This window comes from Aedes aegypti, chromosome 3 (assembly GCF_002204515.2).
Source record: "Aedes aegypti strain LVP_AGWG chromosome 3, AaegL5.0 Primary Assembly, whole genome shotgun sequence".
Taxonomy (NCBI): Eukaryota; Metazoa; Arthropoda; class Insecta; order Diptera; family Culicidae; genus Aedes; species Aedes aegypti.
The window spans coordinates 221,327,945-221,616,302 of NC_035109.1; the positions used below are offsets into that span (position 1 = coordinate 221,327,945).

General features: G+C 37.8%; 7 protein-coding genes across 11 annotated transcripts; 4 read left to right on the top strand and 3 right to left on the bottom strand.

Annotated features, from left to right (window-relative positions):
- The first annotated feature begins 4,891 nt into the window (after window positions 1-4,891).
- Window positions 4,892-10,278, top strand: LOC5578185 (sodium channel protein Nach). Its single transcript, XM_021850095.1, has 5 exons — window positions 4,892-5,322; window positions 5,388-5,736; window positions 9,446-9,560; window positions 9,625-9,734; window positions 9,794-10,278. Exons 1-5 carry the CDS (start codon window positions 4,993-4,995, stop codon window positions 10,009-10,011), a joined length of 1,122 nt encoding a protein of 373 aa, XP_021705787.1. The 5' UTR covers window positions 4,892-4,992; the 3' UTR covers window positions 10,012-10,278.
- LOC5578190 (membrane-bound transcription factor site-1 protease) lies at window positions 10,035-38,190 on the bottom strand. Of its 2 annotated transcripts, none has more exons than XM_021850093.1 (4): window positions 37,245-38,189; window positions 21,571-24,559; window positions 18,646-18,924; window positions 10,035-10,848 (listed from the first exon to the last, which is right to left on the bottom strand). In XM_021850093.1, exons 1-4 carry the CDS (start codon window positions 37,641-37,643, stop codon window positions 10,433-10,435), a joined length of 4,083 nt encoding a protein of 1,360 aa, XP_021705785.1. In that variant the 5' UTR covers window positions 37,644-38,189; the 3' UTR covers window positions 10,035-10,432. The 2 variants fall into 2 exon arrangements, with proteins under 2 accessions (XP_021705785.1, XP_021705786.1); XM_021850094.1 differs by having other exon boundaries at window positions 10,714-10,848; window positions 18,641-18,924; window positions 37,245-38,190.
- A 13,428-nt stretch (window positions 38,191-51,618) lies between these two features.
- On the top strand, window positions 51,619-52,528 carry LOC5578184 (H/ACA ribonucleoprotein complex subunit 2-like protein). The gene is made up of 3 exons (XM_001656778.2): window positions 51,619-51,891; window positions 51,955-52,027; window positions 52,094-52,528. Exons 1-3 carry the CDS (start codon window positions 51,732-51,734, stop codon window positions 52,323-52,325), a joined length of 465 nt encoding a protein of 154 aa, XP_001656828.1. The 5' UTR covers window positions 51,619-51,731; the 3' UTR covers window positions 52,326-52,528.
- On the bottom strand, window positions 52,473-73,766 carry LOC5578189. The gene is made up of 3 exons (XM_001656781.2): window positions 72,190-73,766; window positions 71,934-72,127; window positions 52,473-53,229 (listed from the first exon to the last, which is right to left on the bottom strand). Exons 1-2 carry the CDS (start codon window positions 73,582-73,584, stop codon window positions 71,942-71,944), a joined length of 1,581 nt encoding a protein of 526 aa, XP_001656831.2. The 5' UTR covers window positions 73,585-73,766; the 3' UTR covers window positions 52,473-53,229; window positions 71,934-71,941.
- Window positions 73,767-82,445: 8,679 nt separating this feature from the next.
- On the top strand, window positions 82,446-83,388 carry LOC5578192 (uncharacterized protein C16orf52 homolog A). The gene is made up of 3 exons (XM_001656783.2): window positions 82,446-82,687; window positions 82,751-82,963; window positions 83,023-83,388. Exons 1-3 carry the CDS (start codon window positions 82,585-82,587, stop codon window positions 83,208-83,210), a joined length of 504 nt encoding a protein of 167 aa, XP_001656833.1. The 5' UTR covers window positions 82,446-82,584; the 3' UTR covers window positions 83,211-83,388.
- Window positions 83,389-91,648: 8,260 nt separating this feature from the next.
- LOC5578193 (glycosyltransferase 25 family member) lies at window positions 91,649-117,555 on the top strand. The gene is made up of 5 exons (XM_001656784.2): window positions 91,649-92,639; window positions 92,711-92,939; window positions 115,833-116,362; window positions 116,418-116,621; window positions 116,686-117,555. Exons 1-5 carry the CDS (start codon window positions 92,449-92,451, stop codon window positions 117,353-117,355), a joined length of 1,824 nt encoding a protein of 607 aa, XP_001656834.1. The 5' UTR covers window positions 91,649-92,448; the 3' UTR covers window positions 117,356-117,555.
- A 13,661-nt stretch (window positions 117,556-131,216) lies between these two features.
- Window positions 131,217-231,514, bottom strand: LOC5578194 (calpain-C). Of its 4 annotated transcripts, XM_021850193.1 has the most exons (12): window positions 231,402-231,506; window positions 230,235-230,721; window positions 200,683-200,715; window positions 178,560-178,598; window positions 150,680-151,298; window positions 150,353-150,620; window positions 149,806-150,289; window positions 149,379-149,739; window positions 133,521-133,632; window positions 133,266-133,456; window positions 133,071-133,203; window positions 131,217-131,560 (listed from the first exon to the last, which is right to left on the bottom strand). In XM_021850193.1, the coding sequence occupies exons 5-12, from the start codon at window positions 151,141-151,143 to the stop codon at window positions 131,534-131,536; spliced, it is 2,040 nt and encodes a 679-aa protein (XP_021705885.1). In that variant the 5' UTR covers window positions 151,144-151,298; window positions 178,560-178,598; window positions 200,683-200,715; window positions 230,235-230,721; window positions 231,402-231,506; the 3' UTR covers window positions 131,217-131,533. The 4 variants fall into 4 exon arrangements, with proteins under 4 accessions (XP_021705885.1, XP_021705884.1, XP_001656836.1 ...); XM_021850192.1 differs by having other exon boundaries at window positions 230,235-231,514; XM_001656786.2 differs by lacking the exon at window positions 178,560-178,598 and having other exon boundaries at window positions 230,235-231,514.
- Between the last annotated feature and the right edge of the window lie 56,844 nt (window positions 231,515-288,358).

Here is a 288,358-nt window from a genome sequence, read left to right on the forward strand (position 1 = left end):
CCTTCAGGCTTCCAAGAAACAATACATGTTGCGAAATTCATGTAGTATTTTTTGGAATCAGAAGAAATAATTTATAATTCTTGAAGAAGTGCTTTGAGAAAGCTGTCTTTAAGAACTTTGTAATCCGTTAACGTTCAAGAATTCATCATAATAATGATCAAAACTTCAAAAGCTCAAAAAAACTAACCTTTGTTCGTTGAAATTGTGTTCACTTTATTTCGGTTGAAGAGATACAATGCAGTAAATACATGTTCATGTAAACGTTGTCGATTTCAAGCAAAAATTAAACTGCTTTTGAAAATTCTAAAATTTTTGACGGATCCTGCCCCCTAATAAATTTTTGAAAGAATCCATCCAAAATTCTGAATCTGTAATGTTAGATTATCTGTTCCAAAAACATTGAAAATTAAATTAACTCAAAACATTTTAAATAGGGTCCTAAAGGCCTGTCGCAATTTTAGTGCCAAACGCTTAAGTTTAGGCCAAAAACACATGTTTACTCAATTTTCTAATGTTTTCCGTTGGTTTAAGCCCAAAAAACATTTTTTTAGATTTTGTCACATCCTTTGGCTTAAACTCAAATTTTGGGTGTATTTTGTTTTCCGTGTCCCTTCCGAAATGTCAGATAGGAACAACCCCAGTGTTAAAACTAAAACCCCTGTGGTGTTTTTGTCGACTAAGCGAACGTCAAACATGATCAAAAGTGTCAAGGTTCATTTATGGACCAAATTTTTAAAGTAAAGTTTAAACATGATATAACCATTATTTGAGCGGGAAAAACTGCTAAAGTTGTTACAGTAACATGCTTTTTCGTGTTATTAAATAAAAACAAGATTTCATTAAAAATTTTAGGACCCAATTGAGTTGTGGAATATTCTTCTAAAGACTCCGGTTATTTTTCAGTGCTTCTTTCAGATATCTAACCAGAAATTCTCGCAGAAGTTGCTCTAAGGATTTTTGTAGATTCCTCCATGAGATTTCCCCATATTTTTTTCCTAGAGGTTCCTCTAGGAGTCCATCCAGGTATTTTTCCAAGAAATTATCCAATCCAAAAAAAATCTTCGAAGAATCTCTGGATGAATTCTTGAGGTTATTTCTGATGCAATTACTGAAGGAATTCACGGGAAAATATCTGGAGAAATTTTTACAGGAATTCTTGAAGGAATCCTCAAAATAAAGGATATTCAGAACAATTCTCCAGAAAAAAATCTGGATGATTCTCTGTAGGATTACCTTGGAGTAATTCTTCTGTGAGAATTCATGAAAGAAGTTATTAAGAAATTCGTGAAGTTATTACTTGTATAATCCTTGGGATAATTTCTACAAGAATTCCTCATAGAATGCTCGGAGCAATTACTGCAGGAATCACTGCGAAAATCTCCGGAATTATTCATGGAGTAACTTCAAGAGTACTACCTGGGAAACCCCTGCAAGTGTCCCTGGAGGATTTTTTTAAGAAATATCTTTAATAGTCCTAAAGAAATAGTAGAAATTCCTAGAGAAATCCTTGGTGTCAACTCTGCAAGAATTATTTCAGATATTTTCTAGAGGAATCCTCTGGCAAAAGCAGTCTCTGGAAAAATTTCAATCTCTGGAAGAATCTATGGAGGAATCTCTATACCAGCTGCTGAAGGAATTCTTGGATAAATATCAACATAAATGTTGTGAGAGCAATCTATGGATAAATCACTGGAGGCATTCCTGCATGAACTCCTCCTCTCTAGAGTTTTACCTGGAGCAATCTTTGGAATAATCCTTGATGAAAACCTGGAGGAACTCCTAGTAGAATTCCTAGTGGAATTGTTATAGGTACTCCTGGAGCCCTATCTGAGCCGGTCTGAAAGAATCGAGCTGCGGTTGAGAGTTCTTCTTGGAGGAATCTCTGCCAAAATCTCTAGTGAAATCCCTGGAAAAATCGCAGTAACTCGGTCGAGATTATCTTGGAGAAATTTCTGGTAGAATCCCTGGAGCAATCTTCGAAAAAAAATCCTAGAGAAATCTCTGGAGAAATTCCTTTCCGACACCAATGTTTTTGTTAATCAATCTGACCAAGGCCAATGATTAATTTGTTCTTTTTTCCACTACACAACTTTCTATGGTTGCTATGCAACACAAGTTCGACGAACCAACATGATTGAATGCACAAATATGTTTCTACAAAATGTTCGCTAGTAGTTCGTGCACATATTGTGCATCCGAGTAATCGCTGCAATGTCGCTCAACTTTCGCGTCGCTGGACTGGCGAGCTCTTTGCAGTTTAGTGCTCCAGCGACGCATTGAGATAGCCTGTGTCGCTCAAGCACTAACATGAATAGGTCGCCAGAGTCCAGCGACGTTTTGGTCGCGTGAAATAGTTGAGCGAAGTTTGTATTCGTTCTAGGTATTGTGCTCTGCAAGATAAATCCACGTAATGCGATTATCTGAAAATGTCGATATACCGTCGCAGTGGTAATGAAAATCATTAAATATTTCAGATTTAGCAAATTTGAAACATTTGTGTCCTTGAAGGACAAAAAAATCCAAGCCTACTTGAATTTTGACGTTGCGTTTGAATTGCGCGCATATCTTCTGCGCGTTACCGCCGCCGCTGGATGTGGATTTAATATAAGCGCCGCAATATTGCCTGCACTAACAATATTATACGGTTCGCGCGAACATTCGTGCAATTTACACAAATGTTCGTGCATTGCGCGCACTGTGTAATCACAGCTTTATAGACCTATGCACGGGTTCATTATTTGACGTTTTAGCGGTGCCGTGTTATTTATGTGACCATGGAAACCAGTGAATTCGGCACCGCTCAAACGTCAAATTAGTGAACTCGTACATCAGTCCATAGTTTCAAATAATGATGCTTTACGGACGATGATTTGAAAAAATGTGACAATGGACCTATGCACGGGTTCACTAATTTGACGTTTGAGCGGTGCCGAATTCACTGGTTTCCATGGCCACATAAATAACACGGCACCGCTAAAACGTCAAATAATGAACCCGTGCATGGACCAATGCACGAGTTCATTAATTTGACGTTTGAGCGGTGCCGAATTCACTCGTTGCCATGGCCACGTAAATAACACGGCACCGCTCAAACGTCAAATGGTGAACTCGTGCATTGGTCCATAGGTCCATTGCTCAGTACAACCTACTATGATCAGAATTGTTCAAACATGGTTACGGACGGCCATGTGCAGATTGATGAAAAATGGTTTTAAAATTATTCCTCAAGTAGCCTTTCATGAAATTGCAAAAAATGTTGTACGCAACTTGGTGATTTTTACAGCACTGGTCGTAATTATCCAACTCGGCAAGCCTCGTTAGATAAACGTACGAATGGTACTGTAAAAATCTTCATTCTGATCCTGTTGTTGAAAATTACTAGTATCTAATATTTTCCATTTGCATCAGTTGTTTTTTTTTATATTTCGCATATTTCACATGTTTCGCATTACAAAATCAATATGAGTACATATTGTCTACATATCAACACAGATAAGCAGACGTCATACTCTCATCGATGTCCATCGGAGCATCTTTTAACAGTCGATTCAAATATATAGTAGATGGCTAATCCACCGCGTAACCCGCAATGCTCGCATCTTTTTACACACGTTTACACACTACCGTCATCTGTTGGCCCATCGACCACATTGGGCGACTAAGTTTCCATTTTTTTGTTAACTATGCATTATTTTAAAAAGAAGGAATCAGAAGCATATTTGTTGACATGATCAAGTGGAAAGTACACTGATGCAAATACAAGTGTTTCGTTTTCTATATTTGCCTTTACCCAAACATATTCAGACTCTTTAAATTTCGAAGAAGAAAAAAATTCAGAATTAAATTTTAAACAAACTGCGTTGCCGATTTTTCCACCTTACTTTCTTTGTGACATAAGAAGATTACGATCGTCTCTGAAAGCGTTATAATCATATCCGAAAACTTCTTCGCTTTTTAATGATTCCCAACTTGTTTCTGTGCCTAATATGAACAAAAAGGATGACGCTAAAATGTTTTTATTTTATGAATTTGCTTGATTTTAGAAGATCGTCTCATACGATTGAAATTTTGACTATAAACCTCGGAGGCTTGTGGAAGGTCTAAATCATTTATTTTAAGTGTTCAACATTTAAATGTGAACACATCGAACGGTTGCCGCACTCATTTGCGCTAAATGTGTTAGCAATACATTTATTGCATGTTAGATGACTAATATTATATTTCTCTGTAAAGTGCGTGCGACATAACTTTTAAACTTGATGACACTTAGATGTTTTTTAAGTTCATTTTTTAACTATAAAATTGTTGTCAATTTTGAAGTTATTTTCAGTACTGGACAGAATCAGAGGCGCGGTAAGTGGGTAGAAAACTCCTGGATAGGACAGTTAACAGAGCCACGAGTATTTCTGAAAGTATTGCTTGACAAATTTCTGAAATATTCATGGAGAACTATGTTGGATTGGATTCTATTCAAGCAAGTTTCAAGTTATTCTTAAGCTGTCGTGATCTCCAAAGCATCTTTTATCGTATCCAAGAATGAATATTTGAAGGAATTCCCATTTTTGGATTCATTCCTAATGAATATTCAGAGGAATTCCTGAATGTTCCATGGGAGCCTAACAATAAAGTATAACAAATTATCACGAAAATCGATGCATGTAAAAAAACAAAATTTGGAGAAATAGCTAAAAAACATTTGATCAAATTCATGGTTTTTTGTTTTAACCTTAAAAAACAAAAAAAAATTATATCACAGTAAGAATTTCTCACAGATTATTCAAAAGAACTTCGGGAAAATTTTTGGATGAAATTTTTGGAAAACCCTCTGGTGGAATCTGTGAATTTTTATAATATGTTTTTTACTTTCCGATTTCCATTTGTTGTAGAAAATTTCCTCTCGGAGCAACAAGAGCAAGCGTCCTTGAGAATCTTCCTGCTTTGGGATACTTCAATGAACATCAATGGACTTTTCCACGTCAGCAAAACGTTAAGATGATCGACGCCCTTCTAGCGATGAACAATCTCAGCATAGTGAATGCCATCGACGAGCTGGGAACTATCTGCCGGGACTTTATCTTGGTTTGCTATTGGGCGGGTAGAAAGTTCCCCTGCTTCGATAAACATGAGTTCTTCAGCTGGATAGACTCTACTAGTCATTATGGAGCGTGCTGCTCGTTCAACTATCATCCCAGTGTGCAGGAAACTATTACTCCATTTGCTGTGAACACATTTGGAGTCCATGGTGGATTGAGTGTTATAGGAACTGGATATCCACAAGCATCGGACGGTAAATCGGGAGCCTTGTACTCGGAAGGATTCATGGTAAGGCTATATCGACTAACACGTGTGTAAACATTGCTTATTTATTCGACCAACGTTCTTCACAGCTGATGATTCATCATCCTCATGACTTCGCAGTGGAATCCGCACCTCTGACACTTTTGAAGCTTGGAACGGAAACCTTCATCAGTGTATCGCCAACAGATTCTCGCTGTTCGTCACAGGTTCTAGTACTGCCGCAGTCGCAGCGATCCTGCATTATTGGCAAAGATTTTCCTGTTCCAATCGAAAATTACCGTCAGCCTGCCTGTACTCTGGAGTGCCTACGAAACGAGGTTCACCGGAAGTGCGATTGTCATCCTTATCATCTACCTCGTCAGTCACAGATTCCGGAGAACATCAAACCTATACGAGGATGCACAGTCTTTGATTCGCTGTGCCTGATTGACAATTTTTGTAAGATTTAACAGTTTGGAATGGGGATGATCCCGAACATAATATGGGACATTTATTAACAACATACCTAAGGGTTTATGGGGAATGAGGGTTCAGAATTTTCCTCGATTGCTATCAACGTTTACTTGCTCATTGTGCTCTACACCTTCATTCATTCATTTAGTTAACATCTAAACAGAAAACACTGAAACAACAATTTCAGGCCACAATACTCGGTTCGTGGCCGCATCTCTCCATCCTCGGTTCTGACCCATGCTCGCCAAATCGATGCACTCTTGATCCGCCCACCTCGCTCGCTGCACTCCACGCCTTTTTGTACCAACCGGATCCGAAGTGAACACCATTTTTGCAGGATTGCGGTCCGGCATTCTTGCAACATGCCCTGCCCATGGTATCCTTCCAGCTTTAGCCACCTTCAGGATACTCGATTCGTCGTAGAGTTGGGCGAGCTCGTAATTCATCCTTCGCGCCATACACCGCCAAAGATCGTCCTAATCACCCGGCGTTCCAAGATCCAAGTGCTTGCAGGTCCTCCTCGAGCATCATCCACGTTTTATGCTCGTAGAGGACTATCGATCCTATGAGCGTTTTGTACATGGTACATTTGTTGCGGGTGTGACTCTTTGTTGACCGCAGAATCTTGTGGAGGCCATAGTAGGTGATGATGCGCCTCCGTATTTCGCGGTTAACGTAACTTATTATTATTAAAATTCATTGGCTTTTTTCGGTGAATACAATATCTATACTCAGAGTGAAAGGGAGTAACGAAAGTAATGAAATGACAAGATGGATAGAATCGCAAGCGAGCGACGAGAGAAATGAATAGAAGTTGAAAATTTGTTTTAACAGAGGGCCATATGTGTGAACAACACAATCGAAACGACAAATCGTTGCCTAACGTAACTATCAGCCGTCAGCAAGGATCCAAGGTAGACATAACCCTATATATCGTAACATTGCTTCCTAGGCGAACCCTTTCACGCTCGGCTCCACCTACTAGCATGTACTTTGTCTTGGACGTATTCACCACCAGTCCAACTTTTGCTGCATCGCGTTTCAGGTTCTATTTGTCGTACAGTAAAAATCTGGTCCGTTGTCGATCAGCCGTCAACGAAGCCTGCTTGATAACTTCTCACGAACTAGTTTACTACAGGTTTCAGACGACGGAAGATAATCTGGGATAACACTTTGTAGGCCGCATTTAGAATCGTGATCTCCAGGACCATATTTATGAGTTCAGCGTCGATACCATCCTTACCAGCAGCTTTATTGTTCTTGAGCTCGTGAATGGCATTCTGAGCCTCCCTTAAAGTGGGGGCTGGTTGGTTTCCATTGTCCGCAGTACTGTCGAAAGTTTTCCTCCGTTGTCTCGACCTTCATTGTCTGTGCTCTCTGTGCCACTCAGGTGTTCGTCGAAGTGCTGCTACCACCTTTGGAACACCTCACTTCCGTCCATCAAATGCTCCCATCTTTATACCTGCGCATCTCGGCTCGCGGCACGAAGTCGTTAGGGGTGCGTTTAGCTTCTGATAGAACTTGCGTGTTTCTTGAGACCGGCACAGCTGTTCCATCTCCTCGCACTCCGTCTCCTCCAGGTGGCGTTTTTTTCTCCCGAAAGAGGCGGGTCTGCTGTTGCCGTTTCCGTCTATAACGTTTCACGTTCTGCCGGGTCCCTTGCTGCAGCATGACTGTCCACGCTGCGTTCTTCTCCTTCAGAATCTGCTTACATTCCTCGTCGACTCCGTTCCACGTACTCGACGTTGCTCTCAGCTGCATTGTTGATGGCTGCCTTAACTGTTCTCCAGCAGTCCTCAAGAGGGGCTTTATCCAGCTCACCCTCTTCCGGTAATGTAGCCTCGACGTGCTGCGCGTATGCCGCTGCCACATATGGTTGCTTGAGCCGCTCTAGGTCGTACCGAGGCGGCCATCGGTACTATATGTTGTTAACGACGAGAGTTTTGGGCGCAGTTTAACCATCACCAGATAGTGGTCAGAGTTGATGCTAGCGCCATGATAGGACTTCTCGGCGCACAAATATTCTATGAACACATTCTAGTGAGATAAATGCAGCGAATACTGCATTCAACATGAACTAATCTTTCTTATTCCGCAGCACCGAAACAAACCTAACCAGTTTTGAGTTCATTTTCCACATTTATTTGAATAATCAAGTGGTCACAGCAAACAGGAGGATCGTTGGTGTTTCGAGGATATCACTCTTAGGTTTGAACTATGAAAAACCAGAAATAAATAGATTGATTTTTAAAACTTCGTTTTTACAGCAAATTTGGGAGGTTATTTCAGTCTGTGCTTAGGAATGAGTATTATCTCGCTGGTTGAAGTGCTGTTCTACATATTCTGACATCGATAATGTCGGAGAAGTGCCGTCTATCAATCAGAACGTGGTCGATTTGTGATTCTGTCTGCTGTGGTGATCTCCAGGTGTATCGGTATGGAAAGCTGTGTTGGAAATAGGTGCTACGAATGGTCATATTCTTGGAGGCGGCGAAAGCAATTAGTCGTAGGCCGTTTTCGTTCGTCTGTCGGTGGGCGCTGAGCTTTCCAATAGTCGGTTTGAACTCCTCCTCCTGGCCAACCTGAGCATTTAGATCTCCAATGATGATTTTGACGTCATGGCTTGGGCAGCTGTCGTACTCGCGTTCGAGCTGCGCGTAAAAAAGCGTCTTTATCATCATCAGTGCTTCTAGAGTGAGGGCTGTGCACGTTTATTATGCTGAAGTTGAAGAACCGGCCTATGAGCCGCAACTTGCATATTCTCTCATTGATCGGCCACCACCCGATCTCGCGCCTCTGCCTCACCCATAAATTTAAAAGCTGTTCCCAGCTACTGTGTGTTGCTGCAGCTCTGGTAGATGGTATGGGTATGTCTAAACTTTCGTACCATTGATCCTTTTAAACAAAATTTCTGCAGCACTATGCAGGATCCGTAGCTGAATCCACGGTCCTTCAGCACGTCGGCGAGTATGCGTGTGCTCCCGATGAAGTTGAGGGATTTGCAGTTCCGCCGTGGTTGAGGTCTTGATCAGATTCAATTGGCTGTCTTCCAGAAGTAACCAAGTCGTGGCACGCTCCTTCTGGTTACCGGTGCCTGAAATTCAACTTCAGCTGCTGCATCGCCCGAACCGGAAGCCCCGGCTTTTCCATCGGGCATGTTCCGATCACGTACCGCCACAGATCGTTCCAAATCATCAGGAATTCGAGCTTCGTCTTCTCAGTTCCGTAATTGCTACCTTTAAGCTTGGAAATTCCAATTCGCTCAATTTCGGCGCAAACAAAATCATTGCATGATTTCCTGAAGGAAATTATTGAATGGAATTCTAGAATGTGTTCTGATAGAATTCGCAAAGGTATTCTTGCAGAAACTCATCCGACAGTTCTTCGTGAACTGTTGCAATCTTACCAAAAATGCTTTTATGAATTCTTCCAATAACCACCTCAAAATTCTTTCAGGGCTCCTTTGCGCCATTCAGATGTTTAACGTGGTACTACTTCCATCTTTCGAGTCTGTTTTTTTCAATACTACCCAAAGAACTAACAACCTGCGGTGGTAACATTGATTTTTTATTGTTACACAGTGGTTTTATTGAACAATTAGCATTTTGCATTTGCAACACAGTATAGATTGTAATCTACAAAAACTTATGCAGATTTTATGCTCACCTTGTAATCCAATTATTATTATTTTCAGATATGCTCAAACGCCTCAAATGCCAATGTCTTCCCGCCTGTAGTGATGTAACATATAAAACGTCGTCAGTGGTTACGGACTTCTCGGCGCACAAATATTCTATGAACATATTCTAGTGAGATAAATGCAGCGAATACTGCTACTGCATTCATCATGAACTAATCTTTCTTATTCCGCAGCACCGAAACAAACCTAACCAGTTTTGAGTTCATTTTCCACATCTATTTGAGTAATCAAGTGGTCGCATCCAACAGGAGGATCGTTGTTGTTTCGTGGATATCACTCTTAGGTTTGAACTGTGAAAAACCTTTAATAAATAGATTGATTTTTAATACTTCGTTTTTACAGCAAATTTGGGAGGTGCTTTCAGTCTGTGCTTAGGAATGAGTATTATCTCGCTGGTTGAAGTGCTGTTCTACATATTCCTGCGATTCTATAGGATCCAACAAAAACTGCAAAAGCAGGCGAAGGAAAAGCAAATTAAATTGGTACAACCCTTAGCGGCGCTGCAGAGATTTCCCAAGAAGGAGCAATTGTTGAACCAAAAAATTTCGGCATTCGAATAGCAAATAACTAAGACTCAGTGATGTATTTTTATAAAAATAGACAGTGTTTCATATTTATTAGTACTATTATCCAGCTTCATCTAGTGAGACACTTCTACATAATGTATGTAAAATATATCTCGTTTCAGTTAAATAACTATCCCTCTCAACTACCCCGACACGGATAGTAAACAGTTTTATTTTGCACTTAAACTAAACATCACATAACGCGCCTTTAATAAATTGCAAATAATTTTGCTTCAATTCCCTTTTTATGTGGTTTCTTAGGGCATCCTAAAAGATACCCGAACTATGCAAAAACTAAAATCTTTGGGTCAATCCCGCCATACATCAGCCTAGCCTCGAACTCATCTGAAGCCAACAAAATAACAATCAATCTACCTAACTATCTGGGACTCAATTTTCAACACGCCATTGTCGTTCAAAAGCCAATCTTTTTGAATAAGTAGTTACATCGTCGCTTGATCGTTAGGCCTTTTGATTTGCGTATCCAGTTAAGTAGCACTAGTAAAACCAGCACTCCGGACACCGTCACGAACCAATTGGAGGCTAGCTTGAAACTGGAGGTTGATTCGCGACTCAGCGCAAAATTGCTACTTCCGTACAAATTGTTAGCGTTGGCGTCTGGATGGTCGGCAACCGGAAGATGGTGCTGCTGGTCTTTGGATTGGTTGGGTCCTGCCACCCCGGCTGGTACTTTCACTCCAATGGAAGCCACCGAAGGTCGCCCGACTGAGGGATTGACAAAGCTGTTCGGCGCATTTGGTGGGATTTTGTCGGTTTTCTTGTTCCGCCATCCCGGAACGTCCGGTTCGTCGTTGGCGCTAATTATGGTTGCTGTAAGAAAAGGAATGAAACAACTCGTTTTAGAACATACGGAAATTATTAACATTATGAGAAAATGAAAGGATGAAAATCTATTAGGTAAAACACGCAAATGATGTTTTAAACCGTTTAAAGTGATCCAATATGAACAAATATGAGAATTATCACAACATAGGAAAACATGCAATAATATTTTTTATCATTTGTGTTGTTGGGAAGATTTAAGGAGATATACAGTCAGCCCTCTCTCTCTAACTCGATTTTGAAGGAACCATCGAGTTAGGGAGGCATCGAGTTATAGAAAACAAAACCAGTGCAAAGGCGATCCAAGAGATCACCAAGGTTATTATGAAATCAAACTCATTGGATATCGAGATACGGAATATCGAGTAAGGGAGAGTTGACTGTACATATTTTCTTAAGAATCACTATCATTGAAACCATAGACAAATTTATGTACTGTTTCTGGGAAATATCGATAGGAGTTACTGGAAAGAGTCCTAGAGGTGAAAGAATCACTGGTGTATGTAATCTTTATGATGGATTGCTGAAGAAATACTCCAGATTAAAGAAATCCTAACAAATATTTCTAATTTCACGGCACCGAAACATTGTGAGATCTATGTAATAGTTAGTGGATCAAATTTTGAAGGAGACACAGTTCTTACGACATTTTTAGGTGGATTCTTAGAAATATCCTATGTGCAATTTGGGTCTACCCCGTTTGGCATAATGCCGTATGGCATAATGTCGTTTGGCATACAGTCGTTTGGCATAATAGCTGTTTGGCATAATGCCATTTGGCATAACGGTCGTTTGGCATAATCGCCATTTGGCATAATAGCCGTTTGGCATAATTGTGAAAAACAATGAATTTGATCAAATTCCTTCCATTAAGCAAAGGGGTGTGTATAAACTGCTCATGATCGTACATTCCGTTATCAGTTAGTGATAGGACATACTTCTAATCATCATTTTTCAAGGAAACCAATATCCAATAAAGCTCTTTTGGAATTTCATCATACATGACTTCCGGGGTCATTAAGCCCGGGATATTATGGTGCATTTTTAAGGTGAAGATGAATCGAAGCCAAACCTCAAATTTTCAAGAGCACTGAAAACAGGCTGAAAACTTAATCGATTGATCACTAGCTGGTGGTGACCAATTCATTAAGTTTTCATACCAAATGGGTGTTCGGTTCTCTAGATCCGTGCTCTTGAAAATTAGAAGTTTGGCTTCGATTCATCTTCACCTTAACAAAAATATATCCAACGCCTAAGTTATTCCATGTCATTTGAAAAAAAAGGAACATGGAATTTGATGACGCATCTTATGTTACGGCATATTACTGTACCACTGCAGTATCTTCCTTTTTCAAATTATGCCAAACGACCATTATGCCAAATGACTATCATGCCAAACGACTGTTATGCCAAACGACTATTATGCCAAACGACTTTATGCCAAACGACTGTATGCCAAACGGCATTATGCCAAATGGCATTATGCCAAACGGGGTAGACCCGTGCAATTTCTATGAAATCCTCTTAGAAATCCTGCATGAACTTGTAGATTACACCCTGAGATAGTTATTAAAATTATTCCAGGAATAATCGCTGAAAAAAAACCCTAGCACAATCTCTGAAGAAATACTGGAGAAACTATTGAACATACTTTGGACGAATGATTTCTTTACGGGAAATACTGAGATTCCAAAATATATTCCAAGGCAATCCTATTGAACACGTCTCATTTCGACATTCCGTGACTATTTCGGCTTACGTGCCAAACCCAAACCCGATCTCGTTTATATCGTATAACTATAAGCGGAATCGAATTGTTTTACTTTGTTCCGATGCAGCTCCAAATAGATTGTGATTTTATTGGATTTTTCAAGGATTCAAGTAGGTATCCTGATATTTTGGGATTTCTGAAACTCAGGTGGGATTTTGTTGTGATTCTGATGGAATTCTTGGCATTTTTTTGTAAAGTTTCCCTAATTTTGAAAGGATCACTTTCTTGGATTTGTTCGATTTCAGTGAAATTCCGTGAGTTTTCTGGGGTTCTGGTAGGAATTCTTGGACTACGATGAAATCCTGGACTTCCTAGAAAAATGCAACTCCTTCACATTCGCTAAAAAATTGAACCATTGAGGGAATCCCAGGAAAAATCCGTCGAGAAATTCCTTGGAAGTGTAAAGAAATCGTTTTACACATAAATATCTCCTGCCCAATCTTAAAGTATTTCATGATGAAATGCATGGAAAAATCTTTAAATGAAATCTTGTACGGATCTTCTTAGGAATTCCTGGAGCATGACTGACAGGCCTGATAGCGACTCATGGTCCAAAAATGGGAACTTTTGAGACCCTAACTGAGGCCGAACTGAAACCAAAAAGTGATCAAACAGCATATTCCAAATTATTTTTTAGGATTCCTCAAATAACCCCAAGATTAAGATACATTTATCAGATAGCACTGTCAAGTATATGTTTTCTTTCTCGTGGCACTCTACCAGCTATCCTATATACTTTCTATCTACCCTATCATTACTTCTATTGTTTCATGATTTTCTCCTGAAATTTCATCAACAATTGATTAGGACATTTCCCAAAGTTACCTTCATGTATTTTTGTGTACTTGTGTATTTCTCTAAGACTTTCATTCAGGATATTTTCAAGAAATCAGCAAGAATTTTCCAAGGATATCTACAGAAATTATTCCTGTAATCCCTCCAATATTTCTTACAGATTTTTACAGGAATCTATCCAGTCATCAATGATTTTTTTAGGATCCAGTCATCAAGATTTTTTAAGGAGTTCCTCTAAGATATTCACTAAAAACTTCTTCTATAACTCAACCAATATCTACTATTTTCATAGAAAATCATTTCACATATTCGCTCAGGATTTCTTCAAGAATTCTACCAGTAATTACTCTAAGAATGCATACAGCAGGCTGATGGCGGTCAGACAACCAAAAAATAGGGATTTAAGTGATTAAAATTATCAAAATAGTGACTAAAAAGTGACTTCACAAATACAAACATGGTCGTCACAATGACCGGCTTTTGCCCCTACTAACAATTTCATGGCATTTATCCGCAGAAATAATGAACGTACGAAGTCGATCTTCTTATTTTAAACTTTCTGGTAGTGCGCAAAGCGAAAATACGAACTTCACTTTTGTTCGATGCTTCTTTCGCGAGATTTGTTCCTTCAAATCTGGTGAATGCTGTGACATAGTATTTTGATGAAATTTTCAGTAAAAATCATGGAAACTATGCATAATTTCTAAAGAAATTTCTGAGAAGTTTTAGGCTTGAGACTAGTTGAGATTCTGTCAAAAGATATGCCAGTGATCCCTGGATACTCGCCGTAGATTACTCCAGAAATTTAACCAAATTCACGCAACAGGTTTTTCTGAAAAAATGAGTTTTTTTTTTGCAAATAGTGGCTTCTAATTGAATTGAAAGTATAGGTTTTTAGCTTCTATTTGACGTGTTCCCCCTAAAAAAAAATTTCACCGAGGGATCGCGAACATTTTTTTTATTTTGAATTTTTGTTCTTTAGAGTACATTATTTTTAAATGTAATCATTGTGAAAGACAGTTTCGTTGGTCTTAAGCTCGGCGAAAGGCTCATTTCCATATAAAGATTCGTAAAATAAATATACATACATGTATATTAGATTTCATTCTTTGCCAATCAACCGTAATTATTATAAGGTTCATTAAAAATATAATGGATCAACATTACAACAGCCTTCGAACGTAAATGGAATATGCTTAAACGCCCTATATCCCAAGCCTTAGCAAAAAGCTTAAAAAATCCTCATTTAGCATGTTATTAAGGCACTCGGAGTAAGTGACAAATGTTAAACCATGTTAAATGTTAAATCAAACCTTACAAACAAGAAAGTTTTACCATTTTATACTCCTTTTAGATTGATACCATATTCAAACAATACAGGTCTAAATCGATTATCCGGAGTATCGATTTTTATTTCACTCCGAATAATCGAATCACTAAAAGAAAAATTCAAATCTGCAATTAAAGAACTTAAATTTTATCTCTTTTCGTTGTTTTAATTATATTATACAGTGGCGTAGCCAGAAATTCTTTTTAGGAACATTAGGGGTCTTGAGAAGAGAAAACAATTTTTGACCAGCATACACGTTAAACCCCTTTTTCAAATCCCCCTTTTCTCACCTAAGTCCGAAACTGCTAAACTATTAATATTGTATATTGGAATAATAAATTATCCAAAATTGATGCATAAAAACAGAAAAACAAGAACATCAAAAAACATTCCGAATAATCTCTAAAGTCTAAAATTCCGAATAATCGAAGCACGGATAATCGAGTCTCTTGATAATCGAGTCCAACCTGTATATGTTTTCAACATGAATTATGGTTAATTATGTGATTTTTTGCAACGGTAAGTATTAGAGGTAGATTACCGAGTTAAATTTTGTGTTCCCACTTGCTTCGCAGAGTAGAGTAACTGCTATTTACAGTAGATTTTTAAGACTTTTTTTTCAATATCTCGAAGAGATAGCTTCCCTTTCGTGCGCACATCCGCGAATACAGGGTGTGCCATTTTTTTACGTCGGTCAATTTCTATATATGAGGTATTTCTATTTAGTTGCAAACATAGCACAAAAAATAAAAAATATTCGCCTCTGTTTCTTGATCAGAATGAGAGTGGGTTAGCGAATGTAACAAGTGTTGACACACAGTGATCAACGACAAACAGTGGGTGGTTTGTGTTTGTCTTGTTTTCGTTCGTGGCTCGTTATCTTCCACGAACGATAAATGTCATGCGTGTTGTATGAATGCAGGCAGATAAGTGGGATGAAATTATGTCAATAATCGTTAAATTTTCCAAACCAACAGAGGCGAATATTTTTTATTTTTTGTGCTATGTTTGCAACCAAAGGTTCAATGGGCAAATAGATTACAATTAGGTTGTTAAATGCTGAATTACCAGAAAATACGGAAGTTATTATCAATTTTATCCAAAACATAAATCACCCGAATGGCTCGATACTGTTGCAGTCTGTGAGAGTTGCTGCTCTTGAAAGATCTCGTGCCACGAACCAAACGAGAGAGTGAATGTTTACATTCATAGGGCTCTCCGAATGCGATGTACCACGAACTGTTATGGTTCGCGAACTGTTACACTCTCCGAATATGGTTCGATCGGCTTATTCGGGTCAAAATCCAAACACTCGTTTAAATTTTTGCAATTTTTTTGGGCTATTTCATGAAAACAACATCAATCAAGTGGCTGCATTTATTGGTCGTAGCAAAATGAACTCCTTTTGCTGCATTTTTTTGGGGGGTTTTTGCGATGATGTCGGCATAAGAGTCTGCCTTGAGCTCGTCAATAGTCCAAGATTTTCTAGCATACACTTTGCGTTTCAAGTAGCTTCATAAACTTAAGTCAGGAGGAGTCAAATTAGGATCTCCAAAATAAAATCATATGTCCCTTTTTTATATCAGATGTCCATGGAATTTCCGTCGCAGAGACATAATGAACAAACTTCCAAAGAAATCGAATCCCATCGACTGTTTCGTACTGCTTGCAAAAATGACTAAATCATTTTTTTGGCGCGAACGCTCATCCAAACTGTTAATACTTCGTCATGAAATGGCGTTTGTTGAATCTCGAATAGATTTTCTTTTCCTCAAATGTGGCATTTTTGCTTATTTATGAAGCCAGATGGTGCCTGTTGACCACAATATTTTCAAGGTCATCACAGTTGAGTTAACACAACTGCAAGACTATTTTCAATTCAAAGTCACTATTTTGGAATGTTGTTTATGTGTAAAGTTATTCATGATTAAAAAGTACTGAATTGACGTTTCCAGAACATGTCAAACCAAATCAATCGACGGCGCATTCTGTATCACAAGGCGACAGGTCTACTAGATATTAATACTATTTAGAATTGAAAATGTTATTGGAAAATTGACTGAATTACTTATATGATCTTTATCCACTACCACATCAACTGCCCTTCTACACTTACTTGTGCTACGGAGACTTACGGCTTCGGCACCATTCAACTATTATCGGCAACCAAATTTCATACGCCAAATTCACGGCATTATTCTATCAAAACATTCAGATGATTCTTTGTTCTGTCCGCCTCCCACTGACGAGATTTCCGAGACTGAACAAACAATAACGCCAGAGATGTCATCAATTAAAATGAATACGCCTCAAAATGCGACTGATTTGGAGCTGCCGAAGAGATTCACCAGCAGTTCTTATGGCAAAGTTGCCGAACAGAATGAGGCTGCCGACAATAGTCACACTGACAAGAGATGTTCGCAGCGTTGTAAAAACGTTTCCAAAAGCATTTCACAAGTTTGTCGGTGTGAATCGATAGAGGATTTAGCAACGCATAAATGTTAACAGACAGACACGTAGTTTGTGTGCGTATGTCCGAGAATATTACAAAAGAAGCGCGCCATCGGCTTATAATGCCGAGAATACGTAAGTTCCCTTATGTTCTATGTAAACCTTATAGACCGCGGGACAAATATGCGTAGAACGGCAGTCAATCATTATAATACTAAATAAAAAATAACAGTTTTTAACAGACTGAAGGATTTATCTCCACTCCCCTATTATCTCAATGCCAAACTAGTAAATCAAGCATCTTTGTAATTTTTATTAATTGTGAAAAAGATGAAAATGTTAACACAGCAGCAAGTGTTATTGATTTGTAAAAAAAATGGTTTAAAAGAGCTCTATTTCGTATCAATCGTTTTAAGCTTGAATTTTTATGGAATTTAACACTGAAATATGTAATTGAAGGAAAAGCTACGTGAAATTGTTATGAATTACGTATTTTTTTCAGGATGGTTGGTTCGATCTAATTGGCTGAAAATATCTTTCTTACATACAATAAAAAAAACATTAATGAACGATTGGCGAATCAAATTCTCAGTTAATGAGTTACCAAAGAACTCTTATCTGAGAAGCTGACTTTGTCCCAATAGGGGTTTGATTCCAGACATAAGAAAAAGAAAATTAATCTTCTCTAATCATGAAAAGAAACAGTTATACACTAGAATCAAATACACACTTAAATCAGAATGCCGATCTCAGCTGTGCAAATCTCGGTTAAAGGTCGTTTGCTGACATCTAAGAAAAAGTGACGTTTTATGTCAGTAAACTTGACTTTTTTGCTGTCATATCACTTGAAATTAATTTGCTGATCGCTCAGCTGTGCAGATCTCGGTAAAAGAATGAAAATTAGTTAAGCTCAACTGAGTGTGTCCTTCACTGTACGAATGAGTGTCCTGTGGCATATTAAATCCACAAGATCACATAGGACAGTTATGTCCATTACAACATGTAATCTTATATATCTTTGTTATATCAACTTTCATTTGAAATTTGGGCTACCATCGAGCTTGAGTGAAAGAAAGTGCCTTTTATCATGATTATATTTGAAAATAATGTACTTCAAGGAACAAACATTTAAAATAAAAAAATTGTTCGGGATCCCTCAGTGGATTTTTTTGGGGAACACGTTGAATGAAAGCTAAAAACCTATACTTTCGAATGGTGAAAGATTTAGCTATGCATATTTTTTGTGATAATATTGTTCTACCAGACACGCCGTGTGATCATATTGGAAATGCATGGGACATATGTTATTAGATCGGTAATATACTACGGTGATTAATGTTTAACAACATTCATTGCTGCGGGGCAGATAGGAATCAGGTAATCACACCGTACATGCATCTCAGGCAACGGACACCCGTACAAAAACTACATACCTCACCTTTTTGACTTTCTAGCTTGCGAAATAGGTTCACATTGTTGTCGATTTCGTTACCGAACAGGCCCTGTTGAGCTTGCTGTTGCTGCAATTCCTGCTGCTGTTGAAGCAGCAGTCGCTCGTTCAGTCCATACCCACTCAGTGTAGACATGTTCAACGAAATGGGATGTTCCCACCTAAGTAGCTGACAGCGCGGCAGTTGGCGCTTCTCATTGCCTGGTCCCAGAACCTTGGAGTACAGATGCAGGTTGTTGTTCGCTAGCCGAGCGGGCGGTTTAGTATCTGAAAGGAGAAGGAGGAAGTAAGTTAAGCTTATCTAGGCTTAAAGGGTGTTTTTTGGAGGACATATCGATCGAAATGGAGATGTGGAACTTAGTATTAGATTACTTGTAATTGTAATTGCTCAATCCACACCCTGGCAGACAATTATCCGCCCATCTAGACACGGGCTGGGTGAGGACCTACCAAGCCTCCCCCGTTAACATGTCCTATACCGTTTAGCACACCGGGATCTTCCACAAGCAGGCGCCGGAATTAAAGCGGTCCCACAAGCTTCAGATACATTAAATCTCGAAAACTTATTCAAACAGACTCAAGTCAAAAAAGTATACAAACTTACTTTATCGATTCTACGTGTTTCGCAGACAAAATTCTACACATTTTGCTCTAAACCAACTCGATTTTTCACTTTTAGAACGTTTACTTTCCGGAATTACAAAACGACGAAAGTAAGATTTTCAACTTTCGCTACCTAACCACTACTTTCACCGCTCCGCTGTATGGAGAGACAAAGTGACTTAACCACGAATCAAAACAAAACACTACTTGAGCCGATTTTACACTGGTACAAAAACGTCGAAAGTAACTAAATAAATCGGCTTATCATTTTGTAATAAATTTTTTGTGGGAAATAACAGGAACTCCCTAGTTTTTGAATGCGAGCTTATTGTATGCAAAATTTAAGCAATGTACACGGCGAAAAAATGTGAAAAAGGTGATTCATTTTAAAACAGTTTTAGAAGACAGGTTGTGATTCTTCTGAATTAATTTTCTCAAAACTGTATGGAAGTTACTTACGTCGATTTGAAAAATTAATCGAGAAATAGATAGTCCCTCTGGCACTTAACCGAATGGCGCCCTCCGCTTCACCACTAGTACTGCCTCCCCACACGCCAAGCACAATATCGAAAGTAGCGCGTTGTATAGCAAATACAGTACACCACCTCCGACACTATGCCAAATGTACAGGAAAGACAGCACCAGTAATAAAGCGGAAGGCGCACCACTCGGTTCAGTGCCAGAGGGACTATAAGTATAACGAAGAAGAAATGAAAAGATAGTAGAGTTGGTTCGGTTATTTGATTGCTGAAACGAAAAAACAGAAACAAAGTGTTAACATTAAAACGGGGTTTTATAATTGATAAATGTATCGATAGTTTCTCATCTGTTACGTTTCCTTATCGTAGCGCTGTCGATTTTCCATCTCCAGGGTGTTCGTCTCCGCTCGAGCAATGAGGACCATGATGAAATGAGAATATAAAAATGTGAGCATTAGTGTTGATCTACTAATAGATTAATTTAAACTGCTTTTCATGTGCTAAGTAACTTTTAAACTCCTACTCAATTATGTTTTGTTGGCCTACACGTTTTATTTAGACACAATTTTTATTCAGAAAACTATTTGGATCCGAGATTTTAGGTGCCGATTGAGCATGTTTGATAAAACAAGCATCCAGTTTTCAGTTAAAGAAAGTTTAAGAAGTTGATGATTCTGTCATTTATACTAGCTATATACAAGAATTCACTGAATAAGTTTCAACGCGCGATTATAATACTTCAGTTTTTGTGCTGTTGTATTGGTATATGTAGTGGGAAACCAATCAGTTTGGTGATTCTAACGGTAAAAAATAGCACGACGAAAGGAAAGTTGATAATCTATCATCATTATGATTTCAGTCCTAATTTCATGATCCGTTTAATAAATTCCGCGTATGATTCGACAATTTTAACAATTTATACATGTGTATTCGAAGAAAACAGACTACAAGCATTTATTACCTTGCAACACATTCCTAAGTGATCAGATATTTATCATTTTCTACAGCCTAATTTAATAATACCTACATTGGTTGTAACAAAAATTTGATCTTGGGATGTTGATTTGCCTCCTAATCATAGTTTCGACAATAGTCACATGCTTACTATCCCTTATGGCAGTGTTGTTGATTCTATTGTCTATCGCTCATCAGTTTCGCGCCACCCGGCAGGGACTTGGTCCTATGTACCCAATACTCTGCTGTGTCTTAACTTCACGCAATACATTCTGTAGATGTGTGATACAGTTTGCGGAATATTATGATTTATCACTTCGTTCAGATGGAAAATTCTGTTATGGTACCATATTCACATATCAGATAACTCCCACCTGGAACGATGTAATACATCGGAGACATGTAGATTCAGATGTATGTATACGATCTATGCCTAGTTCGGCTCTGATCGACAGGCAATCAATGTATTCAGTTTTTCAACTAGCTTGAAGCGATGAACGTTTCAAGAAAAGCTCTCCACTATATCTGCTAGCAATCACCGGTCGTCGATAGACATTTCGGTTCTTTTCTGCTAAAGAAAGATCCGATTGTATGCCAAAGACTATGGCTCATGCTTTTCAATACAGCTGGAAAAACAAGAACTACACCCAGCACCAAATAGTACGTAACTATGAGGCGGACCGGAAGGTTTGATGAGCAATCCCCACCATGGAACTTAGTATTAGATTACTTTAGAAAAAAAGGATATTCCTTCAGCCCAAGGGAGCACGGGAAGACAAATGATCAAAAAGGAGGATATGTCCTCCCAAAGGATTTCATCTGCAATTCGTGGATTCGTGCAATTTGTGAGGGGACATCTATTCAGGATAAAACTTACCGCTCAGTACGTCACTGTGACGCGTGCTGTTCAAATCCTTCAACAGGTTGGTCACGTGCGATGTCATTGTGTACTCCAGCAGCGAATCTAGCAGCCAAAAGCATGGCTTGTCCAGGTGGGTCGAGTCAAGACAATTCGAGTCGCCATAAATGGCGATTCGACCGCCAACTTTACGATTGTCTTTCCCACTGGCAGCACTGTCGTTCGATTTGACCACCTTCGGCTGATCTGGCTGCAGCTTCAGCAACGTTTGAGGTACTTCCACCATAATTATTTTCTCACCGGTAAAGTTCTGCTTCTTTTCCAGCAACAGTTGACTGATCTCTTCGGGGTGTTGGATTTTCTGAATGTCATCCTGTTCTTCGTCTTCCAAATTTTTCAAACTACCAAAATCCGGATTCGTTTCGAAGTCTTGACGCTGCTCTCCGCCCTCGTTGGGAACATCGTCGTCGTCTGCAAATGATTTGGCGTTGAGTAAAATTCGTTTGTTGATGATTGAATCACGATCGATTTGGCGTTCTTCGCTGCGATCGGCGTCCAATTCTAAATTGACGCCGTTGATGAGATCAGGGTTTGGTGTTGCGGGTTGCACTTTTGAGTACGTATGATCGGTCTGTAGCAATCCAAGAATGGCCGTTTTTGCTCGAATTTTCTGCCTCTTCTCGTCAGGCGAGAGAATGTCCAATCCTTGATCGAACAAGTCCCTTTCGATCAAAATGGTATTGTTCCCAGTAGGAAATTTGATTATATTGCTTCCTGACGCGTAATACATGCGATGATCTCGCATATCAAAATATCCTTCTGATACTTTATCCCCTAGTACGATATCAAAATCACGGAGTAACTCATTCAATGCAGGAATGTTTGCTCCTCCCGTATCGGGCATCCACCATTGGCGAGTGTTTTCGTCGTAGAATTTGATCTTCCTCATGACGGTTGTGTTGTACCAATCGGCGAACACAATCACGCTCAGATCTCGCTCCAAAATATCGTTCTTTAGTTTAATAATCTCTTCGTGGAAGTATTCCTCCTCCGGGTCGACCAACAGCAATGTTCCATAATAACTGGCATTGAAACAGGTATACGGGGCACCCAGAACTTCAACGTAATATCCAGCGTTTCTTAAGTGAGTATACATGTCTTTGAAGTTTGTGTGAATGTGGTCAGCTCGCCAATCAAGAGGATCGGATTTAATTTTAAGATTATCCCGCGGAAGATATCCTGGCGGGTATCGCAGGCTATGGTACTGGTCCCACAAGATTCGTTTGTGTCGCGGGGGTTGTGGAATAATTTTCACTTTCAAGGGAAAGCTTACGGTTCCATTCCGAGGTTCATTCTCTCCCGGACCGGCTGGGCTTTGAACCGTAAGCGTAATGTGACCCTGAGCTAATCCTTCGAAGCTACGTCCCAGCTCATTCACACCGATGTGGACTGCAATCCAGCCCGACCATGGCCAAAGTTGCTCGGAATACGAAATCGAAATGTTCAACATTTGGCCATTTTCATTAGTGTATGGGTGCCACGTTGGACTATTTATCACCCTGCCAATCACTCCCATGCCGTTCAGGATAGTAACATTCGCTATAACCGGTGCGCTCGTGTAGTACAAACTTTGAGTTGTGTAAGGCCACATATAGTCCTCGGTAAAGTCCAGATAAGCTGGTGAAAGCGTTACTTTTGGTTTGTAAGTAGACAAAATCTTCATACTCTTCAGGATATTCAGCTTTCCGTGCCCTTGCTCGAACATGTTGTTTTCCGTTAGTCGCTGAGCACCTTCAATCAGTGCTTGTTTCATCGAGGCCGGATTGACAATATCAAATCTATTGATAACTCCACTCGCTAAAAGCGTAACTGCTCCTGCAACAACCGGAGAAGCCACAGAAGTACCAGAAAGAGATTTACAACCTCCGTTCAGATTACTTCCTTTAACTTGACTCCCATAAGTTACAATATCCGGTTTCATGCGACCATAACCGTTCGGAAGTTCCCAAGTGGTCATTCCACGTGAGCTGAACTTTGCAATGTTATCATTATAGTCCATCCCTCCAACGCCAATCACGTCCATCTGGTCTCCAGGATTGTTCAAAGTCCCATACAGTGGGCCATCGTTGCCAATGGCAGACACCATGATCACCTTATTCGCCGACAACTCCAAAACCTTATCCACGAACGGCTGATCCAGGAAATCTGGCCCTCCAATACTAAGATTCAGTACGTTGATCTTCTTCAAAATTGCATAATTGAAGGCATCCAAAAACCATGATGTGTAAGAAACCTGGTTATTGGTGAAAACTCGAAAAATGTGCAGCTCCGAGTCCGGTGCGAATCCGAGACACTCCTTCGAAGAAGCAATAATCCCAGCTACGAATGTCCCATGACTAACTCCGTCATCCAGAGTTTTCTCATTCGTCCAATTGGTCCGTTCCTTAACTGACTTGAAATGGGGATGGTTCTTCGACAGCCCGGTATCAAAAACTGCCACCTTCACCCCTTTACCGGTTATACCCATCCCCCAAAGAACATCCCCTTTCAGCAAGGAAGTTATCTGCCTCGGTATCGCCCTGAGTAAGCGACGATTCGTATGCCGATTTGCAGAGCCCACGGGAGGAGTGATCTGATGACTGACATCCGGTCTGCTATCGTTAAGCTCATTCACATCAGTCGACAGCTTTCTTTTGAAATTTCTGAACTTTTCGATAAACTCCATCACTTCGTCGTCTTCAGCCTCTTGCTGGGCATCAGCTATTTCGACATCGTCCACAATTTCCTCGTCCAGCTCTGCCTCGTCGGGTGAAACTTCTATGGGAACATACTTAAGGGTTCGGTGGACCATCCGTTGCGGCGATATGGATTTGATGGATGGGTGCGACCTGAGCAGATCTATCCCATCGGTTTGTGATTTGGGGTCTTCTTCTAATGTGATGACATCGAAATCGCTGGGATAGTCACTGATGGGATTTGATCGCGGTTGGATGCGCCAGTTTTTCACCTGCAAGAAATATAGACATAAGTTAGATCCAGGAAATAGTGAATGCATTAATTCAATGTTAAGAAAGGTAGTGAATAATTCCGTCCGTTTGTGGTGAGATAATCGAAATAGAAAAGACTGATTCCACGATTTTTTTAATGGATTTATCTTGAAGAGAATGAATTTTTGGGTAAATGGGAGCGATTCAAAACAAACAACGTTTGAATTCCCTACCTTCCTTACCATAAAAATAGAGTTCTGTTAAATTTTCAGCTTTCTAGGTGGTGATTTTATGGTGGCCCAAAGACGATGTAGGTTTGTATGGAAATTATTATGGAGAAACTTTGAAAAATGTTCCAATCACGTTAGAAGTGTAATATACGTACAAACTTATCATCTCATAATGAAAAATTATTCTTTAAATCCAAATGAAGGATGTTTCTGAAGGAACAAATTCATTATGAGTTAATTTTATATGGGATTTTTGTACATGTTTGCTGGGCTATAATCCCATATGAAGCTAAATAATAGCAAACAAACTTATGAATATCTCTTCTCCTATCCGTCGGATTAAATTGCTCTCTTCAGCAAATACCATCATTAAGGTTTGAGGAATGAGCTTTCACTATGGGATGATAAGTTTGTACTAACATTACAGTACTGACGTGGTCGGAACATTTTTCAAAATTTCTCCATAGTAATTTCCATATAAACCAACTTTGTCCTTGGGCCACCTTTAAATCACCGCCTAGGAAGCTGAAAATTTCACAAAACACTATTTTTATGATAAGGAAGGTAAGGAAGATATGGGATTTTCAAACTTTTTTAAATTTTGATAGCTCTAATACTTGGGTCACTTATGGAAGAATTTTTTTTTTTAAGATTTTTTTTTACAAATGCTTTTGAGCTATTGAATTTTACATTATTTCATTTAAAGATGCATAAAAGGACTTCTTCGAGTATTTTCCTAAACGTTTTTCAAAACATTCTCACAAGGATTCAAGAATAACTCAAAGATTATCTCTAGTACAAACTTATATTTCAGAGATATTTCAATACAGTTCGTCCACCTATTATACCATTTTTTTTTTTTCAAGAAGCAGTCTCAAAGCATTCGAGCGTCTTTTCCTGGGATTTCTTCCAGTATAAAGAAATACTAAATAATATTCTTCCAGAAAGAAATCATCTAGTTTATTTATTCTTTCTCAAGGATTTCATCGGAATTTCTGCAACGATTCTTCCAAGAACTAATCCAGAGAGTCCTGCGAAAAATCTCCAAAGATTCTTATGTAATTACTAAAATTTTCTCAGTACCTAAATGCTTCGCAGATTGCCCCAAATATTTTGCTATGATTCATCATGGTTCTTCAAGGATTCTTGCAAAAAACTATTTCTAAATTTCGTCCCTCTGATGCTTTTTTGTCAGTAGCGATAGGGGTAGTACTGGCACTTTTAATCTGCCCTAAGCTCCTTCCCAACATTTGCTTTTATAAGCCTCTATTGCGCTCATCACACAGACGTTCCTAAGCAATGTTGCTCAAATGGTCAATGTGTACCTTAGCAGCAATCAGCCCTTACCGTAGTTTTTCAGACTACTATCCAGAGGCGACTCGTAACCTCACTTTTTACCTGTTCTACGCATCTAAAAATGTCTTTTCCGGCAAATTGAGATCATAAAGCAAATATTAAATGATTGGAATCTTCCTTTCTAGCAAATCTTCACTTGATAGATGCAAATTTGTTGCGTGAGGTCAAGAATTTCTATTCGTGGAACAGGTAGATTTGAGGTTAGGGAATCGCCACTGCTACTATCAAACTATGATAAGGCCCGAAATGCTACTAGAGTGGTTAAAGCGAAGAACGAAATAGTTTTATTAAAAGGTCCTGATTCTTCATTTCATTCCATCACTCACTATCAGGCTTCCGAATTCTCACTCACTCTCACGATAATGGATTTATCCCTCACAGCAATTTTCAGCGATCAGCTGCCTTGCGATTTTATCCGTCCACAAAACAAAGCGAAAATAGATAATTGCACATTTCCGCAGCTGTGAGAAGTTTGTTTTCTCTTTCTCCGATCCATGGAGAATTTTTCCTGTATCCATCGCCACGAGCAGCAGTTGCTTTTATGTACCAAATTAACCGCTGCTTTCGTCAAGTTGGTGTGGTAGCATGGTTAGTGTGCACGCATCGCGGTTGTTTTTAGCAATGTTCTAGGTTCGAATCCCGTCGCCGGCACTAGTTTTTGTTTATCCACATAGTGATAATTCTCCGGAGCAGTTGGTGAGCGAAAATATGATGGAGTGAAAAACAAATTATCCACAGAGTGGAGTGATTTTCGGTTATCCACCATCGTAGCTCCAGGGAAAATTAGTGTGAGCGATAAAAGATGTTCACGTGAGGAAGCGAAAAAAGCATTCTCCTTACGTGCGAAAAATCGTAGATTTCGCATCATTGATACGAAAATTCAGAACCCTGCTTACTATAGACATTATCACGTATACCACCGAATATCACTCATTAACTATTGTAAAACACTTCAGATATATTATCCATTTGGTATATCACTTTTCACTATCACAACTACAAATTTTCATCAAAATTACATCACACCATTTTCATATAAATTCATTGTTATTATCATTTATCATCTGTTATCATTCATATTCAATTTATTTTTTTTATTATTTATGTTGCTGTAGAGTCATCACTATTCAAACTACGATTTAGCACGATTTTTACTAGCTTACAGTAAAAAAAATCACTTCGATCCATTCTTCTGCACTCGCTGTCATTATAAACACTTTTCTCATGCATGTGTGAAGAACTAGGCAAAAGTGTTTATCTTCAGAGAAATTATTTCAAAATATATTATGTTCATTGTTAAACTAGTAGGGTTCATATAATAATTATTTGTACATTCACAAAACTATCACAATAACTTCCAATGCCATTTTCAAATTTTCATCACAATGCATTTTTTCAAACATCATTTTAGCACCCTCACAATCACTAATTTTATAACGCCGAGTGTAACGCAGAGTTTCACCAAACACACATTCTTATGTTGCATTATAAAACGATTGAACACACGTTGGCTTCGAAACTTAACCACCATTACTGATTAGTACAAAGGATTGTACAGCTCGTGTAAACAAACTGAACCATCAACAACCAGCACTGGTTTATAAGTAACTAATGAGCCCTGGCGGTCCCTCCGTTCGAAGAGGACCTGATAATATGCCGAAATATATTAACCCTCTAATACCCAACCCCGCCTTTAGACGGGGTACACTTTGGAATTTTGTGTATTTTTTCATAGCTCGGAAATTAAAATGATTTTATTTTTGGCTTAAACCTTGACTCATAACACGCATATAACAAAAGTTTTTTTATGATTTTTGAAACTTATTTGTATTATTAAAAATTGTTTGAAAAATTGTATTCTTATATAACCTACAAATGCCTGGGATTCATTTAACGTGTATTATAAAAAATCGTACCTTTTATATTTTTCTACGATCGACCTATCACAGAAGAAGAGCCTGATGGTATTGAAATGATTTCAAAACTGTTTTTCCGTTAGTTACACGGAAAATAGAAAATGTTCCAGAAAAAAAAATTTAAAAATCATATTTTCAAAAGTATAGTAAAAACTCAATTTTTTTATTGTCAAAAATCAGTAACCAGAAGAGGCTTCAAGAAAAAAATTAAAAGGATAGGGATGTTCAAAAATAAAAATAATAAAAATCAAAAACCGAAATTCATAAATTTGCGAAGAAAAATAAATCATTGCCCAAACCGTGTTAGAATGATTTTAGATAACGAAAAATAATATTTAGATCGAAAACAAAAATTTGGGTATTAGAGGGTTAACAGGTCCTCCGCCTGAATGCAGCCGTTTCATGATAAATCATGAACCGTTAGAGGTGTGCCAAAGTATTGGTAAAGTGATATGTTTCACAGACGGGTATTATTATGGTGCACCTTCTACTTTGGCATCGTCAAACCCTGTGTTCTTGGCCAGGGATTTCAAAATTTCGTCCCTCTGATGCTAAAGCTAAATACAGTCAACCCTCCATGAGTCGATATTCAAGTGAGCCGATGTCATGGAAATATCGAGTCATGGAACAGCAATGCTATGAAATGCTGTTTGAGGGGACCATCATAGTAACCATGGAATTTGATTTTTAGTATGTTTCCATAAGTCGATATTGAGTAATGGAACATCGACTCATGGAGGTTTAACTGTCACTCGAAAATCAAATTTTAGAGATGCCCAACATTGAAAATTCGACCGTGTCCTAAGCTGACGGATAATCACCGAACAAACAATTTCACCAGAGATGCCACCAATTCAAATAAACACGCCTCAAAATGCGACTGATTTGGAGCTGCCGAAGAGATTTGCCTGCAGTTCTTATGAGAAAGCTGCCGAAGAGAATGAGGCTGCCAACAAGAGTCACACGGACATGAGGTGTTCGAAGCGTTGTAAAAACGTTTCCAAAAAGCTTTGAACAGGCCTGTCGGTGTGAATCGATAGAGGTTTGAGCAGCACATAAATGTAAACAGACAAACACGTAATTTGTCTGCTGATGTCCGAGAAAATTACAAAAGAAACACGGCATTGGCTTAGACTGCCGAGAAAATTCCCCTATGTTGTTGAGACTGAAAGGAGCGCCATTGCTATGATTTTATAGCCAATACTTAAGATACCTCTTATATGAGTATTTTTTTCATCATTTTTTTCAATTACGCTTCTTTTTTTAATCCATAGATAAGCAAACACTATACTATTTATAGCATAAAGAATAAACAATAAAACAATTAATTAAAAATGTATGCCATTCATTGTGTGAAAACTGTTATTATTAACTTAAAATCTTGAGGCTCAATCAAATTTTTGGTAAACAGACTTAATCATCGCCTTCCCACTACTTCAATCGACTATTAGCATAGAGTATTACCGTAGGGGTAATTGGGGTAAAACCGACACCCTTTCATTTTCCATGTTTTGAGCAGATTTCCATGCAGTTTACACCACACTCTATCTCTAGTTGTAAAATGTTGTGTTTCGAATGACATTACAACTGACGCTACCAATAAATTGCTAAAATAAACATCATAATCATATTGGAAACGGCAGTTGTATTATTTCACATGTGATTTTTTTTTAAATTCATCATTTGTTCTGAGTCTGCATTATCATTTACTATTATTTCTCAGATACAACTTGAAAAAGAATGTAGTTTTTAGTTTTTCGACAGCTGAAAACGCTATTGAAAAAAAAAATATGTCCACTCGGGGTAAGATCGACACTTTCATTTCGGGTAAAATCAACACCTTTCTTTGCTTCATAATCTAATTTCAAGGAATCCTCCAGTCGAAAGACATTCTCTGTAATTCATGTATGTCTTGTTTTTCGAATTCTAGTGTAGTTCACGGATGGCGGACTTACTAACATGTATGATACTTTATAGCTTGCCACAAGCTATCAATAAATATTAAAAAAAAATCTATATTACAGTCAACTTTCGTTCGTTGCACTAAACTTGTAGCCCACTTAGTGAAAGACTTTCACTAATTGGGCTGAGTTTCGAGCTGTCAAATAACATAGAACAAAAGAAAAACAGAGCTACCAACATTGATAAATTAAGTCTTATGTCAGAAAATGACGTTTGCCTTCGTTTTAGGTGGGCTATAGCCCAACTAACGGGATCCCACTTAAAGATAGTGCAACGAACGAAATTCAACTGTAATACGTTTAAACTTATTTGATCAAATATGCATAACTTTTTATCAATAAAAGTTGAAAAGCAAACGAATTTGAAATGTTTTCACATAAATTAATCGTATTGTTCATTTACAGGGCTGTTACAAAAATCTTAAAATCGTATCCGCGAAAATCGCGACTTCAGAAATTCGATCCGCGCCTAAAAAAAATCTGTTTCATTGACATGTTTACTACTCATTATAAAAAATGCGTAAACATGGTTGATCAAAAACTAGTTTGTAATGGTACTAAGTGATTATTTTTGCCTTATTTCAAAGTATCTATAATTGAGTAAGATAAGTTGGTATAAGGATTTATGTCAACACTAAGGGTAGAGTTAAATAAATTATGAAATATATTTAATTTACTCCAGTTGCGCCACTAAGCAGGAAAAAAGGTAAAAAGCGGAAAAATACAATAATTCGGAGAAAATCGTATTCAACAATATCACTCGAAATTTATTCGTTATCAACCTTTCAATATATTTTTTATAGAAACTCGTGCAATTTAATACATAGTAGTGTCACTACAAGCAGAGAGGAGGCCTAGTTTGCAACTATACTTAAAACAATTCGATATGATCTTTGCATACAATAGAAGATGCAAAATGTAGTTATTAATGATAATTTAAAAAAAGAAAAACACACACAGTAATTTCACATTGTCAATTAGAAGCATACAAAACCTTAAATTGCTATTTAAATTTCGATTTTTCTCTCATCTTTACACTACAGTATTGAACAAAACATTTGCAACTTTTTCGATTTTCCATACAAAATGACCAACTTTGGTAAGCTAGATCTCAGTTATTTATGGGCCGATTTCAACCAAATTTTTATAGGATATCAGACATAACTTGAATTTCAACATATATTTTTTAGTGGTTTCTCCAATCACAAGTTTAAAAGCAGTAACGGTATGACTAAAGTGATTTTTTTTGACGATTTTCTATAATTGACATAACTAAACATGTTGAAGTCACAGACAAACAGACGTCACACTCTCATCATTGTCCATCAACCACCTTTTTAACGATCGATTCAAAAATATGGTAGGTGGCCAATCCGCCACCCGCAGCGCTCGCATCGTTTTCGTTCGCGTTTGACGTTTGCACACTACCGCCATCTGTTAACCCGTCGGCTAAATACAATAATGTTAGCATTGGGCGCACATGTCCTCGTGACTATGATTTTGATCGAGATTTGTTCTAAGTGTTACGTCTGTTTGTCTGTGTTGAAGGTATAACTTCAGGGTATCTTCAGCAAAGTGTAGAACAACATGAACAAGTTTGCTGAAGACAGTTTTTGTGTAGGGCTGTCAGATTTTAAGATAAATAGTTTTGAATTTCTCGTCAAAATGTCACTTTAATTAAATCGTTATTACATTTTAACACGTTATTGGAAAAAAATTTCAAAAATATATGTTAAAATTCAAGTTATGTCTGATGTTCTGTGGAAATTTCATTCGAATCGGTCCATAAATAACTGAGATCTAGCTTACCAAACCGCGTCATTTTGTATGGAAAATCGAAAAAGTTGCAAATGTTTTGTCCAATACTGTATATTTTAAGTGGTGATGTTATCGAGAGCGAAAAGATTGCCATTAATAAGATTAGATCGCCAATACTGTATTTTTTATTTTTCATGAAATACATGTGTTGCGGCCGCTTAGAGAGTAGTTTAGTGGAACTGGCGACACTGCCATCTGCAAGTCGGTTACTCGATTATGCTTTAATTGATAGGTAGTGTGAAGGAATCGGTTGGAGAGCAAGTGTCTCTGGAAGTGACGATTGTGAAACTATCATGTAAGCTACTAAATTGTAATATGAATAAAAAGAAATGAATTTAAATAAATTATTTCAGCATTGAAGCTGACGTTACGCATACGCTGCTCTCAATATGTGTTTAATTGAATTAGAGACGACTTCTCCCAACAAAGATAGGCAAACACCATCATATTATTTAAAAAAAAATTGGTTTTTGTTTATGAGATGAGGACAGTTAAACAATAAGTTTGAAATGCATGCCATTCATTGTATAAGAACTGTTTTTATTTTTAATAAACTTCAAGTCTGAATACTACTATTATTTTGAGCGATTTCACCAGGTGCTAACTTTTCAGCAAGTATTTTGTGCTGGTGATTCAATCCTTGCACTGATTTTAAAACCAGATCTTAAAACGGTTTTATGGCGATCAGCATAAACTGCAAGAGGTTTTATTTAGTTATACAGTGGATCCACAATTAAGAATCGCCCACAATTTATGAATCAGCTGACTTTAAATGACAAAATGACAACAAAAATCAACACAAAACATCACGTAAACAATTTTACTCAAAATAAATTATAAGTCAAAATATTTCCGTGATGTTTTGTGCTATTTTTTACTGTTATTTTGTCCTTTAAAGGCAGCTGATTCATAAATTGTGGGTGATTCTTAATTGTGGATTCACTGTATTTACATCAAATATTGCATTAATTATACATACAATTTTTAGTGCTGCTTTCTATTAACTTCAAGTAATTTGTATCTTCTAGATTTACAATACTTATTCTTCACTGACAAAACTCTTAATTTGACTGCGGAGCTATCTATTGTTTTAAACTTTTCTATCGATCCTAAGATTTCATGGGGTAACCAACTTGACTGCAGCGCGAACACTCAACCAGAGTGTCCGCATATTAACCGTACAAATTTTGAAGGCATGCATTTATGTAATCAAGCTGAACAAATTTAGCATTCCTACACGGTTTATTATTTTGACATATTATATTCATGATCAGTAAATTTAACACAAATCTGATTTCAAATATTTTAAATCCAAGTCAAATGTGCTGAGTGGTCATTTCCTAAGTGGGACATTTTCTAAGATTTTTAACGGAAGAGAAATGTCCTGCAAACATTTGAACGGTATAATTTTCTATTTCTCAAAGTCAAGAACCTATAGATTGCCGTCAATAGAATAGAATTTTAGATTATTGTCATTAAGAATTTAGGGAGGAATTATCTCTTGATTGACCAGTGACCCTCGAGAAAAATGACTCCAAATAAAATGAAAACGATTTGCAAATCAAATGTTACTGCTTCTTATATTTCCCTGAATAGTATTTTTGATACCAGTAACTATACTTACTGAACTTTACTGCTCTCAAGGAGAAGACTTGGATTTTCTGTTTTAAATAGAAATTTCCTAATTATGAAATCACGGCTGTATGTATATAACTGAAATTTTGTTGCATGATTTGAGAAATCCGCGATTTTCGCGACAGACTTGTATCCACCCGCGATTTTCGCGCTTGGCTGGCCAAATCCGCTACAAATCCGCGAAAATCGCGAAATCCGCGAGAATCGCGAAATTCGCGCCTGTTGTAACAGCCCTGCATTTACGATCTGAGAATATTAACACTCTTCTGTGTTTTTATTCATAACCAATCATACGTCACATCTTTATCTTCGTAAACATTCCATGAACACGAATAAATCATATCCATCCCAAGTGACAATTCCACAGCAATTTGGCATTCGTGTGGATTTATTAATGTTTTTTTTTTGTAATTTCTCATCGTAATAGGCTGTTTTTCATCATGCCAATCTGTCATGAAACGGCCTACTTTCCTGCAATGAGTTATGCAGTGCGGGGATAGTCATTACGCAACTGAAACCAGTGCTGTAATGATTCAATACGCAACGCTTTTTCGTTACGCAACCGTTTTGAGTTGCGTAATGAATCATAACACGACATTTTTTTCAGAAATTGTTAAATGTTGGTGAATGCATTCCGATATAATTTCTGATATCCTCAAGTGGTCTTCTACGAAATTTCAAAAAATGTTGTACGTAACTCGTTGCAGAACTCGATTTTTACAGCACTCGTCGTAATTATCCTACTCGGCAAGCTTCGTAGGATAAATTTACAACTCGTGCTGTAAAAATTATCATTCTGCAACTTGTTCCGTAAACTACTATTATGACTGTTACTAGCTAGAGGCGGCATTTAACGTTGCTAGAAGATGATATTTTGTAAGTCGGCTCTTAGTTGTTTTCAAAACCTTTTAGAGGAAAAATATAAATCAAAATTTTGTGGCTACAAAACCAGCTTTATTGCAGCATATAATAACTCATTGAAACTGCATGTAGTGACTGAATGACACTTATTTGTTGCGGCTATGATAAAAGATTGATATCATACATCTTGTTGTCATAAAAGCTGCTATTAAACTGATTGACTTGCACTTGTATGTACCTTATGTATTCCTCTTAGATCAATATTTGAACTCTTAAGATGCGATAACACCATGAGCATTGCGAATTTATTACTCACTACACCAACATAATATTGTCCCCGTCGCGAAATTACACAAAACACTTATTGTCTATGCAAAAAAGTGAAACTATAGTTTTTATGAAATCCATTTTCATTGTTTTGGTGTATATTCTTCATAACAATTGTCAAACTTTGTTGAATGCTGCTTGGCTACCACTAAAAGTGAAAAAAGCTGAATCATCTTCAATGAGCATTTATTAAGGCAATTTGACATGCACAAATGCCGAATGATACCATTGTGCTCTCATTTGTGAATTTATGATGACAAAACAGCATTTGTCGATGATAACTTGTCAATTATGGTTCCGCTATATTAATTTCACTCCGTTTGGCACAATTTGACTATTTTCAAATCCAATCATCTTCATTGAATTGATTATAAAATACGATGGTATGATGGTTAAATTGATCAAACATAATGTAAAGCACATTTATTGCCCAAACAAACCAAGAACTAATGAATATATTTTATTCATCACATGGGGATTTATTTTAGCAAATGCTTAAAAACTAAAAATATACAACTCTCAGAAGGGGCACACGCAATTTTGCTTCTTTTTTAAATTTCTTTATTAGTATCATTCCAAACATTACATTCATTTCTTATATCTAGGTGTTCTGTGTTATTAGACAACACTATCATCCTAATTTGGTAAAACAAATCTAAGATTTTATTAACATTTTGTTAACAACATATTACATTTCATTTGCCGTAGCAGTTCAGATTTTTTACAGGTGAGTTGATTTTACCTGCTTATAAGAGAAAAAAAACGCTTTGAATATACTTAACCTAACTTAACCTAAACATATAACGCATTAATCGTGGCAATAGAAGATTGTAACGATTTTTGCCTGAAATTATTAATTATTTTATTTGACATTTGTTCCAATGTTTCAACATTGGATATTCTATGTAACTCATTGGTACTATACCAGGGAGGAAGCCTCAGAATCATTTTCAAAATTTTATTTTGAATTCTCTGCAGAGCTTTCCTCCTGGTATTACAACAGCTAGTCCATATTGGTACAGCATACAACATGGCTGGCCTGAAAATTTGTTTGAATATCAAAAGCTTGTTCTTAAGACAAAGTTTTGATTTTCTATTAATAAGTGGATAGAGACATTGTACATATTTGTTACATTTGACTTGAATGCCCTTTATGTGATTTTTGAAAGTTAAATTCTTATCTAGCATGAGCCCTAGATACTTAACTTCATCTGACCAATTTATTGGAACCCCTCTCATCGTGACAACATGTCTACTTGAAGGTTTCAAATAAAGAGCTTTTGGTTTATGTGGGAATATTATTAGTTGAGTTTTGGAAGCATTAGGAGAAATCTTCCATTTTTGCAAGTATGAAGAAAAAAAATCCAAACTTTTTTGCAATCGACTACAGATGACACGCAGGCTTCGTCCTTTGGCGGAGAGGTCTGTGTCATCCGCAAACAAGGATTTTTGACATCCCTGATGTAACTCAGGTAAGTCAGATGTGAAAATATTGTATAATATTGGTCCCAAAATGCTGCCTTGAGGAACACCAGCTTTTACAGGAACTGTTTCAGACCTAGAGTTCTGATAATTAACCTGAAGTGTACGATTTGACAGATAACTTTGAATTATTCTAACAATGTATGTTGGAAAATTAAAGTTTTTTTAATTTTACGATCAAACCTTCATGCCAAAGACTGTCGAATGCCTTTTCTATGTCTAGAAGAGCAAGACCAGTAGAATAGCCTTCAGATTTGTTGGAACGGATCAAATTTGTTACACGTGGTCGAATGTCAATGGCGGAATCCACACTGTTCAATTGCAAAAATTGAATTTTCATTGATCATTCTGTTCAAAATGACCTTTTCAAAAAGTTTACTGATGGAGGAAAGCAAACTGATTGGACGATAGCTAGAAGCTTCTGCGGGATTTTTGTATGGTTTTAAAATTGGTACTAAAAACATTTGTTATTCATATCAACTAAGAATGATAAGCTATTTTCTGGAAGTTTCTTGATGAGGATGTAGAAAATTCCATCATGGCCAGGACCTGTCATGTTTTTGATGTTTTTAATAATCACTTCTTCCAAATCAGTCTCCCAGGAATTTTCGAAAAAAAAGTCCTGAGTAACTATTTCTATTGGACTAGTAAGTCCAAAATTGAAATTGTGCGCGCTATCAAACTGCATAGCAATTTTTTGAGCTTCTATTTTATAATAATTTGTTTTCCTCTTTTAAAGCTGGAATATGCTTCTGAGGTTTTTTTGTTTTAATTTTAGATAATTTCCAAAAGGGCTTAGAACCAAAGTCCAATTAAAAAAATTCATTTTCAAAATTTTTGTTTCTCAATTGAGAAATTATTTTGCAGATCCGGCCAAATAATTGTCAAAAAAGCATTGCGTAGCTTATCAGTAGGAATGGTTCTGTGATGTGTTGTGATAATTTAGATCATATTTTTGTTTTTTTTTTTTTTTTTTTTTTTAATGAGCTGATTCATTGTGGGTGACAGAACTGAATAGGGTGGCTGTAGTCGACTACCAGCGTTTATAACAATTTTCGTGCCCGCATTACTCCATATGGACATGAAGCGATTGTCACATTACTTTCAATTATGGCTCACCTTCGATCCATTAAGCGCCGCCTGGATGTGTTTCTCCCTCGCCGCTCGCTTGTAATACCCATCGAACTGGACGATGTACTCATTCTGGACCACATTGGTCGCAAACTCGACCACAATCCGCTGAGGTCCGCTGGTTCGCTTTTGATTACCGATTTGGTTCCCCTCCCCATCACAGCAATTGCGACCCGGATCAGCATTAGCATTTGTTACGTTACTTAACTTGCCCGAGCTTACATTTTGATTGACTTCCCCAAGGCCTCTACTACTACTGCTGCTATTAACGTTTACTGAATTACTACTGCTAAAGCTATTGGTTATATTTGTACAATCACTAAACAGCAACAAAAGCAAGATAAGGATACATCTGATAAGCAGATTCCCTATAGCTGGAACTCTCATTTTAAGCGCACTGGGAATTTAACATTCCCTCGATTACACAAGCACTTCCTCCTTCTCCTCCAGCAGCCCCGTTCCAGAAATGGGAGGAGGGTTTCTTTTTCACGAGGTGCTTCCTTTCGCCAATCCGTCAATCTTCGAGAAAACTATCTTCCGGATTACGAAACAAACATCAACAGTCCACTAGGCGTACGAACTTCAGCAGCATTTCCACGTTTTGTCCCATCGCACTTCGACCGAAATCAGAATCGTAGTCGGATGTTTTTTCTTCGCCATTTTCACCCGTTCGAATTAATCTACGTCGACTTTCTCCGCCTGGTAGAGAAAAACGGCTGGCGTCGCAATAAACGGCATTTCCGCACTTGGGCAGCACTCACATAACTTGCTTCGTACTTTGGTGGCACCAGTTAAACTAATTTCGACGGTTGGGAACAACACGGGGCGCGGGATTTTTCACAGTTTTATCGCTCGGAACTAAGATAAAAATTGCGAAGTTGAGACGTTCTTCTGCGATGGGTTGCTTTTGATTCATTATTATTATTATCCCACGCACAGTCAGTTTCTCACGCACACACTTGCGTTTAAGGGCTGTCAAATACAAACGAGGGGCGTGTCGATGGAAATCATTATTTATTTTTTTTACAAAAAAGTCAAGACTAACAATTCAAAAGGCCTGATCTCCAAAAAGTAAACAATGCGAAAAACGCAATCTTGTTTTGTCAAACAATAATTCAAATTTATATTATGAATTTAAGCATTGTATGTTATTTTATCGTCCAGAAAGTCGATGGATAAACTCATTTATAGCTATAAATATTTATTACTATCATTTTAGCAAAAAAATCCTGCTAAAAAAACGAATCAAAGGAAATGAGGCTTTTATTTCACCAAAAGCTGTTGAGCCCTTTTGATTTGTGCCCATAGACGCCGGCCGACGCTGATGAGGCCTGTGAGTTGATGCCTTTGTTTACTTTGAAATGTGTTGAGGCCTTCTAGTTGTGGCTTGTTTTTTCATCATCTTCAGATGTGGCCTTTTTAAAATCATTCAAAATTGATGATGAAATAAGAAAATTGAAGTGTAGAAGAGTGTTAAGTAGTGAAATAAAGTACATGGAGATCCCTAAAGCACGAGAAGATTCGTGCGGTCGATTAAATATGTGATTGATTGAATCCTTCGTCATCCATGAACATTATGTATGTACACGAGTTTGTCGTCGAGAAAATGTATGGAAATATTGGTTCAATTGAAATAATATTGCAATGGATCACTGAAGGTAGTTTTTGCAAGTGCTCACCGCATCAAAACAAAAGCGCCACTGTATATGGGATTTAACATTGTGACATCATTGCTGTTCTGTCAAACACCCACCCACCCCCTCTAGCGTTATGAAATTTGTGAAATGGCCCTAAGGAAATTGTAATATATACCCAGACAGTGAATAAAAGAGAGGAGCTGACGTGGTAGCAATATCAGTCAGTAGCCTGCGGTATGGAGGAATAGCCTTGTATTTTGTAGTTTTATTTCAACATAATCTGCATCTACTTAGTGAATTTGGAACGTTTTTTGCAATCTACATTGCAATTTTGATGTTTGTTTAATAGGCCTCAACTCGGTTTCCGTCAGATAAATAAATGAGGCCTCTTCGAGAAAAGGCCGCATTTACGATGAATATCCTGGTTAGCGGAAAACGAGATGGGGCCTTTAAGAAAAATGTTATTTTTTCAACTTTTACACATATTTTTAAATGACTATTGTATGTTTTAGTAAGATATACACTAAAATCAGCAGAAAACCGATTTGTTTACATTTTGGACCTTTTCAATTGTTGGTCTTGAAGTGATAAGCGGAAATAAAATGGAATGATTTGGCAACAATCCAGCAGTATTGAGTTTGCTCGGCGTCGAAAATAATAAAAATGTATTTTGTTTCGTTCACAAATGGACTATAGATAGTTTCGTTCGGAAAATGGACTATAGATAAACATACCCGGATAAAAAATATAATACGAAAACAATATAACGTATTGCAACAGTATCATTCAATATATTGGAAATACAATACAGTATATTGTAAAATTACAATAAAATTACAGTACAATATATTGTTTTGAACAGGGCTGGCATCAACTCGCACAATGCGCGCAAAGAGCAGAATTTAGCCACTGCACAAAGAGGAGACAGACGCGCGCAAAGTGTAACAACACGAACACAATGAGGGTGCGCAGTAGGGAAGAGAGTGAAAGCGATTACGCAAAGATTGATGCTGACGGAGTGTGTTGGCAAAAGATGCTCAAAGTGTACACAATTTGGCTCTTTTTGCCTTATAACATGGCCCATTAGAGTGGTTCAAAAAATCGTTTTTGCTCCACACCGCTTATTCGATTCTAGATTAAATTCTGAGTGTCCTCCCAAAATTTGAGCTCATTTGTATGAAAACTGAGATTGCACAAGCCCTTTAAAGTTTATATGGGAATTACTATGGGAAAAGCAAGCAAACCATTCAATCGGTCATAGTGTTTGCCCATGTGCTCTTGGGGAATAGAACTACGTTGATACTGTGAGATACAATAATCAGCTACAACTTTGCCGAAGACCGTTTTCAAATCGGACGACTCAGTAATTAATTGTTGATTTGTATTCAGTCACAAATTCTTCAGCAGTACTCATTTAACTTCTGAACAGGCAACATTGCTGCACCTGGCGCGAAAGATAGCACGCACAAATCATGGCTACTATGTTTTACTGCAAATATTCAGTGGTGCCTGCAGAACAGCCCAATAATTATAGCCAAAGTTTTACAACCCATTCAAAAATCAATAACTAATTACTGGGATATCCGATTTAAAAACGGTCTTCGGCAAAGTTGTAGCTGATAATTATATTTCACAGTATCAACTTAGTACTATTCCCCAAGAGCACATGGGCAAACACTATGATCGACTGAATGAATTGCTTGCTTTTCCCATAGTAATTCCCATATAAACTTTAAAGGGCTTGTGCAGTCTCAGTTTTCATCCAAATGAGCTCAAATTTTGGGTGGACACTCAGAATTTGATCTAGAATCGAATGAGCGGTGTGGAGCAAAAACGATTTTTTGAACCACTCTAATGGCCCATGTTACATGGGTATTTTGGAACGGGGCCGCCGAGTAGATGACCGAAATCGATGTCCGAAGTCGTTTTGGAATCCAAGATGGCGACTTCTGAAAATCACTTCAAACCCATGCAATATGGGTATTTTTGGAACGGAAGTCGCCATCTTGGATTCCAAAATTAAGTCGGACAAACCGGAAGTCGCCATCTAGGATTCTAAAACGACGTCGGACATCGATTTCCGTCAGAGGCGCGTCCACGTTCGAAATCATGGGTAGGACAAACGTTGGAAAATATGTTTTGCGCAGTGAAGCTAAGAAAAATTTTAATCCCGCACTTTAAATTGAAAGTTATTATATTTGAGGAAATTCTACTGTTTCCAAGTGTTCTAACGATATTTTCAGGTGAATTTTTTGCTCAACAGAAAAAAATATTATAATTTTTAGAAGACTGTTTTTTTTGACTCCAATACAATTTGTATAAAATAAAAAAATAGCTGAAAAAACTTCAAAGTAGATTTCTTTAAAACAAGGTTTTTGTCACTGACCCCTTTGCTTCTTTCTCCCTCATTTTCATGCCATTACTCCAGATATAACTCCGGAAATTTCTGAAGGAATTCATTAAGTGATTATTTCTCAAGGAATTTCTCCACGAATTTTCGTAGAGAATTTCTCGAACAATTTAGTTTAGGATACCTCAAGATTTTAACCTAGATTTTCCCAAGGGAAGTACAGAAATGGAAAATATCCGAAATCATTTGAAAAAAATCTCTGAATTCCTCCAAAAACTTTTTGAGAAGAAAGTCTTTAGATATTTTTTCAAACACTCTGAAATAAACCTTTGCGAATTTCCTCCGAAGAAATTTTGAAGAATTTGTTTTGAATATCTTCTAGAGTAACAACTGAAAAATTCGATTTAATACCAGTGAAAAAGTATCTGGAAGAAATTTTAGGATAGTTTTGCAAAATAAATCAAACAGATACGTAACGGAATTACTGGAGCTCTTAAGGATTTACTGGATCAAATTCTGGAGATTTTTTTTTAAATCATCCTTTGGAAAATCGCTGGAAGAATTAGTAGAGAAATCTCTAGAAGAATTTTTGGAGGGATCCCTGTAGGAGGCATCGAAATTATTTGAATTTAAATTATTATGAAAATTCCTGAAGCTTTTCCTCAGGGAATCCGAGAGGAAATTCTTGAAGAGCTTATTGAACCCGTTACAGTCTCTGAAGGTTTCTTTGGAGCCTGTACAATTTTGCATTAGGAGCCAAGTAAGCCGAATAAGTAAAACAGAGACTTAAGATACCGTTTTGGATAAACTACTCTAATCTATTTTGCATCAGAAAAAATAGACTTTCATTCAAATAGAAAGCAAGTCTCTAGAAAGAAACCTTCTACCTGTCCTGTATTTAAGATCATTCATTGGATCAACTTTTTTTTATCATTCGTATTAAAAAAAATATTAATAGCCTCTATATATTTGTCCAAAAGGATATACTTTTCGACAAAAATGCAAGACCAAACTGCTTGCCCTTATAACCACAGAGGTTGTTCTTATATCTTCATCTATTTCTAGATAACAAATGGATGAACAGCAAAAAATCTGTGAATTTGTGTATTTTTTTTTTTCTTCGCACCAAAGTGAATCGCAAAAGTTTTCAGGAGAAACTAAAGATGCCTGAAAAATCGCGCAGAAACTCCATCAAGTATTTCGTTGGAATTTTTTGACAATTCTGCAAAAAATATCTTTTAAAAAATCGTCATAACCTATCCTAAATATTGTTTTAAATGATGCCACATAATATCAGTAGCAGTTTGATCAAATCAATTTTTATGAATATTTCTTTGGCAATTTGTGTTAGAACATATACAGGGTTAGCCGTCATTTTTCAAAAACCATCCATAGATTCATTTAGACATACCATAGAGGATTGTTACATTATCTAACGGTCTAAGAATTTTCAGTTAATTTCCCAGGGTTTAAAAATATTCTCAATCGTTCTTCTCACGATCCAGAACTTTTAGGGGTGATGCACAAACCATATCACGCATGACTAGGCGTCAGAACAGCATTATCGTGTCTTATATCTTCTATAAGAATAAGTACGCTGATCTAGTATATTGAACAGATGATAAAAAGTTTAATTTATTTTTCAAGCTTTCTGGTGATCTTGTTCTTTTTTTTTGTAGAATCGTGGGTAGGACAATCCTTTGAATGTCCTACCCAGGCGTTTTTGTGCGTAGTACATGTCCTACCTGTCCTACCCACTTCCCGCGCCACTGATTTCCGTCCTCTACTCGTCAGCCCCGTTCCAAAAATACCCATATTGCATGGGTTTGAAGTGATTTTTACAAACCGGAAATCGCCATCTTGGATTCTGAAACGACGCCGGACATCGATTTCCATCATCTACTCTGCGGCCCCGTTCCAAAAATACCCATATTGCATGGGTTCCAAGTGATTTTCAGAAACCGGAAGTCGCCATCTTGGATTCCAAAATGACTTCGGACATCGATTTCCATCATCTACTCGGCGGCTTCGTTCCAAAAATACCCATATTGCATGGGTTTGAAGTGATTTTTACAAACCGGAAGTCGCCATCTTGGATTCTAAAACGACGCCGGACATCGATTTCCGTCATCTACTCGGCGGCCCCGTTCCAAAAATACCCATATTGCATGGGTTTGAAGTGATTTTTACAAACCGGAAGTCGTCATCTTGGATTCCAAAACGACTTCGGACATCGATTTCCATCATCTACTCGGCGGCCCCGTTCCAAAACTACCCATATTGCATGGGGTTGAAGTGATTTTCATAAACCGGAAGTCGCCATCTTGAATTCCAAAACGACTTCGGACATCGATTTCCGTCATCTACTCGGCGGCCCCGTTCCAAAACTACCCATATTGCATGGGTTTGAAGTGATTTTTACAAACCGGAAGTCGCCATCTTGGATTCTAAAACGACTTCGGACATCGATTTCCATCATCTACTCGGCGGCCCCGTTCCAAAACTACCCATATTGCATGGGTTTGAAGTGATTTTTACAAACCGGAAGTCGTCATCTTGGATTCCAAAACGACTTCGGACATCGATTTCCATCATCTACTCGGCGGCCCCGTTCCAAAACTACCCATATTGCATGGGGTTGAAGTGATTTTCATAAACCGGAAGTCGCCATCTTGAATTCCAAAACGACTTCGGACATCGATTTCCGTCATCTACTCGGCGGCCCCGTTCCAAAACTACCCATATTGCATGGGTTTGAAGTGATTTTTACAAACCGGAAGTCGCCATCTTGGATTCTAAAACGACTTCGGACATCGATTTCCATCATCTACTCGGCGGCCCCGTTCCAAAACTACCCATATTGCATGGGTTTGAAGTGATTTTTACAAACCGGAAGTCGTCATCTTGGATTCCAAAACGACTTCGGACATCGATTTCCATCATCTACTCGGCGGCCCCGTTCCAAAACTACCCATATTGCATGGGTTTGAAGTGATTTTCATAAACCGGAAGTCGCCATCTTGAATTCCAAAACGACTTCGGACATCGATTTCCGTCATCTACTCGGCGGCCCCGTTCCAAAACTACCCATATTGCATGGGTTTGAAGTGATTTTTACAAACCGGAAGTCGCCATCTTGGATTCTAAAACGACTTCGGACATCGATTTCCATCATCTACTCGGCGGCCCCGTTCCAAAACTACCCATATTGCATGGGTTTGAAGTGATTTTTACAAACCGGAAGTCGTCATCTTGGATTCCAAAACGACTTCGGACATCGATTTCCATCATCTACTCGGCGGCCCCGTTCCAAAACTACCCATATTGCATGGGGTTGAAGTGATTTTCATAAACCGGAAGTCGCCATCTTGAATTCCAAAACGACTTCGGACATCGATTTCCATCATCTAGTCGGCGGCCCCGTTCCAAAAATACCCATATTGCATGGGTTTGAAGTGATTTTTACAAACCGGAAGTCGTCATCTTGGATTCTAAAACGACGCCGGACATCGATTTCCGTCATCTACTCCGCGGTCCCGTTCCAAAAATACCCATATTGCATGGGTTCCAAGTGATTTTCATAAACCGGAAGTCGCCATCTTGAATTCCAAAACGACTTCGGACATCGATTTCCATCATCTAGTCGGCGGCCCCGTTCCAAAAATACCCATATTGCATGGGTTTGAAGTGATTTTTACAAACCGGAAATCCCCATCTTGGATTCTAAAACAACGTCGGACATCGATTTCCGTCATCTATTCGGCGGCCCCGTTCCAAAAATACCCATATTGCATGGGTTTGAAGTGATTTTCATAAACCGGAAGTCGCCATCTTGGATTCCAAAACGACGTCGGACATCGATTTCCGCCATCAACCCGACGGCTCCGTTTCAAAAATTACCCCATATATTCCAATAGAAGCTCGCCCCATTTAGTAGACTACTCAATGAGCTACACAAAAAGTATGTGTTCACCATTTTCCTTCAACACTTTGTGTCGAAGGCTGCATTGCAGCGAGAGCAGAAACACAAAGAGGCCTCAAAGAGGTAAAAACCAGAGTCGATGAATGGAGAGTTGCGCGAAGACTGAAACCAAGTCTACCTATTGAACTGTCAAATCGTCAACCTATCGAGCAAAATAAACAAACACGTTTATGGGCGAGAGAAGTATTGTTAACGTGACGAAATAAAAAAAAAAATATTGCTACAGATTAAGTTACGGTGTAATACGATGATGTAACAAAATAATTGCTCTTTAGGGCCTATAATTTGTGAATGAACCCCCTTCTTGTTACATGTAATGTAACGGTAATGTAAGTAAACTCTCTCCATCAATGGAAATTTATAGCTCCGTTTCATAGTTGAAATGCAACTGAAATATAATAAACTATACAACATTGGAGAGTTTGAAAACTATTAGTTATTCAACCCAGATTTACGCTACAGATGCGACTGTTTTCGGTCAATTCCCAGAGGGCAAACGGCTAAGAGAAATTCATTGTTTTTTTCAGTTGCTCGTCGCGCGGAAACCGAAAAAGATCAAAATTTCGAGTTCATGCTGTGTGTTGTATGTGTTGTTGAAATTCTCTATGAAACATTTCATTGTTATTACTTTATAATTACAAAACCAGAGATCAATTTCAATTTCGTTCTTTGCGTCTTTGTAGAAAAAAACATTCGAATTGAGAGCGCATTTGAGTAAAGTCACTGGAAAGCGCAAACAGTAAAATAGGTGACCAGAATAATTAAATGATTAGTGATTGGGGAACTTGTTGCCAGTTCTCTTTGCGCAACTCTCCATTCATAGACTCTGCTATTGAACTGTCAAATCGTCTACCTATCGAGCAGAATAAACAAACACGTTTTGAGACGAGAGGGGTATTGTTATCGTGACGAAATTAAAAAAAAAAGATTTACAATTAGGTATGTAACGAAATAATTACTCTTTAGGGCCTATGATTTGTGAATGAGCCCCCTACTTGTTACATGTAATGTAACAGTAATGTAAGTAATCTCACCCCATCAGTGGAAATATATCAATCCGTTCAATAGTTGAAATGTAACTGCAATTTAATAAACTATTCAAAATTAATTAGTTTAAAAAATATATAATTGTTATTCAACACAGACTGACGCTATAGATGCGGCTGTTTTCAGTTAATTCCCTTTGGGGCGGCAAACGGCAAAAAGAAATTCACTGTTTTGTCAGTTGCGCGGAGCGGAAACCGAAAAAGATCAAGTTTTTGAGTTCAAGCTGTTTGTCGTATGTGCTGTTGCAATACTCTACTAAACACATCATTGTGATTACTTTATAATTACGAAACCAGAGATTAAGCTCAATTTTGTTCTTTGCAATTGATAAACAAACATTCGAGCTGAGAGTACATTTGAGTGAAGTCACTTGAAAGCGCACACAGTAAAATAGGTGGCCAAAATAATTAAATGATTTGTGATTGGGGAACTTGTTGCCAGTTCTCTTTGCGCAACTCTCCATTCATAGACTCTGGTAAAAACCAGTGAGAAAGTGTAGCTGACGCACTGCACTCATATTCATGATAAACACAAAGTGTATGCTTTTTGTGTTTTTCTGTTTGCACTGAGGAGATTCCAGCCCTGGTTTTGAACAGTTCACTGTATGGTATATGAGATTTTTGCAATATAATGGGTGGTTAAGTATCGTAACAAAACAAATATATATATATATATTTTTTCATATAAACATTTTGAAAATCCAATACGATATATTGCTCATGTATTGTCTTGATTAGCAGTTCGTGTATTGTTGTACAATACAAAAACAATTCATCGAACTGTATTTCAATTAGTGATGAAAATTATTGAATTTGTATTTTGTATGGATTGTCCCCTAACTTACCAGATATTCGTGCCAAAAGTAGCAACATAATTTCAACTACAATTCCAAACTTATAAACAGCAGAAAAAATCATCAACTAAATATCGCCCCGCATAGAAAAATACAATTTGCCTAAGTTTCCAAACAATATGTTACATGTAATTGAAATGGTTAAAATATCACAAACAGTTGCAATAATGTCGAACATTATGAAACTTCAAACTCTCAACAATAAAAAACGTTTTGGTTGCGCCATTGCGAATAGTAACAATACGGGAATTTGTACTTACATTGTTGAATGGTATGAAGTATTATGTATCCGGTAGAAATCAAGACCAACATTTATTTATATTTATTGTTTTCTCGGGCCCCGTGTGTCGCAGCTAATATGTGAATAGTGCGCTGTGTTCATAAAAATCGTAAGAATGCAGCGCCACACTAAAAAACTGATTTCAAAATCGCGCGAGTTGAGGCGCGTCGCGAGTCTCACTGGCGCGATCCGGTTTGGTGGCGGTGCGACAATATAAACTCGGAGAAATAGTAGCAACATTAATACACCGTCTGTGGAATGGTAATAGCTTATATTCGTGCAACACATACACAGATGAATATTTTACAATATACTACTTTTATTTAACAATTTGGCAAACAGTTGAATGACTGGTGTAGGTATAAGCGATACACGCTAGAAAAATTACACCGTGATGAAATTCCCAGTATATTTGTAAAACTTACTTATTTCAAAACAAAACAAAAAAAAAATTCCACAGATTTGTTTGAAATACTGAAACAACGCTTCTACTCCTATATAAAAATGTAAAGTAAAAAATATATAACTGCCATGTAAAATTTGTAACATACGCTCTGTTCAATTTTTCATGCGTGTTTGTTTTCACGCTGTCTGAAAAAATAGAAAAATAAAAAAAAAACTCGCGAGCTTAAAATTTTTGCTCCTACTAGTTTGCATTCGTTTTTTTTTTTCAACCAACGTGATGTTAGAACCGAATCCGGAACTGCTGGTAAGTAAGCTGATCCCAAGTTTGATTTTTTGAATCAGCATGTAACGTGCAACTGCTTATTTTTCTCCAGAAATGATGTGAGACGGAATCATCCAAGCAGGAACGAGTATAAATCGAATCGAACCGGGGCGGAATGATGGTCAACCGTGCCGATCAAGCTCGCTGTCGCTGCTTCATATTGCACCTAATCCACCCAGTGTCTAGTGTTCCTAATTACGGTCTTAATTACAGACGTCAAAATTCCAGTGATTACATACAAAAATTGTGTACAATTGTTTGGGAAGGATTTAGTGATGAAAAATAATCATTTTTATAAAAAAAAACAATTCTACTTCATTATTTTCTTTATAACGAATAATGAAACAAGTAGAACATGTAGACTGAATTAATTTCAAACAAGAAAAATGATTAAGTATTTTTAATTGAAATGAGTTTTTCCACACGTACCTACTTGTTTTCATTCATGTAACATAACAGTTCGGCATACAGTTAAAATACCATGAAGTACCATAAACCTATAATTACCCATACATTATTTGCACAGACAAACAGACGTAATACTTAGAACCAATGTCGATCAAAATCATAATCACGAGGACATGTACGCTCAATGCTAAAATCGGTATGGCGGTAGTGTGCAAACGTCAAACACGAACAAAAACGATGCGAGCGCTGCGGGTGGTGAATCGGCCACCTACCATATTTTTGAACCGACCGTTAAAAAGGTGGTCGATGGCCAATGATGAGAGTGTGACGTCTGTTTGTCTGTGTTATTTGCTTTTTATAAATAAATATGGTTTAACAATTTCTTAACTGATTGCCTTACATTGAATTTGGCAAAAAATTGATGGTTTACGTACCTTTTTGCAAACCATCCACGACAAATTTTGTTCGAGAAAATCGTCGTTTTTGAATGGTTACATAACTTAACCGCCTATTACCCACATTGTTATTTGTCCATTTACCATTCAGCAAACTGTCGAAACAGTCCGCGGTAGTGTTGCTTTATTGTTATTTTAGATGTTAAAGGAAACTAGCTAGATATTGTCGTTCACACTGTAGGACTAAAGTACCCTTTAATGGGTAAAAAAGTACCCTCTTTGAAAGAAACTAGTTTAACTCTTAAAAAGAGTAAAGGGCCTTTACTCATTAAAGGGTAAACCACTTGTACGTCAAACCAACGAGTGAATTTTACCCACTATTTTGAATTAATTCAGTTTAGAAAGTGGGTAAAAAATACCCTTTTATTCATTTTCTAGACTAAACACTTTAATATGAATTATTGAGGATTTTGCCCTCTAATAGACTCACACCGAAATAATTTTGTCACACCAAAATATTCTCCCACCATGTTTGCCATATATTGGATGGCGTCGTAGCTAACAAAACTAACACGTAACGCACATGTAACGCATTATGTTGGATTGTACATTGAATGCAAGTTGCGTGCTTCTATGAAAGTGCCATAGAAACTGACGTGTGAGTATTTATTTTTCCACGTTCAAAATGTGCATGAGAATCTATTCCTCAACAAAACGAACAATAAATGGAAATAAATAAATGGAGCAAGAGCAATAAAAATCAATGAGCAAAAAAACACTTTATTATGGCCTATATCAAATTTGAAATAATAACGAAATGCACTTAACCTACAATGTTTTATCATCATCTTAACTATATAATACTAATTCCAGACGTTGGTCCTCGCATTGGCCGGAATACAGTTTTCTATGCGTCCGCATTTGGCCGTAGAAATCTGCCTTCTTTAGTCTAACCATGGCTCCAGTCCGCAACTGCGTTTTTCGCCAAACCTACAAAGACAACAGCGTTTCTTAAGTTAACAACGAAATAAATAAAGTTTTTCCATTTCAAACTTACCCGAAAATATAGAAACTTGTCCATTTTGTCCGCAACTGTCCACAATAAGCGACCCGAACACGACTTGGGTGACGAACAGACGATAATGGCCGCTACGAGTGTTCATCAGAAATCCTAAAGACATTCTTCACCCATTAAAGGGTAAAGCATTTGAACTATTAAAAGGATACAAAATACCTATTATCCAAAACAAAAAACTACCCCATTTTTTGACATGAGGAAAAAATGGGTGCTTTTTACGCCTTAAAGGGTAATGCCAAGTTAACAGTGCATGGTTGTGGATAGTTTGGGGAATAGTGCGAGTACGGTTCAGGTTTATGCGGGGCATCGTCACAAAATTAAAAAAAAAGAAAATATTTCATATATTTTGCTCCATGCAAAACAACTTTCACCGAAATAATTTTAAGAAATTTACATTACTTCTCAAGAAACGTTACACGCAGAGAATCAACTGCTGTTCAAAACAGTAATTGTTTTTGTTATTTTTGATAAACACTTTCAATTTATTGCAACTAAACGAATTGCGTTGAAGCAGCAATGATTTTCATAGAAACAAAACAAAAATATTTTTGAATTTTCTGACAGCATTTTAAATTAGATTTATTGTTGAAACAACGACAAAGAACATAATTTCTATGCGGGTTAGGGACACCCTGGGAGGGAGGCACCTATACTACACACGAAATATGACACATATTTTGAACTGCAAGAAAACTCCAGCTTGCCAACGACAATCAAGGCAGACTTGATGAAAATCGTTATTATGTATCCGGTAGAAATCAAGACCAACATTTATTTATAATTATTGTTTTCTCGGGCCCCGTGCGTCGCAGCTAATATGTGAATAGTGCGCTGTGTTCATAAAAATCGTAAGAATGCAGCGCCACACTAAAAAACTGATTTCAAAATCGCGCAAGTTGAGGCGCGCCGCAAGTCTCACTGACGGGATCCGGTTTGGTGGCGGTGCGACAATAGTTTTCTTTTGTTGTTCCTTCGATCGTTCTGGACAAACATGGAAAAAGGGCCAAAGTTTTCTATGCATTTCATTTTCGATTTAAAAGTAAAATTATGCGTATTTGAATAATTTATATTCAATCAGAATAAAAGGTGCTATTTTGACATTACTTTTGAATAAGCATGAATAGCTTTTCTATCGATTTTTTGTCACATTTGATAAAATGCAAAAATGTGTTTTTTCGATTACGCGCTTTTATCATGTTTGTCCTTTGTTTCAGATCTGGGCTCACGATGACAGATCGTGACAGCAGAATCTCGGCTCACCTTGACGTACATAAATTTCGTATCGGTTTCTCCCGTTTCTCCCTCCCAGGGGACACCCATCCACTTAGCGTTATTAAATTTGTTAATTGGCCCAAAAACCAAATGACTTTGTGGCAGGTACAGGGGCTCATTGTACCCTTCTCTACCATAAATCGAAACTGCCAACATAAAAAATTAAATATTTGGATTAGTCCACCCCTGTGACTGAACTTATGGCAATATGTAGTAAATAAAGTTACTATTCGACCATAAACCCAATATTGGTCCAATGTTGGACAAAAGTAGCTCAGATTCAATTCAATGTCGGATTTACCGCTCATCCCCTCGGCGTGATGAAAACATTGCCGTCGACCGTCGACCAATGTGGTTTGTTTTGCTCAACGAAAAACACGTGCTGGACGCATAGTTCCTACAAAAAGTTTCATTTTCATACAATTTCAACGCATTTACCATAAAAAATGGGTAAGATCAAACAGGAAAAGCCAGACACCGACTTGGACACTACCGTCGTGAAGGAAGAGGACACCTACGACGAGAAATTACGGAATGTGAACGCGATCTCCCAGCCGATGGCGTCCAAAAAGCTGACCAAGAAAATTCACAAGCTGATCGAAAAAGGTAATGCGGAATTTGGTTGGAAATGGTTGAATGATTAATTGAATTTTTGTACGTTCTTTGCAGCGGCTAAGCACAAAACGTATCTCCGTAATGGGCTGAAAGACGTTCAGGTCCGTCTCCGCAAGGGTGAATCCGGGTAAGTTTCCTATCGCAACTGTTTCGATTGCCGGAAGTTCCTAACAGCACTTCTTTACCTTTTTAGCTTGGTGGTTTTCGCTGGTGATGTGACCCCGGTGGAAATTATGTGCCACTTGCCTGCCGTCTGTGAGGAACGTAACATACCTTACTGCTACACCCCGAGCCGGAAGGACCTCGGAGCTGCCATGGGAGTCAAGCGAGGAACGGTGGCTATGTTGATAAGGGAACACCCCGAGTATCAGGATCTGTACGATAAGCTGAAGACGGAACTGTCCACGCTGCCCATTCCTTCGTAGAAAGCAGCGGAACATAGTTGGTAAGGCAATAGTTTATATCACTTGATAAACCCCTCTTTGAAATCTACCGAACGAACGCAAACGCCAAACGTTTGGAAGGACTATTTTAATGAAATAATGAGTTCAATACAATGAAACAAACTTGAATTAACGTAAAATCCGTGAACCAAACTTTTTATTGCGAGAACATCGATTTCATCATACAAAATGTGTTTCTTAAGCTACCGAAATTCCTGACGACTAGGCTTGACTTCACTTATACAACATTCAACAACTTTTCGTTACCTAACTTTGAAATAATTACCGGGAATGAAGATTAACAACAGTGAATTTGCCTAGAGGTTTTTCTTTTTTTATAGTTCTTATCAGATCTTTACGATACATTAGGATTTGTGCTTTTCTTTGGTACTACAGCAATACATTACACAAACATTCCTTTTGAAAACATAATTTCGATACATCTATCTAACAAGGAAACAAGATTTTTGAAATGGACATTGCGAATAATTTAGATTGACATATTTACATTTAAAGACAATGACATTTACTTAAGACTATTAGCTATTTTGATAGCGAGAACTTCCTAGACTAGGCAAGTAATGTTTATTATTTTTCCTATCAAATATGTCTGATGAAAATGTAAATTAGAGAGACATATCAATGCGATGGTGATGGATCGATATATGAGATGATTCCTGTTCCCGGTATGGTAATGAGCTTGAGTATCGCGGTTTGTATTTATGAAGCGGGGGACATTCGCGATCGTCTCCGGATTGTCCCTGGATTCCCTTTGAAAGTTTGGTCAAGATATAGCTCTACATGAATCCATTGGAATTCCTTAAGAGATTCTTTAACCTTCCTTGTGCATTGGGGTCATTTTTGTCCAATCGCTTCGGTAAAGGTGCTGTAATTTTAAAGAGATAAAAAATATATAAAACTGACATTCTGAAAACGAACATTTTCGTGCTAAAAGAAACTTACAGCGAACTCTAGCAGTGGCACTACAAAAAAGTGGCACACTATGCATTATGGGTCAAAAATGACCCATGACTTTGAAGCGCTCTTAAAATGCAATGTTTGAACCGATTTAAGTTTATTTTCAGCTTCATATGAAATGGAACCTTGAATTTTTGCAAGTATGGTCTGCGCTGGCTGAGGTTTCTATTGCACGGTGTCTCTGGTAGAACAACATTAATATAAAAAAATCAGTATCGCTAAAACATCCACCAAATGAAAGCTTAGGCTTTCCCCTTTCATTTGAGACCTGTTTGGAAATGTTCTATCGGGGGGTCCTGAACATTTTTTTTCAAAACAGTACAATGCCGTTTTTTCAGTACTGATTTCTTAATTGTGGTTCACACAGTCATTTTCTTTCATGCTTAGGGTCAATAGGGGCAGTATGGTCCACCTAAGCAAAAGTTCTTGAAAAGCATAGAAACATAATACAATTTAATGGATCCATAAGCTTAATTTGTAGTTTGAAGTATCTCTTTTTATATCACATTTGTATTTTTGTAAAAAGATTACTTAGAATTTTTTTGGGAACCTTTTTGAAAAACACTATTTTGAGTGTGACTCTACACTATACGGGGCGAAATGGTCCCCCCTACGGGGCAATATGAGCCACCATACTAAATATTATTATTTTAATTGGAAAACCGTTTGCAAGGCTTAATTTAGAAAAAGACAATAATGTATGATAGAGTTTAGTACAAAAACTGGATTGAAGTCTGATTTGAATCATGAAAAGGTATGTTTTGCTGACAGTTCAATAAATCATGGTTCTAAGAGCTTCAGTTTTCAAACATAGTCGTTCAAACAAGTTTAACAAGTTAAAAATTCTAGTTTTAATTGAAATCACGCGCGATAACAATATTGCAATAAAACTGCTAAAATGACATGCCATTTTTGGTTATCTATTTTTGTGATAAGATAGCTTTGACCGGCTATGACCATATTGCCCCGTTCCTAGATGTTTCATATAAATTATGTTTTATTGAAAATTTATTTTAGAATCTGTACAATTTCGTGCACATAATGCCTATAAATAATGGAAGAACGAACTGCTGTGAAAAAAATTGAAGTCAATAAACAAAACTTTATGCAAAGCTTATTTTTACATTCAAAATCTTATAAGATTTTCGTAGTAGCATCAACGTTTCAGATTTTTATCGATATATGAAGTTCAAAATCAGATTTTTGCGTAGTTTTCACGGTGGTGACTAATTGAAGCATACTTTATAAGGTCCTAAGGTTATCAAGATCAAAATCTGTGTTTGAAGCTCAAATGAAAGGTGGCCCATTTTACCCCGTATGACCATACTGCCCCGCCTTCCCCTATCTAGGTAGCCATGAGAAATTGTACTACGAATAGTTAACCAATTAATAAAAAGGATTTAGATTTAGTATTTTACCATTCTATTTAAATCAATTATATACACGACATATCGATAAAGTAAATACGGATAATACGGCTTACAAATGCTCACTATTGTACATTACTACAGCTCAAAGAAGCTGTCGATCATATGCTTCGGAGTTCTCCGGAACCTTAACATGATTCCAAGCAACTTGAAAATCGAAATGCACGGTTTCACTGGCTTGTTTCCCGTATTTGCTCAAACCACTTCCTGTGATTTCACAAAACTCCGGGATATGATTGCGGAAATATGGAACTTCGAGCTATTGGGTAAGCAATCCACGTTTTTGAGAAGTTCTCAACTTTTCTGCAAAATCATCATCCAGACTCGTTTGAAAACAAATTTTATGTACCTGATCAGAATGATCAAGCGCCTGAAACACAATTTTTCATTTAAAAGAGATAATTTACAGAACAGTACGATAAATTACAATTGTTAGCAAACTTAGATCCCATTACACTTCCAAAACATGCCGATTTTTCGAAAGCTTCTGACAGTTTCATCTGGTGAATCCACTTTTGTTGTGGCGTTGGCAACTGATGATCCTCAACTGTGATAAAAGAATTATTTTAAGGTCATCTTTATGAATCACACAATCAAACTGCTGATGCTTATCCATTCCTCGACATTATTTGGATCAATTTGGAGCAGTGGATAGTAAATACAATTGAAGAACTGCTTCGCCAGTTTATGGTCCGAGCCGAGACTTTTCCATTTCGCGGACGCGTATGTGACCAAGTATTCGTGGATGACCAGCTAAATTGGATAAATCTTTTTTGTGTGGTACAGTATGGACAAGGAAATGTTGAACTATCTCCCATTATTACGAAAAACAGATTGACGATTTTCAAATCTCCAGCAATGGAGCACCTAAAATTATCAAAAGCAACAGTGTCTTCCACATTTTCTCAATATTGCCATATTTTTCTGGAACGCCAGAAGCAACAGCAAACAGCAACAGTATTTTTACGCCAGTATCCTTACATCGGCCTTGAGTCCCGATGACGTCAGAATTATGCTCGATAATCGACAGGGTAAATGATTAAAGGACCCTTCTCCATCGCTTGCAGATCGAACTGCCCAGGCTAACTCCCTTTTTTTGGACGTCACATAATCAACTAACCCCTGAACGTTCTTTTTCTTGGCATCAACGTCCTCACTGGGACAGAGCCTGTTTCTCAGCTTAGTGTTCTTATGAGCACTTCCACTGTTATTAACTGAGAGCTTTCTTTGCCAATGTTGAACTTGAACTGATTGGTTAGGTCTGCTGATTTTGAAAGTGATGTTTGGGGCGATTGCAACATCCAAACCCCTTAGACAGCTGCTCAACTGCAACGCTCATCTGGTGCTCAAATCAATTTTTTTTAATCAAAAACAAGTCATCAGCGAGCAAATGGGTTTTTTAGGTTGCACAGATGTTGAATAAGATTTTCAGTTGGGTGGTAAACCGTGTAGATTCGACAACTAACCAATTCAATTGGCATTTACTTTTTGCATTACTGTGTCTACCACGTTTTCCCTTTAGTTTTGGTGAGATTGTTGTTCTCACATCATTACATGCTTCGAGTGGTAGGTTTTAAATTGTATTTATATTTATACAGTGCTATATTCAAAAGTTTGAACTGGTTACTGAACGAATAAAAGTGCAAGCTCGATATATTTTTATAGGACAATACCAGACTGTAATCCTGATGTCGTGAAGAATGTGCTGTTCAATAATAATAACGATTGCAGACACAAATTCTTTAAACACAATACGCAAATCTTCGAACGATTGTCTTCATGGCTTTACGGTTTCATGTATCAGGTCTCCTGACAGAGTGTAGTGTAAATATATATATTTATTATTAGGTGTGAAATTGGGGTATATTTATTGTAATTATTAACAGGCATACCTCTAATCAGCAAACCAAAATGTTGACCCAAAACAATGAATTTATAAATTTATCACGCGACACAAGCACCAATTTTTCACTATACCACCTTAGACCGCGACAAATTAAGCAATGAAGCGTTATAACGCAGCGCCGATTTCCCTACCATTGATGCCAATTTAGTTGTTTTTTGCAATCTGTGAAACCATTGGTAATGTAATGATCCATGAGTAAATGTTTTCAAACGCTTTGGTTATTACTAATCGTAAAAAGCAAAATCTTATGAAAATATATTTGAATTTTAAGACGGTAGCATACAACTGAATCTAAATAATGGTTATTTATTGGAAATCTTTAAAATCTCTAAACATTTTTTTTTATTCAAAACTTTAAATACTATTCACAACCATTTTTGTTGTGTATAAATGAATAAATTTTTAATAAGAAAAACAATTTTACTATTTACTGAATTTATAATCAACTGAACAGCAACACTGCCAAAACAAAAACAAGCTTATTTTATGGAAATCTGAACAAACATTTAAAAAGGGCACATCGACATAGGTAAACAATGTCTTTGTAAGACGCTGTTAAGCCCAATTCAACTCGATCACGCTTACCAATACTACTATCAGGAAGAGCTAACACTAATCTTTCTGATAGTGGTGTTAGTTTGCATTGGCGAGCTAAAAAGGGCTAAACAGCAACGTTTCTGAAAAAAGGCTCAAGATCTCTCCAGCCCTTTTCAAATGTTTGTCCAGAAATATTTGTCATGGCCTTCTACGGTTCTATTGAGTTGTCATCATATGGTACAAGCGATTCATTGTATCATACTATTGGTGGAAGAAGATCACCTATGGTACGTATCTCTCACTAAAATAAAAAAAAAATGTTCAGAACCCCCCGATAGAACATTTTCAAACCGGTCTCAAATGAAAGGGGAAAGCCTAAGCTTTCATTTGGTGGGTGTTTCATCGATACTGATTTTTTTATATTAATGTTTCCTACCAGAGACACCGTGATTGTGTGGGCTTCCAATGGGTCGCGACGTTCTCAAACGACCGGTTACGGAACATGAGTCCGTTGCTCGATAAATACTTGTTTTTAATTATGAATCGTGGTTTACGGCTAACCAGCCGAGTGGAAGTTTAACAACTACCGAAAAGCTAAACATTACATATAATTTAAACTCATGTTCCGTAACCGGTCGTTTGAGAACGTCGCGACCCATTGGAAGCCCACACAATAGAAACCTCAGCCAGCGCAGTTGCTGGCTAGTGTAGTGTGCTATTCCTATACCTAAAAAATAATGCGCTCTCGGGCTAGGCATTGGATATATATAGAAAGCGTTGTGTTTGGATGGGCATCTAATTCTTCCGAAAGAGGTGCACTTTGCGAAAGAGTACCACGTGATTATTGAGCTGAAATCGAATTCAGGTTAACTTCTGCGTTCATGAGTCCTCTCATGGTGTAGTGGTAACGCGCCCTAACTAGAGATCAGAGAGTCGTGAGTTCGATTCTCACTGAGAAGACGTGTAACTTTTTCGCAAAACTTCACATCAATTTGTCCATTTAATCCAATTGCAAAATATATGTAATGTTTAGCTTTCGGTAGTTGTTAAACTTTCACTCGGCTGGTTAGCCGCAAACCACGATTCATAATTAAAAACAAGTATTTAAATGATTGTTGTTTTCCTAGAAATTGTTCAGTTAGAGTGAACCAAGTCACAGAACGTTGGCCTTTAGTTCAGTCAGAGTGGACCAAGTGCACATAGTCCATCAACAAATAATTCTATTAGAAGTTTGGATTATGTTTTATCATAAATATTGCGCAGACGTGTAACTTTTTCGCAAATCTTCACATCAATTTGTCCATCTAATTCAATTGCAAATTATATGTAATGTTTAGCTTTTCGGTAGTTGTTAAGAAATAGTTATCTGTTATTACAAATACAAAGACAAATATAGCATGATTTGGAAATCAAAGCGTCAAGAAAGACTCCTGGCCAATATTCTGGAGGAATTCAGGTAAATATTCTATAAACATTTCCAACGGAGTATTTTTAAAAAAATCTGGAAAATGTTTTGGACAAGATTATTGCAAAACTGAGAGAGCGGCTTTGAGATGATTTTTTAGCCGAAATATTTTAATAAATTTTGGCAAAAACCAGAACCAATATCTGACAGACCTGTAGGCGAATTCCGGCGCGTATTTTCTACGCAGAAAAAAAGTTCTTGCTGGTGAGTAATGGAAGAATTTTTTTTTCTCTTCGAAGATATTGTTCGCCGGAATTTACCTACTGGTGAATAAATTATTAATTAATTTTCCACAGTACACACTCAATTACGATTTGCTTGTTCGGTATTTTTTATACTGGGTACGAATTGTAAATCATAAAAAAATACCTTTCAGCTTTTTGATTAAAAACTTCTGAGGTTCAGTAATAATTTTTACTTTTTACTGAGCTACGGTAGCTGTCAGACCCAATTTTGCAACATTGCCGAACAGGCCGAAAAGTCAGTAAAAACAACTACCGTGAAGGCCCCTAACTCTGCGCAGCTCCTAATTCTGCGCACTTTCACCAAAATCCACCACAATCTGGTAGAATACTTACATTTTTGTTCAAAATTTATTTTTCATGTATTGCTACAATAGTAATAAAAAAGTACGCGAAGAATTTTCTTGACAAACTTACGTTTATTACTTTAATAATAAAAAAAGGCTTTAAAAATATTGAAAAACGTCCAAATTGACTGCCCGTTAGCAAAAATGCTAAGGGAGTACCTCATCACTTAAGTCATTTTAAGCAAATTAAAGAGAATATATTTCAGATTTTTAGTACGTAGTCACCTGTTTATTTATCGAGCAATCATCACTGGTGAAGTGCAACTTATTTTCTCTTCATTTTCTTATTCTTCTTAAGTGCGCATAGTAAGGAACCATTTTTCAACTATGTTCCTTACTATGCGCAGCAGGTATAAAACGTCCCTGTCCTTTGGTTCAGAAAGGGGTATGGGCGCGTTCTGCCAACTCGGTCGAGGCAGATTTCTTGTGTGAACAAGTTACAACATGGACGTTCTAAAGTGCCAGAATGAAGTGTTGTGCTTGTGGGGAGCACTTGAAGATGGGATGGAAGGTCATTACTTCGCGTTCGTGCTTTACTCCTGCTTATCTTAAAAGTTATATACAATAACCGACCCTAAGTTTAACTATCGAAATTAACAGTTGCAGATACAATAATCGTTCTGAGTTCACTAACATGTCGTCGCGTTAATTTTATCATAATGATCTTTTATCTACATCCGTCGAACCATTCTGAATGGCCGTTGTGAGAATATCACCAAGAACTTCTCACATGCATTAAAGCTGAATTATCCTACATTGAATCATTGAGGTTTTCGCTCTTTTAGATTCATTTTTTGTTGTTCGTCCTCAGTATTGTTGAGATGTCCTGAATGCCGCACATGGCGTACAGTGATCATTGCCATGGAGTTTCTCGTAAGCTGCATGGGGATTGTTATCATGGGAATCCAAAGAGCGAATTTTCTATGATTTCATTGTAGGCCAATACAGCAATAAAGCATGTAACAATCACTAACATTTCTTCTCTCTTTATCCTTGTTTTCATATCTAACCCGCCATTACAACGAGGAAAAATCCATTGGAGAGGAAAGACATGGCAGCGTATTGGCCAAGAAAAGTTAAGTATCATGTTTTTTTGTAAATATTCTTATTACTGATTGCAAGGTGAATCAGATTAACTAAATTTTTAACTAATAACAAACTTGTTCCACAGAGCTATTTACAAAACACCACCCAAAATCCCTCCTTTCCCATATCCTTAGGCAAAACACTTCACTACCGCTATATGTATGACTGATTCATGTTCTTTTGGCTTTGCATCATTCATACGTGTATTGGAAGTCAAGAGTAGAAGCAAAACTTAAAGAACCTTCTGGTCAAAGATGTTGCGTTGCCTACTTCCCAAACTCCAAAACCCCCTCGGTGTATTATGGACGGTGTGAGTTTTCAAACTTATGCTGGAGACTTGGCCCCTGACCCCCTTGTACATCAATAAAATAAAATACTATGCGCAGCAGGTATAAAACGTTATTTTCAACATACAATCAACCCTCCAGATGTCGATATTGAAGGGAACCATCGACTTGTCGACACCATCGAGATATGGAATAGAAATGCTTCGGAAAATTGTTTGAGGGGACCATCATAGTAAGGGAAGATCAAAAAATGACGTCCATCATATTTTAAGGATTTCTACACTCCGTCCCCTCAATCCCTTGTCGCGATTTTACAGTACCTAATGAATGCATTGTCACATTTTCGTATACTCCTCCTCCCCTGGACAACGGACGTAATTTTTGAATGCTCCCTAACCATGCAAAAAAATATTTTGATATTTTGTATAGTTTCATGAGTCAATATCGAGTAATGGAACATCGAGGTTTAATCGTTGGTTTAGATTTTAGAAAACTAAGTTAAATAGATGTTTTGGAAAACATATGATGATTTCGATTGTTTTGAGAGTTGCACTTAATGGCATTCAATTGAATTATAGATAAAATTCACTTCACTTAGTAAACTTGTGTTAGAGACATTCCACGCTCCACTGGGGACGTAAAGCCGTATGAAGCAAGAAAATGAAAATTAATTCGGAATTTAGATGCTAGTAATGCTTTTAGTAAAATACTTCAACTGTTATAAAGAATTTATCGAGTGCGCAGAGTTAGGAACCTAAATGCGCAGAATATGGAGTATTGCAAAAATGAATGCGCAGAGTTAGGAACAAGAACACCCTTGAGAAAAATTAAAAATTTGCTATACAAATCATTTCTTAGTGAAGCTTTTATATTTTTTCCTTATACATAAGATCAATAAGTATTTGTTTCCAAAATGTCAGAATATTGTTTTTTGTTTTCAATTAATTACAGCTGTTTGAAAATTGAAAAGCCTCAAGAGCGCAGACCCCGACTATTTCACCCGACTATTCAGTAGTTGTTGTTTTTTTACTGACTTGTCGTCAAAATCAAACATTATAATGTTCTGCTATAGAAAGAATCCTCAACCTGCTTTCTGAAAGAACCTCATCAAAACTTCCCTGTAAGATATGCCAGAGACGGTTAAGAATAACAAGTAAAAAATCAAAGAGTTTGTCAGAAACTTGAATATATAGGGTAATTGTTCCCTTACTTGTGGGTGTTCCTATAGTTGCGGTAGTGCTGTTATCACTGATTTAATTACATTAGCCACAGAACCGACACTGCCAAACGACGTATTGGCTTGTTGATACACGGACTAGTTGAAAAGAGCGTTCAAATTGCTTAAAAACTGATAAAATATCACTAAAATTACTAACACTGTTCTTACCTGTACCAATAGTTGCGGTAGAGCGTTCCTATAAGTAAACAACGGATAACGCAACTATAGGAACACAAATTAAAAATATACCGCAACTAAAGGAACAGTGTGCCAATAGTGGAGGTATTATTTTTCACTGACATGCCGTGGATTACTGCGATGAAATCATTTTTCCCATTAAGTCAATGGTCGTTACTTCCCGTTACAACATTAACATGTACATTAATTGAGCATTTTGAATTTGGGCGTTTAAATGAAGTTCAATCGTACTTAGTATCTCCACTATTGGTACATCTACCCTATACATAGGGGCTGTCCATTAATTACGTAAGACAATTTTAGCGGGTTTTCAACCCCCCCCCTCCCCCCATGGTAAGATTTTTTGTATGAAAACCAAAAATAATTTGTATAGCGCGTAAGAAATCTTCAACCCCCCCCTCCCTCCATAAACCCTTACGTAATTAATGGACCACCCCCATACTGTTTCAAAGAACTACAATTTATGTTTTTAAAAGTACTGGCATCCTAGATATCAATTGGAGTTGATAGATTGCCAACAGATTTATTTTGAGTGGATATATAATTTTACATATAATCGAAAGTCGGTTTTCTGTTCTGTAATTACTTTGATAATATAGCATAAATCGAACAAAATTGAATAAATTACGTAACATTTATAGGGCATTGCATACCTCTAGGCGTTTAACGTTATATGGAAATTTCCAACATAACAAAAATTACAAACAAGATCCCAGTTTGTGAAAATGCTTGTCGCTAAGAGATTCGACACCATATTCAAATTCTATGATAACTAGGCTGTCAAAGATAAGTGACCAACTATTCAAGAACAACATAAAATAGTGATCGTAGAACAGATTGTTTGTAAGCGTTTCGAAAATGCTAAAATCCCCAAGTAACCACGAAGCTATATATGCATACTTTATGTTTGCTCTATAGTGTGCTATCAGATTTTGTTTTGAGGTGACATAACCTTTAAGAGCTTTATAAAGCATAATTAAAGTGGGAAAGGGCACCACAACAACCAAATTAATGCAATACTTGGTAAAGTAGTTTTAATGCACAAGCCCTACTAAAGCATTTATGTTTGTATATTTAGGGTTCATGATGTATATTAGCTTAAAACAATGTATGTTTAGGGCTTGCGTTAAAAATAAACAAAACAATGAATCCATTGACTACCTTTCAATGGTTTTCTTTACCAGCTTAATGATTTTTTTTGTTGGAATCAGGATTCGAACCCACAACTAGGATGATGGTGTGCTGGATGCCTGGCGCATTGGTGTCCTGTGCTAAAGCTGCTGATGTAATAAGGTAGGATAAGAGTTCCTTATAATCGAAGCCACTGTGTGTGTTAACATTACTATTCGCCCAGTTATTGCGAATAGAAAGAATTCTCTTCGGCGATTGATTTCCTTTCCTCACCAAATGAAACATCAATAGAATGAATTTGATCATCATTCTTTCTCGTAGAGGAAATAACAGAACTTAACCCACAAAACAAAGCCCTATCGCATTAAAAACATTTCAGGGAGAGAAATTGATCGACATTTCTTCTCACTCCTTATGAGTAAAAGAGTCTCATAGATAAAATACAACAATTCTGATTGAATACATATATCCTTAGATCATGAAATGGGGGTTCGAGATGAAAGAAAGTCATTTTATTATTCTTCCATATCCCACAAAACGTAATGAGCGAGTGCGAACGTGCTCGATCGTCTTACTTATTTATTACAGATTCGAGTGCGTTTAATGAGGTTATGCAATCTTGTATGGCAGCATAACTGTATATTCACTCTAAACGCTTAGCATAATGCTATATTAAAATAATGCTACAAAGCATTTACAATGTTAATCAAATGCATCATTGCATGACATTTATTGAATAAATGCATGATAACATTATTAATGCAAAAAATGTTGACTTTCGACCAAATTAATGCAATAATATAATGCTTGTGGTTACTTGGGTCGTTTCCATTTTTATACGAATACCTTAAATGTTCTCGATTCAAATGAAAACAGCTTTTATATGAAGTGTCATACTAATATTCTTTAGTAATGATACACTATCAAAGTTACTCGCATTATCAAAGACACCCTGTTTTACGGTACTAATTTTGCAAGAAATCATTTCACATATAACATTAGAAATTCCAACAAATGAGCTATCCATTTTTTCACTGAATAGTTCTTCATACTGTATTTTACACGACTTCGATTAACTGTTCCTATACAAAACAACACGTTCCTGTAGTACACCCGTTTCTGTTTTTGCACGGGGGATGCGTATCGTGCAAAAAAAGTTTTCAGTTCAAAATTTGAAAAACCGTGCAAAAAAAGTAACACCATTTCTTGACGTTTCATGCAAAAATAAGGTTTTGGTGGAAAAAAAATGTTTGGAAACTTTTTTTTTGCACGGCCGTGTAAAAAAAAAACCCGTGCAAAAACAGATTTAGGTGTAAATGCTTGTCTAAAATTATTAGACAATATCAATCAATCAATCTAATCATCTATCAATCAAATTAATCAATAGTGATATCAGTGGCTTTTCCCTAACGTCAAATCCACATGTTCATGAATTTTAGAAAAATCAGTGATTCTCTGTTTCGTTTACTGTTTGCTTTACAATCTAAAATGCGAAATTGCTATGCCGTAGATCATATAAAACGTAAGGTTCCCAGTCACCACCAAGGGATATGATAGTTTTCAATAATTCATTCATTGGAACGTTCAGTTGAAACGCTTGGAATCATTTCCTAATTACTTATGCACAACATTCATCTAATTCGGTTTGTCTCAAGTTTGTCAATACTCAATTGTGTTCTGGAGAAATGTTTTGTTCATTTGGAAAAAAGCTTTAAATTTGACAGAAATTTTGCAACAAGTTTAGCTTGAGATTCTATTTTTTTTGTATGTTTTTGAGTGATATACACATAGAACGTATTTTAATTTCTCGTCATATTTATGACTAATAGGGTAGATGCACCGGTATTGGACTTAGAGCTGATTGTAGCCATATTGGATTAAACACTGTTTTACAAATCAAATAAGCGTGAATCATTTTTTGTTTAGTAAACTTCATTCACACAATAAAGCTATATTCATTCAATAACCAATGAAATCAGTTCATTTTCCTAAAATTTGTTACCTCTTCACACCTAATTTGGCCATGGTATTTCCAAATTGGTCACTCTCTTAAGAAATCAATGTGGGAACAATTTAGGAACCGAAGTTAAAGATGTAGCTGAAACTGGTTCTGGTGGCCTACATTCACCGTTTATTAAAACAAATATTGTCTCTTACGCTGGCCTAAATTGGTGCTTCTACCCTACTTGTAGTTTCTAAGTCACTTTTAGGTCACTATTTTGATCATTATGGTCACTAAAGTCACTATTATTTTGCTGTCTAACCGCTACCAGTCCTGCTGTAGAGATTTTTCTGGAGGAATCTCAGGAATAATCCTTGGAGGAAGCCATGGAGAAATTACTGGAGAAATCCTAGGGGGAGATCTCTAAAGGAATCCATGAAGAGGTTTTTCAAAACGAATCCATGTAAAGATTTTCTCAATTCTTTTGATAATTTTTGATCAAATTCCGGGAGGAATTTATGGGAGAATCTCTGGAGGAATTTTTCATTTTAACGATAGATTATGATTTTTTTCAAAATTTCAACAAGTTTCCGCTGTGGATACTATTAGTAAGATGTATTTCATCGTATGAGCAATGAAATTTTATGCAAATTAGATTTTTTTATTGTACTTCAGTTGAAACCCAAATGCACGGTGAATGAATCCTTTTCAATATATATGGTTCCTATTACCGTGCATTAGTGTAAAAAGCATGAAATTATTCGGTAATATTAGATTTATTATTATGTCGTTATTAAACTACTTCATATTTAGTTTTTGAGTGCATATGGAATGGTTTGGGCAATACAGTCAAACCTCCTATAACGATTTTAATGAAAAAATAATTATTTAGCCTATTTTTAAACTTTTTATGGTATTTATTGTAAATGAAGATTTGAATACTCTTAAAAATGAGTGCGCACACTACTAGCAACATAGTTGCTCCATCAATAAGGTATCTTCAAGATACAAAATCAAATCATGACGAAAACTATACGCACGGTGAATGGTGCACCAGCGTGCACGGTAAATGGTGACATAGAACGGTACGAGGCGACCTTAACATGACATTTTCGAACATAATTTTTGAGTAATTTTTTGTTTTGCATTACTAGTTTTATATTTTTCCCTGAATTATTACATAAATGCACGCTATGTAGTGGTATTCTAATACGCTTAAATTTATTTGGAAAAGTTATATAATTTTTTGAAGTGCAAATTTTTCTTAAATGCACGGTGAATGGTAGCTTGACGGTATATATAGGATCCTTGAAATTTGACAAGTAACAGAGCAGTAATAAGGGATTTCTTTAAATTATATAGGTATTATGAACTGCTTCGGAAGTTTCCTTCGGGCATGCTTCCCAAAAGGATATCACCAAAAATACTTCAAGAAATACAATTTCGGAAAATTTATTCTGAAATTCTTCCCTTTTGCAGGGATGAAGAGTCTTTCGAGACCTTCCATTGGAAACACTCAATGTAATTTTTATTATATTTCAATAAAATAAATTGTCTAGTCCCCAACAGCGTTAAATATGCTGAACATTTGTGTTAAATGTAACACCACGAACTTTCAAAGTCCTGAACATTGGGCGTTTTTGCAATAACTAAAATAATGTATCAAAGTTATTCGATAAATAAGTAGATGAAAAACCGAATTTAGTACTATACCATTTAATTCCACTAGAGTTTGTATCTTTTGACAGATACGCGTATTTCGACCTCAACTGTAAGGCCGTCTTCAGTGTCGTGTACTAGACAAGTCGAGTCTAGTACACGACACTGAAGACGGCCTTACAGTTGAGGTCGAAATACGCGTATCTGTCAAAAGATACAAACGCTAGTGGAATTAAATGGTATAGTACTAAATTCGGTTTTTCATCTACTTATAGGTATTCTACTAAACAGCTCGAAGATTTATTATTATTCGATAAAATTCCGTGAAAATGGATTACACTTTTATACTTCTTTGTGGTCACTTCGATGGGATGATTCTTTTTAAAGGAATTTTCTAAAATGCAGGAGGCTTAAGTAAGAAAAAATACTGAAGGTTAGGGAGGAAAGTGGAATAACTGAGAGAATAACTCCTAAAATAATGCTTGTATGAAATCCTGAAAAACTTTCCAGGGATTTTTCTTTAGAGGAATCGTACCTCAATAGAATCCAAACAGTGGCAAATTGTGAAGAGTACCGGTATATCGAGGAGTTCTAGCTTACTATGGAGAAATATCTGTTCAAATCAGCAGAATTTTCCCAATCGGTCAATTGAACCCGAAATTTAAGTCCCGTTTCGATTTGGTCACTGCGCAAGAAAGGGGGACACGCCAGACAGGGCTTTTAGCAGGCCTCTTTTTAGAGACTTACAAAGTGTCCGTATATTATCCGAACAACAACATTTGGAAAATATTATCTCCCAATAAAAATTAATAGGGATAGGCGGGGCAAGATTAACACCCTTTGTTTTCCATAATTCATATTAACAAACAAAATTTCATATCGTTTTTAGTGTAATCCCAGAAATTTATTGATATTTGTGTACAATAATTGCTTAAAAGTTAAATTAGTTGAAGATAAATACCCTCAGAAGTTAATGTTAATATCTTCGAATATTACAAGCATTGAAAAAAAAAAAAAATGATTTTCTTCAGTAAAATCTTTTTATTCAGGTTAACACCTTGCCCGGAGTAGTTTTGACCGAAGATAAAACAGCTATTTTTTAAAGTGTAATTTGGAAAACTATTCTTCACATTGCCAACTTATCAAAACCTAAGGGGTGCGGATACAAATGCTTCAGTTATTCAATTTGAACACAATATTTTCCACCAGTGCTAATCCCTCCCCTTGGTTATGCGACCTTGCCGCGATGGGAGGGCATAATCCATTAGCCCATATGATGGAAACCAAAGGCGTAACCTGTAGTGGTGGTATCACATTTTGGCACTTTTTGCTTAAAGCCGCGTCATAATTCATATGGCATAGACGCAATAATATCTCGGATGTGATCTAACGGACATTCTGCGTCATTGATAGAATTGATGCCCATTTCAAATAAATAATCTATTCGAAGTGGACATTAATACTATTGGTGACGTTCAGTTTGCCTTTTGCTAACCAGAATGATCCGTAGCCACTCTTACTATTAGCTAGCTAGATACATCGTTATCATATACGACGTAGGGAATATTACTCTGAGGAAAATGACTAGTAGATTCACTGAGTAGATATAAGTGGCGACAATCTTATTTTAATATGGTTTTTACATCGCCATAATAAGAAATACCTCTTTTGTAACAACGGTATAAATAATCTAATTCCAGCTTCATTTTCGCAAAATTTATAAGTAGAAAGTAGGCGTTGTGAAGCAATGCATTTGCCACCGAAAAGTGAATCTTGTAGGAGCTGTAATAGAAGTCTAAGGTAACTTTACTCGTAAATATTCACTATAAAAATGACTTGACTAAAAGTGACTTTTTTCTTTAAGGATATATGAACGTAATGACCAATTAATACTTATAACAATAAAAAAGAAATTAACTAGAACTACTACTAAACAGCCTAATTTTGTTAAGACTTGACGACAATTGACATTTAAAACTCTAATCTTACGTAAAATACAGAAGTAATCAGAATAGCACTTGATTGACAAATTATTCAAAACCATTTCGAATAGACAGTATTAGTAATGACACTACTATAACAAATTCTGATGGAGCTGCTGATTTTCACTATGCTTCTTTTTCTCAGAAGCAAAGGAATATGGGTACTTTTCAAAAACTACCACGTCACAATACTAATAAAAAACAGTGTTCATGTGGGCGCCATTGCCTAGTCCGTCTGAGTATTGGTCCTGGTAGAGGGGAAACTTGGCAAAAGCCAGACCGAGGGTTCAGCCTTGACAAGTGAAGCTGTCAGGCAGCTCCAACTGAATACCATACAAAAAAAAAAAAAAAAAAAAAAAAAAAAAAAAAAAAAAAAAAAAAAAAAAAATATTTTCCACCAGTGCTAACCGTTGTTTGTTTGCTTGTCTTGAAGGAGACCAATTTCAAGGTGCACATTTGATGCAGGCAATAAATTAAATAAATTGGCTGGACCAGATAGTTTCTGACCGTACTGTAGTAAGAAGTATATGTAACAAAAGGTGTAACATAAAATATATAAAATTTTTAGCGTGACTAAGTAATGATCGCGCACTCCTAGGCATACTCAGATCATTTTTATGAAAATTTTAGCCTGACAGCAGCCTGGCTGCTTGTTGATATTCACTTCGTTGATATTCAAGCCTTTCCTGAAGATAGTCAATAAAATTCCTTTCTGCTAAAACTTTGCATACCGGTTATACCCAACCATCAAGAGAATATTCGGAGAGATTCCTAAAGAAATTCATGGTGGGATCCCTGGCGTGATTTCTGGGGTTATCCGAAAGACGAAAACAGTTGTAGCTGATAAATGTATCTAACAGTATCAGCAAAGACCTTCATGTTCCTTACAGTTGCCCAAAATTTTATGGTACGTATGATAATAGTGCAAAATCTAGAATGCCGTGAAACGTGTACTGCGATCTGTCAAACTTGGGTACCTTTTGCAGTTTCAAGGGACAAATCCGGTTATCCTTTAAGGAATCCAGATTATATTCTTGAACGTACATATCTTGCACGGAGGAATTTTTGAGGTATGTCAATGACATAAAGAAATATTTGACAGCATTCTCTGAAAAATCTTGTAAAAACTCTTGGATAGTATGTTTTCATGATTAATGTATGCTCTCTTTTTGGTTCATATTCGGTCTCTTAAGTTCATATTTATGAGATATTCAATCGCTACAGTCCTCCAGATCGCCAGTTCAGATTTTTACGTTTCTTTCAAAAATTTAGAATAATCAGTTAACACAGCGTAACAAAAAAGACATTTTTGCGTGTCTCAAAGATTAAATTATGTGTCTCTAGTAGATTTGGGGTCGCTGAATCTAATGCCGTTCTCAGAAATGACCATTAGACTGATGCAAATTTTGAAGTTTCTGCTCCCCTATGCTTAAACGATCTCTATTATGATAAAAATCATTCTCCCAAAATTTGAAGTGATTTGGAAGAAATTTGGTTGTGCACACGCCATTTGAAGTGTATATGAAAATTACTATGGAAATGGCAAACGTTTTGTGTTCAGTCCTCTAACTGCTTGTAATAATAATATATGGAAAAGTTAATACCACAGACAAACAGACGTCACACTCTCATCGCTGTCCATAGACCAACTTTTTAACGATCGATTCGAATATCTGGTAAGGTGGTCAATCGACCATCGCGCTGCTTTTGTTCGTGTTTGACGTTTACACACTACCGCCACCTGTTGGTCCATCGGCCAACTACAGTGTTTTTAGCATTGGGCGTACATGTTTTCGCGACTATGATTTTGATCGCGATTTGTTCTAAGTGTTACGTCTGTTTCTCTGTGTTAATACACTCTTCTCGTGTGAATTCTTCCCAGCTACAACTTTGCCGAAGACCACATTTTGATTGAACGTAAGGATAATTTGCTATTATTGGTAACAAAGTCTAAATCATGTTGAGATGATCATTCAATTACTTTCAGAGCAACACTGCTTTTTTGCTGTAGAACATAGTAGCCTCGATTACTTTGATCTATTCTTCCCGCTGAGAGTACCACTGTTACCTGCCGAGCAGTTGATTAAGCATGCAAAATGCAAACCCACTTTATGATTATGAATAACAATTTATCCTGACGTCCCATCGAAATGTGGTCTTCGGCAAAGTTGTAGCTGAAAGGCTTTCACATGAGTAGAGTTTGTTCACTTTTCCATAAAATATTATGACGACGAGATAGAGGGTCGAACACAAAAAGTTGGCGTTTTCCATAGTAATCTCCATATAAACTTCAAATGGCGCGTGCACAGTCAAATTTCTTCCAAATAACTTTAAACTTTGGGAGGATGCTATGATCATTAGAGTGATGCAAATTTTAAAATTTTGTCTCCCCTATGCTTAAACGATTTTCATTATGGTAAATGAAAATCGTTTAAGCATAGGGGAGACAAAATTTTAAAATTTGCATCACTCTAGTGATCATGCACGTCACAATGTTTTGCTACAGGTCGCTAAAGTTGTATAAAACACTAATTTAATTTATGTTTACAATAAATTTAAAGTATGATTTAGCAATCGTTTTTGTGATTTAATCCAGCAAGCATGCAAAATAGGACTTAAAGTTTTATTTCAGATATAATTTGGTTGAAATTCCACGATAAAATTCAGATTAAAACCTTTTTTTTCCACATGCTTGCAGTCCCCATACAAAATCCTTCGTTTCTCTTATATTGGGATATTCAATACTTTCCTAAATCAACAAAAAATAACTTTTAAGCATCGAAAGTATTAAAAACTTTGCTAATAATTATTGTTATACACATGAAGTTTGAATTCTGTGGCAAATTAAGCAAATAAATTGCCATACAAGCTGGAAAACTTGCATGCAAGTTGACTGATATAGTTAAAATTTGCATTTTCATCAGCCAATATCTCAAAAACTAGACGTGCAATGATATTTTTCAAAACGACGATGGATTCAGCAACCCTTAATTAAGTAAATAGCAATATTTTGGTGCTAGAGACAAAAACGTGTTCCGCAGTGTAATCAAACTTGCTAACAGGGTGCGGAAAATGTCAAAAATGATCATTTAGCATGAAATATGCGTATGTAGGGTGCTAAGTATGTTCTCTAAACGCATCCGATTTTTTGCCTTCCTGTTGAATAATATCTGACCATATTCACCTGACACTTTAAGCCGGAGGATTTTCATCGAGAGAGCCTTCCTGTTCGCGAATGTACTGCATAAAAGGTGGTACGCCCCGTTCCTGCATGGACTGCTGACGAAGCATTGCACTCGGTGGGTTTTGCTGCGTCCATATTCCGTAGAGACCGGGATTCGCCGCGTAGTTCTGCTGTGGTAGCTGCTGCTGAGGACCCTAGGAAAAAAAAACTCGTTTATCATTACACAAACGAAGTATTCTAGTGCAGAATATCTTACCCCGCTGCAAGGTTCCTCGACAAACGGCGGACCTATACTGGGCGGTGGCATCGGTGGGAGGCGGTAAATGGGTCGACAGGAGAGCAGCTGAATCGCTTCCACCAATCCGTCTTGGCTAGTGACCGATGAATGCCACGTTGAGTCGGGCGTTGTGCTTTGGCTTCGATCTCCGGTGGATGACTTCTGTCCGCCAGATTGTTGTGGCACGGCAAGTTTTGATATGGGCATTATTCGAGTTTGGTTCCAATGGACGGTCGACTTGTCCGCTTTGGCCTCCCAAGGCATCGACCATCGACGCATTTGGCTCTCGGCATCCAGAGCCGATTCCGAGTTTACTTCGCCAGCTGCTGCTTCAGACCACCGACGTTGACCATTTAGTGTGAATAGTGGAAAGTTTAGAGGACTTCTCGATCCTCGATAGAACGGTGCTTTCATCCCAGAGAGATGACCTGGATTGGGCAATGGACCTCTAATGTTGTCTAAATATCCTTGAATAGGGCTTGGTCCCCGAATATCATGAGGCGAAGGTCCGCGAGTTTGCTCGTAAGCTGTAGTTCCATGATCGGACGAACCTTGAGTAGATACTGATCCTCGATCGTACAGTCGGGCTTCTTGCATTTTCATTCCAAAGTGCGGTGATGGAGTTTGGGATCGTTGATCGCTTCGGGCAATTGTTGCCGCTGCAGACATTGGGTGTTGAACCATAGGACATTCTGGATCATGGGGAAATCCCACCTGTGTTTGACACTGATAGCAGCACATAAGTTGCGCAAATGAGTCACACGAAGCAACGCAGAACTGGTGCTGGAGATTTATCATGGTTTGAGCATTATCCTGGAGTATTAGTTGATTGTATTCCCTGATATGTAGCAGTTCACTATCCTGGTCAACTGAACTCGAAGGCTGCGTTTTAAAGTCCTGCAATACACTTACAATATGAGATTTCACTGTACTGGTTGCGACTACCGAAGCGCGAGCCAGATCATCCCAAGCAGTAATGAACTGAAAGGCCATATGCGATGGAATCTGCGAGGGAATGAAAGGTTGCTGTTGTTGCGATTGTTGTTGCTGCTGCTGGCTGCCACCTGTCTGCGATGATTGATCAAAGTTAGCCCATGGTTCCAATGCGGCTATTGTCTGAGCTAATCGGTACCCGGCAGCGCACAGATTGTTCATGATCTGTAGATAGTTCAGCCATGCTCCGAGGCATTCACTGACGGCCGATTTGGCTGATCCTTGCGAACTACTAGAACTGGTTGATGGGGATATTGATGAGTTGCTGTATGATAGCACACCGGATCCGAGCGAGCTGCGAGGTGTTGTCTGCGGCTGAGCCAGAGGATCGTCCTGGTCACTCATGGTGGACACTTTTTCACCGCCGCCACTGTCGAACATCGGCCGATACCGTTCCGGAACCAAACTAATCAGATTAACGCACTAACAATACCATTGTCACGAGTATTTAAAAGTTTTAATTGCGATGTCGGTGACCCGCAACCTAGCCTACGCAAGGAAAATTCAATAGCTTTGCGAAAAAAGTTTACATTTCCACCACCACCCACAAGTGCCTAAATGAGAATGGTTCGTGAAAAAAGGCATGATCTGTATTAGTGTGCGACAAAATTTTTTATATTGACTGTGGTAGGTAACGTCCGTATCACATCAATACTACTGTGTCCATACCATCGCCAGTGCATTGTCGGTGAGGGTCTTATTTTGCAATAAAGTTATATATTAAAATGACAATTTATCTACGATATTTTAATCCCTCTCTTTACTATATGGAGCTCCAGAGCTTCTACAACGCTTTCTATATATACATATATCCAATGCCTAGTGTAGTGTGCTATTTCCATACCTAAAAAATAATGCGCTCTCGGTCTAGGCATTGGATATATAGAAAGCGTTGTGTTTGGATGGGCATCTAATTCTTCCGAAAAAGGTGCACTTTGCGAAAAAGGACCACGTGATTATTGAGCTGAAATCGAATTCAGGTTAACTTCTGCGTTCATGAGTCCTCTCATGGCGTAGTGGTAACGCGCCCTAACTAGAGATCAAGTAGTCGTGAGTTCGATTCTCACTGAGAAGACGTGTAACTTTTTCGCAAAACTTCACATCAATTTGTCCATTTAATCCAATTGCAAAATATATGTAATGTTTAGCTTTCGGTAGTTGTTAAACTTCCACTCGGCTGGTTAGCCGTAAACCACGATTCATAATTAAAAACAAGTATTTAAATGATTGTTGTTTTCCTAGAAATTGTTCAGTTAGAGTGAACCATGTCACAGAACGTTGGCCTTTAGTTCAGTCAGAGTGGACCAAGTGCACATAGTCTGTTGAGGACAGAGTGTTCAGATGGTTCGGACCACTTTTAAGCGAACTCGTTTTTGTGGGATATCGAAGTTGCTAAAAGATCGAGTCTAACCTCACTCTCCTCTAGGTCCTCTCAACAAAATAGGTCCTGCTGCCTGTACGTTCCTTCAATTATTTTTAAGGAAAACGTAGTTAAGTTCAGCAATTTTTAACGTAGTGTGTAAGTTTTAATTCAATTTTAGCAAATACAAGGAAAAAAAACAACTCTTTGTGCTACACTTTTATCTGCGTGAGGCTAATCAAACAATGGATAATCCATCCCAATCTGTTCCCGTGGCCTACCTTCCTAGGTCGATCGCCGTTAGGTAGAACGATGCGTCAATCGTTGTTGCTCAGTTGGGGGGTCTTCGACAGTGATTCCCAAGTCGGCAACATTCCCCGACCCGTAACTTTGGCCGGAACTCCAATGGCCAATGTTACCACCAACATCCAGCCGAGCTAGCTTCGCAATTGGGCGACGAATCACTCCTGAAGAGGTCTTCACGACTGCCTGCCGCACTCTTCCGTCACTCCCTCGAATCACTTCAAGTATTCGACCTTTCGTCCATCCGTTCCGAGTACTTTCGGATACGACGATCACCAAGTCACCATCCTCTATGGGTTTCACGTCCTCGAACCACCTAGTGCGTCGAGCAATCGTGGGTAGATACTCGCGTATCCACCGATGCCAGAATGAATCAATCATGACACGACATAAGTTCCAGCTGCTTTTACAGGCTAGTTTAGCTTCTTCCAGTGTCTTCGCCGGTTGTGTAACTCCGCTCGAACTCATCAATAAAAAATGATTGGGAGTCAAAGCCTCTTGCTGCCTTGGATCAACAGGAACGAAAGTCAGTGGGCGAGAATTTACAACCGATTCCGCTTCAATGATCAAAGTTGCGAAGGTTTCTTCATTCGGAATCCTCGTCGTGTACATTGCATTCAAGGCCGTCTTTATCGATCTCACTAGCCTTTCCCACGATCCGCCCATGTGGGGCGCCGCCGGTGGAATAAAACGCCATTTCGTAGTAGTGTTGGTGAAAGTTTCGGCGAGATCTGCCGTAATGTTGGCCAACTCTCGACGAAGGTCGTTGTTTGCACCGACAAAGTTGGTGCCATTGTCGCTGTGCACTTCTAGAGGAGCCCCACGCCGGCCCACGAAACGACGAATAGCCATCTTGCAGGATTCCGTACTGAGTGTGTGGACCACTTCCAGGTGTACGGCGCGGATGGTCAGGCAAGTAAACAAAGCAATCCACCTTTTTACCGTAGCTCGACCAACACGAACCGCTAGTGGACCGAAATAGTCCAGTCCTACGTATGAAAACGGCCGGACGTAAGCCTGAAGTCTAGCCGCGGGAAGCGGCGCCATTCGTGGAACCGAAGGAGTAGCACACCGAATCCGGCACAGATTGCAACGTTTTGTTACTGTACGTACCAACGCTCTAAGTCCTAAAATTTGGAATCGCTGTCTCATCTCATTAAGGACCGTTTCACCATTGGCATGAAGATATTTTCGATGGTACGACTCTACAAGCAACATCGTGACTGGGTTATCCTTGGGAAGTATTATGGGGCATTTTGTATCGTATGACACAAAAGGCGCCTTTTGAAGTCGACTTTCTGAGCGTAGCACCCCAGTGATGTCTACGAACGGAGATAGTTGACGTATCTTACTGCTGCGATCCAATCTTACTGATCTCTTCTCACATGCCAGATTTGCCCTCTCTAGGGCGCGAATTTCATCTGCATATGCTTCCTTTTGTACTTGCCGCCAAATACAATTCTCTGCCGCTGAAAGCTCTTCCTGTGTCAGCATTCCGTATTGTAGAGATTCGTTTTGCAGCTGCTTCCGCAGGTTGCTCAGATACCTCCGCACGTAGCCGACACTACGCAACAGTCGATTCCATACCGAAAAGCGACTCCAATCAATCGTTCTTGAACAACTGCCTTCCTGGTGTATCAGGCATACCCGGATCTCTTCTGAAGTTTCGTATCTGGCCTGTTTGTCAACCGGCCATTCACTTTCCGAACGATACAAAAAATCGGGTCCCCGAAACCATCGGCTAGTAGAGGAGAAGCTAGGTCCACTACCCCACTTCGTAGCATCGTCCGCAACGTTTTCTTTAGATGGAACCCAGCGCCATTCTTTTTCTTCAGATTCGGTCAAAATCTCCCCAATCCTCACGGCAACATATTGACGGTAGTTGCGGTGATCAGAGTTGATCCACGCTAATACGTTTTTGGAGTCCGTGTGGTAGAAGCATTGGTTAAGCGGTAGCCTGTGCGATTGACGAATCATCTTCTGCAAGCGTACTCCCAAAACAGCGGCTTGCAGTTCCATACGCGGAATTGACAGGGATTTCAAAGGCGCTACTTTGGATTTTGCAGCCACCAAAGCACATTGCACCTTGCCGCCATACTTGGCTCTAAAGTACGCTACGCAAGCATAGGCTCCTTCACTTGCATCCACGAAGATATGAAGTTGTAGTGGCTCACATTTTTCACCGCCGCAGTTCGGAAAATAGCAACGCTGAATCCGAATACGATCTAGCTGACCGCATAGTTTCGTCCACTGCCACCATCTATGACATAACTTCTCCGGAATAGGTTCATCCCAATCCGTTTTCGCTCTCCAGATGTCTTGAATGAGTACCTTGCCGTGAATGATAAAGAAAGACATCAATCCTAGCGGGTCGAACAGACTCATGACCGCCCGCAGAACTGTGCGCTTGGTTGGTAGTTGAGAATTCACTTCCATGTTCGTGGAGTATGTGAACTCATCCTTCTCGGGACACCACAGCATTCCTAGAATACGTTCAGTTGTGTTGCTTTTATCCAGGTTTAGCTGTTTCGACGTGGCTTTGCTGGGTTCCCCGACCCGTCGGAGAACTTCCTCTGCGTTGGACATCCAGTTCCTAATATGAAAACCTCCTCGGGAATGAACGGTTCTTACTTCCTTCGCCAGTTGCACTGCTTCGTCGATGGTATCTGCACTGTCAAGATAATCGTCGACGTAGTGCTTTTTAATTATGGCATTAGCAGCCGCCGGAAATTCTTCAGCATGTTCGGCCGCATTGAGGTTCTTGACATACTGCGCCGAACACGGAGAGCAGGTAGAGCCGAAAGTTGCGACGTCCATGAGGTAAACTGCGGGATCATCCTCCGGAGAGTCACGCCACAACAGTCGTTGAGCATGTCTGTCCTCTTTCTTGATTCGGATCTGATGAAACATCTCCTGAATGTCAGCACAGATGGCATAGCGTTTCTCTCTAAATCCGAATAAAACATCAGGTAGGGAGCTAAGAAAATCTGGTCCCTTTAAAAGCATGGAATTCAAAGATACTCCGTCCACAGTAGCAGCCGCATCGCAAAATATTCGAATCTTCTCCGGTTTCTTGGGGTTCAGAGCTACCCCTAGAGGGAGATACCAAATTCTTCTAGGATCCGCATCTTTCAATTCTGCTTCTGTCGCTCGGTGGATATACCCCTTTTCCTGGTATTCTGCCATCTGTTTCTTAACGCTTTCACCAGTGGCTTGATCTTTCGCCATGCGCCGCTCAAGACACAGCATTCGCTTGACGGCCATTTGATAACTGTCGGGGAATTCTATCTGGTCGAACTTCCATAGTAGGCCGGTTTCAAAACGCTGCCCAATCCGCCTCGTTGAACTCTTCAGTAAGCGATTGGCTCTCTGGATCTCTTGCGACTCTGGTCCGTCGACGACTTTCACCCCCAGACTTTCTACGGAAAAGTATTGTTTCACCAGCTCATGAAGCGATGAATCCGTCTCACAGCTACAGATGTGAAAACTCAGAGCATGATCAGTGTTACCGGGTACCGATCCGTAAATGGTCCACCCCAAACGGGTTTTCGCGGCAATGGGTTCCTGAGGGTTTCCTTCGCGAATTTTCAAAACGGCCCCAAGATGTGAGTTGTCGTTGCCGATAAGTATTTTGGGAATAGCGTCGACATAATCCCTTATGGGCAATCCTTCCAAGTAAGGGTACTTCCTCACCATTTCCGCATAGCGAATTGACTGTCGTGGTAGATCTAGGTGACCTACGGTTCGGACATCGACCAGCTGATAGAGATGCTTTTGCTGGTCACCAGATATCTCCAGACTAACCTTCTTTGAATTTTTCTCCACTCTCTTAACATTCGAAGTCCACTGTAGGCACAACGGATTCCCTTCTCCTTTCACTCCCAGTCGCTTGACGAGATCCTCTTCAATCAGTGTCCTCGACGACCCATCGTCGAGGAAGGCAAACACCGTAACAGATCGATTGTTGGCATACAGCGTAACCGGCAGAATCCTGAAAAGACTGGAACGATCCACGAAGTGATGGTTCATGATTCCGTGCGTCATTTCCGGTGCTGTTTGGTCCCGGTTCGAATGAAGAAGCGAATGATGTCTTGCTTGACACCCGTCCACGTCACACGATTTTTTGGACTTGCAAGGTCGTTTCCCATGCGCCCCAATGCACGTTCGACAAAGAGAGTGAGCTTGGATAGTTTTCCAACGGTTCTCCACGGTCATGTCTGCAAACTCCTTACATTCCTTAACCTTGTGGCCAGGATTCTTACATACCAGGCACGTAATTGGACCTAGCGACTGGGCCTGAAGCCGTCCTTGCGAAACGTCTGACTTCGGTGTGTCTTCCGCATTCCTCATTCCGCTATGAGCTCCCAAGAAGTTCTTTTCTTTGGGTTTCTCAGATTTTGAACGCTGGGTCGTTCTTGGATCCATATGAAGTGTAACGTCAGCCGCTGCTGTCACTAGTCTCGACATAAACTGCGCGAAAGTTCGCAAGTTTGTAATTGGAGCTTGCTGCTTGAACATCGCCCAGTCCAATTTTAGATTGGCTGGCAGCTTATCCACTAGCTCGTACAGAAGAGTGGGATTGTTCAGGTGTGCTACTTGTTGTCCCATCTCCACGTGATCACACAGGTTTTGCACTGCCATTCCAAATCCGATGAGAGTCTCCAGCCTATCAGATTTTGGTGCAGGGACCTCCCGAACCTTCTTCAGCAACATGAAAATTAGATGTTCCGGTTTTCCATACAAAGTCTCCAAAGTGGCGATGACATGTGGAACCGCAGCAGGAAACAGCAAGCGACTCTTCACGGCCTCCAACGCTGGTCCTTTGAGACATCGCTGCAGCCGTATTAGGTTTTCGGCGTCCGTGTACCCACAAGCTTGTGTAGAGTTGGCAAACGAACTTATGAATACTGGCCAATCCTCCGGATTTCCCGAAAACATTGGCAAATCCCTGGGCATAACTTGCCTGGCAGCCAACTGAGTTGAAGAGGGGCCGTTTACTTGGCCAGCTTGACCCTGAAATCCAGGGTGACTGTTAGAGATGAATGATAATCCGGTAGTTGTGCTCGATTCCGGTCCAGTACTTGCATTCTGGCATGGCTGCTGAAAAGCGAAACTGTTTCCGGTTGGTATGTTGCTTATCGGTGTGTAGGATACCGAACTGGGAACTCCTAGAGACGCTTCGCTCACTAGTCGATTAATCGGCTGCAATCGAATGTCCACCATATCTGATCCAGCTGGACTGACTTGAGTTGGCTGCGACGCACCAATCGCTGAATCACAAACACTTTTTTCAAACATCACACGCGTAGGCTTTTTTCGTTCGATCGCATTACCGGGCATTGACTCTCGCCACGAAACGACCGGACGCGGAAAACAGCTCGGAACAGAACCCCTACTATCCGTCAAAGGCCGGAATGAGTCTTCACCACAAAGAGGTTGGGAAGAAAACGTGGTTCTCCAACCGTGGGTAAGTAATGATTGTGATTGTGAACCGGGAATCAGAGGGACAGATTTGAAATTGCTTGGAGGAACACCTGACTCTGGCCTACTAGTTACAATGCTATGTTGACCTGGCAAACACGTCCCTATACTGTTACTACCTGTAGCTGGTATAACTATAGTACTAAGCGGCTTATCAGCTTCAGAACTCGTTAATTGCGTTGCACTTACCGGAGCCAAAGGTGGGGGTGGGATAGACTTTACCGTTTCACCTATGGGTGCGCTGTTCAGTTGATGCTTGTGTACTGCTCCAGTTGCAATACTCGTCACACCGAACGGATGCTGGTTCATAGCTCCACTATTAGCTGCGGGTAGCGCGGAAGTCTGTATCTCAGGTGCCGTAGTAGTCGTCGTTGTGGTGGTCGTTGTCTCACGATCGCCCAGAACCTCATTCGCTGCAGGGGATTGCATCGTCGAACAGGCCCCGCCGAGTTGCATTCGACTCCTCCACTGTCGTACCTTACTATTACTGCTCTGCTGGGAACGTAGACTTCTATCTGCAGCTTCTACCAGCTCTTCCTCCATCAAGCGAAACTTCTCCTCCTCGTAGGCCCTCTGTATTTCCAGCTTCCTGCGTTCCAATTCTCCCTCCTTCTGTATACGTGCGAGTTCGACTTTCCGTTCTTGCTCCCGAAGTTCCAAGTTTAACATCTTCTCGGCTAGAGCTTTCTCGACCTCGAGCCGTTCCAGATTAAGTCGAGCACGAGCACTCGCATTCGAGATCGAAGATCTTCTGGACGATACGGAAAGGGCATCGGTGGGTGGCAATCTCAAATCTCCAGCTTGGTTCAACGGTGGTAGCGGAGGAGTAGTGTTAAAACAGTTCGTGCAGACGAAACTCTTCTCACTGATGCTATCACTCACTCCTACGCACCCGAAATGCCACCAAGAATCACACCGGTCACACTGGACCAAGGAATCATCCGTCTGGATACCGCATGCCTGGCACTTGTCCATTGCGTGTGCTAAAGTGATCGATAAAGAATCGATCTTTTAGATTGTTGAGGACAGAGTGTTCAGATGGTTCGGACCACTTTTAAGCGAACTCGTTTTTGTGGGATATCGAAGTTGCTAAAAGATCGAGTCTAACCTCACTCTCCTCTAGGTCCTCTCAACAAAATAGGTCCTGCTGCCTGTACGTTCCTTCAATTATTTTTAAGGAAAACGTAGTTAAGTTCAGCAATTTTTAACGTAGTGTGTAAGTTTTAATTCAATTTTAGCAAATACAAGGAAAAAAAACAACTCTTTGTGCTACACTTTTATCTGCGTGAGGCTAATCAAACAATGGATAATCCATCCCAATCTGTTCCCGTGGCCTACCTTCCTAGGTCGATCGCCGTTAGGTAGAACGATGCGTCAATCGTTGTTGCTCAGTTGGGGGGTCTTCGACAGTGATTCCCAAGTCGGCAACATAGTCCATCAACAAATAATTCTATTAGAAGTTTGGATTATGTTTTATCATAATTATTGCGCATTTCTTTCACCACTGGACTATCGCATAGGTTTGTGCAAGTGCGGAAATGCTAATAAAAGCGATTGCATCAAATCGAGTCGGTGTCTTCAGCGGGCTTATTCTTCACAATCTAAAGAATAAGTGCTCTGAAGACACCAACATGATTCGATCCAATTCCGCACTTTTATTCCATTTTCGCACAGTCCACTTCGCAGTCCCAGTAGTGAAAGGAATATACAATATCACGTCTCAATTTGTATAATGTTTGAAAGTAACTCAAAGATGTGTAGAAATTTTGAACCAAAATTGTAACCAGTTAAAACATTACAAATTGCTAGATTTTAAGCCCATTTTTCTCAAAATATCAAAAAGTGTGGCTTGGTCCACTCTGACTTAACGCCGACCAATTGCAAATCATAAGACGAGTAACAAAAATTAATCGATTTTTAAATTTGCTAAAGATGACCAAATGTAGCTAAATGTCGTTTCGCCGTGGGGAAAAGAAATTATTTTATGCATTGATTCTACACCTAGTACACGATGTTCACCAGTAGTATGCTAAATATTGGCTACATGGGCGTTACCACGAAGTGGGGGCGATACTCTGCATTCATTCATCCTCTCGCTGTGTCTACATACAACAATAACAAATTTGACATGCATCGAATCAATTGAAAGTTCATTGATTGTTTTGAAGAAACTCTAGAAGGAGCTAGCAAAAATGTTTTCCTAAATTTCAAAAGTTAAAGAACAAACTCCTGAAAATATGGATAAATTAACTACAATAAGCGCGGCCCTCTTCATGGCAGCCGATGTGTGTGCCATAGTGAGTCTCGCGATGCCCGATTGGATAGTGACTAGTGTGGGAGGTAAGTTGTAGATAGGTTACTGGATTGTTTTTCAAACATTAACTCAAACCTATGTATGTTTAGGAGAAACTCGTTTGGGACTGATGTGGACCTGCATGACCCTGTATAATAGGCCGCAAGTTTGCTTCACTCCGGAACTGCAACCAGAATGGCTCATAGCACTCATCTGCATATTTGTGGGTTGCATCTGCATCACCACTACCATCATCCTACTAGCTTCCAGCAACTGGGATCGGAATGTCATTCCCTATGCCAGATGGGTTGGTTTTACGGCCAGTAAGTCTATTTCGAAATCTACTCACAATGGCCTGTAATAAATCATACATTCTTTTCAGTGGTCCTTTTCTGCCTGGCTGCAGTCATCTTTCCGCTGGGATTTCATGTCGACGAAATAGGAGGTCAACCTTATCACTTGCCACACTCGCATCAAGTTGGCATTTCGTACATTATGTTTGTACTCGCCCTCTGGATTACGGTCATCTCCGAATTGTTCGCCGAAAAGGTTTGTTTGCCGCAATTCTAAGGTGGGTTGCGGAATGTCTAAACAGAAATACCAAATCAACTTGCACAGTATTCTTAATGGAAGTAATCTCTATAGTTTCTAATTTGTGGAATTGATTTTAATTACGTTAAATTTATTTTTACATTACGGATAGATAATAAGTGTTCAATTGGGAATAAATTGTGTGATATTATTGTAACTTCTGTAGATTTCCAAGCATTGGTAACATATCACAGCCCGTGAGTCAGCGGCTCACTATCTAGAGCTAGAGATTATCTGAGATACCTACAGTGTCGGTACAATTTACGATGTATAACCAAAAGACTCTTAGAGCTCAACAAGAGAGTTTTCTGTACATACACTGGCCTAGTAACTGGACACTGTTCGAGTAGATATTGGTCAGATTCAGAATTATATCTATCGTTTCTGTTACATGGAACGCGAAATCTCAGAACATCTGCTCTGCAGTTGTAGTGCTCTCACAAGCGCAGATCCAAATTTTTGAACGGGGGCTATTTACAATCACGTGAAATTTGGATTGCAAATTCGAGTAAGGTTTAATTAACTCTATTTTGCCTGAAACTGCGCAAAGACGCGTTAAAGTGCTTAAGCTGTTCACTTTGTTCATAGTGGATAGTTTTAGTTCCTTCTATTATTGATGCGAATAGCAAAATGAGTCTTGCCACAAAAGTTCAATCCATTGGACGCAGTGGCTTAACCTTCAACATAAAAAAGAAGGTGAGTGCTTTGTTAAGGCTCAATCTGTAGAATTCGTTTTTCGCGCGCTATTGGAGTTATTTTATATCCCAGCTTATGAGAGTCGATGCCGCAACTTGTACTGTCGAGGATAGATTACCAACTGGTGAGCTCGTTTAAAGCTTGTTATAACACTTTTGTTTCATGGCAACGGTATTTTATGGATTTGTTAAATATGTTATGGATGGTTCGTCACTATAAATATCAGCATAAACCCTTATTCATGTTTTATGAACTTTCGATATTAAAACTTTTGAATAGTTCCCAATTTAAAATGTAGATGCACTGATTGATAACTTTTTAAACTGAGGTTACATGAATCGCATCACTTATTTAAGGCGCATCATGATCATATAGCATTTAAACCCTGCCACTAACAAAATTCTTTTCTGTAAAAACCATTAGATGTGCAGAGGTGATCTCGGTTTCTAGTGAATGGCCAACAGATACTTTTACACGATTGTTTCACAGGTTCTTCAGATACATATTCTAAGATTTCTCGAGGAAAAGCTTCAAGAATTCTACTGCTGACCAGAAATTCCCATAGATTTTTCAAGGGATGCTAAGAGGAATTTGTGCACTTATTTCCACAGGTACAGTTGTGTACAGATTAATAGTAGTGAGAGAAGATTTTCAAACAAAATGCTCAACTTTGACATGTCGTAACTTTGGTTCCCTATGAGCAATCGGCATGAAATTTTAGCAGATAACTACAAATATTAAAAAAGTTAAGCACCAGGTGAAGTAGCTCAAAAAAATAATAAATGGAGTTTTCTCTACTCATTGTTCCACCCATTTCTATCCAAGGCTAAGTTGAATTCGAGAAAAAAAGTTGTACCTTAATTAATAAATGGTAAATATTAACAAGAAACATAATAGTTGAGTTCAAAATCTAAAATATATTAGAAGGAAGAAGCCGGCAAAGAATTTAATCATGATTTTGAAAAAAAAAAGATCATTTATTTAGTTAACATCTAAACAGATAACACTGAATCACTGAATTTATGCCACAATACTCGGTTCATGGTCGCATCTCTCCATCCTCGGGTTTGTCCCACGCTCGTCAAATCGATGCGCACTTGATCCGCCCACCTAGCTCGCTGCGCTCTACGTCTTCTTGTACCAATCGGATCTGAAGGAAGCGAACACCATCTTTGCAGGGTTGCTGTCCGGCATTTTTGCAACATGCACTGCCCATCGCATCTTTCCAGATTTGACCACCTTCTGGATACTGGCTTCCCGTAGAGTTGGGCGAGCTCGTGGTTCATCCTTCGTCGCCACACACCGTTCTCCTGCACACCGCCAAAGATCGTCCTAAGCACCCGACGTTCGAAGACTCCAAGTACTTGCAAGTCCTCCTCGGGCATCGTCCACGTTTCATGCCCGTAGAGGACTACCAGCCTTATGAGCGTTTTGTACATGGTACATTTGATGCGGATGTGAATCTCTTTTGACCGCAGCTTTTTGTGGAGGCCATAGTAGGCCCGACTTCCACTGATGATGCGCCTCCGTATTTAACGGCTAATGTTATTGTCAGCCGTCTGCAAGGATCCAAGGTAGACGGACTTGTCGACCTCCTCGAACGCCTCCCCGTTTATCGTAACACTGCTAGGCGAACCCTGTCGTGCTCGGCCCCACCAGCTAGCATGTACTTTGTCTTTGCCGCATTCACCACCAGTCCAACTTTTGCTGCCTCGCGTTTCAGGCGGGTGTACAGGTTTGCCACCTTTTCAAATGTTCGGCCGATAATGTCCATATCAACGCGAAGCAAACAAATTAACTGAATCTCGTGAAAATCGCACCCGGCTGTTGAGCCCGGCTCTCCGCATAACACCTTCTAGCGCAATATTGTACAACAGGCACGAAAGTCCGGCGGGATCCAAACGAACTGGAATGTCCGCCTGGATCCTTCACACAATTTTGCACACCTTCTTCCATCGTTTCTTTTATCAGTCTCGTGAGCTTCAAGGGAAAGCTCCCAACTAACATTCACTCATTTAACAAACACCATTATGGCAGTTATATCCAGCACCATGTTTAATAACATTTTAATAATTTTCATACCCAACCTTTGTTCAGGCATTGTTCACACAAATTTGGAAAAACTTTAAAGCATGTCGTTGAATATCAACTTTATTTTTCAGCTTTAAAAACGTCTTGCAAGCATTTAGATCAGCTTCTAACCGGCTGGTCCAAAAATAATTAAAAACAAATAAAAAACAAAAATTTATTTTTCTAGGCACTTTAATGTCGTGTTAACATTTTATTATGATAACAATCACATTTAAAAATCGCTTGGATACTGGATTCGAACTCGAGACCTTCCAATCGTCAGCGGTATGCCTTACCATCTGCACCATCCTAGAATTGATGAATGTACTGTCTAGTGTAAAACATAAACCTCTCCTAGCTGAATATTGATGATATTTGAGCTTCTATTCGACAACGTCTAATCAACACATGGTACGCTAATCAACAACTGAACAAGCATATTATTCAGCTGCTGTTTAGTGCTGATCTTAGCTGAGTTCAGTCGGCTATTTTTAGCGCACAGTGAGAAAATTGATGTTGATGATGGTCAAAAATAATGTTTATTCACACAAAGTAAAATCAGTCTGAAGCGATTAATCTAATTTCATAATAAGTTTTGTTCAAAACTTTAATTTGAATGATTTGTTTACTGAAATATTGTTTTAAATTATATATTTTGTTTTTTTTTATTTTGATTTTTTTATAAACCTATTATGCATTAAAATTTTCTGTATGAATATATTTAAATCATTTGAAGGGTTCTGAGGACTATGCACCTGAATAGAAAAATATTCGCATATCTTGATGCGCGGGATTTTTATTCGCAGAAGTGGCAAATAAAATCATTTTTCTTAGTTCTCAGTATTAATTCAGTTGTGAAGAAATGTTTTTTTTTTAATATAGCTCGTTATGGATATTTATTTAATCATTTCTGTCAAAAAATTTCCACTTTTTGTGTACGGAACTACATCCCGAGCAGGCGGAAAAAAACTTAGCAATAGCAAATTATAATATTGATAGATAAAATTGATATTGACTTAATATATGATATAAGAGATCTGGAAATAATATTTAAAATAAACTACTGGGACAAAATTGGCATGTCATATTTAGATTCTGTAAGATTTGACCAATAGCTGCGAGCTATTCATTAGATCTGCAAACATAAAATTGTTCATAGGTTTAGAAGTTCTAGGAACAAAATTTTGAAACTGTCTTCTGATTTTTATCTCTTATGTCAATCAATTCTATATCACGCTTTGTTTGTTAGTACTTCGCTTCTACTCGGAATACTTAGCTCAAATGTTCATTTTTTCTTCAAAATAATCCTACATTTCTGGAGGCTGATTATCTTCATTTTCTGAACAGCTATTTGAAAAGTTTTGAGAAATCATAAGTTATGAGCTTTGAAATGCATGCCCATTTTATGAAATTTAGCTATAGTTTTATCTCTTTTGCAAGGCTTATTTATTGCTGAACAATGTGTTTATTTATCGTAATTTTGGCCTCTATTGGATCAACTGTTCTTATAATATACTGAAGCTGAATTAGGATTTTATAAAATACTTATTCAGCTCTTAATCATGTTTACGTTGAACATGTGGAAAAAGCTGAAGTGCGAAGCAAGTAAAACGTTAATTCGTCTTCTAAATATCTCTTTATATAGATACACTTCTTTGGTGGAATAATGACTTTATAATTGGGGGAAACATGTCTTGTTCGGCTCATTAGTAAAACAATCTTGACTAGTCGAATAAGAATCTTTGGAAACGTTTAATAAGTGGCGATTCAATTTTTGTTCATTTTAATGCATAACGTTGCATAGTGATCTAAGTTTGTGTTTGAAGAGCATCTTCTCAGCTTCTTATAGGGCAACATTTTTATTCAGCTGTCATTACCATTATTAAACAATAATTAAACATGCATGCTTATTTGTGGCTCTGAAATGTTAGTTGGGCTGTTCTCGTCCATGATTTTCCATAGCTCTACGCGGTGGATACTATCGTGTACCGCCTTGAAATTGATGAAAAGGTGATGCGTTGGGACTTGATATTCACGACATTTTTGGAGGAATTGTCGTGCAGTAAAGTTCTGGTCCGTCGTCGATCGGTCGTCAACGAAGCTGGCTCAATAACTTCCCACGAACTCGTTTACTACAGTTGACTGACAACGGAAGATAATCTGGAACGATACTTTGTAAGCCGCATTTAGAATGGTGATCACTCGAAAGTTCTCACAATCTAACTTGTCGCCTTTCTTGTAGAGGGGCATATCACCCCTTCCTGCCATTCCTCCGGTATCTGTTCTGTTTCCCAGATAGTGTCTATCAACCGGTACAGACAAATGGCCAGCACCTCCGGGCCCATCATTATGAGTGCAGGTCCCATACCTTCCTTACCAGCAGTTTTATTATTCTTGAGCTGGTTAATGGCATCCTTATTGGCATTTAGGTGTTCGTCGAAGTGCTGCTTCCACCTTTCGATAACGTTACGCTCGTCCGTCAAGATGCTTCCATCTTTACCCCTGCATATATCGGCTCGCGACACGAAGCCGTTGCGGGATGTGTCGAGCAGGCTTTATTCTGCTCATCTTGATCTGATAGATGAAGCGACCTTGTACGCTCACAACAATTATGAACCAGCATTCGCTCTTGGTTGAATAATCCGTGGCTGAGAGAGTGGAGAGAAACGTTGGCTCTATCCAAACGCACATCTTCCATTTGTCAGCTCTAGCTTACTGCGAGGCTCTGCAAACACATCATCATTGCTTTTGGGATGAACTGAGGTTGGTTTCTCCGTCAACACAAGAGCATGATTTCACTGTCCTCTTTGCCCTTTTGGGCAAAGAGCTACAAAGAGACAACGAAGAGCTGTCTGGAAATGCTCTTCCCCGAACTGAGAAATGGGAAAACATGCTCTCCCCCTAACTGAGAAAGGGAAGAAATAATCTCCATCTCTTTTAAGCACTGAGGTTATCAAAACAAGCTCTTCACCACTGTGGGAATGAAAACAACAAAACACAAACGTGTGAACTCTTCATCCCGCAGAGCTCGTACGCTCACTTTGTGTGTGGGTAAAATCGCTTCTCTTTTGTAGTTGATCATTAAAAGGGGGAGAAAGAGGATAAGTCAAGAGCAAGGAAGAAGCCTGGTGTCGAGCGTCTGATAGAACTTATTTGTTGCTTGAAACCGGCACAGCTGTTCCATCTCCTCGCACTCCGTCTCCTCCAGGTGGCGTCCGCTGTTCTCGTTGCCGTCAATAACGTTCCTCGTTCTGCCGGGTCCCTTGCTGCAGCATGACCGCCCTCGCTGCATTCTTCTCCTCCAGAATCTGCCTAAATTCCTCGTCGAACCAATCGTTCCGTCGACTCCATCCTACGTACCCGACGTTGCTCTCAGCTGCTTTGTTGATGGCTGCTTTCACTGTTCTCCAGCAGTCCACAAGAGGGACTTCATCCTGCTTACCCTCTTCCGGTAATGCAGCCTCGAGCTGCTGCGCGTATGCAGCTGCGACATCCGATTGCTTAAGCCGCTCTAGGTCATACCGAGGCGGCCGTCGGTACCGTACGTTGTTAACGACGAAGAGTTTTAAGCGCAGTTTGACCATCACCAGATAGTGGTCAGAGTCGATGTTAGCGCCACGATAGGTCCTGACGTCGTTAATGTCGGAGAAGTGCCATCCATCAATCAGAACGTGATGGATTTGTGATTCTGTCTGCTGTGGTGATGTCCAGGTGTATCGGTGTGGAAGGCTGTGTTGGAAGTAGGTGCTACGAATTCTTGGAGACGGCGAAATCAATTAGTCGTAAGCCATTTTCGTTCGTCAGCCGGTGGGCGCTGAACTTTCCAATCGTCGGTTTGAACTCCTCCTGAGCGTTTAGATCTCCTATGATGATTTTGACGTCATGGTTTGGGCAGCGATCATACTCGCGTTCGAGCTGCGCGTAAAAAGCGTCTTTATAATCATCAGTGCTTCCAGAGTGAGGGCTGTGCACGTTTATTATGCTGAAGTTGAAGAACCGACCTTTGAACCTCAACTTGCACATTCTTTCATTGATTGGCCACCACCCGATCACGCGCCTCTGCATATCACCCATCACTATGAAAGCTGTTCCCAGTTCGTGTGTGTTGCCGCAGCTCTGGTAGATGGTATGGTTACCTCTAAACGTTCGCACCATTGATCCCTTCCAACACAATTCCTGCAACGCTACGATGCTGAATCCACGCTCCTTCAGCACGTCGGCGAGTATGCGTCCCAAGTAACCATAAGCACTAATAATAAGCCCTTAATCAGCATCATAAATGCGTACATGCATTATAATAGCACCACAAATGCTTACACACCCTATAACAGCACTTCCGCTGCATAGAAACCCTATTACAGCATCATTAATGCTTCTAAGCCTGATGCATACGGGCATTAAATAAGCACTATATTGGCTCTATATTCGCATACAGGGCCTGTTTAAATGCCATCCAGTGTTTTGACAGATATACCACGTGCTTTGTGTTTACATATAGTGGTGAGCGGGAGTCAAACATAAGTCTTCTCACTGCTACAATTGCAGCTTTTATGACGGGGAAAAGTGGTGGTTTAAATTGGTCACTTTTCTTTCCAATACTATTCATCTTATGTGGGCGAAGGAGCAAAGGAGCAGAACTTCAACAACTCAACAATACAGGTGTCGCAGGTTCGAGACGCAAAATGAGGAATTTCATCATCATAAAACAAGGATCAATATGTGGCAATTTCAAGTCCTCAAAAGGATTAAAACCACCAAAATGAATAAGTCTGATACGGATAAGTACTATCTCAATCATTTTATTACATTTTGCATACTATTCGAGGTTTCCATTTTCATTCATTTATTTATTTACCTCGTGTACCAGCTGCTTGGCCGCATACGCGAAAGCTCTCTGGCTGCATACGCGAAAGCACAAAATATTCGCCCGAAAAACCTGGCGAAAACAACTGACGTTTCTCACGTGGTCTTATATCAGCACTAGTGATGCCGAGAAGCACGGTTATATCTTGGCATTATAATGGCACGCTATTTCGCCTTTTCTGGCATTATAATAGCATTATATGCGTATATAAAACTGACAAGCATCAAATGATTACCCTATATGCGCATATAATGCTGTTACCGTGCCGCATTATCGTGCTTACTGGTTACTTGGGGTGTGCGCCCGATGAAGTTGAGAGATTTACAGTTCCACGTACGGAGCTTCCAATCGCTAGTCCCTTTACGTCGCTGTGCGGTCTTCGCCGATTGTCCCGGTTCGTATTCTTTCGTTGGCTCGTTGGCACAGGCTAGCCTGTGTTGGTAGCAAATTCTTGACTTTCAAGAACTAATTTGCATCTGACAAGTCAAGTAGAGCTTTGTAAGAAGGAAAGTTCCAACCATTTACTTTGCGCTTCATAATCTAAATTAGCCAAATGAGCCATTTTTAGATTCGTAGAACAGTTAAAAAGTTAGGTTACGAGCCGCCACTGATTTTTTTTAAATTTCTTGTATCATTTCCGAATGTCTATTATTGGAGCACTAGTGCAACTATTGGAACACGTGTACCAATAGTGGCTCAAACGATTTTATACTTAAAACATAGTTTTATCACTCTTTATATTTTTCTCATATACCTACCTAGTAGATGTTGAAAGCCTTCTGTTAACGCCAAAAGATCTATGTTAAGGCTGTTCGTTGTTATGTTATGATTTTTGATTGCTTAGGTAATCCACTACACCGGCACCCTAATTATTTTAGCAATTTATCTAGAAATTCTTGGAATTTATACAGCAGTTTCATCAGAGGTTATCAAAGGATTTCTGTTAGAAATACTTCTCGGATTTTTTCAGGATGTTCTCCAGATTGTTAAAAAATATCCTTGAAATTCTCCTGGAAAAAAAAATCTGTGTAAAATTTGCTCATACTTTTTCAGGAGAATTAGGTTTTCTAAGCTAAATTTCTGAAATGAAAGAAAAGTTTGTCCATGTACTCTACATAATTAAAGATGCATTTTCGCAACTCCTTAGATTTTACTATTATTATTACTGCAAAACTTTTCCATCTTTCGACTTGATATTTATACAGCGTTAACTACTCTAATATGGGCCCACTGTGGTAATGCTCATTCATTCTGTTTTCCCCAATGAACTAAACATGCGCAGGGCCCATTTTAAAATGTATAAAGAAAGAACCGCTTACGAACTGTATGAACTGAATTCTATGAATGAAAATGCTGGAAACATAATGCTCAAAGCAGAACAATCAAAATATAAACAAAATTCAAGCATCCAGAACAGATGTGTTCTCCGTGTGTTGTCGTGCACCGGGGATGAGCACATGCTCATAAACTCTTTCTGGACTCTGGTATGCGTGATTTCATGTGGCAGGATGTAAAGTGACAAAATAATGTACATCATCGTCGTCACCAAATTTGGATTAATTGTGCAAATTTAAACTCATTTTCACCATGAAACCTGTGTCCTGTGTTGGGTTGCTAGTGCTGTTGGTAGGAGTTTTAGTCACTGTCAAAGGAAGCATATTGTTTCAAAGCCCAAAAGTTCTAATCGTCTCTCTAATCCGAAACAAAGAACATACGCTGCCCTACTTTTTCTCTTATCTGGAGGATCAAGAATACCCGAAAGATCGCATCTCGCTATGGTAATTATTCATATCTGTTTCAATAGTTATTTATATCGTAATACGTATCTATTCTCAATCATATCAAATAGGTTCCGATCAGATCACAACGAGGATCGCAGTATAGACATCATAAAAGCCTGGCTCAAGAGAGTAACCAAGAAGTATCATAGTGTGGACTTCGGGTATCGCAGCGATGCAGCGAAACGGTACGATGAAAAAAGCAGTACCCACTGGTCGGAAGACCGGTTCGCCGATGTGATTCGATTGAAACAGGAAGCGCTTGACAAAGGAAGGAAAATGTGGGCCGACTTCGTTTTGGTGAGTAGATGTTTAAAATTTTTCCTTTGCTTATTTTCCTCTTTCCATCTTCGTGACAATGCCCATCATAATCTTTTTAAATTAGTGCTCAGATGAGCATATACCTACCCCGTTACTAATTGAGCTGATAAGTGATCATAAGTTAGTTCTTTTGTAGTTCGATAAAAAGAACTAACTCTTTTTAATGTATTCGAATCCTCTGAGCAGAATCTCCTCGATAGAGAAACTTAAAAGTAGATTGAAAACCTTGAACCTTCCAAAACTTAAGCATGTTGGGGCGGAATTAAAAGGTACAAGGTACTCAATCTACTTTTTATTAAAAAGAACTATTTTACCGAAGTATACAACAGACAAATTTTATAAAAGTTTTATATACATAAGTCGAACTCTCCATACTTTATATTTAAAGCGGACCATCGCCTTATGGAATATCGAGGTATAGAATGAACCAAACAACAAAAAATCACCATAATCGAAGGATATAATTTCTGTACTTTCCAATACATGAATCACCTTGTGTATAAACAATATGATTTATACAGTTTTCCGACGAAGGCAGCTTTCGATATACTTCGTCTGTTGGAGAGGGTTTCTAGACCCAACAATCGGCATCGGTCTTCATATGGTGGCAAGTTTTCTGGATTATTCCAGGGTAGAAATCTAAGAGCGTATCTGATAAACCGTCTCTGTACAGCTTCAATCCGTCTACCCCAGTTGTCAGTGTAGGGACACCAAACAGTAGATGCTGACTCTAGGACTGATCGTACCAGCGCTACATAAAGAGCACGTAAGCAGTAAGGGTCTCTAAATTCGGATGAAATCCTAAAAATCAATCCTAAGTTTCTGTTTGCTTTTGATATGATCGACGAGTAGTGATCCGTGAACGAGAGCTTTGCGTCGAGCAGCACTCCCAAGTCTTTCACCACAGATGTTCGTTCCAATGGTTCTCCACACATTGTGTAACTCCAAACAATAGGAGTCTTTCTTCTTGTGAAAGATATGACGGAACATTTCGAGATGCTTACTAACAATAAATTCCTCGAGCACCAGCCTTGGAATACATCTATTAACCGTTGCAGCTCTTTACAGTCTTGTATAGACCTGACTCGCAAAAATATTTTGAGGTCATCCGCGTAAAGTAGCCGGGTTCCATCTGGCAGCACTAAGCAGATGTCGTTGAAAAAAATCGAGAATAGGAGCGGCCCTAGGTTGCTCCCTTGTGGTACTCCCCGATGTTGCCTGGTAGCATACCGATGTTGCATTGCCAACCTTCACGTAGAGAACACGGTTATATAGGTTTATAAGTAGTATTTAACTAACTATCATTCGAAAACTGTTTCCGAAATGCGCAAAAAAATCACGTTATTTTTACTGACAATATATTTTTTATTTTCCTGCTTTCAACTTTTATTACAATTTGCAAGTATTTATTCACCTGCAAACAATAATTAGACCAAATAAGAAGAGTTTACAAATAGATGTCCAGCTATGGAGAGAAATTTACCTCTCACGTGACATCGACTAGTGGAGATATCGAGTTATAGAAATATCGACTTATGGAAAGTTGAAATACGATGTATGGAAATTTGAAGGGACCGAAAAATCTATCGAGTTATAGAGTATATCGAGTTCAAGCATGTTTTGAAAAAACTACGTTTAAGCAGTATTGCTATCGGGTATATTCCCAGATCCTGGCTTGAAATTACTGTGAAGTTCATCCCGAAAAAAGGACCTGCTTCGTATGAAGAAACGAAGAGATTTAGACCTGTTTTCTTCTAAAATGCCAGGCACGCATTATCGATCATCACATGCGTGATGTTTATTTGATAAACACAGTGACTCTTTTACACAAACTTGTATACGATATCGAGAAAGCATTCGCTCAGAAGCAATCCTGATTGGGTGTCTTCCTGGATATTGAGGATGCCTCTGATAAAGTGTCTTTCGATGCCTAATTGGAAGCTGCACGAAACCATGAGCTGCTTACACTAATTAGCAATTGGATTTACAAGATGCTCAAAAATCGACACCTCTTCTTGACAATGCTAGAATTCGGAAATTGAGTGTTTGCGGATGCCCCCAAGGGGGAGTCTTATCACCGCTATGGTGGATCTTGTAGCAGATATGCTATTGAGGCAACTATAAAATAGCGGTTTTTCAACTCATGAATTTTCCGACGTCTATTTAGCTGGGAAAGTTGATATGTGCATAAGCACCCTATTCGACCTGATGCAAGTACTTTTCAGGTAGTCGAGAGTGTCGCCAATATGGTCTTTCGGTTAGCTCGGGCCACATCCCCGGGGGCACCTGGAACCTACTATAGAGTCGTCATGGCAGCCGGTGATGCTGGAAATGCTTCGGAAAGAATAACCTTTGAAAATCATGAAGTTTAATGCGCATATTGATATGGTTCCAGATATGTTCCTAATTGACCACTTCCCCCAGGGCACCTGGAACCTTCTATAAAGTGGACTATACATCTAATGTTTCTGGATATGTTGCTGGAAACATCATTTTTAAGCTTAGCGCCCACTTGGATATAGTTCCGGATAGTATTTACATAATTGGGAATACAAACATGACTGACCATGTTTTCCGGAACCATTTTACGGAAATGGTCATATTTCTGAAGATTTCGAATCCATCTTGATGCGTCCGGCGGCATTCAACCTCCTATTAGTTCTAGTTTCTAGGAAAATAGTAAACATCTATCCAACTTTACACCGCTCAAAAATACAAGCGACAGAAAAAATGACATTTAGACATGACCTCGGAAGATCCGGAACATCTCCGGTATCCAGTGGCCAATATGCATGGCCAAGCAAGTTCCTAAAAGTAGACCAAATTTGCCGTCGGATGCTTCCGGATGCATCCAATTTCATCAATTTTTCATAAAGTTATGAGCATTTGAATTTAGGCAAAATTTTGCCTATCTCAATCATTTTGCCTATCCCCTGTATATCAAATTATCCCCGTACGGACTTCAAATTTTTACCTGTTTTTTTTTTCTTACCAAAACGAGCACTTTACTAAGATACTTACTTACTTATAACATTTCACGTTTTCGTAAAATAAGGGACAGCCTAATGAGCACCCCTTGAAAACTGAAAATAAAAATCTTTAAATTTCATTAGGGTGCCGGTACCAATGGTTGTAAGGTACCAGTAGATTGGACTATGGAATAAAACGAACATTTTTCGATAAAAACGACATGTGCTATTTTTGGTGGATAGATCGTCTCTAGTTTAGTCGATTTGCCAGATATCAGCTTTTTATTTGATCAAAAACTCATATAAATAATTAAGTTTATGCAAAAAATTTGCTCCCTTGCACCAGTAGTAGCCGTCGTGTTCCAGTAGTGGATCAACGGATGGAAACAGTTTTTAAAATGGATGTATAAAATGAAGAAAAGTCCTAGAGATGATCTTTATGCTTCATTCGAAAGATATTAATTGCTGTTCCGAGGGAAAAATGTTAAACCTATGTAAAAATTTACCATTTTGTTTAAAATTCCTTGTATTATTCCCGAACGTCTACTACTGGAGCATTAGCGCAACTATTGGAACACGTGTACCAATAGTGGCTCAAGCGATTTTATGTTAAAATATTAGTTTTATCACTCTTTCTATATTTTTCCAATATAGTAGAGGTTGAAATCTTTCTGTTGACGTAAAAAGATCTTCGTTAAGACTTTTCGTTATTTTGTTATGATTTTTTATAGCTTAGGTAGTCCACTAATGGCACCGGCACCCTAAACATTTATTTCTTCTTCATCAACAGGCTATTGAGCCCCAATGATGGTTATTAATAATTGGTTTTAATACACACACTACATACAAAACATAATTAAAAGTCACAACACTTAAAATCTATCTGAAAACATTAAAAAATCTACCACGAAGCACGTCACGTGACACGTTAAAATCGAATTCTGCATCTACTCTACCGAGCAATCGACTCGGCCCTGCAAAACGTCAGCAACCAGAAGGGCCTTGGCAACATCTCTGCGTGTGCCGAGAGTGTCTAAGCCATCGGCTTTCATAGCTCGGGAGGTGAAATGGGTCGCGCCACGGCAACCGGCGAAGAGCGAATCGAACGAAACGTCTTTGGACTGACTCTATCCTTTCAGCTCTATTTTGATAGTATGGACTCCATTGACTGTTTAACGATAAACTTGCGTCGATCGACGCGCCACCATATTTCATATAACGGAGGGTATTAGAACTAACTTGGAGGTGATGCATTGGAGGTTATTTGGCAATTTGGAGGTTAAAATTCCCTCCAAACACAAGCGATTTTGCGGTGGGATGTTGACGTTCGATCACGAATATAGTTGAGCAATACTCCAATATTGAACGAACCAACGCACAGTAGAGCGCCTTCAAACAGTGAATGTCAGTGAACATCTTGGTCACCAGAAAAATGAATCCAAGGGATTATGTAGCTTTGTGCAAGTATGTCTAAAAGTCAGCTGACAGTCAAGTATCACTCCAAGATCCTTGATTCGATCAACTCTTTCCAGAATGACCCCAGAGAAGGTGTAGTTGTACAATTTCGGGTTTTTTAAACGGAAAAAGGTGATAACCGAGCATTTTTCTGGGTTTACGGTAATACGATTACTATGACACCAGTAAGCGAAAGCGTCTAACTGCTGTTGCAAAAACCAGGCATCGGCGTCAGAATTTATTTTAAAATACAGCTTGATGTCATCAGCGCAAGAGAGTTTTGGTCCATCAAGAACGGTGTTGACGTACGTCATTGAAATACAACAGGAATATCAACGGTCTAAGATGACTGCCTTGTGGAATACCGGATGGAATCGGAAAATATGCTGATTTAAACTCACCAATGACGACATGTGAACGACGCCCATTAAGATAAGACTTAAACCAGCTTAAATGTGCACCGTGAACATCAAACCTTTCGAGCTTCACTACCGCGATTTCATGATTGATTTTGTCGAATGCTGCAGTTAGGTCCAAATATAGAACATCTCAGCGTGTGCTAGAATAAGGGCGTAAGTCGCATGATCGAATTTTCTTCAACGATACTCTCTTCTGTGAATAAAGGTGACAAGATGCAAGTTCGTTAGAATTTTTTCACTTCAGACCGCTTGGCAGCGATGTAATCTTGCGATCCACGGTGAAAAAGTGCTGACGAATTTGCATCTTGTCACCTTTATTCACAGAAGAGAGTATCTTGTCACCGAGAGGATCGATGAAGAGAAATCGATCATGCGACTTACGCCCTTATTCTAGCACACGCTTGATCTGTTTGTGATCTTAGGCGCATGCTTTCAGCCACGTATGTGGTGAGACATAATAGATTTCATTTGAATATAATTTGAAATAACATACAACCCCAAAGTTGACAAGGGGATTAAGCAATAGGTATGTTTTAAGTCAGTGTTCTAAACTCAAAGAAAAAGAAATAAATGATGTTCGACAAAACTGTCCATGAGCAATTCTTGCTGAAACCAGGCCGCCATCGGCACCCATCGTTAGAATTCCAATTTTATGTCACTGATCGCCAGTTTTCGATAAAACTTAAGGGTGGTCCTTTCGGTTTTCTCAAATTGGTGGACCCCTCGTACGCCAGCTAGCTGAACAGTTTGCGAGGGCCCATTTTCGGATAAATCTTGGGTATTTCTTCACGTGATATGTCTCATATTTCCCTTGGAACACATAGCAAACTTAGTAACATTGTATAGAGAAAGGATATAGCTTTCATTTGAAGTTAAAAAAAATATTGCTATTTTTCTACTCGAAGATGTGCAGAACAATCATTCAGGTAGCAAATCAGCGTTAAAAAATCCTACTTGATAATTAGTTTTTAAAGCTAGTTAAGCTGACAGGCTGGCTTTGTTCCAATAGGGACGTAACGTCAGGAACATGTAAAACAAAAAGAAGAGCAAGTGTAACGGTAGCATTAAAATTCAACAAGTTGAGTGCTAACAAGGTGAAAACTCATTCTACTACTTAAAACCAAGATGGCGTCAAAATCCAAGATGGCTGCCAAATTTTACACACTAAATAATACTCCTATTCTTCATCTGACTTGAATAATACTCCAACGATAGAAAACATGTTTCTTTGTTATCTGCTAATCTGCTAATCTGCTAATATCAACGCACCCCCTAGCCATGGCCAATCTGCGTTGTTTACACAAACATCCCTATAAACCCCCAAGCTGGGAAATACGTTTACCGAAAAAGGCGTTATGAGGTTCTGCACTGCATTCTTGTATTGGATTTACTTTAATGGCATTGTTGTTAGCAAATTCACAAAAAGTGAAAGAGAAAGAAAACATGATTTGTGCAGGCAGAGCCCCATAGGCCATGCTATACCAGTTAGCACGCCCGACGCCCACCGATGACAGAGTGGGTAGGCTCGCACCATCGTCCCGCCCTTCTACCTATTTTTGAGATAGGCAGTTCTGTCAGGGTGTAAATAGTTATTATTATCCATGTAATCACAATGTAATGCACCGATTTACGACCTTCTACGTGTTAACGACCTTAAGGTGGGAATATTTGCGTGCCGGGTTTGCTCATCTTCCTGTTGTGACATCACTTCTCCACAATGGCTTGGCGGTTCCCTTCTTCATTTCGGTTGTTCTGGAAAGATAAGAAAACAAGGAAAGGTAGGGGCCACACCACTCCACAGAATGGCGGCCCATCTGATATTAGTTTTGTGTTAAATAATTATTGTTGTGAGTAGAGATCCTGAAAGGGAGAAATGCGAGTAGGCGGTAAGCCGCCAATCGAACCGTCAAAATCCCCATTAGCTTTCAATATTACGTTAAAACGTGGTTTTTATAGTTGAATAAATGTATCGATAGTTTCTCATCTGTTTCTTTTCCGTATCGTAATTCCGTCGATTCTATCCACCTCGAGTTTGTCGACTCCGCTCGGGCAATGAGGATCGCGATGAAATGAAAAATATAAAAATATGAGCATTAGTGTTTATCTATTATTTAATGTGGTTCTCATTTGCTTACAAATGCAGTTAACTCTCCCTTACTCGATATTCCATATCTCGATATCGAGCTAGCGAACCATAGTAAAAGTTGGTTTTCATGGCTAACTTGATGGTCCCTTGGAACGCAGTTGCACTGCTTTTGCGTTCTGTAACTCGATACCTCCTCAACTCGATGGTCTCTTCAATATCGAGTAAGGGAGAGTTGACTGTACCCAAGTAACATGTGAACTCTGCCTCTATCAGAAAATTCTAATAAATCATATTTTATTCTCCTACACTTTTCCTAACACAAAGTATTCCTATTTAATAAGACAAGTGCAAAAGCACAAATAAAAGTGTGGGACCGCATCGAATCATGTTGATGCCCACAGAGCACTCATTCTTCGATTTGCGAAATATGAGTCCGCTGAAAACACCGACCCGACTCGACGCAATCGCGCACCTCTACCGGCACCTCCGCACATGTAAAAACTTCTGCGATAATCCTGTGGTGTGAAAGAAATGCGCAATATTATTTAGATTTCAATCCTAACTTCATGACCCGTAGGCTCTACGCGTGTACTATAACCTCCTAACATAACGCAGAGCTAAAGATTCTTTCTTGCGTTACACAATCTGAACAAGAAACCATTTTCAAATACTTCCCATAATTTATGCGAGGCAAAACAGATTCTACTTTCTACGTAATGTAACCCAGCATAAACAGCTGCCCAACTCTCCAGACCTGCGCCCTCCAAGATCCAAGGTGCTGCTGCCTTACGTTCAAAACTTCTTTCCTCAAAGTCTGTCTATCAATTACGAACTGCATACTACAATACCAATCAGACCCTATTCCTGACAAGACACAGAGTCACAACCCCAATGTGATGGATTTACCCACAATCTTGCCATAACCCCTCTCGGAAGTCACCCATATTGATGCTTGGCAAAAAATATCAGTATTCAATCCACAAATCCCAAATTACACCACATTACGTTGGTCCGTTTGGCGTCGCCGGTGGATACCTGTTCTGACATTCTTTTCTTTCAAACCCCATTTCAAGCCTGTCCCCCCACTTTATCAATACGAATGTTGACGAATCACGATAATCTGAAGATCGTGACCAGAACGGAGGTAGGATTTAACACTAGGGACCAACCACCACCAACGATAGAAAACATGTTTCTTTGTTGTACAAAAAATGATGTTTGCATGGATTGCACTCGCCATATACGTCAAAATAGTAGAACATGATTTAGAAAATCATTAATTTCATAGGGTAAATACCATTGCTCACCTCCTTTCTGTAGCCTATCTTACGCAACTTTTCCTCAGCTTTCTGATGGTAATCTCAGAATTCAAAACTAGCGGTGCGCTAATGGTAAAAAAAGATTTTTATAGTTAAATTCAAGATGGCGGCCAAATTCAAAATTCTAATTCTCTATATGATGCCACTAAGTTTGCTATTTGTTCCAAGCGAAATATGAGACATATCACGTGAAGAAATATCTAAGATTTATCAAAAAATGGGCTTTTTCGCAAACCGGTCAGCTAGCTGGCGTACGAGGGGTCCACCAATTTGAGAAAACCGAAAGGGCCACCCTTAAGTTTTATCGAAAAACTGGCGATCAGTGACATAAAATTGGAATTCTAACGATGGGTGCCGATGGCGGCCTTGTTTCAGCGAGAATTGCTCCCATATTGCTCCGAATGGCTCTTTCACATTTCAGAATGATGATGTTTGACTGTTAGAACGTTCTTTGAAATGTATTCTTTTTGCACGAAGTTTTTATAAATACTAATAACTTTTGAGTGTAGTGAAAACAATATTGAATTTTTAGAATATATGAAATAATTTCACAACCAAAAATATATTGCTCATATCACCCCATCGGCAAAAAATTGACTTGAAAAATGGCAAATTTTGAAAAATAATTGATTAGTCGTAAACTTTATAAGGTAACGGAAATCATGCGGATCCATGTATTGATATAAAAATTGTAGGAAATCATGCAAAAATCTGAAGATTACATAATATTTTCTGCATTTTTATCAACTTTTCCTTATGGTGGCCAAACTGCCCCTAACTGTTCAGTTTTCGCGCAACGGCGATTCTGATTACCATGGACGTACCATATTTGATAATTTGTCAAAAAGTCAAACGATTTTGTTAAAAATTGAAGCTAGTTTAACTGTTATAACATTAGTAAAAGTGTATAACACGTTAGACTTTAGTGGTTAGAGATCGCAGCTATAAAGTAAAGCCATATTGAATGTGTCTGTGTTCGATTCCCGGTCGGTCCAGGATCTTTTCGTAATGGAAATTTGTTTGACTTCCTGGGCATAGAGTATCATCATACCTGCCACACAAAATACGATTGCGAAAATGACAACTTTCACAAAGAAAGCTCTCACTTAATAACTGTGGAAGTGCTCATTGAACACGTAGCTGAGAAGCAGGTTCTGTCCCAGTGAGGACGTCAATGCCAAGAAGAAGAATATTTCAGCAGTATAAACACTTATTCCACTAGTAATGTTACTTGAGCATCTTGTCCCGTCAACTGTGAAAATGCCCTAAATATTGCACAAAAATGTGATGAATGTTTGTGGTCTACAATAAAATATTAAAATTTCGACTTTGTGTTGTTTTGGCCTTCTATGATTCGGCCTCTTGTGTTATTGTGCGTTGATTGTGATAAATAAAAAAAAAACAGCGAAAAAACGTTCAAAAAATCGCCTTAAAAATAAGTTTGAATCTAGGACATCTGAATGTACACCCAGAAACACGGGTAATCACAGAATTACTAAATTTTAGTAACTTATGACTATTTTCTATCTACCTCTGCAGGAAATTTTATTCCTGTTTGTCAATTCGTCTCGAAAGTCGAAATGACAATTAGTGTAAAAATTCATAGCAGAATGAAAGAGGCGGATAGAAAGTAGTCATTAATGCATAAACTTTAGTAATTCTGTGACTATTTTTAAGTCTGTGAGTGTAGCCCGGATAAAAAATACAATACAAAAACAATATAACGTATTGTAACAGTACCATTCAATATATTGGAAATACAATACAGCATATTTTAAAATGGCAATATAATTACAGTAAAATATATTGTTTTGAACAGTTCACTGTATGGTGTATGAGATTTTTGCAATATAATGTATGGGTGGTTAAGTATCGTAACAATACAAATATAGATATTTTCTCATACAAACATTTTGAAAATACAATACGATATATTGTTCATGAATTGTCTTGATTAGCAATTCGTGTATTGTTGTACAATACAAAAACAATTTAACGAACTGTATCATGGTTGCATTCGTCGTTACAGCTAATGTCAAGTGACTTCTAAAAAACTACTTATTTTTATTTTTTGAATATTTTTCACCCAACATTTCTTGCTTTCTGAACTTGTTTTGTTTATTTCTTTCAGCAAAGCTACATAGAAAAAAGCAACAGTTGTTTTACGCGAAAATAGGAATTTGACCAAAATTGTAAGGTATAAAACCAATTAAAAACAATACAATGTTCTGTTACAATATATTATATTGTTTTTGAATTGTATATCCAAACAAGAATAATATTGTTTCGACATTCAATTACAATACGCTGTATTGTATCCAATACGTTATATTGTACATTAATGGTTTATTCCATTCACTGAATGATACGTTTTTATCCGGGAGGTTTTCGGAAATTAACTTTTAGGTATAATTTCATTGTTCGCAAAATCGTTAGCTTACTGTGCGGTTGAACCCCAACAAACACTTTCAGTCATAGGGTGTTGTTTACTCAAAAACGGGTTTGACAGTTGTTTATCAGTTCAGCGAAGTTTTCTCGGTTTGTGCAAGTTTTTGTCCAAAGTTTTTGACCAAATTCAACTAAAAAAAAACTATCTGGTTCGATACAAACAATCCTGGCTGATAATGGCATCGAACGGGGATGGCGATTCTTTCCCCTCCAATGTCACCATCCTGCAATACCTGCTGGAAAACGAGACGACGAGAAATTCGGGCGTTGGTTCAAAGGCAAAAGAGTTCGATGTTGTGGTGGATCGACCGGGAAGTGGTAACAGTCAATCGGATCCGGAACCGATTATGGTCTATGAGTGCCCGAAGCCCGGCTGTGACAAACATTACCTGCAATTGGACCATCTCAAGGCCCATGAAAAAATACACTCCGGCGATTTGGTGTGCAAGTGGGAATCCTTACCGGAGGATCGCGAAACGGATGATGATGCTGGCGGAAGTGGACTGAAATTTCTGTTGCAGAATGAAAATCTAGAATTGGTCTACGAGGAAAGTGAATCGGAATCAGGAAAGGACGATGATCTGGTGGATGATGCGAATCAATGTTCTGACTCCGAAGAGGACGAGACGATGGAAAGTGTTCCGGATTTGTTCACAGATGAAGATCACAAAATTCCGGGGTACAAGGATCAAGATGGTCACATAGCTGAGGATGATAAAAAGCACATAATACATGTGTACGATGCAGATGTTAACTTGGAAGATAACTTCATACTCCTCGAAGAAGATCCAGATGAGTATGTCCAGATAAACAACAATCAGGACCAACCTATGCGAACCTTTTCGACAAAAGCGAGAAAATTCCCTTGCCCATGGGATGGGTGTGGGAAATCGTATACAAAATCCTCGCATGTAACCGCCCACATGAGAGTCCATACCGGGGAATTGCCTTTCGTATGCACTTGGGAAGGATGTGATGGACGCTTTTCGCGAGCGGAAACTCTCACCAGACATTTCCGGAAACACTCCGGGGAGCGAGATTTCAGTTGTCCCGTGTGCAAGGCATCCTTCCTTAGAAAAGATCACTTACGAGGCCATATGAAACGACACAACATAGATCGTTTTGTGATTGAGAAGGTGATCAAGAGCCCGGAAAAATCGAAGCCAACCTCTCTGAAGCTTTCTGCCATAGCCTCAAAACAGGGTAACAAAGCGAAACGGAAACGGAAACCTTCGATTCCGGCAGCCAATTCGACGCGAAACCATGTCTGTAGCCATCCAGGATGTGACAAAAGCTACACTCGAGCTAGTCATTTGAAAGCACACGAAATTTTACACGGAGAAGTTTTGCCCTTTCGGTGTCCCTGGGAAGACTGTGGCCGGTCCTTCGCTCGGTCATTCGAACTGTCGCGACATCGGAGGCAACACACGGGCGAGAAGAAGTTCGTTTGCCATATTTGCCAGCAGGCGTTCATGCGGAGCGATCACTTGTCCATGCACGTTAAAAGGCACATATTTCGAGCGGTCAGTATATTTTAATTAGTGAATTTCAAGAACATTCACTTATTTAATTTGTTTTTACTATTTTTAGCACAAAGACGATCAATAACGATGCAAAAGTTTGAACATTTGACTGATATCTGTAAATATATATTTGTATCGTGGTAAAGTACTTTTAGAATAAACGAGCGGTATGACGATTTCAGACATATAAGTAGGAAAAATTTTTGCCATCCGAAAATTTAAACTCAGGCGTATGTATGCTCAGGTAATACCAGAATTACTCAGTGGCAATAATTCCAATCAATTCGGTTGTAAGGTACCGCGGGGCAAGTGGGTAAATGAGGTGAACGAAAACGTTTGAGGCCATTCAGAATTTTACGGTACCGTAATTTCGGGTGAAATTGATCACTTTTCACTGTTTTCTATGTCTGTTATCTATGACGTTGCCAATTCCAAACAACTTAATGCAGGAAAACAAGTACGACGGTGAGCCTCATTGGTTTATATACTCAAATTTTCATAGAGTTGTGAATTTAGTGCTAAAAATCGCCTCTAAGATAAAAAATCAAGGAATTCCATTTCGGGGTGAAATTGATCACCTGGCAAAAAAAAATATTGTTAATTTTGAAAACAACTTTACTTATTTCATTTGAGCCTCCTGAATCCAAACATGCTTGCCAAATTCTTAACAATGCAAATATTATGGAAATAATAAACAATTAATTTTCAACAATACCGCAGAAAACGCCTAAATGTAGGCAATTTCCGAATGAATTTTCTGACATCTATAAAAAAATTCAATTAATACAACAAAATGAACAAATTAGTACGAATTTTGATGATAAAATTCGTTTTGGGGATATATTTCAAGCATCCATACAAACTGTCAGGTTGACACCATGTCCAAATCCTTGTTTAAAACTATAAGTTTATTGATGTCTGCCAATACCACACAGAACACGATTATGGAATTTTCTATTATTTTCATAGAAATAAACATTCTTTAACACAAAAAGCTTCACAACATGCAATTCGACAATAGTTAAGACAAACAACTTTCATTTACATAGGTTGCATTGATTTCTGTGCTCTGTTAGAGAGAAATAAAATCGTGTGACACAGTGATCAATTTCACCCTACTGATCAATTTCACCCGAATTTACGGTACGTAAGAGATTCCTGAGATTTTTCAACCATTATTGCATAATTGAAACTTCTGAAGAAATTGAAACTTTCAAACACTAAGAATTCGAAAATGTTTGGGCAAAAGCTCTAATTAATGGAGAAACGCATATTTTTTCATCCGTGTATTTTCCATCTGAACACGCTAACAAACATTCTTTTGAATTATTTTTCAAAATTGTCGAAACTATTATTTCAAATATGGAATCTGAAGTAAAACTGCATATTTATGGCGACTTTAACCAAAGCAATGCCGACTTCATTGCAGACAATGAAAATGAATCACTTTTACACCCAGTCGTAGGCGAAGACAGTACAGTTACAATTTTTATTCGACAAAACATCATATTTTGGCCTAAACCAAATTAATCATGTAAAACACCAGCAAAATTCCTACTTGGACCTCTTATTTACAAATTGCACTGAAGATTTCTGTGCACCTCCATGAAAAAATGAAGTATTTCACACAGCAATTGAATACTCAATCTTCATACATAAAACTTCTCTCCCCAGCGACTAAGAGTACGAGGAAGTGCCGGAATACAATAAAGCAAATTACAAAGAAGCCAAACGTAGACTATGTACAATTAATTGGCAACATATTATAAGTATTGAAGGAAATGTCGACGCCGAAGTAGACAAGTTCCATTCAATTATTCAACAAATAATTAATGAAACTGTGCCAACAAGAAGAAAAAAACGCATACAAAATAACAAATTACTGGTGTGGTTTAGCCCACAACTGAAAAACCTAAAGAACAAGAAACAGAAAGCGCATAAATTATACAAAAAAGAAAATACTGCCACGAACTTACAAAATTATCATGACATATGTAACCAACTCATTAACTCCGCACATGAAGAATATAATCGTAAGGTCGAATCCGAAGTCAAATCATGTCCTAAAAACTTATTTAATTATGTAAACACTAAATTAAAAAGTAGCAATTTCCCTTCGCGAATGCATTTTGACGGAAACGTAAATGAAAACTCTTCCGATATCTGCAACCTCTTTGCAGATTTCTTCCAAGAAGTGTATACCACCTACTCTGTAGAAGACCGCGACCGCAATTTCTTTTCTTTTTTCCCAGAAATTTCTAATAGTATATCTATTGAAAAACTATCACAACAAGAAATCTTATCGGCACTAAAAAACCTGGACACAACTAAGGGAGCAGGACCGGATGGCATTACACCCGTGTTCTTCAAAAATCTCTCAGAAGAACTTACCCTTCCCTTAGAACGCCTTTTCAACATGTCTCTAAATAATGGAAAATTCCCAGAAGCTTGGAAATCCTCATATTTGGTGCCTGTTTTCAAATCGGGTACAAAATCTGACATACGGAACTATCGTGGAATTGCCATTATCTCCTGTATTCCCAAACTCTTCGATTTTCCAGCAAGTAAAAAACCAAATTACTTGTTGGCAGCATGGCTTTTTTAAAGGCCGCTCAACCTCTTCCAATCTGATAGAATTTGTATCTTTCATTCTCAACGCAATGGACAATGGCAAGCACGTAGAAGGCCTCTACACTGACTTCAGTAAGGCATTTGACCGAATCGACAAACCATTATTAATCTTCAAATAGCGAAAAATAGGAATGGAGCCAGAACTCTTGAGTTGGATCCAGTCATATTTATCACATCGGAAACAAATAGTGCGCCTTCAAAATAAATTATCAGCACCCATTTCTGTAACCTCTGGAGTACCCCAAGGTTAGGCCCACTTCTTTTTATTTTGTATGTAAACGACATTTCCTTTATATACACGCAGCGAACTGGACTATTAAATTTCATACATTTTGCCTTATGAAAGGTGGAACGATTATTGCAATACGAACGCTTTATGTATCGTTTAAGCATCACTCCACATCAAGGCGTCAATAGGCGCGTGGTGTACGCTCGGGCCTATCGATCGCAAGGTTCTCGGTTCGATTCCAGGTTGCCGCGAAAACGTTTTTTGTTTTCAAATTCTGGTTTCATAAGGCAAGTTTATGAATTTCAATCCGATTTCTTGTGGCGAATTTTCATAAGGGGTTCCTATGTTTATTGATAGTTCATTTGCCTGAGTTTATGCAGACGACATGAAACTCTTCATGAAAGTAAGTAATTCTAGCGAAGCAGAAGAATTCCAGAATGACATTAACTTATTCTTCACTTGGTGCAAAAAAGTCTACTCCAGCTCAATATCAAAAAAGTAATTCAATAGCATTTAGTCGAAAATATGTAACACCTCCAATTGAAGTATTTTTAGGAAATCAAGTAGTGCAGAAGTGTAAAATTGTAAGGGATTTGGGCGTAATTATAATTCCATTCCGTAACAATATAATTCCATAATAAACATAAGCAAACAGCATGCTTGGCTTCATTAAGAGGTTCAGCAACAATTTTCAAGATCCATATTCTATTAAACTATTGTATATTATATATGTAAAACCAATTATGGAATACTGTCACCTAGTATGGAACCCGTATCATGTCGTACACGAAGAATGCATCGAATCAGTACAGAAGCAATTCCTTTTATACGCCCTTCGGAAATTGAATTGGACTGTACTGCCACTTCCGTGGTATGAAGCACGCTGTATGCTCATCAACTTGGAAACACTTAAGCAACGCCGGGAGTTCGCAATGATTCTCTTTATAAACATTATTTCGAACCGTGTAGACTCTGCTGCACTTCTTTCTCAACTAAACTTCTACACACCTTCTCGGCATTTAAGAACAAGAAAATTATTTTCAGAAAAATCATGCAGGACGCATTATGCTCAAAACGGACCAATAAACCGTATTATGCGTCAGTATAATGTATATTGCGAATTCAATGACATTACTATGTCCAAAGAGCAGCTTAAAACACGACTAAAGAACAATAGAAGTAATCCATGGCATGTAAGAAAGTATTGTAATTATTGTATGTAGTCTACCTATGCTTGACGAAATAAATAAATAAATAATTAAGCGAACGATTGTTAACTTGTCAACTGCTATTCCGTAGCAAGTTGGAGGCGTGCAATCTTATTTTTCTATTTTGAGTGAAAAAATTTGCGGAAAATAAGTTTCTGTTTTACATTTAAGTCGTCTTCTGTGGCGGTTTCAAACTGAAATAAAAAAAGTTTTGAATTAATTTGACGTGGGGCAAGTGAAAAGTTTCTTATTAGAGATTAAATTTGTATTTATTTTTAGGATAGCTATGTGCTGATAGTTAGAGTAACACTTTACCCATAGCGTTAGAAATCATGGAACTTCTCTAAAAGAAGTTGCCAAACATTACATTATCTACTTCGTACAACCGATTGAAAGGCAGATGTTGATTGAAAAGTTCCAATATAAGAGAACGCACGGGAATCTCGTGAAATGTATGTAAAGCAAGTTCAAAACATGAAAATTGAGTATAGGTTATAAATCCCAAGTAACAATTTTAGTTTTACGAATTACTTCCAGGGTGCTATAAATAAACGCCCATAAAACCACGGTCAAGGCACTGTTACCTTCATAGCATCCTCCATAACCTCTTGTAGATTAGAACGTGACTAGTTGGCCCACTCTGAAAGAGGCTATGAAGTGTATAGTTATGTCACACGAATAAAGCAAAATAGCATTTATGGTAGCTATTTAGAGGCCCGCCTGTTCTAGATGAATGTCGCTTCATCTTGAAAATGATTTTATCATAACGTCGATCTTGCCGGATTTATTCCAACGTAAACAAAACAAAATAAGATTGAAAACACGACTGTAGTAAATTGTTTCGTAGTGCGTGTTAAATATTCGAAGTGATTTATTTTGATATAGTGCTTAAATTTCTAGTGAAGAGTGAGATTTACTGTGAAATGTGATGAAAAAGAAGTGGAATTGCGTGTCCCCCCTCTGAAAGTGTTATATTTCAAGTTATTCAGCATTTGCTTAAAGGAATCGCCAGGAGAAGAATAAATCATATTCAACATTTCTTGGTTTGTTTGGGCAGTAATTGTGCTTCAAATTATATCAGGTCAGTTTAATCATCATACCATAGCATCTTATGAGCGAATTCACGGAAAAAAAATTGATTTTAAAATAGTGAAATTGTGACAACAGGAGTGAAATTAATATGGCGGAACCATAATTGATAGATTGCCATCGACAAATGCTCTTTTGTCATCATGAATACACAAATAAGGGCACCTTGTTATGATTCGGCATTTGTGGATGTAAAATTGCCTTAACAAATGCTGACTGAAGATTATTCAGCTTTTTTCCGCTTTTTATGGTAACTAAGAAGCATTCAACAAAGTTTGACATTTCGGGCGTGCTGTTTAGAAGAATATGAAAAAAAAAAAAAATGAAAATGGTTTTGCATTTTCTTATCGGGAATAATTGTTCCTTAGTGATAACGCAATATAAGTGACGTTATATTGTAGTGACAAGTATTAACTTTGCAATGCTAATGGTGTTTTCGCATCTTATGAGCCCAAATACTGATTTGGGAGGTGTAAATAAGGTAAGTCATCAGAAACCAAGTGGAAGTCATGTAGTGTAAAAGCAGATTTTATGATAACAAGCTGTATTATATGAGTCTTTTATCAAGGCCGTAACAAATAAGAATAGTTCAGTCACAGCAAGCAGTTGAAATAAGGTATTGTATGCTGCAATAAAGCTGGTTTTGTAGCCACAAAATTTTGACTTTATGTTTTGGCTCTAAAGGGTTTTGAAAACAGCCAAGAGCCGAATTACAAAATATCATCTTTTGGCAACGTTAAATGTCGCCTCTAAGTAATCACGTAACTGTCATAAAACATTAATAAATCCACACGAAAGCCAAGTTGCTGTTGAATTGTTACTTGGGAATAGATTTTAAATCCTTTATTGAAGGATTCCGTTCCAAGAAATGATTTCTTCCGAAAAGTTATCCGACGATCCAACTTTTTTAAAAACAAATAACGAGTGGTGAAAATTCCAAAGAGCAGAAATGCAATTGCTGTCCCATGATGTAAGAAATAACATTGAAGAAGTTTTAGTTATAATGTAGCCGAATCATTTTGTTTTTATATTTTTTTTTATTTAGTTTACATATAATTTGATTTCTAAACTGAGATTTGGTGGTCCTTTCAGCAGTAATTTTACAATTTTTCATGTGATTGGAATTGACTTCTTAGCAAAAATTTAGCTTACAAGGAAAAATGAGGAACAAAACCTTTGCATTTCGATAAATGATTGATAATAAAATAAAGAAAATATCACAGTACAGGCAATTACATATTTTGTAGTATGGAATTCCATGAATTTGAGCAACTATTCCAAAACTTGGACAGCATACGTTCAAACCAGTCCTCGATTTTTTGGTCCACTCCTGTAATTCTGTGAAGTTCGTCAGTGGGGAAGAAGAGAGCGAGATCCAACATAATTTTCAGTATTCGGTTTTGCTTTGTTTGAAGCTTTCTTCGATGAGTTCTTGCGCAATTACTCCACTTTGGAAAACCATAGGTAATTGCAGGTTGTAATTTGTTTGTGATGCTTAGACGAGAACGTCGACAGATCATTGAGTACAAACTCTTGACGAGCTTGTCACATCTCTGCAGTGAGTTTTGGATATGCGCTCCGAACTTAAGTTTGCGATCCATAGTTCGACCCAAGTATGTACTTAACTTCTTCTGACCACTCTACTTGATGGCCACGAGCAAGAACTTTACGCCTCGGAAGATGTCTGGCACTACGCCTATTTGTAAAAAAGATTGCTTGGGTTTTGCTCGGGTTGATTTTGATTTTCCACTTGTGGAATCTTTCGATTGCATTTTGAGCAGCTTGCAGGTAGGCTTACCAGATGAAAATTTTGTAAAGGAGTACATGTGACTGACTTTGAAAAAGCAGGACATTTATTTTATTTTCAAAATCTTGAGATGCTCTGGCCACGTCCTTATTGCAGATTAACTCTGCACGGAAATTCGGGGTATTAGTACTCTTAGAACTATAACATTTCGAGGTAATGATGATAGGTGAGGTGGAGTTTTTAGTAAAATAGTATAATCATACCTGTAGTACTCCAAAAACAATTTAAAAATATTGTTATCAAACAAAAATCACAAAAAAAAACAGCTGGAAACATATTGACATTTTTTTTATGAAGAATAGTGATTTCGACAAAATATTGATCATTAGTGGGCACGGCAAACTTCGTCTTGCCATCAAGTTGGCGTTTTCACCATGAAATGTCCCATACAAAATTAATGTTCCGTTTACTCTTTTTTGACTTTTCCGGTGAGTATCCTCCGCTTATTATACACGCAAACACGTCGGAACTATTGATAAACAAAACGTAGAAAGAATCATTCAAATCCAATGACCCGTTTTCAAGTCAACTCGTGACATACAAACACTATTCAATTTTTATTTATTTAGAAGATAGAAGATAGATAGATTGTTGACTACACATTAGCATTAGCATTAGGCATTTCGCACAAATTCGTAGGTGGTACAGTCCTAGACCATTGTATGAGGGTTGCCTCTTTCCCGTCCGCTACCAAAGTTAGAAATTTGGGACTAACCTCTAACTCTTAGACAAGAATGACGCATCCTCCAATAATCGATCGAGCTATTCTGGCCACATCCTTGCGAAAGTTGGGGAATGGGAAAGGATACTTGATTGAACACCTACTTAAGAAAGATGCAGATAACTCTAAGACTTCGCATAAGGTACCGTGGGGCAAGTGGGTAATGGAATTCGCATAGTTGGGATTCTTCAAATTCTAGAGACTTTAAATTGAAACAAATGAGGTGGTATATATTTTTTAGCTTGACTCCCACCAAATATAAGCAGCATGCTGAAATTGATTTTTATGAAAAATTGAAGAAAAAAATACAGAAAAAGTTTTTGAAAAATGTCTCCTTACTTTTCATTTGCCCCAAAAGTGGGGCAAGTGAAAAGTTTACCGTTTTGAACAATAAATTCAAAAACAAACAGTTATATTCACGATTTCTATTAGCTTTAACATTTGTTAATGCTTCCCAATGAACAATAACATAAGTAACATGTAAACAAAGAAAATGTTATTCTTTTCACTTGAATTTTCTTCTGTTCAGTTATGTTAGTTGAAATGATTCGACAACATTATAACTGCAACATTTCCAATGTTAGTTCTTACATTATAGGACAGTAATTGCATTTCTACTTTGTAGAATTTCCACCGCTCGTTATTTGTTTTTGAGAATGTCGGATATGACGTCGGATAACTCTTCGGGAGAAATCAAACGGAATTCTTCGATAACGTATTTAGAATCTTTTTTATGTGGATAGACCTATACCCCATTTTTTATGTTTTGAATTAGCTTTACATAGACATTCCACGAGATTTCCGTGTGTTCTCTAATATTGCAACTTTTCAGTCAAAATCTCCTTTTAATTGGCTGCCCGAAGTAGACATATTAATATTTTAATGTTTGGCAACATATTTTAGAGAAGTTCCATGATTTCTAATAGCTTTTAACGCTTGAGTATTGGGGGGGTCCGTAGCCTTGAGGTTACGCTTTCGCTTCATAAGCGGAAGGTCATGGATTCAATTCCCAGCCCCTCCACAAAAAAAAACCCGTCCAGCCACCAGAAGACACCGCACGGAGGAGCGTGCTTTGGGGAGCACATTCATCCTCCGTCAGTATCAGATGGGTGACTGAGACAAACTGACCCTCTTCGCAGGCAGCTAGCCTCACTAACAGCAGAGCTCTCTCCTACCTGCTCGGTGTGAGAGTGAAAGAGTAGGAGAGAGTGAAAGTTGATGTAAATATAGATAAGTTAAAAATAGATCTGTATCGATAAAGAAGCTAAAGATCAACTGATTCCGGCACAGTAGTGGCCACGAGCACGGAGTGCCTTAATAAAAAAAAAAAAAAAAAAAAAAAAAAAAAACGCTTGAGTATAGTGTTTCTTAAATTATCAGCACGTTATGTTTTTCTATGATAATTGCAAACCATGTTTACTTATGGCTACTTAAAGAAAAAACACAAATTCAATCTCTAATGATAAACTTTTCACTTGCCCCACCTGATAAGAAAATTGACGGTGTTTAAATTTAGTTATTTTTAGGTCTACGTCGAATTAATTTTAAAACTTTTTTATTGCAGTTTGAAACTGTCACAGAGGACAACTAAAAAGTGGTACAGGAAATTATTTTCCGCAACATTTTTTCCACTGAAAATATTAAAATAAGATTGTACGCCGCCAACTTGTTACGGAGTAACAGTTGACAGGTTAACAATTTTTCGCTCTATTATGCAATAATGGCTGAAAACTCTCAGAAATGTCTTACCTATCGTAATGTTCTCAATTGCCTCGAAGGCTTACGCATGAGTTTAAAACGTTAATTCACATATTTAGTAAAATATATCAATTGTTTTCACTTACCCCATTTACCCACTTGCCCCGCGGTACCTTAGATGTTACGGGATGTTGTGGCATGTTGATGAAAAGGTTAGTGCCATAGGATACGTTCGGTTGACGTTCTGGCCGACAAATGATTAATATTTACGCATTGTGATCATGCGCTGCTGATCAGAACAAACTCACCAAATTCCTTTTTCAAAACTCCTCTGCAATCTGTTGGTCCTCTAATAATAAACAACAGCGTGAGCCGTTCACAATCCATCCCGAATCATTCAATTCAGCATTCAATTATTGAATCAACACGCTTAATACACACAGGAAATAAAAAAATCGAGTCGCGCGAAACGAATTCAATTGTTGGTGCCATCGCAGCGTACTCTCGAGCAAAACGCAAGCAAATCGAAAACATGTTCTCACAGAACATTTGCACAGCACCATCCGCGGAATCTAATTTTCCAAAGCCGAATTGAAAAAAAAAGCGAACGTGGCAAACGTGACACAAAATTCAAAACGCAGCCGCCCGCGCGCACAGCTTGCTGTGATCTTCAGATAGATTGTTGACTACACATGTGTTTAAAAAAAACCTGATGAACTCCCGGTAATAATGAACCGATGAACGAGTTCACTAATTTGACGTTCAAGCGGTGCCGAATTCACTGGTTTCCATGGTCACGTAAATAACACGGCACCGCTCAAACGTCATTTAGTGAACTCGTGCATTGGTCCATAATTATAACAGCTTGAACCTTCAACATAGTTCAAGACAGAAATGTTTGAACAAATAGAGAAAGAAGTTATGTGAATGCATTTAAAAAGTTATATTTGCTCACTTTGAAAAAAGGACCTATTCACTCCAAGAGAGGACGGGAGAACATATGATCAAAAAGGAGGACTTGTCGTCCCAAGGGATAGCATCTGGTAAGCCTACTTGCAGGTGAGTTACCGCTACTTCTGGATCGGAGTGTGTGGCTACAAAAGCAGTGTCATCTGCGAATATAAAGTAGTGCACACCGTCAATCATCACAATGTCTACCGTAAAAATATTATAAAGCGTTCACTCTAACTAATTTGGATTTAGTCGTCTTTGATATAGGCAACACTCTTACATTTCCTACATTACAATAAAATTATTCTTTCCTTTACAGTTTTTAGATGCAGACGTCCTACTGACCAATCCCAACACGATCGCCAAGCTCGTCAGCCTAAACTTACCAATCGTGGCACCGATGCTTCTGTCCGATGGCTTGTATTCTAATTTTTGGTGTGGAATGACAGCAGATTATTACTACCATCGGACAGACGAGTACAAAGAAATCCTCAACTACGAAAAAACTGGTGAATTCCCGGTTCCAATGGTGCACAGTGCGGTCATGGTGAACATCAACGTACAGCAGTCCTTAAATCTTTCGTTCGACAAGAGACGTCTACCTCCAGGACATTACACCGGGCCAGTAGATGATATCATCATTTTTGCCATGTCAGCTAACTACAGCTCGATTCCAATGTACATTTCGAATTCCGCATCATATGGCTATATCCTAGTGCCGCTGGAACAAGGGGACCCCTTGGAGAAAGACCTGGAACAGCTTACGAACACCAAAGTCTACATAATCAACGAGCATGGCGCGATCAATCTCAAAGAAGACTTGAAACACTTCGTACCTAAGGTTCCCAAGTAAGATGTTGATTCTTTTGGATTACATTTTTCTACATTCCTAAGTCATTTTCAGAGATAAAATGGGCGTCTCCCACATCTATATGATCAATTTGGAAAGGAGACCCGAGCGCAGGAATAAGATGTTCAACAATTTCGATGAACTCGGTTTAGATGTGGAATTTTTCCCCGCTGTGGACGGAAGGCAGCTAAGCGATGATAAGTTGCGAGATATTGGTGTCAAGTTCCTCCCCGGATACGCAGATCCGTACCATAAAAGGTTTGCTTGAATGATTGACTTACCTGTTATATTCTACAGTGTCGTTGATACATTCTTGTTTCAGACCTATGACCATGGGCGAAATAGGTTGCTTTCTTAGTCACTACTACATCTGGGAGAAAATGGTTGCCATGAATCAAGAGGAAGTTCTCGTCCTGGAAGATGATATTCGATTTGAACCTTACTTCAAACGACGGGTTGCTCAAGTTTTGGATGATGCTCGTCGTATCGGTGGATGGGATCTGATATACTTCGGCCGCAAACGATTACAGGAGGACGATGAAAAGTGGGTAGTTGGATCTGAGACTTTGGTCGTTGCTGGTTACTCGTATTGGACCTTGGGATACCTGATATCGCTTCAGGGTGCTAAGAAATTGCTCGAGGAAAAGCCACTTGAAAAATTAGTTCCTGTAGACGAATACATACCGATCATGTTCAACAATCATCCCAACGAATCTTGGGTGAACCATTTTAAGAATAGAAACTTAGTTGCTTGGAGCGCTGCCCCATTGTTGCTGTATCCAACTCATTACACTGGCGACGATGGTTATATTTCGGACACCGAGGACTCCGCTCGGATTGATAATTTCAATAAGGTTCTTAATGATACCTCGGATAGTTCGGCTGAAAAGAAAGGTGATAAGGAGCAGTTGAGCAGCAAAACTCTGATGGATTCAACTATCTCCAGGGACGAACACGAGCTGAGCGTTGCCAATCGGAAGAGCGAGCTCTAGCATAGACTCAAGCTGAATTGATCCTTGATGGATGGATGACTGCCGTAACTCGCTAAAATTTACAATACAATAAGTGCAAAATGAGATTTAATCAAACAATTTTAATAAGCAATGAACCAAAAATATGTATGTGCCTTATAGGGTTAAAAGATTTGCGTGTATCGAAATTTCTAACAATAAAATCGTTTTTTATAATATTAGTATTTTTTTTTATTGAGCTCATCAATGCTCATGACCATACAATTCGTAGTTGCCATTCCATGACTGATCAGAATAATTAAAGTAGCCCTAACAATCAATAAATGAGAGTAGCTTGCCATCTTCATTGTGCACTTTCGAAGACTCCAAATATTAAAAAGTCAATAACGGCACCGGTAATGGGGGGTCCCGTAGCCTCGAGGTTACGCTCGGTATGAGAGAAATAGCAATAAGATCTAGGATATAAATAGATTCTGTACCGTCAAACGGGGTGACTTGCAACGGCGGGATGACTTGCAACACATTGTAATTTACAGCTAAATTTCACTATGAAACCCAAATTTCAAAAGAAAATTTGTTTCAAATCGGTGCTTCATACGTGTGCCTCACAATTCAAGTAACGGCCACGATTAAAGCTGTTATTATAAATATGTTTATACATTAAACATAATTCTTTTGAATGTCTTGAAAACTGATACTTGATAGAGATTCAAAATCGTGACCTGAAAACATGAGATAGATATAATTTACAAAAGTAATACTCTACATGGTGTTTCTATAACTAATAAGTGATAATATGACAAACTTTATTTTACGAAATTGTAACAATATTTTTTTAATAAAAATCATTTTTATATAAATGTACCTATGCGGGGTGACTTGCAACATTTTATTTCTAAGCAATTTAGAGTTTTATAAAAGTTAAAAACTTTTGTGTTAGGTGTACTTTATAATTATAAGAGTAATAATTCATTCATCAAATACAAACACTCGTTAAAAATATTATTCAGTTATGATATTGGACCTTGATGATTTAACGCCTCTTTTTCCCATACAAAAATAGATCAATTATTTTCTTACTAAAAGGTATTCATAATGCTCTTGTACTGGTTCGAATGCTTTAAACACATGAATAACAATACTTAACAAGTTTGACTAATAAAAAATATCGACATTTTGTTGGCAAAAACTAAATTATCATTGAGTGTTGCAAGTCACCCCGCACAAGGACATTTAAAAAATTTCACCTTTTCGATGACTTTTGATATGACAAAATAATCCGATCCAATCTTTTGTCATCCCATTCTGTGGGCGGGCCGGCCATTCAAAGTTCTACGAGGAATTTAGATTTTTAGATGACGTTTAGATCATGGTTTTGGTTGATTGAAGTTGAAAAGTGTTGCAAGTCACCCCGTTCGACGGTATATGATACTCGGCATAGTGAGGACTGTTCATTTTATAAAGTGGACACTTTGTTTATGCTTTTTATCTTTTTTATTTATTGATAAAATCGTAATCGGTTTTCTGTGTATCGTTGACCTATTATTCTAAAATGCTATGAAAATATAAAATCTTTAAAAATGCTTTTGGTTGAAGAGCTAAATAGTTTTTCCAAAAACTCTTAAAAAAAAGCTGTCCGTCAATGTTTAACATTATTTTTCGCAAAACAAAAATCCTTATTTTTATGAACAAATTGTATGTTTGTATCCTTTACTATTCTACTAAAGGTAAAGCTTTAAAAATATCAATTATATTCCACCATTCTATGACACTAGGTAACTTTAGTGATTTACCCATTTATGGCCAAATTTGCTGATACACCATCCTTTCACTCCCAGCAAAAGAGAAAAGTAAAAAGCGTGTTCAAAACTAGTTTGGATTACTAAAGAAACTATATTAGTATAAACGAAAGCTAAATCGTGAGATTAAACTACAGTCTTAAGTATAAATTTTACTGTTTATGGTACTTACTTGATACTTGATACTTGATGGGCTACAATTCGCTACGATGAATCTGCGCCGAATGGATGAGTCTTCTCCACTGGGCTCGGTCCTGGGCCAATCGCTTCCAGTCGCCCTGAACGTTAAGTGCCCTTAAGTCCTCCTCAACCGCAAAAAGCCATCGTGTGCGCGGCCTACCACGAAGTCGGCGGCCTCGTCCGGGTTCTCTGTTGAATATTATCTTTGCTTGTCGTTCTTCCGGCATACGGGCAACGTGACCAGCCCAACGCAGCCTGCCGTGTTTTATGCGCTTGACAATATCCACCTCTTTATACACTTGGTACAACTCGTGATTCATGCGACGCCGCCAGATGCCGTTTTCTAGTTTACCGCCGAGTATTGTTCGCAGCACTTTACGTTCAAACACCCCGAAAGCTCTCCGGCCGACTTCCTTCAATGTCCATGATTCATGGCCATAAAGGACAACCGGAAGGATCAGTGTCTTGTATAACGCGAGTTTTGTTTTCGTTTGCAGGCTACGGGACTTCAGCTGGTTACGGAGCCCGTAGAAAGCCCGACTCGCAGCTGCAATACGTCTTTTCACCTCGCGGGTAACATCATTATCGCATGTCACTAGTGTTCCAAGATACACAAATTCTTCCACCACTTCAAACTTATCACCACCTAGCACCATTTCGCTACCACTAACACGTCCGGACCCACGTTGACCACCAGCTATCATGTACTTCGTTTTTGTGGTGTTGATCGTGAGCCCGATTCTCGCTGTCTCCCTCTTGAAAGGCACGAACACCTCTTCCACTGCCCGACGGTCAATCCCGATGATGTCGATATCGTCCGCGAAGCCAAGGAGCATATGAGAACGTGTGATAATGGTACCGCTTCTCTGCACACCGGCTCTCCTGATAGCACCTTCGAGCGCTATGTTAAACAGCAAGTTAGAAAGAGCGTCACCCTGTTTCAATCCATCTAAGGTTACGAACGATGATGAAATCTCGTCCACCACCCGCACACTTGATTTTGATCCATCAAGCGTTGCACGAATCAGTCTAATCAGCTTCGCCGGAAAGCCATGTTCGGACATAATTTGCCACAACTCGTTTCTCTTCACTGAATCGTACGCTGCTTTGAAATCTACAAACAGATGATGAGTCTGCAAGTTGTACTCCCGGAATTTATCTAGGATTTGACGCAGGGTAAACATTTGATCCGTCGTTGATCGGCCCTCTCGAAAACCAGCTTGGTATTCGCCGACAAAGGACTCCTCATACGGTCTCAATCTGTTGAACAGAACTCCAGACATGATTTTGTACGCCGAATTAAGGAGTGTTATCCCTCGGTAATTGGCGCACTCCAGTCGATGCCCTTTCTTGTACAAAGGGGAAATGAGACCTTCCAACCAACTGTTTATGGTAGTTTTACTAAAAAGTCTCATACTTTTAAAATCATGTACGCATATTTATCGATCTACAGCAAATTGTAAACAGTTTTCTCCGAATTTTTCAATTGGTAATCTCAGAATAACATATTATGAAAATAATATGTGGAAAATAAAATCGATTTTATTACAGCAGTGTTGCCAATTTTGATGATTGTCAATGTACTTTGATAGGTCTTCTAAGAATAAAACAATTGTGTTTCTGTTGTGCATTGAATGTGACGTGGGGACTTACTAAGTAATTCTATGAAGGCGTAAGTTATTTTTCATATTAATACTATATTAGGACTTCCGTCATGACGTACTTTTACACAAAAAAATCTACTCATATCAATTCCCATCAAATTTAAAAAAATTTCTTTAAAAATATACGGGAAAATTGATTTTATTATATCTGTAAAATTGTTGCTTAAAAAATAACTTGATTTTTTCCATCAGGCTTCTGATTGATGATGCTTTCGAAGAACAAGCCTTTTTTGAAAATAGAAAATATAAATTATCGAATTTTCCAGCCAATTTCTTACAATCATTGATTTTGATAACCTCAAAAAATCGACCGATCTAATCGTTGTTCCATATTCGTGTGAAATTTAATTATTTTGGAGAATTTTTATTATCACAACATTGTACAATACTAGTCGAACAATGTGCAAAAAACCGATTGAAATTTCATTGATTAATAAGAAAGATACAGCATGCACAAGGTGTCCACTTTATAAAATGAACAGTCCTTAGCGGCCAAGTGCACGGAGTGCCTAAACAAATAAAATTAAGGAATAATAAAAAACGGCATCGGTCACTATCTTACGATCATCGGATAAGAGAAGAATTGTGAGTGTGACATATTTTTTAACCCATATGCAAGTCCTCCTCGAGCATCGTCCACGTTTTATGCCCGTAGAGGACTACCATTTTGTACATGATACATTTGGTGCGGGTGTGAATCTTTTTTGACCGCTGCTTCTTGTGGAGGCCATAGTAGGCCCGACCCACTGATGATGCGCCTCCGTATTTCATGGCTAACGTTATTGTCAGCCGTCTGCAAGGATCCAAGGTAGACGAACTCGTCGATCACCTCGAACGTATCCCCGTCTATCGTAACAATGCTACCTAGGCGAGCCCTGTAGCGCTAACATGCTATTTTGTCTTGGCGCTAACATGTACTTTGTCTTGGCCGCATTTACCACCAGTCCAACCTTTGCTGCCTCGCGTTTCAGGCGGGTGTACTGGTCTGCCACCTTTTCAAATGCTCGGCCGACAATGTCCATATTATCCGCGAAGTAAACAAATTGACTGGATCTCGTAAAAATCGTACCCCGGCTTTTGAGCCCGGCTCTCCGCATAACCCCTTCTAGCGCAATATTGAACAACAGGCACGAAAATCTATCACCTTGTCGTAGTCCCACTCCCCGGTGGGATCCAAACGAATTGGAATGTTCGCCTGAAAGATCTGGTCCGTTGTCGATCGGCCGTCTACGAAGCCGGGTTGATAACTTCCCACGAACTCGCTTACTATAGGTGACAGACGACGGAAGATGATCTGGGATAATACTTTGTAAGCCGCATTTAGAATGGTGATCGCTCGAAAATTCTCACAATCTAACTTGTCGCCTTTCTTGTAGATGGGGCATATCACCCCTTCCTTCCACTCCTCCGGTAGCTGTACTTTTTCCCAGATTGTGCCTATACAAACAAATGGCCAGCCTCTCCGGGCCCATCATTATGAGTTCAGCTCCGATACCATCCTTACCAGCAGCTTTATTATTCTTGAACTGGTGAATGGCATCCGTAACCACCCCCAAAATGGGGGCTGGTTGGTTTCCATCCTCCACAGCACTGACGAAGGCATTTCCTCCGTTGTCCCGACCTTCATTGCAAAGCGTCTTTATCATCATCAGTGCTTCCGGAGTGAGAGCTGTGTACATTTATTATGCTGAAGTTGAAGAACCGGCCTTTGAGTCTCAACTTGCACATTCTCCCATTGATCGGCCACCACCCGATCACGCGCCTCTGCATATCACCCATCACTATGAAAGCTGTTCCCAGCTCGTCTGTGTTGCCACACTTCCTGCAACGCTACGATGCCGAATCCACGGTCCTTCAGCACGTCGGTGAGTATGCGTGTGCTCCCGATGAAATTGAGAGATTTACAGTTCCACTTACCGAGTTTCCAATCACTAGTCCCTTTACGTCGCTGTGGTCTTCGCCGATTGTCCCGGTTCGCATTCTCTCGTTGATTTTTCGTTGCTTGATTTTTTACTTACGGCTGGCTTGCAGGGCCTGACACCAATCCCCTAGATTTCCGGAGGATCATAGTGCGCAGTTTAGCTTAGATTCCTTCTCTGGCACTCGGACGATAATCAGCCGCCCCTGACATGGGGAACAGACGCTGTTGTGAACCACTCCTAATAATTCAATCGACTTAACTTGGTCCAAAGCGAAGCTAAAACAATACTTCCGCACATTATCTTAAGATGGAAAATTAGGTACCATTATCCGGGGTAACATTGATCATTTTTCTGAATGTTTCTTCAATATTTCGTTTGAAAATGCAAATCTTGCAGGTTTTATATTTTTAAAACAAGTATTGCCACTCATAGCTTGAGACTATATACTGTATTTTGTTTATTAAAAGATTTAAGCATGTTAAAAAAATGTTTTAGGCGATTTTTCGTTCCTTACTTAAATCATGGCCCCTGAAGCCAAATATGAAGGCCAAACGCTTACAAGTCATTTACTTTTTGAGTTATTTTAAAATTAAAAACACCTCGAACCTCGGAATACGCCTAAAGGTAGGCAATTTCCAAAGGGAATTTTACATTCTTAACAGTAATTCGGTAATGTTGCTTAATTGAGCATACTTATAAAAGTTTTGACAACGGAATCGTTTTTAGCGATGTCATTTTTAGTAAGAATCATATTTTCCTTGCTTATATCGTTTGCAGAACTTATGTGAGACATGAATCTTCGGTAGTGTCATCCTAACCAATCAAAATCATTATTTCGAAAAGTTGACAAATTTACGCATAAGGTAAACGCAATTTTCACAAAAATATTAACATTTATTAGCTCATCAATATAAGAAAGAGAAGCACCATTCATGATTTGAAAATGTTTCATCAATAAATGATAATACGAACTTTTGATGAGGTGAGTCATTCCGATCAATGTTACCCCGCTGATCAATGATACCCCGGATTACGGTAATTGAATATATTAGTGAAACTAGCGCATAAGAAACTCTCTGTAACGGTCTACAAACATGATTGACGACAATAAATAAACAACATGGAGTACAGACGCTCCAGGTTGGCTGAAGCGAAAGCTACAGCAAACCCACCCCCCCCCCCCTTCCCTGTCAGCATACGATCAAAGTTTCCACCGGGGTTGGTTACCAGATCTTCCCTAAGGTTACTCGTACCCCGGCCAGTATCACGAGGAGGTAAGGATAGGCGTTGCTGGGCAAGAGGCTAAAGACCACACAAAGGGGTCTATTTTATTCCTGCAGGTACGCGAGGTACCAATGGTACGCCATGCCCAGCCATTTACCAACAAATGTTAAATCCCATATACGGTGGCGTCGCTATTTTGATGCGGTGATTGCCGAAAGAGTTACCTTAATTGATCCATTTTTGTAGGTCGAAAATCCCTACCGAAAACCTTTTTTTTGTTTTTTAAGGGGGAAATCTGCAAACAGACCCCCTGAGAAGATAACTCAGGGAATGCGGCGATGCCGCACCAACGACGATCCGCTAAAACCAGCCCATGCACTGTACTTGAACGATTTTTTTTGGACTGCTTAAGTGGTGTACAGTGCATCGACATTACCATTGGCCTCAGATCCTTATCTCCCCGGAACTACCTTACGGGGAGGGGCCAGTGCATATAGAACAACACATGTAGCAGAAGTAGCCTAGGCAAACTGCTTCTCCTAGCCGACTTAAACAATGTTACAAGGGACTAGCCTCGGCAGGGCTAATCCTCTGCAGCCAACTCTTGGTCGGCGCGCCATAGGGGCGATCCATTAATTACGTAAGACAATTTTCGGGGGTTTTCAACCCCTCCTCCCCCCATGGTAATATTTTTTGTATGAAAATTTAAAATAAATTGTATGGCGCGTAAGAAATCTCAAACCCCCCCCCTCCCCCCATAAACTTTTACATAATTAATGGACGGCCCCATAGGCGCTGGACACTCGGCATCCGCACACATTCTCTCTATTATATTGTCGGGGGACGTGTCCCCTCCGCATGTAGCAACAATTAAACGGGGGCAATCGAACACGACATGCTCCGCTGTTCCTCCACACCAGCACAATTGGGGCACGCAGGAGATTCTGAGTGCCCGAACCTATGCAGGTACTGTCTATAGCAGTGACTCCCAAAGTGGGCAAATTCACCCCCTGGGGGCGATTTTCAAGCTCAAGGGTGTAAAACAGATTTTGGGGGGTGAAAAATCCAGAAAGGGGGCAAAAAGGCTAATCTGAAAATAATTACTCAAAATCTTTTTAGGACACACATCTGAAGGTTAATCAATTCCAAACCTAACTAATTCCAGAAATATTTTACCTGGGGTCGATGAATTTCCAGTCAGGGTCATTTTGAAATTATGATAGATTACAATTGTCAAATACATGTTATGCATTCAGGTTTTTTATTATCATGTGAGTTTTGAGAATGATCAGTATTGGAAATTTTCACAAGGCCGGATGATTATTCACAGATAACAGTTAAATTACAACATAATTTGAATGCACAGAGTAACTGAAAATTTGCAAAAGTAAATATTTTATACAAGGATTTTTCTATGTGGGAACTATTAGGTTAGAAAACTAATATTTCTTTCATTGACATCCAGCTTTTTACAGGAAAAAATCTACAGTATCCATTTTGAAGTTTCGATTGCACTCATTCATTTGTCTTTGCTCATTCTCCTATCATTTCTTATGGTACAAATCATTTTAGAGACAAATTTTTCTTGGTGTTAGGAAAAATCCCCATTTGATATATTGCATTAAAATATGAATTCAAAAACATTCTAGATTTGCATATATTTGTTTTTAGATTGAATGAAAAAAAAATCATTGCCAGAAACGTCAAACATTTACAGGGCTGTTACAAAAATCTTAAAATCGTATCCGCGAAAATCGCGACTGGATAAATTCGATCCGCGCCTAGAAACACCAGTCCGCGCGGAAAAAATCTGTTTCATTGACATTTTCACTATTCATTATAAAAAAATGCGAAAACGTGCATGATCAAAAACTAGTTTTTAATGATAGTTTAAGTGAATATTTTTGCCTTATCTTAAAGTATCTACCATTGAGCAAAACAAGTTGTAGAAAAATCTAATAATTAGAGTTTTACATCGGAAAAATCGTATTCAACAATATCACTCGAAATGTATTTGTCATCAACATTTCAATATATATTTTTTTGTAGAAAATCGTGCAATTCGATAAATGGTAGCGTCACTACAAGCAGAGAGGAGGCCTAGTTTGCAACTATACTTAACACAATTCGATATGGATGTGGAAGATATTGAGTAAAAATGCCATTACTCTGATTATTTTTTTCTTAAATTCTTTAGAATTTTAAATTTTTGGGAACAATTATGCATTTTCTTCTTAGTTTTAGTAGAATAACTTCAAATCAAAAATTGTTGACATGCCAAGAACAGCCATAATTAGTTTGTAAAGGTTTTTTTGAAATAAAAAGTAAATTTCGAATTTTTAAAACTACAAATTGAACTTTAACACTTCACTTTTGCAAAAAAAAAAAATAAAATAAAATACTAAAATCACTTGTAAGGCGAGCAAATACCTTTAAAATCTAATATGTGTTGCTTATCTTGACAGATAGGCCTATTTCGTCTGCGACTTACAGACTTCTTCAGTGTCGAGTGCTCGAACGCTGCATGCTTATTAAGTCGAGCACTCGACACTGAAGAAGTCTGTAAGTCGCAGACGAAATAGGCCTATCTGTCAAGATAAGCAACACATATTAGAGTTTAAAGGTATTTGCTCGCCTTGCAAGTGATTTAAGTATTTTATTTTTTTTTTGCAAAAGTGAAGTGATAAAGTTCAATTTGTAGTTTTAAACATACTCTAATAATCCCTGTGTAGTGTAGTTCGAATTTTTGCCCAACACAGATTTTTACCAAGATTTTTGGAGGTTGATTTAAGATAAAAAAGATTTTTTCAACCTAAAACACAGATGGAATTCGAAAATAATGTGGTAACACTGCTTGCTAGGGCGGCGGTGATATATGTAATCGTTGCTAAGTGTCCTTTGATTACCAGTGCTGGAAAAGTTCGCATCACGAAGCAGCTCACGAGTGTATACCAACGCATACCAAACATCACAGACTCAGGAACTGGCTAGGTGTGAGTAAGCCCGCACCCGTCTGCTCGGGAGAACATGTCAAAAGAAGTAGCAACAAGCTCGGGAGCGTTTACTCGCGAGTAACCGAGCAAGGTGTGATTTATTATGGTTTTGACAGACAAATTAATTGTATAACCATCATATCGACAGCAAACTACTAGGCTGGTTAGCCGTAAAACCACGATTCATTATTAAAAACAAGTATTTATCGAGCAACGGACTCATGTTCCGTAACCGGTCGTTTGAGAACGTCGCGACCCATTGGAAGCCCACACAATACACGGGAAAAAATTCTGTAGTAAAAATTACTATTTTAGCTGACTACGCCCATTCTTGAAACTACCATGCAATTTCAGACCAATTTACTATGTTTACAGTACATCTCACCACATTACTGGTACATTTGACAGACATAATTTACAACAATCTGATTTCGACTACAGACATGGTAAAATCAAACGCATTTCTGGTCTGCTGAAAATTGCCGGTGCGAGCGCTTAAGTTAACCCCCTAAAATGGTAGTTTTTACCGCACAATTTGTTTGCGTGTAGATACCTCAGCTAGCGCAGTTGCTGGCTAGTGTAGTGTGCTATTCCTATACACGGGAAAAAATTCTGTGGTAATAATTACTATTGTAGCTGACTACGCCCATTCTTGAAACTACCATGGAATTTTAGACCAATTTACTATGTTTACGGTACATCCCACCATATAACTGGTACATTCGACAGAAATAATTTACAACAATCTGATTTCGACTACAAACATGGTAAAATCAAGCGCGTTTCTGGTCTGCTGAAAATTGCCGGTGCGAGCGCTTAAGTTAACCCCCTAAAATAGTAGTTCTTACCGCACAATTTTTTTGCGTGTACCTAAAAAACAATGCGCTCTCGGGCTAGGCATTGGATATATATAGAAAGCGTTGTGTTTGGATGGGCATCTAATTCTTCCGAAAGAGGTGCACTTTGCGAAAGAGGACCACGTGATTATTGAGCTGAAATCGAATTCAGGTTAACTTCTGCGTTCATGAGTCCTCTCATGGCGTAGTGGTTAACGCGCCCCAACTAGAGATCGGGGAGTCGTGAGTTCGATACTCACTGAGAAGACGTGTAACTTTTTCGCAAATCTTCACATCAATTTGTCCATCTAATCCAATTGCAAATTATATGTAATGTTTAGCTTTTCGGTAGTTGTTAAACTTCCACTCGGCTGGTTAGCCGTAAAACCACGATTCATTATTAAAAACAAGTATACTAGTTTGTAGTCAAAAGCCCTTGAAAACCATAAATCTCGGAGGGGAAGCAGCATTTTTCCCAAAAGCACAATATGACTCTGAACAGCTCCGAACAAGTTTGCGAATCACTTTTAGCTTCAGTTACTCGGGAGCCGACAGATGCGAGTAAACCAGCGCTCTGACGCTCGGGAGCGTTTGGTTTTGTTTTTGTTCCAGTTCAGAAGAAATGTTCGTTACTTTCCATCACTGTTGATTACTTTGTGTTACCGCATTTGGAGGACGTTTACTCAACATTTGCATCTCAAATGCAAACAGCAATACATTTTTTTCAGTAATATTCATTAGTCATTGGCAGTACATGCCCGTTCACCTTAAAATGCACTTTGAAGCACAAAACCAAAAAAAACACTTCTTTAAACTATGTTGAGTCCATATTACGCACAATGTATGGAACCTTAAAAGGTCCCTCTTTCTGCTTTTAAATTTGTTTTTAATCCGCCATGAAACAATTTTCCTTTCGCGTTCACTTTTCAGCTCTTCTGAGTTCAAATTTTTGAACTGATCAATGTTCAAGCCTACTTGATCTCTTTTTCAAAAAAAATTGAACTGGAACGAAAACTGAACGCGTTCAAATGCAACACTGGTACATATTGTCTGTTTCATTCACAACAAAACGCGCCGCCAACTTTCGAACAGACTGAAAAAAAAAATCATCGCCAGCAAACCAATCAAAGGATGTGCTTTGCTTTTGTGTTGGCAAGACTGGAGAAACGTCAAATGCCAGAAAATAAATCAAAGGAGGTGATTTGCCATTGTGTTGGTAAGACTGGTGTGACGTCAAATTCGCAGCGGTTGCTTGGCTGGCGACGAATTTGGCGACGGTTTCACCGGCGTCATATAGAATATTCAACTTTAACATGCTAAAACTTTGTTCTCCTTTGAGCAAAACGCATGAAATTTTGACAGAGAACTCTAACTGTCTTCAAATTTATTATCACCAAATTTGTCATAGTACTGCACACTAAGAAGAAGCTAATATTACGTACGTAACGTAAGTTTGATGGCATTAGAAATTAAAAATACGTCCTTCTTGTAAAATTACATCCAACGTGACTAAAATTTTTTTGTGATTCGAATAATCTTTAGTCCATTATGACGGAAAGTTACGTCATTTGTGACTTAAGTTTACCTAATTTTACTACTTGCTTCAATATGTCGGGCATATATGACATAAATTTCAATGATTTTTTCTAAGTGTGTTCAAATTTTTCTTCACTCATAAGTGTTCAACAATTTCTTCCAGAGTTACAAATTTATAAATTTGGCGATTTCAACAGATGCTAACTTTTTAACTGGTGTGTTGTGGTGGTGATTTAATCGTTGTACTGGTTTTCAAAGCAGATCGTAAAACAATTTTATGGTGATCAGCTTAAACTGTAAAAGGTTTTATTTAGTTATATTTACATTCACTATTGCATTAATTATACATACAATTTCCAGTGTTGCTTTCTATTAACTTCAAGTAATTTTTATCATTTAGATTTACAATGCTCTTCACTGACAAAACTCCTAATTTGACTGCGGAGCTATATATTGTTTTAAACTTTTCTATAGATGATAAGATTTCATAGGGTAACCAACTATGACTGCAGCGCCAAAACTCAGCCAGAGTGTCCGCATATTATCCGCACAAATTCCTACATGGTTTCCTGATTTCAGATATTTGAAAAATTAAGCCAAATGAGCGCCATTTTCTAAGATTTTTGACGAGAAAGAAATGAAAATTTTCTATTTCCAGTTTAACCTATTTAACCAAAAACCTACCGATCGCCGTAAACACAAATAAAAAAATAAGATTAGTGTCATTACGAATTTAGGGAAGAACGATCTCTTGATTGCTTAGCGACCCTCGAGAAATATGACTTCAAATAAAATGAGAATGGTTTACAAATAAAATGTTACTGTTTTTTATATTACCCTGAACAAAATTTTCGATATCAGTGACTATACTAACTGAACTTTAGTGCTCTCAAAAAGAGACATGATTTTTTTGTTTTAAATAGAAATTTTCTTATTATGAAATCACGACTGTATGTATATTGCTGTTTGCATTTGGGATGCAAATCTAGACTAAACGTCCTCCAAATGCGGTAACACAAAACAATCAAAGGACACCTAGCAACGATTAAATAAATCACCGCCGCCCTAGCAAGAAAAATCTATCTTTGACATCGCATTTCTTGTAAAAAATCTTACCGCATTTGATATTTGCATTTCAAACGCACACAGCAATATAACTGCAATTTTTGTTGCATGATTTGGGAAATCCGCGATTTTCGCGACATAATTTTATTCACCCGCGATTTTCGCGCTTGGCTGGCCAAATCCGCTACAAATCCGCGAAAAACGCGAAATCCGCGAAATTCGCGCCTGTTGTAACAGCCCTGCATTTCTTATTTACAATTTCTGAAAATTATTGCAGTAATTTTAGAAATAAAACATAAATCAGTATGAAATCACCGTTAACGAATCATCCCCCAACTACATCATAAGTTGGCGCCTATGCATATATTACATTCAAAAAGTTTAAACTGGGCCGAACTTGTATCGAAAACTGATTCAGCATCCTATAATGCACGCAAAATATTGTTAAATTTGCTATTATAAATTGCAATCTACCTAATAATTTTGGAATATCGATATTCAGGAAAATGTTTTTAAATGTACTTAATAATTATTGTATCATGATTCGGTGGATATGCGATTCGAAGACAATAGACTCAAATAACGAAACTGTGTTTATAAACTCTAGAGGTGGTAAAATGGATTATTTTCTTTCATGGAAGCATTCGTTCAAGCTAAACACAGTGTGTTTGAGAATGTCTAATTTATTTTCCATTTCAACTGTATACGACCGTAACAATCATTCGTATGTTGATGAGCAAATTCGTTTCTCGATAGGTTTGCACAAGCGGTTAACACAGGCCTACTTATTATTTTCGTTTTATTTAAAACAAAGTCAACTGGTTTTTTATTCTATACAAGTATCTAGGTATAACCTTATTATTATGAACGGTATTCGATGTACGTTGCGTTGTCATTTCTTACAAATGCATAACTGTCGCATTTCCTGGTGGACTCCACGCGCTTAACAATACATTTTTTACACTATGATGAACGGTTGATCAGCACATGAAAACTGATTTTATAAACTGTAAATGCAAGAATATTGTTATTATTGCCTTCTTCGTGAAATATAATTAAGCATAAGCATAAGCATAGCATAAGCATAGATGATCGTACAATTCGTAGTTGCTACTCCGTGATTGACCAGACCAATCGAAATTGCACAGAGAACCAATGAATGGGGCTTGGGACTAGCGAACCATTCTCAATGTGCACAATTCGAGAGTTCCCATTTTCAAAAAGTCAATAACGGCGCCGGCCACGTCCTTACGGTCATCGGGGAAGGGAAGGAATGTTTGTGTGACAACCATTGTTACCAGAGACCGAGATCACCTCTGCATCTCCATGATTGTCACAGGATGGGGATTTAGTGGGAAGGGATAAAAAGTTACATGTTCAGGATTTACCTTGGTAAGTAATGTGATCCATGCAACCCGTACCTGTACTGTGTTATAAAATTACTCGAGTCAAAAACGTGCCGTCATCATTGATGGCGAACTATACAATAGTTTAGGTAAGTATACAAATATAAAAAGAAGCAACAGTGCAACGCCGTCATTTATAATGACGGACTGTTCACAGCTTTCGGATAAATTAAAAAATGGTTCAATAGGATGAGCATATTTTTGCTTGCTAAACGTTCCACCTTATTTTTTCAATTAATTCTTTCAATCTTCGGAAGCTCCTCTCAGATGTCAAACTCGCAAAAACAAGGCTCTCACCCTATATGTTTGAACCAGCATACTTCTAAAAATGAATTAGTTTTACAATAAAAATAATATCGCGAGCACATTGCATTCCTTCTCTTGCCGGAGACCAGCATCCGCGCTACATCCTCACAATCAGTAGCTCTTCATCGATGAAATTATGTTTTTTTATTCACTGCAAGCTGTTTTTTCCCGCAAAAAAAACATAAGCTTACGATTGGCGACCGCGACCATTTCAGCTTAAGTGTTAAAACAATTTCATCTATAGAATATTTCAAAAGCTTTAGACTACGAAACAAAACACGAATCTCCCACGAGATATAGTTAGCTAAAACACACGAAAAACCGCTTCTTACGTGCAAAATTAGTCTGCATCAGCTGCACTTGCCCGTTTGCGGTTCAAACAGATTTCTAACAAACTGCACTACGAATCATCGAGAAAAAAAATCTCAAAAAACACAGTTTGCTCGGTAACTTCCGACGGCCATGCGAAAGCCTACACGCACTCCGTGCTCAAAAATCTAATTCCCTTAAAATACATACTCTTAAAAAGGAACAAACTCACCAGATGCCTGCCTCCTGATATTGTATTCCGGCCGAAAATCCAACACAGTATTATTTCGGAAAGGAATTAAAACACGCAAGATCTTTACGTCTCATCACTATTAATCACTACCGTAGAAACTTGCGAAAATTTGTAGTTCGCTCTTCACTGTTAGAAAAACCAATCAGCCAAAACTGAGTTTTAGGCATCCGAAACGTAAATTACGTGAAATCGAGCAAAAACGTGACAGAAAACCCTCTTCGTGAAATATAATTGAACACTAACCTCAGTCATGCCCATGCTGATCACGCCATCCTGATTTGTGTCCTTAGCTTTGAACAGTTCAAACGCCATCGTTAAGTGTAGAATGGCCGATATGAAGTCAGAGAGTCTAAGAGTGCCGTCTCTCCTCATATATCTGTAAAAATACAGAATAAACACATTAGATATGGTCATTAATATGTTTGTTCAATTGATTACCTCAGTATTAGGATAGACAAAATGTCCGTACTCAGTTGGAAACCAACATCGTAGAGAGCATCGCGGAATCGTTCTGCTCGCAGTATCCCGGACTTTTCTTTGGTGTGCATTTTGAACACACCCCACCAAGTCTTCAGGTTCACCATAAACTTATTGAAATCGTTGAAATTGATTCGCCCTCGATTGGTTTTCTGAAAAAAAAGTGAAACCGTTGATATTTCTGTGTAACTTTTAAATTATAACGGTGTATCCTACATCCATAAGGCAGACAACTTGCCGACACACTTCCAAACTGGCACAGCTCCGAATGTAGTCGTTGGGAAGACATGCTTCCAACAGTTCTTGCAGATCAAAACAATTCAACGTCCTGGAATTGAAAAATATGAGAAAATATTTATTCACTTAGTGCGATACAGCTATTCATGCAAAAAGTTACAAAAAGATGATTCTGATGAGAAGTATTCAATCCTTCGGTAGTGTCGCTTGCTACTCCAGGATCTACGCGTTCGCGTCGATGTTTGTGTAATTTATTTCTATAAAACTAATACCGTTTTGATTCATATTACGGACACTTAAGGACTCAGGGAAATATAACCCAGCATAGAGCATACAAAATAAATCATTCTGTATGATTCCTTTACGCTATCGAGCGTCGGAAGCCCTTTACTTTCGAACGGTGGGTGAAGAATACGCTTCCACAACTTCAATAATTTTAAATAAATCAAAATGTGTGGCCTTTTAATGATTCTTATTCCGGACGCTTCCTCACTTTTGCCTCATATTCCGGACACTTTGAATCGAATTCCGGACAGCTCATGATAATCATTAATGGAACAGTCAAATCATCAATCGAAATCGTTAAACCACCAATAAGACATCTAAGGTAGTTGGGCATTATAAATTTTCAAAGATATTTATGGAAAAAGTTTACTAAAACGAGCCTTGAAATTGAGAACTTTTAAACAGCAAAAATTGAAACATTTCGCGTGAAATGTTTCCCATACAAAGTAGAGTGTCCGGAATTTGAAGCTGTCCGTAATATGAATCAAAACGGTAGTAAGTTCTTTTCGCTTCTATTTTCTATGCTGTGATATGTTGGTAAATGATGATTCTGATCTATATGCTAAAGGTAAGAAGCGTGATGTGGCCAGTAGCGGAGGTGGCATAGAAATAACTTTGGGAGCACGCGCGGAGGACGAAATATTTCCGGCTCCAGATCTCCAAGAAGTAGAAACGGAGATTGGATGGTTGAAAACAACAATAGCCGCTGGAGTGGACTAAATACCGAGCGAGCTGCTAAAATACGGTGGTTATGAACTGGCATGAGCGCTGCACGGGTTATTTCCAAGAAAATTTCGTGTGTCCCATCTACAAAAAGGGCGACAAGTTGGATTGCGAGGGTTACGACAAGGTGGCGGCTAAGCATGTATACTATTCAGCACTTGATTAGAGTGTGTGATAAGAAGAGCGGCACGAGTGCACGATCTTCAGTAAGTCCGTTCAGCTACATGATTTCGACGACGACATTGATACTGTAGAACAGAACTTTGAGACGATGGCGGATATGTAATTCAACTAAGGGCTGAAGCTAGGATAATAGAACTGAACATCAATGTGTCGAAGACGATGTACATGATAGTGAGGGACTCAAGAAAGGACACCTCCAACCCCGAGTTTATATTGGCGGTGATGATATCGACGTGGTCGAAGAATTTCTGTACTCTGGCTTACTGATAACCGCTGAACCTAGAAGAGAAATACAGAAATACATCGTTGCTGGAAATCTTGCCTACATTGGACTCCGCAGAACTGTTCGATCGAGCAAAGTTCGCCATCGCATAAAGTTAACTATCTTCAAAACGCTCATTACACCGGTAGGGTGCCGGATTCTAGGCTCTTTTTTTCATTTCGGCAGTGGGGTTTTTCTAAGGCTACAAAGCCAATATTTGGCCACAAAATGCGTCGTGCTGAAGGCCAAAAAAAAACATGTCAAAGTGAATCATGGAAGTGCTCAAATGGTTCTGCATCCTACTCCTCAATGGACACGAAACATACACCAGCTGCTAGGAGAACCAATCATCTCCGCTCTCGTAAAAAATGGGAGTTTGCCGTGGGGATGTCACCATAATGTCGGATAACAACCTGGTGAAAATGACTCGAGAACAATCCGAATGGGACAAGATAATGTGGTGGGCAGCGCAAGATAGGTCGATCAAGTTGAGGACGATCTACGGACCCTATGCAGAATGCGTTGCTGGCGACGAGCGGCCATGAACCAAGTCGAATGATGACATCTCCTACGTACAGCAGAGGCCACCCAGGCCTTAGCCTGACTGGTAGGTTAAGCAAAGGTAAGACGCCACATATAATTTTTAAAATATTTATGAACATGAGGCCTACACAAATCGTCGTGCGAAACTCTACTAGATGATTCGATTCCTAATCAGAATCATCTTCATGAGTTGGATTGAGAACACCAAGTGGCTGTAGAAACAGAAGATAGTTGATTAAACACTTGACAAATCCAGAGCAATTTTATAATTTTCAGTTGAGGGCATATACACAGCTGAGAGAGAGGAGACAGCTGGCTTAGATTCGAGTGTACGAAGGTACGGTGCTGCCATCTGGGAAAAGTTTGCTCGATGCGTGAAGCGTCGAAAATTTTACCCGGCAAGGTATAGGAAGCGAAATTTCAAATGCTCATATAAAATTAACTACAATAGTTATTTAAAATCTTTTCAGTATATGTTGATATACTTTTGATGGGCTACATTATAGGCATATAATTTTGAGTTTTATATTTTTTTCTCAATATGCTGCTGATTCTATAGTTGATCAATAGTCGGGGGTTAACACTTAACAGAATTTAATTAAAAAGTGTTTTGAATTTTTTAGAAGCATTTGAAAATTTGTGGCTTGCTTGGGCCCGTCAGGAGTTAATCATCAATATTAACCTCCTTTTCCCGAGCAGCCTAGATAGCCGCGTAGTGTCGGTAGCGGTTGTTTCAACTGGCTAAGAATTAACACTACGGACTGCCTGTTCCGGTGGTAAAAGTCCACCTCACAGGTGACCCCTAATTTATGGTGTGATGCGTACCGTGCCTAAGAATGAATGGTTAGGGGGGTCTAAATAAAACCTAACCGCAAACGGAGCCTGTGGGGTACCAGGGCGCCCTCTACAGTATTGAGTCCTTCCTGTGCTACCCGGAGCAATGGTGCAGGTGACCTTGTGTTTCTCCGAGATAATCGGCTGCCCTTCTTCAGTCTCTATCCTGAGGCTTAATAAGGGTGGGATTATGAATATGTTGACATTTAATTTAAATTATCACCTATATGGATTCGCATTATGCGTTTTACACAGTGTATTCTGTGCTCTTTCGCCTTTGGCGACTTTCAATAGATACCGATCTGGTTTTTTCGTTGCTGGTCTTTTTCGTGCTGAGATTGCAAAAAGCTTAATCCTGCCTAGTTTGGGTAGTGGCTACGGTTAGGTTAGCTCAGATCAATCTTCAGCATAAAAGAACAGCAACGATCAATCTTTGCAGACTAATGCAAAATGGTGCAGCCCAAGTGGCGCTAGTTCAAGAACCCTACTTTCGTAGAGGGAACTTCTATCTAGGTAACCTTGTGGACCCAGTTTTTGCTACTTTTAGCAAGCTTGAAATGGCAAACTCGCGCTCCATGCCTCGCGCATGCGTGCTCGTTAATAAAGCAATCGTTGCTACACTCATTTCTGAGTTAACTACCAGAGATGTATGTGCTGTCACAATCGATGTTTCTGTTGGTGACCTCAACAGGAAATACGTCTATTGTTCGGTATATTTACCACATGATGAACCATCCCCAACGGATGACTTCAAACGAGTTGTCGTACACTGCGTAACAAAAGGCCTTCCGCTGATTGTGGGCAGTGATGCCAATGCTCATCACATCATCTGGGGCAGCTCGGATATCAATTTGAGAGGCTCCAGTCTGATGGAATACTTAAGTAGTACAGACCTCGGATTACTTAACATAGGCAATCGCCCAACCTTCATGGTTTCTAATAGAGAAGAAGTGTTAGACATAACGCTCTGCTCGAATAGAATCAGTCACGAGTTGACGAATTGGCATGTATCAGATGAGGAATCATTATCTGATCATCGCTACATCTTCTTTGAACATTCGAATGTAACTGCGCAGACTTTGCGTTTTAGGAATCCCCGGTCAACAAACTGGGAACTCTACATTGAATTGGTTGCGACCAAATTTCATGGATATTCTCCGTCCATTGAAAATCCAAGTGATCTGGATGATGCCGTTGATACTACAACATCCTACATTATGGAAGCTTTTGAAGAAGCATGTCCTCTGCGGTCTGTAAAGACTACAAGAGGGACCCCATGGTGGAATTCCGATCTGACTAGACTCAGGAAACAATGTAGAAGGAGTTGGAACAGACGCCGTTCAGCTGGATCAGAGTCGTTCAAGTCAGCTCGCAAGGCTTACAAGAAGGCTCTTCGTTCTGCTGAACGATCCGGCTGGAAAAACCTTTGTACAAATGTTTCCAGTTTGAGTGAAGTCAGTCGGTTGAACAAAATTCTTGCAAAATCTAAGGATTTCCAAGTGAACGAAATTCGCTTACCTAATGGTGACTTTACTTCTTCCGATGAAGAAGTTTTAGAATGTTTATTCAATACACACTTCCCCGGATGTGTGGACATAGCATCTACGGATGAACCAAATGTCTTTTCATGTAGTTACGAGTCTCTGGCCTCGGCTCGCAGTATCGTAACTACTGAATCGATTCAATGGGCACTTAATAGTTTTGCTCCTTTCAAATCTCCAGGAGCGGATGGGATTTATCCTGTTCTGCTCCAAAAGGGATTTGAGTCTATCAAACATGTTTTGAAAAAGCTACTTGTAAGCAGTTTTGCTACCGGGTACATTCCCAAATCCTGGCGTGATATTACTGTAAAGTTTATCCCAAAAGGAGGACGTGCGTCGTATGAGGAAGCGAAGAGTTTTAGACCAATCAGTCTGACCTCTTTTCTTCTGAAATGTCTGGAACGCATTATCGATCATCACATCCGTGATGTCTATTTGGCAAACATGCCTCTTCATGTCAATCAACATGCTTACCAATCTGGAAAGTCCACAGTGACTCTTTTACACAAAGTTGTATACGATATCGAGAAAGCATTTGCTCAGAAGCAATCGTGCTTGGGTGTTTTCTTGGATATTGAGGGTGCCTTTGATAACGTGTCTTTCGATGCCATATTGGAAGCCGCACGAAACCATGGGCTACCTACAATGATTACCAATTGGATTCATCAAATGCTCAAAAACCGACATCTCTTCTCGACATTGCGTCAAGCAGCGATTCGAAAATTGAGTATTTGCGGATGCCCCCAAGGGGGAGTCTTGTCACCACTTTTGTGGAATCTCGTAGCAGATACGCTATTGAGGCAACTCAATAATTGCGGTTTTCCAACATTTGGATTTGCCGACGACTATCTAGCTCTGATAGTTGGTATGTGCATAAGCACCCTATTCGACCTGATGCAAAGTGCTCTTCAGGTAGTCGAGAGTTGGTGTCGCCAATATGGCCTTTCGGTTAACCCGAATAAAACATCTATTGTTCTTTTTACGGAAAGACGAAACCGCGATGGAATTCGACCTTTACGTCTTTTTGGCACTGAGATTAATGTGACTGATCAAGTAAAGTATGTCGGAGTCATTCTAGATTCCAAACTTTTATGGACAGCTCACATTGATTTCAGAGTCAAAAAAGCTTGTATGGCCTTCGGTCAATGCCGGCGAACCTTTGGTAAAACTTGGGGCCTCAAACCCAAATATATCAAATGGATTTACACAACAGTTGTTCGACCAATATTGGCATATGGATGTCTTGTGTGGTGGCAAAAGGGCGAAGTGAGAACAATCCAATCAAAATTGGGCCATCTCCAAAGGATGTGCTTGATGGCGATGTCTGGTGCGTTCTCTACAACTCCCACAGCAGCGCTCGAGGCCCTTTTCGACGTTGCGCCACTACACATATATCTTAAACAAGAAGCACTTTCTTGCTCTTACCGTTTATGGGTACTGGATCTACTGGAGAAAAATCCAGTGAATCGTAGATCTACACACACTTCGTTGTTTCCACTTTTGGTGAATTGGGACAAAATTGTCCTTGCTCCAAGTGATCTCACAATTGCTTGTAACTTTCCTTACAGGACATTTACCACACAATTCCCTTCACGGGAAGAGTGGACGTCTGGCTGTTTGGAGAGAAGTATATCAAACAATATAGTATGTTACACTGATGGCTCCCTTCTTGAAGGTAGAGCTGGTGCAGGAGTATATTCTCGTGAGCTAAGGCTGAATCAGTTTTACTCACTTGGTAGAAACTGCACCGTTTTTCAGGCGGAAATATTTGCTCTTATGTGTGGAGTGCAATCAGCACTTCAACAGCGCGTAATGGGTAAAGTCATATACTTCTGTTCAGATAGTCAGGCTGCTATAAAAGCTCTCGCTTCGGCCAACTCAAGGTCGAAGCTTGTTATCGCATGTCGAACTCAAATTGAGGAACTGAATTCAGTCAACTCTGTAAACCTTGTATGGGTACCTGGCCATTCTTCCATCGCTGGAAATGAATTGGCTGATGAGCAAGCTCGCGATGGAGCATCGCATGACTTCATTGGCCCTGAGCCGGCTATTCCAATTTCGAAGTGCTGGGTGAAGCTTCAGATAAACTCTTGGGCGGCAACTCAGCACAAGCAATATTGGAATAGTTTGGAGTCGTGTCGTCAAACAAAATTGTATATTACTGAGCCATCTCCAAAGGTGGCGAAGTATTTAACAAATCTGTCAAAGCAGAATTGCGGTCTCTTGGTCAGAGCGTTGACAGGCCACTGCCGACTCAACTATCACATGGCAAATATTCAGCGTGCTGACTCATTTGTGTGTGATAGTTGTGACTCCGATTATGGAACTTCGTATCACCTGATATGTAACTGTCCAGTTTTTGCGCAAATGCGATTCCAATTACTTGGTAAACACTTATTAAGTGAAACTGAATACAGAAGCCTGAATCTTCAGGACATTCTGCTATTCTTAACCCGCTGTGGTAATGAGCTATAGGCTCTCTTTACGCTCATGCGTTTTGCAGTGCCCTTTTTAGGGCGCTGTTCGAACCCATTGTGGTATGGAGCTACATGCTCTCATTTCGCTTATGCGATCTTCCCTCTTCAAGGGACCCCACTCCTATTTCCTCCCATCTTTCCCTTCCCTTTCCTCTCCCATCGGGTAGATGATGAAATAGGCTCAAATATGGCGATGGCACAAATCTCCCAACTGGTGGGGAACGTGCCTTTGGAGCCGGCCTTCTGATACCTGATACCTGATACTTTTGATGGGCTACATTATAGGCATATAATTTTGAGTTTTATATTTTTTTCTCAATATGCTGCTGATTCTATAGTTGATCAATAGTCGGGGGTTAACACTTAACAGAATTTAATTAAAAAGTGTTTTGAATTTTTTAGAAGCATTTGAAAATTGACTTCCTATGCTTTGCCATGTAAAATAATCGGAGCTTCACGCATAGGGTCAACTGTGGTAATTACTTTCGTAGACGCGAATTGCGAGCTTCCAAAAGTCAAGGGAACCTGTCACCAACTGTCACTGGAAAACCGTACATTCGAAGGGCAGAGCGTGAAAAATCGTCATAATTCAAGTAAACGTAATTAAAATTTCTAGATGTTTTTAGATGATTCCACGTTTTAAAAAGTTTTAAAACCTCAATATAGTTGTGTGTTAAAAAACTGCTTTAGATTTTTCTCATATTCATGTGCTTTTTTAAATTCACTTCTTGTTGTACACAAAGTGAATATGATATTGACCAAAATAAGTTCACCTAACCGTTTTTTTTTTCTTTTAGCTGTTATCTGGCTCAGACCTATCGGTCCATAAAGCCAAGTCTTGTGAATGGGTATGTTGCAAGAAAAATTAATTTAATCGGACGCGAATTTTTAAGGCCCCATTGTACTTATAGCTTGATATAGTTAATGTTAAGAATTAATTAGTTTATCTTATAAAATTCAAACTAATTTTAATATTTACATCTCAAACTTAACTTAATTGTTTTAGATATTCGACTATACTTCTTTTTAATTGTTTTTAGATATTCGACTATTGCTGCGTAATCAGGTTTATGTTTTTTTGCCAAAATTTGTTGGATTGGTATTTTATTCATTAAATTTGGAAAGAGGGATCTAACTTATTGGTATGTTGGGCATTCATACAATAGGTGTTCAAAATTTTCTGTTACTGAGCATTCGTCACATCGGTCGTTTGGTATTAAGTTCCACTTAGCAAGTCTATCTTTAGTAGTCATGTGTCCAGATCTGATTCGAGATAGAATGATGGTGTCTAGTGTATCAAATTGCATTTCTTTAAACTATGGTTTAAGAGATATTTGTATAGCATGTTCAAAGTGGAATTTACCTTTCTCAGATGAAATCAGCGTGTATTGATCCTGCCAGGTGTTTAGTGCTTCTGTTTTAAAGACATTTAACAAATCCTGTAGTGGGAAATTAATTTGTTCTATTGTGTTGCGAGTGGTTCCTAATTTGGCTGCATTATCAGCCCTATCGTTACCAATCAGATTAATGTGTCCTGGGATTCCATTAGATGGATACTGTTTCTATGGAGGATTCTGAGACTGTATTTATTAACTGTTTTATAAGGTGGTTGTCTGTTTGCAGTGGATTTTTAATTAATGGACAGGCACTTTTGGAATCTGTGAATATAGTTAATTTTTTACATGTTTAGTTTCTGCGTACTCTATGGCTTTAATTATTGCTACTATCTCGCAGTTCATAATACTAAAACCTGTTTTCAGTCTGAAGCTGAATGATACCTTTTCCACAGGGTCATAAAAACCAAACCCTGGAACAGAATCTAATAAAGAACCGTCTGTATAGATTTGATATGTGTTTTTATATTTTGTTTTGATGAGATCTATTACTAATATTTTCTGATTTATTATGGACATACTTGCCTTTTTGAAATTATCTATTGAATCTTTTTTTGTGAGTCTATTCTGTAAAGTGGATATTGTTTTGAGTTCTAAGTTATCGGCTAATTGGAATAAATGAAAATTATTTATTGAAGCTACTTTCTCTAAAAATGTGATGTGTCTTGGTAAAAAATCAATTTACATGATTTCTTTGAGGTGTTCGATTATAGGACTGCTTTTAAAGTATATTGTTTTAGCGACCTCTTTGGAAGCTAAAATTTTTGCTCTTAATTTTAAGGGCAGTTCTCCTGCTTCATATAAAACTACGTGATTCGGGGTTGATTTCAAAAGTTTCATGGAGGTTCTTAAAGCTGATAAATAGACTGTCTCTAATTTATTGAAATGTGTTTTTGCAGCTGCTGCTACAATTGTGATTCCATAATCTATAAAAGATCTAACTATTGCTTTGTTTATTTTTAGCATTTGTTCGGGATGAGCACCACTTCTTTTCCTAGAAATCATTTTTAGTATATTTATTTTCTGTTTTGTTTTGGTGCAATTATATTCAATTTGATTTTCAAATGTTAATTTGTGATCTATTAAAATTCCCAAAAAATTGTGGCTTTCTACTATTGGAACTGGAGTGTTGTTTATTAGAATGTCTACATTCGGATTGAATTTATTCGTGAATACTATTGTAGCTGATTTTTGTGGGTTTAGTTCAAAGCCTAGTTTTCTGAACTCTATTGATAGTTTGGATAGGAAGGTATTCATTTTGTTTGAGGCAACTGCGACACTAAAACCTAATATTATTGCTGTGAAATCATCTGCGAGCTGAATCAAGGTACCATCTTTCTGGGTTATTTTATGTACTATTTTTGCATATAAATTGAATAATATGGGTGAAAGCGGGCATCCTTGAGGGAGTCCACTATTAGTAGTGTTTATGATTTCTGAACCATTATTTAATTGTAAAATTGTTTTTCTATTTCTCAAGTAGTGATATACCCAGTTTATTATATGATTAGGGATATTCTCTTTTCGAAGCGTTTCTAGCAGTTTATCTACATTAACGTTATCAAAAGCTTTTGATAAGTCGAGAAAAGTGGCTACAAGGACCATACCTTCTCTTTTAGAATCCTGAACCTTTGAAATTAGATAATTTACACAGTTTATTGATGATGTATGTTTTTTGAATCCAACTGAATTTATTGGGAGAGTGTTATTTTTAATAATAAAGGTTGTAAGTTCTTTTTTTACACTACAATTTATCAATTTTAGCAAGACGTTCATCATTGCTAATGGACGATAGGAGTTATAACAGGATCTTTGCCTGTTTTGAGAAGCGGTATTATTTTGATTGCTCTCCATTCTTCAGGTATATTACCCGAGTCTAAAACTTCATTTAGTAGTTCTGTCAGCCTTACTTGCAAGTTGAAGTTAGTACGTTTTAACATATAGAATGAGAGAAGGTCTGGTCCTGGGGAAGAGTGATCTTTTTTTGAGTTAATAATCTGCCTAATCTCTCTGAAATTTATTCGGATACATTGCTGGTCCGGTAAAGGAATGAGTCTAATTCTTTTGATATTGATGGAAAGTTTTGGTTCATGAATTGTGTTGCTAACTGTGGATCATTCAACAAAATTACGTTATTTTTGGATGGCCGACCACCTCCTATCATTTTAACCGTGTTCCACAGTTCTTTTTGTGTCATGTCCGGATTAATAGAACTAATTAAGTCATTCCAACATTTTCTTTTTTCACTTCTTATCTTTCTCTTCAACAGGGCTCTTTCTCTTTTGAATGTTTTAAAATTTTCAAAAGTTTGATTTTTATAAAATTCTTTTAGTTTGTTGTTTTTTGAATTCAGTAGTTGTTCAATTTCTTTAGTCCAACAGGGTTTAGGTATTTTCTTTATTTTACCTGTATGAATGTTATATTTAGATGAATTAATTTGCTCTGCAAAAATTGGAGAAATGTCTTCTAATGTGTGAATCATATGATACCACCATATCATATGGTGTTTTGGCGCAAATTTGTAACAAAAGAATGAATCTATGAAGTCAGATAAGCCTTTATAAAGCAACAGCGTAGGAATGTCGTTTCCCTTTGCAAGTTGTGGGTCCCCATACTGGTTACGTAATCCGTGAAAGGAGATATTCGCAGCCAGAACACATGTTTTTACTACACGGATAACATCATTATCATACGTCACAAGTGTTCCATGGCTCTTCAACATCTTCAACTACATCCCCATCAAGCACTGCCTCAGCACCAACGCAACTGAACCTGCTTCTTTCACTATGTACATGCAACCATATACGCTTGGGTAGAGTGAATGGCATTACAAGCTTATCCTAGTTGTCCCTCTAAAATAGTGAAACCCTGCTCTACTGCATTGCGATCGATTCCAATTAAGTCATCAAGGAGTATACACTCCCGGGCATAATTTTGGTTTCATCCCCTTAAAAATATACAAAAATGTTCAGTCAATTCAAACTCCCTAAGCCGCATTCAAAAGGCAAAGAGTTATTCTTACTTCGTTTTCTTCTAAGGGGCCGTCCATAAATGACGTAGCATTTTTTCACTGATTTTTTGTACCCCCTCCCCCCTCGTAGCATTTCGTCACAAATGCTGATACCCCCCCTTGGAAAATACGTAGCATATCAAGAAAAAAGGAAAAATCTTTGATGGGATTGATGAAGCTAACAGTAACGAGTTAGGGTACAATAGATTTTATAATATATTGAAAAGAAATTTAGTTATATTAGAGAATCGTTTTTTAATTATTCGTTGTTAGGAAATAGATTTAAATGAAAATGATCAAGATAAGATATATTTGATTTGAAATGGTCAGGTGCCAGATGTAGAACAGATTACATTTGTAGTATTATTCAACTTTATTGATATTTCAGCTTAACTTCATTATCGTTCCCCATACTAAAATAATCATACGCAAACTATAACGAAACAAATAAATACTAAAAATAATCTTTCTTCAAATTACCGAGTTTTTAAGCACATTGAATGATAGAACAATGTCGATAACACTCGAATCTGTTGTCCAGGCTTTTCCATCAAGCTTTATTCAGGCTATTCCATCAAGAGCATTGATATATCAAAACAAATCGATGAGTTGATTGGGTGGAGATCTTCTGCAACATTGAGAGCATAATTCACGGAATGAATATCTTGTTTGAATATAATATTTGCCAAAACGAACACATGTTTTTTAAAGAAATATGCTCTAACAGAAAATATGAATAAAACTAAAACAATGTTTTCCAAGTCGTTAAAGCCTTGATTTTTAATTAATTTATCTGTATTTAAATTTATTTATTTATAAATAAATTTATTATTACATGAATATAATGTTCACATAATTATTTAAAGCATCAAAAAATCTGTTTGATTGAAAATCTAAAATTTCTTACATTTTTTTCCAATCTTGTCATATGAATGTTTTGAAGCTGAATCATCGCTTTAGAACCCAACTTTATAAGTCAAACAATGAAAAAAAAAGTTTGATAAAAAATAATTGTATGTCATTTTTTCAGCGCCTCTTATTTTACCGACGTGATTCAAAATGCTACGTCCACTAGCTAGGACCCCTCCCTCCCCCTCGTCACACATCGTCACAAATTCGTGAAGCCCCCTCTCCCCCTAAAAAGCTACGTCATTTATGGACGATCCCTAAAATCTTTTTTTGAATATTGTATACTAAATTTTTACTTAAAGTTGTGACGTTTAAAAAAAACACGCTGAAAAAACATATCTAATTTCCTCAGCATTGGGTCGACTAAAATTTCAAAACAAATTCATTAGAATCGTAATCTAATATTCTTTGAAGAGTGCTCACGAAATTTTTGCGGAAAAATCGGAAAATAATCAACATCGATGAAACAGTCCTTCAAGTCATCGTGCAAAAGTTTGGGTTCACCCCTCAGTATGGTGTATCGTGCAAACAGTATTGTGAAAGACTCAATTTCTCATAAATGCGCTTGAGATTTTTCATGCATGAGTTGTCAATCACGCAACTCAGCAGTCAAAAAATCATGGATGAGTTGGCTCACCTGTTTGACTCATTGTCTTGTATTTCCACATTTTACTCGCACATGGCAATCATTTCTTGTTAACCTGGTAGAATTATAGTAATTCTTTCTAACGTAAACAACAACATTCGGTTTTCACGAGTTTTTGACAGCTTGTGTGACTGAATCATTTTTTGCGGTTTGAGTTGAATGAGTGATTTTGCATCAAAATTTCAAGCATGAGATTTGCGAAGCAGATCTCTAATGAGTTTGCTTTTACGGGAGAGCGAATTGATTGAGATTTGAGTGTGAGTCTATCAACACTGATCAAACATAAGATACATAAGATGGTTAAAATTTTGGATCTTTTGTTCACTTCTTCTTTTTTAATGTTTAAAATAACTAAGGAAAGTTTCTAGATGAAATCACTGCCTTATCAGCATTCCTGGAGAACTGGCTAGGATAATTTCTAAAAACTTGTCAAGGAAAATTACTGAAAAAAATCTTTGAAGTATTTTTTGGAAATCCTCTGTCTAACTCTTGGATATGATTTTAGTAAAATTATTGATTTAGTGTGATTTAGTGTGATTCCAGTAAAGGGGAATGGAATTTCTGGGAGAAATACCAAAAGAGTTCTTGTAGAAGTTCTCAGCGGTTTTTCTGTACATTCTTTTTGATTAGTCGCAGTTGACGAGCGCTTTGAAGGCAAAATCCCGAGAGAGTTATCAAGATCAATTTCTATAAAAAATACTTAAGGAATAACTGACAAAAAAAAAAAAAAATTAAGGAATTTTACAAGGAATAAAAGAAAAGATTTCCGATGGGATTCTTAAAAAAATCCTAAATTACATAGTATAGTTTCGGAACAGGTTTGAGATGCAATGCATGAAGGAATTTTCTAAAATATTTCCAGGAAATGTCGAGTTTGATCTTTGCGAACTTTCCAGTTTGCTCTTTGCTAGTAACTGAAACAATTCACGATGTATATATTCCTTCCACAAATTCTTGGATGAAATCAAGGATTGATATCTTGAAAAAAAAATTGAGAGACAAATATATATTTCGAAATATTGCGAGCTACTTTCAGAAACGATTTCTGAAATAAATTTGTGGAATGGCTATTGAAGGAAATCCTTGAAAAATGTAAAAAATATAGTGGAATATAAACAGGTATCCTAGAATGAGTTCCTGCTGAATATGCGAAGTTATTCCTTATTTCTTGACGAATTCTTGGATAAATTCATTTCAAGATAACTTAACAGAAAGCCCCATTTCAGTTTCTTAACATATTTTTGGCAGATCCCTCACAATCTTCCATTAAAAATTCCAACAGAATACCTCGATAGCAAACCAAATGATTTTGAATATTGTTTCCGCCGACCACAGGAGGCAACGTCCTACTGTTGCTTGCTTTGCTTTTGAACTGTTAAAATTTACCCCTTTTCATATGTTAGACGTGTGGTTGTTGTACTTTATTCACATTTGAACTCATGAACATTTGCATACGCTCGTTATATTGTGTATTTCTTTCACTACTGGACTGCGAAGTGCGGCTTCATAAGTGCACTTATTTTTTGGACTTCGATAAATAACCCCGCTGAAGACACCTATTCGATTTGATGCAATCGCGCACTTTTATTAGCGTTCCCGCACTTGAAAAAAACTTCTGCGATAGTCCAGTGGTGAAAGAAATGCGCAATACACAGTTTGTTTTTGCTTTCCACTGAGAAACTTGCACACTTTCCAGACGATTTGAATGTTGATTTCCTCTGAGCTTCTCAACCACAGCTAAACTAGGGCACCTATACCATTAGGCGTGACCACTATTGCCTCAGCAAATCAAGAAAATTCATGTTTTTAACCCAAGATGGCGGATTAGAGCATAAAATGGCAACTAACGGTCAGTTTTGCGAAAATTTCCAATTCTCAGGCTTGATATTTTTCACGTTTGCGTTGTAGCATATGCAACTCAGCAGCCTAAACATCATGCATGAGTTGACTCATCCGTTTGACTCATTGGCTTATATTTCCAAATTTTTTTCACGCAAAGCGCTTTGTAGTGAAGAATATTTGTAGTGAACGATATTTGAAGCTTACAGTTCGACTATTTTGTGATCCTGCAAATTGTATCGTTTTTCAAAACTACTTTCGGTCTTTCGTGGAAAATTCAACTCGTGTATACTGCACACTTATTCTTTTTTTTTCTGCTAGAAATATAACAATCCATTTTAATCTAAACAATAACATCAGATAATCGATGGGTTTATGATTGAATCATTTTTGAGCCATTAGTGTGAGCAACTGTTTTGCAACATATTCTCATGCCTGAGTTTATCGAATGAGTTTGCTCTCGCGGGAGATCTCAATGATAGAGATTTGACTGTGAGACCAACACTGCTTCCGGTTTGGGTAAACCGATAGAAACCTATGCAATTTAGGTGTCTTTGGAAAGGCCTGATCAGTAGTTGTTGGAAATGGATGTTAGACGCAATTATTACATCCAAGATGTCATTGCAATCCTTTGAGAGATCTGTTCAATCCTAGTCTAGGACTGTATCACCCACGTATTAGATCAATTTGCTAAATAACATGTTCAGAACCGCGATGCAATATTGCATAGATGAGGGAATTTATGTAAGACAGAAATTGCAGCTATTATTAAACCATCAAGTGATCCGTCGGCTATATTTCTAATTATCTCCTTGCTACGACGGGCAAGTTAGAGGTGATTTACATATTTATTAATTGTAAATTATACCACTTGGAAATGTTACTTTACAACTATTGTGACGTTCTATAAATGATTTTTTTTTGTAGATTTGGAAGAATAATCTCTTCATTGATTAGTCCAATAACTATACGACGATAAGTTCAACATTCTGCCACTAGAAGGCGCTAAAGGTCATCGTTTATTCCAAACTTATGTCTGACGATTAACATAAGATAGAAGGTTGGTGTATTCTGTAATATTGTTCTTGAGGCCAGCAGCAATATGCTAGATGTTGTTTTAGTTTGACGTGACTAAGGAATGACTCCTAAAAGGAACTTTATAATTATACAAACATATCATAACGAACTTACCGCTGATCGTCTGCTAGCTGCATAAATACTGGTTCGTACTGGGCAGTGCTGGTCGCAGCACTAACATTATTATTGTTAGCTGAATCCATCGATATTTTTGCGTTCGAATTGAGCAGCGGGAAGGGATCCAACAGCAGCATGGTTTGCGTTTCCAGCAGCGACAATCGTATCGTTGTTCCGAGGACTCGCACACTAAATGAAGCTTCCTCGGCTGGTTCAAACGTCGTGGCCATGATTAGGTAACGGCCCGCCTCCAACGAACATCGGTGGCTTATCTGACGCGAATTGGTATACTGCGAATTGACTAAACTCTTGTGTTTCTTGAAGAAATTCTTCGATAGGCACCCGTTGATGTTTTGAACTGAAAAATATTGGTGTTAGATCTTTTACTTCCTCATAGTTCATGAATCATTAGTCTCCAACTTACCGTTGTTGAGGTTGTACACGGTAAATCCGATTACCTTCGGCTCCAGCACACTGTGCTGATTGACCGAGACTATCACATCTTCTTTTTCGCTTAGGAAGAGCTGCAGCTGTGGATTTATGTGAAACGAGTCAGGATTGTTACGGCAACCGCCTGCGGTGACGCCTCGCTTCCATGCACCCTGATAGAGACGCATCAACCAGCGTCGGTTTTTCTCAGATAACTGGGGTTCGTCCCGGGCTGTATCTGAGTCCAGGTGTACGCATTCCAGATGGCTGAAGGTCTGAGTCATGTCGAAGAATGACATCCAGAACTCGCCGACGTCCAGTTGTTCTATGAGACGGTTCCGTTCGTTCATAGTAACACGTTCCCATGAGCTAGAGAACGATGACCAATCTCCGTTGAAGGTTGCAGATTTGTTCAGGGTTTGCGCCACGGGGTTTCGAAGCCGCACCAGCTGCACGGTGTCCCCCATAATGGTTTCAGCCTGAATGAATAATTTGAAATAAATGATTTTATGTTCTACCTAACTGAAATGACGTGGGATTACCTTGTCCAGTGAACACAACCGATAGTTAATCCCAACGTGGACTCCGTTCGGAAGTGCTTCGGTTTGGTTCCGAATTTGCGTAGTGGTCCCATTGTTGACTGTGCAGGTCACTATGCTGGTTGTGTCCAGCAGAGAATGAAGTAGGGGAGGCCGAATCAAAATGTTACCATCCGTTTTGATCGATATCGATTCGGTGATACCTCCGGTGAGATCCGCCAGGCCGTCCAGCAGCGTACCGTATTTTAAAGCTTCGTAGGACCCGTGTAATCTGTAAAAATTGGAAATTTATGGAAAGATGTTTCTAAAGCAAACCAACCTGCTACGTACTTGGCATAGGCTTTCTCCAGCAGTCCCGGCCAGAATGAGTTGGAGTTCTGAGCTTGCAAGAACGCCAGCTTTCCGTTGATTGTTGGTAATCTATCGTCGACTAGAACTTCCAACCACTCACCACACCACCACAGTCGGAAGCGAAACATTCCATAGTATGGCTTTTCGAAGTTTTGATCTGCTGGGACAACCCGGTAGAATAGTCCCTTAGAGAGGTACAGGACACCCAAGCAGCTCACGAGCCATCGATCGCCCATTTTACCCGGCACAATGTCGAACTGTGCCGTGGAATCGTTGACGAACACCGGGTTCTGGGTGATCTCGTGCGGTCGCTTCCATTGGAAAGTGAAGGGCGGGGTTTGATGGTAAAATACCGACGACTGCGTCGCCGGAAAGTCTTCGTCTTCCCAGAGGACATTTTTTTGCTTACATTCTGCCTTTATTCGTTCATAGGAGGAAGTCATGGTTTCGAATCGAGGTTCGTTAATTGTGTTGCGTTGTTGGACTATGAAACGGCTGCGAAGGTTTTCCGTTGCCACACATAATCATCTCATCTCGTTAGTGGGGAGATATAATCACTGGATACGAATGGGTATGGCACCTCATGAATGCGTTGATTCTGTAAGAGATGGAGAGGAAGAAAACGATAATCAGAAATTGCTTATTAGGGGTTTACGTCTTTTCGGAAGAAACAATGTAGCATAGAAGGGCCGTAATTGAGAACTATCATTTATTAATATCGCTGATGTATGCAAGAAGAAGAAAAAATGGACATGATAAAAAAGTGAAAAAGCTCAAAAATTTGCTGTGTAGTTTGAAAGCGAGTACAATTTCAATTTAGGACTCATTAGTCCAATCAAGTTACTCGCGATTTCGAAAGCATTCTCAATTAAGAGAACGTTTTCCTAGTTGACTGATTTGGAAGAAGTGAGAATAAAAAAAAAAAGCCAAAAATATGAAAGCTCCTGGCGTTGATGGGAATTTTTACATCCTTATCTAGAAACTTCCAGAAAGTAGCTTATCATTCTTAGATGAGATATTTAACAAATGTTTTCAATTGGCACATTTTCCTTACAAATGGAAAAGTGCCAAGATTGTACCAATTTTAAAACCGGACAAAAATCCTGCAGAAGCTTCCAGCTAACAGTTTACTTTCCTCCATCAGTAAACTTTTTGAAATGGTAATTTTGATGAGAATTGTTAATGATGGTCTACATCAATGAAAATTCATGTTTTCCAATGATGACGATCCTATGACAGATTTCTGAGATAATCATAAAAAGGTGTGATTTTTGACGGAAATATGAAATAGGGTGTTTTGTAAATAAAACTATAATTCAATACAGTGCCAGAACAACGGCCTAACTGACAAAAGTAAACAAATTGAGTTTTATTCACCTAACAGTTTATTTGATAAACTACAATCATATAATGCACAACTGTTTCTTAAAAATAACGTTTTTCACGAACTAATGAAGAAAAACATAAAGGCGCATCTGATATTCTCTTTCGATACGAACTCTGATGTCAATTTCGCCTACCTTTCCCCCCTGCGGTAACCGGGCGCATTTGCGATTGAGTGTGGCAGCAGGGCGCATTTAAAACTGAGTGTGCAGAAGGTCGATAGTGAAGAAGGTTCGTGTGAAAGAGCGTAGCAAAACGGCGAAGCTGATGATAGTCAAACCAGAAGGATGAGGTAGAAAGGCGCAATCGCTGCTGTCAAACTGAAGGAGACGAAAAACCGAGGGGCGCAACAATCTTCAATTTTGATGAATGGCGCATGATGCTTTTTTATTTATTTTAACATGTTGTTCATAATATGAAAATAAATCAAATGGTTTGTTACAAAAGTAATATTGTAATGGATCATACAAAAATGCATCATGCGATTAAATCGATCGGAAACATAATATAGAATTGAAATTATATCCGCTGAACTTCAAACCGATTTTACTGACAATGTGTTAGTGTTCACATTCGCCCTAATTCTGACTCTGTATTGAATTTGTCAACAGCAAAATATTATCTTTTTGGCCATTAACGTTGATGTTTTCCTCAAATTCCATTAGCTTTGTTCGATCTGAAGCTGATATGCAAGTTGGAACTCCTGCATACACAAACCGTTTTGTTTAGCTGTTAAATCTTCCATTATTTGGAAGCTATCAGTGCATCGTACAATCTTGAAATGATGTTCGTTCTTATGTGCAACAGGATCATAAAGTTTTCCAGTATGAAAACTTACGTACACTCTATAGAACAATGTGCTTAAGGCTCGACAACACTAAACACATGCACACGAGGCCTTAAAATTTAAGAAAATAAATCTCACATTGGTACAATTTTATTCCTACCAGTTTCACCAATTTTCGAGAAAGTCATTTTCGTGATATTTAGTGACATACAAAACAGACACCTTCACTTTTACAGTTCAGCTTTACCTAGCGGAGCTAGCCAAAAGTAAATTGAAATATATAATGGCATAAATCGAATGAGTTGAGTAACTTAGAAAAAGTAGCATTGGTAATCGCTTATTTTCAACAAACAGACTTTTGTCATTAAAATTATTTAAAATCGTAACCTAGGTAAAATTTTCAAAAGCTTTTGTCGGTGTCACTTCAAAAATATAAAACTCTGAAAAAAAAAATGTTTTAGGGTAAATCGCCAAATGTTGAACGGTTAAGATAGACGTTTTTATGTTATTTGATTTTAATGGAAATTCTGATAGAAAGGTTGCTAAAAAAAAGCATTCAACACCGTAGGCGATTGTTTAACATTATTCCTGTTACATTTTTGGCACTGTAATGTCTATTTGAAAAAAAAAAAAAAATATATATATATATATTTAGAAAGATAGTTCTATACCCAATTGTTGAATGCATACTTAACCCATCTTATCCTAATGTTGAACGATTGTCGCCAAGTGTTGACCGCTTTACTCCCGCAATCATTCAACTTGCAAGTTCGCGCTCCTCGTCGGTTGTGAAAACAGGGTAAGGTCCGCGAAGCACTTTCCCTGACTACTCTGGGCTGAGATGGTAGAGAATCGTCCCCTTCGGCACTCCATAGACTTTTGCAGCTTCTCCTAATGTACATTACCTTCGACATTACAGAATCAATTGCGAGATTGAGGTTATACTCCGGAAAAATCGGCAGCCGATGCGTAATTTCAATCATGATGTAAACAAACAAACGGTAATGGCATCGAAAAAGATTCAGGATATAGCCAGGGATACAATTAATAATACTTTACTGAATTGCGTTTTTCTTCATTGCAACAGACACCATTATAGGATTTTTTTTAATATCAATTATTCAACAGATATTTAAAGCAATAAACAATACTATATTGTGTAATGCAATATTCCATTTTAATATAGGTGTTTGCTACGAAAATAAAAAATCTGGCAATACTGTTGATGAAACCAAGACTGTCATGTTATGCTAGTGTTCAACAAATGGAAAATGTACGTGAAACGAAAGTGCAATTGAAAATGTTCTTATGTAATTAATAGGTACGAGTAAATTGTACGGATGTTTAGAAAATAACTAAAGTAGACTTTTACTGATATCGTGAATAGGTGCTTCCAATATACGTAGTATGTTTTACTACACAGCTTCTTTCATAGCAGCCCCAGATAAAGTTTTTTCCTAAGAGAAATGAAATTTTCGTTTCACCTACCGATAAAAATTTTCAATAAATATTTTGTTTAAGAAATTAATGTGCTAATTCAATTTATTATGTCCAATAGTACAGCTAACTTACAAAATAATATGTATAATTTATTGAAACTGTTTGAAAATGGTTCAATTTCCTGTTTTAACATGGTTTCTACAGATCGTTCAACATTTGGGTAGCGTTAAACAATTAGTGAATTACCCTACAGTGTGTGCCGATAAAAATGATTGATTTTTTTTATTAAAAAAAAATATCCCAAAAACTAAAAACATACATCGCTGAAAATTTGACAGTAAACGTAAAATTTTCTGAACTTTCAAGAAAAAAACAGAACCCTTTTGGTCCCGAGGCCTTCAAAATACAAAAAAAACGGATTTTTTTTTATTGTTTTTCATGTAAAAAACAAACAAATTTTGTGAAATTTTATATTTTTCCTGAAAAGTCAAAATCTCTAGCTTTCATTTTGTCCAAGAAAATTAGAAATCGGTCAAGTGGTTCAAAAGTTATGATTTTTTTTAGTTAAAAATTTTGCAAAGTTGTGATTTTTATGATCATCCTATTTCGGAAATGGTCACCATAATCAAAAAATCCAAAAACAAGTGTATCTCTATTTCGGATAAGGAATAACATATAAAATTTTTACGGAATTCGGTGACCTACTAGATCGGTTTTACATCGAATTGCTGCACATATAAAATAAGAAATTCGAAGTGTTCCTGGCGAAATTTGTGATGAATTCCTACCATTTTTTTCTTAACGGCCGTTAGAAAGTTTCATAAAATATTGGAAGCACTTTTTTTTAGCAATATTTCTTGTCGGGAGTTTCACGCATTCTTGTGGCACCGTTGCACCATGGGCTGGTTTCATATGGATTGACGGCTAAAAATTTGTTTGTCATCTAATGTTATATTAATGAGTTTTGTGATTAACGAGTTTCCGAGACAAACTTTTAAAAAAAGTCTATAGTGAAATACTTACTTCTATTATTAAATTACCTATAGCCCCTACCGAAAAGCTAAACATTACATATAATTTGCAATTGGATTAGATGGACAAATTGATGTGAAGATTTTGCGAAAAAGTTACACGTCTTCTCAGTGAGAATCGAACTCACGACTCCTCGATCTCTAGTTGGGGCGCGTTAACCACTACGCCATGAGAGGACTCATGAACGCAGAAGTTAACCTGAATTCGATTTCAGCTCAATAATCACGTGGTCCTCTTTCGCAAAGTGCACCTCTTTCGGAAGAATTAGATGCCCATCCAAACACAACGCTTTCTATATATATCCAATGCCTAGCCCGAGAGCGCATTGTTTTTTAGATATAGGAATAGCACACTACACTAGCCAGCAACTGCGCTGGCTGAGGTTTCTATTGTGTGGGCTTCCAATGGGTCGCGACGTTCTCAAGCCCACACAATAGAAACCTCAGCCAGCGCAGTTGCTGGCTAGTGTAGTGTGCTATTCCTATATCTAAAAAACAATGCGCTCTCGGGCTAGGCATTGGATATATATAGAAAGCGTTGTGTTTGGATGGGCATCTAATTCTTCCGAAAGAGGTGCACTTTGCGAAAGAGGACCACGTGATTATTGAGCTGAAATCGAATTCAGGTTAACTTCTGCGTTCATGAGTCCTCTCATGGCGTAGTGGTTAACGCGCCCCAACTAGAGATCGGGGAGTCGTGAGTTCGATTCTCACTGAGAAGACGTGTAACTTTTTCGCAAAATCTTCACATCAATTTGTCCATCTAATCCAATTGCAAATTATATGTAATGTTTAGCTTTTCGGTAGTTGTTAAACTTCCACTCGGCTGGTTGGCCGTAAACCACGATTCATAATTAAAACAAGTACCTATAGCCCACTTATGCGAAAACCAATATAAAGATTATAACTCACATAGTTGTGATCTAAAAATACAAATCATTTTGCGATATTAAATTATACCCTGGAGCAGTTATTAAACAAAAATTGTTAAAATTATTGAAAATTTACAATTGAGCTGAAAACTTAATCGATTGGTCACCACCAGCGAGTAACCAATCGATTAAGTTTTCAGCCTGAACGGATGTTTGGTTCTCCAGATCCGTGTTCTTGAAAATTTGAGGTTTGGCTTCGATTCATCTTCACCTTAAGACTCCAGATTATTTCAACAGAGATTTTTAATTATCTACAGTGAGTTACAGACGTGACTTTTGGGTGTGACTGCGATGTTCTTCATGGTGAGATTTTTGGAACACTTCCATAAACTTTTATTGTAGGAGTCCGTGGGGTATTTGAAGAGCTTCAAAGGGGTCTCATTCGTTAACGATATAGTTTCCCATCGTATTGGCTACCCGAACAGAAGAAAATGGCTACTGAATAACAAACTAAGGTAATTTCCAATACTTACAACCTGAATGAGGTATGAATAAGCCCTGCATAGAGGTAAAATACCTCAAATAATATCTCATGCATATTCTACAAACATCAAACTGAAAATAAGAACAGGTATTGTAATATCTTAATAATACATGATGGATATCCATATAAATTTGAAATTTTTCAATAATAGTTTAATACCTCCCGTAGTTCTCAATAGCTATCGAATACCGAAACGAAGTTTTTTTAATTGTTTTGAACACTTTTTGCAATACCATTATATTCAATACTAGAATGTGGTATTCGCAACTGAACAATACCTAATTATGGTATGATACCAACATATGATATGGATAGATTATTGCGAGTTATTTGTTCCTTCTCGGGTAGTTGACACTTTCGTCATTTGGCGTCTGCCGAAATAATAGATTTTTTATACAAATTAAACCTTACAAATTATGCAAAATTTGAGCCTTCAAACAAAACCATTGACTTTAAATACATAACGAAATCAAAACTTAAACAAAAAATATATCAAATCATAATTTGAACTAGAATCTGAAAATACCGTTTGAAACTGTATAATATTCCCCATAAGCCTGGAAGTCATCCTATTCAAGCTAATAGTAGTAATAAAGGAATGAATGTTTCATTTAGTTCTGGTGTTTTGCTTTTTGAGACCGCTGCCCAAGCCACGACGTCAAGATCATCATAGAATATGGTCATTCGTAGCACCTATTTCCAGCACAGCTTCCCGTATCGGTACACCTGGAGATCACCTCAGCAGACAGAATCGCAAATCTACCACGTTTTGATCGATGGACGGCACTTCTCCGATATAACCGACGTGAGAACCTGTCGTGGCGCTAACATTGACTCCGACCACTACCTGGTGATGGTTAAACTGCGCCCAAAACTATCCGTCATCAACAATGTACGGTACCGACGCCCGCCTCGGTACAATCTAGCGCGACTGAAACAACCGGATGTCGCCAATGCGTACGCTCAGCATCTTGCGGCAGCGTTGCCGTATGAAGGTGAGCTCGATAGGGCTCCTTAAAAAGACTGCTGTAGGACAGTCAAAGCAGCCATTAACGACGCTGCCGATATGTTGATAAGGCCGCTGGCAAGGATAGTATCGGAGCCGAACTCATCAAGATGGGCCCGGACAGATTGGCCGCTTGTCTGCATCGGCTGATAGTCAGAATCTGGGAAACGAAACAGCTGCCGGAGGAGTGGAAGCAAGGCGTTATATTCCCTATCTACAAAAAGGGCGACAAACTAGAGTGTGAAAATTATAGTGCAATCACTATCCTAAACGCCGCCTACAAAGTGCTATCCCAGATTCTGTTCCATCGTCTATCACCTACAGCAAACGAGTTCGTGGGAAGTTATCATCGACAGCCGCTCGACAACGGACCAGATCTTTTCCGTGCGGCAAATCCTCAAGAAATGCCGTGAGCACCAGGTCCCTACGCACCATCTGTTCATCGATTTCAAGGCGGCATACCACAGTATTGACCTTATAGAGCTATGGAAGATCATGGACGAGAACAGCTTTCCCGGGACTCTCACAAGATTGATCAGAGCAACGATGGACGGTGTGAAAAACTGCATGAAGATCTCGGGCGAACACTCCAGTTCTTTCGAGTCACGGCGGGGACTACGACAAGGTGATGGTCATCCCTGCTGTTCAATATTGCTCTTGAAGGTGTCATGCGGAGAGACGGATCATCATCAGTGGAAGTCGTGCCTACCTGAGACGAGACTCGCGAAGACGGTCTTCTTTTTCTGTGATTGCTGAGTTTTTTTCTTATTCCACTTTGTGTTTATACCAATTATGCGCAAGCCGTTCAAATCCTCACATGAACCTCTCAGCAAAAAATGATTGAGTTTGCATCACATCGAATCATAAATAGCCGTTTGAGTGAAATTTCATGCCAGCAAACGTAGCAGACATTAGAAATAATTAATCTTCTGCTTAGATTTATCAGCAACTTTGGAAAAAAACTGCTCCGCTGACTGAGGGTTTCAATAACAATTTACTTTGAACACAATACTTTGCACTTTTTCAGCCATAAAAACGGTGGGCTCTTCGCGAGTCTCTCTCAGGTGCCTACTAAAGGCTCCAGAAGAAACTGCAGTCCGGTAGTCCTCTACGGGCATGAGACGTGGACTATGTTCGAGGAGGACTTGCAATTCCTTGGGGTTTTCGAACGCCGCGCCGATTGCTAAAGACGATCTTCTTCTACTTCTTTCTGGCGTTACGTCCCAACTGGGACAAAGCCTGCTTCTCAGATTAGTGTTCTTATGAGCACTTCCACAGTTATTATCTGAGAGCTTTCTTTGCCGATTGTCCATTTCTTCATGTGTATATCGTGTGGCAGGTACGATGATACTCTATGCCCTGGGAATCGAGAAAATTTCCTTTTACGAAAAGATCCTCGACCAGTGGGATTCGAACCCACGACCCTCAGCATGGTCATGCTGAATAGCTGCGCGTTTACCGCTACGGCTATCTGGGCGATCTTCTGCGGCGTGAAGGAGAACGACGTGAGGCGGCGAAGAATAAACCACGAGCTCGCCCAACTTTACGGCACAATGTGCTCGCAATTTTGTACATTACACAGTATTACGTGTAACTTGTACTTGCTAGCTGGTCTGACACCAATCAACAGTGCGAAAGGTCAGTTTTTATCGTGAAGTTAAGCTAAACAATTAATAAGCATCACTTTAGAATTCCGGAAGAATACCCCATTAGAGTCTGCTTTGATTTGAAGTGAAATTTATTATACAACCGTGAGTGAACATTTTAGTAACGATTGTTTGGATTTTAAAATTGGTCATCTCATCTCCACTAACGGAAAATTTTGGTCAAAACAGTCTACGAGGTCTCTGGTTATCGAGGCTTTTATAAATTATACAATAAGTCGAAAACGTTGATAAACTTCGCTATCAATCCAATTGTTCGACATTTCTCAAGTCCAGATTTCATAATATTCCATTATCAGTTGCAAATTAGTCGGCATCTTCTCACCGAGCGTGTAATCACAAATTTCTTTTATTTTCCAGCACCCACCATCGCATTGTCGAGTGCCGCTTGTCTTCGACGTTTCTCTCATGTCCAACAAGCGAGACCACGCTGAATTGTTGATTTGTTTGCTGAAGCAGCGTGTTGTATAGTTGTAGCCACATCGAAAGTTTCTTCGTTCGCTTCAAGGTGTTCCCAATGTTCGGAGCTAATTAACAGATAATTTTCAGTCTATATATTGGCGGCTCACTGCCATGGTCACATAAATCAATGGACAGAATACATGGAAATCGATCATTTTAATGAGCCAAACAACCTTTCTTGAAAACACGTGTATTGTTCGTTGTAAAGAAAACGCTTATTTTTGAAATGCTAATCAATTAGCGATCCAGTCGACTTTTTTCCTATCGGTTGAACACCTCTGACTTATTAGGGGCTTATTAGGGGCTCAGATAGCCGTAGCGGTAAACGCGCAGCTATTCAGCATGACCATGCTGAGGGTCGTGGGTTCGAATCCCGCTGGTCGAGGATCTTTTCGTAAGAGGAAATTTTCTCGATTCCCAGGGCATAGAGTATCTTCGTACCTGCCACACGATATACACATGCAAAAATGGTCATTTGGCAAAGAAAGCTCTCAGTTAATAACTGTGGAAGTGCTCATAAGAACACTAATCTGAGGAGCAGGCTTTGTCCCAGTCGGGACGTAACGCCAAAAAGAAGAAGACCTCTGACTTGTTGCTTTCGCTCTAGTTTTTCAGAGCGGTTGACCTGATGAGCATCTGCTTCCCATCATCGCACCTCTTGTCTGCTGAGAAAACCTACGGTCAGATAGCGCCATCTTCAGCCCAGCCTCAACTTATGTGGCCGTGTCCGTGGCCATTGTAAATATTTATCATAATTTTCAGTCCACGGTGACGTCGTATTCTCACCGTTCGTTCACCGCCTTTGTTCGACAGCGGCCACTAATGTTCGTTGGTTGGTAGTGTTACTCAAGACCGTTTGTTACGTAACGAGAGACATTAGAAAATAACAGAACGTGAATTGGTTTAGGGCACGATGCGATCACTGACTGCAATGCATAAATTAGTACCTCTCTGCTTAATAATTGGTGAAAGTGATTAGGTGATTGAGTACACATAATAATGTGTACAGCCCTTCCTTAGCTTTGAAAATTTTGCGCCATTATTTTGTTCTACACGATCCTGATGACAAATTTTGTCATTTTAATTAAATCATCCAATGTCAAAAACTCAAACTCATTGTGTGTTAATTTACTCATCCAGTTTAAAGCAGATGAACATATTGTATGGAATCTTTTCACATACGGTCGGCTCTTCACATCTCAATATACTTATATATAACTCGATGGATTTTCAGTTATAGATTTTTCAAATTAAAAAAAAAAAACAAAACAAAACATTGTTGGTAAAACTGGTGATTTTTCGAGCATTTCAAAAAATTTCAAATAATAGTTTTAAAAATACTATCAACAAAATAATATTGCTTTCTTTCAGAAGTGATCATATATGTATTGTAAATACAGAAATTTGTTCTATCGATTATTGGATTTTTTTGTCGGTATATTCTATAACTCGATAATTCTATAAGTCGATGGTCTCTTGAATTTCGAGTAATGAAGAGTTGACTATATAAGCGTCGCATAACGCAAAAGGTGATTTCGTTATGTACATTCTGGTTGTCTGGGTATGCCAACTGCCAAATGTATGAACCAAGAATGACCCAGCTACTCTCAGGAATTCTAACTAATTCTGACTGTATAGCAAAATCTACTGACGGCAATGAATGAATTCTGCTCACACTGCTGGTTGAAAAGCAAAGCAAAATCGGTGGGAAATCCGGATTCAATTTTCTGCCAAGTTTCTTTTTTGCAAACCACACCATAAATACTCAACCCGTTATGAAACAATTCTCGGTACATGATACCGGCCGGATGCCACCTTCACCTAGTTTCTCTCTTCTGTTTGTAAACAACACTTCTCTTCTTTGAATCAGCTTTTGTTCCAGTAGTGAAATTGATTGACTACGTATACCTGACGTACAATCGATAGCCAGATTATAGACCAATTTTGGGTCTTCAATTTTCGCTTCCTCCTCTCATCTCGAGCATTTCAATTTTTCTTAAAGCCAATCTGCCCTCTTCACGTGGATGCCCCAGAGAGCCGAGCAAAGTAAACGGGAAATCCCAGAGCCCGTTCCAACTGTGCTAGATGAGAATCTAGCCTAGAAAAACATATGCTCGATCGCGCCATGCCTCGGCGATCCATGTGGATCAATGAGCATGATGTTGATGTGCGTGATATGGTTTGATTATTCCCGCAACTATGAGCGATAGAAAAAAAACCAATAGACGCAACGTATCAATACTGCATTAATTGAACATTATAGCTACGTTTTCGACAACGCTCTGCAGGCGAGTGTCTCCCCAGTCAGCCACCCAATCGGTAGATTGATTTCACGGATTAGGTTTAGCTTGAAAAGGCATTTCTAGGGTATAGTATGGTTATATAATATCTCGTTTTGTTCGATACTGATGACTGCTGGCCAACAGTTGGACTCAAATTTTCTGGTCTGATTTTGTATCATCCATCACGGTGAGCCAATGAAACATTATTTAACAACTAATATGCAGGGCATACTGTAAGAAGAGATCCCCCAGTACCGGACATCTAAGCCAATAAATTCATAATTTCAATATTACTGGTTTTAAGGCGAAGTAGGCCGTCATTGAAATTTGTACGAGTCGTTGATGATTGTTGCTAATTCATCTCACGGTTTCGAATCAAAGAAAAGCAGTTGGTTTTGCACTGACACAACTGGAAAAGTATCAGCATAATTCATGCATTTATGCGCGTACAGTGATACATTTTCAAATCAATATAAAGTATCAAGACTGAGTTTTATCACTTTGAAATGCAAGCTGAAAAATAATCATTGTTGCCATAACGAATGACGGGCTAATTATCAGGCTAAGCGATCTTATTACCCATCCCAAATATTATCATTCTTGTAGGGCCCATTCACAAATTCCATAACGCTGAAGAGGGTGGGTGGGTTGTGCTAAAGATGTTACAGCTCAAATAAAGTTAAAGAAATATCCATACAAAATGCGTTACAAAGGTGTGGGTGGGTGCCAAAAATGGCCACAATTAGCGTTATGAAATGTGTAAATGAACCCTTAACATATAAAAACCAATTTGAAATTATAAATACGTTGAAATCGGACATTTAAATTTTTATAATGTATTTTAGCAAACCAAACTAAAAGCTTGATCCCTGTAGCAAATAATAGAGGGACGTCTTGCAGGTTTAAGCGTTTATTACACAATGAGCCAGTCTAATGTCACTCTTTTTCTTAGTACTAAGTCAAGGCCTACTATCGCCTACTACATCTCGGGCATCCTGACACTATCGATCTCACTCTCGTCAGATATGTGATCACTCATCAAGTCACTCATCCATTTCCTCATATTTTGAGGTGAGCACACCGAGTTGAATGGTATATTTGCAATTTGAAACCCATCTATGTCAGTCACAACGTACCTGTCATTTGGCAAAACTTTACGAATTTTATACGGACCTTTATATTTTGGAGCTAATTTATGTTTTTCATCAGTTTTCAGAACTATGAAATCACCTTCTTTATAAATCATGCTCTTATTTCTCTTACGATCAACATTCTTTTTATTATAAAGTTGATTTTTTAGATTTTGTCTACGAGCATTTTCACGAGAATCCAAAGTATTGATTGGTTCAGATGATTCTTGTCTGTTTGCGACCTTATGAAAGGTGGAACGATTATTGCAATACGAACGCTTGATGTATCGTTTTAGCATCACACCACATCAAGGCGTCGATAGGTGCGTGGTGTACGCTCAGGCATATCGATCGCAAGGTTCTTGGTTCGATTCCAGGTTGCCGCGAAAATGTTTTTTGTCTTCTGGTTTCATAAGGTAAATTTTTCAAATTCTGGTTTCATAAGGTAAATTTATGAATTTTTTCTTGCGGTTGTTCGACCTCGCTTCACTGGATATCAGGATTATTGACTTCGCAGCACTAATCTGGAATTCGCCGGTTGGACTTCCGAAGCGAAGTTTTCAGCAAACTAACTGTCGTTGCTCTGCCGACATCACGTCGACGGAAGAAATTTCACCACAACGGAGGATTTGTCAGTTCGAGCGCGCGAAATTTCCACAAGTCTTTGACGTTTACAAAGTGAGTAAAATATGTTTGTGTTTACTAAAAAGTGAGTAAGGTCGTTTTCTTTCATGGTTGAGTAAAAAGTTACTCACTTTGATAAAATGAAGTTACTCACTTTTGACAGCTAACTTGAAACTTTAAAAGTGAGTCGGAGTTACTCTCTTTTGAGTAGATTTGAACGAGCGTGTAGGTAAATTACCAATTGACCTATTAAAAGAATTGTTAAATACAAACTCAACTTTTGGCAATAATTCATTCCAATTTTTAGATGTTTCATGACACAACTTTGCAAACATAGGAGTTAGTGTTTTATTCATCCGCTCAACTTGACCATTTGCTTCAGGAGTTTAAGCTGCTGTTTTTACATGCTCAATTTCATTGATGTTGATAAAATCTTTAAATTTCTGTGATGTAAAACATTTACTTATATCAAGTATGATTCTTTTAGGTGTGGTATAATTATTCATATAACTAGTCAAATGAACAATTGTCTCATCTGAACTTATTGTTTTTGTAGAGTATAACTTGGTAAATTTTGAAAATGCGTCTATTATAACTAAAACATACTTTGCTCTATTCGAAGATGATAACTGGATTGGACTATAATAATCTAGATGAATAGTATTGAATGGTGTATTTCCTTTATCAATAATTTTAACAAAACCTTCTTTCTTCACAGCTGGACTATAGAATATACAAGTTAAACAATTATTTACATATATATTTTAACATTTTTTTTTCATTTCACTAAACCAAAATTGTTTCTTTATCTCATGTATAGTTTTTTCTATTCCAATAGGTCCAACATTATCGTGATTTAACTTAATAACTTTATCGATCATTAATTTGGGAACAACTAATAAACGTTTACTACCATCTTTTTTCAATAGAACTCCATTTAATAATTCAAATTCTGGAAATGAAGATCTCTCTAATAACTCTTTGATTTTTACTATTTTACTATCTTGTTTTTGAGAAATTATTATATTATGTTCTATATCGCTATCATTCAACACATGTATAGTATCATCCACAATATTCTTTTCAATTAGCCCAATCTTTTGAATTTTATCATCATTTGGATGTTTTTTAACTATGGTGTCTAGGCTGCTTAACGCATCTACATGTTGCATTTTTGTACCATCTCTATATTGTAGATCAAAGTTATAATTTTCTAAATATATAGCCCATCTACATATTTTTGGATAAACTTCTGTTTTTTGACAGTGTGTGAGCTAAAGCACTGCAATCTGTCAAAATTTTGAAATGTGTTCCAGACAAATAAATGTGAAAGCTTTTAATTGCATAAACTACTGCGAGGGTCTCAAGCTCAAAACTGTGTAACTTTGATTCAAATTCGTCAGTCTTTTTGCTAAAGTAACTAACAGGATGAAAATTATTGTCATCTTGCTTTTGAAGCAAAATAGCTCTAAAACCAAGAGAACTTGCGTCACAATGTAGCTGTGTTTCAGCATAAGGATCATATGTGGCAAGAATTGGTGACGAAATCAACTTGTTTTTCAATTTATTAAAAGCATCTAACGCTTCATCATTAAATATAATTTTAGCATCCTTTTTAAAAAGACAATACAATGGTCTCGCTATTGTAGCAAAATTTTGCACAAATTTTCAAAAGTAACTTGTTAGTCCTAAGAATCACTGGACATCTTTACTATTCATAGGAACAGGGAAATTAGAAATACTTTCAATGTGACTTTTATTAATTTTTTTCCGAATTTATTGATTGTAAATCCTAAATATTCTATTTCATCAAACAAAAATTTACATTTACTCAGATTAATTTCTAAGAAATTATCGTATAATATTTGAAAAACTTGTGCCAAAGTTTCTACGTGTTCTTCAAAAGTTTTACTAGCTATCAAGATGTCATCCATATATTCTAAAATTTTACCATCATCAATCAAATGTTTAAAAATTTTGTTAATATATCTTTGAAATACTGCAGGTGCATCACATAATCCAAATGGAACGCGAAGATATTCATACTGACCTTTAGGCGTAACAAAAGATGTAGATTCCTTTGCTAATCTGATTTGGTGTAATCCGGATTTTAAATCTATTATTGAATATATAGTTTTTCCTTTCAACGAGTCAATTAAATCATCTATAATAGGCAATGGATAATTATCTCTAACTGTATTTTTGTTTATTTTCTATAATCTACACATAATCTGAAATCATTTTCTTTTTTAGGAATTAATACTTTAGGACTTGCGTAAGGCGAATTACTTTCTTTAATTATACCTTCTTTTAATAGCTCTTGATTTTCTTCATCAACTTTATTTTTCTGAGCAAAAGATAATCTTCTAGGTTTAAAGTGGAAAAATTCTTCTTTCTTTAGAGTAATGATCATTTCATAGTCTGTAACTGGTTTCATTGGTTTTTTGTTAAAGTAATATTTGGTTTTGAAACATTCTAAAAATTTTGCCTTTTGATTATCACATATATTACCAATATTAGATAACAATGTTTTGTACGTATCTGAACTGATATTACATATTTCTCTGTTAATTACCTTTTTAATAGATGGATTTTCAATTTGCCAATACCTTTTTTTGGTTTTCTTCAAAACAAGATCGAAAATTCCTTCAACAAAGTAGTCTACTAACTGCTTCAGGCATCTTCAATGTTTGGGCAAGAATTTTCTTAGCTTGACAATAATCAGCAATCCCCAGCAACACACATGTTATAATTGTGTATTACCAACTAACATATGACCAAAACTAGTCATATATTAGTTGATAATACACAATTATAACATGTGTGTTGCTCGGGATCCTGACCAAATCCTCTTCTCCAAACGCTTTCTAATTTCAAAAGTGTTGATGGGACAAAAAAATTCTTTCAAGCTTCGTATTATTTCAGGGTAACTTTTCAGCATGAAGTCGACTTGAGAATGTAACCAGGCTTGCGCTTTCCCCTTCAGGTTTCGAATCACTACCAGCTTCATAGTAAAAATTTCAACATTCAAAGCTCCAAAATAGCAACGAAATGGTTAACGTTTTCTTCAAGACTTCCAGAAAATAATGGTAGCATCATTGAAATTTCTTCTGGCTTGAACCGACCAAAAACCATTTAAGGATTGTCTCGCTGAGCTTCATTTACTGTACTTCTATTAAGTAACGATACTTCTCCTTGAACTGACATACCTAGATTGAAATTAAGGTCATTACGGACGTAGTCTCCACCCCCATTTCCAATGCGAATCAACATCAAAGTTGGTTGGGCAGCGGTAGCAGCAGCATTCATTGCGTTCGTGACGTCGATACCTGCAGCACATGATCCGCCTTCTTGAAGTGAACTCCTTACATTTCTCGTCTCATCCGACAAAACATCAGCAGGAATGGTTGCACCGGAAATGATTGGATTGGCATTTTGAACTAAGTTATGATTCCGTGTCACTTTATTCTCCAATGTTCCGGACCTCGTAACAAAAATATTCTCCAGTTCGGCCGAAGTTTTCTGGCTTTGAAGTAACATGGTGTATCCCACTTCTGACTTGTAGCAAATAATAGAGGGACGTCTTTCAGGTTTAAGCGTTTATTACATAATGAGCCAGTCTAATGTCACTCTTTTTCATAGTACTAAGTCAAGGCCTACTATCGCATACTACAATCCCAAAAACTGGACACAATCTAGAAGCGTCTTGAATACTTTTAATACGTGCACCATTGAATGTGTCATTTCTTTCAAGAGCCCATGAGTTCTGAAGAGGAATTCCTGGAAGAGTATTAATTTTATATCCTCGGATAATCCCAGGAGAAACTCCTAGGGAAAATGTGGATAAATGCTTGAAGGTATTCATATAATTCTGGAAAGGATGACTGGAGGAACTGGCATAGGAATTCTCGTTGATCTTCCTGGAAAATCCCAAAAAAAAATTCTTTAAGAACTGTAGAATGATTTGTTATGTAGAAAGATCTTTTTTAGTTACAACTGGGGAAATCAAAACTGTCAAGAAAAGCGTGGTAGTACTCATGGATTTCCTGAAGCAAATCACGAAGAATATCCTCTTACCATCCCTTAAAACAACGCTGGATGATTTTTGGAAGACTTGGTGATGCAATCAATAGATACATTTCTAAAGAAGATCCCAAAAGTGTACCTGAAGTGATCTTTGTATAAATCACTAAATGAATTCCTTATGTTTTTCCTCGAGACATCTTAAAAAAAAATTCCTGAAGAACCGGTGAAAAAATCGCGTAATAGTGTCTGAAAGTATCTTTGAAATCTATTGAAGTAAGATTCACTGCAAGCAGAATAAAGAATAAAGTGACTTTAAAGACAATTTTGCCTAAAACAGAGATTTTCAAGACCTACCGTTGAAAATAGAGACTTAACTTCCAAAATGAGATCTACTACCATTCTTAAATGTTTAAAAACCATGTCCCGAAGAAGGCAAATGACTTATATTTTCAACTATAATTAAAATGAAAATCGACTAGTTTAAAAATATAGTCTGTAACATACTTCCAAATCAGTTCCAGGTCCATCTGAATAACAAAATTAAACCGAGAATGAATTTTGAATAGGTTTTAGCAGGCTTGTTAACGTTAATCAACGATTAACGCCATTTCATTGATTCGTTAACGTTAACTGTAATGATCAACAAATAGTTTTTTAGTTAGTCTCGCTCAACTTTTCTAAAGGACCTATCTAACATTGAGAGGCTTTCTTTGTTTACTTTCTCTTTAATCAATAACTGAGTCACATTAACCTCCTATGTTGCGTTTTTTTGTATGAAACGCTAGTCAAGGAAATTGCCTTTCGATCTATAGTGAAAAACTACCCAAAAGCTTTAGTATTCCACTGTTATAATTGAAAGAGAGCGAGAGGAGAGAATCTCTCATTTGTACATAGGTCCTTTAGTAATGTTTAGCGAGAAGTAGTTCGAATCTTGAATCTTTTATTATAGGAAAACGCCCAGCCTTCATGGTATCTGCTAGAGAAGAAGTGTTAGACATAATGCTCTACTCGAACAGAATCAGTCACGAGTTGACGAAATGGCATACATGCCATACATGTATCAAATGATGAATCATTATCGGACCATCGCTACATCTTCTATTTATGAACATATGAATGTAAATTCGCCGCCTTGGCATTTTACATACTCCTCAAACTGGGAATTGGTTGTTACCAAATTTCATGGATTCTCTCCGTCCATTGGAAATCCTAGTGATTTGGATGTTTCAACTTCTGGTGAATTGGGACACAATTGTCCTTGCTCCGTGTGTTCTCACAGTTGCTTGTCACTTTCCTTATAGGGTTTTGTTCTACTTCGTCGTAAGCGCTACTATTCGTCGTATCAAACTTTAAATGTTCCACTACGGCGGATATTCAAACTTACCTGCAACATAGATTCATTATCCAAGTGTAATTTTGTGAAAGCTGTTATGGTTTGTACACTTGTACACCAAAAATGCAATAAAACTACTGTATTTCGGTTCAGTTCACTTTTTCACCGAAATAGCATGGACGAACACAATTTGAGAGAAATGCTTAGCGACACCACTTTCCAACACAAGTTTCTTCCCGCCCACCGTGGGTGACTTACTTCGCCGGGCAATTATTTTCACTATGGAAATCCTTCGTACTTCTTCACTGAAGGATTTCATTCCAATCACACGCCGTAAAACTTCAATAAATCACCAAATTTCACGAAATTTCCTCAACCGCGGCTAATTGAGAATGTAAACAAAGTTTAATCCGTCGTACAGAGAAAAAAAAGCTTGTGCGCATCAATGTGTGCGCGACGCTCGACGTAAAAATACGGTTCCTTTGATTGTGTTGTTTTCGCTGTACTGTGAGAAAATGCCATAATTGTACGGTCAAAAGGAATTGTGTTCATATGTTCGGGCTGAATTTTGATAACGAACAATTAATTTTAAAGGAAATTAGTATATTCCATCATGCTGAAGGAATGGAGGGAGATGCCCGTAGATCTATATATTCTAGTAAAACATTTTATTATAGCGTTGATATGTTGTGTTTTAACCACTCAACACACACAGTAAGCCGTAAGTTGTGAGACGAATCTGGAAACTGATTGCGACGGAGTTGAAAACGATACGACGGATTGAGAATACGGTAAGATGCATTATCTTTGCATTATTTCCAAAACGAGATCAAGATTTATCAAAATGTTATTGTACAATGCTAAAGCCGTTTTGAGAAAGAAATGTTTGGCATCGGTTTGTATCAGCATCATTAACTGCAATACTGGGAAAATTGCAGTTCTCACTGATCAATGCCTAATACGATGGATACTAGCACATCACCCTAGCAAATTTTCTACAGAATTCCCCTCACGAGAAGAGTGGAGTCTGGGTGAAGCTTCAGAGATTTTTGGGCGGCAACTCAGCACAAGCAATGTAGGAGAAATTTTGAGTCATGTCGTCAAAATTACTGAGCCATCTCCAAATGTGGCTAATTATTTCATAAATCTGTCAAAGCAGAATTGCAGTCTATTTGTTACAACCTTGTCTGAACACTGCTGACACAACTATCACATGGCAAATATTCTTTACGCTCATGCGTTTTGCAGTGCCCTTTTTAGGGCACTGTTTGAACCCATTGTGGTATGGAGATACAGTACTGGACAGAATAAAGTACGCAATGGCCGTTTTTCCATACAAAATGGCCAAGTTTGGAGGCTTATATCTCGGTTTCGAGATGTCCGATTGACCTGAAATCATAGTTTTTCATTAACAAACTTTGAAGTTATCGCAAATCTCAAATTTTGATATAAATGACAAAATTTTGAAATAGAAATAATTTTTAAATGAAAAAATTTAGAGCAATATGTCCTTCTGCAAAAATTTGCAATTTGATAAGACACACAAGTTTGCAGAACACTATTTTTCGGTAAAACTGATTGTTTTCAAAATATTTCCAAAAAAAAAAATGCAATTTTTTGCAAATTGAGAGATTTTCAATAATTCAAAAGATTGTGTTTACAATACAGTAATATTTCAAATGTGTAAAATATATGTTATATCTAGGCTGTGGTGAAAATTTCAGATCAATCGGATTACTAGAAACTGAGATTCAGATCTCCAAACTTGACCATTTTGAATGGAAAAACGGCCAATGCATACTTTATTCTGTCCAGTACTGTACATGCTCTCATTTCGCTTATGCAATCTTCCCTCTTCAAGGTACCCCTCTCCTATTTCCTCCCATCTTCCCTGTCCATTTCCTCACCCATCGGGTAGATGATGAAACAGACTCAAATATGGCGATGGCACAAATCTTCCAAATGACGGGGAACGTGCCTCTGGAGCCGACCTTCTGATACCTGAAATATGAGGCAAAAGTGAGTTTTGGCCCAAATAAAAATTATGAAAATGCCAAACATTTCGATTGATTTATATTTATTTAAGTTGTGGAAGCAAAATCATTATCAACCAGTCGAAAGTTAAGTGTTTCCAAAGCTTGATGATGCTGAGGAGTCAATATTCTTCTTCTCACGGTGTCCCGACAGACCGTTATTATGTAAAAAAATTGTCCATCAAATCTGAGCACAGGGCTCGATTCATGAGGTCATTCTGCACCTCTGGGCCAATTTTTAAAAAAATCCCTAGGAGGAATCTCAAGAAATCTTGATTTGAAGTTTTTTACTTAAAAATTCAATATAATCCATATTGAAATTTTGTAATAGCACTGAAAAAACCTAAAAAAACGCTTGAAAAGTTGACCCAACTGTTCTAAACTAGTATACAATTATTACTTTTTTTACAATTTGAAATTTTTACAACTGGCTTAACTTACCAGAGTGGCTTAAGTATAGTTTTACATGGCTTAAACCAGTAAGCTTAATTTAATAGAATGAAATCTAAGAAATAAATGTCAATATACAATTGATGTCACGTTCCATAAACGTGAAATATTCAATGCAGAATATTATTAATTAACAGCTTATTTTACGACTTTCATACTAAGTGACCAGCCCACCAAAGTCTGCTGTATTTATTTTGCTTAATAAAAATTGCTTTTTCTACATATGGTACTACTCTTGATGTTTACGTCCAGTTTTCCACCAAGTATTGCCCTCAGCACTTAACATAAAAAATGTTTTGTTCAACATTCTCAGCCACAACAGGATTATAACTACACGAGATACATGATTGTCATATGGTCGGTGTTCAGAGAGACTGGACCAAGTGTTCTTTAATGGTTTTTAGGAAAACGTGCCCCAAGCATTCGGTATAAGTATAATGAAATTCCTGCATTATTTGCTGTGAGAAGGGAACTTATCAATTTGAAAAAAACATCAAAAGAATTGGAAATATTGTAATTGATAGAGTCCTTGACTCATCTTTGCAAGGCGAAAATGTCATCTAGTCAGATCTGTTTGAACTCCGACCATATGTAGCAAATGTTCGACGATTAACAACTTCAAACAAATTCCCAATAAGTACTTTTTAAGTATCAACTTCACTAGGACTTTCACTCTATATACCTGCAACCCTTCATTTCGTTTTATTTTTTTCGGAATTCATCGTCAATCTGTTCATTGACTTCTAAGTCGTGTTCGACTCAGTAACAAAAAATATAGCTGTTGCAGGTAATATCAAAGACTTAAAAATAAGACTTAAAGCTAATTAAGCTGACAAATGCAATCAGGTGTAAGAATTATAGACGAGGAGCTTTTTTTTTTGTTTTGGAAAATTACATGGACTAAGAACAGATGAGTTTCTGAATTTACTGTTCAATATTGCGTTTTGTCGCATATACTCCTTGATTTTGCAGACCATGACTTTATTGGAATCTTTCGCAGTTCAGTAAAGAAGGGTTTCACTATTTCAAAAATGGACAACTAGGATAAGCGTGTAATGCCATTTACTCTACCCAAACGTATATGGTTGCATGTAGAGAAAGAAGAAGGTTCAGATGTGTTGGCGCTGATGCAGTGCTTGATTGAGATGTGGATGAATTTGTTGAAGAGCCATATAACAATTGTGACGTATGATAATAATGTTTCCCTTGGAGTAAAAACACGTGTTTTGGCTGTGAATATCTCCTTTACGGATTACGTAACCGGCTTAGGCACCCGAAGCTTTCAAAGGGAAACGACATTTCTACACTGTTGCTTGATAAAGGCTTATCTGACTTCATAGATAAATTATTTTATTGACAACTTCGCCAAAACACCTCGCGATCCTTTATTATACAACACTGAAAAGTGTTTCGAAAACCAAATCAGTTTTCAATCATAATTCAAAGAGAGTAACGATGAATGCAAGCATGCCTAAAAGAAACATCACTATTAATTTGTCATGTATAAAACGCTTATTCTTGGCTCCCTTAACACATTTATTTGAGAACAGGACCGAAAACTATTAGGCGAATAAAATAGGCAAACTTCAGTGAGCTGGTCATTTAGTGCGAATGCCGGAAGAAAAAGTTGCATCAATCAGGTGAAGCTCAGCGTCCCCGTGGAAGACATCGGCGTATGATCATTCTGTTATTGACTTGAGCGTACCAGAGTAACCAAATCATTCAATATTTGAAACAACCGGTAATACTAGCTCTAATTGACTATAAAAGTATTCACATGACTCATCTGGTAACTATTATTGGGCAACATTTATTCTCAGATCCTTTTTTTAAATAACAACATTGTTAATTATTGATTTATTTGGTTTACTTTTCAATCGGTTTAATATGGGAAATAACAATCAATGAAATTTAAACCATTAAACTATGAAAAAATAAGTTAAATCGAAACCAAACATTATGTTTTCAAGATCACGAATCTGGAAAACCAAACATCCGTTTAAGAAGAAAACCCAATCGACTGGTCACTAGCTGGTGGTGACCAATCGATTAAATCCTCTGCTCAAACGGGTATTCGGTTCTCCAGATTTGTGCTCTTGAAATTTTGAAGTTTGGCTTCGATTTAACTTGTTTTACTATTCATCTTCACCTTAAGGAGTGGATTAAGTTAAGCCAGTTGTAATTTTTTTTTATTTTAACAACGGTAACAATTGTATACTAGTTAAGAACAATTTGGCCAACTTTCTGAGCGTTTTTGTAGGTTTTTTCAGTGCTATTGCAAATTTTTAATATGGATTATATTGAATTTTTAAGTAAAAAACTTCAAATCAAGATTTCTCGAGATTCCTCCTAGGGATTTTTTAAAAAATTGGCCCAGAGGTGCAGAATGACCACAGGAATCGAGCCCTGTGCTCAGATTTGATGGACAATTTTTTTACATAATAACGGTCTGTCGGGGCACCGTGGCTTCTTATTCTTGGCATTAGCGTCCTCACTGGGACAGAGCCAGCTTCTCAGCTTAGTGTTCTTAGGAGCACTTCCATTTGCCATTTTCGCATTCGTATATCGTGTGGCAGGAACGATGATACTCTATGCCCAGGGAAGTCATGGAGATTTCCTTTACGAAAAGATACTGAACCGACCGGGAAGCTTCAGCGTGGCTTTGCTTTGTAGAAGCGGACTCTAACCACTCGGCTAAGGGAAGCTGAGGAGTCATACATAATGATTTATTTTACGTGCTCTTTGACGAGTTGCACTTCACTGAGGCCTTAAGTGTCCGTAACAATATGGCGTTGTGGGCCTCGTGGCCGAGCGATTAGTGTCGTCAGGCAGTTTAGCGTATCGTGTCATGGGGTGTGGGTTCGATTCCCGCTACAGCCATTGAAGCTTTTTGTCAGGAATGTTTCGCGGCTGTGCCACTGGAGCATGCTTGTCCGTTGTCTAGTGTTAAGTTACAGTCTGTGCAGCTAAATGGCTGAAGACGGTGTCCAGTGTCCGTGTCTTTTTAAATAAAAATATGAATCAAAACGGTATTTAACAAAAAACATCATTATAAAGCTGGAAATTAATCGGATGATACACAAGATTAATATTTTGGTAGCAGTTCGTTTGTACTAACTCTTAAAAAATATAAGCGGCTTTGAAAAATCTGAAAAATTTTGCGTTTATTGTATCGAAGCGTTTTAAATTTTCAGAACTTGGAGATTCAATTAACATCAAACGCACAATTTGAAACTTGTTCACTCTAGATGTGAATACAGGTACTATATTATGGTTGACATTCTATTTGGAAACCTTTTATTTATTATAAATTTATAGTTGTCTGTCTCAAGATAAATCCAATTATGGTGACTATCTGTCAATGTCTCCAAATAAAAGTGCAGCGGTCATTGATCATACAGAACCATCAACTACAAAACATAGTACCGTTTTGATTCATATTACGGACAGCTTCAAATTTCGGACACTCTACTTTGTATGGGAAACATTTCGCATGAAATGTTTCAATTTTTACCGTTCAAAAGTTCTCAGTTTTGAGGCTCTTTTTAGTAAGCTTTTTCCATAAATATCTTCGAAAATTTATAATGCCCAACTACCCTGGATGTCTATTAAGTGGTTTGACGATTTCAATTGATGATTTGACTGTTCCATTAATGATTATCATGAGCTGTCCGGAATTCGATTCAAAGTGTCTGGAATATGAGGCAAAAGTGAGGAAGCGTCCGGAATAAGAATCATGCAAAGGCCACACATTTTGATTTATTTGTAATTATTCTAGTTGCCGAAGCGTATTCTTTACCCACCATTCGAAAGATAAGGGCTTCCTACGCTCGATAACGCTAAGGTATCATACATAATGATTTATTTTGTATGCTCTATGCTGGGTTATCCTTAAATGTCCGTAATATGAATCAAAACGGTAAAGTACTAGTTCAGTTGCTCCTGATATCTATCACTAATTGCAATATCACTTCACTTTATAATTGCTTCAGTTTATATTTTCGTAATTTGTTATGGCTCTAGTTTAGATGACAAAAAAGAGGATCGAGTGCACCTAATTTAGTAAAAAACAAAAATTTCTGGAATATTTTGTATAATCTTACATATTTGAAGAGGCGCTTTTCATTTATACTGCGATTAATATCAAACAAATATTTTTCGGTATTACCCGCTCTAGTGGTAGCATCATTTTTTTTACCACAAATAATGAATTACGATAATCTTTTTTTTAATATTATGGCACCATTTTCCTTCACCAGATCTAAGAAAAATCACTTTTTACATGGATCATTTATGTTTCTCATGATGTATCACATAAATGTTTATGTTTCTGGTACCACTCTGTCTGAATGAGAAGCTTGAAAACTTCGAAAAACATCATTTTGTGGTTTTCAAATTTATTGGTGACAATTCAAGCGATTCGTTTGATTTTGCTTCAGAGAGAGAGCGAAACTTATCTATACCTTAGTTAATTTTACAAATAACCTAAAACAAAATGGTGGTAAAAGAAATTTTATACGGGAAATGTCGGAAGAAACAAATTTTTGTGGTCAAAAATGCCGGCAGAGGGGTTATACAACCCATACCGAATGCTTTAAAAAACTGAGTTTTTATTGTCTGAGCAGAATTTTTGAACAAATCATGGCATCTGTTTACTATTATGTTGAGTTTTGATTTCCTTGCAGAATTACATCTACATCGAAAAGGGGGGGGGGGGCAAAATTATGCCACTCTTTTTTATACAGTCTGCACATCGTGCACATCTCAGCATCAGCGGATTTCTTGGTCTTGTGGTAGATCACTGTCATAAGTATACTGCCGGTCTATGGGCTTTGTGGCCACGTGGCTATGGTCGTTAGGCAGTTAATTGCATCGTGTCATGGGGAGTGAATTCGATTCCCGCTTCATCCATTGTAACTATTCATGAAGAACGTTTCTAGGTTGGACCACTGGAGCATGCTTGTCCGTTCTCTAGTGTGCAGCTAAATGTCTGAAGACGGTGTCCGTATCTTATAAACAAAATTCGCTGGTGCTAATCGTAAACTTAGAGTGATTGAAGCCTAAGTGTGAAGTACTTAACTTATTACTGAAATCATACAGCATTATAAACGTAGTTTTTCAATCATAAAACCGTTCTTTCTCGAAAAACTTGCTAATTTCAAGTATAATTGTCTACATATAGACGTATTATGTTAATTTTGAAAGTTAATTTTTGCAATAAACTGATAAAAAACACGAGTTGTGAAAATTATTTTCATATTCAGATCGTGACCCAAATTCATTAGATAGAATTTTTTTTATTCTAAAACCTGTTTTATTATATGGTGATCAATTTCGCCCCAGTGTGACACTTTCGATTTTTAATATTCAAGCTAATTTTATGAAATAATAAATGTTATGTTACAATAAAAATAAATCAGTACAAATCTTATACACAAACTGATAAAAGTCAAAGAAATGATGATTTTGTCGTATTTGACATTATTTGAATTGTTATGTATAATAATCGGGAGCCCAAATAGCCATAGCGGTAAACACGCAGATATTCGGCAAGACCAATCTGAGGGTTGGGATCGAATTCCACCGGTCGACATCTTTTCACATGCAAAAATGATCTATTGACAAAAAAAACTCTCAGTTAATCACTGTGGATGTGCTCATTGAACACTATGCTGAAAAGCAGGCTCTGCACCAGTCTGGACATAATGCCAGAAAGACGAATAAAAAAATTAGAAAAATTACATAAATTGCCTTGTTTTTTTTAGCTACCATTTATTATAAAGTGAAAATTATAGGAAAACTTCAAGCTCTGAAATATGATTTTGTCACTTATACGTTTTTGCTTTGAACCAGCTCATCTTTTATTTCCATCAATCAACCTGCTCAATTTGACGAAAAAATATGTATATAAAACATACAAATTGTATTGCACTGATACAATACAAACTTACGAGGTACATAACAACATCGATCAAGTCGTACAAAATTGCTTTCGGTACGCTGGTTAGTAGCTAGAGGAATCAATTTTTACAATTATTGAAACAAGCATCAACAACAGGCTAACAGCTGGGAGCCCTCGAAAACAATAGCACTATTTTACTAATCGATGAGGAAGATACTCGAAACCATTATTTCATTTTTTTAGCAACCACACTGCTGAGAGGGAAAAGGGAAAGTATTTATACCAGAGCGGGCGACTTGAGCGGGATGTTGTGAAGACCGTTTAATGAGCTGTATGTAGTAACACTAAGTGAGAAATTTCTCACGAAGCATGTACATAGTAAAAAAAAAACAAACAAATCTTCACCGATGGAGTCTAAGTTCAATGTTGGATTTTTTTGTGAGAGGTCTGGATGTCTGGCAGAAAGTCTAGGGTGCGGAACTACCTGGCAATCAATAGTGGCAACCCTTTCTCTTTATGCGATTCGTTGCATCACACTGTGCATTAACTTATTAAGTCTAAAATACTTGAACTAACGCTAGTCGGCTATATGTGTTTGCATCAGTGGTACGAATATTAGCATGCTAGCAGAAGTGGAGCCTAGCGGTAAAGTTCGCGACTATCAATCAAAGCCATGCTGAAGGCGTCTGGATCAGATTTTTGGTCGATCCAGGATCTATTTTTAATCCTTTATCAGTGTCATTTCAAACATTACATTCATTTCTTATATCTAGGTGTTTTGTATTAGGCAACATAGGATTTTCGCATTATTCATTAAATTTGAAAAAAAACCTATAAACGATTCCTTCAATTGTAAACCGATAAACATATGTCATCTGATGTTAACTTACATATTCTTCGCCAGCAGTCCATCACGTTCGGGTACAATGCTGAAAAGATAATCAAGAAAAGGAAATGAATGTGATTAATGCCATTTCGACCGACACATCTCTCATAATCATCAACATGGAGCTGCTCGAATGGGTTTAAAAACTTTCTCGATACGTCTTATTATTTCACTCTGTCCCGTTTTGGTGGAAACCTGCTCGTAAGGCACTTGAACTTTTATCTCATCGTCGGCGTCATCGATTCGGCACACTTACGACGGCCAAGCCAATCCCCCAAGCCCCCAAGGCTGCAATCGGGGGTAGGATGGGATGATTTCGTCATTCCGCACCGTGCACCCAAAACCAGATAAATAAATCATGTCCATGAGAAGAAACCAACCCCAGCGGTTTTAAGTGCTTGTTGCGTTTTCACTTTCACCTTGCCAAGTCGTGCGGGTAAGGCCTAGGCCTAGTCTGGCCAATCAGGTCGGTTACTATGGGCGGAGAAAGGAAATTTTGGCGGAAATGGATGAGAGAAGCGATTTACAAAACATCCAAATTAAAATATTGTCGAATATTAAGGAAACTAATAAGTAGAAGATAGTTTTAGTGATCATCAAGAATAATTTGGATATTAAGTAAAAGTAACGTAATTTTTTCCTTCAATTATAAAAAAATCCTCGGATTTCAGTTAATTTTTGAAGTTGGTGAATAAGTTGATGAATTTAGAATGCATGTTGACCAGAACATTTTGTTAGAAGATCTAGTCGACTATAGGTGGAAGGAAGTGAACTTTGTAGAGAACTTTAAATTTCTGGCCCATAGTGCCATGTAATGTAGGTATTTCTTCGCATGCCTTGTTCCGTTCCATGATTGTTGCTATTATCTTTTGCCATTGGTATACATCTCGAATCAATCAACTAGCAACATCTCTTTGGTCTTGCCCCGTATGGAGTAAGGCCAATCAAATGATTTGCAGCTGGTGAATAATAATTTGCAAAGTTTCATGGTTATGTGGCTCTTCCGTAGATGCGGACATAAAGGAATCGTTCACGTGTTCCGTATTGCGCTGCATTTTGTGATTTTCAGTCAAGTGATGAAGGAGGGAGGTCAGGGTGATTACGTAACCCCAACCATTTTTATTAATATTGTACTGATGTACAGTATATTGGCCTTAAAGCAACGTGTCACGCCCCAGATTTGTATTTTGGTGTTTTTTTTTCGAGAATGAAAATTTAGTGCAATCAGAATTTTAAGTTTCTAAAAAAGACATGATCAGCTGAAGCACAAGATCCCGGTCGAGCTACCCAAGCACGGAAGTGAGCAGCTTTACTAATCGATCTATCTAGTAGTTCTTAAGATATGGGCATAAATTAGGGTGCAGAGTATACTGGAATTATCTTTCTGAATTTGGCGTACACACTACCATTACGAATTCTTTTTAGACTGAGACAGTTGAAGAGGCCTTCGATGGCGAAAGAAAAGTTGATTTTCGTGAGGTCCGCTCGATAACGAACCAGATTATCACTTTGCGAACGATCTTAGATCAGTGACGTATCAATAACTTACTAACCCCCGAATAGATTTTCAAGATTCTTGCACCAATCGATTGGAAATCTTTCTCCAATAATAGAAATTTTAGATTTTCATGACTAAACTATTGAAACATTGGTAAATATCGAAGCATGTCTTATTTTCCATAGGAAAGCACATTTTTCTTGTGTATTCCTAGCACAGACATCATTGCGCGATATCTTAGCCACTTTCGTCATTCAAAGGGAAACACACATTTCGGTCTTCTTCTTACTTCTTCTTATTATCTCGTGTTCAGTCGAAGCCAACCAAACTCCACTCCACGCGCACGCGCACGACCGCATTTTAATTCAATCGTCTTCAGTAATCTTTTGGTGTGTTTCTGTCTAAGAATGGAATGAAAACCCAGTTCGATCGACGGTGACTACCAACAACCGTCCTTTTCAGGACGACAATTTCATTTAGAAAGAGTTATGAGAATCGTGAAGAGCGACATTACTGGTGAATGAATGTGATTGATTCAGATTTCGGTCTGTCATTTGCATGCAATCATTCATCAGGGTCAAGCAGGGTCGAGCAAGAAAAACTCATCCATTGGTACCGCATAAAAGCAGTCGAGCCGGCGGCCGAGCATCAGTTTTGTTGTTATCCTTGCCGAAGACAGGTCGTCCTAATTAGTTCACACGGCCAGACAAGGGAGGCAAAGGACTCGGAAAAGGATGCGCCAAGCATCAACACAAGGTTTTGCGTGACGACATCCATTGCATCACTTAATGCATGGCTTGGTGTTGCCATCTGGCTCGCCGTGGTGGCGTCAAGCGTACCTTCGCTATCATCTACGAGGAATCCTGCGGCGTGCTGAAGTCATCTGGAATGCCGGCTGCGCTATGAAGTGTCAGGGCCGTACGCTATATAAATTCGGAGGTTAAATTGCCCCCAGCACCGACACCAGAATTCAAAACGGCCACTGAATGAATACACTAAACCTGAATATGGAATGTCGATCGACGATATCCTCACCCAACCGTCTTTTTCAGGACGATAATTTAATTTTAAAAGAGTTTTGAACATATTTCTACCGTGAAGCGCAACATTACTGGCAATACTCACAGCACGAGAACTGTCGGTGAATTAAATAATAGATTTTGGTGAAATATTTGGCGATTTGCCGTCAACATTTTACCAAAAACAGTAAAATTCCGCCAAAATTTATATATTTGTTTGGAGAGCAAGATTTACCGCGCATGCTAGTCACGAAGACATGTACACCAATGCTAAAATCGGTGTGTTTGGCCGACGGGCCAACAGATAGCGATAGTGTGTAAACGTCAAACGCGAACAAAAACGATGCGAGCGCTGCTGGTGGTGGATTGTCTACCTACCATATTTTTGAATCGACCGTTAAAAAGGTGGTCGATGAACAATAATCAGAGTGTGGCGTCTATTTGTCTATGGCCTAAGCTTTTGAATACATGTAAAGTGATTATTTCGTATTAACGCCAAATAATAACACACAATGTCCATAATAGGTCAGAATTGACATGCAACAAATAGTGTGATTAGCAGTAGCAGTAGAAATCTATTATAAGTTCGTGACGGTCTCAAGCAAGGAAATAGAAGAAGCTAACGTTATCTAACGTCAACTTGGCGGTCGTATCTCAGAAACAAACTACTACTTTTTTTCTCGACTCATTCTGGATGGAATTCGTCTGTACTTGAAAAGCAATCTACCTACTTCTAACAGGTCAATTAAAAAGTTGATTGAGAGAAAGTTTGTTATTTTAGATTACAGATGTCCGTGAGAATGTTAGCTACATAAACTTTCAACTTCAAAAATCGAAACCACAGGTTATAAAATTCATAAAATCTGTAGGATTGAACGCTGTTTGTTGCTTGGTTAGAGGCAAGTTATCTTTACAAAATGTGGACGCAATTTCATATTTTTTCATACGAAAAACTTGTTCCTAATCTATTTATAGCATTCAAGGCAGTGTACGATCTAGTGAAAAGAATATACTCTATGCCCTGAGAATTTTTTCTTTACGAAAAGATCATCGACCGTTGGGATTTCAAATCACGACCCTCAGCTTGATCTTGTTGAATATCTACGCGTTTACCGCCAAGCCACGTGTCCACGTGTTATTGAGGGTTTGAGCTCTGTTAATACTGTTAGCACAGACAAACAGACGTCACACTCTCACCGATGTCCATCGACCACCTTTTTAACGGCCGATTCACAGCTTGATTTTGATCAAAAAATGATCGAAATAATTAGTTTTGCTTAAAATTTGAGCTCCCTTGTGCCTATAGTAAACCTAATGTTCCTATAGTAGCACTACCGAGAGAAACTATTTTTTATTATGCGAAATAATTGATGAATTAAGAACTTTTTTTACATCAATGAAAGCTTTAGATCCACACTTTGTAAAAAAATATAAAAGTTTTGAATAAAGACGGTTTTGACGAATATTTTGCCAACGCAGGAACAGAAATTAGAAATAGTGCTACTATAGGCACATGTATTCCTATAGTGGCACACGCGATAATAAATACAAACATTTGAGTTTTCATAGTTTTCATATTTTTCCCACATAATAGCTTTCAGATGATGTAAAAATAATGACGCTAGCGTTATTTTTCGGTTTTATATGAGTTTTTGTTCTTAGCTATGCGGCTATTGGTACATCGACCCTAGCTAAATTTGTTAGCTATAAGTTTGGCGAAGACCGTTTTCAAATCGGACGACTCTTCAGACATCACTGGATATACACAGATAAAAATATTTAAATTTTAATGTAGAGTAAACAGACGTGTATGGTAAAAGTAAATCAAAGTCATGTATTGTTACAGCATCAAGATTAATTTTCAATTAAAAACGCTTGAATGTTATATGATCGTGTAAATTTATAGTGCATTCGATTGAAAAATAGACGATTTGTCATTGACATTTCAGTTTATTTTGATACTCCAAATACAGTCGCCATCGCAAGGGACCGTCGTAATAGAGAAAAGTCGCTATAGAGAATAGCTATAGCATCAATATATTTTCCAAGGGACCGAAAATTGTCGCTATAGAGAGCTTTTGTCGCTATAAAAGTTGTCGTTATAACGAGCTTCGACTGTATGTGCAAGAAAATAAACTGAAATTTACAACATATTTTTAGCTGTGTATGCTGTAAAACATAGTTGTGATTTGTGTGTGCTATCTTTTGCGCCAGATACAGCAATGTTGCCTGTTCAGGAGATTAATGAGCACTGTTGAAGAATTTCCAATCCGATATAAATCAATAAATGACTACTTACTGAGTCGTCCGATTTGAAAGCGGTCCTCGGCAAAGTTGTAGCTGATGTATTTATCAACCAGTATCAGCGAAGCTCTAACTCTCAAGAGCACATGGGCAAATACTATGACCGATTGAATGAATTGCTTGCTTTTCCTATAGTAGTTCCCATACATACTTTGAAGGGCTTGTGCAACCTCAGCTTTCATCCAAATGAGCTAACATTTTGGGAGGACACTCAGAATTTTATCTAGAACCGATTGTTTTAACCACCATATTAGAGTAGCTTGAATCGTCAATTGGTAAAGAAAACTCTCAGTTGATAACTGTGGAAGTGTTAAGGTGAAGATAAATCGAAGCCAAACCTCAAAATTTCAAGAGCACAAATCTGGAGAACCGAACACCCGTTTGAGCTGAAAACTTAATCGATTGGTCACCACCAGCTAGTGTACAATCGATTAAGTTTTCAGCTTAAATTGATGTTCGGTTCGTCAGATTTGTGCTCTTGAAAATTTGAGGTTTGGTTTCGATTCATCTTCACCTTAATTAGAACATAAGAAGCTGATAAGCACACAGCAAAAAAATCTTAAATTTACGTGACACGTGATAATCATGTAAAACGAGTTATAACTGAATATTCAACGATACATAATGTAAACTGTCTCATTGCATTCGAAAATGCTTGCAATCTTGAGTGAAACTGAAACAATTCATTCTTCTATCCAACATTCGCCAATATTGCATGCTTTCTTGCATCTAGAAAGTGAAATTGCAAACAAGAATGCTCGGTTTACATGATTCCACGCTGAATTCTGTCATATATAATGCACATGGATGAATCAACGGCTTGTCAATTGATGTGCACTATTTATGATTGAATTTTCTGCGTGAAAATCATGTAAACCGAGCCGTTTTGCATGCAACGTTCTTTAAGAGAAGACGTTTCGTGTTCAATATTAAGGATATTGCTAGCAATGTTGGATATAATAGATGTGTTTGTAGGTTTTATCATTGAATAATACATGAGAAATGGCTTTGCATGATTGAAACTAAAATAACGTTACGTGTAAAACTAAGATTTTTTTGGTGTGTACTTTCAAAAATGGAAGATTCCTCCTTTTTTTTTTTTTTTTTTTTTTTTTAATTTCTTTATTAGTATCATTCCAAACATTACATTCATTTCTTATATCTAGGTGTTCTGTGTTATTTGACAACACTATCATCCTAATTTGGTAAAACAAATTTAAGATTTAATTAACATTTTGTTAACAACATATTACATTTCATTTGCCGTAGCAGTTCAGTTTTTTTACAGGTGAGTTGATTTCACCTGCTTATAAGAGAAAAAAAATGTTTTTAATACACTTAACCTAACTTAACCTAAACATATAACGCATTAATCGTGGCAATAGAAGATTGTAACGATTTTTGCCTGAAATTATTAATGATTGTATTTGACATTTGTTCCAATGTTTCAACATTGGATATTCTATGTAACTCATTGGTACTATACCAGGGAGGAAGCCTCAGAATCATTTTCAAAATTTTATTTTGAATTCTCTGCAGAGCTTTCTTGGAAGATTCCTCCTAATGCTTCCAAAACTCAATAAACTAATAATAATCTCTCATAAACCAAAAGCTCTTTATTTGAAACCTTCAAGTAAACATGTTGTCACGTTGAGAAGGGTTCGAATAAATTGGTCGGATGAAGTTAAGTATCTACACAGCAAAAAATCTTAGAATTACGTGTCACGTAATTCTAGCTTCAATCATGTAAAGCCATGAGGAATGTATTATTCAATTCTGGACAAACATTTCAGAAGGGCACATCGACATTGGTAAACATTGGCTTTGCAAGACGCTGTTGAGCCCAATTCAACTCGATCGCGCTCACCAATACCACTATCAGGAAGATCTAACACCAATCTTTCTGATAGTGGTGTTAGTTTGCGTGGGCGGGCTAAAAAGGGCTCAACAGCAACGTTTCTGAAAAAAGGCTCAAGACCTCTTGGGCCCTTTTTAAATGTTTGTCCAGAATTATAAATCCTACAAACCAAGCTATTATACCCAACATTGTCAACAAAATCTTAAAAATAGTACGCAAAACGCCTTATCTCAAAGAATGTTGCAAGCAAAACCGCATGATATACATGAATTTAAGCTGAAAAATCAATAATAAATAATGCACATGGAATGACCGAGCCGTCGATTCATCCATGTGCATTATTTTTGACAGATTTTTTGGCGTAGAATCATGTGAACCTTGCATACTCGTTTGCAATTTCTCAATCAAGATGCAAGAAAGCATGCAATATTGGCGAATCTTGGATACAATATCGTGAAATGTTTCAGTTTCACTCAAGATTGCAAGCACTCCTGAATGCAATGAGGCAGTTTACATTATTTATTTTTGAATGTTCAGTTATAACTCGTTTTACATGACGACAATCATAAAATATTACGTTCCATGTAGATTTAAGCTTTTTTTGCTGTGTAGAGCTCATGCTATATAAAAATTTAACTTTCAAAAATCACATTGAGGGCATTCAAGCCGAATGTAACAAATATGTAAAATATCTTCATCCCCTTATTAATAAAAAATCAAAACTTTGTCTGAAAAACAAGCTGCTGTATGCTGTACCAATATGGACTAGCTTTTGTAAAAGCAGGAAGAAAGTTCTGCAGAGGATTCAAAATAAAATTTTGTAAATGATTCTGAAGCTTCCTCCCTCGTGTAGTACCAATGAGTTACATAGAATATCCAATGTTGAAACATTAGAACAAATGTCAAATAAAATAATTAATAATTTCAGGCAAAAATCGCTACAATCTTCTATTGCCACGATTAATGCGTTATATATTAAGTTAGGTTAAGTATATTTAAAGCGCTTTTTTTTTCTTTCATAAGCAGGTGAACCTGCTATCTGAAGTAAAAAAATCTGAAGTGCTACGGCAAATGAAATGTAATAGGATGTTGTTAAAAAAATGTTAACAAAATCTTAAATTTGTTTTACCAAATAAGGATGATAGTGTTGTCTAAAACAGAACACCTAGATTTAAGAAATGAATGTAATATTTGGAATGATACTAATAAAGAATTAAAAAAGGGCTCTGTTCCAATTGGGGCGAAAGAACTTAGTGAAATTCTTAGGAACGTCAATACGCATTATTTTATATTTATTTATTGCATTGTCGAATCACATATTGACTAGCGACGAAAGTTTGCTTGAGCTGAAAAACTGGGCTCATGTAAAACAAGTTTCCTAACAGCAAAAGCAGCCGATAAAACGGCCAATTTTATCACACCGCAAATAGAAGAAAGCTACGAAACAGGTTTAGTTGGCCAGTTGTCATGTTTCTTTTGCAATCGAACTTGATCTGCGCGCGAAAACCAATGAAGCAGTAGCGCAACCAGGATTTGGCTCTAGGGGGGGTTTTGGGCAATAAAACGGAAATCAAAATTAAAATATGTTTCTAGACAAAGGTTTACGAGGGACGACACAACATTTTCAAATTTCTTTTTTTTATGAACTTATACCACCAGTTAAATGGATTCTGTTGTAACTGTTGTAATTTTCAAAAAAAAAAAAAAAAAACACCTGTGGTGGATGAAAGAAGCTTTGTGTTCCATAGGATATATAACTGTTTTCAAAAAATGTGCATAGATTTTACTTCTTAAATATGAATGGTGAAAAAATTTTATATGAAATTCGAATATACTGTTAAAGATATAAATCCATGGATAAGGATTTGTTTGTTCGAAAGTTCATCCAAAACTGTTTCTTCACTTATCTTTCAGCGCCTTAAGTTGCAGTACTGCTACTTAGGAAACGTCACGATTATTATAAACAGTTGATCGAAAGAAAATCAGCATTACAGATTTTGAAACACCTTGTGGACGATTATTTCGGCATTGATTTTTGATAAGGGCTTATCTGCATTCATCGATATCTCTTCATCGTTACCCTCTTTGCATTATTGCAGAAAACTGATTCGCTTTCCATAACATGTTTTCGTGCTGTAAGATATAAAGTCACTAAATATCGCTTCAAGAAACAAAAAAGATTCATTTTAATTTGGAGAAGTTATTTGTGAAAGAGAGGATTGATGAAGAGAAATCGCTCATGTCAGTTAAGCTTTTATGAAGAAAAAATGTCGATTTGTGATTTTTCAGGAACGGAACTGCCATCCTCTTTGAGCTTATTTCGGACTAGGATTTTATTCGTAATCATTGAAAACAAAAAAATGCTCTTCCAACAACCCACGTGTCCTGATGAACGTAGAATTCGAACTAAAAGATTGTTGAAGCTTAGGATAATACATCAATCAACTGTTGAGAATCTGATTATACCTACTTGTATGCTTGGAAAACATCTCGTCAGAAGCTTGCAGTATATTTATCAGTAATAGTGAAAAAAAATATTTTAATGAAACTCTTAGGGGTCTATAGATAATGAAGAAACAACTTAGAAGAATATGACTGTTAATACAACCTTCTATTCCAGTGTTTGTAGATTGCAGTATGGTAAGTCATTTTTTTTTTGCTCTGGGGGGTTGACCCCCAAAACCCCCCCTTGGTTGCGCCACTGCAATGAAGTATCGTGTGTTTGCTGAAAATTTTGCCGAGACGTTTTTGAGTAAGGTGGGGCTTTGACGAAGGTTAACGATTCATTTTTTATAGCATTGATACTCGTTGTCATCCATACAGATTGATTATTGATGAAATAAGAGCAGTCCTTGAATAACACAGCGCAACAAAAATGACATTTTTGCGTGTCTCAAGGATCAAATTATGTGTCTCTAGAAGATTTGGGGTTACTGAATCTGATGCCGTTCTCAGAAATTTCCCAGCACGTCACTATTTTCAGATACAGGTCGGCAAAGTTTTATAAAACATTGGTTTTATTGATGGTTACCTAAAATTTGAGGTATATTTTATCAAACTTTTTTGTGATCTTATCCATCAAGTATGCAAAAGAGGACTTAAACTTTCGTTATAGATACATTATGGTCAAAATTTCACGATTAAATTGAGAATAAACCGATTTTTTCAACATGCTTGCAGTCTCCATACAAAATTCTTCGTTTCTCTTATATGGCAAAATACAATACTTGTCTAAACCATCAAAAAATAACTTTTGCGCATCAAAAGTACTAAGGTACAGTGGGGGAAGTGTATCAGTGGGGTAAGTGGATCATTTGTCCATATTGAGCATAAATACTTGAAAATGTTGAATGTTTTCACACCATTGTATCGTTTTAGGTTATGTTCTTACGTCCACACTGATACTAATGCAAAACTGGTACTACACGTACACTAACACAAGCAAACTTGTTGGCTGCAAAAATCAATTAATTTCAAAATTGTTTTCCGTCAATCAAAAATCCATTGTATCTCTGCCTTAAATCAAATTCTACTAGTTTTTTCAACGCATGGTAAACATTTTAGTTCTAATTGAATGAATCACAATGAAAAATATGTGATTTTTATAAATAAATACAGATAAATTGGACATGGTACACTTACCCCCACTTTTTAATGGGGTGGGGTAAGTGGATCAAGTATTATTATCATTTATTGGCAGACTGCTTACGATAATTTGAATAAGTTTGAATACTCGCAAATATTGTTTTGTTTTTACTTTTTCTCATTACTAGCTTAATTTTGTCTAATTGACTATAGAATATTTGGATTAATACACCTAAAATTTATTTTAATATTTCTGGTACAAGAAAATATAAAAGAATGAATATTGCAAAATGCAATCAAAACTTTGCGTGGTTTATTAGAGCTGAGTTGCAATAGAGCAAAACATACAAATTTTCCAATTGAAAACATGTTATCGTACCTTATTTGACCATATAAATTGTTCTAGACATATGATAGAATTACATTCATAAATAGAATAAGAAGGTTTCAGTTTGTTACACAAAAATAAATGTAATGTAACGAGAGCAATATCATTCTTAGTATACATAATTACACCATATATGTTTTGAGTATAGATTTTGTTTAGTGGTGATCCACTTACCCCACCATGGTGGAATAAGTGGATAATTTGGCGCAAATTTTCAAGTCCCTCATACTCAATACATAAAAATCAGAAAAATCTAAATAAATGACGATTTGAAGTATATTAGTCCCTCATATGTTATTCACAGAAAAAAGTTTGAATTACATTATTCACGTAAGCTGTACATAATATTGAAGTTGACTGTTGATTTTTCTGTATCCACTTACCCTTCGGTACCTTATAAAGTTTGATTATAAGTATTGTTATACACATGAAGTTTGAGTTCTGTGGAAATTTGAGCAAATAAAATGCCTTACAAGTTGGTAAACTTGCATGCAAGTTGGCTGAAAAAGTCAATTTTTACCTTTTCGACAACCAATATCTCAAAAACTAGATGTGCTATGATATTTCTGTAAACGGCAATGGATTCAGTAACCCTTAATTAAGTAAATAGATGTATTTTGATGCTGGAGACAAAAACGTGTTCCGCAGTGTAATTTAAATCGACTACTATATTCAAACGATATAACATTTAATCAATAAGTTTGTCTTTCAAATCTTTTGACAAATACTTTTTTTTCTTCAGTAACACTCAACCCAAATATGATGAATTATAGTGAAAATACACGAAAGGATCCTCGACGGGTGGGATTTGAACCCACACCACGACCTTCAGCATGGTTTTGCTGAATAGCTGCGCGTTTACCGATACGATTATCTAGGCTTTGTCATTATTTATACGTATTTGACAAAAATCATTTTTACTAATCAATTTACAAAATTAATACATGTTTTCAACGATATTTTACGCTAGGCATTAATTTGAGAATCGTTTTGTTGACAAAGTATTAAGTGGTTCCACAAATGCCACCGGTAAAAAATTGAGCATGATGGCACACCTTCACATTACATAGCATACCGGTCACGTTAAGCATCAAATTGTTCGCCAATATCACACCATCGGTCAACCATGAGACATAAGATGCTACAAGCAAAATAACTTTCTCCAGTCATAAAAAAACTTAAATGCCCGGGGTTCAAAGATAAATCTCGCTGATATCGGTCTCTTGCATTCCAGATTTTACCAAGTTGAACACGAATACGACTCTCAGTTTCTTTTATGTAGGGTCCCGAAGGTCTTCTCGTCTTGGCCCTTTTTCTCTATCAGTCTTCGTAGTGATCGGGAACAGACGAAGGCGACATCCCGCTTGCATTATCACAGAAGTTCCATTCATCGACACGAGTGTAGATACATAGAGCGGAAAAATGGATCAACGGGTTTGATTGGCGACTCGAACGCGACGGCTTGTGTGACCAGTTGATGATACGTCGTAAAACTGCTCCCAACGACGAGCGGCATCTCCCGAAGGGGGTCATTAGTTGGCCTCTTGTGAAGATCCACTTTCATCGCTCCCGAGTGACACACTTTTTTATATACAGTATCTTCACCTACGACGCTTAGGATAGACATACGACCGGCTATAGGTTGGTCGGCTATCTAGCGGCCGCAATGTTTGTCCAAGTGTGTCTGTGGCGATCGTGATCATCAACGGCCAGGCTTGACGTTGAGATTAGCTTCAAGCGTCGATCGGTGAGGCAGAATATGCGTGACAGGAAGATGTGTGAGTCGAGCATTGGATTTCGTAATTACGTCCTGTACGGTCGGTGCAGTGGTGAAAGATGGTGTCCGGTCTAGAGGGACAACCTAAGCAACAATTGATGAATAGGTATGGCTTACGGGAACGGAAATATATTGGTCAACATGGCCTAAAGGCGATGAAAACCTCGAAAACTAATGTTATCTTCTTTAAAGTTTCGTAATTCGAAGGTTCAAATAAAAGAGAATATTTTTTTTAATTTCTTTATTAGTATCATTTCAAACATTACATACATTTCTTATATCTAGGTGTGTTGTGTTATTAGACAACACTATCATCCTAATTTGGTAAAACAAATTTAAGATTTTATTAACATCTTGTTAACAACATATTACATTTCATTTGCCGTAGCAGTTCAGATTGTCTACAGGTGAGTTGATTTCACCTGCTTATAAGAGAAAAAAAAACACGTTTTCAATTTACTTAACCTAACTTAACCTAAACATATAACGCATTAATCGTGGCAATAGAAGATTGTAACGATTTTTGCTTGAAATTATTAATAATTTTATTTGACATTTATTCCAATGTTTCAACACTGGATATTCTATGTAACTCATTGGTACTATACCAGGGAGGAAGTTTCAGAATCATTTTCAAAATTTTATTTTGAATTCTCTGCAGATCTTTCTTCCTGGTATTACAACAGCTAGTCCTTACTGGTATAGCATACAATATGGCTGGCCTGAAAATTTGTTTGAATATCAAAAGCTCGTTCTTAAGACAAAGTTTTGATTTTCTATTAATAAGGGGATAGAGATATTCTACATATTTGTTACATTTGGCTTCGTTGCGCTCAATGTGATTTTTGAAAGTTAAATTCTTATCTAGCATGAGCCCTGGATACTTAACTTCATCTGACCAATGTATTGGAACCCCTCTCATCGTGACAACATGTCTACTTGAAGGTTTCAAATAAAGAGCTTTTGGTTTATGTGGGAATATTATTAGTTGAGTTTTGGAAGCATTAGGAGAAATCTTCCATTTTTGCAAGTATGAAGAAAATATATCCAAAGTTTTTTGCAATCGACTACAGATGACACGCAGACTTCGTCCTTTGGCGGAGAGGCCTGTGTCATTCGTAAACAAGGATTTTTGACATCCTTGAGGTAACTCAGGTAAGTCAGATGTGAAAATATTGTATAATATTGGTCCCAAAATGCTGCCTTGAGGAACACCAGCACTTACAGGAAGTCTTTCAGACCTGGAATTCTGATAATAAACCTGAAGTGTACGATTTGACAGATAACTTTGAATTATTCTAACAATGCATGTTAGAAAATTAAAGTTTTTTAATTTTACGTTCAAACCTTCATGCCAAACACTGTCGAATGCTTCTTCTATGTCTAGAAGAGCAAGACCAGTAGGATAGCCTTCAGGTTTGTTGGAACGGAAGAGATTTGTTACACGTAAAAGTTGATGAGTGGTCGAATGTCCATGGCGGAATCCGAACTGTTCATTGGCAGAAATTGAATTTTCTTTGATGTTGACCATCATTCTGTTCAAAATGACATTTTCCTAAAGTTTAGTGATGGAGGAAAGCAAACTGATTGGACGATAGCTAGAAGCTTCTGCAGGATTTTTGTCTGGTTTTAAAATTGGTACAACCTTAGCATTTTTCCATTTGTCAGGAAAATATACTAATTGTTAAATATATCAACTAAGAATGATAAGCTACTTACTGGAAGTTTCTTGATGAGGATGTAGAAAATTTAATCATTGCCAGGAGCTTGTTTCTTGATTTTTTTCTGCAAATCCTCTCATATAATTTTCATAGCAGGATCGCGAGTGCGTTTAAATTGCCTTCTCTTCACATTTTTAAGACAGATCAAGAGTTTAAAATCATCGTCCATAATCACGAATTCAAATTGTTCTGCACATTTTGGAATTGCAATGCTCCTGGCTTCAATAATGGAATTTGTTATAGTTTCAAGAGCATTGTCAATATCACGTTTTGTTTGTAAAGAAATGTTAACATCAAGATTAGAGTCAATATATGTTTTATATATATTTCAGTCGGCTCGAAAATAATTGAAAGTGGAGCTGATAGGATTGAGAATCGCTTCATGGGATATTTGAAACGTAACAGGGACATGATTAGACTCAAAATCAGCATGAGTAACTAATTGGCTGCAAAGATGACTAGAGTTGGTTAAGACCAAATCAATTCTGCCGTTTGAATTACTTTGAGAATTATTTCATGACCGATGTTTGGCATTAAAGTCACCAATGACAAAATTGTGACTTATTGCAAGTCAATTTTCGCAAGTCAGTTTAACTTGCTTGTCAGGTTTTAATTAACTTGCTGTCCAGAGCATTGAAAAGGCAAATAGGCAGCTATGAAAGTATATTTACCAAGCTGTGTTTCAACAGAAACAACTGAAGTTTCAAAAACTTTAGTTTCAAGTGACGAAAACAGTTGATATGTTTTACGCCTATGAATGATGATTGCAACTCCCCACATGCCCCATAGGCCTCTGCACTGTTTTGATTTTGTATGGGATTTTGACGTTTGCTGGCCTTGTTGTTTACTAATTTCATGGAAGAGTGAAAGAGAAAGAATGATTTTTGTGCAGAGCCCCATTAAATCGATCATTACGATAAACAAAAATGTTAGGGTCTTTTTGACGTAGAACTACGTCTTTCTTCTCTATACAGGAGTGAAATTGGAATTTCAAAACCAAGAGCGTTACGTTGGCATGAAATATTTTAAACGTTTATAACATTTGCTGGCTTAACGAAATTTCTTGATTAGCACCTCAATCGAAAGACAAGGCATCAAAGGTTCATGTCGTTAACTTACTGAATCCCACATACTTGTCCAAATAGTTTAATAACAGTTTTAAAAAAGAACGTTGATTTCAAGCAAATCTATAAATAGGGGTGCTAGAGAAAAGTTGACGTCATTTGCTTTCCACTCTTCGATTGGACCACATCTCAGCAGGCAACAGGTCGTCTTGCCAGAACCGGACGTGCATCTCAGGCACAGACATCGATAGCGAACGACCTCCCCGTTTGTCTTGCTTCGCCCAAATCAAACTGTCGAGCGAGCGAGAGAAGATGCCGTCCGAAGCTAAAGCCATCCCGTTAGGAACAAACACCAACAGCAACAGCAACATTTCCAGATTTCGACTTAAGCCCGGTGATCCACTACCCTTTACTGTTGTGCGCCATCCACGCCACGAAACATTCAGCTGATATAAGCAAATAACTTGCTCAAATTTATAAATTTGAGTTAGGGATTTCCCGTTTGACCATGGCAATCAACTGATAACATCCCGCAGTGTTATTTATCTGTAAGAGAATCAAAGCGCTAAACCGGCCCTATTCAGGGCCATCAAATTAGTGGAAAAGAGTTAAAAGAGAAATATTTCCGACTTTATTAATGACTTCTTATATTCCTAAATCAATTTCACAGCTTCATACAAAATTTCATTTGTCATGAATTATTTATGACTCAATAATTTGAGACTGTACTCGCGGGCGCTGCTGCAGTGCCGTTGGGGTGAGTGCTCAACATTTCACAACGATTGTAAACTGGAGTGGCATTCCCAACAGCGTCTTTGATGTTCCATATTTTGTGGGAACACTTTGATTAGGAAAATTATCTCGTGTAACTAAATTGCGACATATTTAGAATGCTTTTGAAAAGACATTCTCATTGGACAATTTTAATAATTTTGGCACTCAGGAATCAGAAATTTACCTTCATAATAAAGAAAACTATTGATTATTATTAACTAAGAGCTTTCCTTGCCGAACTTGCCTTTTTCGCATTTGTATATCGTGTGGCAGGTACGATGATACTCTATGCCCAGGAAAGTCCGACTGACCGGGAATCGAACCCAGGCACCTTCAGCATGGATGTACTTTGTAGCCGCGGACTCTAACCGCTCGGCTAAGGAAGGCCCCTAAAATTGTCTTTTCCTTACGTTTTTATGACGGATCAACAGTTTAAAGTCATCGACTGTAATCACGGATTCGAATTTTACTTCACAATTTGGAATTGCAATGCCCCTTGCTTCAACGTTGGAATTTGTTAAAGTTTCAAGATCAAGTTTTGCTTGCAAATAAATGTTAACATCAAGATTACTATCGATATATGTTTCATATGTACTCCAGTCTAGAGGGTCTTGTCCCGGGAATCCCGGGACAAAAATCCCGGGAAATCCCGGGATCTAAAAAATCCCGAATCCCGGGATTTCCCGAAATTGTATGTTGAACTAGAAAATATTGTTGTATTATTTTCAAATATTGACACAAAACAAGCTGCATGTTTTTCTGGTGATTGTTGATGCAAAAATGTATTTAAGTTATTGCATTTGGCTCACTCAATAAACTTTTTTTATTGAGGTTAAGGTGACACATCTCGGAATTCAAACATGGCTGGCACAATGGCCGGCTTGTTCCCCTATTCACGATTTCAAAGGCACTAATCTGCTGAAATAATGATCGTACAAAATCAATCTTCTTATTTTAAGCTTTCTGTTAGTGCACAAAGCTGAAATAGAAATTGCACTGTTGTTTGATCCTTCTTTCGCAAGATTTGTGCTTTCAAAGTTTTGGTTCATTGTTGAATTCGGATTCCAAGCTGTTTCACCTTAAAGGCCACTATGCTTAACCATTTGTTTTTTTTTTCTGGTATGTTAGTAACGTAATTTTCAATAAACTATTGCAGGTTTATCTACGGTTTATTCTATTTGGTGGTTGACTTTTTCATCATACTAAAAAGTTATCCATGCCATTTTATCTTCCCGTAACTGTTTTAGTTTGCCCGATGTACCTTACATTTTCCACGACCAACATACCTGTGGCTGTCATGCCCATAATTCAAAAGCATGAATATTCCGTATGACACAACAACGTAAAGTTGCATAATCATGAGTGTAGATTTTGAAAGATTTGGTAAAATTTGAGAGTGATTGGTATTACCTATACCTTATGCATCACGATTGATTTTCGTTTCAAATTAACTATAATAAATGCCCATTGACTTCAACTGCAGATAGGTGAAATATTGATTTTTGATGATTTGGTTCTACCATCTATTGTAGCAAGGCATCTGCCTATAGCACTGGAATAATCTGAAAAGCGATTTGATCAAGATTGAACTGTTGTTCGTGAGCAGTCATTCTCCTGTATGAAGGGCCAAAAATGGATGTGCGGACCCGCAAGCAGAGACACTTGCACGAAACCCGCGTCAAGGGAAGAGAATCTCCTTCCAGAAGAAAGCTTTCACGAACAACTGTAAAATCAAGCCCTCGATTGACTGAATATTCCCAATAGATGGGGTCGAAGAGCCCGCCCTCAATTCACGAAATGTTAACAACAGGGAGGAGGCAGTCCCAAGCTCCCTGTCCAAATCGCTTCATTCGGGTGCCCTGGTGGTCCCAGCCCAACCCAAAGCACATACAATAATAGAAATATGATCAGATATGGTATAATAAATGAAACAATTATAATGAAATATGTAAAAACGGAAATTATAGTTATATATGACATAGATATAGATATTCAATTAAATTAATTCATTTGATATGATGAATTCAATTTTATTATGTAATCTCCAAAATAAGAACGAATTACGATTTCTGGAGCAGAACGACATGCTGAAATATGAAGAGCGGTGATTAAGCTAGCATTTCCGATATGCAGATTTCATGATGCTTCTGGAAGTTGAACCAATTAATTAGGATAATAAACCAAATACAAGTAAGTAATTTGCGCGCCACGAATTGTCTGGTAGCTATGAGGAATAAAATTTATAACTTATGATAACATGTATTGATGTCCAGGGAACCTTGTAGTTTTATTCGAGAATGGAATTACCCGGATACCTCTGTATTACATGTAAACGGAAAATTCCAACGCTTGAAGAAGTTGTTCCTGAAAAAAAAAAAATGCAACACAAAAACAAAACTTTGCACAAGGCACAACAAAGCTTCATATATTCAATCACATAAGCGTCGAATTATTTAGTTTTATAGAAAAGCGTTAGCCACAAACGACTAACATTTCGCCTCCTGACTCCGATTGGCACTCCACTTCCTTGTCCATTGGTAACTTCAATGATGCCCTGATGATCCCTCCCACCACAAATGATGTTTATATGAAATTTTATATAGCAGATCAAAGTATAATATATAATAATATGGGAACACAATATAATAATAATAATATAGTCATCACAATACCGTACCAACAATATAATGTAAAATCAATTGAAAATCGATAAATTTAGCTACGTAATAAATGAACGCTGCCCTAAGAGTCAAACATAATAAGGAACAGTCGACAAATCTCTCTCTTGTCTGTTCTTGTTTATGTATAAAAATCATTAAATGTTTTTTTTTAGATTTGTTGACCGTTTTATATAAAAGTAACTTTGAAAATATAACCACTGCCTCCATCTTGCCTCGCTGCCGTGATAACATTCTGCAATTAACAATTCTTTTTATGAAATGTCTTCGTAAAACCGGATTTATTGATCCTGAAAAGTGAAGCGGTTGAACTTTCTTTTTGCTGCATAATGCCATTTTTTTGTAATTTCCATGTGCCTATAGAATCGATTGAAATTTATAATGAATATTATAAAGCTCCTAAAATTATGTTTATCTCTGGAATTGTAACCGTTATAATTAATCAATTTTGAAGCTGATAAAATGGAATAAATAAAATGAATTGAAATGAATAAAATTATGTTTATACAACCGTGATAATGAATCTTCATAAGGACTAGGGAAAGTGCACCAGTTATGACTATAGTGGTTCCCTATTTCGCTCTATGACAAATTTAGCAAACTGTCCCATTCTAAAACTTTTTTTTTTTTCAAGTTATAATTGATATCTTACTAATTAAAAGCGCAAAAAGATTAAAAATTTAGAAACAAGCAAACCAATTCATAAACACATACATCATCCTGTAGGTTCATAAACACCTGAAAGCCTAGCATAACATGCGCAACAGTTGATATGTCACACGCAGCATTTGCTGCATCAATCGCACCAATACAACCCTCGTACGTAAGTTCAGCGCCCGTCCCATGCCCATTTCAACTCACATGCTTTCTACACATACCCAAGCAAAACAACATGTGCGAGAGAAAAAAATAAGGTTAGGCTCTGTACATACACTGTGTTTTTCCTATCCATTTCCCTCCCTCTCTCCCACTATACATCTCGCAAATTACTTCATACTCCAATATTCACAAAACCCTTTACAGAGCGAGCGAACCAGAATGATAATTAGGACATCAGCTTCTCACTCATACCTATTCAGCTGCCGTTCTACGCATTTTTGTCCTGCGGCCCATAAGGTTTACGTAGAACATGGGACAGATAAGCAATAAGCATAGAAGGGCAGTCAGTGTGTACCCGTTTAATAATCTGACGCCTGCGCGGTGCCGCGTTCGCTCGTTGCCATGGCAGCCTCACCACAAGAATTTCAACCCCAAGTATGTTGTATCCGCACGAAAAGATACAAAACCTAGAATATGATATTTTTGCTTTGGAACAAACTCACCGGATTTCTGTCGACAACTTGCCGCAATTAGCCGCGTTTTTTTTAAAAACCGTCGTGTTCCTTCAAAGAATTCAAATCACGATTTAGGCATCACACACTTCTATCCGCTTTCGGATATTCTTTGGTTTTTCGCTATACACCTAATTCACACACACACACACACACACAATACGTAAGAGAACAGCCGTGAGAGCACGCGGTTGAAAATTTTTAATCAACATGATTGAGACTTTGACTCAACTAATCCAACGTTTTAAATAAATTTAGAAAATAAATAAGCAAATCACTTTCGAATCAATTAGGACATCTGAAGGCACACAACTTTTCTTCATAAAAACTCACATCCAATCACTATTCTGAGTGAAAAAATAACACTAGCGGAGGTAAATTTCGACACGTCTGAACACCACGACTGTAGAGACAAGACTCTCTGCAGATAGGTGAAATATTGATGCATTAAATCTTAGATAATATTGTTTTTGTCTATTATAGTTCAACTTAACCTTCAAAAACAGGTTCGGTTGTTATGAAACTGCTCTAAACATTGCTTCAATATCTGCTCTGGCCGTTCTATAGTTGTTTTGGAAGCATTTGATTTTTATCCCGGGATCCCGGGAAATCCCGGGATTTTTAAAAACAAAATCCCGAATCCCGGGATTTTTTCCAGTCCGGGAAACAAGACCCTCTACTCCAGTCGGCTCCTAAATATTTGGAAGTGGAGCTGATAGGATTGAGAATCGCTTCATGGGATATTTCATATTTGAAATGTAAAATGGTAAATACTTACCCTTAGATTTTTAGTGTGAGCGGTGAGCTCGTTTCATGCTTCAATGTTAATTGTTTGATATATAATAACAGTCCCAGTCATAACAGCTCGAGAATTCTTGCATTCCGATTTGCTAATCAACTGAATGGCATTCGGAATTGCGAAACAACCCGTTGTCTGTGCACTGAGATGAGACTGTGTTTGACTTTCGCTCTCAGGGCACGCGATTATCCCACCCGAAAAGTTTGCACAACAAAACCCCCCTTGGAAAACTCTCCGTCCGACTTCTATCCTATGTTGGCCTCCGCAAATAGTGAAGGTGTGCGACACAAGGTCTGAAACCAGTGGCAATTGTATTTCACATCACATTTATTTCGCAGAACGGCGGGTGCGCAAAATGGGCAGCAATTATTCCGGTTAGGTGTATCTTGAAGATGTGGTGTGCAGTCACAGGTCGCTGAACACAATTTGTCTTTCGCTTATAATTCACCACTTGTGGAAACAATGCGAATAATTTCAGTGATTTTTACGTTGTCCAAGTGACAAACCTTGTTCGCGTGGAACAACGTATACTCTGTGTATAGTAATTGGCTTCATAGTGAAGAGCTGCATTGGTTGGATTTGTATCACATCCTTGGTGGACTAAAAGTAGATGGGTTTCATGGCTTCATCTATGGACGCTAAATGGCTCCATTTTTCTTCAGCAACCCCCTGGAGATGGAAAAATACGCCCAACCCAGTTAAGTGAATGGTAAAAGGAGAGGCCGCAAAGATTACACCTCAAGATTAAACGATAAGCTTATACAAGTGAGCGTGTTTGCTTTAACGGAATTGAAAATTATTTTAATTGCGGAAAGCACACCGCTCGACAGAGATGCAGATTAGTTAGAAATGAATAATCCGTAGCAATGTCGCACAATTATGTCTTCCATAATCGGGTCGCTTAGTTTTGAATTGTTTTTCAACGGCTTTTTTGTACGTCTTTATAGTAGAATTACACAAAGGGCTGTCTATAAATTTTCCTCCTTTTTTTCATCTTGGCATTACGCCCTCACTGGTACAAAGCCTACTTCTCAGCTTATTGTTCAATGAGCATTTCCACAGTTATGAACTGAGAGCTTTCTTTGCCAAAGTTGCCATTTCCGCATTCGTATATCGTTTGACAGGTACGATGATACACTATGCCCAGGGAAGTAAAGGAAATTTCCATTACGAAAAGATCCTGGACCAACCGGGAATTGAACTCAGACACCTTCAGCATGGTTCACTTTATAGCCGCAGATTCAACCACTCGGCTAAGGAAGGCTCGCATAGCGTATTGCTTAATTTATTTTTCAATTATTTAGATCAATATATTTTATAAAAAACTTTACCTTTTCCAAACTGCACAGTTTTATATCAAATACCTGAAAATAAAAGAATGAAAAAATATGTTAAGTTCAATCGAAATTTCCTAATTATTGTTGCTGGGTAAGGGATAAAAAATCTCTTTAACGTTTTATAGCCCAAAGGCCGCGTTCAATTTATAATTTGAAACATTTCGAGAAATTCAACTTATGGGTCACAATACTTGTTATCGACCATCACTCGTTTCGACCAAATTTTGTTAAAACATTCATTATTTTAAGATAAAGATGAATCGAAGCCAATCCTAAAATTTTCAAAATCACAAATCTAGATAACCAGACAGCGAATTGAGCTGAAAACCTAATCGATTAAACACACGCTGGTGGTTTTAAGTTAATTAAGTTTTCAGCTTGAACGGCTGTTTAGTTCTCTAGATTTGTGATCTTGAAAATTTGAGGTTTGGCTTCGATGCATCTGCACCTTAATATACGTAAAAAGCTCAATTTTATGGCCCCTGTGATAGAAAATTTAACGACAACCCGCGATTTTGCTTACATTTTTAACCCCCTTTTCTACCACATCATTTTACCACTTTTTTGTTTGTGATATTTCTGCCCCATATTTTTACAAGTTCTCATAAAACTCTTCATTGGTCGATGGTTCTAGAGATATTCCAAAATTCCTTTAAGGATCAACACGTAGCCATAATCCACGTGAGCATCTGAGGCTTAATTTTTATTTTTAAGGGTTGGTTATTTGCTTTTTTTCATCTTTTTGTTTTACTATCCTTAGGGATTAAGATTATCTCATATCATTTTCGGAAAAAAAAATCCGTACTTCGATGATTTTTATCAACGTACGTAATGGTTATTTTTAATGAAATGATTATTATTTATTTATTTGGTTTTACATCAATTAACTTGATAAAACTTCGCCCACAATATTTCGCCAATTCACTTGGTTCACGGCCGCTTCTCTCCATCCTCGACTGCGACCCACGCTTTGCAGGTCCTGGTGCACCAGATCAATCCAGCTAGCTCCTGTCCAGCTTTTTTTTATTGATTTCTCGCACTTCTAGCAAAAGCTAGAAAAATTCACCATCCACGGCTGTCTTGGCGCCGATTGGGATTTGGCTCTGTGGTTCTCATTCGTATGTCTTCTATAACTACTCCGGTTCGCTTGAGTTGTTGTGAAAGAGGAAAAAAAAGGAAAAAAACTCAATCATACCACATATAATCGGCTTTTGGAAAGAAGCCTATGAGTGTCCCCCGGAACTACCTCATGGTATTACTACCAGCTCTAGCCACCTTCAGGATACTGGGTCCGCCGTCGAGACTCCAATTGCTTGCAGGTCCTCTTTGAGCATCGTCCACGTTTACATCGTGCATTTGGTGCGGAGGTGAATCTTTCTTGACCGCAGTTTCTTCTGGAGCCCATGATAGGCACGACTTCCACTGATGATGCGCCTCCGTATTTTGTGACTAATATTCTCGCATAACTTGTGATCTCGCCCTAAAAGCCGTTGCCTCAAGATACACCAATGCGTCCGCGCAGCATTGGCGACATCCGGTTGTTTAAGTCGCCCATAAATTGTTTCGAGGTGGGCGTCGGTACCGTACGTTGTTAACGACGGAGAGTTTCGGGCGCAATTTAACCATCACCAGGAAGTGGTTAGAGTCGATGTTAGCGCCACGATAGGTCCTGAAGTCGATATTGTCGGAGAAGTGCCATCCATCAATTAGAACGGGATCGATTTGTGATTCTGTCTGCTGTGGTGATCTCCAGGTGTACCAATACGGGAGGTTGTTCTGGAAAACAGGTGTTACGAATGGCCATATTCTTGAAGGCGGCGAAATCTATCAGTTGAAGGCAGTTCTCGTTGGTCTCTGAACTCCTTCTCCAACAACTCCTGGCCAAATGAGCGTTCAAATCTTCTTTGATGATCTTGACGTCGTGGCTTGTACGTTCGAGCTGCGCGTAAAAGGCGTCCTTGTCATCATCAGTGCTTCCGGAGTTTGCGATATGCGTGTTGATTATGCTGAAGTTAAAGAATCGGACTTTGATTCATAACTTGCACATGCTTTCATTAATCAGCCACCACTCAATCAAGCACTTTTGCATATCGCCCATCACTATAAAAGCTGTTCCCAGCTCACGTGTGTTTCCGCATGTCTTGTAGATGGTATGGTTATCCCTAAACGTTCGCACCAACAAACCTGTCCAGCACACCTCCTGCATCGCTACAATACCGAAACAGCAGTTCTTCAGTACATCGGAGAGTATGCGAATACTTCGATGAAGTTGAAAGATTTGAAGTTTGACGTACCGAATTTCCAATCGCTAGTCCATTTCCGTCGCCGTGGTCTTTGCCGATTATTCGGGTCCGTATTCTCTCGTTGACGTTCCTGTGCTGGTGTGTTTACACGTTTGGCTTGCAGGGTCTGACACCAACACCCTAGATTTCCGGAGGACATTCTGTAGGGATCGCTCCAGGTTTGCAAAACTACCCCCCCCCCTTTTCAAGGATTCTCAAAACAGAATAGTATTTTCAGATCGTTTGATAAAAAGGTACAAAAATATCAGAAAATGAAGCAGCTATCGTTATTTGAATATTTAAAAATTGGGCTAAAAAATGATTGTGTTAGAAAACCTTTTATTTATCAATTTTTCCAGCTGTATTTTTCAATAATTTTCCCATCTAACGAATAACGTCCGAAGAATAACGTAATTTAAGAACAACATTGAGTAATAGTTATGTTCCTAGCTTGGTTCAACATTCAACCCAGACAACCAGAAATCGCATGAAAGTTCACGTTACATCTCGTTTATTCATACTAATTACATCAAACCCGCAAAACACCGTGGATAAACTCGTCAGATTGATGAGTTTCCTCGCATAAAACTCTTCTTTTCTGAGTTCATTTGTACATTTTGTTTCGTCTCGTACACTCGTACAAAGTAAGTCGAATCAATTCGTAGCAGCTGTAGAATCAACATTTGTTATCATAAGTTAAGTCGCATAAGATCACAAGTTAGTTCGGTAGAATATTTATACACTCGCATTGTATGTTATTATTCATCACATAATACAGTACTGGACAGAATAAAGTACGCATTGGCCGTTTTTCCATACAAAATGATCAAGTTTGGAGTCTTATATCTCGGTTACTAGTTGTCCGATTGACCTGAAATTTTCACCGCAGCTTGAAAGTAACCTCAAATTTGCTAGGCTAGAAATTCTTAATTTTTCATTAACGAACTTTTAAGTTATCGCAAATCTCAAATTTTGATAAAAATGACAAAATTTTATAGTAAAAATAATTTTTAAATGAAAATATTTAGAGCAATATGTCCTTGTGCAAAAATGTACAATTTAATAAGACACACAAATTTGCAGAACATCATTTTTCGGTAAAACTGATTGTTTTCAAAATATTTTCAAAATTAAATTTTGCAATTTTTTGCAAATTGAGAGATTTTTAATAATTTAAAAGATTGTGTTTCAAATGCAGTGATATTTTAATTGAGTACAATCTATGTTATATTAAGGCTGTGGTGAAAATTTCAGATCAATCGGAACACTAAAAGCTGAGATTCAGATCTCCAAACTTGATCATTTTGTATGGGAAAACGGCCAATGCGTACTTTTTTCTGTCCAGTACTGTATATGCACGCATATCGCCTCCACTTTTGTACGTAGAAGGCCTTTTCGCGACATCTTATAAGTGAAATTTTGCACATATAAAGCCTCCATGTGATTTCGTTATACGTACATTTTGGTTGTCTGGGAAGTGTAACGATCTCAAACATCGAGCTTTTCGTAATTCTGTCCAACCAGTTTAAAAAGAAACAAAAAATCTTTTCTGAAGACTCAATTTGAATAACTAATAGCATTAATTAAATATTGAACTAAATCGATATTATTTGAGCAGTGTTTCTAACTACTAATTGATTTTGTACCCTACATAATAGAAAATGATTATAACAAGAAATTTATTCCAAACTTGCTGAATATTTGATTTTGCTTTTATGCTATTGACAAATAAAAGTTGGGTTATGTTTCTGAAAATTTGGAAATTGAATAAGCTAATTTTTACTTGATGTCGCCTAAATGATGTAAAATTTGGCAACTATCGAAAAACTAAACATAACATATACTTTACAATTTTATTAAATAGACAAATTGATGTCACGACTTCTTGATCTTTAGTTAGGGCGCGTTACTCCTACGCCACGAGAGGACTCATGGACGCATAAGTTAACCTGAATTCGATTTCAGCTCAATAATCACGTGGTCCTTTTTCGCAAAGTGCACCTCTTTCGGAAGAATTAGATGCCCATCCAAACACAACGCTTTCTATTTATATCCAGTGCCTAGCTCGAGAGCGTATTATTTTTTAGGTATTGAAATAACACATAACACACCACACTGGCTGAAATTTCTATTATCTGTCGATTTTATTGTCTATGGGTCGTGATTTCAATTCTCACCGAGAAGACGTGTAACTTTTTCGCAAAAATTCACATCAATTTGTCCATTTAATCCAATTGGAAAGTATATGTAATGCTCAGTTTTTCGCTAGTTGTCAAACTTCCACTCGGCTGGTAAACCACGTAATCGTAAACCACGAATCATAATTAATTAAAAACAAGGATGTAAGATTTGCCAAAAGTCTAATAAAAAACGTTTTTTTCCCTATATTTACATCACAATTAAAGCTGTCTTGCGCCAGTCCTCAAACGCCAATTTTGAGTTTTCAAAACAGATTTTGCAAAATTAACCTCACTTTTATTCGTCAATTAATTTCCGGGTTGAACTTTTCTTCTTTCACTTGAAACAGTGTTGCCAGCTAGATTTGTGTATCGATAGACTGTATAGGGGGAGATCCCCCAGTACCGGACACCACCCAATACTGGACAGCAATGTTCGAACATAATCCTAATTTGATAGTATGAATGTATTTTGTACCATAATTGAACTAAATACGGACAAATTGCAAATTGGTTAAGCACCTCCTATCCCACAGTTTCGGACAGCTTGATTTGTTATATGATATCTTTGTAATTATTGCACCAGTGTCTCAAAATACATTCATTTTTCATGGATTCCGTCGATCACGGTATCAAATATGTAATAAAATTAAGAAGAATGAACATTCAGAACAACATATCAGTTCGCTCCATATCCAAATGATTCTTACCTGATTCACTCATATACGACTGTTTCAGATTTGATTCACTTAATGTTCAAATGATTTCAAGTGATTCATGCTTGATTCACTTCATTTGCAAATGGTTTAAGTTTGAATCACTTTATGTACAAGAGTTCCAGGTCTGATTTATTTCATATTAAAGAGATTTAGGATTATTACAGTGTTTTTTGTTTGATTCGCTTCATATCCAAGTGATTCCTGCCGGACTTGCTCCATATTCAAGTGATTCAGATTTGATTCGCTTTATATTCAAGTGCTGCAGGTCTGAATCACTTCATATTCACCTATTTCAAGTACGAATTAAATATTAAATATTAAAAATGGGGTTTTTGTGTAATTTTAAATTCAAGTTTCATTTTTGATTTTTATATGAAAATAAATAGAATATTTTTTCAGTGTTTATTTTTGTTCTTATGGTCCAAACGGTTCACTACAGCTTCCTCATAGAACATTTTTCTTTAAAATCAACAGTTTCGTAGTTAGAATTTTTCAAATAAGTTGCATGCAAAGATTTACAGGCCATTTTCAAAAGTTACACTTGAGTCAAAATGATCAATTTTTCTATGGAAAACACTTGTTCTACCATACCAAAAACATGTGCAAAATTTAATTCAAATCGAAGATGGTCGAGTTCTGTGACTGACCGATTTGACATGTAATCCGTCAGGAGAAGCCAAAGAAACATAATAAACATGGAAAACCGACACATCAACATGGTGAAAACTGGAAATCGATGTCAATTTTCAAGGTTGAGTTCACCAGACCAATGTTAGTTTTTCTTTATATTATATGCGTTATCAGGACATCTCAACGTCTTTCATTACCTCGTTATTTTTTTGGGGTCAACCTAATAAAAAGAAAAAAAAAAAGATAGTTAAAGATAGAAATCGATAACCAACGCAACGAGTGACTATTTTCGAGAAGAAGATGCTTATACTCTGGTGCCTATGAATAAAAGATGCCTCAAAAGGCGGTCAAATGGCACATTCGAAGCCCGTTCACCTGCGTGATTTGGAAACAAGACGACTGCGCTGCTTCTGCTGGTGACATTGAATTGTTTCACCAAACGCGCACTAAACCCGGTAAGCTGATCTCGGTGTCTGCTGTGTAGCGTGTAGCCGCACATTCCTTAGCATTGGCCGACAAAGACTTTAAACTGACGCATGTCGAATAGGGTAATCCAGAATTCAAAAAAGGTCGAAAATCTAATATCATATATCTTGCTTCTTACTTTTACGATTAAAATAGTGTTCTATGAAATTTTCAGCTTTTTCGGTGGTGATTTAAAGACGATGAAGGCTTGTATGAAAATTACTATGGAGCAATTTTGAAATATGTTACATACATGTCAGTACTGTAAAATAAGTACAAACTTATTATAATGAAAACTCATTTTTTAAATTATTATAAAGGAAGTTGCAGAAGAGAGCAATTCAATCTGACGGAAGATATTAACGATTTTTTTAGTTATTTTTAGCTACATGTGGGTTATAATTCGGCAAACCTCTGCAAAAATCCTTACAAAATTGTGGTTTGAATAATGAGTTTTCGCTATGAGATGATAAATTTGAACTTTCATAAGTACTGACGTGGTTGAAATATTTCTCAAAATTAATCCATAATAATTTTCATATAAACCTACATCGGCTTTGGGCCATATTCATATCACCACCGAAAAAGCAGAAAATTTCACAGATCACTGTTTTTATCGTAAGGATGGCAGATATGGGAGATTAAATTTTCAATCTTTATTGAATTATGAACCGCCCTGAAGTAGAAGTCATTCGGTAACAATTGAAATGGAATAACGCTCGAATTTTGTGACTCTGGAATTATTGGTTCAAGGGTAGGCGGCGCGCAGTGCCATTTAAAGAAACAATGATCAATTGTTGGATGAAGTAAGACATCTGGAAATTTTAACATCTTTTCCATTTTAGCAACAAGATTAATGTTTGACAGTTTGCCGAATGTCTCAAGTACAATGTTCTGAATTATGAGCAACCAGCTCAATCAGATGCGGATCCAGCTGTGTCAGACGCGAGTGAGCAATAAAAACGCCTTCTAGCTAATGTAGGAGTCAGGTAGGTACCGGTAGAACGGGAAATCCCACGCATGAATTTCAGTTTTTAAGAACAGATCTGGTTAAGAAGGTGGTCTTGTATGAAACTTGTTTCTGCCTGGTTGCGCTAATTCAAGGGTTGGACGGTAGAAATGCGAGTCGTGTACCAAGAGACAATACATTAGTATTCACTGCGTTTTGTTCAAATTGATTTTTATTAAATTACGTCTGCTGCATATTTGTGAATAGCTCGTTAACAAATTTACAGTTGATCTGAAAAAAAAAGTGCTTAACTTCTATATTGAAACCTGAATTTGTGTTATTCTTAAGACAGTCTTGAATTTCTGTTGATAAGTGGATAAAGATATTTTAAATTTGTTTGCTACATTTGGCTTGAATGCACTCAATGCGATTTTTGAAAGTTAAATTCTCATCTAGGGAAAGTGTACCAGTTATGGCCATAGTGGTTCCCTATGCGTAATTTCGAAAACTTTCACATTTTTAATATTTTTGAATGTTTTAACATCAAGATACATCCTTTATCTTACTCCTAAAACACACCAAATTTTTCAAAATGTGAATAAATTCAAGTTGTTATGTATGGCGAAATAGTGAACCACTATGGCCATAACTGGTACACTTACCCTATCATGAGCCCTAGACACTCAACTTCATCTGACCAATTTATTGGAACCCCTCTCATCGTGACAACATATCTACTTGAGGGTTTCAATTAAAGAGCTTTTGGTTTATGTGGGAATATTTTTAGTTGAGTTTTGGAAGCATTAGGAGAAATCTTCCATTTTTGCAAGTATGAAGAAAAAATATCCAAACTGTTTTGCAATCTATTACAGATGACACGCAGGCTTCGTCCTTTGGCGGAGAGGCCTGTGTCATCCGCAAACAAAGATTTTTGACATCCCTGAGGTAGCTCAGGTAAGTCAGATGTGAAAATATTGTATAATATTGGTCCCAAAATGCTGCCTTGAAGAACACCAGCTCTTACAGGATGTCTTTCAGATCTGGAGTTCTGATAATTAACCTGAAGTGTACGATTTGACAGATAACTTTGAATTATTCTAACAATGTATGTTGGAAAATTTAAGTTTTTTTTTTTAATTTTACGATCAAACCTCCATGCCAAACACTGTTGAATGCTTTTTCTATGTCTAGAAGAGCAAGACCAGTAGGATAGCCTTCAGATTTATTGGAACAGATCAAATTTGTTACACGTAAGAGTTCATGAGTGGTCGAATTTCTATGTCGGAATCCGAACTGTTCATTGGCAAAAATTGACTTTTCGTTGATGTGGACCATCATTCTATTCAAAATGACCTTTTCCAAAAGTTTACTGATTGAGGAAAGTAAACTAGACTAGACGATAGCTAGAAGCTTCTACAGGATTTTTGTCTGGTTTTAAAATTGGTACAACCTTAGCATTTTTCCATTTGTCAGGAAAATATACTAATTGTTAAATATATCAACTAAGAATGATAAGCTACTTACTGGAAGTTTCTTGATGAGGATGTAGAAAATTCTATCATCGCCAGGAGCCTTCATGTTTTTGATTTTCTTAATAGTTCTCACTTCTTCCAAATCAGTCTCCCAGGAATTTTCGAAAACGTTCTCTTGATTGAGAATATTTCGGAAGTCTTGAGTAACTTGATTTTCAATTGGACCAGTAAGTCCTAAATTAAAATTGTACGCGCTTTCAAACTGCATAGCAGTTTGAGCTTTTTCGCAATTAGTTAGGAATAATTTGTTTTCCTCTTTCAATGCCGGTATTGGCTTCTGAGGTTCTTTCCAAAAGGGCTTAGAGCCAGGGTCCAAATGGAAAAAAAAAAATATTTTCAAAATTTTCGTTTCTTAGTTGTGAAAAACGTTTTTTGATTTCTTTCTGCAAATCCTCTCATATAATTTTCATAGCAGGATCGCGAGTGCGTTGAAATTGCCTTCTTCTCACGTTTTTAAGGCGGATCAAGAATTTAAGATCATCGTCCACAATTACGGATTCGAAATTTTACTTCACATTTTGGTATTGCAATGTCTCTTGCTTCAAGTAGTTAAAGTTTCGAGAGCATTTTCAATATTAAGTTTTGTTTGCAATGAAATGCTAACATCAAGATTACTATCAATGTGTGTTTCATATTTATTCCAGTCGGCTCGAAAATAATTGGGATATTTGAAATATAACAGGGACATGATCAGATTCAAATTCAGCATGAGTAACCAATGGCTACAAGGATGATTAGAGTTGGTTAAGACCAAATCAATTGTAGAAGGGTTTCTAGAGAGGGAAAACAAGTAGGGCTATCAGGGTATTGAATTGAGAAATATCCTGAAGATTACTCGCCAAATAGAATTCTGCCGTTGAAATTACTTTGTAAATTATTCCATGACCGATGTTTGGCATTAAAGTCACCAATGACAAAAAAATGACTTCTTGTGAGTCAACTTCCGCAAGTCTTTTTGAAGCAAATCAACTTGCTTCCCAGTGCATTGAAAAGGCAAATAGGCAGCTATAAAAGTATATTTACCAAGCTGTGTTTCAACAGAAACACCCAAAGTATCATAAACTTTGGTTCCACATGACGAAAACAGTTGATGTTTTATACGCCTATGCATGATGATTGCAACTCCCCCACATGTACCATCAAGTCGATTATTACGATAAACAAAATTGTTTGGATCTCTTTTGAGTTTGGATCCAGGCTTCAAATAGGTTTCCGTAATAACTGCTTTATGTACATTATAATCTGTAAGAAAATTAAACAGCTCGCCCTCTTTACCATTCAAAGAACGAGCATTTCAATTTAAAATATTTAAATTATTATTTGGATCCATTAGAAAAACGTAATCCTATAAAAATTTGATTAGTAAATTTTACACTAATTTGAACTGCTTCTGAGTTGTGTTTATCCTTCGACCTTGACGCTTGCTCCTGCGGGGGCCGGCGATGAGGGCAGGATCAAACATGTCACGCATCGGTCGAGTAAAGTGAAAGAGTACCGCGTTCGATTAGTCCTTTTTGATCTTTCGACGTTGACGCTTGCTCCTGCGCAGTGCGTCAAGAAAGCCCGAGCAGTCGTCAGTTGTTTTCCCTCTCGGGTCGCGCGCCTATTTTTTCTGAGTGCTTTAATATAGCCGAGCAAACGAGTGAAGCTGAAAGTGCGTTGTTGCTGCTCAATGATGACGGATCAATTGGTGAGCTCGTTTCATGCTACTATTTCTTATCTGTAAAATATGTATGACTGCACCTTTAATCGTTACAACGGTGAGACGTAAATATGATTTTTCAACAAACTATGAATGGTTCGTCACTGTGAGTGTCGACATAAACTCTGATTCATAAATTATTTATGTCTAAATTTTTTTTCAAAACACCTTCTCTTTTTACCTTTATTTTTGTAATTAAGAAAAAACTTTGAACGGTTCGACACTACAAGTGTAGACTTGCGAAAGGTTGAGGTGACGAACCTTTCAAAGTTTGTTGAATAAAGTGATTCAACAAACTTTGAAAGGTTCGTCACCTCAAGTGTCGGAATAATTTTTCTCTACATAAATATTGTTCATATCAAACGAAAATATTATATTTACATATAAGCAGGTTTATGTCTCACAAATAATTATTTATCATGGTCTCATCGCTTATCAAAGTGAATCCTGTGACCCAACGATCCTCCCCATTAACAAACATTCCTCCCAGTAACCTTTGTGGAGATGCAGAGGCAAACACGGTCTCCAAATAGCAATGGTTACACACTAACATTCCTCCCCCCAATCCCACCTGACTACAAGGAAGTGGCCGGCGCCGCTATTGACCATGTATAAATAGAGAAGAAGATTATGGCCAATCCCATCCGAACTTCTAGTTGATTCTTTGTGCATTTTCACTGACTTCGGTCAATCACGGGATAGCAACCATTGATATGTGTAGTCAGTCTAAGCTAAGCTAAGCTAAGCTAAGCTTTACACTAACTTGAACTGCTTCAGTCATAGTGGTGGTTTTGAACATTGCATCAATCATTAGTTCGGAAAATTTGTCTAGAGCATCCAACTGATTGCTCATTTCGATGCAATTATGAACATTGTTCATTTCACCCTTGGAAGAAAGAGAGGTTTTTTCCCAAGACGGTGTCCAAGAAGGATTACCACCACTAGCTTTCGCCAACAGGTCCAATGAAAAATGGTAGGATCGTACAGGGATCAATAGTAGAAAACATAGCACTGAAAAGTACCGTTTTTAATTTTAGCACTGAAAAATATTGTTTTTTTTTTTCAGTATTGTGAAATACTGTTTTTTTTTTGCTTCACGTACTTTTAAAAACTTCCAAGAGCAGAAAAAATGTGTATGCCAGTGACAACCATCAATCAAAACATTGTTTTGCATAATTCAGCAAACATTTTTACATGTCGATTGCAAACCTCGGCCGTGATTAAGGATGGAATTAAGCGACTAATACAGTTTCATGCTTTGCACGTTGAAATACAGCTTTCTGAAGCAATCGGCAACCCTGACATACACGCTATTAGTCCGTAACGTTATGTAAAATATGTTCGGAGTCTCGGGGATTGTCGTCACCTGGCTTGTAATAGTGGCAGATCAGCGCGGTAACAATTATCGCATACCGGCATGCTTCTTGCCAGTTATATCCAATCCAAAGTCGATTAACAATCAAAGTTGAAAAAAAAACATACACACACGCTAACAGCTAATGAACCGCGCGGTCGATCGCAGTGGGAGTAAAAATGGTGTCGCTTTCCTCATCACTGACGACTACTCACTTACAGTCGGCACTGGCCGTTATTGCTCGTCAAAGTCACACCGGCTATCGACAAGTGGCATAGTTTTATTTATGAGTCAGCGTTTCAAGCCACGCGATCATTAACATTTTTCCTGTGCTACGCAGGACAAGTCTCAGGCTGAGACGCGTCCCTCGCAAATGGATTCGTGCAAAGTACCGTAAATTCGGGTGAAATTGATCAGTAGGGTGAAATTGATCACTGTGTTACTCGATTTTATTTCTTCCTAATGGAGCACAAATATCAATGTAACCTGCAGTGAATGAACGTTGTTTGTCGTAAGTATGTCCAAATTGTGTGTTGTGAAGTTTTTTGCGTTCAAAAATGTTTATTTATATGAAAATAATGTAAAATTTCAAAATCTTGTGCAATGCAGTGTTGACAAACATCAATAAACTTCTAGTTCTAGACAAGGATTTGGACATGGTATAATCCTGAAAGTTTGTGAGGATACTAAAGATATATCCCTAAACTAGATTTCATAACTAAAACTCGTACCAATTCGTTGATTTCATTGAAGTAATTGAATTTCTGTAATATATCAAGAAATTCCTTAGGAAATTGCATACATTTAGGCGTTTTCTGCGTTATTCTTGAAATTTAAACATTCATTAATTCTATAAATATTGTATTGTTAAGAATTTGGCAAGCATATTCGGATTCAGGGAGCTCAAATTTATTATGTAAAGTTGTTTTGAAAACTAACAATAATGGCATTGATAAGTGATCAATTTCACCCCGAAATGAGATCTCATGATTTTTATTTTAAACATATTTTTTAGCACTAAAATTACTTTTGTTATAAAATTTCTGTACTTGAGTCAATGAGGCTCACCTTCATACTTGTTTTCCTGCATTCAGTTGTTTGGCAACATTATAGAAATCAGACAAGAAAAACCTTGAAAAGTGATCAATTTCACCCGAAATTACGGTACCTACGACAATTAGTTGCTAGGTATATGAATTGAGTGACTTTTATTGGATGGAAGCTTGCCAATCCATTCGCGGTGGTACATGACGAACGGTACCGTAAGCCGGGGGCAAATTGTCACTGGGGTGAATTTGACCAATTCGCAACCGATTTACAATTTCTTTCAAGTTTGAAAGATTTCTAATACTTGATTTTTTTGGGGTCTTCCTTAGCCGAGTAGTTAGAGTCCCCTGCTACAAAGCATAGCCATGCTGTAGGGGTCTGGGTTCGATTCCCAGTCGGTCCAGGATGTTTTCGTAATTGAAATTTCCTTGACTTCCCTGAGTATCATCGTACCTGCCACATGATATACGAATGCGAAAATGGCAACTTTGGCAATGAAAGCTCTCAGTTAATAACTGAGGAAGTGCTCATTGAACACTAAGCTCAGAAGCAGGCTCTGTCCCAGTGAGAACGTTAATGCCAAGAAGTAGAAGAAGAAAAAGTGCAAAGTGGATAATTGAACTGAAGTTATCTCTCGAAATGCAGTAGTTGTATTGCATGTTTGGTGTACAAGTGTACGAACCATAACAGCTTTCACAAAATACACATGGAAAATTAATCTACGTTGCAGATTAGTTGGAAAATCCACCGTAGTGGAGCATTTTCTATTTGCTACGATGAATAATAGCGCTTACGACTAAGTAGAACGAAACTTTATACTTAAAAAAAAATGAAATCCGTTAAGTAGAGTTTCGTTCTACTTCGTCGTAAGCGCTATTATTCGTCTTATTAAACTTAAAATGTTCCACTACGATGGATATTCCAACTTACCTGCAACATTGATTAATTTTCCATGTGTAATTTTGTGCTGTTATGGTTCGTACACTTGTACACCAAACATGCATTAAAACTACTGTATTTCGATAAATAACTTCAGTTCAATTATCCACTTTGCACTTTTTCACTGAAATCGCATGGACGAACACGATTTGAAAGAAATGCTTACACGGAGAAAACGGAAGACCCATATTTGAGTTTTTTAACTTATTTTTGAGTTGTTTTTCTCTCCCTATTTCATTTGCTCCTTCTATTGTTGTCAGAGAGCGAAGAGCAAAACAACCCAAAAATCCGAACCATCGTGCGTTACCTCAAATTTGAGTAAGTGGCATAGTACTGGAAGTTTAGTTATTTGATTTGCCGGTTGAGTGAAAAGAACTGGGCTAGTAGGTATTTTTTCCCATGGCTGCAAATGAACACTCAGAAACACGGGTAGTCACAGAATTACTAAATTTGAGTTATTTATGACTATTTTCTATTTGCCTCTCTTTCATTCTGCAAGGAATTTTATTCCTATTTGTCAATTCGCCTGGGTTTGAGCATCGCTAAGCTTCAATCCAGATGAAATGACATTTAGTGTAGAAATTCACAGCAGAATGAAAGAGAGGTATATAGAAAATAGTCATTAATGCATAAACTTTAGTAATTCTGTGACTATTTTTATTTCAGAGTGAAAACAACTACTACCCCATTAACTCAAAATTAGGTTAACGCACGAACCCCCCGAATTGATTGAATGAACTCCCTTTGGCGTACTTCATTTTCTCCGTGTAGCGATCGACACCAGTCACACCACTTTATGATACAAGTTTCTTCCCGCCTCCCTGTGCGACTTTACTTTGCCGGGCACTTATTTTCACTATGGAAAACCATCGTACTTCTTCACTGAAGGATTTAGTTCCGATCACACGCCGTAAAATTTTGCGTATTATTGAGAATGTAAACAAAGTTCAATCCGTCGTACTGAGAAAAAAAAACTTGTGCGCATCAAAGTGTGCGTGATACTCGACGTAAAAACGATTCCTTTGATTGTGTTTTTTTTTGCTGCACTGTGAGCAGATATCATGATTATTCGGTCAAAAGAATTGTGTTTATTCGTTTGAGCTGAATTTTGATGTCTAACAAAGAATTTTAAATGCAATTTCATTGCATTATTTCCAAATAGACAATCAAGATTTATCAAAATCTTATTGTACAATGCGAAAGCCGTTTTTAGAAAGAATTGTTTGGCATCGGTTTGTATCAGCATCATTTACTGCAATACTGGGAAAACGACAGGTTTTCACTGATCAAAGCTCAATATGACGGATACTAGCACATCACCCTATTCGCTGAGCGGCGATAGTCTTAGTTTGTTTTATACTATGCCGGTTAACGCTATACAAACATGCATATAACTTCATAAGGATTATTAATGTAAGGTGTAATCATATGTTTTAAATGTTTTTTATGCAAAATTCAAACATCGATTCTTCAACTTCGATCAATATTGTGTGCCATTTCGATGTAATTTGATGATGGGTCAAAAATGCTATATTCAAATCAAATATTCGTATTTAGTGTGCTTCGTGCAAAAATTACAACTTCCCGAAGCAGAATGTAAAAAAGTCAAGCTGGTTCGAATGAATATCATTTTTTGTTTCCGATTATCACATAGCGGTTTAGTATCAGCAGGTTAAAAGGAAACTGACAATCTTGCGGCAAGTCTTGTCAATCTTTGTTGTGTTGTCAAGGTGAAAATAAAAACATATACAAATCAACGAAGATTCTACCCGGCCAGTATCAGTATAGACGAGGGTAGATTGAGTGTTTTCGTCCCTGCTGAAATCGATTGCATTTCATAAGGGCAAAAAAAAACAATCGGTTTGATAACATCAACGATAAGGAAGTAAAAAATCTCAGAAACTGCTGAAAAACAAAAACAAAGAACAATAAGCGTCATGAGGGAAAGAGATGTGGACACAGAGAGTACAGCGAAGACAAAATAAATAGTTTTCAAGGTGAACACAAATTCTGCCAACTTAGTTTGCCTCGTCTACTAGGATTGGTTGTTTTAGAGATGTAATTTACGAATTTTGCTACATTTGCTTTGAAAAATAAACGCTAAAAATTTCACTTCCTGACGGTTTTATAGCCGTGATAATTTTTCTTCCTCTTAGTGATAATCAAATTTGATTGATTTCTCAACTTGGAAAACATTTTTCAGGTTGTGGTAGCCATGTATTTTTTGAAGACAATTTTGTTTTTATTTTGTTTGCAACTTCAATCATTCTGATCAGATATATTGTAATACAAAAGTGTTTTCCATGTTTAAAAACTTACGAATAACATCACAACAACCAAAACATTTAACTGTATTGTGAGCTAATATTCTTGTGTCATATATACTTGGTTTTCACTTTGAAATAACTCAATTACAACAACTGAAATATGTCGCTATATACACCTGATTATACTCCCCAATCAGGTGTATATAGCGACATATTGTGCTGAAAAACAACCGAAATAGAACAAATGATCAACACAGCTTATTTTCTTAGCTTTATTATGCTGAAAGTATGTTTATAAATCATCAATCGTTTGTGATCAGACCTATGAAATGTTATATAAGCCACCATTCTTTGCGTTGTTTTAGCTTTACAAGTGTTAGAAATAAAGTCAATACTTCTGAAAAAAAAAAATACAACGGAATATGTTCAAAACATAAATTATTTATAACTAGCTGTGATTCATGGGTGACAACGTGAAGTACCTACCAATGCAAAGTATCATTGTAAATAAAAACGATGCTTGACTAGATAGGGAGTGGTGGCAAATCTTTGCAGCGTTAGTCGCTTCATGGATGACTCAAATCAAATGTTGACTAACCAAAGCTATGTTGGAAGTACCAATCCCACTATCAATTATTCCCATGCCTTTAGTCATAGGATTGTCAAGTGCATTCTGACCTCTGAAAATGAAACGAAAATAGTCTTTCATTTGGAAGGTTGAAGGCTATGACGAGAGCTAATGCAGTGCAGTGCGTTCACTTTTAGAGCATAGTTTCGCAAATTGTGAGTCGTGACCCCTAGGGGGTGGTCAATATCAATATCAATATTAGAATAATCGCAATAAATTTAAATTTAGAATTTTCCACATACATTTTTGGATATCATATGGTCGGCGTTAAGTCAGAGTGGACCAAGTGACATTTTTCATATTTTGAGAAGGGGACGGACCTGGTGTAGTGGTTAGAACACACGCCTCTCACGCCGAGGACCTGGGATCGAATCCCATCCCCGAGATTATCACTAAATTATAGTGACGACTTCCTTCGGAAGGGAAGTAAAGCCGTTGGTCCCGAGATGAACTAGCCCAGGGCTAAAAATCTCGTTAATAAAGATAGATAGGATAGATAGATAGATATTTTGAGAAAAATGGGTTTAAAGTCTAAAGCTCTGTATTTTTTAAACTCGTTAAAATTTTTGGTTTAATATTCCTACACATCTTTGTGTTACTTTCAAACAATATAATGTGAAGTGAAAATCATGAAAAATCCATAATCCAAACCACTGATAGAACGATTTTTTGATAGACTATGTGTACTTAGTCCACTCTGACTGAACTTAACATCACCGTTCAGTGAGTTGGTTTACTCTGACTGAAAAATTTCTATGAAAATAATAATCATTTAATGCTTCTATGGTCAAACTGGGTACATATCTCTAAGATAAGCAGATTGTCAAGACCCTTCGACACCAGTATCGTAAATTCTTCAATAATCCATATCGTCAATACCGAAATCAGTGGCATTACGATAGCTTGAAAATTAGGGTATTGCATTGAAGACCGGAAATATTCAAATATGTGTTCAGTCAGAGTGGACCAAGTGAATATCTTGAATACCGACCAAAATATACTGGTCCAATAAGCGGGGTCTTGCACATTCCATACATACACCATAGAACTACCATAAACTTCTATCGGACTCTGAAATTGACTCAAAAATGCAATAATCAACCAGTTTAGTGCTTTTCAACACTTGGTCCGCTCTGTCTGCACAGAAATTGTGGTAATTTCTGACCACCCATCCAAACATGGTAAATGGTCAGAAATCAAAATCAAATGAATCGAATTAAGTAATATTTATAAATTTTTTATTGATGGATAAGTAGAAGAATCATTCGATGTCGAAAAATCTGACAAATCTCTTGAAATGTTTTTCATTTCCTCGCATTCCTCAGCAGCGCGATTCATTTTCGCTGTTATGGTAATAAACCTTGGTCCTCTCTGACTGCACACTTTTATCGATTTTTATTGATCATCCCAAGTAATTTTTTTACATATATCTCGCAGAACAGTATTCATCAAATCTGGTCAAAGTGAAATGGAGGTAAGGTAATTTCGCACCTAATGAGAGAATAATCCATTTTTCCCATGTTTTGTACTTGGTCCCCTCTGAATTAACGCCGACCATATGTTTTCAATAATTATACAGATTCAGTTTTTGTCATACTTTGCAGAGCTCAGAGCAAATTTATTAGATCAAAAATCTCCAGAAGGATTTCCAACAATGAATGAAACCCTATATGACTGAAACATTCATCAAAAAGTGTATGTTTGCTGATACGAAATTATCAAATTACCTACTAGATTATATCATTTCAGTTGATTGAATAATGTTTCAGTTAATGCTACTCAAGCACATCAAAAATGATGATATTTTTTTAACAGCTTTCAACCATTCAAGTTGATATTGACCGAAAATTGGCATTTTTAATCGATAAACCAAAGTAGTTGTGGAAGAATTTCCAGCAAGTTAGTTGGCTGAAACATTCTCAAAAATCCTGTGCCAACAATCCTCTGCCTAACTGCCTATGTGTGCCACTTTGATATTTTCAGAACTTTACCCGGATTGTAAAGTTTTGCTGAAAATATTGCAAAGGATCTTGAGGAAGTTACAAAAATTGCTACTTTTTCAATGATACCAGAAATTTCCTGGAAAACAAATCAAGAAATGAAATGTTCCTAGACTTGGAAAATATTGTGCCCTACAAAAGTTAATAATGCTTTCAAGAGACCAAATGTATGGATTTGAAGAAACTTCATAGATTTCCTGGAATTTTCAACATGTAAAGTACACCCTGGAATATTATTGGCCCTAGCCTAGTGAATATGTTATCGTTAGCGTTAGCGTAGTTTCGGTATACTTCGTAGATTGGGTACCGTTAAGTCACCAGTCACCGTGCGGGCTCCATTCACCGTGCACATATACAAATTCCTACAGAATATTCATAAAATTTTCACAAATTATTCTTTTGTCAGCAAAATAAGATAAAACTGATAAAATGAAGTAGTTTTTGTCACAAAGCATTTTGAAAAACCTAGTTTATGTAGTAAAAATCAGGTGAATTCTGTTTGATAATGAGATTTTTCAACACTCTTAGTAGAAACGCCAAAAACTACCATTTTTCATTTTAACGTTAGAGTATGAAATTTTTCAAAATTTCAACAAGTTTACACTGTGGATACTACTAGTTAGATGTATTTCATCGTATGAGCAATGAAATTTTATGCAATTTATAATTTTTTATGTTGTTTCAGTCAAAACCCAAATGCACGGTAAATGGACCCTTTTCAATATGTATGGTTCCCATTACCGTGCATTACTGTAAAAAACTTGAAATTATTCGGTAATATTAGATTTATTGTAATGTCGTGATTGAAAAACTTCATATTGAGTGTTTGAGTGAATATGAAATGGTTTGGACAATACAGTCAAACCTCATATAACGATTTTAATAAAAAATTATTTATTTAGTTAATTTTCAAATTTTTTATGGATTTTATTATAAATGAAGATTATAATACTCTCAAAAATGAGGGCGCACACTGATAGCAACATAGTTGCTCCATTACCAACGTTTCTTCAAGATACAAAATTAAATCATGACGAAAACTATATGCACGGTGAATGGTGCACTAGTGTGCACGGTAAATGGTGACATAGAACGGTACGAGGCGACCTTAACATGACATTTTCAAACATATTTTTAGAGTATTTTTTGTTATCCAACACTCGTTTTATATTTTTTCCTGAATTATTATATAATTACACGCTACGTAATGGTATTCTAGTACGCATCAAATTATTTGGAAAACTCATACAATTTATTGAAGTGCAAATTTTTCTTAAATGCACGGTGAATGGTAGCTTGACGGTACTAGCAATATTAATGTTTTTTTTTTTTTTGGATAATCTCATCTAGAATGCCTTCAGGAACAAGGCTAGGGAGTAAGCCTGCTTTACCGTAACTTGAGATTGGGGAAGGTAGTGTTGATGTAGCACTTACTTAACGAGAGGCCTCCGACTCAGCGACACCCTTATAAGTGCTATGCAGTTGGGGGTTAGGAGGGGTATTAGCCCATCAGGATTCGCCTGAAAAGCGTTCAACGGTAATAACGATCCGCTTTTTACATAGTAAAACGCAGAATAAATCCCTCCAGGGCTATCTAACTATTCAAAAATATGACCGACCAAAAAGCACTCACGCGAGAAGCGATCGGTTGAAACGACACAACTACAAAGTACGAGGAAAGGGACGGGCCTGGGATTGAACCTATGACCTTCTGCATATGAAGCAGAAGAGGTAGCCTTTAGACCACCAACCCCGTCTTCAAAAACTGCACTGGAACAAAACCTGAAAACTTCGCTTTTACTATCCTCATTTTATTTTTATTGGGGAAGTTGTAACGTAATTTTTCACAGGTTCAGAAACTAATTGCATTCGATTATTTTCAACGCGAAACTGAACAACACATAAAACGCGGAAGATCAACCATTTCGTGCTGGAAAAAGATTTCCATTTTTTTTTCACTGTAACGAAGTGTGTACTCTTCGACAAATTAAAAACGATTGAAACATTCGCACAAATTTTCACATAAAAATATTATTTGATATCGTTGAAATTCTAGCGGCGAATTTGCAATTGCATCAGTCGAATGCACGGAGACGAAAAAAACGTGACAGTAGATCTAAAACACAACCTTCCGCGAGCGTGGCTTACTGCGATACGGCTCTAGCCTAGTGAATATGTTGCAAAAAAGGAGTTGGGTTTTAAGGGGGCAGGATCCGTCATTGATTTCGGAATTTTCAAAAGCAATTTTTTCGTTCGAAATCAAGAAAATTTACAGGAAAATGTGTTCACTGTATTCTATTCTCCAACTGAAACACAGTGAACAGATTTTCATCGAATAATTTTTAGTTTTGAACAGAAAAACTGCTTTTGAAGTTTCGATGATGACGATGATTACGATGACGGAGCGTTGATCGGTAATATAAGATCTATTAAGTAAAGGATCATTTAAGGAGAAATGCAAACTCGGCAGTAGACTGACCCAGCTCAGTATGGGAAGCAAATAAATTTTTATGATTTCACGTGTATTTTTGTATGCTACACATACATAAGCTAAGAAATTCAAAAAATATTTTATGCGTCGCGCTGTGGATGAAGACTTGAAGGTCTTCAGTTTGTCAGAACTTTCAGAAAAAATGCGTTCTTAAAGTTGACCAGAACTTTCAAAATTATTTGTAGCCTCTTGGACTTTAATAACCTTCCTTTCAGATTTTTTAAATTTTCAATACTTCAGAGCTGTCTATGATTTGACAAATTTAGAAAATCTTGCTATGATGGCATAAGAAGAACGGTGCAAAATGTTTACACATACACAACATTACACATTGGACTCAAACCCATTACAGACTCCCGATTGCACAATATCATAGATAGGGACGTAGTGTGGTGATCACTCTCCTAAGTCTTCATTGGTATATCATCCAATTTTTGAAGAACTTCGAACTTGTTTGAAACATCATAATTTGTATTCTTTAAGTTGAAAATTAGCCAATATAATCTTGGTTAACTGAAATGTTAACCAAAATTACTTATCCTGACAGCTAGGTGGTTCGCGCATCCGGAAAGATTGGGAACCTATGCTCTAGAAAATCTTTTCGATCGAAAGACTCAACAGAGCAATTGATCGTGTAGGTATCTGAGGTGTGAACTGACGTATGCCATTAGAAATCCACCACATCTTCCATCGATCAACATCGTTCTGTAACGCGGATTGGTAATGAAATTTTCTTCCACCCAAGACGTTGGCGTCGTCATACGCGCTGAGGCGGGTTTCGTATAAACGGGTTGTTGAGCAATCAGGTGCACACTGAGCGTGCCAGGTTTCGCAGCTTGAATTGGTATTGCATGTGAAAACATCGGCACCTGGCGAATAGGCCAGGGATCCCAAGAGGTCATTTGTAAGCTACTCCCTTGAACATGAATGCTTATGAATTCCATGATGTGAATATTAATTTTTAATTTTATATTCAATTTATTTCCATAGAAATTATCTGTAAATCTATGAACTTCTATTCTGCATTGTGAAGTTTGCATTGGTATCGTATATTGCAGTGCTAATTAGTAGTAAGCATTTATTAGTGTTGAATTGTCATTTTAACTATAGCCAATTCAAATTAGTTTCAAATCACACTAAGCTAAAGGTTTCACTATTTTGCATCATGTAACATAAATGATGTGTGTCTTAAGTTACGAATTTCAATAAATAATAAGAATTAGTTTGAACCAATTCAGAAGTACAACATGTCTCATTTCTATAGCTTTCTTAGAGCTCAGTTTAACCTTAATGTATCCAAACGCTTCACTTCTTGTTGGTGTGTTATTTCTATTCCCTCTTTATTTCATTATTAAAACGTAGCGATATGAAGTCTCGAGAGCAGCCACGGTCGCAGCACTATTTAGATCGCCAAGGTAAGGTGTATAATCGAGGGGGAGGGGGAACAAAATGTACAAGAAAAAAAAACAGAGAAATAACTCGCTAACTGTACTTATCGTGTATTGCTGTTGCCGCTGTTTTGCGGTTGTTCTGAGAAATGCTTAGCCCAACCACCAACAACTGAAGCCTGTTGAAGGTGGGGGAGCAAGCCAAGAAACAACTAATGGAGGTATGGGCTATTCCTGTTAATATTATGAATTGGCATGCGCCCAAGAAAAATTATCACATTTTTGCTGCTAGAAAATGATAAAGAGGTGTTTTGTTTTGTTCATTCCAATGCTTTTTTTTTTGGTTTGATAATGACCGTCGCAGTAAATTATGATATAGAGATATATTTTTTTTATTTTCTTCCTTGGCGCACAAAGTGCGGTCTTACAATTGAGTTTGACATACGCGTATCTGTCAACGGATACAAACTCTGTCAAGTGGAATTATATTTTATAGTACTAAATGCAGTGTTCATGAATTATATTTTTTTGCAATTGCTCATTGCTGTTTTTTTATCACGCCAATCTGTCATGACACGGCCTACTTTCCTGCACTGAAGTATGCAGAGTGGGAATAGTCATTACGCAACTGAAACCAATGTTGTAATGGTTCATTACGCAACACTTTCTCATTACGCAACTGTTTTGAGTTGCGTAATGAATCATTACACAAGATTTTTTCAGAAATTGTAAAATGATGGTGAATGTATTCCGATATAATTTCTGATACCCTCGAATGGTCTTCTACGAAATTGCAAAAAATGTTGTACGTAACTCGTTGCAAAACTCGATTTTTACAGCACTTTTCCTAATTATCCCACTCGGCAAGCCTCGTAGGATGAATTTACGACTCTTGCTGTAAAAATCATCATTTTGCAACTTGTTACGTAAACTACTATTATAGTACTAATTTCAGTGTTCAGTCAGTGACAAAACTAAGTAATCAAATACTGTTTTTCCATACAAAATGCTCAAGTTTAGAGATCTGTATGTCAGCTTCTAGTAGTCCGATTTGGTTGAAATTTGGATGACGAACTACAAATAACTTGAAGTTTTGTCTGTGTTGAATTCATTAGGTACATTACAGTTATTTTCCAAAGAACTCCAGAAGGTTGTTCAAAAACAAAAGTAAGTAATCAAATGATTATTTAATTTTATTCAAAAACGGTAAGTTGTGGGTGGACGGTGTGTTCCGTAAATTTGCATAACTTTTGTAAGTGAACAACTTTTTAGTAAATGAATGAAATATAATGAATTTAATATAGAAAACACTTCAAGTTATTTGCAATTCGTCATTCAAATTTGACTACGAGAAGCTGAAGTTCAATGACCCAACCATGGGTATTTTGTTTGAAAAAAACAGCATCTGATTACTAACTTTTGTCACTAACTGTAGGTTAGTTCTACTAAACAGCTCGATGATTTATTTAAAAAAATGGTAATAGTACACGTACTAAACTAAACTTTAGCTTTACTGCAAAATTATATATGGCGGCCCTTATCTGGACACGATTAGAAACACGAATAAAAATGTGAAAATATTAGTGGACAAGCTGCTTTTACTCAGTTTGTTTCTTCGCTTTATGATAGTTGCTCCAGAATTTAGAAACAAAAGGTGCACTGGTGGTAAACTATTTATCTGATAAAATTAAGTTGGCTTCATTTTTTTATCATTTCAAATGAAAGCTAAGTTCTTCTTCTATATGCTACCTTCGAGTTTTTTTTTGGTTCCAGGGAAATATGAGACATATCATTTGAGAAAAACAAAAATTTAAAAATTATGTAACGTTTGAAAATTTGTTCTGATGTAATTTTCAACTTGCAGGAATTAAGGTTTCCCAATAAGGTGAACGTAAGTACGGTATGGTTCCACATCAGATTCCATCAGAATGACTAAAATGTAGTTGGAAGCAAATCAAAGATAATTTTAACATTAAATTTAAAATTTTAGATCGAAGTCCACACTAAATCTTGTGGTGGTAAGATGAACACCTAGCTCTAATTTAAGTATTAGAAAAAAAAAAACAATGAAAATAAAGAGCAAATCTGATCACTTATTACTAATGATCCAAATATATGAACAAGTAAAGGTAGAATCATATATAAAATTATTCAATTAACTTCTAATCTATTTTATTCTAAATTTGAATGTCATTCATGATGTAAATTTTTTTAATGAATTAAAACCCTTTTTCAAAGTTGAACTAGATTTTGTTTTAAATGTATAACAATCATTAAAAGATAATTTCGGTATTTATTTATTTATTTATTTATTTATTTATTTATTTATTTTAACAAAAATTTTGGAAGAGGGAAAAACCCCTTTGAGTGATTTCCTTTCGAAATCTTTCTCAAAGAGGCACAAAACCTCTTCATCTTTTCATATAACGTTACAAAACAAAAAGAAATCTTATAACTAAAGGCTCATACGGCAAAGATATACCATAACAAAGCCACAAACTGCAACATGAATCCAAGCTATCTGAAGTATGAAGTGATTTCCAAACCAGGATGAGGGAGGGGGTCTTCCAAAACAGAATCCATCTTCACATCTGCAAAAAGATAATTTCGGTAATGCGAGCAAATTTTTCAAAAATACTTGTTTTAGATGTGTGTTTTGTTCGATGTTAATTTTTCCTCCATCAATTATTCTTTTTCCACATATACCTAGTGCAGGTAAAATTAACATTTCGACCAGTTTTTAGTGACGACAAAAACACGTAAAAAAATTAATTTTATTACCCTGCATTCGTGTTGCTGCTTTAGAAGACATCACTATTTTTTAAGTAGTGTGATAAACCATATAAACCAAATTAGAAACGAGATGAAATTTCTGAAGTATTCATTTTACTATCACTTCCTCTTTGATGCTGATATCGAAGGAAGTTGTAAATCTGTTCATCTTTAGGATTTGAACCCAGATGGGCTATACAAACTTCGAATGATGGTTATATTCCTAGACATCTTTCAGTCAGGGTGAATAAAATCCATGAATGCTGTTAGACAGCGTCCATTAATTCTTCTTCTTCTTCTTGGCATTAACGTCCCCACTGGGACAGAGCCGGCTTCTCAGCTTAGTGTTCTTATGAGCACTTCCACAGTTATCAACTTAGAGCTTTCTTTGCCAAAGTTGCCATTTTCACATATCGTGTGGCAGGTACGATGATACTCTATGCCCAGGGAAGTCAAGGAAATTTCAATTACGAAAAGATCCTGGACCGACTGGGATTCGATCCCAGACACCTTCAGCATGGCTTTGCTTTGTAGCCGCGGACTCTAACCACTCGGCTAAGGAAGGCCCTCTCGAAGGACTAGTTACGATGGTAGATTAGAAGGCCTACACTCAAAGGAGCTGTTGGATAACCGTAAACATTCGTTGAACTCAGCAGTTGGTATGATATGTTTTATTGAGCCAGCTTGGATGTAAACCTTATTTACTAACATCAGACTGACTACTAGTTAGACTTGTGGATCTCAAGGCTAGTATTCAGGTGAGTTGGATAAAATTACACATTCTTTTGACTCAAAAAACCTTTTAAGATGATGGAGTTTTTGAACTACCGTAAGAAGTTGTTTTGTGTAAAAAAAAAATATAGATTATGTTTGTTTAAGAATGCTTGAGTTTGAAATCAATAACCTTCGAGAGAATACTGGTTACGGTTGTAGATTCAATGTCATACACATTCATTGGTCTAAAATACATCCATTCCATCTAGAGGGTCACCGAATTCCGTCAAAACTTGCTATTTTGTTTTTGATTAGGGTGACCATTTCCGAAATAGGATGACCAGAAAAATGGCAACTTTGCAAAATTTTTATTTAAAAAAAATCACCACTTTTGAACCACTTGACCGATTTTCAATTTTCTTGGACAAAATGAAAGCTAAAGATTTTAACTTAAACAGAATATATATAAAAAATCACAAAAATTGTTTTTTCACATGAAAGCGAATCAGTTCTTCGTGTTTTGAAGGCCTTGGGACAAAAAAGGCTTTTGCTGTTCTCATTTTTTCTTGAATGTTCAGAAAATTTTACGTTTACTGTCAAAATTTCAACGATGTATGTTTTTTAGTTTTTGGGATATATTTTTGAAAATAAAAATCAGTCATTTTTCATCGGCACACAGGTCCCAGATTTTTTTTTTTAGATCACAGCTCAATCGATTTCCAATCTATTTTTATGGAATGAAAGCTTAAAATTTAATTTTTTCAGAGATAATATAAAACTCTGAACAAAAATTTGTTTTAACATGAAAAAATATAAAAAATTCCTAAAAAACTAGAATTTTTTATATTTTTAAAAAAATTCTAGTTTTTTAGGAATTTTTCATATTTTTCCATGTAAAAAAAGTCAGAGTTTTATACTTTTTCTGAAAAGTTGAAAACTCAAGCTTTCATTTTATAAAAGAAAGATTGAAAATTGGTTATGTTGGAAAAGTTATGATTTTTTTAAAATAAGAAATCTAATGCGCTGAGACCTACAGTGTGTGCTGATAAAAATGACTGATTTTTTATTTTCAAGAAAATATCTCAAAAACTAAAAACTACATCGCTGAAAATTTGACAGTAAGCGTAAAATTTTCTGAACTTTCAAGAAAAAAAGAGAACAGCAATAGCCCCTTTTGTCCGAGGCCTTCAAAACACGTAAAAACGGAAATTATTGATTTTTGTTATGTAAAATAACAATTTTTGAGAAATTTTATATTGTTCTCGAAAATTCAAAACCTTTAGCTTTCATTCCGTCCAAGAAAATTGAAAATCGGTCAAACGGTTCAAAAGTTATATCTAAAAAAAAAATATTATTTGCAAGATCGCAATTTTTTTGGTCATCCTATTTCAGAAATGGCCACCCTCATCAAAAAATCTAAAAACACATGTATTCTTATTTCGAATAGAGAATAAAATAGCAAATTTTCACGGAATTCGGTGACCCACTAGATCGGTTTTTCATGGAATGGCTGAATATTAATATGACAAATTTTATGGCGCATGTTTGGGTATAATTCTTACTTGTCAATGGTCGAGAGATTACTAGTTATACTTGTTGATCTGAAGACCTGTACAGAAAAGAGTTCAATGATAGCCTGAGTGCGCGGTCGGAACCAAAACTCAGTCCAACATAATTGTATAAGCCGACCTAAGTGAAAACCTTATTTATTTATCTTCAAGAGATTACTGGTTACGTTTGTTGATTCGAAGGAATGTTCTGAAATAAATTCTTGGGTAACCTTAGTTATCCACTGAACTAAAAAATTGACCACAGCACATTAAGGCAAAGAAGGCCATCATTGAAATTTGTACGAGTCGTTGATGATTGTTGCTAATTCATCTTACGATTTCGAATCAAAGAAAATCAGTTGGTTTTACACTGACACAGCTGAAAAAGTATCAGCATACTTTATGCATGTCGGCGCGTACAGTGATACTTTTTCTAGTCAATATAAACTATCAAGACTGAGTTTTATCACTTTGAATTGCAAGCAGCAAAATCATCATTGCTGCCAAAACGAATGACGGGCTACTTAGCCTTAAACAACTTGAATTTAAACTTATATTATTGAGTATTTTTCCAATCACTAGTACAAAACTATAATGGATTAAGTAATGTGAAATAATTGACAAAAACATATAAACTATTAATCTCAGAATATGGAAGCCTTATACAAAAACTGACTTTAGCAAGCTTGTAAATCTTGTCTAAATCTACAACTTTGCTAAAGATATTATGAAGCTATTCTTCCAATTTTTTTAGCTATGTTAACTATTATAGGAAAATTACAGATGAAGAAAAATCAACCTGTAACTTTCATCTTACGATTTATTAGATAACTTATCTTACAATCTTTTGTTCTTTCTAACATTTGTCTTTTGACCTTTCGTTGTTCGATTCTGAACCATAAAAAAACTCATTTGTACCGTGATTTCAATGATAAGAGATTAAGGAATAAAATCTTATCATCTTAAAATTACCAAACCACCCACACAAATGATTGGTTCGCACCCTCATAAAACCATCTCGATGACCGCAATCAGGAGACCACTGCTTGTCCGATTCAATAATATTTTCCATGGGCCTCTACCCGACCAGTGGATTACAAAAAAAATGTAGCACAATTATGTCAAGATTTGTTATAAATATCAAATTTTGTTTCAATTTTATTAGAAGCACTTTTAATTGGTGGAGGAAATTTCAACATAATTGAAACAAAATCAGTTATAATAACAAAAGCTGCTTCAAATTTGTTATTTTGAAACATAATTATAACACAATTTATTATAAAAATTTAGAAAACAATTGCTTATAACAAATTCTGTTATAATTCAGTTATGGAAAATAATAAAATGAGTTATATTTGTGTTTGATTTGAAACATAATAACATTTTTGTTTAAATTATAACATATTCTGTTTTAATTTAGTTAAGTGTAGAGGAAATTGTGTTATAATCTTTGTTTTTTTAACTACCAACCAGCCAAAATTAAACATATTTTGTAAGTCAAAACTGAGTAACAAAAACTGTTACAACTCTGTTGTAATCCACTGGTCGGGCAGGGAAATGATTATCCTCATTGATATCCGAACATTCCCAATGTGTGTGCGATCGATGCCATGATACCCGTTATTTCACTAAATACAATAGCATATCATCGAAATGTTTGTACACAAACAATGCTTAAACCACACTCTGTTAGGAACTTAAACAATTATTATTTTCAGTACCTGAAAAATATTCAAAACAAGTGTTACCTAGTGTAATAAAATGCTTTCACAAATCACTTATTAGAAATTGTACGTGATTATGTTAAATCATAGCATATTTATAATTTTAGAAAATACTAAAATAAACTGCAACAAAAAAACTGAAAAATATATTTTATGTGAAAATAAAAACAGCTTATGCTTAAGAAACTGAAAATAGAAATTGCTAATATAACTTACCAATGATAATCGATATCTGTAATTAGCGTCTAAGTCTACAATTATCAACTACTCCAATATTGACCACACCGGGAGTCAAATTCCAATGGTTGCAAACACACACAAAAACTGTCACACAGTTGGATGCACTTTATTCGCTTCTCGGACCCTCGCAAACAGGTTCCCCGTCACTCTCTCCTCGAATTCCGCTCAACCAATCCGTTGTCAACTTCGCGCCACAGTAATCAGCTTTTAGCTATACCACAGGTTATCAAATCTTCCAATGTTTGAACAGACGGTACAGCACTCGGCCCAGCTCAGCTCAGCTTCTCAAACCAGAAACCGATTTATTTTTTCTTCTTTCGTCACACCGAAGGCTTTCTGTTTCATTAAAAATTCAATGTTATGAAGAAATATGTAGGCAGAGAGGTAACTTGTTCACATTCACTGCGGTAGGTTTTTCTTCTTCGTCTTCCGATGGCTTCTTGCTTCGAATCAAACGAGGCACCTAGTGGGAAGATAATTGTGGGAGGGAAATTTCACTTCGAGTGTTACACCAATTTTCACGCACACAGCAGGTTCGAAGTCTTGGAATCGTTTAAACGTCGATGGGGTTGGCAGGAATTTTCCTCGAACACTCTCAACCGTTGAAATGTGCCAGTTGCTAAAGAAAATGTCATCAATTCACTGCCTGGCAGGTGATGATCTCATCCGGGCTCTCACCTCAATCACTGTAAGTACAAGCTCGAAAGTGTAGACAATGGTTCCTTTTTTATGGTATCGTAACGGCTTATGCATAAATTTTCACCCAATTGGTCATGCCTTCGATTTCGCGCACTAATCACTTCGCCTTTTTTTATGACAAGGTTCGTCACTTCACTCCCTGGAATCTTTCGTATGTACGTACATTCATATACCGTTGCGGTGCATTTCATTGGTTATGGCTTTGCACTGCGTGTCAGGCACTGTGTAAATTATTCAATGGTTTTCGTGGAAAGTTTGCATCGATTTCACTGATTCCTTCAATTGTTTCGAACACTGAATTCCCTTTCCAATATCACCACCCCGAAAAAAAATTCTAAAGCCGTCAATAAAAATCACAAATCGAGGACGTCGTAACACTTGAAACCAGAAGAAGGTTGAAAGGTGCGCCGTACACCTGGAAGGCCACCGTGAAAAAGACCGTACCCAAAATTAGTCTACGTCCGACGAGCGATCCCAGCGAACTGAAGAACTGGTGGTTGCGCAAATCCGCAGAGCAGCGAAAACCAACGGAAAGCTCCGCGCCAACCAACCTACCTAATACTGGTGGGCAATCAAAGAGCGGGGAACCACGACGGCATCGAAGAAGAGATTCGCTGGCTGGTCGCGTGTGCAGGGCTGGTAACGACTGAGTGTCTTTACTCATATGCTGCGGAGACCTGAGAGACCATCCATTAGAAATAGAGACCTGCTACCAGCCCTGCAAGTGTGGACGAGAAGTTAACGTTGTGGAGAGCGTTACCTTGGAAAACGCGGTGCTCACTCTGTTGGATCTGTCCGAGAGAGCGCGCAAGAAACGGACTTTCATATCGCGAAGTCGAACGGCAATTTTTTTTCCTGCTACGGGTTCGCCTTTTGCTGAGTCTGCGTCGCGTTTTGAGTAGGCATAGCGGATTTTTTCCTCCACATTTTGTCTGCTGAGAGACTGGCGCGCAACAACTCGCAGTCAGTGCTGAGTTGCTGGAAAATAGTAAGAAAGTGTTGATTAGTGTTTGTCGGCGTTCAAGCATTTACATGCCGCGAATATTGTTAGCTGATGTTCTATTTCAACAAGAAATAGTTATCAAGTCTATAATATCTACACATTGATTTAATTCTTGTTGCTGTTTAGTGGAATACCTATAAGTCAATAAAAGACCAAATTTAAATACTACACAGCCAATTCAGATTACCGACCCCAGGGTTTTGCAACTATGGATTTTTCGGTAATTTTTACGATTACCGAAAAAAAACCAGTAAACCAAAATATGTTTTGATTGATAGAAATTACTGACTTAGTCAGTAAAATTATAGAGCGTTTTTACAGGCTTTCCAGTTCCCATGCTTCACGCTTTGCTTCTCCAGAACCTACTTTTTTCTAAAAACCAAATCGACATGGACATGTCCCTTATTAACCTTTTTTCGTAAGAACAAACATCTACGGTATACTCATATCTCAGGGGAAGTAATCGAAAAATGTGTGACAAAATCATTATTATTTCGTTGGTTTGCATACAAGAGGCAAACTCAATGATGCACACTGAGAAAAATCCACACGTTTGATCCATGTGCTTAAAATTATGGATCGATTCATGAACGTCTATATCGATTTGTTGTGATTTTCTTACAAACCTCGTGTGTGTTACACATTCAATTCTTTACTTTTGCTTCATGGACCGATTCATCAACTGACAACATGAATTCCATAATTTTCCACATAAGTTCCTAAAGGTTTCCATTTCAAATTCGTGTGTGTCAACCTATGGGTGCATATATCATCATCCAACACGGATTCAGTGTGTTTAACTTATGGTTATCTTGTGTCATGCTCATCATGTTCAAGTTGGTCGATTTGAAATCGATGAGCTTGCTGTCGATTTCTGTGTTCCAAATTTCTAAATTGTTAGTGATACACCCATAGTGAACTAAATTGCGGTCGGACCTCGTGTCGAACGACAGTCATCATCATGTTCCAAAGAGAAGAAGCAAATTCTGAAGCTGAAAGTGTTAGAGGAAAATTTGCGGATTCGTTTTTCTTTGAATTAGTGAAGATATCCGAGTGAAGATGATGAGTTCATTCTAATTTTCTATAAATGAAATGCATTACTTCCAGCATTGGATATAATGTATGGTGTTAGAGAATCGAATTCCACTAACAGATTTTCCTTGCTTTCAGCTTCGAATAAAATGAAATATGCTAATCCCGGGCTTCCCAAAATATGGATTTGCGGTGCCACGCTTGTTGCTGATTCACTTGCTTGAAAAAAAAAAAAACATTCAAGTGAGCTTGCGACAAGCAGAGGAGCCTCGAATCCATATTTTGGGGAGCAAGAGTTCTTCTACCAAATTTCTTCTTTCAGTCTCATGACATTCATGTTCTATCACACATAACTATCTAAAGCCACTACATTTCGAATTCAATAAGCAAAGTTTTCATGATTTAATATTAAGACATTCATGTTTGTTTCACATGACAACCTAATGTTGATACACATGATACCGTGAAAACGAAATCCATATGGCTACCACACTCAAGTCATGTGGTTTTCCTCTTTACGCAAATCTATAAGTAAAACACACGACCTTGACGTGTAGATTTTTCTCAGTGCAGATGAATTTACCTTTTGAGTGGAAACCAACCGAATTTACCAACGTAAGCAGTTAAAATTGTGCTGAGCCTTTTTGGTTGCTTAAAATAGATGAGTTGGCCACTAAATTTCGACTACTTACCACGAGAAAGCGTAAATTAGGTGCGGGAAAAGATTGGTTGCCATAGAAGTGTCTCCTGGTGCCGGATGATTCTAAACAGCAGGTGTGAAAACTTCCCGTAGTTGTGTATAACTAGCAACTCGACTGAAATATATTGCGATGTTAGATTTTGACAATGCTTGCAAACTAACGAATTCTTACAAATTGGTTTCCAACTGAACCGGTGTAAACACACTTACGGATGATTTCTTCTCTCGGTACTATTTGCTATAGGTAGAACATAATTAGTGTGAATATCAATTCAAATAGTGTTATGCTTAACTTACGACTAACTGTGCAATTAAATAAATGAAAATATTTATTCAATCACTGCCACAAAGCTCTTCGATGTAGATTTCTATACAAATTGTAAATAGTTTTAGGTTATTTCGTACAAATGGTTTTTAAAGCATTAAGTTCCCCACCTTTAGGAATACAATTTATAAGGCAATTTAGGGAATTCATTCATTACACTTAATAATTCAATCTAAAAGTAGATAATAACAATAAATTTTAGGAATTTAGCTGATATTTAGTTCATCACTTGTATGCACGCTGAGTCATATATCTTTCCTTCCAGCTTCTCAACAATCAACATTATCACCTCGTTTGGCTTTGACGTGATCTAACTACCTACAGGGCCTATCGCTTGTACGTCGTAACAGCAGGAGATTCTCATTTGGCACATTCCCGCATGCGCATCAGTTTGTTTTCATTTGATTTTGACGACAAGTCAGTAAAAAAAACATCTACTGAATAGTCGGTAATTGTTTTTATTGACTTTTTGGCCTGTTTGGTAATGTTGCAAAATTGAGTCTGACAGCTACCGTAGTTCAGTAAAAAGTAAAACATATTACTGAACCTCAGAAGTTTTCAATCAGAAAGCTGAAAGTTCGGTATTTTTCATGATTTACAATTCGTATCTAGTATACAAAATTACCGAACAAGCAAATCATGATGGAGTGTGTGGTGTGTGGAGAAGGACTCTAAGCTAAACTGCGCACTATGGCCCTCCGAACATTTAGGGGGAATGGTCCTCCGGTAATCTAGGGGGTTGGTGTCAGGCCCTGCAAGCCAGCCGTAAAAAATCAAGCAACGAATAATCAACAAGAGAATACGAACCGGGACAATCGGCGAAGACCACAGCGACGTAAAGGGACTATCGATTGGAAGCTCGGTACGTGGAACTGCAAATCTCTCAACTTCATTGGGAGCACACGCATACTCGCCGACGTGCTGAAGGACCGCGGATTCGGCAAGGTAGCTTTTATATGTTTTCCGTACCGGACAGAGGGATTGATGATCGGACGTGATGAGAGGGTTTTTAAAAGAACTTCTGCTTCAAGTGGAGTATCAGAACAGACTGAAGTCTGATTTATTTTTTTTCTCTTGTTCGAGCCCTTCGGCTCTCGCGCTCGTTCGTCCGATAGACGAACGTCAAATGACACATCGTTAGGGATGCTCATAACGAACATATCAATTCTTCCCCCTTCACGAAGTTACAACTATTCAGAATGTGAAATTATGATCAGAAAATACAATAAACTATGTATTAGACAAGAATCGAATTCAATGGTAATTGATCTGAAATTAATCCGAAAACTTTAAATTATGCTAGTTGTATTGATATTCATCTCTACGATTACTTTTCTTCGAACGCTTTGATCTACGGAGCTCAACTATATCGTCAACAGGAATCGGTTGCTTCCGCTTTCGACCTCCCTTCGGAGCCTGTATCTGTGGATCATCGCCCATAGGCGGCGGCTCTACGTCGGGAAGAATCATGCTATCGTCGTGTCTGCCGTTTTGCTTCTGCTTGGTTACCAAAACGTTCGGCCCTTGCCAGGTTGTATCCGCCTTACAGATCCTTATCTGCGTTCGATGGGCCATTGCGACCACGTTTCCAATGGAAATCTGAAAAATATTATGAGAATGCTTTTTAATGAACGTGGCTTTAATCCATCTTGCTGGATTGTGGGGATTATGGTTTTTATACCACACTTCATCCCCAGCAATCAGTTTATCAATAGCATCTTCTGAAACTTTCGGAATTCTTCCGCCTTGATGCTCAATCTGAACTTCATCATCGGGTTGTGGTTTGTAAAAATGTTTTTTGGTAATGATTTCTTGGATTGACAAGATCTAAAATAGTTTTTGGTTTATAAGAAAATATTCTTTCAGATGGAAATGTTCCATCTTTCGTTAGATTATTATTTCTAAAATTAAACAGAAATAAGTTTATCTGGTCTTCCAGATCCAATTCCATCATTTTGGGGTCCATTAGGAACCTCTTGAGGACTTCTTTTACAGTTCTCACCAGCCTCTCAGCTTGACCGTTACTTGAGGGATTATATGGTGGGCTTTTCATAACCTTTATCCCTTGCCTCTCTAAGAAGTCCACAAAATTCCAGGAATTAAAGGGAGGACCATTGTCCGAAACTAAAACGTCAGGCAAACCAAAACGAGCAAAATAAGCCACCATTTTTTTTAAAACTTTAGCATGATCTGTTCCTTGTTTCATCCATTCTACTTCTATCCATTTGGAGAAGCTGTCAACTATTAGCAAAAAGGTGCGGTGTTCGAAGAAGAAAAAATCAATGTGTATTCTACTGAAAGGTCTCGTAGTTGGTGTCCAGATGGATGAGTCTTTGGATTTATGAACTATTGCCATACTACTACATGCATCACAGTTAGCTACATAATTTTCGATGTCTTTATTGATGCTAAACCAATACACCGAATTTCGTGCTAATTGCTTCATTTTAATAATTCCAAAATGGTTTGCATGCAGCAATACTAAAACCTTATTTTGGTAAACTTTAGGTATGATTACTCTGTCTCGGAAAAGAAGACAATCGTCCACAAGTTCTAAATCTAAATAATTTGAAAATACATCATGAAAATGTCTGTCTACTCTGTCAGGCCAACCATTAAGCATGAAAGATATAACTTTCTGCAGAAATTCATCTTCTTTAGTTGCTTCAGCAATCAATTTTGAATCAATAGGTATTTCCTTACTAAAGTTAATACTTTTTATAGCGTCTATATCAAATTGCTCAGGTACGTCTTGATCTAATGGAAATCTGGAACAGAAATCTGCATTCCCTAATTTATGCGAAGGTCTGTAGATAATGTCAAAATCGTATATGCTCACATCTAAAACAAAGCGTTGTAATCTTGTCACATAAATTGAATTTCTTCCTTCTTTACCGAAAATTCCCACCAATGGCTTGTGATCCGTGTAAATAGTGAAATGTTGTCCATAAAGGTACTTATGAAATTTTTTTACAGTGCAAACCAAAGCCAAAGCCTCCAAATGTAAAATAGGATATTTTCTTTGAGCTGGATTCAAGGAAAAGGATGTAAAACTAATTGGTTTTTCTTCTCCATCTATCACATGTGCTATTAAACCTCCAAGACCATAACTTGAAGCGTCTGAGATAACTACCATTGGCTTACAGGGATCAAAAAATTCTAAAAAGTTTGTTTCAGTTAGATAATTTTTGCTTTCCATAAAAGCTTTTTGACAGTCGTCATCCCAAGTGTACTTGACATTGTTCTTCAATAAATTATATAAAGGGTACAATTTAGCTGACAGGTTAGGAATAAATTTGTGATAATAGTTTAATAAACCTAAAAAGGATTTCAATTCCGACTCATTCTTAGGGGCCTTTGCCTTTTCTATTGTTGATATTTTGTCCGGACATGGCATCAGTCCTTTGTTGCTAATAATGTGCCCCAAATGTGTAAGCTCTGTAACAAAAAATTTGCACTTTTCGAAATTAACTTTTATGTTAGCATTAGCCAATCGTTGTAACACTAATAAAAGTTTGTTTTTACAATCCTCAGCGGTTTTTCCGGCAATCAAAACGTCATCTAGGTAGCAAGAAACGTTTTCAATCCCTTCCAGCACTTTATCCATAACCTGTTGAAAAATAGAGGCACTTGAGGATGCTCCTTGTGGTAATCTATTGTATCTGTATAATCCTTTCATCGTGTTGATGACTACAAAACTTTTGGACCTGTCGGTTAGTTCTAATTGTGTGTAGGCACCTTCAAGGTCAAGTGCGCAAAACACTTTACATCCAGCTAAATTTGCAAAAATATCTTGTGATGTTGGCAAAGGGTAAGTATTTGGAACAATGGCTTTGTTGATGGACACCTTGCAGTCAATAACTAACCGTATTTCACCATTCTTTTTTATTACTATAATGATTGGAGAAGCCCATACACTGGTATCAATAGGTGTGATGACTTTCTCCCTTTCAAGTTTATCTAAATATGAGGAAACTTTTTCCTTCAATCTATAAGGAACATCATAGGCCTTCTTAAATATAGGGTCTGTATCTTTCATTACTAAATCCGCTTTGAAACCAATAATAGGCGACGAAAAATTTTTTTTAAATACATTTTCAAATTTGTGTTTTAATTCATCTACAGTTATTTCACCGGATCCCTCATTAACCTTGTTAACTTGTAAAGAACTTGTGAAGAAATGTCTCCAATTTGGATAGAACGCATCAAGCCATGTTCGACCTAAAAGTGGGTAAAAATCATTTTCGCAATCAAGTACTAGTAGCTGCATTAGCGCTTCTTTTCCATTAACTTTTACAGAAACTGTTGCCTCCCCTTCGATTTTTAATTTTGATCCATTTACGACCATCAGTGGTTCGCTATAATTTCGCAGAGGATTATCAAACTTCGACAAATATCGCCTTTTACTTATAACTGATACAGATGCTCCACAATCAACTTCCATTTCTAGACCTTTGCCTTCAATCTCCACCCTTACTAAGCAAGGATTGCTTATCTTGTTAATAGATGCTACTAACATGCATTGTAGATTACCTGACTCAGATTCTTCGACATCATCGTCGTCCTGGGTGTTCATTCTTTCCAGCAATTCGGAGATGTGCCTGTCCGCCGATGGCCCTGGTCTATATGAATCAACTAGATTCACTGCGTCACGGTGTAAATTCTTCAGCTTGAAGCACTTCTTCCGAATATGGCCTTTAATTCCGCAAAAATTGCAGATCATTTGGGAATAGTCGGGTCGCTGCCATTGCCGATGCCCCTGTCGTCCCTCCCGTGCTTGGGTATTACTTCCATCTGCTCTACGTCCCCCTCGGTATGGTTGCTGCCATCTCTCCGTCGGTCTAAAACCTAAACGACTTTTAACGGGCCCTCTACTGCTAGTACCTTCTGCCTCATCATCTCTTGCCAGTCGATAGACTTGGGCCAATCTTGACGCCGTTTCTCCTACCCTTTGGCTTGGACTGCTGTATAGTGCTGCTACCAAACTAGAGTGCCCCCCATTTTGTTGTTCAGCTGTACCGGCATTAGCTCGAGCTACTTCCCAAGTAGCTATAAGTTTTTCGGCATTGGCCAGAGTCAACTTTTCCTCACTCAAAAGTCGTTGTCTAAGGTTTTTATCCCTGATGCCGGCTACAACGCGGTCTAGGATAGCAACCTGTTTATAGTTTTCAAAACCGCAAAATTCGGCTTGCAATTTCAGATTCAAAATGAAATCCTCCGTACTTTCGTCCGGATTTTGGACCCTGGTAGCAAATTTGTACCTTTGTACCATATCGGGATCTGTTTTGTCCAAGCGACTTTTAAGCTTTGAAACAATATCGTCCAGTGACGCTTCCTCAAAATTTCCCGCAGGATAAAGAAGTTTTATCTCGGCAAAAATTACCGGACCACTAATTGTAATAAAGTATGCCAATTTGTCCTCCTCCTTTACATCATTTACACGGAAAAAATATTTCATGCGGGTGTACCAATCGTTAAACGATGTACCACGCCGGTAAGGCTCCATAGAAAAGGCCATGGTGGAACTCATTGTACTAATTGCCAATTAACCAAAGGTATTCAGGAACAAACGATATGAAATAATTGAATAATTCAAGTATTCAGTAATTGACAAAAGGTAGTAAATGACAAAAGGTATTCAGTAGTTAACAAAAGGTTTTCAATAATTGACAAAAGGTATTCAGTAAATGAACAAATTTGTAAAAAGGAACAGTATTAATGTTTGAAAGAACAACCCGGTACAATAGTACGCCCCAATAATTGAAAATGGTTGATAAATCGGCAGTAATACAACAAATTAATATAAAAAACGTGACGAAGGGAAATAAAGTTATAAAAATAAACTTAGTCGTTTGGAAAATTGGAATTGTTCTTCAAAATGTTACAAAAAACGGCAAAAATTACTCACCCTATTATGTTCTTATCTAGCACAACCTTTGCTTCACCTCTGCAACTCAACCTGAGCGCTCGTCGAACAAGGTAGACCGGATGCCTGAATTCCTTTGAATTAACCGAGGACAATCGTCTTTCAACTGTTTCTACTAGATTTGAAGAAAAGAAAACTTCTATTAATTGTCTATCGAAATAACGAAATGGCGTAAAAGTAAAACGCAGCTGAAAAAAAAAAATGGTTATTTTATGGACCACCCTATTATACTCGACCGCATACAGAAACGAAAAGGCCTTTTCGATTTTCACCGGCAATTGTGTCCGGAGTAACGCTATTACACAAAATGGTGGAATCAATGTAATATTTTCACACTTTTATGATTTTCCTGCAATTTTGTCACCTTACTTACGATTTCACAGCGTCGAAAACCCTTTCGTTGACCCAACCGAGAAATCTATCGGAAGCCACCCGAAAAACTCCACCGTGAGCTTCCGAACCTTTGCGACGGCTTGGTCCTTCTCTGGCTGCTAAACGAGGCTGCTGAATCGTTTATCCGGTAACCGGTGCCCGTCCCACGGCGAAATGAAGCACTTTGGTGGTAAAAATGTGTATTTTCTTCCTCACTTTGCACGCGAAAGCTATTTACTCGTCGACACTTTTATATGTTTTCCGTACCGGACAGAGGGATTGATGATCGGACGTGATGAGAGGGTTTTTAAAAGAACTTCTGCTTCAAGTGGAGTATCAGAACAGACTGAAGTCTGATTTATTTTTTTTCTCTTGTTCGAGCCCTTCGGCTCTCGCGCTCGTTCGTCCGATAGACGAACGTCAAATGACACATCGTTAGGGATGCTCATAACGAACATATCAGTAGCGTTGCAGGAAGTGTGTTGGAAAGGATTAATGGTGCGAACGTTTAGAGGTACCATCTACCAGCGCTGCGGCAACACACACGAGCTGGGAGCAGCTTTTATAGTGATGGGTGATATGCAGAGGCGCGTGATCGAGTGATGGCCGATCAATGAGAGAATGTGCAAGTTGAGGCTCAACTTCAGCATAATAAACGTGCACAGCCCTCACTCAGAAAGCGCTGATGATGACAAAGACGCGAGTACGACAACTGCCCAAGCCACGACGTCAACATCATCATAGGAGATCTAAACGCTCAGGTTCGCCAGGAGGAGGAGTTCAGTCCGACTATTGGAAAGTTCAGCACCCACCGGCTGACGAACGACTAATCGATTTTGCCGCCTCCAAGAATATGGCCATTCGTAGCACCTACTTCCAGCACAGCCTTCCAACCGATACACCTGGAGATCACCACAGCAGACAGAATCACAAATCAACCATGTTCTGATTGATGGACGGCACTTTTCCGACATTATCGACGTCAGGACCTATCGTGGTGCATCGACTCTGACCACTATCTGGTGATGGTTAAACTGCGCCCAAAACTCTCCGTCGTCAACAACATACGGTACCGACGGCCGACCCGGTATGACATAGAGCGACTGAAGCAACCGGGTGTCGCAACTGCGTACGCGCAGCACATCGAGGCTGCATTACCAGAAGAGGGTGAGCTGGACGAAGCCCCTCTTGAGGACTGCTGGAGAACAGTGAAAGCAGCCATCACCAATGCAGGTGAGTCAACGTCGGTTACGTGGAACGGCATCGACGGAGCGATTGGTTCGACGAGGAATGTAGGCAGATTCTGGAGGAGAAGAACGCAGCGCAGGCGGTCATGCTGCAGCAAGGGACTCGACAGAACGTATAACGTTACAAACGGAAACGGCAACAGTCGACCTGCCTCCTTCGGGAGAAAAAAACCCCGCCTGAAGAAAACGGAGTGCGAGGAGATGGAACAGCTGTGCCGGTCTCAAGAAACACGCAAGTTCTAGCAGAAGCTCAACGCATCCCGCAACGGCTACATGCCACGAGCCGAGATGTGCAGGGATAAGGATGGGAGCATTTTGAAGGACGAGCGTGAGGTGATCGAAAAGTGGAAGCAGCACTTTGACGAACACCTGAATGGCGCTGAGAGCACAGGGAATGAAGAACGGCTTCATCAGTACTGCGGGCAATGGAAACCAACCAGCCCTCACTTTGAGGGAGGTTTAGGATGCCATTCACCAGCTCAAGAACAATAAAGCTGCTGATAAGGATGGTATCGGAGCTGAATTCATAAGGGCTCATTCACATAACGCTTAAAATGGCCATTTTGGACACCCACCCACCCCTTTGTAACGCTTCTTGTAAGAATAACCCACCCACCCCCTTCAGTGTTATTAAATTTGTGAATAAGCCCTAAAGATGGGCTCGGAGAGACTTGCCATTTGTCTGCACCGGCTGATAGGCACAATCTGGGAAACAGAACAACTACCGGAGGAGTGGAAGGAAGGGGTTAATTGCCCCATCTACAAGAAAGGTGACAAGTTAAATTGTGAGAACTTTCGAGCAATCACCATTCTAAATGCGGCCTACAAAGTATTATCCCAGATCATCTTCTGTCGTCTTTCACCTGTAGTAAACGAGTTCGTGGGAAATTATCTAGCCGGCTTCGTTGACGGCCGATCGACAACGGACCAGATCTTCACTGTACGGCAAATCCTCCAAAAAATGTCGTGAATACCAGGTCCCAACGCATCAGCTTTTCATCGATTTCAAGGCGGCATACGACAGTATCGACCGCGTAGAGCTATGGAAAATCATGGACGGGAACAGCTTTCCCGGAAAGCTCAAGAGACGATGGAAGGTGCGCAAAACTGTGTGAAGGTTTCAGGCGAACACTCCAGTTCGTTTGGATCCTGCCGGGAACTACGACAAAGTGATGGACTCTCGTGCCTGTTGTTCAATATTGCGCTAGAAGGTGTTATTTGGAGAGCCGGGCTTAACAGCCGGGGTACGATTTTTAAGAGATCCAGTCAATTTTTTTGCTTCGCGATTGATATAGACATTGTCGGCCGAACATTTGAAAAGGTGGCAGACCTGTACACCCGCCTGAAACGCGAGGCAGCAAAAGTTGGACTGGTGGTGAATGCGACCAAGACAAAGTACATGTTAGTTGGTGGGGCCGAGCGCGTCTGGGCTCGCCTAGGTAGCAGTGTTACGATAGACGGGGTTCCTTGCTGACGGGTGAGTAGGAAAACGGTGTTTGGCGGAGAAGGATGAACCACGAGCTCGCCCAACTCTACGGCGAACCCAGTATCCAGAAGGTGGCCAAGCTGGAAGGATACGATGGGCAGGGCATGTTGCAAGAATGCCGGACAGCAACACTGCAAAAATGGTATTCGCTTCGGATCCGGTTGGTACAAGAAGGCGTGAAGCGTAGCGAGCTAGATAGGTGGATCAAGTGCGTATCGATTTGGCGAGCGTGGGGCAGAACCGAGCCCGAGTAGCACATATGTTATAATTGAGCATTATCAACTGATATATGACTAAATCTGGTCATATATAGTTTTAAAATACTCTATTATAACATCTGTGTTGCTTGGGAGGATGAAGAGATGCGGCCACGAACCGAGTATGTGGCGTGAAATTGTTGATTCAGTGCTATCTGTTTAGATGTTAACTAAATAAATGATGAAGCTGAACAATCGAGTTTGATAACTGTGCACAGCTTTTATTCAAACAAAGGCTGTTTTAAATCACTTATAAAAGTTCTTAACCAGCATCAAATTGTTATCTGAGAAGACTCTAAGAGTCGAACTAATGGAAACTCCCTTAACGATAGTTTCAATCAATATAAATCACCAAGGAGACGTATATTTATTTACCAATTTAATTTCAATTTGTCCATTTACTAATTGCAAAGTACATTTAATGTTTTAGTTTTAGTGGGCTGTAAACGATAAATCATAATTTAAAAAAGTACAATCTAAAAAGTTTAATTGCAATTGATCTGAATTCTAGTGCGATCTTTTCACAAGATCACAATACTTCTTTCGCAGAAATGATTTCACATTCCAGCGATAGTTTTGTTTTTGGTTGTAGCAACGACATAAAGTTCAGCTTGCTCAAGTATCCACCTACTTCACCGATCGTTAGGTTCGTACTAGACAGTGCAAAACACATATCGATGTTTACTAGGGTACAGAACACGGCAAATAGAGCAACATGATTAGCAAAAAATACGGGAGCAAAGCAAGAAATACGTGATCACTTATCGATCAACAGGTGCAACGCTGTGCCCAAATTAAGGGTGCTTCCCGTCTTTTTCCCATAGAAATATGTAATACCAATCAATAGATGCGTTCAAATAGACCATACCTTCTCTGTTAGACCACCTCTTTAACCCTCACTCGGCGACAACAATACCAAGCATTAACCAATACACGGCCACCATTCACACATTAACGCTGCAAGGCAAAAAGAAATCGCGTTCGCCTCTGATCACAGTTTTGAAATCTGTGAAAGAAAAAGGTTTGTGCTCAGTCAGTGGCTGGCGAATCACGGCGCGGCTCGGCTGGCGTTGCGATGCATCATTATCATCAAATAGCATCGTCGTTTTGGTCGTAGCGTTGCCCTCATAAAAATATTATAAGAATACAATAGGTTTCATTGGAATAGTACCGTATATTTTAACAAGTTTACTATTAAATAACGTTGATTATTGAAACTCAAAAAAGTGACTTTGTTCGTTGCACGTAGCAATATAAAATTTAAGCCTAATTGTAGCTACAATAAAAAAATTCTAGAAACAATAAAAACGTAATAAAATATATTTGTACAATAAAAACAAACGTAAATTTACAGTAAGAGCATTGCTGAAAAATTAAACGACAAATAGACAATAGATTATATTTTACACCATGGGTCGTATGGTGTTTGACTAATTTCAACTATTAAATTCATTGTATTTTTTATTCGGGTTGTAGCCAACTCCTTTCTGGCTATGCTCTTGCGGTAGTGAATGCAGACGGCACAGAAGAAAGACAGCTAATTTATGGCGGTATCACAACATATCTCGAGAGAAATATTTGTGCAGCGATTTGAATACGGCAAATTGCAGCTAGCCAGTAAAGCGATCTGCACCTGAAACGTTTTTAATTGAAATGGTATGCAAATCTTCTACCGTAGGAACAGGCTTTTTCAGTATAGAGCAGTTGTGTGTTGTGACGACTGATAAATAATCTACTCTAAGATATATCAGCAGTTCGCATATACCGCTCTGTACAAGTTTGATTTGTTTAAGTAAAAAACTAGACCAGGATGTTTTTTGGCATTACATCCCAAGTGGAATATACAGTTAACTCTCCCATACTCGATATTCTGTATCTCGATGTCGAGTTAGAGAACTATAGTAAATAGTTATTTATGCAACGAGGTGCAAAATGATGATTTTTTCAGCACGAGTTGTATATTTATCCAACGAGGCTTGCCGAGTTGGATAAATACGACGAGTGCTGAAAAAATCGAGTTTTGCAACGAGTTACATACAACATTTTTTGCAATTACGAAAAATGCCGTTACAGTTGGATCAATTCATAGAGCATAAACATATTTCAAAAAAAAACCCACATGAGCATCAATGTGTAGTAACAACTCAGATTTCCTCAATCAGGTAGGCTGTGATATGATTGTCACAAATTTTCACATTGCCGTTGCTGACTCTATTTTCAGGCTGATCAGGTAAGATGGCACTTCAAATTTTCTAATAATATGAAAGCTATTTTGCATGTGCTGGATTGCCTACACGAACCGCCGCATAAAGCTCCCGCCTTTCTTGAGAATGAACCAACAAACTCTACTGCCTCCTCTATGTTCGCAAGACGATCGTGCTTCAAGCTCCAACATAGAATACCTCACAGTCAACTGACTTCCGATTCGATATCCGTTTCACTATCCAAGCCTGGCTAAATTCGGATCGTCGGAGAATCAGAACCTATATACAATTTCAGCCATATTATAAGTCATTCAGGTGCTGAATTGTCTATAAACACACAAATTTTCTACGTGAACGCTAATCGCCCCATGAAGCTCCCGTCTTTTTTGTAGTGAACTTTCCTATTCTACTGCCTCCTCTACGTCCCACTTCAACTTAGATTCCATCACAGTCAACTTACTTCTGCTTCTACATCCGAATTTACGATTCGAATCCGAACCAATTTGGTTCGTCAAACGGATGTAGAATCAAAACCTAGTTGACTAAGTCATTGAGAAATTCAGAACAATTGGATAAATGGCGTATGGATGCAATCCGACGTCATTTTGATAACTTCCAAAATAGTACTGAAAAGTGCTACTTTTCGATACTGATATTAGTGCTGAAAAGTAGCACTTTTCAGCACTGTTTCTTTCGGTAGGAAAAGTAGGCCGTTATATTGTCCATTTTCTTGATAAAAAGTAGGCTGATTTGCAACGGAATTGCAAAAAGTTGTTTTTTTTTTTTTTTTGATCAAGGTCTCCAATGCAAAAACAACAGCGCCTATTCAGTAAGAGGGTCCACTTTATCATTGCCCGAGACGGTGCAATGAAAAGAGACTCAAGGCTGAGTAATATTATCTACCTCCTACGTGATTATGGCTTGCAAACTGGTGAGTCGACAACCAGGAAGGAGCGCCCAACATAGCTCTGGTCCTCACAAGCCCCTACCTCACGCTTCCACGGGTCTAACGATGACAAAGACCGCCAGCTAAGGGTTGCGTACTTAGCTGATAGTGCAACTTGGGCACTGTTGTCCTTCTGACATCAGCTAGAGTGAGGGGGTGCCAGGTGGGAGCTTGGGACTCTTACCCTTTACAAGCGAAACACATACGTACATACAGCCGTATAGAGTACCACCTTTAGCACTTCCTTCGGGAGGTGACCGAGTGTCTGGTCCATCTGACCAGGGTCTCAAATATGGTCTACCTATGATGTGGCGGGGGTTCAGCAGTGGGCACTGTTGAATCTCTACAAAAAACCACATATCTGCAAGTAGCTCTGAACAAGCGACCTGGTACCGCTTTCAAAGTGTCTTAGCCCTCTGGATACTGATATACTGATCACAGCGCAGAACAACGGACAGGACACGGAATACGGATTGGATACGTCGACTAACAGCCGTAGGCTGGCAGCGCACTCCCCGAGTAAGGAAGGGTGGCACTAAAATGAAACGGCGAATAGGATTGTGAAAAACCTGCCTCCGTCCTGATAAAAACTTGGCAAGCCTTCGTGTACGTTCGAAACTCGTCACCAACCTCGGTGAGTAGTAGGCTTAGATGTAAAATTCCTGACTTACGCCGATCCGGCTCTGAACATAACCCCCATGAAGGATTGTGTCAACCCTTGCATGGCCTCCCTGCTTGCATAGCCAACCATGGGATCACGAGAGGCGACTATATACAACGAGTAGAGATAGCGGCCCGAAGGGGGGACCCAATCGAATGCACACTGTAGCCGTCGCTGAAAAAACGTGATCGAAATTGTTTTGACCTTGAAAACATGATTTTAGTACTATAGTGTCTTCGGGAAAGTTTTTCCATAAAATAATCGCTATTTTATGAAAGTGTCAATTTGGTGATTAATCCACCTAAAAGTGAGAACGAAATTTTATTTTTCGTATTTATGAATTTAAAAATAAACTTTATTCGGGAAATAAACTTTAGTTCGGGAAATCAGAAGAAACAACTTCGCTGAAGATACCGTATGCATATTTTTTGATTTCCATGTACATTTGTGGAGTTTTTTTGTGGAACACCCCTTAAAATCAATTTTTTCATCATAACTTGGTTGGATGATTTTGTACAATTTTCAATTCAATGTTATTTGTTACTTGCAAAAACGCATAACTTTCTCCAAAAGAGCATATTTTTATCTCTCATACTTTTCGAGTTATTGAAGGTTTTATATAAAATTTTGCACCTTTTTGACACTAAAAATCATTAGGTCGCGCACATTTCCGCAGTCTGAAACATGTGCATCTAACGGTTTGAAACTAATACTATGAAATGCAGAGAAAGCCGCTTTTAGCCTGCTTTAGCCTGATGGTCAAAAGAAAGTCTGAAAAAATGTTTACTTACATGCAGATATAACATACACTTATTCACTACCCCTTATATTGGCTTATCTTCAATATCTGGCATCACTGTGTCGAATTTTATGCAATCAAATCAATCAACAACAGATCGGAATAATCTGTTCAGACAGGTTTACCACAGACAAACAGACTAAATATCATACACTCTTTTTATCGTTCACTTTTCTAACGTTAGTTCCATATATGAAGTAGGTGGTCAATTAGGGATTCCGGCTCCGACTACTTTTGCTGAATACCGATTCAACGGTACTACATCGATCACTATCGGTAGGGTTTATGCACAAAAGGTCGAAAGACAAAACGTCGAAAGGACAAACGGTCGAAAGACAAAAAGTCGAAAGGACAAAAGGTCGAAAATGATTTAATTGGTGGGAAATTTTTCCTTCTTTGAAAAAAGATTTTACATCTTTTGTCCCTTCTTTTTTGTTCTTCGACCTTTTGTCCTTTCCACCTTTTGTCTTTCGACCTTCTGTCTTTTCGGCCTTTTGTCTTTCGACCTTTTGTCATAGATTTATCGGTAGTACTAGTAAAATACCGATAATGAAAAATTTTCCCACTAAACCAATAAAAAATGTTATAGTTTTCGTTTGTTTTCTTATGAATCCCTATATTTTAGTTTTATTCACAATTATAACATTTATGCATTTTACAATAAATAGTTGATAATTTGTGGAGAATGAAAAAAATACATTTGTTGAAATATTTTAGAATATTAGTAATAGTTATCGGAAATATTTACCCTCGTGTCATGTGATTTGTCATCACCAGAACCGCTTGATTGATGATACGATTGGCGAAGGTTATTTATCAGCATCATACAAAATAAAACAGCGGAATTACTGAAATCTTAAGATGATCATATTAAAGATCATGTAACAAAATTTGTTCATACATTTTTCCATGATAACATTTTGTTGAATTTGTTCATTTGTCGATCACCTATGTATAAAAGGGACCATTAATAAATTACAACCTGCTTACACTGCTCATCTACACTTACTTGTCCCATTTTCTATGTAAACCTTATGAGCTGCGAGCCAAATATGCGTAGAACGCCAGTACACGAAGGCGATCAATAAATAGATTCGACAGTTCAAATGTGAATCGATTCAGTAACATCGATGCTATGGAGAAATTTGCTCAATGCTTTGTACACTGAATCCTTATACGAGGAAGTGAGGTTATTTCTTTCTTGGTCTCTATTGGACAGTTGACCGAAGAGGCTTAAGATGATGTAACAAGGATATTAAGAGTTGCAGGGAGGATCTCCAGAATTGATACTGACTAAGAATTATTACACTGTTTATTGGCGACATCAAATCCTGTGATTACATCTATTAGAGCATTCCCGAGAAAAAAGTGTTTCCTTATCAGGATGGGAAAATCTTTTGGTTAAAAAAGATAACGAACAAACCAGTGATAGCGAAGCTAAAACTAATGATGATAATCTTTAACATTAATATTTACTGATTTATGGATTGAATATGAATTTCAAAGGAAACAAATTAATGTTTCATAGTTATATTATACATTTTAGTTTTTGCTGCGAGCTCCGAAAAATTCTCAAGAAAGGACTGAGACTTCCTGCAGATAAAATAGCAATAAGTGTTTTTCTGCAAAAAATAAACAGCTAACGTTGGAAAGGTGAACGACGAAAAGTGTGTTGGATATGTTGTCTGTTTGTCTGTGATAAACCTGTCTGAACAGATTATTCCGACCTTTTGTTGATTGATTACATTGTTGACTTTATTGCATAAAATTCGATACAGTGATGCCAGATATTCAAATTAAGCCAATATAGGGTGTAGTGAATAAGTGTAAATTATATCTGCATGTAAGTAAACATTTTTTCAGACTTTCTTTTGACCGTCAGGCTAAAGCAGGCTAAAAGCGGCTTTCTCTGCATTTCATAGTATTAGTTTCAAACCATTAGATGAACATGTTTCAGACTGCGGAAATGTGCGTGACCTAATGATTTTTAGTGTCAAAAAGTTGCAAAATTTTATATAAAACCTTCAATAACTCGAAAAGTATGAGAGATAAAAATATGCTCTTTTGGAGAAAGTTATGCGTTTTTGCAAGTAACAATTAACACTAGAACAATTGAAATTGCACAAAATCATCCAACCAAGTTATGATGAAAAAAAGTGATTTTTAGGGGCGTTCCACAAAAAACACCACAAATGTACATGAAAATCAAAAAATATGCATACGGTGTCTTCTGCAAAGTTGTTTCTTCTAATATTACCTACAACTTTCCCGAATAAAGTTTATTTTTAAATTCATAAATACGAAAAATAAAATTTCGCTCTCACTTTTAGGTGGATTAATCACCAAATTGACACTTTCATAAAATAGCGATTATTTTATGGAAAAACTTTCCCGAAGACACTATAGTACTAAAATCATGTTTTCAAGGTCAAAACAATTTCGATCACGTTTTTTCAGCGACGGCTACAGTGTGGAATGGAACAAATAATCGATTCGGACGGAGAATCTAGTGGAGGAAACGAAGATGCGATAGTATTCGCAAGAAGCGGAAGATGCAGAGATCGCCAGTGACATCACAGACGGTAACAACCAGCACTAGCAGATGCAGCACACCGAGTGAGCCACCGGGAAACCAGCAGGATGCAGGCTTCCTGAGTCAAGTGTTCACATCAATGTGTGGGAGTAGCACTGTTCAAGACAACCGGCAGTATGAGAAGTCAGAGTTATCGGAAGTAAAGAGGAAGGTCAATGAACTCTATGAGTTCGTCAAGACGAAAAACAACGTCCACCTCACGATCAAGCAGCTGGTCACGAGCATCAAGTCCGCCATTACAGCCCCAGAACGCAGACAGAAGGAATTGCGGAGTAGAGCGGAAAAAGCATTTGTTTCGGTGAATGCAGCAGCCGTTGTACAGGAGACGCCTGGGAGCAATTCGAGCACCTGCTCGGAAAAAAGAACGAGGGATACACCAGGAGAACAGGAAGATCCCAAAAAGCAGAGAAGCGACAATGAGTGCGTCAGCGAGCAGAACGGCAGTGAATGGCGCACCGTGAAAGGTCAAACGAAGAAAATACAGCACGTAAGGAGAGGAATAGGAAAAGGAAGCAATCGAAGAAGAAAGAAAAGCGACGGTCACCTCGTGAGAAGTTCAAGGGCGATGCTCTTGTCATTGAGGCAAGTGACAAGATCAGCTACGCGGCGATTTTCAGGAAAGTGAGGAAGCTGGGTGAAAACTTGGAGAGAACCAGGCGCACCCAGAAAGGTGATATGTTCTTTGAGCTCATAAAAGATCCGTCGATCAAGAGTTCGGCATGCCGGTAGCTCGTCGCGAAGTCGCTGGGCAACGAGGCAAGCGTGAGAGCCTTATCGCAGGAGGCAGTAATCGAATGTAGAGACCTGGACGAAATCACAACAGAAGATGACGTGAGGGGTGCACTGCTGTCTCAATGCAACCTGAAAGAAGCACCGCAATCCATCCTGCTGAGGAGAGCGTCCCCCGTACAGGGTTTCGTGATCGTTAAAATCAACGGAATCTTCGTGTGCAGCTGCTACGCCCCCCGACGCTGGAGCAGTAGGGGAACTGGGTGTAAAATGCGCCGTTGGGGTAAAACGCGCCACCCTTGTTTTGAACGAACGACGTGCTTTGGGGCGCTGGTTTTCACCAGAGATAATGGAAAATGTATTAAAATGCTTCTCTATATATATTTTCATGTGTTTTCCTGGCAAAAATCGTGAAAAACTCGAAAAAACGTTTTTTGCTGTTTTCGTTGTAATTTTGTGTCATTTTCTAGGCCATTTTTCAGGCCGATAAACAACAACACTTTTAAAACTATCACCGAGAATCGACTTGTGCACTCCCATAGTGCATGCGAAAAAAGTGTTGATTTTATCCTTAAAAAGCGTATTGAAGGACTTAAACTTTAATCAACTCGTGGGGCAAAACGGCCACACCTGTTTCATAGCACCAAAACAGCCGTTTGAATTCAAATTCCAGCAAACGTAATGCCAAGCTGTAGTTGCGTGCCAATTTGAACCTTACAAATGCACATTTTTCGAACCAGCATGTATACTATAATCAACAATAACATCTGATCAAACGCCCTTATGTATGCAACGTATTTTCAAGCATGATTGCGCATGCGTGCGCGCGAACGACTAGCGCCGAGATCAGGTGGCTCGTTTTACCCCGCAAAAAATAAAAATGCAGATTAGCAAGCATTTTATAAAAATTGATTTATTAACTCCAGAAAAAAGAAAATTGATGGCTGTTTCTACTATTTGATAGAAAACATGTTTATCTATGAGATAGTGAATAAAAAAAAGGCTTATAATAATGTTCTTCATTGCTAAAATCACTTCCTTCCTTAGAGAGCGCGTTTTACCCCCAGTTACCCTACATCCAGTTGTTGGATGTGTTAACCGACAAGCTGATCGGTCAAACGCCGGTAGTCATCGGAGGAGACTTCAATGCTTGGGCCGTGGATTGGGGTAGCAGACTGACCATCGCAAGAGGATACAGTTTGCTGGAAGTCTAGCGATGCTCGACGCAACGACGGTCTCGCTAGCACATTCCGCAAAGACGGCAGGGAATCCATCATCGACGTGACCTTTTGCAGCCCGTCGTTGATCACCAATATGAACTGGAGAGTTAGCGAAAAATACACTCATAGTGACCATCAAGCGAGCCACTACTGCGTAGGCCAAATAAGTTGTACAATATGGCAGAGGAGGAATGAAGAACGTAGGTGGAAGACGAAGCATTTCGACAAGGATCTTTTCGTCGAAGCACTCTGAACAGTAAGCGACCCTCAAAACATGGATGCAGGAGAGCTGACAGAAGCGTTGGCGAGAGCGTGTGACGCAACTATGCCGAGAAAATTGGAGCCAAGGAATCAGCAGCGTCCAGCATACTGGTGGAACGACAGACTCAGCACCCTTCACGCAGCCTGTTTAAGAGCCAGAAAACGCGTGCAAAGAGCTAGATCCGAAGCCAGCATGGAAGAGCGTAAAGCGACCTACCGACTGGCCAGAGCCGCGTTCAAATGGGAGATAGCGACGAGTAAAACAAACTGCTACAACGAGTTGTGCCAGGAAGCTGACGCAAATCCCTGGGGCAACCCGACCAGACGGAAGAAACAAGATTATAACAGAATGTGTTCCCCTGATATGATTTTTTTATATCAACAGTTGTTATAAAACATGTACCGTTAGTAGTTAAAATAACAAAAATTCTAACAAAATTTGCACCAAATTGAACTAAAATACAACAAACCGTGTTACAATTATATCAAATTTATTACAGAATGTGTTACAAGGATGTTACAAAATAACAAAATTATTGCAAACTATGTTACTGTTTATGACATCGAATGTTATTTGCAACAAATTTATAAATGCAATGTCAAAAATATAACAAATGTTGTTATAAATGTGTTACTAAAAATATAACAACTTGAGAACAAAGCCATCTTGATAACAAAATTGGATCAACTTATGTTATTTTTAACTGCTGCTGATAGGAATGTGTTATAATCTTGTTATGTGGTTCTAGTCGGGAACGCCTATCGAGTAGTGATGGCGACAATCAAGGGCCCAGTTGCCTCAGCTGAAATGTGCCCCGACAAACTGAAGGTGATAGTGGACGATCTTTTTCCTACGCAAGCTCCCACCGCGTGGCCGCCCACACCGTACGCTGACATAGATGAAGAAAATGCCAGTATCCAAGTGTCTAACGCCGAGCTGATAACGGTTGCGAAAGGATTGAAGCTGAATAAAGCTCCCGGACCAGATGGTATCCTTAACGTAGCGGTAAGGGCAGCAATCTTGGTCTGTTGGTGTCTTGCGGAAGGCTACTTCCCAGACAGATGGAAGGTGCAGAAGCTGGTGTTGCTGCCAAAACCGGGGAAACCGCCACGAGATTCTGCTGCATATAGACCAATATGCTTGCTAAAACGGATTGTCGAAAAGGCAGTTCGGATTCCGTAAAAAGACTTCGACGGTGGATGCTATTCGGACAGTCATCGCGTGCGGAGAAAGCGTCGAAGCAGAAGAGGAGAGGCAATCGATACTGCGCAGTGGTAACGATAGATGTTAAGAACGCGTTCAACAGTGCCAGATTGGAGGCTATCGCCGCAGCCCTACACAGAATGCGGGTTCCCGAATATCTGTGTAAAGTTCTGCAAAGCTACTTTCAGAACCGGGTACTTGTTTACGACACAAACCAGGGACGGATGTCAACGAGAGTAACGGCACGAGTTCCACAAGGATCCATACTTGGTCCAACACGGCATTCAACCAGGAGAGGTCGAACAGCAGCAGCGGAGAACGAGTCGTCGTAGAGCCAGCCCAAGGGAAGAATGCGTCGTCGCACAGAAAGCTGTTCAAAGGCCCGGCGAGATCTTCAACCGCCAATTGGGCAAAACGAGTAGTCGCAGAGACACCGTAGAAATGTCGTAGTGAGCAGCGTTTTTGACGACATTAAGCTCCAACAGCGAACTAGCAGAACAGCTAGAGGCTGAGATTGACGAAGTGCATGAAGGGGGTTGGTGGTTAGTGATGGTGTTACGACGTACAAGCGATAGGCCCTGTAGGTAGTTAGATCACGTCAAAGTCAAACGAGGTGATAATGTTGATTCTTGAGAAGCTGGAAGGAAAGATATATGACTCAGCGTGCATACAAGTGATGAACTAAATATCAGCTAAATTCCTAAAATTTATTGTTATTATCTACTTTTAGATTGAATTATTACGTGCTACAGTGTAATGAATGAATTCCCTGATGAACTAAATATCAGCTAAATTCCTAAAATTTATTGTTATTATTGCCTTATAAATTGTAACCTAAAGAAACCTACATCGAAGAACTTTGTGGCAGTGATTGAATTAGTATTTTCATTTATTTCTTATAATTGCACAGTTAGTCCAAATAGTACCGAGAGAAGAAATCATCCGTAAGTGCGTTTACACCGGTTGAGTTGGAAACCAATTTTCGAGATTGTGAAAACTTCTCGTAGTTGTGTATAACTAGCAACTCGACTTAAATATATTGCGATATTAGATTTTGAAAATGCTTACAAACTAATGAATCCTTACTAATTGTAAATAGTTTTAGGTTATTTCGTACAAATGGTTTTTAAAGCATTAAGTTCACCACCTTTAGGAACACAATTTATAAGGGAATAATAACAATAAATTTTAGGAATTTAGCTGATATTTAGTTCATCACTTGTATGCACGCTGAGTCATATATCTTTCCTTCCAGCTTCTTAACAATCAACATTATCACACTACGGGAAGTTTTCACAGATGGGATTCTAGCGCAAACTGGTTAGTGCATTAAACCACCAATGGATTTAGACACATACAAATACAACGATATTTCAGCTATATATGTTTATTTAAATTATAACGGAAATAAAAGAAAATTTGTTATTAATAACAGTGTCTTATTCTTCAGAGTTATCTTCGTAGTTGAACCATCCGAAGCCATGATCATTACTCATGAATGTCATTAACCGATAGCAAGCCCATTAAACAAATCACAATAGCTGCCGAAACCGTTTGTCGCAGTCTCTGCACAGTTGGCGGCATCTTGCGCCCGACGATAATTACTAAATTACTTCACCACAGCGATCTAATTTTGTAACCGTAAATTATGGTATCGTCACGTTGTTGCTGTCGTCGCCGGCGTCTTGTCTTGCGTAGTTGGTACATTAAACATGAACAGCTTATGCTGGGGACCGACCTAGACTTCTACTTGCGCGCTAATGGCCTCGCATGAATGTGGAGAATTGAATATTTTCTGCGCTGATATGTACAAGCCCGTTTTTCCTAGCATATGTATAACGGAAAAAAATATTATCATGCCTCAGGAGAAGGACAACCATCCCTAGTTTATCCAAAAACAGCCAATAAAATAATTCGAAAGAAGCTATACCGTGATCAATCAAAATCCGGACGGTACCAATATCCGGACACTCTCGTAATTTTCATCAATTAATGGTAAAATTTAATGAATATACGTTCATTTTAGTTTATACTTTCTACTATGAACATAGTTGTTCATTGTACATTCATTTGTAGTCTAGTTACCATTGAAAAATAGGGAATAATAACGAAAACAAATTGCTTCAGTCAAATGTCATTTCTCTGCTGTGCAAGTGATTTTGAAGGTAGCGTCGACGAACGAACCACAACATGTAGCGAACGATAATATTTGAGAATTTACTGATAATGTTAGTGTTTCTAACATGTTTTGTTCACGAAGTGATAGTTAAACAGTTCTGTGGTATCAAATTTCTGAAATATGAAATAAATATCTGCTAAAATTGGAGAAAAGTTTCTGTCCGGTTTTGGAGCCAAGTGGAGTTAAGGCTCAAGAATCCATCATTCAATCATCAGCAATCATCAAAATTGAAAAACCAGTTTTTTCGTTCAAATTTCAATCAATCCTTATTGAAATCTATCATCGTATTTCAGATACCAAGTGCAATGCAATGATAGATTTTCTTGAGCATTTCTTCGATTTTGAGCAAAAAAACTGGTTTTGAAAATTTGTAAATCGATGATGGTTATTTTCCTCTTAAATGCGGACATTGAATATAAACCGCATATTTTAATGGTGTAAGAACATTATCTACAATAAATACGAGAAGAAAACATAAAAAACTATCAATATTTATGGAATGAGTGTTCAGATCAATGCGATGCACCATTTTGTGTAAAAAAAATGGTAGAAATCGCAACATGGTTGGGGCAACATGCACTCTATTGGTCGGAGCAGAACGATCTATTTCAAAATAAACTTAAAGTTAGGTCATTTGAAGCCTTTACCAACGTATTTATGCTCAATTGTATTATCTATTAAACGAAAATCATTAATAACTCGTGTTTTTACGATACATAAAATTACGTTTAAAAAACGAAGGTGCACCTTGCCTCATTGTTGAGGTGTATCACGCCCTTAATGTTGTGGTGTATTCTGCCCCAAAAAGCGGTGCATCGTGCCCCGAATCAATAATAACACAGCATAACAAAAATGACACTTTCGCGTGTCTCAAGGATAAAATTATGTGTCCCTAGTAGAATTTGGGTCGCTGAATCTGATGCCGTTCTCAGAAGTGTTCCAGCACGTCACAATTTTTAGCTACAGGTCGCCAAAGTTGTATAAAACTCTGGTTTTATTGATGTTTACATGAAATTTAAAGTATGCTTTATCAAACTTTTTTGTGATATATCTACCAAACATGCTAAATATGACTAGAACTTTCAATTTAGATGCAAATCAGTTGAAATTTTACGATAAAATGTAGGTTAAATCTATTTTTTTCAACATGTTTGCAGTCTTCATATAAAATTCTTCGTTTCTCTTATATGGCATAATACAATACTTTTCTGAACCACCAAAAAATTACATTTTACCATCGAAAATATTATGAACTTCATTGATAATTATAGTTCTATGCATAAAGTTTGAATTCTGTGACAAATTGAGCAAACAAATTGCCGTACAAGTTGGAAAACTTGCATGCAAGTTGGCTGAAACAGTCAAATTTAGCATTTTCAACCGTCAATATCTCAAAAACTAGACGTGCCATGATATTTCTGAAAACGGCAATGGACTCAGCAACCCTTAATTTAGTAAATAGCGGTATTTTGGTGCTTGAGACAAAACCGTGTTCCGCAGTGTAATCAACGTAAAAGTAATATTTGAAAAAAGTTAAATGTTCCAATAATCTAGTGTAAATATGATGAAAACTCGATCAACACCATATAGGGTGAACCCGACCCAACTAGATGTTGTTCAGTGTTCATTTAGGCACATTTTCTTAAGTGATGCATATTACCCCAGGCCCTCCTATAAATTGGTTATTGACTCTCTACCAGCAGCTTCATTTTTTATCACAAAACATATTCAAATCATGATTACTTTTTTGTTTCGATATATCTTTGCATATTTTTTTTTGTTTTCAACATTTCTCAGAAAACTTCTATTGTGAGAATTTGTAACGATATTCATAATTGCTCATCTGATTTTGAAGATATTCTGACATTGCTTAGAGAACCGACTCCCCACAGAAAATTTATTTGGTCGCCATTCTGTTTTTCGACAATTTATCAAAAAAAAAAACAAGTGTGGGCAATACAATGTCAGGTTCTATGATGCTCTTCTGAAAAAAAAAAAAATCAAACAAATCAGTTGGATTATCTCCAAGAAATCTGAAAATTACTAAATGATCTGTTTTTGATGAGGTTTTTAAGATCTGTATACGGCCAGATTGGTACCAAAAGCATAAATGCGGATTACTCAAAAACGTTTGCACTAATCTACATCATTTTTTCACAACAAACTCCCATTAAAATATTTCTTCGAAAAAAAAAAATAACTGAACGTGAGATAAAATATGTAGTCTGCGATATACTCGCTGCATATAATTGTTTTGATTCTATTCTGAGAAGGAGAAACCGATACAAAATTTATGAACGTCAAGGTGAGCCGAAATTCTGTTGTCACGTATTGTCATTGTGAGCCGGGATCCAAAATAATGGACAAACATGAGAAAGGCGCGTAATTTATCAAAACATATTTTTACATTTCATCAATAGGGACAAAAATCGAATGTGACTCACTTCAAACTTATTCAAAACTAATGTCACGAGAGCACCTTTTATTCTGATTGACTATGAATTACATAAATACAGTCGGGTCTCCTATTAAACGCATTCCTATAACGCACACTTGTGTTGTCTTATTATCGTATTGATTTATTTTACGTATTTTATTGATTGATGAACATGTGCATCTGATTGAAGCTCTTTCGATTGATTACCATTATAAACTACAGTAAGGACCCGATTTGGCAGCCCCTCGATGATTATTTGGCTGACAAAATGGGGAACCTGACAAAATCGGGTTCTTTTTTTTGTTTCCGTTTTTCAAATTTTGACGTGTCAATATTTGCTTGTGAACAACGTTTAGAACTTATATGGGCTTTAAAGGGGCCCATTTTTTATAAAAAAAAAGGAGGGGGGGTTGCAAATTGGTTATTATAATTTAATTCACGATTTTCGCGCCAAATCGATCATTATACACTACCTCTACACCTTATTTGCATGAAACATAAAAGTATGTAAGATATCCATCCAATTTTTTCACATTAAGTAAAGTGAGGTCCGAAAGGCGTCTTGTTCTAGTGTTGAGTAACGGGTCCATTTTAATTTGTGGATTAAAAGATCCGATTCGTTGTGGTTCGTTTGATCGGCAATTTTTTTATGGCCAGTAAGACAAACGGGAGCAACCTGAATTCCTAGTTATACATACCGTTGAATTATTTAAGAATTTCTCCCAGAACACCAAAATTCCTAGATACTTCTTCAAAAAAGCAGCAATAATTGCCTCGAAGCTTTTCTTGAAATTCCTCTAAGTATAATTCAAAGAATGTTTTATCCGGAGTTTTTCACATACATTTTCCTCAAAAATAGTTTAAAATTCATACAGAAGTGTTTTGAAGATTCTTTATAGAATTACTTCAAAAATTTTACAGACATTTAATCAAGGATTTGACCTGGAATTGTTGTAAAAATATATCTTACAATATGGAAACCACATTATTGTCTCTAGTTTGCATGGATTATTTTTGGGATGTTCTTAAAGCACAAGTATTCATAAATTACATTGCATGAAGACGTGAACAAATCTGTGAAAGTAGTCTTATGCCTGTACGATGATTAATTGCTTCAATTTATTCTTAGTGAAGTTCCTGGTCAAATTTTTGAAAATATCAAGTGATTATTCCGGTAGAAATCCTTCAATAAGCTTAGCAACTTTGAAAAAAAATCAGAAGGGAAAATAGAGGAAGTTGTGGAGGAATCTATAAAATTGGTTTTAGAAGGATATCAAAATTATAGAAAAACAGATTTTTATTGGTACTAGGTCAAACTTCATCAAGAATATCCTAAGAACAACAAAACGTATTATTTTTAAGGGATTCACTAAAGAATTTATAATGTTATTTAAGACAGAATCCCAATGAAACTTTAAGGAGCAAATTGTGAAGGAATATCTCGAGATGTACTGAAGAAAAACCTGAATAAGTTTAACAAGGAGTAAAAGAAGATAATACCGGACACTTAAGGCCTCAGTGGAGTATTAACCACCAAAAAGCATATAAAATGAATTAATCTGTAGGATTCTTCCGCGTTATCGAGTCTCTAAAGCACTTAACTATCGAATGGTGAGTGAAGATTTTGATTCCGCAACATGAATACTTTTGAATAAATAGAAATGTGTGCACTTTTCATGATTCTTATTCCGGACGCTTCCTTACATTTGTCTTACATTCCGGACATTTTGATTCAAATTCCAGACAGCTCGTGAAAATCATAATTGGAAAAGTCAAATCATTAATTGAAATCGTCAATCCACTGAAGAGACGTCTGAGGCAATTGGACATCATAAATTTTCATAGATATCTATGAAAAATACTTAATACAATGAGCCTCGATAAGTGAGAACTTTTGAATGACAAAAATTGAAACATTTCGCGTGAAATGTTTCCCATACAAAGTAGAGTGTCCGGGATTTGAAGCTGTCCGTAATATGAACCAAAACGGTATTGAAAAGTAGAAATTTCATTTATAACGAAAAAATCCCTTCAATGTACCCAGTATGTTTTTGATTAAATTTATGGAATTATTCTTTGAAAATTTATAAAAAAAAATCACAAGAATTCCATGGATTTAACAATAATTGTGTAAATACGAGTTCTGGGGCCAAGATAGCCTAAGCGGTAAACGTGCAGCTATACAGCATGACCATGCTGAGGGTCGTGGGTTCGAATCCCGCTGTTCGAGTATCTTTTCGTGAAGGAAATTTTCTCGATTCCCAGGGCATAGAGTATCTTCGTACCTGCCCCACGATATACACATGCAAAAATGGTCAATCGGCAAAGAAAGTTCTCAGTTAATAACTGTCGAAGTGCCCATAAGAACACTAATCTGAGAAGCAGGCTTTGTCCTAGTTGGGACGTAATGCCAGGAAGAAGAAGAACGAGTTCTGGAGACAATCTTTGAAGAATTTAAACAAAAGATTAATACCCGTAGTACATTTTTTCCATCGTTCAGAGGGGAGGGGGCAGTTTTGTTTATCAGAAATTTACAATTTCAATAGGATTTTGTCCAGTTCAAAATTAAAAAAAAAAAAACTCAAATACAATTATGCGTCAGCCCTTTCCTATTAATAAAAACAAACAATGAGGAATATTCAAGCCAATATTATTTAATATTATTTTTATTTATTAGAGTTTGTTGACAAATTTATCTCTATGATACATTGCATGAAGCTTTGTTGTTGTTGCTCAAAAACGTGACTAGCTTTTTTTAGTTTGCTGTCAACCTAAATTGGTAAAAACAAATATGACAGTTTCGTAAACACTTTAACAAAAACTGTTAAAAAAAATTGAAATACCGTCAGCTATAGAAACCACTCAATAGTTAACACAGAACAAATAAAACTATAACTACAAACATGTATTTTCGGTTCCAGATAATACCAATCCTAGACAGCAGGAAAACTGAATCACTTCAATTTTGCTGTAACCCATTTCCTTCATTTCGTCAAGCAATCCTCCGGTCAGCAGATAGTAATTTTTCAAGATTTTTGTGCACAAATCTACGACTTGAAAATTCAAGTTAGTACGCGATCCGTTCCAACATTCGTTGCCAATGTAGCCAATTGGATTTTTTAAAACGGCCGTGCCAAAAAAGTTTCCATACATTTTTTTCGCCAAAACCTTATTTTTGCATGAAACGTCGAGAAATGGTGTTACTTTCTTTGTACGGTTTTTGAAATTTTGAACTGACAACTTTTTTTTTGCACGTTACGCATTTCCCGTGCAAAAACAGAATTGGGTGTAACACGAAACCAAATTTTGATAAAAAAAAAGTATCAGTTTTCTTCCTCTGTTTTCCCATTTATCACGTGAAGTTCTTGGGCTTTTCGTAAACACTTCTTCTTATTTCTAGCGATACGTCCCAACTGGGACAAAGCCTACTTCTAAGCTTAGTGTTCTTATGAGCACTTCCACAGTTATTAACTGAGAGCTTTCTATGCCAACTGACCATTTTTGCATTTATATATCGTGTGGCAGGTACGATGATACTCTATGCCCTGGGAGTCGAGAAAATTTCCAACCCGAAAAGATCCTCGATTGGTGGGATTCGAACCCACGACCCTCAGCTTGGTCTTGCTGTATAGCTGCGCGTTTGTCGCTACAGCTATCTGGGCCCCGTAAACAGAAACGCGTCAGAACACTTCCTTACAGTGAAAGAATCAAGCAAATCCATTGACTCGTTCTCAAGCCATTTCGTGGCATACAAACACCATTCCATTTTTATTTATATATATAGATATTTTTTATTGAGTAATTCTCGCTGTAACCAAGCCGCCATCGGCACACATCGCTAGAATGCCAAGTTTATGTCATTGATTGCTAGCATATGCTAAAACTAAAGGATAGTCGTTTTCATTTTCTCAAACTAATGGACCCCTCGTACGCCAGCTAGATAAACAGTTGCGAAAAAGCCCATTTTTGAAAAAAAAAAAAAAACAGAAGTAGGTGTTTTTTCATATGATTTGTGTTGTGAGTTTCCCTTGGAACACATAGCAAACTTAGTGGCATCGTATAGAGGAAGGCTGTAGCATTTATTTGAAGTTTAAAAACATTTAGGGGCCATTTTGAATTTGGCCGCCGTCTTGAATTTCGTCAGAAAATCAATATTTTCGCAATTAGCACACCGTTTACTCTGTTTTTTAATCAGTTTTCTAAAGGTGATCTCAGAATTCAAAACGAGCGGTGCGCTAAGAGTGAAAAAAGGGTTTTCTAAAGAAATTCAAGATGGCGGTCAAATGTAAAATAGCTGCCAATGGAGTTAATAACTGTCGATGTGCCCATAATACCACTAAGCTGAGAAGAAGGCTATGTCCCAATGAGAACGTAATGCCAAGACGAAGAGCTGCCAATATTTTTGCTCTGTGTTCCAAGGGAAATATGACACAAATCGCATGAAGAAATACCTAGAATTTATCAAAAAATGGCTATTTCGCAACTGTTTAGCTAGCTAGCGTACGGAAAACGGAAATGACCCACCCTTTAGTATTAACATATGCTAGCGATCAGTGACATAAAATTGGAATTCTAACGATGTGTACCGAAGGGGGGTCGATTGGTTTGAGCGAGAATTGCTCATCAATTGTTAGACATTTTAAAACTATTGCTAAACGTTTTATTTTTCTATTGGTTACCGTTTGATAAAGCACGGAGTGTTCCCTTTCTCTAAACGCTTGCTTATTTGGCTGCCTATTACAAACTTGTGAACGACACGCCACGTGTGCTTTGAAACGGCGAAAGCCCTCACTCACGCACCTCGTTGGCATAATTCGTTTTGCATTGATATCCACACAGCCCTTGCCGTCCGTCACGCCGCCCGTGAAACAGGTTCTGTTTCCTTTTCCACCGGTGGTATCAACGGTAATACATTATTTTTGCTTCTCCAATGACCCACATTATGCTATTTTGTCGTTTTCTGGCTCAGTTTGAAATTCCTGCAAAAATTGCATTTAAGGTTTGATTAAACCTAACACATTAACGAGCATAACTTTCGCAATCACCTGCTATTGTGGTGTTAAGTTGCGCAGAAAATGAAGTGAGCGGCCTTTCTAAATAAATATTTGGCGTATTGATTGACACAATGGGCATCGGGGGGCCAGCGACCTGGTCGTACATATTCGCGGTGCCGATTTATTCCGTTAATTCCGATTTGTAGCGTAATATGTGGAATAGTCCTAAACGGCATTACTAAAGGAATTTCTTTGATAATAGATAGCGGGATCTTTGGGGAAAATAAGTCTTAATTTATAAGAACTGAGAACTATTATTAAAAAAAAAAATCAAAATTATGTTAGTCTCTGGCGATTATGGAATTTTCTACATCCTCATCAAGAAACTTCCAGGAAGTAGCTTATCATTCATAGGTGATATATTTAACAAATGCTTTCAATTGGCATATTTTCCTGACAAATGGAAAAACGTATCAATTATAAATACGTATAAATGTATCAATTTGAAAACCAGGCAAAAATCATGCAGAAACTTCTAGCTATCGTCCAATAAGTTTGCTTGCCTCCATCAGTAATCTTTTTGATAAGGTCATTTTGAATAGAATGATGGTCCACATCAACAAAAATAAAATTTTTGCCAATGAACAGTTCGGATTCCGCCATGGACATTCAACCACTCATACACTTTTACGTGTAACAAATTTTATCCGTTCCAACAAATCTGAAGGCTATTCTACTGGACATAGAATAAGCATTCGACAGTGTTTGGCATGAAGGCTTGATTGTAGAATTGAAAAACTTTATTTTTCCAACATACATTGTTAGAATAATTCAAAGTTATCTGTCAAATCGTACACTTCAGGTTAATTATCAGAACTCCAGATCTGAAAGACTTCCTGTAAGAGCTGGTGTTTTTCAAGGCAGCATTTCGGGACCAATATTAAACAATATTTTCACATCTGACTTACCTCAGCTACCTCAGGGATGTCAAAAATTCTTGTCTGTAGTCGATTGCAAAAAAAGTTTGGATATTTTTTCTTCATACTTGCAAAAATGGAAGATTTCTCCTAATGCTTCCAAAACTCAACTAATAATATTCCTACATAAACCAAAAGCTCTTTATTTGAAACCTTCAAGTAGACATGTTGTCACGATGAGAGGGGTTCCAATAAATTGGACAGATGATGTAAAGTATCTAGGGCTCATGCTAGATAAGAATTTAACTTTCAAAAATCTCATTGAGGGCATTCAAGCCAAATGTAACAAATATGTAAAATGTCTTTATCCCCCTATTAATAGAAAATCGAAACTTTGTCTTAAGAACAAGCTTTTGATCTGCAAACAAATTTTCAGGCCTGCCTTGTTGTACAATCTTCTATTGCCACGATTAATGCGTTATATATTTAGTTTAAGTAAATTGAGAGCGAGTTTTTTTTTCTCTCATGAAATAACAATATAGAGCTTTTTGCAAGTGAAATAGCGCGAAAAAGCTCTATAAAATCAACCATTGTTTTTAATTGAAGTAATAAATCATTGTTTTTTATTTTGACTCATTTTTTTTAAGTAATTTCGCATGAATAAAATTATTCTTGAAACAAAATATTCCAAGAAATGTTTTATATTCTGTGAATTCCTTCTGGAGGATAGCCATTAGCCACTACACAAATTGATTCCGGAGTTTGTTCCCGGATTCAACTAAAATAAATTAACTTAACCTTTCAAAAGTTCAAAGTTTTTCCTCACAACTCCTGCGAAAAATCATTGATTCTGTCTAAGAGGAATTTGTAGCCGAAATTTCAGCGAAATATTTCAGATTTCGTTGAAAGTTCTGCTACAAACTGCTTTGTGAGTTTCTTCAAAAAGTTTTAACAAACATTTTACTACATTTTTTATTCGCTTAGTTGAAATTCCTTGAGGCTTTGTGGTACAATTCTGGAAAATCCAGCAGTCAAGAAATGATTTTTTCTTGCCCCACCGGTGGGGTAAAAGTTCGTTTCAGACAATCAATATTGAAGCTGTCATAACTAAACATGGGTAAATATTTTGACACAAGTTTTTTCAGCAAAATTGTAGCAAATATGATAAAGGATCACTGTGTGGCCAGATTGCCAGCTTGTATGATAATTTATTTGCTATATTTGTCAAACCTTCAAACTTAAAAACTTCTTGTGTATAACAATCCTTATCAACAAAGTTCGTAATATTTTCGATGGTCAAGAGTAACTTTCTGCGTATTATACTATGTTTGATTGTAGGGTGCATTTGCTTTGATGTAATAAATAAAGTGCTTTGAGTAAAATACAATTTTAACTGAATTTTGGAAGGAAGCACTGCTATTCTCTATATTTTTGCCAAGTGGAAGAGTAATATTTCAAGGAAAAGTATATATTTTTGTATTGTAAAGCTGTTCATGATTCTCCAGAATAATCGAAGTTGCACAAGGAACCAACAGACCAACCAACCAACAGACAGCTTGGGACTAGCTTTCTATCGTCGATGAACATTTTCGAGAGCTCCAAACATTATAAAGTCAATAACGGCGCCGGCCACGTCCTTACGGTCATCGGGGTAGGGAAGGATGTTAGTGTGACATTAGGGCGGTTCAAAATTTAAAAAAGTTTGACTATCACATCTCCCATTACTTTCTTACCTTGTTACCATAAAAATAGCGCTCTGTGAAATTTTCAGCTTGTGTGCCCCGTACCGTGCAAAAAAACGTGCTAATATCGGAATCCGTGTAAAAATAAACCGTGTTAATTCTGGAATCCGTGGAAAAAGTACTGTGTTAATTCTGAAACCCGTGTAAAAAAGTAAAAAACGTGTTAATTCCGAATTCCATGCATAAAAAGTACGGTGTAAATTCCGAAAGGCGTGTAAAAAAAAACCGTGTAAAAATAAAACATGCAAAAAACGTTTAAAAAAAAAACTTTAGTGTACTTACAATACTGTTCTAACGTGTTTGGAACATTTTTCAATATTTCTCCATAGTAATTTCCATATAAACCAACATCGTCTTTGGGCCACCTTTAGATCACCACCTAGAAAGCTGAAAATTTCACAGAACACTATTTTTATGATAAGTATGCTAAAATAGATATGGGAAATTGGATTTTCAAACATTTTTTTTTAATATGGACTGTCCAAATGTAACATCCATTGTTACTAGAGACCGAGATCACCTCTGCATCTTCATGGTTGTCATGGGAAGGAGTTTTGTTAGTGGGGAGGGATCATAGCTGCATGATCAGGATTCACCTTGGTAAGTGATGCGATTCATGCAACTTTAGTCCAATAAATCACCTATCAGTACTTCAAAGACAACGTGAACATACGGTAAGTCGACAGTTTTAGTGTCGAACCATTCAAACGTTATATTTTTATAGTGATAAAAATAAGGTAAATCCAAAAGTACGAGGTTTCTACTGTAATGTAAAACATGTGACACAGTGACGAACTGTACATATTAAGTCAAATTAAATAAGTGATATTCCTGCCGTTGTCATGATAAAAATACGTTTCATAATATATCGTACACTCAAAATAGAAACATGAAACGAACTCACCAAATGCATCGTCTATCCTTGACTGAGTAACAGTAATTCAATTCAATCAGCATGCTCATTGCACAAATCACTCCGATGATGCGAAAATCCGAACTCGACTCCAATTGCAAATGCATTATTTATATAGTATTTTATGTCAAGATGTTGATTGTTTAGTTGACCATGCTTGCAATTGTATTTGGCCAAGTAACTTCTGAAAAATGTGCAAGAATTCCAAAGAAATAGTTTTCTGTTTCCTAGGATTCGTGGATTTCAAGGAAAGTTCTTTTTTAGTTGAGAATTTACCATCTTTACTCAAAGAATAGCCACTGTTTATTTTAGTGTTCATGTATTCAACTAATATTCCTATCATATTATCATACATTTTGGTTGTTTTATGGTTTGCTTGGAATGCTGTAAAATATAGGTCACAACCAGATAATATTGAACAAAATGCTTATCTTTTTGACGCTATACTTGTCCATGAAAGACTATATACAATACAAGATAAAGGAATTGAATAAGGTAATAAAACACTTTATGTACTCTGTTTCATAGAGCAATCACAATTTCAACGTAAGTTAATTGTTGATCTTTGTTCCAGTGCTTTCCAATACCTGCAAAAATGATTCGAGTAAGAAAATCATCTAGCTTGCTACAACGATTACCATGTAATTTTTTTTTTTTCAAAAACTGGTTTTTGCATTTATATTTAAAGTTGCGTCATTAATTTGAAGTCCAACAAAAAATCAAACTTCTGGCAAAGAAAAAATCATTCACAGTTTCGGACTTACGCTTCCTCATTACCTATAAAAATGAATGGAAATAATACTTGTGCTTGAATAAAAAATATATCGCTGGTATTTGATGTCGGATGAATCTTTAATACAAATACAAATTTATATTTTCAAATTTTTGAGTTATGATGGAACTTGAAGTTTTTTAGGAGTTCACCTTCTAATCAGGCTTCTACCGGAGACCTAACCAGAAATCATTCAAAGGTGTCCGCAGCTAAGAGGAATCGTCCAAAAATCTGTTATGGAACATAGATAGTTTATGCCAAGGATTTGCAAGTTATATTAAAATAAATTCATCCACGCACTCTTCGAAGAATATGTCAAATATTTTAATAATGGATAGTTTCACATATATCTATATTCCTCTGAATACTTCGTTTAGATTTCCAATATATGTTTTATACATAATCACTCCAGGATTCATTCAACTAATTTTGTGTAGTATTTCGAATTGATCAACTTAGTCAAGGTTTCTGAGGATATATTTATGATTTTTTTTTCCAGAAATTAAATGACGAATTCCTCTTTTAAATCTCTTCAAAACAATCTTTCAAGCCACATACAAAAGTGTATCTATGAAACTTTGATACAATTTTCTTAAAAATCCAAGGATTTGGTTCAAGTATTTGTCTTAAATGGCTCCCCCAAGTATTCCTCGGCATATTGGAAGAAATAACATTTTTGGTCATCCCCTCTCGAACTCGTTAAATAATTCCGCTTTAAGGTTTAAATATTTTATAAATAACATCACATTTTTTTTGCCTTATAAACTTGACCAGGTTTAGTAGCTCCTCAAGACATAGCTTTAGATATTACTCAGTGAAAATCCGTTTTTAAGAATAATAGACAATGTGTTCAAAGATATCCCTGAGAACTCCTCTAAGAGCTGCTTAGCGATCCTTCATGTGCGATTTTTCAGTAGAATTTCACTTTTTTTTGCATGCCAGGATTTTTCAAGGAATCGATAAGGAATTTAAATAGGCACATCTTCAAGGGTTGCCCTTGGCGTATATTGCCCAAAAATACTATAGAGATTCTTCAGAGTAATTCGATTGAAGTCGTTTTTAAATAATTTACAAATAATTCCTCAAGGAAAACTTTATAAGTTATTTATTTGTTATCTGTTAATTGATTTAAAGACAGCGTTTCAGTGATAAGAAATGAGCTCCGGCAGATAATTTAAGAGCATATTTTTCTCGGCAAAACCAATAAGGCTGACACGTGCAAAGCTGGATGATTCAAAATCAACTATTTGGATTGCAGACAAGGTATCAACCTCGATTGTAACGTTAGACGGATTGGAGCAAGAAGAAACACATTGTCATCGTGGGTGCTATTAGGAGACCTGCTTGCCTAAAATTATACGATGACATACATTCCTTTGTTTTGCGGAGTCCTTGACTTCATTGCTACCACCAATTCTAGCAAAACGAAGCACATGGTTGCAGGTAGAGATAGAGGTAGACTTATTTGTGTTGGTGCTGATGTAGTGTTTGGTAGGGATGAGTTTGAAGTTAGGGGTCTTCATTAGCCGAGTGGTTAGAGTCCGCTTCTACAAAGCAAATCCATTCTGAAGGTGTCTGGGTTCAATTCCCAGATCTTTTTGGAGTGGAAAATTCCTTGACTTCCCTGGGCATATAGTATCGTATCATCGTACCTGTCACACGATATACGATACGAAAATGACAACTTTGGCAAAGAAAGCTCTCAGTAATAATTGTGGAAGTGCTCATAAGAACACTAAGCTAAGGCTCTGTCCCAGTGAGGAAGTAATGCCAAGATGAAGAAAGTGCTTCAAGTTGTTGAACAATTAATTTGTATTATATGTTTTATTAAATTTAAGTTCGGTTTATCATGGGGGACGGACCTGGTGTAGTGGTTAGAACACTCGCCTCTCACGCCGAGGACCTGGGATCGAATCCCATCCCCGACATAGTCACTTATGACGTAAAAAGTTATAGTGACGACTTCCTTCGGAAGGGAAGTAAAGCCGTTGGTCCCGAGATGAACTAGCCCAGGGCTAAAAATCTCGTTAATAAAGTCAAATCAATCAATCAATCGGTTTATCATCCGAATCAATATTTTTCTAATTGATGATCATGAGTCGATATCGAGTTATGGTACATCGACTCATGGAGGTTTCACTGTAAAAACTTTCAAAAGTTCAAAATGGGATAACAAATTTCAAGAAATGGCATTGGGTCATTTCCATGCGTTACACCAGTATATTTTTTTCTTTTCCCTTCGGCATGTTTTTCGCTTGTTTTAAATATGTTCATAAATGGACAATGAAACAGCCCAAAGAACACGTCACATTCCGGTTTCGCACTGCCTTCGGCAATCAGTGGCTGATATCCTCTCGAAATGGTGTGTACAAGTGGCTTTCATTTAATATTTTACCCACCAAGACCGAGACAATCGTACCGATTAATATTCCAGACACACAACGCCCACTTTTGCTGGACATATACGTATACGAGGTATCATCGAAGAAACAACATAAATTTGATTTTTTTTTTCGATTCCACAGTTCAAGCACCTTGCTAAAGTTGCACACTGTCAACGCGAGGACTTCCAAACTGACCCCTTGGCAAAGCTGATGTCAAGGGAATGCAAATTATGGTTGTTTGCTATGAAGCACTTGACATTCCACTGAATTACATGTTTGCATATTTGATGAAGGACTCACTCAAATTTCCTAACACCAATCGTATGTGATTTCAAAATGTCTATAACTTTTATGAACTCCAAGACAAAATTCAATTTATCAAAATCCAGTCGCTCCATCTTTTTGACAACGGCAACATTAACGACGGGTGGTTGGAATGTTGAAAATGAAAGTGGACAGCCAGAAACAGGAATTGCCGGCTCTGGACAGCGAGTGATCGTCCAGCTATCGATCATAAATGGGAAAGGCGTCGGGCGGAAATCTTCAGGCCATTAATTCGGTACTATTGATATCTCGCATCAAGTGAAAGATTCCAGTGCTGGGGGGTTACGTAAACGAAGTGTTGCACGAAACTTTCGATGCTAAGTATCGAATGACATCTGCCTCGGGTGGGGGAAAAATGTGGATCTACGAAGGTTTAATGAGTACATCCACTGTTCGGTAATGGCTAAGGATCCACCCATGAAGTACATCAATATGTAAACATATGAAAATCGGCAAGATCTATATTTGATGCATAGACCCGTTTTTCCATTAAAAATGGATATTTTACATTACAAGAAACTTAAAATTTTAGCGAATGCCCACCATAAGGCAGAGTCGACTTCTAGGAAAAGCATTTAAAGCTAAGAAGCCGTTATGTCTTTTCGGCAGCCATGTTGATTTTGCAGCTCGTAGTTTCAAAGTGATAAAACTCATTCATAATAGATAATATTGATTCAGAATAGTATCACTACTGTTAGCACGCAGAAAGTATGCTGATACTTTTTCAGCTATGTCAGTGCTAAACCAAGTGATTTTCATTGAATCTCAATCCTGAGACGAATTTGTCACAATCATAGTACTAGAGAAATAAAAAAGCTGCAAGAAGTTACTATTAAAAATTAAATATTTTTTTAGAGACAAAATCTGATCAATGTTTTTTCGGATAAGATTTTTTTTTTACTTTCACTTCATTATTTGAATCCAGTTTGTATATAAAAGAATGTTCAAAGCGATGATATGTAGCTTTTGTGGCATGAATTCTTTTGTAAAAATCAAGTGAATATATTTTTGGCCGAAATAGTAATTTTGGGACACTCTCAAATTTCCTTTTACTGAAAAACACCGAAAAAACTATTTGGTTTAATAGACTGCCCTTAAAACAAGTATCGAAGCATCGACATGTACTGCCCATAAACGCATAATTGTCCCATGTGAATAGGAAATCCAGCAAACATGGGACTGACATGCATTTATGGGCAGTGTAGCTTTTCAACAAAAAGGTTATGATACAAGAACAAAACATATGTTTGAGCAGAAAGAGGAACTCTAGATCAGACTAAAAACTAGTTTTGCTTAAAAATCATTGAAGTCTCTAATTTTAAACCTATCCAGTTTTTCAACATAAATGTTTTAGTTAAAGTCCAGTGAATATGTTTAAGATAAAATATACAGTTTTTATTGCACTCAAAATTTAGTTAAAGTTAAAACGATTTATGATAAATTTATTTAATAAATATCTTTATTTTATGTTACATTGAGGGCAGAGCTAAATGTAACAAATATATAAAATGTCTTTATCCACTTATTAACAGAAAATCAAAACTTTGTCTTAAGAAAAAGCTTTTGATCTTCAAACAAATTTTCAGGCCTGCCATGTTGCATGCTGTACCAATATGGACTAGCTGTTGTTATACTAGGAAGAAAGCTCTGCAGAGGATTCAAAATAAAATTTTGAATATGATTCTGAAGCTTCCTCTATGGTATAGTACTAATGAGTTACAAAGATTATCCAATGTTGAAACATTGGAACAAATGTCAAATAAAATAATTAACATTTTAGACAAAAATCGTTGCAATCTTCTATTACCACGACTAATGCGTTATATATTTAGGTTAAGTAAATTGAAAGCGTTTTTTTTCTCTTATAAGCAGGTGAAATCAACTCACATGTAAAAATTCCTAACTGCTACGGCAAATGAAATGTAATATGTTGTTAACAAAACGTTAATAAAAGCTTAATTTTGTTATACCAAATTAGGATGATAGTGTTGTCTAACACAGAACACCTAGATATAAGAAATGAATGTTATGTTTGGAATGATACTAATAATTAATTTTAAAAAAAAACTTTCTTTTTTGAATTAAACTTGTGCTTCAAATCTAATCAATTGTGTAAAATTGGCACACAACTTTGATCAAAGTTATCAACTTGTGATGGTTCATACAGAAGAAAAAAAACGTTTTGTTATGGTTTTGAGTAAATAATGTTGAGTATAAAATTTCAATCGACATTCATCTCTTTTTAAAAACAAAGCTTTATTATTTCAGAATAATAAAACATATAAGTCCAAAACTTATAGGAGTGTTCATTTTGAACGATCACTAAGCATAATAAGAATCATGTGACAAAGTGATTAGGAACTATCTTAAATTAGAATTCGTGAGAGGTACTTACTACACTATTTTATCAGCAAAGAAAGTTTTTTACATATAATAGTCCTACTGCACATGTGTGCTCAGTAGGGTGATTCAAAATATCATGGCTACTATGTTTACATCCAATGATGCTGGCTCAAAATTTGGAAGGACACTTGGGATTTCACCTGAAATTGACTGAGCGTTGTGTTGCAAAAATGTTTTTTTGAGCCACCCTCGCTCAGGTATTCTTCTTCTTCTTCTTCTTCTTCTTTCTGGCGTTACGTCCCAACTGGGACAAAGCCTGCTTCTCAGCTTAGTGTTCTTATGAGCACTTCCACAGTTATTAACTGAGAGCTTTCTTTGCCAATTAACCATTTTTGCATTTGTATATCGTGTGGCAGGTACGAAGGTACTCTATGCCCTGGGATGTCGAGAAAATTTCCAACCCGAAAAGATCCTCGACCAGTGGGATTCGAACCCACAACCCTCAGCTTGGTCTTGCTGAATAGCTGCGCGTTTACCGCTGCGGCTATCTGGGCTCAGGTATTCTGTATTCGTTGAAAAGCCAAAATTAAATAAATATTTGGGTAAATAAATTTTCAAATGGAATTCACTTCCGATACAGCGCTTTGTTTGCCATAAAATAATTCAACAAGATTCCCACAGCTTTCAAACATTGTGGAGTAACGCGTGTCACGCTCGAAACATTATAAAAAGCTCAAAATGAAAAGCGTCATAACGGTCGTACGTCTTGTTGTAGAAAGCGTTAGATCTTCACAAAAGCTGAACCAAACTGTGACTGTGTCCATTGATCAACTTCAAATTGATGTATTTCTGTTGAAAATGCATAAAAACTGAAATGCTGCATTAACTTTAAAATGTATATATATAAAATGTATAGTATATATGTAAATTGGTTGTTATGATGAGTTTTCAAAATGACGTCCACGTGAGAGGAGCAGTGTGTCATAATTTTGCTCGCACAGCAATAGAATGCGACGTTCTCGCATGAAACTTATGTGAAAGCAGATTTCAAACAGCTTCCGGGACAGGAGTTTTATACCGCATCAGGAAAGGGAAGGTGGTTTAAAATGTGATACAGTCGACTCTCCACATCTCGATATCGAAGGGACCATCGAGATAGGGAGAGATCGAGACAAGGAATACATTTTTGAAGAATACTAGACTGAAAAACACTCCGTTGTCAAGAAAGTAATACACAAACAGACGTCATTTTGCGCTCCTAATGGGGCTCTGCACAAAATTCATCCTCTCTCTTTCACTTTGCCATGGAATTAGTAAACAACAAGGCCAGTAAACGTCAAAATCCTATACAAAATCAAAACAATGCAGAGCCAATGCAAAATGTTTTAGATTCAATTTGGGAATTCAAATCTTTCAAATACAAGTTACTCATCGTCCCACTTTATCGTCAAACTGGTTGAGTTTGAATAATTAGCTGTTGGCTTAAAGAAATTTTACCGGAAACGACCAAGTTGGATGTACAGCATGATTTGGCCAAATGCACTGCAGGAATAATTGGTCGGGTACTTGCAGCTAGCTTCAGATCATCAACTATTATCGCTCTTGTAATCTGTGGGAAAGAGACAGCCCGATCTGCATTGTCTTGCCTTTAAACGCTTTTGATGTGTCAATCTAACCTATCCTCTTACACAATTGTAAAGTTGAATTACGTTTACAAAACTCCACACCAACTACAATGGAAAACCTTAGTTCTCAGCATTTTTTCGCAACCGCCCGCATATTTCCACAACACTACGGAAAATGGTTTATGGTAATTATTTTACCATATTCAATATGGCTCTATCAACCATAACCGTTTGAAGTTTTCTGGAATCGGCAATAGTTGAAAAAAATGTTTTGCCATAGAGCTGGATGGACATTAAGCGGTATGGTTCGAATCTAAAATAATTTGTGTTTCAAAATAGGGCAAATATTATTTTCGGCAACATTATATAGCACTTTATTATTACTGCCTAGAAGCTCATTTCGTAGCAACGCTACTGTGACCATTAGCAATGTTTGTCGAAGATCTTCTCGGTCTGTAGCTTCCGGTGCCTGTCTAAAATACCGTTTTGATTCATATTACGGACAGCTTCAAATTCCGGACAAACTACTTTGTATGGGAAACATTTCACACGAAATGTTTCATTTGTTGCCGTTCAAAAGTTCTCACTTTCAAGGCTCGTTTTAAAAAGCATTTTCCATAGATATCTATGGAAATGTATAATGTCCAACTTCCTTAGGCGTCGCTCTAGTGGTTTAACGATTTCATTTGATGATTTGACTTTTCTATTTATGATTTGTTTGACCTGTCCGCAATTCGCAATCGAAGTGTCCGGAATATGAGACAAAAATAAGGAAGCGTCTGGAATCAGAATCATGTAAAGTCCACACATTTCTATTTATTTAAAATTATTCATGTTTCGGAATCGAAATCTTCTCTCACCATTCGAAAGTTAATGGGTTTGAAGGTTCGATATCGTGGAGGAATCATACATAGTAATTTATTTTACATGCTTTTTTGTGAGTTATACTTCACTGAGGCCTTAAGTGTCCGTAATATGAATCAAAACGGTAGATCAAATCAATCACGAATCACTTTCTTCGATATGCGCATTAGTCTTAACCTATTTCTGACTGCCAAATAAATCCGAAGGAAATAGTATTGTTGGATTTGGAACCTCGGCACGCTTTCTCCGAATTGAAGGTTCTCTTACTTGTTACATCCACAGGACATCGGCACCCGCATTGAACTATAAATGATTTAATCTTTCTTTGTCTCACTTACACGATACACGAGAAGACACAAATCAACTTGCCTGGGGAAGATTGTTCATTATTCTAAAGCTCAAGTAATAAATGGATAAACGAAAACATACAAATTATTTCGAAAGAAAAACAAAATTTCGCGTTAGAATCCTGATAAATACTGGACTCAAAACTGACATAAGGTACCCCGGAGCAAGTGAGAATACGGGTTAAGTGGGACCTTCCGTCATAGCTCATTTAGGAAAAATTTTTCTATGGGGCATTCTTCTAGGAGTTTGAAGATACAATAATAAGGAATGTATTTAGCACAAAAAATATTGTTATTTTTGTTGCCATGTGCTCCTTGTAACAGATGTTAGCTCAGCGCCATTTTCAACTTGCATGATAAATTGTGACACGTTTTATGTCTTGCATTGGCTCGCAGAAAATAATTGTGTCAAAAATCGAATTACCATCGGTAAGCTACAACTTTAAGTATTACTACAAGCTGCTTACGATAAACAGGTAGTTTCTTTTCATGTCATATGAAAATTTGTATTGTATTTGTAGTGGCTGCTTGGGCACGTCAGGAGTTAATCATCAATATTAACCTCCTTTTCCCGAGCAGCCTAGATAGCCGCGTAGTGTCGGTAGCGGTTGTTTCAACTGGCTAAGAATTAACACTACGGACTGCCTGTTCCGGTGGTAAAAGTCCACCTCACAGGTGACCCCTAATTTATGGTGTGATGCGTACCGTGCCTAGGAATGAATGGTTAGGGGGGTCTAAATAAAACCTAACCGCTAACGGAGCCTGTGGGGTATCAGGGCGCCCTCCACAGTATTGAGTCCTTCCTGTGCTACCCGGAGCAATGGTGCAGGTGACCTTGTGTTTCTCCGAGATAATCGTCTGCCCTTCTTCAGTCTCTGTCCTGAGGCTTAATAAGGGTGGGATTATGAATATGTTGACATTTAATTTAAATTATCACCTATATGGATTCGCATTATGCGTTTTACACAGTGTATTCTGTGCTCTTTCGCCTTTGGCGACTTTAAATAGATACCGATCTGGTTTTTTCGTTGCTGGTCTTTTTCGTGCTGAGATTGCAAAAAGCTTAATCCTGCCTAGTTTGGGTAGTGGCTACGGTTAGGTTAGCTCAGATCAATCTTCAGCATAAAAGAACAGCAACGATCAATCTTTGCAGACTCATGCAAAATGGTGCAGCCCAAGTAGCGCTAGTTCAAGAACCCTACTTTCGTAGAGGAAACTTCTATCTAGGTATCCTTGTGAACCCAGTTTTTGCTACTTTCAGCAAACCTGAAATGGCAAACTCGCGCTCCATGCCCCGCGCATGCGTGCTCGTAAATAAAGCAATCGTTGCTACACTCATTTCTGAGTTGACGACCAGAGATGTATGTGCTGTCACAATCGATGTTTCTGTTGGTGACCTCAACAGGAAATACGTCTATTGTTCGGTATATTTACCACATGATGAACCATCCCCAACGGATGACTTCAAACGAGTTGTTGTACACTGCGTAACAAAAGGCCTTCCGCTGATTGTAGGCAGTGATGCCAATGCTCATCACATCATCTGGGGCAGCTCAGATATCAATTTGAGAGGCTCCAGTCTGATGGAATACTTAAGTAGTACAGACCTTGGATTACTTAACATAGGCAATCGCCCAACCTTCATGGTTTCTAATAGAGAAGAAGTGTTAGACATAACGCTCTGCTCGAATAGAATCAGTCACGAGTTGACGAATTGGCATGTATCAGATGAGGAATCATTATCTGATCATCGCTACATCTTCTTTGAACATTCAAATGTAACTGCGCAGACTTTGCGTTTTAGGAATCCCCGATCAACAAACTGGGAACTCTATATTGAATTGGTTGCGACCAAATTTCATGGATATTCTCCGTCCATTGAAAATCCAAGTGATCTGGATGATGCCGTTGATACTACAACATCCTACATTATGGAAGCTTTTGAAGAAGCATGTCCTCTGCGGTCTGTAAAGACTACAAGAGGGACCCCATGGTGGAATTCCGATCTGACTAGACTCAGGAAACAATGTAGAAGGAGTTGGAACAGACGCCGTTCAGCTGGATCAGAGTCGTTCAAGTCGGCTCGCAAGGCTTACAAGAAGGCTCTTCGTTCTGCTGAACGATCCGGCTGGAAAAACCTTTGTACAAATGTTTCCAGTTTGAGTGAAGTCAGTCGGCTGAACAAAATCCTTGCAAAATCTAAGGATTTCCAAGTGAACGAAATTCGCTTACCTAATGGTGACTTTACTTCTTCCGATGAAGAAGTTTTAGAATGTCTATTCAATACACACTTCCCCGGATGTGTGGACATAGCATCTACGGATGAACCAAATGTCTTTTCATGTAGTTACGAGTCTCTGGCCTCGGCTCGCAGTATCGTAACTACTGAATCGATTCAATGGGCACTTAATAGTTTTGCTCCTTTCAAATCTCCAGGAGCGGATGGGATTTATCCTGTTCTGCTCCAAAAGGGGTTTGAGTTTATCAAACATGTTTTGAAAAAGCTACTTGTAAGCAGTTTTGCTACCGGGTATATTCCCAGATCCTGGCGTGATATTACTGTAAAGTTTATCCCGAAAGGAGGCCGTGCGTCGTATGAAGAAGCGAAGAGTTTTAGACCAATCAGTCTGACCTCTTTTCTTCTGAAATGTCTGGAACGCATTATCGATCATCACATCCGTGATGTCTATTTGGCAAACATGCCTCTTCATGTCAATCAACATGCTTACCAATCTGGAAAGTCCACGGTGACTCTTTTACACAAAGTTGTATACGATATCGAGAAAGCATTCGCTCAGAAGCAATCCTGCTTGGGTGTTTTCTTGGATATTGAGGGTGCCTTTGATAACGTGTCTTTCGATGCCATATTGGAAGCAGCACGAAACCATGGGCTACCTACAATGATTACCAATTGGATTCATCAAATGCTCAAAAACCGACATCTCTTCTCGACATTGCGTCAAGCAGCGATTCGAAAATTGAGTGTTTGTGGATGCCCCCAAGGGGGAGTCTTATCACCACTTCTGTGGAATCTCGTAGCAGATACGCTATTGAGGCAACTCAATAATTGCGGTTTTCCAACATATGGATTTGCCGACGACTATCTAGCTCTGATAGTTGGTATGTGCATAAGCACCCTATTCGACCTGATGCAAAGTGCTCTTCAGGTAGTCGAGAGTTGGTGTCGCCAATATGGCCTTTCGGTTAACCCGAATAAAACATCTATTGTTCTTTTTACGGAAAGACGAAACCGCGATGGAATTCGACCTTTACGTCTTTTTGGCACTGAGATTAATGTGACTGATCAAGTAAAGTATGTCGGAGTTATTTTAGATTCCAAACTTTCATGGACACCTCACATTGATTTCAGAGTCAAAAAAGCTTGCATGGCCTTCGGTCAATGCCGGCGAACCTTTGGTAAAACTTGGGGCCTCAAACCCAAATATATCAACTGGATTTACACAACAGTTGTTCGACCAATATTGGCATATGGATGTCTTGTGTGGTGGCAAAAGGGCGAAGTGAGAACAATCCAATCAAAATTGGGCCATCTCCAAAGGATGTGCTTGATGGCGATGTCTGGTGCGTTCTCTACAACTCCCACAGCAGCGCTCGAGGCCCTTTTCGACGTTGCGCCACTACACATATATCTTAAACAAGAAGCACTTTCTTGCTCTTACCGTTTATGGGTACTGGATCTACTGGAGAAAAATCCAGTGAATCGTAGATCTACACACACTTCGTTGTTTCCACTTTTGGTGAATTGGGACAAAATTGTCCTTGTTCCAAGTGATTTCACAATTGCTTGTCACTTTCCTTACAGGACATTTATCACACAATTCCCTTCACGGGAAGAGTGGACGTCTGGCTATTTGGAAAGAAGTATATCAAACAATATAGTATGTTACACTGATGGCTCCCTTCTTGAAGGTAGAGCTGGTGCAGGAGTATATTCTCGTGAGCTAAGGCTGAATCAGTTTTACTCACTTGGTAGAAACTGCACCGTTTTTCAGGCGGAAATATTTGCTCTTATGTGTGGAGTGCAATCAGCACTTCAACAGCGCGTAATGGGTAAAGTCATATACTTCTGTTCAGATAGTCAAGCTGCTATAAAAGCTCTCGCTTCGGCCAACTCAAGGTCGAAGCTTGTTATCGCATGTCGAACTCAAATTGAGGAACTGAATTCAGTCAACTCTGTAACTCTTGTATGGGTACCTGGCCATTCTTCCATCGCTGGAAATGAATTGGCTGATGAGCTAGCTCGCGATGGAGCATCGCATGACTTCATTGGCCCTGAACCGGCTATTCCAATTTCGAAGTGCTGGGTGAAGCTTCAGATAAATTTTTGGGCGGCAACTAAGCACAAGCAATATTGGAATAGTTTGGAGTCATGTCGTCAAACAAAATTGTACATTACTGAGCCATCTCCAAGGGTGGCGAAGTATTTAACAAATCTGTCAAAGCAGAATTGCAGTCTCTTGGTCAGAGCGTTGACAGGCCACTGCCGACTCAACTATCACATGGCAAATATTCAGCGTGCTGACTCATTTGTGTGTGATAGTTGTGACTCCGATTATGGAACCTCGTATCACCTGATATGTAACTGTCCAGTTTTTGCGCAAATGCGATTCCAACTACTTGGTAAACACTTATTAAGTGAAACTGAATACAGAAGCCTGAATCTTCAGGACATCCTGTTATTCTTAACCCGCTGTGGTAATGAGCTATAGGCTCTCTTTACGCTCATGCGTTTTGCAGTGCCCTTTTTAGGGCGCTGTTCGAACCCATTGTGGTATGGAGCTACATGCTCTCATTTCGCTTATGCGATCTTCCCTCTTCAAGGGACCCCACTCCTATTTCCTCCCATCTTTCCCTTCCCTTTCCTCTCCCATCGGGTATATGATAAAATAGGCTCAAATATGGCGATGGCACAAATCTCCCAACTGGTGGGGAACGTGCCTTTGGAGCCGGCCTTCTGATACCTGATACCTGATAGCACAAAAAATATTGATATTTTTGTTGCCATGTGCTCCTTGTAACAGATGTTAGCTCAGCGCCATTTTCAACTTGCATGATAAATTGTGACACGTTTTATGTCTTGCATTGGCTCGCAGAAAATAATTGTGTCAAAAATCGAATTACCATCGGTAAGCTACAACTTTAAGTATTATTACAAGCTGCTTACGATAAACAGGTAGTTTCTTTTCATGTCATATGAAAATTTGTATTGTCTAACTAACCCCAAAATATCTTGATACCCGGGTAAGTGGGACCTATCAAAACAAGCACCAAAATTTAAACTTTCCCTACACGTTTTAAATATTCTTTTAGAGAAGCATTAGCATAAGAACATTCAAACAAATTACTACGTAATTGCTGTAAAGGGAAAAAAATGCCAAATATTTCTGATTTTTTTTTTTTTTTTTGAAATACGAATTTAAAATTGAGCGAAGATAGAAATAAAATTTAAAATACATCGTGAATACGATTACTTTTCTATTTTCATTGAACTTTATTTGCTATTTCTACCAAATTCAGCAGTTCCGGAATACAATTCCACTCCATTAAGAGGGTTTCTGCTATGCATAACAATAATAACAGAACATAATAAAAAACTCGTTAATAATTGAAAGTTTACTTGCTGCCTAGTAAACACACGATCGTATATAGTAGGATATAAGAGTACAAATGTGGAGGCGATATACGTACATTTTGCATGCAGCCTAATGGTGCATGTACGTATATCGCCTCCACGTTTGTACTCTTATGCGCTATCGTATACGAGTTTGTGTTGACTGGGTGCATGTTGATTGATAACTTATAAATGATATATTTTGAACATGTTTTATACCTCTTAACGCTTTTTGTGAGAAAATTTCAGTTAAAATTAAATGCGATGTGACATATTATTATATGTAGGGTTTCTTCCTAAAACGTTACGTATTTTATGGTTGATCCCTTACGTACATCAAATATGTACTCAAAATAAAATATCTATGATTTATCAATCCTATTATTGCAACGGTTAACTTAGTGATATGGTTTTACGCACGAAGCTAGATGTGTCCCACTTGCCCCGTTTAGCGAGGCAACTGCGTCTAATGGCTCATTGTACATCTTTCTTCTAAGGTATTCACAATTTTCGAAATTATTCGATCAAATTCATGCACACACCAGCAAATATGTTGCTAGAATGTGACCGTGTTGTTGGATTTGCACAATATAGACATTTGAAAATTATTCTGAACAATTTGTTTGAACTATCGTTTTTTTACTTGCCCCGGGGTACCTTACTGATATTACCAAAGCATTCTTAGATTGAATTTCAACATTCAGAAATGCTTTATTGTTTATTTACGCAATATCTTGAAACATTTCAGATAATCAATTTAGCAGGACTTGCGCAGCAGTTTACGCTGTTAAGTGAATACCCCTATTGTTTCTAAACACTCTGGTATGCACCTTTGTGGATTTGTTCGGAAGAAATTTCGTAGAAGTCTTTAGAAGATCTCCATGTGTAACAACTGGAGAGTTTGGTTGAAGGAATAGTGAAAAATATCTGGAGGAAATTCTAGAATAGTTTTGGAAAACAAATTTTGAATGAGGAAATTACTAAAGGTTTCAAAGATTTTTTGAGAAATTCTTCCAAGCATCCTTTGAAAAATCACTGGAAGAGTTTATGGGAGAATTCATAGAGAAATTTTTTAGAAGAATTTGTGAAGAGAACCCCGTAGGAAAAAAAAGTATTTCAAATAAAATCGCTATGTTAATTCCTGAAGCTTTTCCTCGGGGAATCTGTGTTACCCTCACTCCCACTGAGCTCTAACTTTCTGCTGCGCCCCTCAGACACTCTTTCAGGGTCGGCTCGGATTCTGATCAGGAACACAATATGCACTCTTATCTTGATTATCGGTCGTTTATTGAGTGTACTTACAATTGGGTGTGTGTATGTGTAGGTGTGTTCTTCGGTGGCCGGCCGGCGTAGGGACCTTTGCTGCAACGGGGACTTCGTCTGGTGAGAGCTAGCGATAGGCTACTAACTTTCGGGATGCTGGGGTTTGGTCGGCTGAGTACCACGTGGACAATCGTCTCTGCTCGCTATCGTCAGTCCACACCAGTGGGACGGGATGGGCCACTCCACTGTCGATCTCGGGTTCTAACTTCAGCCCCTCGATGATTGGGATTGGGTGGGGAAATCGGACGTAATCACGTGCCGCAGAATCGTGCCGTTGATGATCGGCCGAGCTAGACTAGCTTCGATTGGAGTACGTGCTGTGCACGTGCTTCGTCGTCCTCTTAGGCAAGGTGCTATGGCTAGTTGACGCGACGGTTAGGTGACGTAATCACCGCAAACTTGGTAAAACAGCAATGGGTCCTGATAGGAATATAGGGAAATGGGGCCCATTAAGGACTCTGCTAACCGGTCCGGTATTTGCTAAGTTTTACCTGATCCTAGAAGAATCTATGCGGGAAATACTTCTCCACTTCACAAATTAGACTAACTGTCTGATAAACTCTCTCAAATCTTGACTTCACTTAAAGCGTCACTTGGTTCTTACTTCCTTGATAGTTGGAGTGGAAAAGAACGGATCTATTCGATTTGACCGGTAGCTGACCCCAAATTTCCCTTTTCCTTTCCCTAAATGTTCCTTTTTATTTCCTATGCTGATTTCGTTGACCAAATTTCCCATTATTCTTTGATCCCGGGTGGTGGGTGTTGTTTCGTTTATGTCAGTGCTTCCCAAAGTTTTTCAACTTTCGCCCCCTTGAGGGCAATATTTATCTGAAACCGCCCCCCTGACAACTATTTCAAATGTAGTGTATGCATAGGCGCCAACCTGTGACGTATCAGGTATCAGAAGGCCGGCTCCAAAGGCACGTTCCCCACCAGTTGGGAGATTTGTGCCATCGCCATATTTGAGCCTATTTGATCATATACCCGATGGGAGAGGAAAGGGAAGGGAAAGATGGGAGGAAATAGGAGTGAGGTCCTTTGAAGAGGGAAGATCGCATAAGCGAAATGAGAGCATGTAGCTCCATACCACAATGGGTTCGAACAGCGCCCTAAAAAGGGCACTGCAAAACGCTTGAGCGCAAAGAGAGCCTATAGCTCATTACCATAGCGGGTTAGGAATAACAGAATGTCCTGAAGATTCAGGCTTCTGAATTCAGTTTCACTTAATAAGGGTTTACCAAGTAATGACAATCGCATTTGCGAAAAAACTGGACAGTTACATATCAGGTGATACGAAGTTCCACCAAATCAGCACGCTGAATATTTGCCATGGGATAGTTGAGTCGGCAGTGGCCTGTCAACGGTTTGACAGATTTGTTAAATACTTCGCCACCCTTGGAGACGACTCAGTAATGTACAATTTTGTTTGACGACACGACTCCAAACTATTCCAATATTGCTTGTGCTGAGTTGCCGCCCAAGAGTTTATCTGAAGCTTCACCCAGCACTTCGAAATTGGAATAGCCGGCTCAGGGCCAATGAAGTCATGCGATGCTCCATCGCGAGCTAGCTCATCAGCCAATTCATTTCCAGCGATGGAAGAATGGCCAGGTACCCATACAAGGTTTGCAGAGTTGACTGAATTCAGTTCCTCAATTGTAGTTCGACATGCGATAACAAGCTTCGACCTTGAGTTGGCCGAAGCGAGAGCTTTTATAGCAGCCTGACTATCTGAACAGAAGTATATGACTTTACCCATTACGCGCTGTTGAAGTGCTGATTGCACTCCACACATAAGAGCAAATATTTCCGCCTGAAAAACGGTGCAGTTTCTACCAAGTGAGTAAAACTGATTCAGCCTTAGCTCACGAGAATATACTCCTGCACCAGCTCTACCTTCAAGAAGGGAGCCATCAGTGTAACATACTATATTGTTTGATATACTTCTTTCCAAATAGCCAGACGTCCACTCTTCCCGTGAAGGGAATTGTGTGGTAAATGTCCTGTAAGGAAAGTTACAAGCAATTGTGAGATCACTTGGAGCAAGGACAATTTTGTCCCAATTCACCAAAAGTGGAAACAACGAAGTGTGTGTAGATCTACGATTCACTGGATTTTTCTCCAGTAGATCCAGTACCCATAAACGGTAAGAGCAAGCTAGTGCTTCTTGTTTAAGATATATGTGTAGTGGCGCAACGTCGAAAATGGCCTCAAGCGCTGCTGTGGGAGTTGTAAAAAACGCACCAGACATCGCCATCAAGCACATCCTTTGGAGATGGCCCAATTTCATTGGATTGTTCTCACTTCGCCTTTTTGCCACCACACAAGACATCCATATGCCAATATTGGTCGAACAACTGTTGGGTAAATCCATTTGATATATTTGGGTTCGAGGCCCCAAGTTTTACCAAAGGTTCGCCGGCATTGACCGAAGGCCATGCAAGATTTTTTGACTCTCAAATCAATGTGAGGTGTCCATGAAAGTTTGGAATCTATAATGACTCCGACATACTTTACTTGATCAGTCACATTAATCTCAGTGCCAAAAAGACGTAAAGGTCGAATTCCATCGCGGTTTCGTCTTTCCGTAAAAAGAACAATAGATGTTTTATTCGGGTTAACCGAAAGGCCATATTGGCGACACCAACTCTCGACTACCTGAAGAGCACTTTGCATCAGGTCGAATAGGGTGCTTATGCACATACCAACTATCAGAGCTAGATAGTCGTCGGCAAATCCATAAGTTGGAAAACCGCAATTATTGAGTTGCCGCAATAGCGTATCTGCTACGAGATTCCACAAAACTGGTGACATCCGCAAACACTCAATTTTCGCTGCTTGACGCAATGTCGAGAAGAGATGTCGGTTTTTGAGCATTTGATGAATCCAATTGGTAATCATTGTAGGTAGCCCATGGTTTCGTGCGGCTTCCAATATGGCATCGAAAGACACGTTATCAAAGGCACCCTCAATATACAAGAAAACACCCAAGCAGGATTGCTTCTGAGCGAATGCTTTCTCGATATCGTATACAACTTTGTGTAAAAGAGTCACAGTGGACTTCCCAGATTGGTAAGCATGTTGATTGACATGAAGAGGCATGTTTGCTAAATAAACATCACGGATGTGATGATCGATAATGCGTTCAAAATGCCGTAAAACGGGGTAACTTTGATAGTTTTTTCGAAGAAAACTTGAATATTTCTACATGCTGTTTCAAAGAATTACAATTTATATTTTTAAAACAAGTAGGGTAAGTGTTCCCTTAGTTATGGGTGTTCCTATAGTTGCGGTAGTGCCGTTTTCACTCATTTTATTACATTAGCCATAGAACCGACACTACCAATCGACGTATTGGCTTGTTGATACCCGGAATAGTTGAAAAGAGCGTTCAAATGAACCAGCCAAGGGCTGAAAGTCTCTCAAATAAAGAAAATTCATTCATTCAAATTGCTTTGAAACTGATGAAATATCACTAAAATTGCTAAAACTTTTCTTACTTGTACCAATAGTTGCGGTAAAGTGTTCCTATAATGGAGGATCCTATAAGAAAACCACGGATCCCGCAACTATAGGAACACAAATTAAAAATATACCGCAACTAAAGGAACAATGTACTAATAGTGGAGGTATTATTTTCACTGACATGCCGCGGATTACTGCGATGAAATATTTTTTCTCATTTAGTCAATGGTCGTTACTTCCCGTTACAACATTAACATGTACATTAACATGTACATTAACATGTACATTAACATGTACATTAATGGTACATTAATTGCGCTTCTTGAATTTAGGTTATTAAATGAAGTTCAATCGTACTTAGTACCTCCACTATTGGTACATCTACCCTACTGACATCCTAGCTATCGATTGCACTTGATAGATTGCCAAAAGATTTATTCTGAATGGATTTACAATTTTTCATATAATCGAAAGTCGGTTTTCTGTTTTGGGGTAATTTTGATAATGGAACAAGATTGAATGAACTACGGAACATTTATAGGGCGTTGCATACCTCTAGGCGTTTAACGCTATATGGAAATTTCTGACTTAGATTACAAAAATGGTCCCAGTTTGTAAAAATGGTTTTCGCTAAGAGATTTGAGACCGAATGTATGTTCTAATAACACTAGGTTGTCATGGGTAAGTGACGAACTCATTATGACTTTATCAAATAGTGGTCGTAGAACAGACTGTTTGTAAGCGTTGCAAAGATGCTAAAATCTTGTAAATTTTTAATATTTGCATAAAAATTGTCAAATGCACTTGATACCAATGAAAATAGCTTTGACATGAAGTGTCATACTAATATTCTTTAGTTTTGAATTCGTTTTTCTTCTTTCGATTGACAGAAACTTCGTTATTTCGTTTAATTTGTTGGGGGTCCCACACTATCAAAGTTACCCGCATTATCAAAGTTACCCCGTTTTGCGATAGCTTTTTCAAAACATGTTTGATAAACTCAAATCCCTTTGCTGATTTCGTTGACCAAATTTCCCATTATTCTTCGATCTCGGGTGGTGGGTGTTGTTTCGTTTATGTCAGTGCTTCCCAAAGTTTTTCAACTTTCGCCCCCTTGAGGGCAATATTTATCTGAAACCGCCCCCTGACAACTATTTCAAATGTAGTGTATGCATAGGCGCCAACCTGTGACGTAGTTGAAGTCAAATCTCTTCGAAACAGAACCAAATGCAATGTTTTCTTAGCAAACGCGCTTCTTTTCACATGAATATATTATATTTGGGAGATCTGTAATACATTACAGATTCTGTATTGATTGAAGTGCGTTTTTGGAAGAATGCGTCACAAGTATATGTAATATAAAAATATTGAATCGTTAATTGTGTTCGCATGCTGGTTTATCTTGCTACAGTCAACTCTCCCTAACTCGATATTGAAGGGACCATCGAGTTAGGGAGGTATCGAGTTACAGAACACAAAATCATGGGGGGTCCGTAGCCTTGAGGTTACGCTTTCGCTTCATTAGCGGAAGGTCATGGATTCAATTCCCAGCCCCTCCACAAAAAAACCCGTCCAGCCACCAGAAGACACCGCACGGAGAAGCGTGCTTTGGGGAGCACATTCATCCTCCGTCAGTATCAGATGGTGACTGAGACAAACTGACCCTCTTCGCAGGCAGCTAGCCTCACTAACAGCAGAGCTCTCTTCTACCTGCTCGGTGTGAGAGAGTAGGAGAGAGTGAAAGTTGATGTAAATATAAATAGGTTAAAAATAGATCTGTATCGATAAAGAAGCTACCGATCAACTGATTCCGGCACAGTAGTGGCCACGAGCACGGAGTGCCTTAATAAAAAAAAAAAAAAAAAAAAAAAAAAAAAAAAAAAAAAAAAAAAAAAAAAACACACAAAATCAGTGCAACTGCTATTCAAGGGACCACCGAGTTAGCCATGAAAACCAACTTTTCCTATGGTTCTCTAACTTGATATCGAGATACGGACATACATATGCTTTCCTTTGCTGTTTCGCGAGAGACTTGCATTGAAATAGAGACCAAGTCTCTGTAACAAAACTACTACTAGTCCTGTCGTTTGGATGTTTGGATCATTCATTAGATCATGTTATGTTATCATTCATATTGAAAAATATGAGTATCTTTTATATTAATATCATTTTTAT

Coding starts and splice junctions, on each gene's coding strand:
- LOC5578185 (XM_021850095.1), top strand. CDS start 4,993: ATGATCGACGCCCTTCTAGCGATGAACAATCTCAGCATAGTGAATGCC. Junction 5,737..9,445: donor GTGCCTGATTGACAATTTTT/GTAAGATTTAAC, acceptor TATTATTTTCAG/ATATGCTCAAACGCCTCAAA. Junction 9,735..9,793: donor TTCGTGGATATCACTCTTAG/GTTTGAACTGTG, acceptor TCGTTTTTACAG/CAAATTTGGGAGGTGCTTTC.
- LOC5578190 (XM_021850093.1), bottom strand. CDS start 37,643: ATGAGAGTTCCAGCTATAGGGAATCTGCTTATCAGATGTATCCTTATC. Junction 24,560..37,244: donor CGGCGCTTAATGGATCGAAG/GTGAGCCATAAT, acceptor TATTTCTTGCAG/GTGAAAAACTGGCGCATCCA. Junction 18,925..21,570: donor TCACAGTGACGTACTGAGCG/GTAAGTTTTATC, acceptor TTCTCCTTTCAG/ATACTAAACCGCCCGCTCGG.
- LOC5578184 (XM_001656778.2), top strand. CDS start 51,732: ATGGGTAAGATCAAACAGGAAAAGCCAGACACCGACTTGGACACTACC. Junction 51,892..51,954: donor TCACAAGCTGATCGAAAAAG/GTAATGCGGAAT, acceptor CGTTCTTTGCAG/CGGCTAAGCACAAAACGTAT. Junction 52,028..52,093: donor CTCCGCAAGGGTGAATCCGG/GTAAGTTTCCTA, acceptor TTACCTTTTTAG/CTTGGTGGTTTTCGCTGGTG.
- LOC5578189 (XM_001656781.2), bottom strand. CDS start 73,584: ATGTTCGACAGTGGCGGCGGTGAAAAAGTGTCCACCATGAGTGACCAG. Junction 72,128..72,189: donor TCGAGGAACCTTGCAGCGGG/GTAAGATATTCT, acceptor TTTTTTTCCTAG/GGTCCTCAGCAGCAGCTACC.
- LOC5578192 (XM_001656783.2), top strand. CDS start 82,585: ATGGATAAATTAACTACAATAAGCGCGGCCCTCTTCATGGCAGCCGAT. Junction 82,688..82,750: donor GATAGTGACTAGTGTGGGAG/GTAAGTTGTAGA, acceptor ATGTATGTTTAG/GAGAAACTCGTTTGGGACTG. Junction 82,964..83,022: donor ATGGGTTGGTTTTACGGCCA/GTAAGTCTATTT, acceptor CATTCTTTTCAG/TGGTCCTTTTCTGCCTGGCT.
- LOC5578193 (XM_001656784.2), top strand. CDS start 92,449: ATGAAACCTGTGTCCTGTGTTGGGTTGCTAGTGCTGTTGGTAGGAGTT. Junction 92,640..92,710: donor AAAGATCGCATCTCGCTATG/GTAATTATTCAT, acceptor CATATCAAATAG/GTTCCGATCAGATCACAACG. Junction 116,622..116,685: donor GCAGATCCGTACCATAAAAG/GTTTGCTTGAAT, acceptor TTCTTGTTTCAG/ACCTATGACCATGGGCGAAA.
- LOC5578194 (XM_001656786.2), bottom strand. CDS start 151,143: ATGACTTCCTCCTATGAACGAATAAAGGCAGAATGTAAGCAAAAAAAT. Junction 133,633..149,378: donor CAGCTAGCAGACGATCAGCG/GTAAGTTCGTTA, acceptor TTTCAATTCCAG/GACGTTGAATTGTTTTGATC. Junction 133,457..133,520: donor AAGTTGTCTGCCTTATGGAT/GTAGGATACACC, acceptor CTTTTTTTTCAG/AAAACCAATCGAGGGCGAAT.